The 215,100-nt window shown below is 43.1% G+C and overlaps 1 protein-coding gene across 1 annotated transcript; it reads left to right on the forward strand.

Annotated features, from left to right (window-relative positions):
- Nucleotides 1–3,642: 3,642 nt before the first annotated feature.
- adcy8 (adenylate cyclase 8 (brain)) lies at nucleotides 3,643–153,539 on the forward strand (the record flags this gene model as incomplete). The annotated part of the gene is made up of 18 exons (XM_079244347.1): nucleotides 3,643–4,563; nucleotides 55,066–55,215; nucleotides 64,335–64,465; nucleotides 64,692–64,803; nucleotides 67,278–67,405; nucleotides 75,603–75,761; nucleotides 78,277–78,547; nucleotides 101,751–101,948; nucleotides 107,223–107,323; nucleotides 112,234–112,435; nucleotides 114,174–114,263; nucleotides 116,188–116,360; nucleotides 122,078–122,156; nucleotides 135,729–135,887; nucleotides 141,478–141,624; nucleotides 145,495–145,587; nucleotides 147,310–147,424; nucleotides 153,040–153,539. 18 exons carry the CDS (start codon nucleotides 3,643–3,645, stop codon nucleotides 153,537–153,539), a joined length of 3,729 nt encoding a protein of 1,242 aa, XP_079100473.1.
- Between the last annotated feature and the right edge of the window lie 61,561 nt (nucleotides 153,540–215,100).

Here is a 215,100-nt window from a genome sequence, read left to right on the forward strand (position 1 = left end):
CTTGATTAAATCCAGGGAGCCCACCTGGATAGTCTGGAAGTAAAACTTTGTGGTCTGAACTGAGGAAAGATTAAGGAGTTTTTTGTAAAACATGTTGAGTAGACCAACCAGTAAGGACACCAGAGCTTCAGTTCAAACTTATTTTCCCACCAAAAATATGAAAACTGGAACCGAATCACGAGTTGAACTAAAGCAGCTGATAAAACGGATCAGTTAGACTCAAAAACCAAAATAAAGAAAGTCAAAGAAACGAACAAACAACAAACAAAGCAAAAGAAAAATGTCTGCAGCATGTTGGCAGGATGCAGCGGCCAATCAGAATCCTCCGCTGTGGCCACGCCCCCGCTGCAACAGGAAGGACTGAACCCAGAAACATAATGCGACCTGATGGTCACCCCTCAGGACTCGAGGACTGCAGTCCTGCAAGTGTTTCCCTGCTGCAACACACCTGACTCAGACCAATGTGTAATAAGACTGGTGGAGAGCTGGACTTCTGCACAAGTCAAGTGTGTTGCAGCAGGGAAACTCCTAACACATGTAGGACTGCGGTCCACCTCTGCTGTAAGATGTGTGAAACTGGATCCAGTGGTGTGGGGGGGGGGGGGGGGGGGGGGGGGGGGGGGGGGGCATGTGCCGGAGCCTTCACGCTGCTCTCTCCAACACAACTGTTTGGTTTCATGTTTTACTTTCAGCTTGTTTTCATCTTTTCATTTGTTGAAGGATGATGACGTGTCGACGTGACAAAACAAAGCACAGTGAAATGGCAGAGGAACATGGATGTGGCCTGAGCCCAGGGGGGCATCGGCATGCGTTTGAGCTTCCTGGCGGTGATGGGGACCGGACAGACCCCTGAAGGACAACGTATACTGACAGACTTCTTCTCAGGTTGCAGAACCGAGTTAAACTAGATCTTAGGGATCTTTGGTAACCTGTGGCGGACTGGATACCGGTCCGGGGTCCGCCTCTCTCCTCGTGGCCCCTGCAACGCTGCACTAGAATAAACAGGCAGCATTTACAGCCTGTTGCAAACAAACATGTAGTCTCAGCGAAGATCAACCAGTCGGACCGACAGAAAGCAGCAAACTGCAGGTTGCAGCCCGGAGGCAAGGCTGAAATATCCAATGGCCATTATGGCCACACCCACTGGGGGCCCATGTGGGGAAACACCAGCAGGTTGGACATGAAACTAAATGTACATAAAAGCCGGATGGTTCCACCACAGTGTCCAGTGTGTTGCTACTGGTACCACTGGCTGAGAGATGTTAGAAATGTCATTTCATTCATAATTTTCACAACGTTATGGTGGGGAAGGGGGGCCCTGGAACATTCTGGGCCCAGGGGCCTGTGCACTTTTAATCCGGCCCTGCATAGAGGACAAAACAAGAAGAACCAGGACCAAAAACCCAGCAGGGACCTGAACCAGGACCTGATAGATGCATTGGACCTTTGACTGAAATCTCATCGGAAACGGTCGCCATAGAAACGTGGCTGAGGGAACATGACAAAAGAACTGGACTGAAGATCAGAAGCAACAGGTCTGATTGGGGGAGGGATCCTCTCCAGAACCTGGACCTGAACCTCACGGAAGCGGATCGGGATCATCTGGATGGCAGAAAGAGTCCTTCAAGGATCCTGCAGGACTCCAGAAAACTGATCAACCATGATGAAGGGCTGTGGAAGGAGGTTGGAGGACAAAGAAGCTCAAAGCAAACGTTGATTTTCAAGCTTTGCTTAAGGAATGTGTTGAATCTGGAGAAGCCTCACAACCCTAGACCTGGTCTAAACCTGGTCTAGGATCAGCTCCAGGTCCTAGACCTGGTCTAGGATCAGCTAGATCTGGTCTAGACCTGGTCTAGGATCAGCTCCAACAAGTCCAGAGGAGGCAGAGCCAGCATGGAGGCTGGTCCTGAAGCAGCCGAACCGCCTGATGGAGGGTAGAGGAGGGGAGGAAGGAGGGAGGAAAGAGGGGAGGAAGGAGGGAAGAAGGAGGGAGGAAAGAGGGGAGGAAGGAGGGAGGAAAGAGGGGAGGAAGGAGGGAGGAAAGAGGGGAAGAAGGAGGGAGGAAAGAGGGGAGGAAGGAGGGAGGAAAGAGGGGAGGAAGGAGGGAGGAAAGAGGGAGGAAGGAGGGAAGAAGGAGGGAGGAAGGAGGGAGGAAAGAGGGGAGGAAGGAGGGAGGAAAGAGGGAGGAAGGAGGGAAGAAGGAGGGAGGAAAGAGGGGAGGAAGGAGGGAGGAAAGAGGGGAGGAAGGAGGGAGGAAAGAGGGGAAGAAGGAGGGAGGAAAGAGGGGAGGAAGGAGGGAGGAAAGAGGGGAGGAAGGAGGGAGGAAAGAGGGAGGAAGGAGGGAAGAAGGAGGGAGGAAAGAGGGAGGAAGGAGGGAGGAAAGAGGGGAGGAAGGAGGGAGGAAAGAGGGAGGAAGGAGGGAGGAAAGGGGAGGAAGGAGGGAGGAAAGAGGGGAGGAAGGAGGGAGGAAAGGGGGAGGAAGAAGGGAAGAAGGAGGGATGATGCGTCGGAGGGAGGAGAGCTGGAGAGGAGCGGGGACAAGAAGCGCGTGGGATGAGACAGACGGTTGAGAAAGAGAGAGAGGGAACGCACACACACACAAACACACACACGCGCGCTGAGGTGACGTCAAAGCAGAGCGCAGCTCGCTCGCGCCGCCGTGCCTCTCGCGGACCAGCATCACACTCTTCCAATCGGCTCCACGCTGCCGCCGCACGCGCTGTTCAGCACCGAGGAGGAGAGGAGAAGGGGGAGAAAAGCGGGGGAGGCAGAGGAGGAAGGAGGAAGGAGGCTCCGCGCTCATCCTCGCGCGCAGCACCGGGAAGTAACGGACGTTGTCTGCTGGATGGACACGCGCCAGTAGGAGGACGGCAGTGTGCTCACCCCTCTCTCACCCCTCTCCCCCCGCGGCGGACAGGTGTTGCCCCCCCCCCAACGTCGATGGAAGGGCTGCACGGCGGCTCGCGCATTGATCCTGTAGCAGAGCCTCGTGCGCAACAACAAGTTGCTGGTTGGTGAATCAGAGGAGCTCGCGGAGCTGCTGGACGTTCTGCTTCCTGCTGGGCCTCTCCCCCAGCATGACCTTCCCGGACCTGTTGGGCTGTTACTGGTTCCCAGTTTGACCAGAACATTTGGATTACCAGCTGGAGCTTTTTCTTCTTCTACTTCTTGTCTTCCTGTTAGCGCGCGCGCGGAGGCACAGCTGGCAGAGGATGGAGAAGTGATCAGATCCAGTTGTGCCAACGACGCACGAGCCGCTCCTGACACCCCACACCCGCGCGCCGCGCGCACAGCCGACCCCAGCCTCGCTCCTCGCGGATCCCGGCTCACCCTGATGGTTCCGACTGCTGGCGCGCGGTGGCTCGAGCGCCTGCTTGGACACGCCGCGCGCTGACTTGCCGCGTGGAACATGCTTCACTGCCGCGGTGGGATTTACGCGCCGTTTCTCCCGTGGATCCGTTCCCTTGACAATGACCCCCGACAGCGTTTCACCCCGCGCGCCCCTCTCGCTACAACCCCGGAGAAAAGCACGCGCCCCCGGTTGGATGCGCACGAGAGGACGTCGCTGATCTGACTGACGGCCGGGAGGTGAGGGAAACGAGCGAACCCACACAGACGATCTGAGCAGAAACGCGCGAGAGCATGGAGCTGTCCGAGGTCCGCTGCTCCAGCGCGAGCGAGGAGCTGTACACCATCAACAAGACCCCCAGCAGCAACAACAGCAACAGCAGCGGCAGCGGCGGGAGCGGCAGCGCGCGACCCAAGCGGCTGCTGTGGCAGAACGCGGTGCGGCACATCACCGAGCAGCGCTTCATCCACGAGCAGGGCGGGGGGGGCGGGGGAGGGGGGAAAGGCATCGGGCCGGACGAGCCCCTGGACCCGAGCCAGGGCGCGCGGAAGCAGTCCGCGGGGCGGACCTCGGTGGGAGACCGGCACAACAACGGCGGGACCAAGGTGTTCCCGGAGCGCGCGAGCAGCGACCTGGGCTTCCTGCAGATCGACTGCGCTCCCAGCAACTCGGACTTCTTCCTGAACTGGGGCTACACGTACCGGGGCGTGATCTTCCCCACCCTGCGGAACGCCTTCAAGTCGCGCGACCTGGAGCGGCTGTACCAGCGCTACTTCCTGGGCCAGAGGCGCAAGTCCGTGGTGGTGATGAACATCCTGGACGTGGTGACCAAGCTCACCCTGCTCGTGCTGCACCTCACCCTGGCCTCCTCCCCGATGGACCCCATCAAGGGGACCCTGCTGGGCTTCTTCACCGGCATCGAGGTGGTTATTTGTGCCTTAGTGGTGGTGCGGAAGGACACCACGTCGCACAGCTACCTGCAGTACAGCGGCGTGGTGACGTGGGTGGCCATGGCCACGCAGATCCTGGCGGCGGGGCTGGGCTACGGGCTGCTGGGGGACGGGGTGGGCTACGTCCTCTTCACCCTGTTCGCCACCTACAGCATGCTGCCGCTGCCGCTCACCTGGGCCATCCTGGCCGGCCTCCTCACCTCGGGGCTCCACATCCTGGTGCAGCTGCTCATCTCTCAGAGCGCGCGGCTCTCCACCAACCAGGTGCGCCTTCCTCTCCTCCCACTCCTCATCCTCACATCTTAGTGCTTGTGCCCCCCCCCCCCCCCCCCCCCCCGCTCCCAGTTTCCTTCTCATTCCCAGTCTGGTTGGCCTTCATCTCCAGCTGTCCTCCTCCTCTTCATCTTTCATCACTTGTTCTTCCTCTCTCCGTCATGCTGGTGTCCTCCTCCTCTTCCTCAACCCTTCCTCTCATCTCCATCTGCTCTTCCTCCCTCCCTCCTCTTCCTCTTCCCCTGTTATCTCTTCATCTCCACCTTCCTGATGGTGTCTGTGGTGGGAAGCAGAAATCTTTCTGCTGGTTCAGCTGCTGGTGCTTTGGCTGCTTTGCTGCCTTGTTCTGCTGCCTGACTGCTTCTGGAGGTGTGTGTGTGTGTGTGTGTGTGTGTGTGTGTGTGTGTGTCTGCAGACTTACGGTGTTGCCAACGTCGGCTTATTGTTGCAGCTTTTTAATAACTACAAGTTTGTTTGTGACTGCTGAGCTTTCAGCACCAGGAGCTATCCACCCTACACACACACACACACATGTGGACGATCACTAGTGGAAAGTTCAGCGTTATGAGTTCAACCTTCATCCTGAAAGCAAATCTTCATCTTCAGAAACAACTTTTCTCAGACGGGAACGAAACTAACGTTCATTTCCAGGATGTTTCCATCAGCAGGTGCAGTCTCTCACACACACACACACACACACACACACACACACACACACACACACACACACACTGAAAAGCACCAGCTCTGAGCAGGTTGGGCGCCCCCTACTGGGAAACATGATCTCTTTCTTTGAGCGAGCTCCTCCTCCTCTCCATCATGTGTTTACATGAAGACTCCAGATGCGACAGAGAAAAGAGCTGAGATGGAAAATCTTCTATTCATGTTGGAAATGTCTGAAAACACCCAGGATCTGTTGTCACTGCGTCTTTTACTGCAGTGAATCTTCTAATCTGAAGTTTTATTTCTTTTCTTTGCTCGTTTTTCTCTTTTTCTTTCTGATGAAGTGATGTGAATCAGACTTTTAGTTTGCTGAATGTTGATCTGAAATCCCAGGATGTTTGGCGTCGCGGCGGGTCTGCTGAATGCTTTTCTGATGCCGCCTGACCTCGGAGCACAACTGTGTGATTGGTTTGGTTCAAACACGTAGAGAAAGCTGCGGCTGAAAGTGTTCAGATGTTTTCATCTTATTCGCTGCAACGCAGCAGAATGATCCATAGGAGTGAGTCTGGGACGTGCACAAACCCTGCAGGTTGGTTTGATCCAGCCACAGCTGCTGCATGTTCAGCGAGGAGGAGACGCTGCAGAAAGCGTGGCTGATGATGAAGGGCTGCGTGGACCTCAGCTGGACGGAGACGCAGGAGAACATCAGAGGAAGACTCCTGCTTGTGCTTCTGGTGGAGATCAGCGGCAGTGGTGTGAGAGCAGCGCACGTTGCAGGATGAAGCCGTTTACATCCGCAGCTCGCTGTGAAGTCCACGTTCTGCAGAGCCAACATCTCTCTGAGAACTTAGATTTGATCCAAGGTCAACTTCTGCACCTGGTAAACATGGATATCTGCTGAAGTAACATCTACACCAGTGGTCAGCTTGGACAGTGTATAATTATGTGACATGCCTGCCCATGTAAAGAAGTATCGCTGTAGGGATGAGCCTATATAAGTGACTGGCTTTCTCCTGAAGAAGGCCTTCCCCTTTGTGCCACTGATGCTGTGTTAGTCTGGAATAAATGTCGTCTCTTCCTGCCGTCATCGGCGGCTGCTGTGTCCTCTCTGTAGCATCGATAGAATAGAATATTCCACAACAGTGACTCACACCCTGCGGAGCGTTGGCAGCGAAGCAGGAAAACCATCATTCTGCAGTAAAAAGCCGGTTCTGAAGCATCTGCTTGCTGGTTTGTGGGACTTCTTGTTGCTTCGTAAACCCTGCATGATGACGTTCCTGCTGGGAACGTTGGCACTTCGGGTGCGGCTTATAGGCGGGCATGTTGCTGGTACTTTTAACCGACAGCTCAGGCAGACAGGAAACGAACAAACTGAGGATTTCAGGCCCCAGAAATGACAAAAATCCTTATTTAACATGAAAATACCACCATCATGTCTGTAAAGGGGGTTTATTAGTGTACAGATTGAGCAACAGTCCAGTCAGATGGGAAAATATGTTCTGCTGTGTTGGGGTTAATGGTGGCACTGGTGGGCTTCAGTCTGCTTCATTCCAGCCTCTTCTGCAGACCAGTTAGTAGAATCTGAGCTCTGAGAGGCTGCTGGGAGCTGTGGTGCAAAACCATTCAGTGCTTCTGGTCCTTCAGACTTTTCTGAGGTGTCTCAGCCGTGGTCTGGATGGGTTCCTGAAGACCAAACAGGAGCAACGACAGCCTGCAGCTTGGCTCTGCATCGCTGACCAGAGCCTCCCATCGGCCCCGCTCTCATCATTCCCGTTCCTGTTTCCTGACACGTGCACATACAGCCTCACGGCAGAACTCATTTATTCTCCTGCCATGCAGGACGACTCTTCATCGTGATGAATGGCAGCGGTGCTTTGCTCTGCTGGTCCTGCGTTGTGATGAGAGCAGGCGTCAGAATCCAGAAGAACGTTGTGTTTATAGTAACAGGATGTGCTTCAGGACCAGCTGGGATGGTTTTACTGGGCATGTTGGGGGAATTTGGATGAACACCAGTGAGTCAAACCTGGATGTTCAGACTGGTCTCGTTTCTTGAACTTCACCTGCCACTTCCATGCATGACTCGGCTGTTTTAGGCCAGAAGAAATAGAATAAATAGATGAATTTCCACGACTGTTCCAGGTTTAGAGGCGTCCCATCACAGGTACGACGTTTTCTAGTTGTGAACAATGAATGAAATTAAACGAAAAATGCTTCATTTTTCCCTGGAAAATTGCAAAGTGTTCCATATATCGTTAGTATGAAGACCTGTGCCGTATAACATCCCTCCCCAACCACCGCTGGCTCGTATGCAACCAGCTCACCGAACACTGGAACACCTGCAGGTTGACCCAGTTCACTCTGACATTCCCTCCAGATGAATCTGCCGTCCAGCGGTGTGAAAAAGTCTCCAGACGTTCACAAAGTTCCCTTCGCTTCGCTGCACTGGATTCCTGATCTCCTCTCGTTTCAGGTTAGTCATTAGATCTGTAACCTGGGCAACCTTAAAGGCCTCTTTCCACCTTAAAGGCCTCTTTCCACCTTAAGGCCTCTTTCCACCTTAAAGGCGTCTTTCCACCTTAAAGGCGTCTTTCCACCTTAAAGGCGTCTTTCCACCTTAAAGGCCTCTTTCCACCTTAAAGGCCTCTTTCCACCTTAAAGGCGTCTTTCCACCTTAAGGCCTCTTTCCACCTTAAAGGCGTCTTTCCACCTTAAAGGCGTCTTTCCACCTTAAGGCCTCTTTCCACCTTAAAGGCACCTTTTCCACCTTAAGGCCTCTTTCCACCTTAAAGGCGTCTTTCCACCTTAAAGGCCTCTTTCCACCTTAAAGGCCTCTTTCCACCTTAAAGGCGTCTTTCCACCTTAAAGGTATCTTTCCACCTTAAAGGCCTCTTTCCACCTTAAAGGCGTCTTTCCACCTTAAAGGCGTCATTTCACCTTAGGGTGTCTTTCCACCTTAAAGGCCTCTTTCCAACTTAAGGTGTCTTTCCACCTTAAAGGCCTCTTTCCACCTTAAGGTGTCTTTCCACCTTAAAGGCGTCTTTCCACCTTAAAGGCGTTTTTCCACCTTAAAGGCGTCTTTCCACCTGAAGGTGTCTTTCCACCTTAAAGGCGTCTTTCCACCTTAAAGGCCTCTTTCCACCTGAAGGTGTCTTTCCACCTTAAAGGCCTCTTTCCACCTGAAGGTGTCTTTCCACCTTAAAGGCCTCTTTCCACCTGAAGGTGTCTTTCCACCTTAAAGGCGTCTTTCCACCTTAAAGGCGTCTTTCCACCTTAACGGTGTCTTTCCACCTTAACGGTGTCTTTCCACCTTAAAGGCGTCTTTCCACCTTAAAGGCGTCTTTCCACCTTAACGGTGTCTTTCCACCTTAACGGTGTCTTTCCACCTTAAAGGCGTCTTTCCACCTTAAAGGCGTCTTTCCACCTTAACGGTGTCTTTCCACCTTAACGGTGTCTTTCCACCTTAAAGGCGTCTTTCCACCTTAACGGTGTCTTTCCACCTTAACGGTGTCTTTCCACCTTAAAGGCGTCTTTCCACCTTAACGGTGTCTTTCCACCTTAAAGGCATCTTTCCACCTTAACGGTGTCTTTCCACCTTAAAGGCGTCTTTCCACCTTAACGGTGTCTTTCCACCTTAAAGGTGTATTTCCACCTTAACGGTGTCTTTCCACCTTAAAGGCGTCTTTCCACCTTAAAGGCGTCTTTCCACCTTAACGGTGTCTTTCCACCTTAAAGGCGTCTTTCCACCTTAAAGGCGTCTTTCCACCTTAACGGTGTCTTTCCACCTTAAAGGCCTCTTTCCACCTTAAAGGCGTCTTTCCACCTTAATGGTGTCATTCCACCTTAAAGGCATCTTTCCACCTTAACGGTGTCTTTCCACCTTAAAGGCGTCTTTCCACCTTAACGGTGTCTTTCCACCTTAAAGGTGTATTTCCACCTTAACGGTGTCTTTCCACCTTAAAGGCGTCTTTCCACCTTAAAGGCGTCTTTCCACCTTAACGGTGTCTTTCCACCTTAACGGTGTCTTTCCACCTTAAAGGCGTCTTTCCACCTTAAAGGCGTCTTTCCACCTTAACGGTGTCTTTCCACCTTAACGGTGTCTTTCCACCTTAAAGGCGTCTTTCCACCTTAACGGTGTCTTTCCACCCTGAAAGTCTCTGGCGGCGTGTCGGAACAGCCTTCAGGAATCGTTCCAAACGTCGACACCAACGGTTCTGATCCATTTGTTTGCTGCAAACCGGACTGGATGCAGGAAAAGTCTTCCTGCTTCCTTCCATGCGGGTCAGAACCGGAACCTGCGAACCGAAGTCGCTTCGGTCGTTCCAGGTCAGTCGCGGGTCGGACAGATCTGTTGCTGTCACACCTGTACGCTGCGGTTTGGGTCGGGTCAGTGAGGAAGACTTTACTCGCCCTGTTGGTCTGAACCAGTTAGTCCAGTCCAGGGTCGCGGGGAAGCTGGAGTCCATCCCAGCAATCACTGGGAGCGAGGCGGGAACACCTGGACGTGTCGCCGGTCCATCGCAGGTTTACTCGTCCTGACAAGCAGAAAACTGCAGAAGTATCAGGACGCCAGTAAAGATCTCAGCAGGAAGATAAAAACCAGTTTGTGTCTCGTAGTGAGTTAGTTGTGTTGATTAAAATCAGACTAAAAAGAAATCAACCAAGAGATGAATTATAACAATATTAATCCTTTATTGATATTTTATTCTGTGGTCGACCCAGACTCTCCCAGGTCTGCACTGTGGAGTCCCGTCTCTTTCAGCGCGAGTTGTGTGTCCGTCTGTCTCTGACGATAATATGCGACTTTTTGTTGCGGTATTATGATTCCATGTGATTGATTGACAGCCTTGTAAATTTCTGATACACGACACAGAAGTGGGCGCGAAGCGAGAGAAACGGGATGGCTCGTAAGACGAAGGCCTCCGTTTCCAAACGGTGACTGATGGAGGAGGCTGTCGGCCCGACAACGCTGCGACCAGCGGAGGCATTCGCTCGCTGCACGCTGGGCTGGAACGTCTCTACGCGCGACATGTTGGAGACGGCGCCATCTCTCACATTCAGGCTCCGTTCAGACTGCAGGGCTCGCTGCTCATATCGGATGTTTTTGTAAAAATCCAAATTTCTGAAAGTCCGTTCACATTTCCGATCAAACGTGACTTGTATGTGATCTCCTGTATGAAGCTCATGCTCACCAGAAGCGTCCCGCACGCGTAGAAGACACGGCGACGTGCTGTGAGCGTGTGACGTCTTTAAACATGGACGGCAGCAGAGCATTTGCTATTTAAACGTTTTGTCCAGCCGTAGCAACAACATGGTGAATGGGTTTGTTTTAAGGAGACGTTTACGGAAGAGGAAAGTAAAAGTTTTGGTCTTTGTGGAGCTGTGGCAGCAACAACTGTAGAGAGAAACGTTTAGGTACGGAGTCGCAGTCAGGATCGGTGGGAGAGGGATGTGAGCGCATTTACCGATGAAGAGTTCATAAACAACAAACGCAGAATAACGACGTTTGTCGCGTGTCGGATGAATGCGACCTGACCGTTCAGACTGAAGTCGCATGGTAAAAGATACGTATCAGATTTAGGACCACATATCCAAGCGGTCTGGGTCGCATTAGAAAATATCAGATCTGTGGCGTTCAGACTGTTAAGAAAAGATCGGTTACATGTTGCATCGGGGTTCAAACACCGGATTGAAGTCGCTTCAGCCTGTAGTGTGAACGTAGCCTTAGACACGGTGCCAAGCGGTTGCCAGGTCTTCAGTTTTACTGCGAGATGGGAGCAGATGAAGGCCAAACAGGCCCATCACACAGAATCCTGGAGTCAGGACTTTGTCTCAGGCCATCTGTGGACGCAGCTCGGACTCGTCCAGCTCAGAGACGTCCAGGAAACTCTAAAACCAGAGAAACATCACATGCTGCTGTCTGCAGTTAATACTGCAAAACCACACTGAGCATGCTCAGTGCAGCCCGACAAGAAGAGCTCGTCCTCCCACCGCTGTCACGCCGAATCCCGTCATGCTTCGCTGTGAAGCCTCAGCGGAGGCTGGCGACCGTCCCGCTGCGTTGCCATATCGATGGCTGGAGAAGTGATGCGGCAGGCTGCTCGGCACTCGGCTGCCTCCCCTCCTTCCCGTGTGCGCTTCAGCTGCATGATTGTTCTCGCAGTCACTGAACCAGAGAGACTTTCAGGGGAAGATCCGGGTTCCAGAAGCTTTAAAGCGGTCGCTGTTAGCCGGGCTCGGAGGCGCCATGACCGAACAGTCACACATGGAGCCAAGATGGAGGCCTGAAAGTTTCCCATCCCATGTTTAACGTGCGTTCATCACATGAAACGTTGGAGTTAAAACATCTTTACCATAAAACAGTCGGACTAGTTAGAAGCAGCGTGTTCGGATGTAATTAGTTTCTACGGGAGCGAATCCAGAAAGGAGCCGGAATTGAGTTGGAGAGTTTTTTGAGGGTTGTTGACGAGCCTCCTGAGTGTTCCTGAGAAGCAGCTGATGTCGTGAGGCGCCGTGTGTGTGTGTGTGTGGGGGGGGGTGACAAAGCAACAATGAAGAAAGACCACTGATGACGGAAAGGATCAGAAAGATGGACTTAGTTCCTGATGCGCCGTCAGCTTTACGTCGATGTAAAGCAGCAGTGGTCGATCAGAAACACGTACAGCATGAACCCCTCCCTCCCCCCCGACCCACCTGCTCTCCTGGAAAACCCTTCTCCCTGCTGCTTTCCAGTGAAGACCAACGAAACCCCCTAGAAGCCATTAACAGCGTTTTTTTTTTTGCAGTTTTCTCACCATCGCCTTTCGGTTTCAGCTTCGCTGCCAAATGACTTGGCGCCAACTTTTAAATGGTTTAGTAAGCCGTGAAGAGATAATTAAGATCAGTGGAGCTTTTCCAAAGGATATGGGATCCTCTGAGGGTTTTACTCCACTTTTGTTTTTAGTGTCATTAGTAAAATAAACTCAATAAGCTTATTGAACGACCAACTTTATTAGTGATTCATGAGAAAACAAAGAAAATCTGCTTTTTGTCCACAAACTGATCGTCTCCTTAAATCCTGAAATATTTGTGACCGATACCAGTTTCAGGTATCGACCCGATACTCTAAATACTCCTACCGACCCAATACTCTGCATTGTATTGACCTGATACTGATAAAATTTATGCCATGTGTAAACTTTTAATCTCTTTCCACTGACTAAATAATATTATAATGATTAAACTTGTGATTTTTACTCCTTGTAACTTAAATAAAAGTCAAATGAGTGTTTCACAAAGTGTAATACATGATTAATGCTGATTATCATTTAGTTTAATACCCAACCTCTGACAAAAAAGGGGTGAAAATGTTACCTTTTCAGATCCTAAGGCTTTATTCAGTCCCTAAACAGCCTTAAACATAACGTAAAATATGTATATAGATTTGTGTATTTAGTATTTATTCCCTAGAAGATATTTTTTCTAGGAAGAATTAACATCAAAATACTTAAATTGTAAATCCAGGACAAACTCAACAAGTGAGCAACAAGTGAAGTCATTTAACACGAACAGTTTGTCAACATCAGAACATGTCGGCTTTAAAGCTGGCGGGAAAAAATATAAATACATATATAATAACAAGTGACTGCTACAAATACCTGGATTAACATGCTTTAATCCTTTAAAATCTGGCCAAGGAAAGGTGAGGAGAAAGTTCCATTTATATTCTAGTGAAGTTTTTATTTAACCTTTTAAAACGGGAAAAAACCACAGAAATATTGTAGATATGCTGGTTATTACCGTGTGGTATGTTGTGGCTGACTGAGCACACATTCTTCTGTCATCCTGCCTCCTACCTGACCTGTTAGCTCTCTCCAGCCAGCAGAAGACGATCTAATGACTCTTGTTTTGCCTCTTTTCATCTTCTTGCGTTTCTTTGCTGAATCAGCGACGTTGTGTGTTCAGAACAGCCAGTTCCTTATTATACCGTGAAGCGAAACGTCACATCATGTTTGGGATTTAAAAGTTGTATAGCATCAGTTTCTCATCCTCAGGACGCTGCTGGGTAGCAGCGACTCTAGAAATGCACGATAGATGTCACTGTGTCAAGTTTCTAAGGCAAAAAAGTTACGTAATGCATCTTTAACACCAAAAAAGAAAAAACATAAAAACAACCGTGAATAATCAGGCCCATATCAACTTAAAATCCCACTCAGACAAACTGACTAAATGGATCAAAACCAAATGAGACCCGAGGGGAAAGTTAAACACCAGCTGATCAGTTATCTGGTCCTGTTAGCTAGCTGTCACTTGTGGGCCCCTGCTGATCCAAACAAAGGGATTGCAGCCACAGAAGCTCAAGAGAACAAACAAAATGGATAAATCTTAACAGCACAATATCAACTGAAATGTGCGGCAGTTTAAGAATAAATGTGCTGTTAAATGAGGAGTTAAGGAGCCCGTTGAGGTGGCTCAGGCATCTGGTCGGATGCCTCCTGGACCTCCCTGGTAAGGCGTTCTGGACACGACCCCGGGGAAGACCCAGGACATGCTGGAGGGATTATATCTCTCAGCTGGACTGGGAACGCCTCGTGATCCCCCCGCAGAGTTGGCAAATGTGGCTGGGGAGAGGGAAGTCTGGGCTTCCCTGCTTAGGCTGCTGCCCCCGCGACCCGACCCCGAATAAGCAGCCGAAAAGTGGATGGATGTTGCTGTTAAATGAAACTAATGTCAAACAAAACGGCATGTTAATTATATACTATTTAAGAAGAAAAACAAACTATAAATGTTCATCGCTGTTACTGTGACAGAACGATTGTAGTGCAAAACATATCCACCAGGGGGCAGAAGACAAGCATCAGATCGTATAAAAATGGAGTTTTAAGCAAAGTTTTGACCATAAAATGTTTCAATATGTTTAGAAACTGTATGTATCCAGAATAAAACATAAGTTCCTGACGACATGTTCGGGGTGTAAATACATCCAACTTGTGGATAAAATGTTGTTTTGCAGAATTTGCTTGGTTGATGCTGCTGCTATGATAATGACAGAGATATTTTGCAGAAGTCAGAGACGTGTAGGAGTTCTTCGCCATGACTGGTATTTAGCTTCTACTCATGCTGGGATAAGTCCTTGCTTGTGCCGTTGCTGTAAGCACTGGAAAGTCTGCAGGCGGAAGGGATTATTTTATCATTCGGAGTTGGTGTTCGCCGACCTGAAGTCAGCCGCCTTACGTGCTCTGTCTTAATGCGACGGTGGCGCGCGCAGCTGCGTGCAGCTGGACGGAGACGGCGGCGGTGGGGGCAGGATTAGGGCGGCTCATGCTGCACTCCTGGGGATAGGAAGACTTGGCACTTTACCAGTTGAAACATCCTGAACTCAAGCAGTGTTAATCTGGCCTTATTAATTTTCTTTGCATAAGGATGTGATTAACATATTACAACATGTAGACGGAGCTAAATCGGAGGGGTGGGTTTACTTAGCGAGGAAAAGCTTCTACAATCTTCAGACCTGAAAGGGAAGAACTGGACTAAACTCATACTGATGTCTAAAGTGTGAGCAGATTAAACATCTGCCCAAATAAAGTCTGTTTTGAGTTTTATGTCACCTGCAAATCCACATACAGCAGCAGCAGATTGTTATGAAATCCTTTTATCACCATTAAAATAATCTGCAACAGCTCTGATGAGTAATTATGTTACATTGTCTCATCAACAGTAATTAGCTGTGCCTAACGTGCATTTCTGAAATGAGACATTTCCTGCTTTTGTTAAAAATATGAAAATATTTTGTCATTTCTAATGTCTTAAGACCTGCTCAGTTTCTTCTATGACTTGCCCAATTAAATATTTAGTTTAGGATCAAAACAGTCTAATGAAAGTCAACAGACTGATTTCCTGATGTTAAGCATTAGTGGCCAAATCAGAGCTTGTTATGAAAATGTCAAAATTGTGACGGATGTCCCGTCCATCCCGTTGAAGGGCCACACAGAAAGACAAACAACTATTAAGCTCACACACTCCTAGGGAGAGTTTAGAGCAACCAATGAACCCAACATGCATGTCTTTGGACAGTGGGAGGAAGCCGGAGCACCCGGAGAGAACCCATACATACACCGGGAGAACATGCAAACTCTTGAAGTAAATAATTAAATCACACTTCAGCTGACAAACTTTCACAGCCGTTGTGGTACCAGTGGTCCAAAGACAGTTTGGTTGTTGCTTTTTATAGAAATATTTAAACAGGCTTTTCTGAAAGTGCAACCATGACGATACGTAGAAGATAACCCACGTTGTTTCCGCCAACTGGTGTTGACTTCATTGGCCGCGTTATGCCGGGCGGACACTGTGCGATTTTGAGGGGATTTCACCACGATTTTGCTGTCGCAGACCACGCTGCGCCATCGTGGAAACATCGTAGCGTCGGGATGTCCGGTCGGGAGCCGTACAGTGCGAGAACACTCACGAGGAAGGATTCATTGCTGCTACATTCTAACAATGATGCTGCGACCTCCCGATCAAACTTCTGGCATGTCAGAAATTTTCGCCGTAGCTCGTACAGTGTGAGCGGTGTTACGTCACGATTCTACGTTCGCACCTGCGCAGAAGACACCGGTGGAGCTTTAAACAATGGCGGGCAACCCCAACTTCAGACGTGTGCGGTGGACACAGCTGCTAGAAGAGAGATTAGTAGAGCTATGGAGAGAACACGAGGTTTTCTTTTTTTATTTCGTTTCAGCGCACAAGACAGCGCACACAACTGCAACAACTTGCTGCCTGCTCGCCATCTTGTTGTCAGGCACGCTGTGGTTGTCATAGGAACTAGGAACCTTTGTTTTTCGTTGTTCACACTCGAGCACGTCGTGCCGTCACACACCGACTGACGCCACGACAAGTAGTCGTGGTTGTCAATAATCGTGACTGACAGCAGTCGTACAGTATGAGTACACATGTCGTCGGGTCAGATAGAGTAGGAGGGACAAACCCGGTCGTGCTGTGGGAGCATTTCCCCGACAGGCAGAGTTCTAAAATCGCACAGTGTCCGCCCGACATTAGCACCATCATTACGAGCATCGCGTTTTTTTGCTCATCATCAATTTCTTTTTGTCTGTTTAACTTGTAAAACCTGAAGCAAATTATCGGCTGCGTGTCCTCTCTTAGGATTCCCCATGTATGAACCTTGTTGAATGTCCAACTACTGAAGTTTAATCAAGCTCCGCCCCTTTCCTATTGCCGGCACCCACATGCTGCGTTCATGTGCAGAGCAGACGTCTGACAGCAGAGTCTCCGAGCACTGCCACGCTTCAGAGGCGGCAATGCAGGTCCCGTAAAGACATTTTGATGCTGCTCAGTTTGAAACGGTTTAATTGTCAGCACTTTGAAGGAGTGGCGCTCCCGTCAGAGCTGTGGCGACCCGCCATAGCTGACTTAACGCAGCAGAAACACTGCAATTATTTGCAAGGCAAACAAGATTCTTGAAATGTGGCTGTGGTAACTGTTACTACACACAGAGAGGCATCGCAGTCACCTTATATATTCCATATATATGCAGCATGTCTGATTGGGATACATACGTAGATATTAGCTTAGACAGTTGTCGTTTTGTTTTGTTTTAGTGCTGATGATCAGGTCGTCTGTGTGGACGTAGCAAGCAGCTAAACATCGCTGACTCTCTTCCAGCAACTTGCACTGTCTTTGTTTAACTCCAGACTTTTGGTATCTAAGAATCCTTCCTGGACTCTGCTTTGTTGTTTTGCCGTGCCTGAATCTTCCTGTCAGACGGTCAGAACAGCCATCGATCCGCCTCAGTCTCTTTACAGCCTCTCTGGGCCGTTCGGCACATCCAAGGCTGCACTATCGAACAACACGTTTCCCCCTAAAACCTTCACACTCTTCCAGCTGATCCACTCTGTGCTTGTTGTCCTCAAAGCGGGTCTGTTTTTGCTTTTCCATTCGCAGGTGTGTTTGATGGCTGCCTTTTCGCTTTCATCAGCCATTTAACCTCCTCATCCACTGTTAAACAGCAACAGATGAGGTTGCTCGGGTCGGCAGACTGGAGTGTGTGCTTGTAAACGATAACGCGCTGTCAAGGGAGTGTTCCCACGTAGCTAAGAGCATTATAAAACTTAATAGCAATGTGTCTTCTCACACACACCCGCACACAGCCAGAGCTTCACATGCAGTGATTAGCTGCTCTTCAAGCTCGCTGCAGCTTCCTGTTTCAAGGTCAAGCCGAGCTTACTGGAGCGCCTGCTGCACGGAGAAGATAGAGGAGGAAATAATAAAAAAAAAAAAAAAAAAAGGGCCAGTGTGGATTTCAGATGGAGGACACAGCCATGCATTTCCAATCTCTTGCCTTTAGAGAGCCCTTAAGAGAAGGATGTCTTGCAAAAAGGCATTTTCCTCGCCTCTCCCTTTTGATCGCATGGCGCTGTCATTTATTCTGGTTTTGATTTTCCAGCAGACCCTTTGGTTAAGCAGCACGGCCTCATTCGCAGACGTGAATGAACCATTATCTGGGAATTCTGTTCCACATTAAAGGTGCAGAACAAACACGAGGAGCAAAATGCGTTACTGGCTGGATCCTCAAAGCTGCCTTTGAAAATAAAAAGTGTGTTTTAGTTGCACACAGTGATGGCATGTTGCCGTGTTTGTGCTGCTTGATGTGCTTAATAATTGAAGCGGCTCTTCATCTGGTGCCAGCCGCCGGCTCGTGGGCATGTTTCTACGGCAGCTCTGCCCTCCACCTGCTGTGTCTTATCAGCTGAGTGTGTCCACAATAAACAGTTTTTATGTGACCAGATGTTAGCTTTCAAGAGGAAACGGTCCACATCTCACACTGTTTCTGTAGCTTGTCTTTCTCTTTACTTAACCATGCAGTTGTCCTTGGCTGGACCTGAATTATAATCACAATTAGGACATGAAGGGAAGAAATTTCTTCTCTGTTTGCTGATGTCTGTGTCATACAGTTAGAAGTGTGATCAAAAGCTGTGGTGAGGAGCTTTTGTTCAAATGCTGTTTGTACGTTTGACTGAAGCGATGGTATAAGACAAGAACTGGAGGAAAACCACCAGAACTCACTACAGCATTAACATACAAGCCATACTGATTCAGTCTTTTCCTAACTGAACTGTCATGTTAATTGAGGCCTGGAGAGTTTGGGATGTAGACATTTTTTCCTTTGGCAGTTTCTGACCTTTCATGACCTCCATTCCTGGGAATATTGTTGCAATAGAAAACGAAGTGTTATTGTAATCAAAATGAGGGTAAAACTAGATAATGTGCAGCTGTTTAAACACTACATAGTGGTGGAAGGAGATGGCCAGTAGGCTATGTGTTTATGTAAATTGGGTGGATTAGCTGGATTTTGTTGTGCCAACTCTTCTTCCTTCCCAGTGTCTGACCAGTTGCCTTTGGCTTTAATGGAGTTTACATAGACTGTTTTACATCCAACAACCAACAGGCTCCTTTTCACTTACTGTTGAGAAAATGAATTTAGACTGTATTATGTCTCCTTAAAATATCTGGAAATTTCTGTTGTGTTTATGTGTGTTTTCTTTAATTGTGCTCCTGGTTTTCCCAGTTACATTATATCTCTCCTAGCTTTGTGCAGAAGTCTCTATCTGTCTTCTACCTTTGCAGTCACAAACTAGTGATGCTGGCCAATAGCTTATGTCAATGTCACATGTTAGCCTTGCTAGCTTATGTATTGGTCACAAGCGAGACCTTCTAGCATTGCTAGTCTGTGTAGCAGCCATAGGCTAGCTTTGTTGGTCTATAGCTCTGCTGCAGTCACAAGCTAATCCTGCTAGCCTTGCTAGCTTATGTTTTTGTCACAAGCGAGACCTTCTGGCATTGCTAGTCTGTGTAGCAGCCACAGGCTATAGCTCTGCTGCAGTCACAAGCTAATCCTGCTAGCCTTGCTAGCTTATGTATTTGTCACAAGCGAGACCTTCTGGCATTGCTAGTCTGTGTAGCAGCCACAGGCTATAGCTCTGCTGCAGTCACAAGCTAATCCTGCTAGCCTTGCTAGCTTATGTATTTGTCACAAGCGAGACCTTCTGGCATTGCTAGTCTGTGTAGCAGCCACAGGCTATAGCTCTGCTGCAGTCACAAGCTAATCCTGCTAGCCTTGCTAGCTTATGTATTGGTCACAATCAATACCTTCTAGCTTTGCTAGCTTATGTAGCAGCCACAGGCTAGCTCCGTTGGTCTATGGCTTATTCTGCAATAACAAGCTAACCCTGCTATCCTTGCTAGCTTATGTATCAGTCACAGGTTGGCCCTGTTAAATTGAATTCTATGAAAAGGAAAACAACATTTAAAAACTCAGAAATTAAAGTATCTAAACACAAGTTCACACATCAACGCAAGATGCTTTTAATTTCAGTGTTTTTATTTTTCATATGAACATTTCATGACTTCAGTCTGACTGTGTCGACACCAGTTAAGACAGTGATGTTGTCTGTCAGCTGAGTGTTCATATATAGGTGGAAATTGATAATAATCAAATTTAAATACACCATTTTATTTACCACCGGCGCTGGTTTAATGGTGCATTTTTAAAATAACATGGAAGAAAGAGCAAATCTCAGAGCTTCAAAGCAATACCTGTTGCACCCTTTTTCTTTGCTGCTAAAGCCTGGCTGCTGCCAGCAAGAAACCGAGAAATCAGGAAGGCTTCAGGGTTTGCTGAAATAATCAGAAACATGTTTCTGACACTTTGTTTCCCTCAGTCTCCGAGGATGGCTGCTGGGAAGGTTGGAATATTTATTTAGTCAGCGATAGGCAGCCATGTTGGTCATGACACAGTTTCTGCTATCTGAAGTAGTTGTGACCTTTAAGGAGTGGTTGTCATTCCAGACAACGTTTCGCTTCGCTGCATCTATCCACGGCTTTCCTTTATCTTTTCTCTGTGCAGACGTCGGTTCTGTAACGGCCTAGCATCTGCAGGCTGACTCTGAAAAATCTTTTCCGTGGGAGTGAAGACACACGGCACGGATCTCTCAGGAGGAGGAATAAGCATCCCCATCCTTTATCTCTTCTTCTTCCTCACCTCTCTTTCACCCTCCTCCTCCTCAGTCTCACCGGTTTCATGTGGTTGATCTCAGACAATCTTGCTGTTACCAGACACTGCACTCAGCCACTCTCAATATTTAATGAAGGCTCAGGGCCATCAGCCGGAGCTTTTTGAGCTTTTAATGGCAAGAGTTTTCCAGTGACATTTCTGTGCAGTGACCTCCCAGGCATTTCCAGAAAGGACTTCAGACACAGAAACCTTTACATCTGTCATTTCCATCCCTTCTGTCCTGGATGAACACAGAAATCAGGGCAGGAAACAAACAGTTTTAGATTTCTGGAGGAGTAATTACAAGCTAACCATCCAAACGAGGGTTTGTTTTAAGGCGCTATGTTTCAGAATTGGATAAAATGTCATCCTCTGAAATTATTTAAAGCTTCTTCCAAGTCTTCCAAGGCTGATTATGTGCGAGAGTTAGCGAAGCCCAGCCGGTGTGGAAAAGCAGCCAGGAAAAGAAAAAGCTGGTCATTTTAATGCCACTACTTCTTTAACTATTGCATATCTGTGAGTTTCTGACCCACACAAAGCAGCAGAATGTATCTAAAAGGTGATAAAACCAAAACACATCTGTAATATTTACCAGATCAGACTGCAGTAAGTAGCTAAAAGTATATTTTACTTTCAAAGCTCAGTGTGGAAGTTCTACTTTGTTTTATGGGATAAAATGACCTGTGATTAATACTAATCATTTAGAAAATTTAGAAAAGTAAGCAAATTGCAGCATCCTTATCTAACAGGTGGATAAAATACAAACAAGGATTATTATGTGTTTTGTATTTAGTGATAAAATCCTAAATAATAATAATAAAACTAAATCTTAAATAGCAGATTGGGACTTAAATTCCAGAAAAGCAAGTCAAGACACATTTCATGTGCAAAACAATTTATTACATTAATTACTATTACTAATTTCTATAAAACTGAACACAATTAAATGCAGTTTGTGTTTCAAACAACGCAAAACACTGAAGATTTCATGTCTTCTTTCAGTGGAAGGTTGTCAAAGAGCTACCATCCTGCAACTTTCAGGGGCAACCTTCATCCAGCACACCTGAATCAGATGATTGATCTCAGATCAGATCAGCTGATTGGCTTGTTATCGGGTCCCTGGAGAACTGGATGACATGCAGATGAGGAAATCCAGCTATCTGGTTCAGGTGTGTTGGAGAAGGGATGGAAGTTCTGGCTGCATCAACAGGTTCTGTTTGTGTCGAATGTTTAGTCCTAATGGAGTAATTGGGAATGTCTGAAGCTAAATCTTGTGTAGAAAACACAACACTTTAGCAGTTTCTAGTTAAATTGAAGGGCGGAGGCAAAACACCGTGGAGGAACCGATCATGTCGTCGATATCGGCATGTCACAGTGAACTGATGTGTCGGCTGGCTCTGGCTGAGGCGTGGTGGTGTGATCGCTCACCGGCAGGGCAACAATGTGTGATCATGGCTTTGGAAGACACAACAGATTTATTTCAGCTGCAGAAAGTCAGGACTCCACACCGTCTCTGCTTCCTCTTGTTGCTAAAAGGCGTTTTTCAGGACAAATTAAGCTGTGAAACGCTGTCATCTTGATGCATTAAAATAAAGATTTCAGCACAGGATACGGCTCATTTCTGATCCCCAACCACAGTTTTTCTCACCTTGTTGACTCCCCTGGCCTCGTCCCTTCGAGACCAGATGAAATAGTCTGTCTGGAGGAATTACAGCCCGAGTCTGGGTTGTAAAGATGCTCGGTAGCGGCTCATTTCTTCCTCTCTTCGCTCTGTGCTCTGGGCTTTTAAACCTTTTTTGTGGACTTTAAGTGCCAGAGGAGAGTCTGTACCAGATAAATCACACTTTGTGCAGCAAAGTCCGTCCTGGAACGGGGGGGGGGGAATCTTTTTTTTTCCATTATTTCTTTTACCGAACTTTCTTTCATATAAAGCTTTTCTTAAAGCTTAAATGTAAATCAAAGTGTTTCCATTTTAGTCCAGCGTGTTCAGCAGGGTTGATCGACCTCTAAAGTTACCTGGAAGTCATTCCCTTTTTCTTGCCAAACGCTGAGTCAAGCCCCCCCCCCCCCCCCCCCCCCCATCCTCTTTGTATTACCAGCCAGGCAGCCAGACATTCATCTCAATATAAGCCTCCCCACCAAACTGCTGACACAACACATTAAAGCTTATTGTATCTCTGCTGGTAAATATAACAGGAATAAGTTGTTTGGAGGCAAATTGCCGAACTTATTGGGTTTTCTGGCTGCGTCACGCAAGCCGAGCGTCATCAGAACTCGCTTCATCAGCGCTCGCGTGACGCATAATGGAAAGCTCGTGTTCGAGGTTTTAGTTTGAAGGAAAAGCAGGTGCTTCATATTTAGATGCGTCTGGAGTCTGTCAGTTTGCAGACGTCAAACATGCAATAAGATTAACCCTTAAAACTCCGAGGCCAGTTTATTAATTTTTTTTAGCTCAGCCATTTTAAATCAGAGTCAGATACAAACTTCACTTCTTTTGGACTTTCCCATCCATATTCTGATGCTTTACTCTTTAAGTCACTCATAGTGTCTTCATTAGATTGGCTGCGAGAAGTGATCGTTTTCCTTGTTGTCAAGGCAACGAGAACAGAATGACGTCTTTTGTTCTCTTGGAAGGGGACAACTTGTAGCTTGTTTGATGCATCATCCAGGCATAATTTTCTTCTTATGACTTCTCCCCGAAGTCATGGGACTTGGAGGAATGCTGTGGAATTGGTCGGACACTTGATGTGATTGGAAGGTTGCTGATGCGGGTTGATCAAACGGTTTTAATAAGCAGCTGATCGAGGTGGTGAGAAAGCATGTTTACATGTTTACATCATATGTGACACCTAAAAACACAGAGCTGTCATGTGATTGAATATGAAATAAAAAACGTGTAATTGTTCCTTGCATATAGAAATGCAGATTTGTTTTGGTCCAAGCTTTTCATGGATCATTCTCGTCTTTACAGAACTGGAAATTGAAGAAGTCATGTCTCTTAATCTGAGGATAGACAAGTGAGAGACAGGCTCATAGACATATATACATATATCTTTATTATGTCTATGTTCAGGCTAAGGTTGACACAGCTGATGGCTAACTGCACATGTGTAGCATGGCTAACCTTAGCTGAGCTGCTGGGAAACGTAGCTACATGTGTAGGGACGTTTGGAATTGTAAAAGCAGCATCACGGGGGGTTTAGAAGTGGGTTTATTCAATGCTGACTGAAAAAGAAGTGTGTTTACTCTGCCTGTACTGTGGACTACACCACTGGCCAAACCCACAGGAGTTACTGACTGATAATGGGAGTTTTCTGACCAGAACTGGCAAAAATGGAAAAGATTAACAACAAGACTTCATTTAGACCAGAGGTGTCCAGCTCCGGTCCTCGAGGGCCAGAATCCTGCAGGTTTTCTATGTATCCCTGCTCAGACACACCTGATTCAAATTAATTAGTAGTAGAGCTTAATCAGTTGTGCACGTCATTGGCTGTTTGATCCATTTAGTGGAAGCTAGATGTGTTGGAACAGGAATACATGGGAAACCTGCAGGACAGCGGCCCTCGAGGACCGACTTTGGACACTCCTGATTTAGATGTTTAGTTGGCCAAATGGCGCCACTGTGAAGCAGACAAAGTGGCACCAGCGGAAGAGCAGATCCAGCTTTAATGGAAGGACCAATCAGTAGTCCCAGGTGTGCTGCATGAGCCATCAGATCAGCAGCTGGAAGCCAAACCAGGCAGGAGCAGGACACAAAACCTGCACAGAAAAACAACCCAAAAAATACTCCTGCTGTAACATACTTCACATACGCATAATAATTATACAACTGCCAGCATAGGACATAATATAACGTATGCTAACTGCGTGCTCATGTTTGTCAGTACTCCTGTTCATGTGTCCTGTCCACTGTCGGTTTGTGTTCTGGTCCTTTATTCTTCTGTTAGCACCAGAGACCTTTTCTCAGCTTTAATCCAGCCATAGAGGACCATTTAAGCTCCCTGATTGGTGGAAAGTTTGACAGGTATTGGCTCCATTCTAGTTTCTGGGTCAAAATAGTCCCATGTTAAAAAACATGTTTACAGCCTGGTACAAGAAATGTTTTAGCTTTAATATCTTCATGACAACTGTGGGGGCGATGGACTGGCGAGCTGTCCAGGGTGTACCCTGCCTGTCGCCCAGAGCCAGCTGGGATAGGCTCCAGCTTCCCCGCGACCCTGAATTGGATTAAAGCGGTTCAGAAAATGAAATGAAACAACTCTGGGGGGAGTGAATTTTTTTTCTAACGCCTTCGTTTAGAAGTAATTTATTCTGGAGATTTGACATATTTAGGGACGTGTGCTTTTGATTGACAGGTACCTGATTTTCCGCTGCAAGAAGAGGAACGTAGAACAACCGTAGTTTTTAGCTGGTTAGCTCTTGTTAGCACCACGCTAGCTCAGTTTGCTAGATGTCAATCATCCACCATGACGCTCACAGCCCCCCTCTCAGCTCCACCTCTTTGCCCATATTTGTATTTTCCGGGCGAGAAGACACGCATGCCCCTGCCAAGATGGCGACGATAAGAACCACCAATGAGCTTCAATTCAGCTCTTCAGAAACCTGCGGTCGACATCACTGATGCTCCACTCATCTTTTATATACAGCCTATGGAATAAATGCTAAATTTAGTGCTGGATAGTAGCTGTCCATGCAGGAAAATGCTGGAAAACAACTGTAATCACCGGAACTGTCAGCTATCCATCATAATTCAGTCCATAAAGTTAATGGCGTTCCTGAGAATCTGCTGATGATGTAAGCGATGGCGACTGGGGAGATGTTGATCCGGCAGAGTTTAAAGGGTTAATGAGCAGAAACAGCTGGCTGTTCTTTCTTCTTCTTTTATCTGGACTTCTCCTGGATTCAATTCAACTTTATTTATATAGCGTAAAATCACGGCAATGCCATCTCAGGATGCTTTACAGACAGGAAAAAAAAAAACATAATGAAAGCCAATTCATGATAGCCTCTAAGGAAACCAACAGATTGAATTAGAGGCTCCAACTCCCTCTATAAGTAATGAAAATGAGATAAAGTGGAAACTTTGTTGCTTCTAGCAAAGAAAGAAATGTTTGAAGAAGTTTTCATGGGAGAAAACCATCAGCCAGTCAGGATTTTCTTTGCTTTTCTGACTGGCTCTTGTGAACTGTCAACGGCCAGAGATGAGTCTCCTTGTTTCTCGAGGCGAATCGTTGCTGCAGCTTGTATCAATTTATTCATCACAGATTGCTTTTCTTAAATAAGCGTTTGGTTTTTCGCCTGTCGCTGAATCTCTGCCTCCATCAGAGTTACTAACAGACAAAACATTCAACTCTGTAAGAGATCATTCAGAATGACCTGTCAGCCACAACTTCAGGTGCCATCTGACATAAAAACACCTTGAAATGTTTTCTGTTTTCATCTCGCAGATTCAAAACTAAAGTTTCAAGGCCAAAATCATAATTAATGTAAATCTCTCCAACTTTGCTTTCTAGCCCCAAACACTTATATCCACGGGAATAAAACTGCATTTAGTGGAAAACTACACTTCCCAGTGTTGTCAGAGAGCAGTTTCCCATCTCCTGCCTGGTCACATGGATCTGATTGGACAAGACAGGTGTCTGATGATTGGAAAGATGGATGTAAACATGGTGATATGGGTGTAATTCTACTAGATCCCATGATTACCAGGAGGAGTTAGTCATGAAAATCAGCTGGTAGAAGCATGAGTTACACGCTGTAGCAGATGCATTAGCATGGATCCACGCGTTAGCTGTGATTAGGCCTGTCGCAACAAGCAATAAGTCAGTTAATCGCACAATAAGAAAGAAATGCGTGCAAAAAGTTTTCCGGACACAATAATTTTCATTTGTGTTTTTTTTCTCTTCACTCCGAGCGAGTGCCGCATTTGTGTTAAGACAATATCAACTAAACATGTCAATACAACAAGCTTCCATCTGCACTTGAAACAAAACCAACTACAGTTTTCCCTGCTGGGAAAAAAAAGACATGAAAAATCTGTCTGGATGAACAAACATGTTACAAATGGCATTTCCACGACTTTACAATGACATGGAAAATGACATACTGAAGACGATCAATTTTACCTTTCCACCTCTGGTCAAGTCCAAACATGTCCTCTTATATGAGCTTTACCATAGATTATATAACTGTTACATGGTGTTTAGAGACCAGATGTTCCAGACTACGTTGCCAAAACCCCAGGAGAAACCCTGATCTGTTTCAGCAGACTGGGGACTGGATGAGCATAAACTAGTCTGCACATCGAGCTAAATGATCTTTAGAAATTAAAGTTTGTTGATCTTTGAAAGGGTGTACTTGCATTATTATGGCATTATCATTTCAGTTGAAAATGGTCTCAAAATGACAACAATAATCGCTCAGTGCAATGTTATCGTCTATCGCAATAATTTCGGAGACAATTAATCGCGTGGCAAATTTGTTACCGTGACTTATACTATAAGTAATGAAATGAGATAAAGTTGGAACCTTGTTTCTTCTAGCATGTTTCAACAAAGAAATGTTTGAAGAAGTTTTTATGGGTCAGTCAGGATTTTCTTTGCTTTTCTGTCTGGCTCTTATGAACTGTCAACAGCCAGAGATGAGTCTTCTTGTGTGTTTTTGTCCACTTTTTAGCTTCTTGGCATCTAAAATAAAACATTACATTGCAAAAGAAGAGAAAGACATGATTTTAAAGACAGAGACAATGACCTCACTCAGTGCCAGGCTGTTCCTAAATGTGCCTGACTGAAAAGGCCAAGCTATTGCTTTACTGAAAGCTCTGCAGCTTTTCTCTGTTTCAGTTCAGCAACATGAATCTTTGCATTGATAACATCAACATGTTGATTCGTGGTTTTCTGGAGGTTTTTGTTTAGTGAAGCAGATTTCTGAAAGGGTTATAAATGCCAGAAAAATTCTTCATTTTCTTTGTTTCATGCTCATTCGCTTTAACATATTGACATTGGTATTGATGTCTTGTATTGATATGCAGAAGGTTTGTATTTTGGGAGAAATAATCTATTATTTTTGAGGTGTGTCATTTCAAGCAAAAAGCCAATGGCAAATTTAGTTGTTAAACTTTTTAATTCATTCATTTTTCGCTTATTCCAGTTCAGGGTCACTGGGAAGCTGGAGCCCATCCCAGTAAATAGAAAGAAAGAGGCAGTGAACATCCTGGACAGGTGATCTGTCCATCACAGGCCCAACGCAGAGAAACAAACACTCACTCCAGGGAGAACTGAGAAGAACCACTGACCCTAACAAGCTTGTCTTTGTAGTTGGTGGAAAGAAGCTGGCGTTCCCGGAGAGAAGCCAGCATACATGGAGACATTAAAACTCCCCACTGTGGAGCTCCATTTCTGAATTGTATTGGATAAATTCAGTCATCAACGGAAAAGTACGAGCTAACCAAGTTGAAAACAGATTTAAGATTTTTCATGAATTCCCTGCAGATCCAACCTTTTTGTTTACTTTGACACATGGCGCCATGTTGCTGCTGGATGATAAGTTGGACCATTAGCCTGATGTTTTCCTCAGTTTTTTGCCGTTTGTGCGAAATGTGGCGCTCCTGGTGTCTTTGTGACCTTCGCTGCAAAACACAGTGTGGATCATGCGTCACAGTGTCAGATGGGCTAGCTTAAGATGCATAGTAGAAGAATATGGTTGAATATTTTACTGTCAACCCGTGTTCTCAGGTGTTTCCCTCTTTGGTATCCTCCATGTCAGGGGCATCGCCTGCTCGGTCTGCGGGGTTGCCTCTGCAAGGACCGCCATTGTCTGTGTAGTTGGGTTCCTGCGCTGCAGCCTTGTGGCTGCCATGTGGGAGCTGGCCAGACATGACTGGAGTGGTTCTTGTGGTGGTGGTCTCCATGGTACTGGGGTGGCCATCGGTGTGAAAGGAACACCAAAATGTGACTTCAGCAGCACCAGGCATTGAGCCTGATATGAGGGACTTGAGTTTGTTTGTGTAAAGTGGGATTCCTGGGTGGGAGATGAGTAATAATGAGGTGTGTGTTTAAATCTCGTTAGGGTTTATGATTGGTTATGTTAAGGTTTATTTTTAATTAGATGTTTAAATTGTTTAATTTTATTTTTAGTCACTGCTGTTATGATGTAAAACACTTTGTGCTGCTGCTTAGTGGGAGAAGTGCTATAAAAATAACTGGATTTGATGGGATATGGTATGAATCCATGAACACTTATTTTTGTGCTGGGATAACATATTGTTGTAAACCGTGTCGACATATAATTCCAAATCCTCAATGGATTCTTCAGCTGACTATTCCAGTTTGGTTTAGTGTGATCAGAGTTGGTTTTAGCTTAATGAAATGTGCAGCATTCAGGATAGCTGGTACAGCGTACTCACAGTGCCATGTAAACCGTCATGAGTATTGAAGCTCGTGGTACTTCTCCCTCCTCATGGAACTTGCTTAGAACACTTATCAGAAATAACAGGTGAAGTGTCTTCTTCCGAAACTTTGAAGAAATCTCATACTATTACTGCCATGTTTTCTAATGTAGTGCACCTTGTGCATAGTGCACAAGGTGCACTATGCAGCACCTTGTGCTGCATAGTGCTGCATTCGGGAGTGACTGAAATTCCCCGTTTCCATGTTTGCTAGTCCTTCTTTCGGCCTTTTTAAGTTTGTGTTTCTATTGTTTAATTGCAGCATGTTGAAAAAAAACACTAGATGCCAATTTAAGTTGGTAACTCAGTTCATATTCTGGTTAAATGAAGGTTAACGATTAAAAAAACTACCAAAACTATGACCAAGTTTTTCCAAGTTGTTTTCCAACATCCTTACATTCATTCATTCTTACATTCATTCATTCTTTCATTCATTCATTCATTCATTATCCTAACCACTTAATCTGATAAAGGGTTGCGGGGAAGCTGGAGCCTATCCCAGCAGTCTCTGGGCGAAAGGGCGGGTACACCCTGGACAGCGCGCCAGTCCATCGCAGGGCCCAACATTCTTACAGCAACATTATTTTTACGTCAACATTATTTGTTCACAGCAAACCATTCAGGTCTCCTAGTGCGAGCGGAGCACTGCGTTATCGGCGCAACTTGTCTTAATATTGGACTTAACAGAATTTTTCATTATAATTTCCTGTTTTTGGTGTAAAAAAGAAGAACTGATTTATTTTTGGTGGTGATCCGGATCACCGTTAGGATCCAGGAATATTTTAAAGGATTCTTTAACATTATGAGATGAGGCCATTTTCAACTTTTGTGCAGTAACTCCAACGAAAATGGTCGAAGCAAAATAAGGACAAACTTTCAACAGCTTCTAAAATATGCTGAAGACTGAAGATCCAGGTAAAAGAATCATTCCGGATACTATGATCCAGAACATGAAACAGTAGGGGACCTTTGGAATATTCATGGTAGGAAGAGGACAAATGATTATGGGGAGAACTGTGGTCCTTGGTAGAGGTTGTTCCTCTCAGTGCTTTTCTAGTTTGTTCCTGTTGTTGGTTGTGTGTCAGCTACCCAACTCAACACTGTTTGCACCATTTCTGGTGGTAATTCTCCGTTTTCTGCTTAAAGTGATGTAAAAATGTACCAAATTACATACGTTGCCGATGCAGGAGATAGACGAAACCGTCTCCTTCAGGATTAATGGACCTCGATAAGATCACATCGGAGAGTTTTTTGGGATATTTTAGGACAAAGGCATATGTAATTAGTTTAATTAGCCCTTATCTTACTTTGCTGTGATCCAGTTTAACTATCCACTAGAGAATACACATTTACATTATTAACAAAAAAAAGCACAGTTGTCAGAATCAGTGGCATTTGAAGCAGCCAGGGTTCATTTCTTTTAAAATTTTCCTAAAAGCTGGAAGACACTCAGAGCTTTTTCTAACTAATATGCCAGAAAACTGTTTGTGACATCCAACAGACACAAAGATCTGCCTTTGGAGAAGTTCCAGTGTTCAGTCTGTGGTCTCTGCCCTAAGCTTCATGCTTCAGAGTCGAAAGCCATGTTCGTACCAATTTGTTTGGAACCACTTCACTGGAATTAAAAAAACTACTGAAAAGCAACATGAGTTTGTAAATTTGACTCAACTGTACAAGAAAAATACCATCTTGTTGTTTTCCACCATTGTGTAAAAGTGGACCATAAAGCCTGTGTTGTGGAGCTTGCTGTCTGGTCCATGTGCTGACTGTGTCTGGGGAGACTGGTCTTCAGTGGTTACACTGTCAGAGACTGTTTCTTCTTTCCCCCAGGCTGTTGTGTTGAAGCTGCCCTTGGGGATCTGTTGCCCTGACAGTTTAGGGAATAACCCTCTGCTTGCCTTGCAGGAACAGACAAAGCTGACTGCTCTGTAAATACTGTAAAGTCTGACATCATCAAACGGGAGTTTCTTGTTAAACACGCTGTGTGGCTGAAGAAAAAAAGAGTCACCTGTAGAGGCTATTAGGATTATTTAAGTGGAAAATGATCTGGTTTAAATTTCTGAAGCCCAAAGATCAGCTTTTTATCTGTTGTGTGTTTTAATAACAGCAGCTGTAGTCATACAGGGTTTAGTGTTAGACATTATAATGCAGAAGAGGGTAATTATTTTTATTGCCAGAAGCAGAGAAGACATGAATTTATTATGACTTCTGTGTAGCCTAAAGGACTCTATAATAACTATCCTGCAATAAACTCTGTTAGGTTTTACTTAGAGGTGCGGAATTATTGGCTTCGTGTGAACGGGTGGTGCTGGATCTTTTTGCCCTTGTCTGTTACCAACTCTATGTAAAACATACAAGGTGGATTTTTGGGATATCTTTTTCTGAAAATGGGTCTTGGTCCAACTTATGTTTAGGGCTGGGCGATAGTGTTTTTTATTTTATGTCAAGATCCGCTTTACGGCACGCTGCAATACATAAAGAAAGATGGAGCAAGTTGGTAGCAGACGTGTTTCAGAGCAGGATAATTCACTAAAAGATGAGCAGCCAACCCAAACTGATGAGTTTGTTCCTAAAAGAGGGGAAATTTCTGTGGCATGGATACGGTTGGATATGAAAAGACCGACGTGGAACCGACAAAAGACTAGCTCAGAGTCCCGACAACGAACTCCGACACAACTAACTGATTTTGTCACCTGCAGGAATCAGGATAAAGAATACAGAATAAAGAATAGAGTCAACCAGAAAAAGCAGCAAAAGCAGCGTCAAGTGGAGGCGAAAGCTCATAATAAACTCCAGACACAAACGCTGCAGCAGGTATTTACCTGTGGAACGCCATACGGCCATAGTTCCCCCAGATGGAAGGAGATCCCTGCTGCTGTTGCCTAGCAACATCTGATACATAACTGATGACTGAAACACACAGTTTTATATGGTTATGTGGATATAGAATGAGTTGTATCAGGATGTGAGACTTTGGTCATATCGCCCAGCCCTACTTAGATCAATTTAAATTTTGGGAGAAATTATTTACAGTCTGGCTGGAAAGGAGCTGCCTGGTGGAGATCTGCACTCTCAGAGTGCTTTTCTAGGCTTTTTTCACATTTCTGTTTTTGGTCTCTATTAGCTAGGCTATTTATGAATTGACTTGAACTGATGTGTCCGTAACGTGCCCTGAGACAGCATTGTTATTGTTATGAAGTGGCACGATGCTGAAGCTAAATTGAAATGAAAATTATGCCAACTTCATGTTTATAAGTAAATCTGATTGAACTTAAATAAGCTGTGACGTTCCACAAGGCTCCATCTTGGGGATCCTGCTGTTCAGCGTCTACATGCTCCCACTGTCTCAAATGATGAGAAACAACAACGTTACCATAGTTACGCTGATGACACAAGTCTACATAACTATCTCACCAGGAAACTGTAGTCTCATCCAAACTAATTAAATGTTGGAAGTCAGAACTGAAATAATAGTTTTTGGAGCCAAGAAGAAAGATTAAAATTTAGCACTCAGCTTCAAATCTCCTTCCATTTTCTTAAGCGCTTGTTTCAGTTCAGGGTCGTTGGGAAGCTGGAGTCTATCCCAGCAGTCACTGGGCGCAAGGCAGATACACCTGGACAGGTTGCCAGTCCATCGTAGCAGATTCACACAGTGGTGTGAAAAACCAACAACAAAGACTGAAATCTCGGTGTTGTCCAGGATTTGGACCTGAATTTTAGTAGTTACATTAGACAGTTGTGATGTTGGCCTTTTATGGCTTAAACAGCATATTTAGGGATGAAAAATGGACCGCAAGGTGATCTAAAGACACTAAAGACACAAGTCACAACAAGCAAAGAAAACCAAACTTTCTAGTTAACTTTCTTATATCAGTGTTTTGTGTGAAGTCTAGGAAGGAAAAAAAAGAAACTTGTTTGCTGGGTAATTTTTGCCTCCACAGTCCAAAACCTGCAGGATTCTCCGCAGCTTTTTTGTGGAACAATCTTGATCTGGTTACTTCTTTATAAACTTACAAAAAGGAGGTCCATTTTAGCCTGTCAAAAAGACACGTTTTCCCATTTCCTCCGCTGCATCTTTGAAAAACAGCAAATTTAACAGAGTTTAGGAGACAGAAAATAGATTTTTGCTACAAGATGATTCTTAAATGACCATTAGCTGAAAACTTATATCTCAGGACGGTGTGTGGTTGGTGCTTAAAACACTGAGAAAGAAATGGGAATACTACTTTAATGATGGTTTCTAACTGGCTCATTTATCTCCACAGCTGGTTTCTTTGTTATCTGCAGAAATCCCTCCGCTTGATGTAAAGAACCACATAGATTTACTGTCTCAGAGTAAAGCAGCAGCAGAGCAGAGCGGGTGGAAAGAGGAATCCATGGGCCAGATCGATATACCAGCTGCAGAAAAACGTTGATGCACCATGATATACTGTAGCGAGAAGCGCCAGAAGGCGACTTAGTGCACATTGTAGACTGTACATATTGCTCATATATATGCATCAGCTCTCGGCAAACGCTGCTCACTCAAGCAGTAATCCATCAGACTTGTTTACAGGCTTGCTGAGAGCTGATGGAGCTCACCACATTGGCTCCTTTCTTCCTCTACTCCCACTTCCTTCTCAGTGGGAGGAAAACAAGCTACGTTACAGCCAATAAGTGACATTAAATAGACAAGCATGCTGCTGGGCTGCAGGCTGAGCTGAGGGGAAATGTCAGGAGTACAAGAGAAACCCCACCAAAGGCCACAGCAGGTGAGAAACTTTGTCCTTGTGTTGGATCAGGAGGCTCGGTGCTGCTTGTACGCATAAAGCTTTCTTGCATACTTGGGATTCTTTCATTTTGTTTTATTTCCTATTGCTTTTGTTTGGAATATTGAGGTTCTTACTAATGATACGTTTGTTGGAACAAAATCTTAAGTTGCAGGCTCTAGAAGCTGGTTAGCTAGTCTGTAAACAGTGTATTTATTGGTGTTTCGTCACACTCCAAATTGTTTTAATGGTCGTAAAGAGGAACAGAAGGTTCTTATGAACCACACAACAACTCCTAGTTAGCAAATGATGTTCGACCCAAATTAATGATGCTGACTAAATGCTAGCATGGTTACCAAAGCTATCGCCACCCAGTGTGGTCCATAAGAATATTGCCATAATCTATAGCGTCCCTTATTTGGACCATCTGTGTAAGGATTACGAAGCCAGAACCCAAAACTCAGCCAACAGTGGAGGTAAAACCGATTTATTGAAGAAAAAAAAAAAAAAAAAAAAAAAAAAAAAAAAAAAAAAGTGTTGAAGGTGGTCCTGCTAGTCTGGTCATCAGGAGGTCTGGAACACAAAAACAGAGGTGAGCCAAAAACAGGGGTGGAATGATAATGAAGAGGCCAGAACAAATGTTTACCAGGAGCTGGATGAATAGGAAGCCCCAGAGTGATCCTCCAGGGCAGGGAAAATTAGCTCCACAATCCAAATACTGAGGTTCCAAAGGCAGTCCAGGGTCATACACAGGTCTCTGGAGAGGGAAGGGATCCAAAGATCAGACTAGACTAGAGGCAGGGTCAGGAACAGGTCAATTCTCATACCAGAAGGAAGAAGCTGTAGTTGGGGACAGGCAGGGTCCAAACCAGGCAAACAGGTTTTACAAACAGGGCACATGAAACAAGGCTTGAAAGTTGCATGAAGACAGACGATCTCACACTGAGCAGGTGTTTAAATAATGAGCAGCACAGGTGAAGATAATCTGCAATCAGGCAGGGGAAGAATGCAGCTCATTCAGGTCAGAGCAGAAATCATGACCATATGTGGCCCACAAAACCCTTGCCATAATCCACATCCTGACAATTGTAATTCCTTTACCAACCTAAAGCTCCATTTAGGCTCCTCTAAAACGTCCGTTTTAGATGTTGTCATACCTCTTTTACGCTGGTTGTTAAGTCAGTTCATCCACTAGGAGGCAGTGGTGAGTTCAAAGTTCACTTTCGTGTTTTAACACGGGATGGAAGCAGCGATATACCATGACAAACAACCATCTACAAACACCAGAAGAATGAAACAAAAATATTTAACTGTTCTAACTTCTGCTTTTTCTTCGGGTGATTTTTTTTGGTGGTTTTTCTGTCATCTTCTACCTGTTCCATCTCTTCTTTTCTGGTTGTGTGTCAGCTATACAACTCAACACCGTCCCCATGATTTCCAGCGGTGTTGCAAAGTTTTCTATATGAGGTGACAGAAAACTGAGCCCCTTTGAAACAGATCAAATTACACACGTAACCCATGCAGGAACGATGTGAGCGCAACTGTCCATCTGTTTCCAGATCGGTTTTCTACATACATGGAAGAAATCTGTGTGGGAGTCAACATTCTCGGCTCTTCTGGGAGCTGAGCCAAACCAGCTGAATGTTTAAGACGAGTCGGACTTTCTATCACTCGTGTAGCAACGATAATGTTTTCAGCAACATGGCTGATTATGGCATTATGTGGCATCATTTCTGTCTCTGAGTTTTGTACGAGTTTTGTCTTGGACTCAGAGGCAGGAGCAGCTTCACAGTCTGGGTTGCAGCCTGCAGCTTAAGTCTAAAGATTTACAATATTGTTTAATCCTTTGTCTCCTCTAAAATTATACTGATATCATTTAAAATCTTAAGATATCTCCAAGCCCTGCCAAGGACACAAATAAACCAATTTCTACTTCTCTTCATCACAGCTTCTGTCCAAATTTTGTGCAACAAGTGTAGCTGTCCCGAATACCGTCTCATAAAAAACTAATTATACATACACACCAGAATAGAACAGAATAGAATAAACCTTTGTCATTGATTAAGTGCAGTTGTACATGTTGATCTGTCTTTCCTGTCGTCTCCACCCCAACCAGTCGAGGCAGATGGCTGCCCTCCCTGAGCCGGGTTCTGCTGGAGGTTTTCTTCCTGTTAAAGGGGAGTTTTTTCCTTCCCACTGTCGCCTCGTGCAGCTCAGGATGGGGGATTGGATCCAAGTCATGACTCGATGCAATCAGTTGGTTTCTATTATAGGATATGTAAGAATTGGCTTGAATGACGTGCATGTAAAATGCCCTGTGACAACATTGTTGTGAAGTGGCGCAATACAAATAAAGTTGAATTGAATTGAATTGTACGTGGTGCAACGATATCAGAAGTGCAAGCTTTCCCAGTGCCAAAAGGGAAATGAATGAATAAATAAAAGCAATACAAACATTTCAATTGGAACAGCAGGTTCAGCGAGCCAGATGATCTGCAGCGTTGATGCAACGCTTCATCATCGCTTTGCTCCTGATAACACATTCAGAACATATTGGTGAGCATCTCACTTCTGATTGCTGCTATCTGAAATAAGCTGCTGCTTCACACACCTCCTGCTGCACACGCTCTGTTGTCATCTTAGTTGTAAATCCAATTTACACATGAAGCAACAGCCAGGCTGTGAAAAGAAAGAGCTGCTGTAAGACTGACACGGAATCGTTGATGATTTCATCAATATAATAAATAAATTAATCTGTTTTCTCAGTAACAGCTCTGCTGTGACATCCATGAGCTGTTCTATCCTGCTAAACAAGCTCAACTGGAAGAATTCACATTATCAGTACTTTCTCTGGCGGTGCTCTTATTCTTAGTGATCATCACTTTTATTTTCCTCTATTTCAAATGAGCAAACTTCATTCAGATATTTGCTAATTTTCATAAAGTTTGAGTTGCTGCTGTTTGTGAAAGTCCAAATGAAGCACATTCAGATGTCTGCTAACATCATATCTGTTGGACAGAATTAGCATGAATCCTGCCAAAAGGCTGCTAGCTGTTGACTGAATTACAGGCCTGGGCTGTTAAAAGAGGTTTTTGATTTTCTGTTCAGGATCTTTAGAGCAGGTCTAAATTTACTGATCCTTAATTTAGCTAGATTTTTGAATGAGAAGACCCCACACTAACTGTGTGCTTCATTAGCCTCAGGCTAGCAACTAGCCAGAAAACTGTTGTTTATCATGGAGATAATCTTCCCTGAAAGCCAGACGTTAGAGAAGCTGGGCGAGGAAATGATAATAACAAAGAATGTTGAATGAAAAGTGACGCGGAAATGAAAATTAAGCTCCACAACAACGCGCTACCTTTGAAGCTAACGTTAGCATAGTGCATCTCAGCGACTTAGATTTATCCTCCATGAAGGGAAGTGTAGGTTTCACAGTGTACTGTGGTTTTAGTTCCACATGACACCGTGGTTTCAGATGTCAGAGAGTGAAACATTCAGGATTAACGACGCTCAGTGGATTCATTTTGCTTCTATTGCCCATGTTTTGTTTATCTTTTAGAAACTTTTACCACACATGGCTGGAATAAACAGCAAAACAAAGACACTGCTGCTACTGACCCACCAACACTGGAAACATCCACACCTCGATTGTTGGATGTGTGAGTCATGGTTTGCAGATCTGCTGTGTCACTGTTGCATATTTGTAATATTGTCTCAGTATAATAACATATTTTTATGATGTAAGTATATATCATATTTGGTAAAAATGGATGCCAGATTGACACTCTAGGGCAGGGATCCTTAATCCCGGTCCTTGGTGTAACACGCTGGACTTGAATCAATGGGTAATTAGACCTGGAACCAGGTGAGTTACTGGAGGGAAACTCTGAAAACCTGCAGGACACTTCTGTCAAGGACCAAGACTGAGGATCCCCACTCCAGGACGATGAGGCTGCAGCGTAGTTTGAGGCTCAAACTGGACGATAAAATCGGCCCTTTATAGCCTTTTAAAAATAACCATCATCAGCTGTAATTTTGCTGATCATTAATTATATTGTTTTAAATTCCTTTTTCAATTAAATCAATTCAAAATATTTTTCTGCCAAATATAATCGACATCAGCCTAAAAAAATGCATCTCAGTTGGGCCACATTAGTAACAACACCACATTCTTGATTCCTATCAGTCTTACAGCTTTGTATTCATGTAGTTTTATTGTGTATTATTATTTACTGCTGTAGATGTTTATTGTTGAGTTAATCCAAAATGATTTAATTTACTGTTGGGCAGTTTAGCATTTATATATTTGCATCACTAGTTTTTCCTGTGTCATGCAATCTGTTTCATGATGCATTTTCCAGCAGGGCCAAGATGATACTGAGAGTTTTGGTTTAAGAATTCACCAATTCAATTTCAGTTTATCACAAATATTACCACATATTATCATTATTTTGGGGACACTTGGTTTCCACTGAGTAGGAAGGGTTTGAAATATGTAACCAGCAATGCAAATAATGTACATTAGTGGAGTAGAAAGTGCAATATTTACCATAAGGCCCCATGCCTGCCTTTGCCTGGGGCCCTAAATCCGCCACTGGTTTCAGCAGCGGTTGTGAATGTTCTGCTAATCTGGATTAATGCCGGGAACACAAACCCTGGTCCTTGAGGACCACTGACCTGCTGGTTTTAGAAGATTCCCTGCTGAGGACACAAAAACCCACATAGTTTCCCTGTCAGTGATAAATTTTGTCTTAAAATACGTAGACAAGCCAGGAGGGAAGTGTGAGGTTTTATTTAATGTGTGTGTAACCCGCTGGTACGTTACAACACGGGGAAGCCTTTGTTGCTCTGGTGCAGAACAACAACGCTCCATGTTGGCATATTTTACTGCCATGTGGACGATCTCCGTGCAGAATTAACTCGTATTCACGTGCAAACAGGAGGCAGGCACGTTGGAGCGTTGCATTGTGGAAACTTTCTCAGTCCTGCATCTCCCCACAGTTTCCACTGAGCTGCGACAACTGCTGCCGCTGCCTTAAAAACTATTGTGTCTGCTGAGTGACATCAAGCATTGTCATGGCAACGGCTTCCATATAGGCCGCTTATCATGGGAATCAAATTTGGAGCGCAGGTCTGTGTGCTGGAGTGGCAGAAAGTGTTTGAAGTTCACAGAAAGGAGAACCACGTCAGGGTCGTCTGAAGGACGTTTCTCCTGAACTGGGACACTCTGAGCTTCACTGGGAGCAGAGTCTGCGTCACTGGGACGATTTGGTACAGACGGAACGTTATGTGTCTTTAATGACCTTCACACTACGATAACCTGAACTTATTTTGATTCCTTTTTCATTCCTCCATCACATGTGAGTCACATCATTGAGTCATTTCTTCATCAGACGGCGTTTGAATCCGGTGCTGGTTGGGGAAGCATCATTAAATCAGTTTAATCTGAACAACCGGCAGGTGTCGCAGCACAATGCCATCTTCAAATGGTTGCATGACGCTTTGCAAAATGCAGATGATGCAGAGAAGTGAACTTTGACTTGTGCTTTGTATATAAAACCTGTGGATAGTGGTCAGAAGATACAGGACATGCTGGTGTTAATGGTGTGTTTGCAACAGGGTGTAGATCTTCAGTAAAAACAGACGTGTGGGTCAAAAGCTCAGAAAGAAACTGAAGTGTTTATTAATCCCAGACACCTGCAGTCTTCCTCAGAAGCATCACCTGACTGCTGTGATTTATCAGCTGCCATGTTGGCCACACCCCCTGCCGAAAGACCCCCTGAAGGCTCCCTCATCCTGGCTGATGACCCTGTGGCCTCCCTTCGTCCTCCTTCTGTGTTTGTTTGTCTCTTAACCAGTGAGTTTAGACCTGACATGGCAGAGTTTAGTGGTTCCTGTTGTGCTTTTCGTGGAGGAAACAGAAAGAGAATCAATCTAAATAAGAAAAAAAAACACCAACAATAATGAGAGAAGAAGCAACATTTCATAAGAAATCAACAAGAAAAACACAACAAGGATGAGAAAGCCTTCATGGTCTCCAAGAGGAGGAGGAGGTACCAGGCCTGGCAGATCCACCTGGTCCGTCAGGATGGGAATAACAGCTGATACAACAACACATGATGCAAGGAAGACTGCCGACGCCTGGAGAAACATGTCTAGGTAAAACAAACACCTTCCATCCAGTGAGAAGCTGAATATATCAGGAAGAGAAAATAAACCTTTTCCAGCTGAAACTGAAGTGTGTGTGAACAGAATCCGTTATGACAGTAAAAGACATCCGAGAAGCCGAGCTCAGTTCAAAGAGAATGATAAAGGAGGGCAATGTTGCCACCGTTCAGCTTGTGCAGAACAGGACAAAATCCCCATAATGGTGTTGACGTGAGCGCCGTATATGATCTTATTCATGTTCCTGTTTGTGTGCTGCAGAGCTCATGGGATGGATCAATCATCTCCATGTTTTGTCCCTCTACTCTCATATTTTCCTCTTATGAAAACAGGCAGCGTTCAGGCACGTTTCTGCTCCGTAACGTACGTAAAAGGGGACGTCTGTTGTCATACGTCACTGCTCTCATACCTCATACTCCAGAATCTGCATTTATCTGCAAAAATAAAGAGGCAGCGATTTGTGAAACAGGTTGCTGGATCATCTGTAGCTGTACAGGCACCTGGTTGTTAGTTACTGCACAGGGCCTCATTGTTTCACAGTCTGATGCTACAAATCAGGGTTTTTTCATTCTAATGGGATGCTGTGGAGTGCATCAGTCTTTCTTAGGTTGCTAAACTTCATGCAAACACACCCATTTTTCTGTAGTTTGAATGGAAATGCTGCTTTAAATGTTCCTACATAGTAAAATCATAGATTCTATGTAGAAAGATGGGCGGAGCCTCCGTGACGTCACCCGTAGATCTGAAGAGCTGAACTGAAGCTTGGTGGGCGGTTCCTACCATCGCCATCTTGGCAGGGGCATGCGTGTCGTCTCGCCCGGAAAATACAAATATGGGCAAAAAGGTGGAGCTAAGGGGGGGGGGGGGGGGGGGGCAGGGGGGGTGAGCATCATGGTGGATGATTGACATCGAGCGAACTCGAGTTGTCTGTAGCTAAGAGCTAACTGAGCTAACCCGGAGATAACAGGAGCTAACCAGCTAACAGAGGTAAGCGGGCTAAAGATAAGTCACGTTGTTAACCGGCTAAAAACCGCGGTTGTTCTACGTTCTTCTGACTTGAAGCTGGAGATCTGGTACCTGTCAATCAAAAGTACACGCCCCTAAATATGCCGAACTTCGAGGTGAAATTACTTTTAAACGGGCGAGTTAGAAAAAAATTCACTCCCCCCCACAGTTGTCATGAAGATAAACCTGACCTATTAAACCTAAAATGGATTTTTGAACCAGGCTGTAAACATGTTTATTTCTGCTGTAAACATGTTTATTTCTGCTGTAAACATGTTTATTTCTGCTGTGAAGTTGGTCTTTTTAACATGGGAGTCTTTGGGGATTAGCTCTGTTTTGCAGCCCCTAGTGGATGAAGGTGGAACTGCAGTTTTGTGCAATTCCGGTTTCACTTTAAACCGCTGCAGGTTGCCGCTTGATTAAAATCCAACACTAAAACATGCCTACTTGGCTAACTCATGTTGTTTGTATAACAACATGAGGCATCTTCCAAACGACACTTGACCTTTCAGGAGAGGATATATAAATATAGAATCTGCTTTTTAGCCATATGACATGTTTCGTTGTGCCTTTATTCATGTAATGAAAGCTAAGCCCTGATGCAGGGAAAGACGTCCATCCCATAATTCAGTAGGTCTTAGAACCGTCTTTAGTTGTTGTTGAGGTCCCAGCGTCTCCATTGAGGACGTGATGAGGCAACATTTCAGTCGTCCTGCTGCCGTCTCTTGGTTTGTTGTCCTGTTGCATGAGACAATTTCAGCCCAAGACGGACGGCTTCACGTTTCACTGTAGAACACTTTGTCATACAGGAGGTCATGGTGCATTCAATGACTGCGAGGTGTCCAGGTCCTGCAGCTGCAGAGCAAGCCCAGACCATCATCCCGCCACCACCGTGCTAACAGTTAGCGTAAGGTGATAGATTCTGACCGAACATCTCCTCCTCGGTCTGCTCTGTCCAACATTGTTCCATAAATCTCATTTTTTGATCAGATATAGATTTTCCAACCGAAGCCACGCTGCAGCTTTGCTTTTAGAGACTTTCTCCTGCAACCTTTCAAACACGGCCCACTTCCACGGACAGTACGCTTGGTTTGAAGTTGTGTGAATGCACATTTGACGACTCGTCCCCCCCAGCAGGTGGACCACTTTTCATCCATTGTTCTTTTTTCTTTGTTTCTGCTTTTGTGTCATCTTGTTGTCCATCATTTTCCTGATTTCCATCTTCAAAATGTCCCAATTAGTAAAACTTCAGACCTTCAAGAATGTGTACTTTGAATCCAAACGGGAAAGACCTTGGTGCTGATAAGCTGACAGTTTGTCTGCAGGCAGACCACATAGAGCTTCAGTATGTCTACAAATGTCCCTCTGTGATGAATTATTAAATGAGGCCATACATGTCATATTGAATTTAAGTGGTTAGATCTCCTGACTGCCTGTGCTGTCTGTGGGACGTGCTCTCGTACTTGTCAGCAGAAAGCCGAGCGTGTAAAGTTAATCATTCACTGTCCTCTTGTGCACCTCTGAGCCGCAGAATAGATCCCTTCATTTGGCAGAGGAGTGTTTTCTGCAGAGCCTAGCGCTTGCAGCGGGAGGTTTAGCTCTGCTGCTCTCAGCCAGCTGCCCCTCTCTCCTGTTTCCATACAGCTGTCACCAGATACTGAAAGCAGGTTTAACCGAGGTGGCCTGAAAGCTCCCGGATTTGCTGATGATGTTGTGATTTCCACTGAAGATAATCTGCAGTTCTGTAAAGTCACCAGCATGAATGTAACACAAAGAGACCAGTAACTGTGCAGGTTGACGGATTTACAGACTATATGGACACTTGGTGGTTGGCTTCATGGCCTCATGTGCAGTTCACCTTTCAGGTACGAGTGCAGAAGTTCCCACTGCCGTCATCAGAGATGCAGACTGAAGCTTCTGGTTGACATTTGTTTACTTTATAGATCAGTGTTGGTCTAAAGTGAGTCTTGGATTCATGTGGTACATTAGTATTTAGACAGTCAACATCATATTTCTGGAAAACAGCTTTGATTTTAAGCTGACAATGGCCTTATGTTGCATGTTTGCGTTGAGGCAGCAGGTAAATCACGACTGTCGGCCTGCTGGAGGAGGCAGGGACATACTGGGAATGTTGAGCAGCAAAATAATAAGCATGAAAAATACTGTTAAGAAGATTATCCTCTCAACGCGTTCCAAGCCTACACATGTTCACATTCAGGTGACAGATCCTTCCTATGGCTATGAGACGGTCAAAGGGGCATGTCAGGCGACGGTGGACGGTCCAGCCAGGCCACGGTGGTCGGTCCAGCCAGGCCACGGTGGTCGGTCCAGCCAGGCCACGGTGGACGGTCCAGCCAGGCCACGGTGGACGGTCCAGCCAGGCCACGGTGGTCGGTCCAGCCAGGCCACGGTGGACGGTCCAGCCAGGCGACGGTGGACTGTCCAGCCAGGCCACGGTGGACTGTCCAGCCAGGCGACGGTGGACGGTCCAGCCAGGCCACGGTGGACTGTCCAGCCAGGCGACGGTGGACGGTCCAGCCAGGCCACGGTGGACTGTCCAGCCAGGCGACGGTGGACGGTCCAGCCAGGCCACGGTGGACTGTCCAGCCAGGCCACGGTGGACGGTCCAGCCAGGCCACGGTGGACTGTCCAGCCAGGCCACGGTGGACGGTCCAGCCAGGCCACGGTGGTCGGTCCAGCCAGGCCACGGTGGACGGTCCAGCCAGGCCACGGTGGACTGTCCAGCCAGGCCACGGTGGACTGTCCAGCCAGGCAGATGTGTTTATGAAGAGTTCCAGACTGGTTTGGAGACGTTTTGATTTATTTAAGACGAGTAAAAAGACACTTTGTGTATTCTATGTTTTATGTGGGGGGGGGGCTGTTTGTCTCCAGCTCAGGTCCTCTACCCGGGTTCTGGGAGGCACCTCTCCAGGATCTCAGCTCTTCCCAGGACTGGTCTCTTCTGGATGGAGATGTCTGAAGTTTCACCAGGTATCTGTTGGAGCCACTTCTCCAGTGTGGGGGACACGGCCCCCAGTGCTCCCATCACTATGGGTACTGCTGTTACTTTCACCCTCCAGGCCTTCTCCGGTTCTTCCTTGAGGTCTTGGTACTTCTCCAGTTTCTCCTTTTTCCTGATATTTCCATCATTGGGGATGGATCCATCGATCACCACGGCTCTCCTCTGCTGCTTCTCCATGATCACTATGTCCGCTTGGTTGGCCACCACCATTTTATCTGTCTGGATCTGGAAGTCCCAGAGGATCTTTGTCCTCTCATTCTCCACCACCTTGGGGGGAGTTTCCCACTATGACTTGGGGGTCTCCAGTCCATATTTTGCAGAGATGTTCCTGTACACCATGCCATGGCGCTCCATGTATTCTTTGCCTGCTAGTATCTTACACCCTGCTGTGAGGTGCTGGATTGTTTCAGGGCTTTCTTTGCACAGTCTGGACTTGGAGTCCTACCTGGAGTTGTAGATCTGAGCCCTGATGGCCCTGGTACTCAAGGCTTGCTCTTGTGCTGCCATGATTAGCGCCTCTGTGCTGTCCTTCAGTCCAGCCATCGGTAGGACTTGTTTGTGTCAACCACGTCAACGATCTGTACATCCCATAAAGGGGCTTTTCCTCCCATGATGGTTCCTACATCTCGTTCTCCTCCAGGTTCCAGTGCAGAGACATTCACTAAGTGCTTCGTCCTTAGAAGATCAGGACATCTTCCTGATGTGGAGCGGAGATGTTTCGTCTGGGATAGCGGCCCTGAGGCTGACTACACCTCGTCATCCCTCTTTATATCTATACTCCAATCATTCATGCACGTTTCTGAACAGGCTAGTCCGTTACACATAATGCCGGTATGAGTTAATGAGACCAGTGTCTAGAGCTTACGTTAACAAATAGCTTATTTTCCACATCATGGCATCTGCAACAGCTTAAACATGGTTTAAAATAAAACTTATTACTATTATTAACCCTTCCTGATGATTTTCCATGCAGCTGTTGACAAGCCGGCTCTCTTTCTGCCCCACTGCTTTTAATGAGGCCTTGTTGAAAACATTCACATCACTGGCATTTTCCTTTAATGAGTGCACCGGCAGTCTCCATGCTGATGCCCTTTATGGTGAACCAGCGCTGCTCTTTTCCAAAACAACATGGATGCCGCCACAGCTGCTGCAGCTTTGGGCTTTTAGGTTTTGTCTCTGTGGGAGGAGCAGAGGCCTTCAGGGGGGCATTGAAGAAATTGAATCAGAGATGATGGCGTCCTGGGAGACATTCACAATAACACACAGTAACACACCGTAGTGCACCAGGGGCCCCTCAGCTCTCTGAGATACAGCGAGGAGCCTCGGGGGGAAGAGTGTGTGCATGTGCATGTGTGTCTAGCTTAAAGGATAACTCCTCCAGTACTCCTACATGCATCCATGAATGTGAATGTTTCGAGGAGAGATTCTTCCTTTATCGTGTCATCCAGACTTCACTGCAGCATTTTATAGCAGGAGGGTTTCTGTTTGACTGCAGGATTTAAAACTGTGTTAGCGAGCGCTTGATGTTCCTTCTTCTGAAGCTTTTCTCTTCAGCGTGCAGAACGATATGCCGAACGGGAGGAGTTTCACCCCTGAAGGTTTTAAGACTCATGAAAGCTCATCTAAGATAAGTTTAAAATTATTCAAGAAGGTGTGAGGAAAGTTTCAGCCTGTTAAAACGAAAAAAAGTCATTTCAGGAACCTTTAAGCACGTACCTGAGCTGTTTATTATTCACTGGAAGTATTTCTAATGTATCTGCTGGCTTGTCTGCAGGGGAACTTTAAAGATGTTGCCTGTTTGCATCTTGAACTTATTCCCATAAATAATTAAAGAGTGGGAGTTTTCTTGCTGTTTCAGTTTGTCCTCAGAGGAAAAACAATGACAACACTGATCACCTTGTGAAGGAGGTTAAAACATCTGCTGTGGTGGTGGAAACGTTGGCAGCAGGCATCACACTGCTGGTACAGCAGATAGAGATAATTCAGGAGCACGATGAGGAAAGGTCGTCTTCAGATGTCTTCAGCTCTGATTATAAACCTGTTATAGTTGCATCTACAGTTGTGCTCACATGTCTTCATCCCCTTTCATTAAAGAAAAGACTGAATTTACAACAGTCACTCAAATAACTGGAGACTTAAAAAAGGAACAATAACTAAAAATGTGCAAAAATATAATTTAGTAATATAAAAAACTGTTTTTTCATTTAAGTGAGTTGAAGAAAAAAAAAACAAACAAACAAATGTGTCCTGGACAAATGAGAGACTTTTCTGTTGAACAGTGGGACAAAATACCTGTCAGCAGGTGCAGAAGTCTGACTGAGAGGAACAGAAAACACCTGACTGGAGCAGAAACATTAAAGGATTCTTCAAATAAATATTAGTTTATGAGTGATGGAATATGTAATAAATTATCTTATTTTTTTGCTTTTTAAAAAAAATGTTTTCATTAAACCAGAATTAGAAAATAATGTCATGATTTTCCTAAAATTTTTATTTATTATTACTTTAGTCAATTTCAGCTTATTTTAGAGGCAGCTGTTTTTTTCCTTCTTTAATGAATAAATATGAGCACAACTGTATCTGTTGATTTAACATTATTATTGCATAACTTTTTATTAAATGTACCAAGACCATGTACGTACAGTATGTATACAACGGCTAAGTAGCAGCTAAAGTATCTACATGGATCCAGGTCAGGGATCTACATCTGTGTTTTATCCGTCAGGAGAAATAAAGGCTGCGCTGATGCAAAGTGTGTAAAAATGTAACCTCACGAAACCCATAAATACCTGTCTGCATTGTTTTCGTATAAACGCACACATAGTTCAGCAAGTTAAATCACAGTATTATCACTACGGGGTGTAACCGTAGCAACGCGTTCATCAGCTGATTCAGATCATCTGTCTTTTAACAGGTGAATGAGAGAAACATGCTGCAGTATGACGGCGGTTGTTTGGCATAAAAATTACATTGAGGCCAACAGGAAATAGTTCCTACTTTAGCTTATTTAAAACGTGTTGTGAAAATAAATACAGATCTGTTATAAAATGTTTACTGTGTGGGACCATGGTATAACTGGATTAAAAACTCAGATCCGTGCATTAGATGGTTATAATGCACAGTGCGGAGGAAGTGTGTGTCGTGGTGTTCTAGACTCCTCGTCGTGCATAATAACTTTATAATTCACGGCTTCTTGTTGTTTAATCCTTACATATAATAAATTATTGATTATCTGTCTTGCTTTAAATAATTTTCCACTTTTGTTTGTTACTGTTAATATTAGAGTTTCGAGCATATATGTATTTATACTAAGTTTTTGGGTCTTGTTGGGATAATTTAGTACTAAAATACTTAAGATAAGTCAAATTACTTTAACATGTTAGGATAAAACAAACATCTATAACCTTGCTGTAATCTTGATTAAATGTATTTTTTTGCAGTGTAAACACACCTGTACTTAACTCATGTGGTTATCAAACATTTTTGCATGTTTCCCAGAGCGTCGCTGGTGTTAAAGTGTCTCCGCTGGACAAACCAAAGCTGCTTTTGGAGAAACTGCTGGATGGAAATAGTTCTGGATTTGACCTAGAAGGCAAATACACTTTTAGTTGATCCAGTGGTTTACTTGTTTCGCTTTGCTTGTTGATGTGTTGCCTCAACATGAGTTGAAAGCTTACGGCTGTTTTCTCCACGTCTAGCCTTTCCCTTCCTCCAACAAACATTTAGGAGCGGGATTAAAGGGCAGCCCCGGGACTGTGTTGGACTGGATCCAAAGCAGAGCTGTTCACTGCTGCTGTTGAAAGCAGACGAAAGGCTGAAGGTTTTATAGGAATGATAATTCTACTTATTTGCTCAGAGTTGGTTGGACGAAATGACAAAAGTTGAAAGTAAAAATATTTATATAATCAACTATTGACTATGAAGTTAATGCAAATGTTTAAAAGTCAAATGTAAATAATATGCAAATGACATCCCAGCATGTCCTCACAGACTGCGTATAAAAAATGGGCGGCGCTTCAAAGAGCTAAAGCTAAGACATGCTGCTAGCTGGTTTGAGACAACGGTTGTGCTACACTGCCTTTTTGCCACTGGATATTACTACCTGTCAATCAAAAGAACATTTAAGAATCAAATGACATGTAAATGGCCAACTTATAAAAAAAAAATCACTCTCCCCACAGTTTCACAAAATCACTCTCTCCTTACAGCAGAAATAAACATGTTTACAGCCTGGATCAAAAATCCATTTTAGGTTTAATAGGTCAGGTTTATCTTCATGACAACTGTGGGGGGAGTGAATTTTTTTCTAACTCGCCCGTTTTAAAGTAATTTAATTTTGAAATTCGGCATATTTAGGGGTGTGTCCTTTTGATTGACAGGTACCAATCTCCCACTTCAAGTCAGAAGAACGTAGAACAACCGCGGTTTTTAGCCGGTTAACAACGTGACTTAGCTTTAGCCCGCTTACCTCAGCTAGCTGGTTAGCTCCTGTTATCTCCAGGTTAGCTCGGTTAGCTCTGAGCTACAGAAAGCTCGAAGTTTGCTCGATGTCAATCATCCATCATGACGCCCACAGCCCCCTATCAGCTCCACCTCTGTCCATATTTGTATTTTCCAGGCGAGACGACATGCATGCCCCTGCCAAGATGGTGATGGTAGGAACCGCCCACCGAGCTTCAATTCAGCTCTTCAGAAACCTACGGGTGACGTCACAGAGGCTCCGCCCATCTTTTATATACAGTCTATGACTTAAACAATAAAACAATACAGGTGACTAAATCATCTGTAAATTAATCAAGTAAAGAAAAAAAGATCTAATTTCAACAAAGGTCTGCACTGAAACTTCGTCCTGCGGGATTGGCTCAGCGTAACACCGAGGCTGACCTACCAGGTCAGAGAGGAAATCCAGCAGTCGAGGATCGCCCCTTCCTCATAAAATGTCAACTCGCTTTGGTTTAAGCATCATGCTATGAGAAAACCACAAATCAGAAAATCCCTCTTCATGCTCCATTTTCCTCCTCTTGAAATGTGCAGTAATTTCACTGCAGCGGACAGTTGCAGAGCACTTGAGTGCTTCTCTCTCAGCGATAGCGGACACCGAACTGTCTGTCTGAGGTTTTTATCTGCAGTGACACAATTCTGCCTGGAGTCTGGGACCAAAAGCACTCTCTCCCTGCTAAAAAAAGAGAACTATAAAAGCGGGGAGCGGATACATCCAGCGGGGGTGATGGGAAATATACCGATTTGATCAGCATCACTTTGATTTGCAGTGTGCTTCATGCTAATGAAGCCGTGTGTAAACGGTAAAAGAGGCATTTAAATATGCTTTCATGCCTTTACAGATTGCTTCTCTGACTCTTTGAGGAGAGCACGTCATGCTGAAACGATGGAGGTGCCTCAACAGAAATGTTACCTCAAAAACAACCTCAGCTGATCTTTAAATAGAGTCAAACATGTCCAGACGTGACTGTGGGTTTAATTACTCGGCGTAAATCTTCCCTCCCCATGGAAGAACTGCAGATAAACACCAGCGTTCCTCTGAGACGAACATTTTCATTCAGAAACAGTCGAGTTTCACGTTTCCAGCTGCTGTGTGAAGCAGCGAAGGCTTTTCCTCCGAGATGTGCCGAACTCTCGGCTCACCTGGTGCAGCGCTTGCGTCAGGTGCAGCTCCAGCAGGCGGGAGGAGGCTGGAACGTTGCAGGCTGTTGCATCAGCCCCACGCTTCCTCGGCTGAACGGGCTGAGCTGCTCGTCGCTGCCGAGACTCCAGCCTGATCAAAGCCGGCGTTCTTTCAACAGTCATCTATCAAACACCCAAAATCATCTGTCTCTGAGTCACTCGGGTGTTTTCCAGGATTCTGAACATTTATCTCTGAAGTCCCAGACTCCAGGAACATATTTCACAATATTTCAGTTTCTTGTAATAATAATAATAATAATAATAATAATAATAATAATAAAACTGTATGTTATTAGCAGCATCTTTGCCCATCTGTTTGTCTTCATATTGTATTTAGTTTTTATCTGATTAACTAAAATTCTTTGCTGTTTGCTTCTCTGACACAACATGATAATCATGATGTCTTTAAATGATAATGCTTTTAAGTCCGAGGCTGAGAATACTGCATATGGCTTTTTAGCCTCATGTTGCTGTAGGCAACCAGCTCCATCGTCTGGTTTTATTCTTTTATTTGGTTTAGCAATGTGAAAATGTACAGAAGACAAAATATAAAGACATAAAACGGTGCAGAAGACACAAATGAGACAAAATGAAAAATAATGCAAAAGGATTATTAAAGATGTAGGAAGAAAAAACAGAAGAAAGATAATAATAATAATAATAATAATAATAATAACAATAATAATAATAATAATAATAATATTAACAATAATAATAATAATAATAATAAATTTGTAGGATGTTTGAAAATGACAAACATGGTGAAAACCATAGACATTGTATGAAAAAATGGAAGCTCATTGGCCGGTTCCTACCCTCACCATCTTCACAGTGTCACACACACGTCGTCTCTCGGAAAACAGAAAAATAGGCAAAGAGGTGGAGCTGAGAGGGGGGCTGTGAGCGTGGGAGTGGATGATTGACATCTTGCAAACTCCAACCTGCCTGTAGCTAAAAGCTAACTGAGCTAACAGGAGCTAACCAGCTAATGGAGGTAAGCGGGCTAAAAACCGTGGTTGTTCTACATTCCTCCTGCCTGAAGCAGGATATCGGGCAACTGTCAATCAAAAGGACACGCCCCTCAATATGCTGGATTTTAAGATTAAATAACATCTAAACGGAGGAGTTAGAAAAAAATTCACTCCTCCCACAGTTGTCATGAAGGTAAACCTGAGCTATTAAACCTAAAATGTGTTTGGTGGCAGACTGTAAACATGTTTATTCCTGCTGTAAACATGTTTATTCCTGCTGTAAACATGTTTATTTCTGCTGTAAACATGTTTATTCCTGCTGTAAACATGTTTATTCCTGCTGTAAACATGTTTATTTCTGCTGTAAACATGTTTATTCCTGCTGTAAACATGTTTATTTCTGCTGTAAACGTGTTTATTTCCGCTGTAAACATGTTTATTTCTGCTTTAAACACGTTTATTTCTGCTTTAAAAACGTTTATTTCCGCTGTAAACATGTTTATTTCCGCTGTAAACATGTTTATTCCTGCTGTAAACATGTTTATTTCTGCTGTAACCATGTTTATTTCTGCTGTAAACATGTTTATTTCTGCTGTAACCATGTTTATTTCCGCTGTAAACATGTTTATTTCTGCTTTAAACACGTTTATTTCTGCTTTAAAAACGTTTATTTTCGCTGTAAACATGTTTATTCCTGCTGTAAACATGTTTATTTCTGCTGTAAACATGTTTATTCCTGCTGTAAACATGTTTATTTCTGCTGTAAACATGTTTATTTCTGCTGTAAACATGTTTATTCCTGCTGTAAACGTGTTTATTCCTGCTGTAAACGTGTTTATTTCTGCTGTAAACATGTTTATTCCTGCTGTAAACATGTTTATTTCTGCTGTAAACATGTTTATTCCTGCTGTAAACATGTTTATTTCTGCTGTAAACATGTTTATTTCTGCTGTAAACATGTTTATTCCTGCTGTAAACATGTTTATTTCTGCTGTAAACATGTTTATTCCTGCTGTAAACATGTTTATTTCCGCTTTAAACACGTTTATTTCAGCTGTAAACATGTTTATTTCTGCTTTAAACACGTTTATTTCAGCTGTAAACATGTTTATTTCAGCTGTGGAGTTGGTCTTTTTAACATGGGAGTCTATGGGGATTCTGTTTTGCAGCCCCTAGTGGAGGGGTGTCAAACTCCAGTCCTCGAGGGCCGATATCCTGCAGGTTTTTGTGGTTTCTCTCCACCAACACAGCTGATTCAAATCAAATGGATCCAGCAGCTTCTTGTCAACCTATTTATGAATGTTGGTCAGGTGTGTTGGAGCATGGAGACAACAAAAACCTGCAGGATACCGGCCCTCGAGGACTGGAGTTTGACACCTGCGCCGTAGTGGATGAAGGGGGAACTGCAGTGTTTGGCACTTCTGCATAGACTTCACTTTTAACGCCGGAAGTCCCGACCCCCAGTTTGAGAACCAGTGCAGGAGAAGATGAACTGAAATAATGTGTCCAAGTGTCCTCCTCCTCTGTGAAGGCAACAGCTAACCTGGAGCTTGATGATCGCTGCAGTTTGTTCGTTTGCAGCATAAAGTTAAAATAACGAAGCCAAATTTTCTGAAACGTGGTTGCAGAATGAGGAAAGAAAGAACTCATTTTTTACAGCATCATGAACTGGATTTAAAAAACCTGAGTTTGATGGCGGTTGTGGTCATGTAGCAGCAGCTCCTTTCCGCCCAGGTTTCATGGTTTCCAGCCACGCAGCCGTCCAGGCACGACCTGATGTAGAATTGCTGTGTTCAGACTTTTAACTCAACGTACCGCCACCCCACCACGGTGCTTTTGCTGGCTCGACCCATGTGACAAAACTGAACTGGATGTTCTGCAGACTCTGTTTCAGGATCTGGATCCGGTCTCAGCGTATTGCAGGTTCAGACACGTCTTCATTGGACCAACAGCGTGGGCTCGGCTCCCGTCCCGCAGGCAGGACAGTGGGGGGTGTAACGTGTTAGTGCATGCCAAGGAGGAGCTGTGTTCAGTCATTTGTGGATGATCAGTGACCTGGTTATTCTTTTGGCTCCGTGATCTCATCTGATCTGGTTTCAGATGTTCCCGTCTTGGCTCATTGACCTGTCATGGCGGCTGAAAGCTCATCAGTGACGTCACACTCACCTCCTACATTAATTGTTAATCTCAATTTGACACTGAAAGGACAGTCTGTTTTTCATGCTAGCTCTGCTTTAGCTAAGATTTTCCTTGCTTGAGCGATCTGTGGAAAAACGTGGCCGAAGTTTCACAGATGTGTTTTTCTCTCAGGAGAGCAGCTTCAGCACCGCTGGTGTTTTCCTGTCCACCATGTGCTTCCTGCATGGATTCATCATGGAAATCCCAGCGTGCAGCTTGAAGCCGTGTCAACAGCTCCACATTTTCCTCTTCTGCTGCTACTGCGAGCAGAAATACGCCGTTAGCTACCAAAAAACTGATTATAAAAGATGATGGAACATAGAAATGATGAGTCACCATGAAACAAAACCAGACACGACTGGACTGGGATTTAACTGGATTTAACTGGTCACTGCTAGTTACTGGTTTACTTTGAACCCACAATATGTATGAGCATAAAACGCCTCGATGCAGGAGACACACTGATAAAAAGCTGCATTTACAATACCGAAGAAATGCAGCAAGTCATCTGCAAACACCTCAGACTGGGCGGGAGAGTGTGCATGTCTTTTATATCAGCACAGATATAAAGTTTCTGGCTGTCTGACTCATCTGTTTACCCCGTCTGAACTGCAGCGAGCACACACTTCTTTCATCCTTCACATCACGAAGCCTCGAGGTGTTTTTATTCTTTAAGATGTAAAGACCCAAAAATAAATGGGTGACACAGCGTTCTGTCATGATGGACTAAAGCAGGGAGCCGTACTTCAGATCTGCCGTTATTATTTTCAGCTGCAACATAAGAATCAGTGAAAAGCTTCTCAGCTTGACAGGAAAAACCTCAGAGAGAAGGAGGAGGTACGCAGCAGAGCCCAGCGGGCCTCCTTTCCAAAACTACATGGAGCTTTCATGAGAAAAGTCTAAATCTAGAATTTCTGTTGAAATTCTGCATAATTAGATCCACGGCTTTTTTATTTCTACTGACAAACACACTTTCCTCTGTGTTTACACGGCAAACTCTAATTCCTGCACTGAAACGGAGCAGACCCAGTCTTTATTTTGTATTATTATTATTAGTTATTATTAGTTCTCTGCTTCCTGCTTCTGACCTGTTTGCCTTTTGGCTGCCAAAGGTCCTAAAGGACTTCTTCTCTGGTTTCTGTTTTTGGAAAGCCAATTTGGCCGGCTGCGTGCCGAAACGTTGCTAAACGTTGCCGTTCGAGCACACTCTGCAAAGATGAAATGCTCCAAATCGCTGGCCGTCTGCTGTAACAATTTAACATTTACTATTTATGTTAGGGGTGAAAAAATCTAATCAAAAAATGAAAAATCTGTATTTTTTGCTTCACAATTTTAAAATTGATTTTTTTTTTTTTGTTAAAAAATCTATTGTTTTTTTCAAATAAATACAAATGATAAATTATAAAATTTTGTCATTTTTATTGTTTTTATTGATCTTTTTAGTTGTCTTTTTGGGCGTTATAGCAGCAGAATGATGGTCTGGCTTCTAGGTTGTTTTTTCCTCAAAAAACTCATCACATTTTTGAAATCAAGAAAAATGACGAGCAAAATAAAAAGTTTTATAAATTTTTCTTTCTTTTGAATAAACGAAAATATATCAAATATCAAAGAATTGTGAGAAAATTCCAATTTAAATTTAAATCGACACAAAAGAAAATCGGAATTGGATCAAATCGGGACAAAAGCGTATTATCACAACCCTAATTTATATCAAGACTATTTATTATCAGTTATGATTCTTACGATTGTACCGATGTTCACACAGTGGGGATTTCTAGAGTTCTGCTCTTTCCTGTCACTTCCTACGAGGCGCTTTTAACATGACAATAAGAGTGACAGCTTGTTGCCATGCACAGGTAGTTAGCATTAGAGGTGTTTGTGGTTTCACGCTCTTCCTCTCTCTCTTCAACGAGTTCAGCGGCTCCTGTTGTTTCTTCTGGTTCGGTTTGCAGGTTGCAGGTGAGCTGCGGTGCGCCACGCTGCCCCCATGTTGTCCAGCTGCGCTGTGTTTGCTTCCACATCCACTCAAGCTGTGGAAACAACATGAAGTGTGTATGAAATTGATGCAGATGACGGACAGAAATATCGATTTGTATGTTTTAACACTAAAACTAAATGAGGTTTCATCAGTTGTCATCTTTTTAAATTCATGCACGTGCGTGTAAACGCATGTTGTCGTTCATTGATAGTTATGAATAAACAGGAATTGGTTAACTGGTCAGACTGAAGCCAGACCAGTAAACCTGATCAGGACCAGTCCAGGGTCGATGACATTTTGTCCTGGCACATCTCATCCTGTGTGATGGAACCAGATCAGTACGTTTTACGTCTTCCTAAAATCACTGAATCAGCTAAAAACCGGTAGATGTGAAGCCGGACCTGAATCTGTTGCAGGTTTTAGGCTCCTTAACGGAGAAATGAAGTGAAACTCACACGTGTGTGTGTACCCTTCAGTCTGCGTCCGGCTCGGGAGCAGACGGGAAGGAATAACGTGAGAAATGACGAGCGTCCAGGAAAGCTTCGCTGTCCCCAGTGTAACTCACGTGTGTGTGTGTGTGTGTGTGTTTCAGGTCGTGGCTCAGGCGGTGCTGTTCATGTGCATGAACACTGCTGGGATATTCATCAGCTACCTGTCTGACCGGGCTCAGCGGCAGGCCTTCCTGGAGACACGGCGCTGCATCGAAGCCCGACTGCGGCTGGAGACGGAGAACCAGAGACAGGTCAGTGTCCTCTTCGTCTTCCTCCTCATCCTCACGCTTTTAACCCCTCTGGCACCAACAAGGAGACACGTCATGATGTGTTTACTGGTTTAATGAAGATGATCCGATCTCTGATCTCGCTCCGGAGGTCAGGAGGTTCGTGTTGAGCATCGTCTCAGCAGGACATCTATGCAGTCCTGCTTTCTCCAAACTGTCAACGTTTTGTTCGTTTTTTACTTGCTTACTTCATAAACTTGGTTTATTTTTCCACCTCATCCAGACTCATCATGCTCGGCTTTTCTGTGTTTTCTCCTCCTGAACCAGCAGGTTGTTGCATCTGCGCGTGTTTCATGTTTTTTACCATGACCACACATGTCCTTCTGAGCGTGTTGGCTAGCTGAAAGCCTGTTTTCAGCTCCGGGAGTCTTTTGTTTGCTTGGTAACGGCTTGGTGAGCTGGTGCCATTCAGTCAGTTTGCTGGTTGCTTTTACTGACACCGGCGCTGGTCTTTGTGCACGATGGAGACGCCTCCCGTTGCTCAGCTGCAGCTCAGTGTGAACACACTGAGATGAAATGAAAATGCAAAGCTGTAGATGGATCTCAGCGAACAGGACTGGATGTTTGCAGCCAGACTAAAAAGTCCTCAGAGAGGGAAAAAACACACCAAGTTACCATATGCAGCGTGCAGCAGTCACACATGCACCTGCACACACACACACACACACACACACACACACAGTCTGAGTCACAGTAGTGTATAAACAAACCCACAGCAATGGAGCCATTACTGTCGAAGCAAAACACACACACACACACACACACACACACATTACACAGCCAGAGTGACAGATAGTGAGCTTTGCTTACACGGTGGAGTGGACACGGAGATGCCACAGAAAGCTTTTACATGGTCGTGTTTCCTGGAAGGCTCTGGGATGCTTGTAATGGAGGGAGATGGGACCACGCCCCAAGCACGCCACGCCTTAATGTCAGCCAATCAGAGTCTAAGATTTTCATCAATACACTCCAGGAACTCGGCACCATCTTTGTGGTTCCAACAACGGCTCCGTCCTCCTCGTGTTGTGGTGGAGCTGCAGGATGTGGACAGAAGCAGGAAGAAACTCGTGCATTTGATGAGAAAGTCTGTCAGTGGATGCGGTTCTCGTCAGTTCTGCGTGGCACTTTGGTGTTGTGTTGTCACGGTTCAGCGTGAGCACAAGGCTTTCAGACACAAGCTGGTGAAAAGAGTAAACCAGCTGCTAAAGAAGTCCATTTTAATTTGCTCTGAGTTGGAGGGGACCAAAATCTGAGCTAAAGCAGAGGCAGCTGTTAGCTAAAAGTTAGCATTAGCAACCAAAGCTGTACACTGGTTTGAATTTGGCGCCACATGCAGTTGTTCGCACCTTTTGTTCGCATCTCTGCCTCAAGGCCCTTTAAAATGAGCCTAGTTTTAGTTAGCTAAGCTAAAAGAACCTGGGTTTGGTATAAACAGCCTGGTGATGTGGAGCAGTTTAGACTGTGGAGTTGTCCTGCAACCATCCTTGTGCCAACCTTAAACCGAGACTCTGCTGCAGGCAGGAAACAGCAGAATGGAGACGCTGAAGGATTCTGCAGAGTCTGAGTGCAGATTGGAGTTGTCAGGAAGCTGCTGCAGGGCTTCAGCTCTCGGCCTCAATCAAGCTGCGCTAATGAGTTTCAAAGTTAAGGGTCTGACGCCGAGTCTGCTGGCTTTCAGCTGTCCAAACCAGGATCCAGTGGAGCAAACAGTCTGCAGCCACGCTGCAAGAGGAGACCCACAGAGGAAGTTCCAGTAGGTAGTGTTTTACACTACAAATCCAGTCCTGTAGAGCTACCGTACCGCAGCTTCTATGTGCATCTAGAATCCATTGGCTGAAGTCCTTCATCAGTGTGGATTCAGCTCTGCAGAGGCCAGGAAGCAAGTCTTTCATTAGATTCAGGTGTGTTGGAGACGAGACACATCTAAAAGGTACAAGATAGGAACTCTGAGACCATCTAGGGCTCCCCAGTTTTACACCTTAATGTTTATGCGTACGATATAGTATTTAATCGATCAACGTAATTACCGGACTATTTACAAGAGTATTTACCAAATTACTCACTAGAGTATTTACCAGTGTGTTTACACTGGTTATTTACAGAGTATTAACTACAGTATTAACTAAAGTATTTACCAGAGTATTTACAGAGTATTAACTAAAGTATTTACAGAGTATTTACAGAGTATTTACAGAGTATTAACTACAGTATTAACTAAAGTATTTACAGAATATTTACAGAGTATTAACTACAGTATTAACTAAAGTATTTACCAGAGTATTTACAGAGTATTAACTACAGTATTTACCAGAGTATTTACAGAGTATTAACTAAAGTATTTACAGAGTATTTACAGAGTATTAACTACAGTATTAACTAAAGTATTTACCAGAGTATTTACAGAGTATTAACTACAGTATTAACTAAAGTATTTACCAGAGTATTTACAGAGTATTAACTACAGTATTAACTAAAGTATTTACCAGAGTATTTACAGAGTATTTACCAGAGTATTTACAGAGTATTAACTAAAGTATTAACTAGAGTATTTACAGAGTATTTACAGAGTATTAACTACAGTATTAACTAAAGTATTTACCAGAGTATTTACAGAGTATTAACTAAAGTATTAACTAGAGTATTTACAGAGTATTTACAGAGTATTAACTACAGTATTAACTAAGGGTATTTACCAGAGTATTTACAGAGTATTAACTACAGTATTAACTAAAGTATTTACCAGAGTATTTACAGAGTATTAACTACAGTATTAACTAAAGTATTTACCAGAGTATTTACAGAGTATTAACTAAAGTATTTACAGAGTATTTACAGAGTATTAACTACAGTATTAACTGAAGTATTTACAGAGTATTTACAGAGTATTAACTACAGTATTAACTAAAGTATTTACCAGAGTATTTACAGAGTATTTACCAGAGTATTTACCAGAGTATTTACAGAGTAACCTCACACCCCTACACCTGTAGTCTTTGGCATTTTCAAAGTTTGGCGGCGGGTTTAGTTGTGATTGGTACGTGGCCCTAAAGTGACACACACGTGCAGAGGAAGACAAACGACCGAAGAGTTTGTATTTCTTTACGTAAATATGAAAACTTCTCAGAGGCTCTTCACATCCCCCTGACCCATGGCCGCCATGTTGGTTTGTGGCCTCACTGGACCATTTGAATGTGAACTCCGCCTTGTCACGTTACAAAACTTTAAGGCTTGGTCAGAATGCCACACCAAATGTTAATTAAAACCAAAACTTTACTTTCTTTCCGTTAACTCGCTGCATTGTCGTTATACACCATTATTCGACATTGTTGCATTGACTTTCCACCAGTTTTCTATCTCCTTTTTTAAGGAATATTTTCTAAAAATCTTTGCATCTTTGTTTTCATTTTATGAAACATCCTGATTTCTTTGTTTTTATCTTCTTACTTTGCCCTCTAAGATGCAAAAGTAAAAAAAAAAAAAAAAAAAAGTCTTTATCTTTAAGCCTTGATGTAATAAACATAATGGATTTGTGTCATTTTCTATGCGAGCGCACGTTGAAAGGCAGCGATGCATGTCAAATCGAGCTCTTGGCTTGATCATTAGAGGGATCAAAGCTTGTCGGCTGCAGCCAGCAACAGTTTGACAGATAGCTGCAGCAACGAGCTCCTCAGAGGTTCAAACTTCAGACTGAATTGAGGGCGATTCTGTAACATCCACATTTCTTGCAGTGTAGCTCCACCACCGAACCCTGGAGCGTCTGGATGCGACACAGCAGCTGAGCGATTAGCAACGCTCCACTGAAATGTTTGTCTGTCTGGACCGTGTCTGGACCGTAATTTGGTGCTGCATTTCTCTGCTTTCCAGCACAGAAACCAACAAAACAGAGCTGAGCTGATGGCAGCAGGCAAACTGTACCGAACAACACCGAACACCTGTTCTCCTCTGGACGCTTAGCTAATGCTAGTTTTCATGATGAAGCTTCAGTACGAGGAGATGCTGCCGATGTTTCAAACTTCCACAAATTCTCCTAAACTGAAGGCTAAAAATGAAACCCTCACGTCTGTTCAGGAAGGTTTAATACACTTTGATTAGATGTTTCCTGACTGCAGAGATCTCCTGGAGTCTGGCCCTTAACCTCAAAGTTTCCTGTGTTTCCTGTGCTAACTTACATAATGTTGTAGGTATGAATGCAGCCTTAGATTCTTATTGCTTTGGACGTTTTCATCATCCTCAGAGCGGGATCAGGGATCAGGGTCAGGATGGAGAAGGGATACATTGAAAGCCTGCAGTATTGTGGTCCTGGAAGATGGACTTTAGACACTCGTACATGTATTCAACCACACAAAGAGGACATCACAGGTCCATGGTGTTTTAGTCCTCCTGTCCACTAGGAGGCAGCACTTTAATCCCCCCCCAGCCAAGAAAAACTCCCTAAAGCAACCAAATGCGTCATGTTGAGATATAATTCTTTGATTGGTTGTTATGATGCAGTTTTTCACCACCAGGAAATAGATTGTTAGGATTTATTTCCACATCTTTTATACTTGCCTGCAAGCACTTTCATTAAAATCAGTTTTCTTTTTTTTTCTTCCTGCACCAAAATATAACAGTAATTTACAGTATGGTGTATTTTCTCTTTTGTTAAAATAACAACTAGTTTTACTGGAAATCAACAGTATTTAAAAACCGGTATATATTCGGGGCACTATCGACAGAAGTCAACATGACGTGATATGACGGCACATCTGTCAACCTCAGAGGGTTAAAGGTTTCTGCGGCATAGTGGTTAGCATGGCGATGTAGTGGCTAGCAGGGCAGTGTAGTGGCTAGGATGGTGGCGTAGTGGTTAGCACGGTGGCGTAGGGGTTAGCATGGTGGCGTAGTGGCTAGCACAGTGGTGTAGTGGTTAGCACGGCGGCGTACTGGTTAGCATGCTGAAGAAATGGTTAGTGCAGTTGCGTAGTGGTTAGCATGGTGGTGTAGGTGGTTAGTACAGCGGCGTACTGGTTACCACAATGACATAGTGGTTAGTACGATGGCAAAGTGGTTAGCATTGTGGCGTAGGTGGTTAGCACAATGGCACCGTGGTTAGCATTGTGGCCTTACAGCAAGAAGGTTGATTCGAGCCTTGGTTGGGGGGTGGTGCATGTTCTCCCTGTTTATACGTCGGTTCTCTCCGGGTACTCCAGTTTCCTTCCACCGTCCAAAGACATGCATGTTAGATTAATTGGATAAATTGTCCATAGGGGTGTGAATGGTTGTTTGACTGGCGTCCTGTCCAGGGTGTACCTGCCTCTTGTCTGATGATTGCTGGGATAGGCTCCAGCTTCCCTGCAGCAAGCGGTTAAGATAATGACTGACTGCATGGTGATTTTACACTGTGAGCCTGATTACCAGGATTCCTGTAGCTCCAGATTTCCACGGGTCACTCATTGAGGAGCTCAGAAGTGAGGTTAGCTGGTGCAAGCAAGACTGGATCTCAGAAACCAGTTGCATTGCATGTTTTCAGTGTGTGACTTGTGCACAGGTTGTGTTTTCTGGTTGTTGCTGTTTATTCATCTTTGTCAGGTCATGTTTGATCATGTGAGATTTTTGGCTTGGAGGACCAGATTATGGATGGGCCGTGAGGCAGAATGGTTCTAACGCTCATCACACAGTACGATAAAAACTGTTCTACGCCTGATTTTATCTTCAGGTGTGAAGAAAAGACAGGAGCTCTGCTTGGTCTCTCTACCTAGCTTTAGCAGTCGCAGCGTCTTGTGTCTCTTGTGGCTTGATTGACAAGTTGATGGATTTTTGGAGCATATCCTAAACAGCGAAGCTCCGCCTGGATGCAGAGGCATCCAAACCAACTTGGCAACGCTGTTTGGTTGCATAGATTCAGTTTCCATCCGTTAGCTGAATAGAAAAGCTCTTTATCCTTAAGTCCAAATATTACAGGACAATGTTTCTTGCTTCAGCTGCAGGAAATGTTCAGATTACATACATTTTATTCACCCATCAAAAGGGACAGTTTCCATGATGCTGCTGAAATCTGAGGCTGTGCAGGCCGTTATAGTTGTGTGTTTAGAAACGATCCTGCGTTCAGACACAGTTGTTGTGATTTTTATTCAATAATTAGCTGCCATGATTCAAAGCTTCACAAACCTGTGGCGCTGACATGGTTTCATTTGTTCAGCTGGTGTAACAGCGTCATTGAAGATGCTCCATCATTGGGTTGTTTCCATCAGCTTGGAGAACGCCGTCTCTCAGACTCTGCTATTATCCTTCCTCACCTCCCGTCGCACTCTGCTTGTGCTTCGGGTTTGAAGAGGCTCTTGAAAGCCCTCAGGCGGCTTCATGCAGCTTCATGTGAAGGAGATGAGTTTGCATTTTTTACTCTTTACTGGTAATCTTCTATGAACCACTCAGACAGTAACAGAGACTGCATAATTATTATTCTTTATGTTCCATCGTCCAGAAACTGTACGCAGGTAAAGGGTACAGACAGAGGCTCAAACAGGGACCTGCACGTCTTCTTTAGCGTTCTCTTAGCTTGGAGTGACCCTGCTGGATGAACGCAGACTGAGATTTTAAGGCTTTAGATCAGGAGCGTCCAAGCCCGGTCCACGAGATCTGTCCTGCAACTTTCAGATGCACAACTTCTCCAACACACCGACATCAAATAGCCGAGTCCCGTCATCTGCATGTCAGTCGGCTCTGCAGGGGGGCTGGTAACAAGGCTTTCATCTGACTCAGGAGTGTTGGGGATGAGATGCATCTAAAGGTTGCAGGATAGCTGCTTTATGTTCCTTCAGCTGTTGGAAAGTTTGGCTCAGTTGTCTCCATAGCAACAGATTTAACCCTTTCATGCATTGTGGCCCTATAGTGGACACCTATTTACAAGCATTTTTTCTTGCATATCCATGAATGAAGATGGTATTTGTGTAAATAAACCACTTCTTTGGATGTCAGTGAGAATAAATAGACTCAATGGTGAATTAATAGAAATATGATATAACTGACCATAATGTAATTACACAAGTTGGCCTTTGTGATAAATAGAAAAAGAAAATGATACAGCTTTATTTGTATAGAAGATTTACATAATATAATTATGATTATATAGTATTTTATAAATATTTTATAGAATACATTAAAATAAATCATGATAAATGGTAAATCTCGCTAATAAACAAAAACAAAAAAAAGTATCATTGCATATTTCTGTAGAGGTAAAATATTGTATTTAGAAAAATGTTGCTTATTTTTTATTAATTCATGCATGAAAGGGTGAAAGAGAAATCAAAGCAGATCTTCGGCTTCCAAATGGACAAGGAGGAAACAGTCTGCAGGTCCTGTGCCGAGGTGTGTTCCATGTCCGTCTGTAGGGAACAATGTAAGGCTAAAGAACCAGCTACTGTTTATTTCTGACAGATGTGGTGGTCGGAAAAACGCTGAGTCAGTGTTCTTTCTTCTAAATGATGGAAATAGAGAAAAATAAAAGACTGAGAGAAACCAGTGAGGCAGATAGCCACCCTCCCTAAACCAGGTTCTACTGGAGGTTTTTCCTTCCCACTGTCGCCCCATGCAGATCAGGATGGGGGGTCCAAGTCACGATTCGATGCAATCAGTTGGTTTCTATCAGCGCGGCTGTTTATGAGTTGGCCTGAGACGACGTAGTGGTGAAGTGGCGCTGAGCAAATAAAGCTGAACTGAAAACACCTTCATTGTTTTTAACGACAAAATCACCTGCATCCTAAAGGTTGTGTTTGATGTACAGTCACCCACTTTTATTAATATTAGATTATTTAGGACATGACATGACCAGAGAAGCAGAAAAGTGCAGCGGTAGGAGGAGAGGAACCTCTGTGGGAAAATGAGCCGTGTGATGTGAAAAGGTTGACAGACACATGCAGGAACGTGAGCATGCCGTCCATCACGTTTTCTCTGGCTGCCTCCAACTTCTTCTGCCCTCGACGAAGGCAGTTGCATGTCGCTGGTTCAGCTCCAGAGCCACGGAGTCGCTCCCACTCCCAGGCTGTTCCAGCGTCTGCTGTCGTGTCACAAAGACCAAGAAACACAAGACCGACTTCTTGTTGTTGTTTCCCTCCCCGCTTCTGTGGCGCAGCAACCCCCCCCTCCAGAAACACCAGTAAGCACTGGTTCCAACCAGAACATCTCTGAACACACAACACGTCCAGCCTGGAAGCAGATGGTCTCCAGCAGCAGAAGACCACAGCGGGTTCCCTCCTGTCAGTAAGAACAGGAAACTGAGGCTACAATTCACACAGACTCACCAGAACTGGACAATAGAAGATGGAGAAACGTTGCTGGTCTGATGAGTCTCCAGTTCAGCTCCACATTCACATGGTAGGATCAGAATCTGCTGGAAACATCATGACAACATGGATCCATCCTGCCGTCAGGATCATGGTTGGGGGAGGTTTTCTGGTCCCAGTTTGGTCCCATTAGTACCAGCATGACATGGTTTAACCTCCACAGCCTACCTGAGTCCTGCTGCTGACCATGTCCATCCCTTTCTGAGCACAGTGTAGCATCTTCTGATGGAAACTTCCAGCAGGATGATGCACCATGTCACAAAGCTCACATCACCATGACGATGAGTTCATGGTCCAACGGGACAAATCTGCAGCAACTGAGTGAAGCTTCACGTCAACATGGAGCTAAAGCTTCCAACACCTGGTTCAACCCATCACACCATGAATGACGGCGTCTGGAGTTGGTCCCGGTCCACCTGAGCAGGTTCAGGTCATGTTGGGATGCAGTTTGACAACGCCGTGCAGCCTCTTCAGGGGATCCGGGTACGAATAAAAGTCCTCCTCAGGCTTTTTCCTTCGCCAGACTCTTTCTCTGAAGAGCCGTTGGGGTTTATCTCTTAGAAGGTTTGTTGATCAGGAAGTGGGTCATTTTACAGATTGTTGCCGGGGCAACAGTCCTGAGCGATGTAATGCAGGCTGCTGGTGGTGCATAACATCTAAATGTCCAGAAAACGTTTGATCTAAATATGCTGATGTGCTTCACGCAGAGAAAACCCACCACAGTCAGACCTTACAGCGTGTCTTTCTTCCTCCCCCCTGCAGGAGAGACTCGTCCTATCAGTGCTGCCACGTTTTGTAGTTTTGGAAATGATCAACGACATGACAAATGTAGAGGACGAACACCTCCAGCATCAATTCCACAGAATCTACATCCACCGTTACGAGAATGTCAGGTGAGGCTGAACACCGATGTTTTGTGACCTCCTGCAGATAAACACTCCTCCTGCTGCCTCCTTATTCTGTCAAAATATGTTCAAACCTTTTAAATCAAGATGTTTTTTTAAGCTAAATTTCCTGAACATTTCTGGCTTGCTGAACTGTGTTAATATTCATGTAAACAATGGTTTTTCTTTAACAACTAACCTGGATCTAAAAATGACATTTCCATATTTTATTCAGCATTCTTTTTGCAGATGTTAAAGGCTTCACAAACCTCTCCACGACGCTGTCGGCGCAGGAGCTGGTGCGAATGTTGAATGAACTCTTTGCACGCTTTGACCGCCTCGCACATGTAAGTCAGGACCTTTTGTTCCCCTAAAAACATCCTTTTAATCCCAATTTTCAGCTTGGTTCTGAGATTAAAGGCACTTTTATCCGCTTTGCTGCTTCAGAGTCACACACACTGAAAATAAAGACGTAAAAAAGGTCAAACGCTTCTCAGCTGATCCAAACAGGCCGCAGCTTGTTTACTCAAACAGCCTTAAATCTTAAGCTTCATTTCAGGTCAATTCTCACCTGAAGACGTATAAACTTCCTCCATTTGCTTTTTCTGGGCGTCAAACCGAGTTGGTCGATGATTCAACTGGAGATTCATGGGGATTTATGGAGGAGGGGGGGATGTGGAAAGAAGCTGTCTGGAGTGGTGATGACATGAGCCAGTGAGGGAGACTCATGGTGGGGGGATCTTCTAAGGACCAACGTGTAGAAAACAAATGGAGGGAATGAGTGAAGTTGAGGTACAGAAGTAGCAAAGGAAGGGAAGAAAAAATGGAGAAAAGACAGATGAAGGTATAAGAAGGAGCGGGGGGGGGGGGGGGGGGGGGGGGGTGGAGGGGGTGGTTAGGTCTGACTAAAGGCAGAATGGAAGATGTCAGGAACAGAGATGGGAAGGGGGGTGCCGAAAGAGGAAGTGTAGCGAGTATGAGAAGCCATGTCGGATCATCAGAGGTGTGGCTCCGCCCCCAAGGAGCCAAGTCACCAGTTACCTGCTGACCACTCCGATACGTCCTCCAGGGCCCCTCCCTCGGCCAGTTGCACAGGACCCATGTAGGCCCCCCCATCCCAGCAAGCATGTCCATGTGGGACCCATAAGGGCCAGATTTGGGCCATGTGGGTACTGAGTGGGCAGTGGGACTCCACATGTGAACCCACATGGACTGTCGGAGTCTGAAACCTAGTCAGAACCGATAGGCGATATCACCATGGAAACGGCAGACAAGCCCATGTGGGGCCCCTATCTGCACCCCTGATTTAACCCTGATGGGCCCCACATGGACCTGCTGTCTGGGACCTGGCCGAAACCGTTGTGTCATTGTGCAGAACTGAAGCTGTTGGAGCCTTTGCATCTAAATCAGATGTGTTGGAGCAGGGAAAGCACTCAAACCTGCAGGACACCTTCCCAGGTGCAGCCAGTGAAACCAGTATGGCCGCCAATGCTCATGCACCATCAGAGATTGTGTTGACATTATGTCCTGCCGACTCCTCAGGGAGTTTCCATAGCAACAGCAGTTTCAGCTGGACTGATGTGTTTTTTTTTCACGTTCCTGATCCACCAGGCCAGCAGGTTCATTTGGTGACGGACAGAACTGGGATTTATAGGCAGTATCCAGACCAGAATGGTTTCCACTCGACTGGTTTAAAAGCAACGTGAAAAAGAGAAAATGTCGGAACGACATCGACCGATCAGCGATAAAAACCGCCGTTTCAGGCTGAAGGACCAGATGCTGGTCTGAGCTCGAACAAAAAAGAAGACGAACATGCATCATGTTTTACCGAGTCAGAATTTACGTCACTTATCCTAACTATACTGGTCCCAGTGATTCCAGTCTCATTGGTGATTTTGTGGCGTTTTTTTTCCTTTTTTTCTTTATTTTGGCTTCTGGTAGATACGCAATCAACCAATCAGAGAAGGCGTGTTGACGGCGCAACCAGAGCTAATCTATGCCAGTGTAACTACCGCCTCTGCTTCATGCAAACTTTGAATCACCATGGCAACCAGCTAGCAGCTAGCTGCTGAAGCAGATCCTCCTTCTGGTCCATTTTCAGGAACACGATGAACCCGGTGCCTCACTTGTTCCTTGTCATCTGCAGCTTCAGCACAACGTCCTCATCGCTTGATGTTGCCTCCATGTTTGTTTTTGCCACCTTGAAACTTTGTTTCTGCCTAATTTATTCATAAATTCTCGCCACGCTTGGTGTGTATTGTCAAAAACGTCAATATTATTTGCATATTGTTGTCATTATTCACGTTGGTCCTGCTGTGGAAAGACCTGTAGTGGTGGAGATGCTGTTCCTGCAGATGGGATGACCGAGGTGGGTGGGATTAAAGCCGAATGCATCAGAGGGACGGCTCGGGTTCGCTTTGAGTCCGACTATGTTGGACTTGTGAGTCTTGTGAGGCGGTGACAGGAAACCCGCACGTGGCTGGTTCAGGAAAAGATGAAGCTGGGGGGGAAAAATGGAAACTGATGATCTGCAGTCGACAGAAAACGATTTAGATTGAAAAGTTTGAGTATTAAAACATCAACTTTCTTACAGCTGTTCAGAGGCGGGACTTCCTTCTCTCAGCTTGCTGAATGAATATTAGATTCAAACCAAAACAGACATAAAAAATATGAGCAGGATGTTTGCCAGGCTTGTGATTAGACCACACTGGATTCCTCATTGATCAATTCTGAGTTCATGTTTCTACTGAATGTTTTGCCAACAGGCTGACAACATGTCTCTCTTGTCTTTACTGTGTGTCTGTTGGCTGACCCGCCGCAGGAGCACCACTGTCTACGAATAAAGATCCTGGGAGACTGTTACTACTGTGTGTCAGGCCTTCCCGAGCCCAGACCGGATCATGCCCACTGCTGCGTGGAGATGGGCCTCAGCATGATCAAAACTATCAGGTACCATCTTCTTCCATCACGCTTCTGTCAGTGAGGATATGTTTGAGAAGTCTAAGGATGCCATACCTTCTGCCTGCATGGATGGTGACCAAACAGTCGCTGCTGTTTGGTGGAGTAGAAGAACATCAGAGTATACACCATTCTGTGATGTTACACTGTTACGCCGCCATGTTGGGTGGCTAAAGGCTAGCTGCCGTTGTGGAGAGACTGTTAGCTTGCTATTAGCAAACACTTTCCAACCAGTTCAGACTATCTGGTCACGTCAATATTTGACCTGTATGATTTTCCAAAGCCCTGCTTTACAAACCACCAACGGACACAGATGTCGCTAGTGGATCTCACCATGTAGATATTTACGATGACTCCGTCAGTTTCACAGGAGCAGAATTAAAGGTTAGAGGCTTTAAGGTGGTCATGGCGGGATGGATATCAGACCCCCAGCGGCGGAAAGTTTCAAAGGTAGATGGAAAAAAATAAAGTTTTCACATCTTTATTTTAAAAATTTGGGATGTCTGTGTGTTTTATTTAGGAATTAACGTTATTTTACGGCTGTTTATGGACACTACAAAGGAAAAATGTCTGTAACCCATTAACACTGGTATCCGTACTGGTATCCAGCACTCGTATCCGTACCTGGCATGTACGACACAGTGATTGTTCGTTCATTCATTTTCTACAAATCTGGATCACAGGAATGTTTGAGTCCCGGCAAAAGTGGTGAAGGTGGAATTAGTCAAATGTCCTGTTGGGAAGCTGACCGGAACACCCAAAGATGCCATTATTGGTTTTTTTTATACCCAGAACAAGTTAGCTGTAGCAGCTGAGCAGGTAGCTTCACACCTGCTTTGTTTATTGCTTTGCCACCTACAAATATTGCCGATGTGCAAGTCACATGACCAGCGACGGAAGCCGACAATGGTCTGTAGAGAGAAGAAATCCAACTGTTTGGAAGCAGTTTGATAGATAGAAAACAGACCTTACACCAGGGACTGGATGACAAACGTGAGCGGCGACGTTTCAGGGACGTCACCTGATGCAACATGACGCTGGTGGCATCAAGTCTGTCAGAGCAAGTTCAGGTGAAAATAAAACCCCAGAACCCTAACCCTAACCCCCTAACCCTAACCCCAACCCCTAACCCTAACCCCAAAACCCCAACCCCCTAACCCTAACCCCCTAACCCCAACCCCTAACCCTAACCCCAAAACCCCAACCCCCTAACCCTAACCCCCTAACCCTAACCCCAACCCCTAACCCTAACCCCAAAACCCCAACCCCCTAACCCTAACCCCCTAACCCCAACCCCTAACCCCAACACCCTAACCCCAAACCCTAACCCTAACCCTAACCCCAACCCCTAACCCTAACCCCCTAACCCCAAACCCTAACCCCAACCCCAACACCCTAACCCCAAACCCTAACCCTAACCCCAAACCCCAACCCCAAACCCTAACCCTAACCCTAATCTCAACCCCTAACCTTGATTGAAGTGCACCATGAAAACGTGTTACCAGGGACGCCTTCGCGAGGCGTCACCGTCCAACCTGCTGTTTCTGGAAAGCGAGTCATGCTGAATGCAGAAATGTGTGTTTCTCATTGTGTGTGTGCACTCAGATATTGATTGCAGATACATTTTGGTGAAAGTGGTGTCATTGTGCCGACTGACCGTGCCGACGTTCCCACAGCTTGTCTCAAACAGACACCTGAACAACGCCCCCGTGTGACGTCGGCGTTCCTGGAAAATCACTCCCAGATGGAGGCAGATTTTCATCTCAGGCACTCGGAGGTGATCAATATCTCTTGTCATGACATCATATGTTTGAAACGACGCGGCTTAGCTCAGATCTCAGCAGCAGCTTTCTCCCTGTTGGGTCATCGGCTGATTAAAAAGCAGAAATAGTTTAACACACTGTTGATTGTCCTACAGAAGGCACACACACTTCTGAGTTTGTGCTTTTGCAGCCGGTAGCGTTTTCGTTTCTCTGCCGGAGCATTTTGACCCGTTGTATCCCTTTCAGCCTGACATTGAGGGAGGAGATGGAGGACTTATGTGTAGAGGAAAAAGACAGATTAGTGATGGATAAGCTGTGAGATTTATGCCGAATACCGCTAAGTCAACATAATGAGCCGAGGACAGGCATCCGCTTTGTTCGTCTGTTGGAAAGGTTGTAGAGGAACGGGGACCGTTGTTTACGTTACAGGAAGCTGGGCTGAGTGCGTTGCAGCAGGGAAACATCTAAAACCTGCAGGACACTGAGTAGCTCTGTTCTTACAGCTTGAATAAAAACAAAGCAGATTTTTTTCTTGGCTCTGAAAGACGTTTTCTGCTTTTACGCTTCTTAGTCGAAACTCGGGGAGGCGTCCCAGCACAACCAGCTGAATTCCAGTACAACCCGTCCAGTAGACAAAACAACATGTATGTGACGGAAACAGGAGCAGGCGGGCCGAGGCAACGGGCGGGCCAAAGCTTGTGGATGAAGAATCCTGAGACAGAACTGAAACGGATAACACAAAAGCTGATCACTGAACAGATGATGGAACGGAGAAGCGTTGAGACAAGGTGGACTGGATGGTTCCAAACGAAGCTATGACACAACCTGCATGTTGACCTGTTTTTATGAGGCCGCTTCAGCATGACCTGATGGGAACTGTGACTCATCGGGGTCCCCGTCTTCGTCCCTTTAAACATGTCTGCACAAAGTGGTGTTCGTGATGGAAAATATTACCACACAATACAAGAATATACGGCACATTTTACTGTTATCTTTACGCTTTAAGACCCGAAGCATGAAAAAAATGTTCACTGATCAGCCTAACAAAGTGTTTTTTATTTTATGTCAAAACTCCAGTTTTCTTCTACTTTCTGGTGTCCTGAAGGGGCGGAAGACAGGAGCGCTGACTGCTCATTTCCATGCCAGAAATAAAACAAAGTGGTTTTCTCCAGAAAACCAACATTTCCCGACACGTGGAGAAAGTTCTGCTTGCTGGGGGAGCAAAGCATCAAGACAACAGTAGAACTGAGCAGATCTGCTGTCGGCTGAACGAGGACACTTGACTGTTCAGATGACAGTCAGCAGAAAACACCGTAAAAATCTGCCTTAATTTGCTGTGATGATGTCTGCCGGAGCCGTTCCTGCCGTCTGATTAGACTGGATTTATTGACCATTTAAACCAGTATGGACCAGTCATAACAGCAACACCGGAGTCATAAAGCAACGATGAATAGAGAACACTGCAGTCAAACATCATATACACAGCTACATCGTATACACACACACACACACACACACACACACACCACGTCCAGCATCAGACATAATTAATACAAAATAATCAAAAACATATAATTAATAATCATCAACTTTATAAGACAAAATAAACCATGAGACACATTTTAAAGCTTTTTTAAAGCTACACAGACTTCAGCATCAGGGGGACTTTGCCAAAGAGAGGAGACACGATGAAGAATGGGTTCTTGCCAGGTTGGTCTGGGATCTCCTAATCCGGTCCTGGAGGGGCCGGAATGCTGCAGGTGGAGGACGTGTCCCGGCAGCAACACAGCTGATCAAATGAATGGATCATCAACGGTACTTAAGATGCAGAAGATAAATTTTATTTAAATCCGGTGCAAGATATCAGCCCTCCACGACCCTGGCCCCCCATGACCCTGGCACTCTGGGTGGCAGGCCCTCCGGGACGTCAGCCCTCCAGGACCCTGGCCTTCTGGGACCCCGGCCCTCCAGGACCCTGGCCTTCTGGGACCCCGGCGCTCCAGGACCCCGGCGCTCCAGGACCCTGGCCTTCTGGGACCCCGGCGCTCCAGGACCCTGGCCTTCTGGGACCCCGGCCCTCCAGGACCCTGGCCTTCTGGGACCCCGGCCCTCCAGGACCCTGGCCTTCTATGACCCCGGCCCTCCAGGACCCTGGCCTTCTATGACCCCGGCGCTCCAGGACCCTGGCCTTCTGGGACCCCGGCGCTCCAGGACCCTGGCCTTCTGGGACCCCGGCGCTCCAGGACCCTGGCCTTCTGGGACCCCGGCGCTCCAGGACCCTGACCTTCTGGGACCCCGGCGCTCCAGGACCCTGGCCTTCTGGGACCCCGGCGCTCCAGGACCCTGGCCTTCTGGGACCCCGGCCCTCCAGGACCCTGGCCTTCTATGACCCCGGCGCTCCAGGACCCTGGCCTTCTATGACCCCGGCGCTCCAGGACCCTGGCCTTCTGGGACCCCGGCGCTCCAGGACCCTGGCCTTCTGGGACCCCGGCGCTCCAGGACCCTGGCCTTCTGGGACCCCGGCGCTCCAGGACCCTGGCCTTCTGGGACCCCGGCGCTCCAGGACCCTGACCTTCTGGGACCCCGGCGCTCCAGGACCCTGGCCTTCTGGGACCCCGGCGCTCCAGGACCCTGGCCTTCTGGGACCCCGGCGCTCCAGGACCCTGGCCTTCTGGGACCCCGGCGCTCCAGTACATTAAAACCTCATTTAATGTAAATGAGGTTTCAGACATTTTACTCCCCTGATGGAAAGTTTCTTATGTGATCAGTGAAGACCCAAGGTCGGACCTTGAGGTCCTGCAGATGGTTTTCTGCAGCACCTGAATTACATTAATGGGTCAACATGTTTCGGCGGAGCCATTTGACTTGAATCTGGTGTGTTGGAGCAGGGAAACATCTAAAACTTACAGGACTGGAGCTGGACGTCCCTGCTGTAGATGAAGGCAGAGATAGAACCAGGACTCCAGGATCCTGACGTGGAGCTGGCTGTGATTGCGGAGAAACCTGTTATTTTATGAATCGTTGTATTAAGATGTCTTAGCCCTCCTGTCTCCGATCAGTTTCCATGGAAACCACAGCGTTTGACCTCTCAAATCTTAGTGTCACATCGTCATCATCACCAGCACCTTCCTCCCTTGATGTGTCATCGTCGCCATTAACTGCAGTTTATCAGAGTGGACTTCCACCCCAGCCAGCTGACAGCCAGCAGTCTCAGGTTCCCAGCATGCCTTTCACCTCTCCGCCGTGGCTGTGGTTATGAGGCATGAAATGAGACTGGGAGACGGGAACGGGCGTAACGGCCTCCGTCTGCTCCTCGCAGACCGATACCAGCCTCGGCTTTAGCTCTGCGTTTCTTCTGCTTAGGGAGGATAAAGTATGAAATAAGAAACAAATGTCTTAATGAGGGTGAAACGTCCGCTGAAACACTTTTCGCCTCGTCCACTGAAGGCCGGCAGACGAGCTGGAAATGTGTTGACTTCCTGCTAGATTTGTTGTCGCCGCTGCGTCTCAATCAAAGGTCAGTTTCATGGACGTTAATGTGTGTTCCATCGTCTGACTTCTGCAATGTTTTACAAAACAAAATCGCACAGTGTGTGTTTTATACCTCAATATAATGCACACATAACTCAACGCACATTTTTATGATCTTCATCAGGTATTCCCATCTCAGATTTATTTATTATTGTCATATATAAAATGTATTTTATTTAGTTTATTCATGTTCTAACATCTGCGAATTAATGCATCCGGTTTCTGAGACCTTTTGCATCACTTTACAGTAAAAACTTTGCTAAAAACCTTGTTGTGGGTAAGCTGATGCTAGCCCTGGTGGACGACTGTGGTACTGCAACAATTCTGACTGTTTTACAGTACAGATGTTTCAGGTGTTATTACGATTATTACTACTATTATTATTATTATTGTTGGTGTTGTCACCATCATCATCATTATTCAAATTTTTTAAAAATCTTTTTTGCATACTCATTTTTTGTGTTAAAGATGTTGATACTGATTCCAGCAAGCGGAAAAGTAGTGTGCCTATTAATATAAAATAACAAATAAATTAATTGGATGTGGCTTGTATTTCTTACACGCTACATACATTTTAATTTAAATGAAGTCAAAAGATGCATTATTGAAAATTTTAACATACATCACTCACAGAAAGTTGAGGATGTTTGGCTTGTTGAATGATGTCAGAATGAACCTAAAATGTATTTTAACATTAACTTAGTTCGACATTTTTTTTACCTTTTAACATGCTTTTCAGTGTTTATGGAGTTAGACAGCATGCTAACAGGGTGAATACCTGCAGAAAAGCCCCAAAAGAAGTGTCTGTAGTATGAATGGACTAGTAGATATTCCGATTTATTAGCAGCTTCTATCTCAACAGTCCTCTTCATCACCCTGTCCACATTTAGACATCATCCGACCAAGACTGCACCTGATGCATGTCACATAGATGAGCAGAAGAAGTAGTAGACTGGTCACCCACCACTGGTCAAATGGTCTGAAATGAAGGAATTACCATCAGATTCTTCCTTGAATGTCCTGCATTCATGATACAATATCAATCTAGCATGAACGTTTCAGATTTTGCTGTGTCATCCACCTGAAACACATTTCATATTCATGCAGAAATAATTCAAATCTTTTTTCAGACATTATGAAAAGGCTTTACAAAGTCCTGATAAAATATATAAAATCCCACAAGACAAATTAAAATGACTCAAAGCAAACAGCGGTCTAGATATGATGAAAGGTGCGGTGCAGATTTTCTGCATAGCTGCATGAGTGAAGAAGTATTTTTCACCTGGAAGTAAAGATGAAGTCATCCTTTATGGATCCCAAACTTCCCACTTTGTGACTGAACACAGACTGTTTATATTCTCCACCTGTTGTGAAAGCAGCTGTATGATGGACTCTGCAAGGAATTGGAGGAGACAGCTGCAGATGCATTTCAGACTGACTGAATAGAACTGTGCTTTTTAAATTATATGCTGGACATCAACAGTTAGCACAAAGCAGCAGTGGCAGGATGCTAACGCAGCAGATCGGAGCAAACAGCAGCAGAGAACGTCTTGTGGTTAACATCGCTCTGACATCACAAAATAACGTGCACGGCCATGTTCCCTTCCAGAACCGACAGCAGCCGGACAAATAATGTGATACAGCTTTAGACTGTATACAAAGAGATGGGCGGAGCCTCCGTGACATCATCCCTAGGTTTCTGAAGAGCTGATTTGAAGCTCGGTGGGCGGTTCCTACCGTCGTCATCTTGGCAGCGTCAAGCGCGTCATCTCGCTCAGAAAATACAAATATGGGCAAAGAGGTGGAGCTGAGAGCGGGGCTGTGAGTGTCATGGTGGATGATTGACATTGAGCGAACTCCGAGGTTTCTGTAGCTAAGAGCTAACTGAGCTAACCTGCAGATAACAGGAGCTAACCAGCTAACGGAGGTAAGCGGGCTAAAGCTAAGTCACGTTGTTAACCGGCTAAAAACCGCGGTTGTTCTACGTTCTTCTTAGTTGAAGTGGGAGATCAGTTACCTGTCAATCAAAAGGACACGCCCCTAAATATGTCGGGCTTTGAGATTAAATTACTTTTAAACAGGCAAGATAGAAAAGAATTCACTCCCCCCCACAGTTGTCATGAAGGTAAACCTGACCTACTAAATCTAACATGGATTTTTGTACCAGGCTGTAAACATGTTTATTTCTGCTGTAAACATGTTTATTCCTGTTGTAAACATGATTATTTCTGCTGTAAACATGTTTGTTCCTGCTGTGAAGTTGGTCTTTTAAACATGGGAGTCCATGGGGATTAGCTCTGTGTTGCTGCCCCTAGTGGATGAAGGGGGAACTGCAGTTTTATGCACTTCTGCATAGGCTTCACTTTAAACCGCTGGAGGTTGCCGCTTGGATACGACCTGCAAACAAAAAAAAAAAAAAAAAAAAAAAAAATGCGAGCAAAGAAGCAGCTAGCCTTAGCTTACGTTCACACACTGCAACTGTAGCAAACCCTGAGGAACTCCAAAATCACAGTTTGTAAATTCAACAGATAAAAGTTAAAGAACATCACGAGCTCAGAAATGAGTAGAGTCTCCTCATCGTGTGAACGAATATCCACACACACACACACACACACACATCCTGTCATGTGTATTAAGTTTTTGTTCACTCGTTCAGTCTTTAACTACTTCGTCCAGTTCAGTCTATCCCAGCAATCACCTGGGCGGGCCGCCAGTCCATCGCAGGGCGCTGTACCAGTCTGTGGCTGTGATTTAACAGGAAGACTACTAGAGTACCTGTTTACAGTGACTTCTGGTTTCCCTTCCTGCAAAGTGAACCATCTCTTCCCCGTTTGCTCCTCTGCTCAGTGAATCACCGTTAACGTTGCTGTTTGTGTCTCTTCTGTCTCTTTCAGATATGTGAGGTCACGCACAAAGCATGACATCGACATGCGTATCGGGATCCACTCAGGCTCGGTGCTGTGTGGCGTGCTCGGACTGAGGAAGTGGCAGTTTGACGTCTGGTCCTGGGACGTGGACATCGCCAACAAGCTGGAGTCGGGCGGCATCCCCGGGTGAGAGATCACCACACGTTGCCACCCCATGTATGTCTGCAGAGAAGTCACCCTGGTGGGACTTTGGTTTATGCCTTTACTGGGTCGATCTGGACTGGAATTTGCTGACAGAAGATGTGAAATGGTTAAATCTGGTCTTTGTGTTGTGATGGGATTAGTTTATGATCTGCTTGCATTGAGTTTTCTGCCAGCATCTGTTTCAGAGTCAAACCCTGACCTGTGCTCTTTAATCAAATCAGTTGCATAACAACCGGATGTAGCTGCAGGTTCCCAACAGCATTTCTGAGCCGAACACAGAACAGCTCACTGTATTTCCCTCTTTATGTTTTTTATAGGATTTAATCTCATCCAGCAAAGTCTCTCTAATAAGAACTGGGAAATAGCGGCGCTGACCTTTGAATCTGGCAACGATCAGTCAGTGACCTGTCGCTGTGCATGAGTCCATTCACACCTGCACACTCCAGTGTTGTCTCGTCTGCTTATCCACGGCTGAAATCACCTGCAACACTCACTGCTATGAACAGAAACCTGCAAACGCTGCCTCTGCCTGCATTTTTATAACATCTACAGACAGATAGAGAAGAAGTAAGATGTCCAACCTGCAAACGGAGAGGCTGTAAGACTGAAACCTGGTTGGATGAGAGAACAGATGCTGCAGGTGTTTCAGCGCTGAAAGTTGCAACATAACCTCACATTCACTGAATCCTGCTGCGACGCTTTAGACAGATTGTTGTCCAGAACCTAACGGATGAAAATCTTCTGGAAAGAAAAGTGTTTATTTGAACCAATTTCAGCTGCGTAAAGTCACAACTTCACTCCTTAGATGGAAAAACCTGTTTTAGCCTCAAATTATTACTTATTGCTTAAAATATGGATCAGTGCTGTTGGATCGTGTATTTTAGGGGTTCTGAAAGTTGGTCCTGCATGTTTTCCATGTATTCCTGCTCCAACACATCTGACTCAGACTGAGTAGTCACCGTGCAGATTAATGCGAGCCAGGTGTGTTGGAACAGGCATACGTTGAGAACCTGCAGGACCCAGAGGACTGACTTTGGACACCCCTGGTTCATTATTTTTGGAGCAGATGAAGCGTTTCTGCTTCTGCTACTTCAAAGGAAACTGGTCTGAAATAAGTGTTTCCTGAATCTGCAGTTATTGTAGCCTGGATCGGTATGCATCACACACATCTCAGTAACGTATGTACCAGGTATGACATGTGGGGCAAATGGCAGTTGAGTTGGACAGACATTACCATCCAGACGTTTAGGACAGGCTGATTGGATTTGATTGGATTTTTAGTGCGTTTTAGTCCTTTTTGTATGATATGTAGGTACTTAGAGGGGTAGACTGAGGACAACACATAAGGGACTTTCAGGGCCAACGGCTTCATGAATTAAACTGGCTCAAGTTAACTCTCATTTCAGAAAAAAAAAAAAAAAAAAATCAGTTTAGAAGATATGTGGAATAAATAAAAAGATAAAATGTCTGATTTTTTTTTTTTTTTTTTAATAAAGATGTCTGACAGAGATTTAAGCGTTCATCTTCTTCCCAGAAATCCCAGTCTTGTAGAAGTGACTGTCGGCTCTCAGAGGTTGTACGAAGTTTTTTTCCTGTTTGGTCTTAAAGCAGATATCTGTTTTCACAAAAATCACATTAATGTTGTTTCTTCCACCTGCCCAGAACCCAACACAGACTGGGTTTGGAAATGGCTGTAAAAATGTTGCAGGAATTAAAAATAGATCCTCTTATACAAATGTTCCCAACTCTGAAGCTTTATAGCTAATTTGGTTTTTTTCCTCTGGAGTTTGTGGGGAATGAGCTTAACTAAGGAAAGTAAACACTAAATTTACAAACATTGTTTCCAGAAAAATTAGGAATGTTTTTTAAAAAAAAACAGCAAAAATATAATTGTATTATTTGTTAATGAGTCTGAACCATATTTAACAGAAACAAGTAAAAAAATATTTTTATTGTTTTCACTGTCCAAATTCTTTCTATTTAGTTGCTATTTACAGGTTGTAAAGTTAAAATTTCCAATAATTTAAACATAAAACGCAGAGTGACTGGTGAGGGTGTCACGGTTGGGTAAAAAAAAAAAAAAAAAGGGGCATTAATCCAAGGTTTAGTCTTTCCAAGCATGGATGAGTCAAAACCATTTTGTGTTAAACTCCATGAAAATGTCAGTTTTAATTTTCTTTTGGGCTGTTTCATTTGCAGACTATAAGAATGGCAGAAACTTTTAGAGAAATTCCAAACTGGAAAAGCCAAAGATAGAAAGGATCTGTTGAACCCTTTGGCAGAAATGCAAGAACTCCTTTATGACACCACGGTTAACGAAGGAAAAAAAGAAACTAAAGATCAACGGTTCCTAGATACTGACGCCATCTAAAGGAAGCTGATGGAACACGAAGGGAAATATTATTCTTTAACAAAAAGTTTCATTTCCATCCAGTGAAGTTTGTTTACAAACAGCTGCGTCCGTTAAACAAACTTCTATTTTATTTTCTATTTTCAGGAGGATCCACATTTCCAAAGCAGCTTTGGACTGTTTGAACGGGGACTACGAGGTGGAGGAAGGCCACGGGAAGGACCGCAATGACTTCCTGCGGCGCCACAACATCGAAACGTACCTGATCAAGCAGCCTGAGGAGAGTCTGCTCACCCTGCCGGAGGATATCATGAAGGAGGCGGCGAGCTCGGCCGACCGTCGGGCCAGCAGCGCCACTTTCAACGAGGCCTCCTGGAGCCCCGAGCTCCCCTTCGACAACATTGTGGGAAACCAGAACGTAAGTCCCGCCGCTGCTCGAATCGCAACAGATTTTATCCTCTCTTATCAAACTGTGAAACAACGTCTGTCAACTGGCAACTTGTTCTGCAGTTCACGTTAAAACTGAACCGTGCCAATCATCCGTGGGCGTTTGATAAGCTCTTTAACCGACTGGAAAGAAGCGGGAAAATGCGCGACGGTTGGAACGTCACTGCAGGATGATGTTGTTTGACAAGATGGCCATTTTCTTCTTTGTTTTCTTTTCGCAGTGCATGATCTTCTCAGTTGTCTCGCCTGTTTGTTGATTGTCTTGTCTTTTTTTTTTTCCTTTTTGTTAATCTGTGAACAAGTGGACGGCTTTCTGCGTAGAGAATGTGTTACCATGGTAACAAACCACTGTATGTGTCAGCCTGCCTGCTTGTGAGGATGACGAGCTGATTCTGTGGCCCTTTTAAAGCATCCTCCTCATTTTGTCTTCATTTATCCGTTTCTGCCTGTGACAACACATCAGCCTCTGGAGGCGTTTTCAGGGGATTTTGTCTGAGATGGTAAAATTTAGAGTAATTTAGTTTTTTTTTTTTTTTTTCTTTTTTTTTCCTGAATAGCGGAGTTGATGGAGAAAACAGTTCATCCCAGAAAAAAAAAAACCAGTAAATATTTACATACCTTGTAACAAGACTCAAGTCTTATTGTTAGAAAAGATTAGGCACTTATTTTAATTATAGGGATTAAATTAATGTCTGGTTTGCAAGGCTCAGTAGAAACACACTTTATTTTCCATTAGTTCTCACAGTCAGTCATTGTTTAGAGAAAATGTTGCTACTGGACATTTTCTAAACCAACTATATGAAGAAAAGCCTCTTTTTTTTATCATGTACTGTCTTGTAATCTTTTATTCAGCATGAATCTCAGGTAGAAAAAGTATCTTAAACAATGTATACGCTTTGCTTGTTTGTAAAAAGGTTAAATAAAATCCATGTTTGCATTAGGTTAAGCTCCCATCTGGCAGCCAAACTTGAAAGTTAAATGATTAATAATCATACGAGTCAGTCAATCTGCATCTTATTTGGTTGAATATTTTATTATTCATTCCATTTTTAAGCCCATTTTTAGAAACACCAACTTATCTTAAGATGGATTTTTATACAAGACTACTAATTTATTTTTACCTTAAGCCAAAGAAAAGTACCAGATTTGGATTTTGAGGAGGAAGTTAAAACCAGAAATCATTTTTCTGTGCTTTTACTTTGACAAAACAAACATTTAGAAAGGTTTGACGATATTCAGTGTCTGCAAAGCGCCAACGGTTATCTGTTTTCACGGACACCTTAACCATTAATGGTGTTCCACAGGGTTCTAGGTCGGGTCTTATTTGTTCTCTTTGCACATGCACCCATCAGGCATCATCATTATCCATGTCATTACCACCATCATTAGGAAATATGACATGTCTTTCCACCGCTATGCTGATGACACCCTGCTTTATTTGTTCATTGAACCTGTTGAACCTAATCTGTTTCCGATGATTTGGGCCTGATGAAGATGTTATGGTCTGGTTTTCCTTTTCAATTCAGATGAAACCAAGATTAGTTTTTATGCCCAAGAGTCAAAGACACTCTGCCATTACTCTGTTTCAGATTTTACTGAGAGGTAGTTTGGAATAATTTTATTGTCACGAGTTTCCCAACATTCTCGTGCAGCACGTTTTCATCAGTATTCATTACAATCAGGCTTGACTACTGCAATGCAGTTCATGTTCCATTGCATTTAGTAGCTTGTTCAATCCTCATGAAACCACAGAACAGTAAGGAATTCTTTTGTTTTTTTTTTGGTTTTTTTTTTTTTATAGGAAAGCAGACATCAAAAGGGAATATAAACCTTCAGAATATAGTAACTGAGGGCAACATTACTGACTTGGAATTTCAAATAGTTTGCAGAAGAGTTTATTACGCAGTGGCTGGAAATATCTTTTTGATGCTCCTGTGTGTTTTTGTACAATTTAAAGGGATATTTGCAAATAGAGCATACATAACTGATATAACTATGACCTAACATGTGTCATATAGTCTGATTTTCTTGTGCTTTGCTGTGCAAAGCAGAAAAAGTTAAATGTGACTTCAGCCATGACACCAGGTTATACGGATACTTTTCTTTTTGATGTTGAAAGGCGCTTTATTGGGGATATTGTGTAGTCTGAAGTATTCGGCTGGTTTGACCACTATACTACTTTGGTTAAAGACAGTGTTCCTTCATGCTTGTGGAAGTCCCTGGGAGGCAAGCACCACTAGGAATCTGTTTTAAGTGACATCCTGATTGAGTTCAGTCATGAAAGACGCCATGGAGGGAAATTTGACCAGAAGACATGGTGTGAATTGCAAACAAAGGGGTCCCAGTATCGAGACTTGTGGCATCCCTGTGGAGAGAGGACAAGCTGTGAACTTTTGTTATTGCAATGTTTTGCCGAAAATGCGTTCTGTGAGGTAGATGTATGGACTGATTTATTGATGTGTTGTGCAAGAACCCATTTCAGAGAGTCTGGACCAACTTATATGAGAAATAACGGAAGATTGAATGCTGAGAATGTGTCCAGTGCTAATGAAGCATTTGTTTATGTGTGTATGCTGATATTCTGGTCAGAAATATGGACTGATTCCTTGATTTATTCTATCTTGATCTTTTGAAATATCGATCCAGTTGGGTTGAGGCTACAGTAGAGCTGGTTACCGAGGTCATTTACTTCATGCCATGATGTAACTGACTTTCCTCTTGGGCCTCACGGGTTCAGGCTAGCTGGAATCAATCAGTCATGTGTGTAAAGAACATTTTCTTTGCACATCAAGCTGGTAACATTTGTATCTTGCTGACTTTACCCACCTTCCTCTTTATGCCATTGTACTTTCTGCTGGTTTAATGGCCAGCATGCGTCCGTATACCTCTGTCGGACTTCCTGTTCTATCTCATACCTTTGTTTCGTCATTTATGTGGAATCATTTCTTGAAATTGACTCCATAAAATATCCTGGATGAGCATTTTGATATACAAGTGTTTGATATGTCAGAAATAAGCAACAACACAATTATTCAACCCAAGACAAGTTCTACGAGTTCCCTCTCTGGGTCCTAATTCAAAACAAACATGTTGTAAGTCGTACATGGATGTCTTATCTGTCCCCTACAACAACAAAAATGTATTATCGTACAAAATTACACAAAACTGGGGTTGCTAAAGGTGCACATTTGGAATGCATTTGTATTTCCAGATTGCTTTGTTACAACAAGCTGTTGTGTCTTGCTTGCTGTTTGGCCGGTACTCAGTGTTCTTTCACCAGAACTCAACCAGTGACTCTTCAGCCTGCTGCTTCGCATCATCGCATCATCAGGGAAACTGGGGGAGGCACGAGCACTTGGCTCCCCATTTTATGACTTTTCATCTCAAAGTTTGGATTATTGAGACTGGGAGGCAAAAAGAATTCCTCTGCTTGCAACAGATGGAGATCTCTTCAGCTGAACAGTAATAACCCGGAACAGTCCGCTGCTTCCATGGGAATTAAGTGGTAGACTGCTGCTGGTGTGCAGATGCTCTGATTAATTTATTATTTTGTGCAATGGTCTTTATATAAGCAGGACCTTTGCTGCTCTGCAGAATTCAGGTGTGTTAATGCAATGCCCAGGAGGAAAGACAGTAGCAATGACAATCGACAAGCAGCTGTTCCTGTCCATCAACCCAGGAAGGGTTGTAAAAACAATTTCAAATAGAAAACATTCAAGACAGCTACCAATCTTCCCAGAAGTGGACTTCCCAGCAAGTTGAGCCCAAAGCCAGACTGAAAAATCCCAACGGGTACATCTCAGACTCTCCAGTATCCAGAAATATTAAAGTTCATGCAACTTAAAGACTGAAAGGTGCAGAAAAAAGCCTCTTTGCTTTAAAAGCAACATGGCAGCACGGCTGAGGTTGGCAAAGTTCCATCTGAAGAAACTATGACACTTCTGGAACAATGCAGGACAGACCAGACTAAAATGCAGATGTCTGGAAAGAATGCACAAAGTGATCAACACCTCATTCCCAGTGTAAAGCACGGTGGTGGAGGGATGGTCATACGGGCCCGTTTCTACAGCTACAGGATCTGGACACCTTGCAGTCACTGAGGGGTCCAAGAACTCATCTGGAAACCCAGATTCAGACTGCAGCTGCCAGACGTCACTCCCGTTCTACATTCCTTACACTGGTTTCCAATCAGATTATGTCAGTGATCAATCACCTGATGCATTAACGAGATCACATTTTAAAGGTTTGGACATTAGAAATAATTATCAGCACATACAATTTTTTTTTTAATTTTTTTTTTTTTTTTTTTTTTTTTTTAAATCAGAAACTGGTTTTAGGTGCATTCACATCAGGATGCTGGGACCATCCTGGTGACACGTTATTCCAGACGGCGTTCATGCTGAATCAGACTTCTTTAAAAACGTGTTTCAGTCGCAAGAAAAGCGTAGCTGCATCAGATCTCAGCGGTCTCATTGACAGAGCCGGATCTGGTCTCCCAGACAGAACTGGATCGGATCTGTTGTTTATTTTCCCATTGCTTAAACAAACAGCCAATCAGGAATACATACAATTATAAAAAACGTGCAAAGACACGTTAGCATTCTAATAATCATTTATAGCAAATTGCAATGATTCAAAAGGAACCGGATCAGAATCTGGTCTACAGCCACCAGATCATAAGTCTGGTTTTTCCAGCCTTCCTGTGTACGGTACATGTGGGCTCCAGCCTCGGCTGTTTTGTTCCCTGCAGGCATGAGCCAGCGGTGAACTCTGCATTATCCACTGGGTACGGTGCTGCTGAAGAGGGCTCCTGAGCTGCAGCACGGTCCGTCAGGGTCTCACAGGGTTTGATTCAAATGGGGGTTTGAATTTGGAAGAAATTTTATCTGTTAAAAAAAAAAAAAAAAAAAACCCTCTTTGTTTCTTGCACAATGAAAGCCTGTCAGGAGCGCCACGTCAAACGAAGACTCTTTGCATATGAAAGGCTTCTCCGAGGAGTTCTGAAGTGTCTTTTATGTTTCCACTTTGAGCTGCAGTTCTGGCTCTCCGGTGGTTTTCTGTCCTCGGAGTCACGGTCCTCCCGTCCTGTTGGTCTCCGTCCTCAACTCAGTGATGCCAGAAAAGTGACAGAGTTGAATTTCTGGGTTGCATTACTGTGTGTTTCAGTCAGACTGAAGAAGAAGTTGTAAAGCTGAAAAATGGGAAAACTATGGTGAGGTTCAGCGATCTGGGAAAAAAAAATGAAAAAGCGTATTTTGAACTGTAGCAGGTTGTAGTTATAGGACATGAATACTTTGCTTAGATTAGTAAAAATGTAAAAGATTAAGACTAATTCAGACGAAAGCATCCTTGCTGTACTTATTTGAAAGTTGTAGATTTTAGTTTCTTTATAATATAAGTAATGGAGGATAGAAAACAATAACTGAATTGTTAAATGACAGATTTTATATAGAAGTACAACGGAAATGCTTTACTTCAAATCAAAAGTAGTTTGACATTTAGATCAGTAATGTTAAACATTACTTCCACGTTCACAAGTTAGCGTCTGTTTCTTTGAGTAAATATGTGCAGCTGAAGGTCCAGAAGCATGAAACTACTTTAAGATGGTTGTCTGTCTCTTTCTCCAAGATGATTCAGTTCAGTTTAGCTTTATTTGTACAGCATCACGTCACAACAGTGTCATCTCAGGACACTTTGCAGACACACCAGTTTGAGTCAGTTTACAGCATATAGCCTAGTTAAGGAAAAACCAACAGATTGCATTGAATCTGGACTTGGATCCAATCCCCCATCCTGAGCTGCACGAGGCGACCGTGGGAAGGAAAAACTCCAGCAGAACCCAGCTCAGCCGGGACATCCATCTGCCTGGACCGGTTGGGGAGCAAAGGGCAGGGAAGACCAACATGCACTGCAGCTTTTATCCAGGAAGACCTGCAGAAAGATGATGTCAGTACTGTCACATGTTTCTACATGGAGGATGAGGAGCAGAGAGATGAAGAGGGAAGAGCTCAGTGCATCATGGGACATTGCTTAGTAGTCTGAACCCACAGCAGCATAACTAAGGGATGGCTGGACCCCCAACTATAAGATTTATCACAAAGGAGGGCTTGATCTTGGAGGTAGAAGGGCGTCTGCCTCCCAAACCCAGACCGGGAGCTGGTTTCATGAGACAATCCAATCCAATCCAGTCCAGTTTATTTATAAAGCACCGTTAAAAACAACAAAGTTGACCAAAGTGCTGTACAGAAGAAACAATAAAACATACATATTGTCCATATATCTATGGACAATCACATGTTCCATAGATAAGCAGACTGACTACAAGTTTAAAGACACCAACGATGCTCGACAAGGATTACAGGACAAAACTTAGTTCAACACATTCCTATGGTTGGATTTTTAACAATCTTTAACAGCGATGCCATTTCCTGTTAGATGCTTTCTGCATCTTCACCACTAGATGTCAGTAATTACCATTTTCTTCTCCAGTTCAGAAATTTAAGTTTGGTTTTTTTAAAGTAAAATTTTCTAAACAATTCTTTAAGCACAGAGTTATAAACGTGTACAATAAGCAGGCTTGACTCAAGTTAGTCTTTTGATACAGAACAGTGACAATCCATGAGGCAAAAATAGACATTAGAAGCGTTTCTGTGCTGAAAGTTGCAGCAGGAATTTCCATTTAGTGTCAACAACAAGCGCTACAGAGGATTCATCTTCACAGACAGCTGACTGAAGCACACAGTTTACAGCCCTCTGCTGTTATCTGTGCCAACAATTTTCCTCCAATCATCCCCATTTTTATTGTGAAGTCCACTAAATAATGGCTTCATAACCGCTCGATCACAATGATTACTCAATCCATCATTGTGGGACTCATCGCGTTCAGGCCCAGAAGTTTCATGGAAAGAAGGACTCCCAAGTCCAATACGATGCGCTCCAGCCATGAAATCATTGTCCAGGCTCTGCGTAGGCTCTTTGTTTCAACTGAATGGTTCTGTCTTTACTTCTTTCATGCTTCACTGTGTACCTGCTGGCTCCCATGATGCACAGCACTGTCTGAGTTTTCACCTCGAAGGAGGTTGTGCACCTCCTCAGGAGACCCAGTTACTCAGTGGCTCTAAATTACAGAACCCAGGCTAAAAGGAAAGAGATTCATTTCACATTTCAGTTCTGCTTTAGAGAGTTGCATTGAAAACAAGCGCTGACAGGTGTGTGACTGCGTCATCCTCGCCTGATTCAGCCTGCAGCGCATGCTCAACGTTTTGTACAGCATGCAGGTTCAGAATTAACTCTCAAAGAGAGGGTAGGACACTGGAAAAGCACATCAAGCTACCTACATTGTGACAATATACAATTCACAAGTCCTTTCTTCAGATGTGCACCTGAAGCCACGTCTCCAAAGCAGTCAGGGGTTTCAGAAGGGTTGAGGGGGCGGGACAAATGGTAGTTAAGTTTGACAGACACTTCACCATACAGACGTTTAGGACGGGCCGGTTAAAATGATTGGATGGCGTGTTTTAGTCCTTTTTGTTCCCCAGATGACAACATTTGTGTTCTTTGTGTTGAGCATTTAATGAATTGTCTGCAGCCGGGCGTGAATGCGACTTTAAGCTACGTTTAAGCTACATTACGACAGTTGTGGAGGATCTACATGTAAGTAGCTTAGCTCTACATATTTATCAAGAATATTTATGGCAACCTGTCCAGTAAATGTCAGATTCTGTCTATGTGTACGACGGCGTCTGGGTCTGGATCCTCGTTTGCCCTGCAGTTTGTGGTTTATATAACTGCCTGCTTGCACTTCTTTGAAGAGGGCTGTACAAGACGAAGTGAGAAGAGGGAAAAACACTTTCTGGCTCTGAAGAATCAGTTGATCTGTCACACGAGCAGACATGAGATTCTCCAGCGTTGCTGTTTGCGTTCATGCTGTCACATCTAGCAGACCTCTGTGCGCCTCTTTACTGGCATCATATGCTGACATTTCCCAACAGAGCAATGACTTCTGTTATTATTACGTATATCACATGTAACCCCATACCACGCCCCCCCCCACCGCATCCGAAAAAGCAGCTCAGGGAAATGCAAGACCAGCCAGCATAAAGAAGGGAAATGCCAGATGGAGGCATGTGGCCTTTAGGCTGTGCGTCCTCGGTGACTTGCACGCCAAAAACAATCATGACTGCCCCACCTCGACGCGCACCCTCCCAGTTTTCCTCTCATGAGTGGAATGCAGAACGCAGGCTTCCTATTAATGCTTTAAAGTGGTCTGTGAAGCACCAGATCACCCTTTATGATAAGGAGTTGGAGATAACCGTGCTCTGCTGTGCAGAAACTCTGATTTTGTCCTGTAGTTAAAATTCCAGATTCTTTCAGATAGCAGAAGCGTCGGGGTGAGTTGAAGGGGGGGTGAGTCGCGCTCAGAGAATTGTCATCATAGGTTTGAGTACTTAGCTTGATGAAAGTTTGATGTCGCCTTGCTGAAATGCTTTCATGTCTGAATCCAGTCGCTTCTCTGAAGCTAAAAAAGCATCAGATAACGATGAGAAATTGTCATTACGGTATGTTCAAAGAATTGTAGAGGTTATTATTTCATTCTGTTTCATGTCCGGGATTTTTCTACCTACTTTTCCTCCTAATGAACCTGGCACGCTGCGCTGCTTTAGTAAAGGTGGAGATCAGAGCCTCCAGTGAGGCTGGATGTTTAAATTCCTCAGAAGAAGGTTGAAAAATGCAAATAATGAAGCTCGTCTGCGCTTCGGTTTCTTGCTGATTTGATGTTATCCAACTGCTAGCAAAGCACGTCGTAAAGGTGCAGCGTGTAACAAAATCACAGAAAATGTTTCAGGTTTCATCGTTGTTGTTCATTTATGCTTATGTCTGTCAGAAAATGGTTTAAATAAAATATTTTCTTCTCTAACCTGCAGTGCAGAAGAAAAAAAACTATTTGACGATACTGCAGTAGCTGTTCTACTAGGGACATGTGGAGCTGGAGGAAATTTGCTATTCTCCATAACTACAATGTTATTGCTATTTAGAGGTTTTAAAATATAGAATAAAACTTCTGAAAAGATGAAAGATGCAGTTTATGGGACATGGATATTTTTGAAAAATATGGGGAAAAAAAGGAATTTCAATGAAATTATTCCATGAAAAATGCATTTGTTATGATATTTAGCATCACTTGTTGGTTATATTTTAACCAACTTTATGAGGAGCCAGTGTGGAAGATCCAAAGAGTGACGGGCTGCAGGTTGGCTTGGATCAAATATTGTTTCTACTGGTATCTAATTACTTAGAATAAACTGGTGTTTTTAGCAATCAAAATGTTTTTTGGAATGTTGCATATATTTGTTTTTTTTTTCCTTCTGTTTTTAGTTGACTTATTAGTTCTTTTTTTTTCTGGTTTATTTTTGTAAAATATGTTTCCACTATTTTACTCCTGTGCTTTCTGTTTTTCTTTATTATCATTAACTTATTGTTTTGAAGATGCACATTACAATGTTTTTTCCACGGCCTGGAGCTACGAGCACTGTAGCTTCATCAGCAGTTGCAGCGCAAGAACCCAAACAAGAAGTTCTGTAATTACATATTCCTGGAAACTTACTATTTGCATGAATGAATATTATGATTGATTAATGATTAATTTGATGCATATTTAGAAAATATAATACATTGTTTTTCCAAAGTAGATTGTTAACCAGTGAATGAATCTCAAACTATCTAACTCAAACTCCTTGTCCACTGCATCCAGTAGCTGTTTTAAATGGTCTAACAGCAGAACAAAGATGTGTCATCAGAAAATGAAAAGCACTTCAACAACTGGAAAAACAAGACACAAGTCATTAATGATATAAAACAAGATCATACCAAGTACAGAACCCTGCTGCACTCCACATGAAAGGTTTAAAGAGTCAGGATCTGTATAATTTACATCTATAAACTGATATCTGCTTTGTAGATAACGTTTGCCAGCCAATTGCACATTTTATAAAAATTTTAAAGTACAGTGGCTTAAAACCTAAGAAAAGGTTTAAGGCTTGAGGGCTTTTCAGACATTTTAATGTTTGCTTAGATTTCTGTTTAGTCAGAAATCTAAGCAGGCCGTTGCACGGCGACGCCGGCCGTTGCACGCTCTAAAACAAGCTTATTTATTGTTGGAGACCTTATCAAACAAACAATCTGCCTTTTTATTCATGTAGCAAGATCCTGCTGAAGATCAGTCCTATGATCATGACAGAGTTAATTATTAAAACCATTTGAATCATTTCACATGTATATTTTTCATGCTTACATAAAACATTTACATCAACACGACATCTGCACAAACCTGAAACTATACACGTACTTCAGCAGTGACTGAAGCTGCAAATCTCTGAGTAAATCTCACATTTTGTCTGCATGCAGCTCCACAGATGTGAGCTGATTTAGACAAACTGGGAATGACTTTGCACATCATTGCTGCAGCTTGGTCTTGCAAAACTATCATTTAAAGTAGCTGATGCTGATCTGATTGCACAAAAAAGAAAAAAAAAAAACTACAGCTGTCAAGTTGTCTGATGAAACTCGGCTGTTTTCGGAGTCTGTTTGAGATATGTTAATCATTTGACACCCGGGCCACGCGTCTTCATTCATATGCATGAAAGGTTTCGTTGAGTTCAAGTTCAGCTTCCGTTCAGCTCTCTCTCCCAAAACCACTTAATTCACATTCATTTACTACTCTGTTTGGGTCCCATTTAATGGGCAGTCTGATCTTTTTTCAAGCTTTTAATTAGTTTACAGCTCATTTACTCCAATGTGTTTTCCTCACTCATTATAAGTTAATTTATAAATGAATCAAATGTTTCTAAATTTCCTTTTCCTCCTACACATCTGCAGCAGATGGATTTTAAACAGCTTTGAGTGCAGGACCTTTTACTTTAGCCAATTTTATGCCCTTTATAGCCATTGGAAATGCATATTTGTGGGTGTCATGAGGGTTATTGATGGATGTTCTCTAAAAAACAATGTTTTGTGCCACTATATGGATTAAAATAGCCATTAACCATTCTCTCTGCATGTTTCACACCTGAAGCCAAATTAATATATGTGAGAATCACTCCACTTGTGAATTGTGAGGCACTGAACAATAAATGTCTTAATTGCAGTCATTTATTATCTCCAGGTGGATGTCATTAGGCTCATATTTACGTGTGATTTGCCGGTGAAAGTCAGAACAGAACCTGACAGCTTACAACGAAGAAAGAAACCCATTAATTGAGATTGGTTTGAGAACGTCAATTCATACGGAGCAGGAAAATGAATTTTTAATGATCTATCCGAGTGTGATGGATTTCATGTGTTAACGTGTTGAATTAAGTGCAATGAGGTGCGACAGTCAACAGGCCGGCGCTGGGAGAGTGTATTGAATTTCTTTACATCTTTATCTTCTTTTCAATAATCACTTCAATCGTCAGCGGTTCCACCGGCTTCACACACTCCAGGCTTCATTTGACCAAAGCTGCTGTTGACCGTCATCCCAGTAAGCCATACTGGCTATGATGCATGCTCCAGTATGGACAAGAACAAGATAGTTTTAGCTTAAAAGTGCAGCTCGTAAAGAAAGCAATTACAGCAACAAAAATATGTAACATCTTTACAAACTGTATTTTATTTTTATTTAATTACTTTACAAAAGCAACAGCTTTTATTTTCTCAGAAGGAACCATTTGGGTCTACTTCCTGTGGGTCCACATCATAGACTGTATATAAAGAGATGTGCGGAGCCTCCGTGACGTCTCCCGTAGGTTTCTGAAGAGCTGAATTGAAGCTCGGTGGAGAGGGCCAAGATGGCGGCTGATGTCTAGACGCTATTCGCAACTTTCCTCAAACTTTTGTCAAACTACAGCATCTACGAAGGCTCTTACAAAAAGTGGTAATGTCAAGTAACTCCCTTTCAAAACGTAAAAGTGAACCTATTCCTGCTATTTCACCAAGAAAACCTTGTGCAAAGAAAGGAAAAATGGAGAGAGATACGGCCGACAGCATCGTGGCGGTGTTGAGGGGCAAGGCAAGGCTGCACAATCTGTAAATCTATCGAGGAACTTAAAACATCTATCAACTTTTTGGCAACTGATGTTCAAGACATTAAAGGTACGCTGAAAGCCACTGGTGAGAGAGTTAGCAAGGCAGAAGAGAAGATAGTGAACCTGGAAAACAAAGTTCAGGAACTATCAAGATACAAACGTAGATGGAACCTGCGTCTGAGAGGGCTTCCAGAGACCGAGGGAGAAGATGTGAGAGCACGACTGATTGAAATATGTGAAACTGTGGCTCCTCAACACAAAGATAAGTTCCAGGATGTGATCGATTCAGTTTACAGGCTTGGTAGGAAAACTCTCCACCAAACGCTTCCCCGCGATATCCTTCTGCAGTTTTCAATGAGGCATTTTGGAGGCACCGTATGGAAGCTGTCCAAAAATTCAGAGTACCTGAAGCAGAGGAAGGTCCGGTTTAAAGAAGACCTTTCTCCTGAGGATCGAGAGCTGCGCAAATGTCTGTGGCCACAGATCATGAAGGCACGAGAGGAGAAGAAGTTAGCTTTCTGCGTTGGAGGAAGAGCCTTTATTGACAACAAAGAGATTCATTGAAAGGCACGACTCAGATCATCGCTTTGGAGTCTGGCTTGTTTTGACTGATTGCTGCAGATTGATCTGGTCTGACCGAAAGACCATCAGCTGCATGTTGGTGAAAATATATGTTCGTGTGAGTTGAATTGAATTCGACGTTTCAATAATCTGGAGTTGCACAGTTTATTATGATGCTAATAATATGCTTTACTCTTGAGGAAAGTTTCATTAGTAATAACTGCTAGTTTCTCTTCATTTCTTTTGTTTTACTTTTCTGAGTTGAAATTTCAGTACTAAAATGTCTTTCTGTTAATGCTCGGGGCTTAAGAGACATTACAAAACGGAAAGCTTTATTTTTATATGCAAAAAAACTTTGATGCAGACTTCTGTTTTGTCCAAGAAAGTCACTCAGTGGAAACTGACTATAATTTCTGGAAATCACAGTGGGGGGGAAGACCTTTGGATGTCGCATGGAAACCAGCATTCGGGAGGAACAATGACTCTTAAATGCAAATCTGGAGGAAAGATTGCTTCTGTTCTTACTGATAAAAATGGACACTTTATATTGTTGACTGTTTATTTATCAAATCAATTTTACTTAGTGGGAAATGTCTACGGGTATAACAATGACAGAGAAAATAAGGAGTTGTTAATGATCCTAAGTTCACATATTAATTCTTCTGTTAAACGTTTCGGGAAGGTAAAAATTATTTTGGGTGGAGACTTTAATGCTACAGTTAATGACGGTATTGATTGATTCCCTGGTAGAAAGAGAAAAAATAGCACTCTAGTTAACTTCATGACTGAAAATGGCTTGATAGATGCATGGCGATCAAATAACCCTAATTGTACAGAATATATCTGGAGTAACAACTCTGGCACCTCCCAGTCAAGAATAGACCTTTGGCTGGTATCAGATTCCATGTTAAACCTACCATATAAGACTGAAATTAACCCAAGCCCTCTAACTGATCAGAAAACCACAATCCTTACTTTAAATTTTTCTTCATGTGATGTGAGGAAAAAACTCACCCCTGGCTACTGGAAATTAAACATTCAGCTTTTAATTAATGAGACATTAAGACTGAAAATAAAGGATTTAATCTTAGAATATTGGAATTTGGCAGAACAAGAAGAATCTTATGGTAAATTTTGGGAGCTCCTAAAATTTGAGTTGCAAAAACTCTTAAGAAAAACTGGTGCGAATCTTAAAAGAGATGGGATGAAAGAGGAAAATGATTTGACGACAGAATTAATCTCTGTCTTCAATTCCACCTGAAAATTTGTCAGAGGTGCATATAAGGAACGGTATAGACAAATTGTGTTTAGATGGAAAGATTATTGATAATCCAAAAGAAATTGCTACGATATGCGAAAATGATTTTAAATCTCTATATGAATCAACACTGTCACTAGAAGATGTTCACCATTTCTTTGGTGCTGTGAGTAATGTCAGCATTATTAGTGAAGGAGATAAATCAATGTGCGACAAACCGATAACTCTTAATGAAGCGAAACGAGCAATTAACAAACTCAAACCAAATAAACCTCCTGGCACAGGTGGCTTATCCTCTGAATTTCTCACACTTCTCAGAGGGAATAGCTCCTTTCCTCCTAAAAGTAGTTCTTGAAAGCTTTGAAACTGGAAAATTTCCTCCCTCTCTTTGCCAAAGTTTAATCACTTTAATTCCAAAACCACATAAAGATAGCTTGTTATTGGATGATTGGCGTCCTGTGTCCATTTTAAACAATGATTACAAAATCCTTGCTATTTGTTTAGCTGAAAAACTAAAGTTAGTTCTAGATAATATCATAGATGAGTCTCAGAATGGATTCATGCCTAACAGGGACATAATTGACAATATTAGATTGGTATTTGACATTCTTGATTACTCCGATTTAATCCAGGATGACAGTTTTATTCTGTTCTTAGATTTCCACAAAGCATTTGACTCTCTGGAACATGAGTTCATGTTTGCAGCACCTGCATTTTTTGGCTTTGGGGAACAGTTTATTAAATCTATAAAAACTCTTTATACTTCTGCAAACAATTAAACTTCCACATGGAAGTACCAAAAGGTTTAATTTGAATAGAGGGATACGTCAAGGGTGTCCAGTTTCTCCGCATCTTTTCTTACTCCCAATGCAAATACTGGCCACTCATATTAAAAACAGGGAGCTAAAAGGTATTTCTGTTGCAGGGAGGGTTGTCACTCTAAGCCAGCTAGCAGATGACACCACCCTTTTTTTACAGGATAAAACCCAAGTAAATTCTTACTGCTTTTTTTTTTTTTTTTTTTTTTTTTTTGTCTTGTCCAGCATTTAGGCAGCAGAATGATGGTCTGGATGTTCTGCTGAGCAAATTTTCTCTGCCAAGGGAAGCTTTATAGATATAATGATCCCCTTGACTTTCTGATTTTTTATTTTATTTCTATGTTTATTTTGTATTGTTGTTTGAATTGTAGAGTTTGTACTGCTGGACCAGAGAGGACAGACGAAAGACAGAAAGAGAAAGGAGAAGAAACACCTCATAAGAAAAGGGAAAGAGATAAAGGGAGAGAAAAGGGAGAGAAAAAAACAACAACTAAAAAATAACCCAAAAACAAAAAGAAAGAAAACAACCTACAGATGTATACATACACACATACAGGCACACACATACATATACACACACATACACACGCATACATACACATACATATACACACACATACACACACATACATATACACACACGTATACACACATAATATATATATACACAAATATATACATATGTACACATATACATATACACACACATACACACACATACATACGTACAAACATATACGCACTTGCCAGTATTAACACATATACATACACATACAAGCCAACTTTAGATCATAGTAACTAAACTATGAATCTAAAAAGTTAAATATAAATGAGAAACAAACAGAAATGAGAAAACTAGCTGCTGTTAGTGAATAAAACTGCAGACGACTCGGTGACTGTGTCACATGCAGAACATGCAGAGTGGAACGTGTTCCGGAAAAGGTGATCATGCCAGTGTGACCCCTCCCACACAAAGGCAAGAGGCACGCCAGGAGTACCCCCGAGGGGCCATCGGCAGCCATCCCCAGGCGCAGACCCCAACCGCCCCACCCCGGAGCCAGCCATGCACCGACCCAGGAGGAGGCAGAGGGGGGTCCCAGCCAGAGTCCCCCGCAGTCAGGGGGAACAGGCGCCAGCAGGCCCGGACCAGCGAGGACCGGCCCCGCCGGGCACCTTACTGCTTTTTCTAAAGCTTCTGGCCTGAAACTAAACATGTCGAAGTGTGACTTGTTCTCCATTAAACCATGCAATGAAATAGAAGTTTCAGGAATTCCCATAAAATCTAAAGTTAAATACCTGAGAATTTTCAAAGATGAAAACTTGAGGACTAGTGAAAACTTTAATCCCCTAATAACAACTATTAAACAAAAATTTGATCTGTGGATCCAGAGGGATCTTCGTATAACTGGCCGTGTCCTGCTGTCTAAAGCTGAAGGCTCGTCCAGACTCGTGTCTGCCAGCTCTGCATTAAATGTCCCAAAAGATGTGTGCTCGACTGCTGACAAAACTCTTTTTAATTTCATCTGGAAAAGAAAAGTCCATCAAATCCGCAAGAATGTATTGATTAATGATTTAAACTCTGGTGGTTTTAATGCTTTAGATTTTTACACACTACATTCTTCCTTTAAAATAAAATGGATCAAAAGGTATTTGTTAAATCCAAAGTCATTATCGACTTATCTCCCATCACGTTTTTGAACCCTTAGGTGATCTTAACTTTCTATTAAGGTGCAATTACAACATAGATAAAATACCCATTAAATTATCCAACCTCAACAGGCAAATGCTTCTTTCCTGGTCTCTAGTATACAAACATAACTTTTCTCCACACTCTTATTACATCTGGAATAATCAGGATATCTGTTTTAAACACAAGTCTCTGTATTTAAAAACATGGGTGGGACATGGGATTCTGCTTGTTAATCAGTTGCTTAATAGGGATGGTCATTTACTTACATATTGTGAGTTTCTTGAAAAATTCCATTTTCCTGTTTCTCCTAGAGAATTTACCGTTGTTAATGATGCCGATCCCTCAGGAAGCAAACATCTGGTCTCATCTGCACCTAGAACTGCTCCACCTGATGCTCTGCCACCACTTTTTACTGGGAACTCAGAGCCCTTAGTACAAAAACTAATAACAAATGCATTAGAGAATTAATTCAAAGAGATGTGAGTTGTAAACCTGCCTCTGTTTTTATCTGGAATAATGAATATCCTGATATAAACTGGAAAAATGTCTGGTCCCTTCCCAGACTATTTTTTATTACCAACAAAGTGCAAGAAGTGTCACTGAAAATTCTACACAGGTGCTATCCAGTTAATGTTTTTCTGGCAAACATCCATAAAATGTTGTAAATCTCTGCTCCTTCTGTCAACAAGCAGATGAAACTATACGTCATCTTTTCTGGGAGTGCTCCTGTTGTCAAGTCTTCTGGAATGATGTGAATCTGTACCTCAGTAGGAAGCTGGAGTATCAAGTTAGAAAGAAGCCTGATTATGTTTTATTTGGGTGTTTTAGTTTTCACCTTCCACACAAAATAAGATTTGTAATTAACCTCTTCACTCTACTTGCTAGATTTCACATACATTGTTGTAAATTTGCTAAGCAAAAACCAAATATGTTGGTTTTCCTATGTTATGTCCATATGTACATGAAGTCATTGAAATTTTGCACTAATTCTAAAGCTGTGAAAACCAGAATGATCTATGATGCTGCCCCTGAGCTTGAGTTGTGAGTTATGGAATTCTCCTGTATATCTGTTGTATTGTATTGTAAATACATTTCAATTAAAAAAAAAACAAAAAAAAGAATTGAAGCTCGGTGGGCGGTTCCTACCATCGCCATCTTGGCAGGGGCACACATGTCCTCAGTCCCGGAAAATACAAAAATGGGCAAAGAGGTGGAGCTGAGAGGGGGGCTGTGAGCGTCATGATGGATGATTGACATCGAGCGAACTCCGAGCTTTCTGTAGCTAAGAGCTAACCGCGCTAACCTGGAGATAACAGGAGCTAACCAGCTAACGGAGGTAAGCGGGCTAAAGCTAAGTCACGTTGTTAACCGGCTAAAAACCACAGTTGTTCTACGTTCTTCTGACTTGAAGTGGGAGATTGGGTACCTGTCAATCAAAAGGACACGCCCCTAAATATGCCGAATTTGGAGATTAAATTACTTATAAACGGGCGAGTTAGAAAAAAATTCACTCCCCCCCACAGTTGTCATGAAGGTAAACCTGACCTATTAAACCGAAAATGGATTTTTGTACCATTTTTGTTTATTTCTGCTGTAAACGTGTTTATTTCTGCTGTAAACGTGTTTATTTCTGCTGTGAAGTTGGTCTTTTTAACATGGGAGTCTATGGGGATTCGCTGTTTTGCAGCCCCTAGTGGATGAAGGGATAACTGCAGTTGTATGCACTTCCGTATAGGCATCACTTTTTACCACCAAAGGCTCCGTCCATCTTTCTTATACAGTCTATGGTCCACATACATGGCCGTTGCTATATTTGTTCCATGTTTATTACGGTGTCTCTAAATAGACAAACAACCCTCTGAGCTTTAAAACTGTGTGTAAAAATTAATGTTACTAGCTCGGCTTGATGATAGTGACATTTATTATGCAGATTCCTGGAATTGATGTAGCCTAGCAGCATCCTGAGGCTGAGAAACCACACTTCATTTTTTTTCCTCCTGGGACGCTGCGTTTAGGGTCGCTGTGAGTTCCGCATCACATGCCAGGAACTGGATATCAACACTGGCAGCTTTGAACATGCTCGGTGGCTGATTAATAAAAAAAAGCTTGAGGGGACATTATTGGAGGAAGAAAAAGCAAGAGAAAGTGCCAGAAGGTGCGTTTTCATTACACTTAGAATTGCGCAAAAATTAAATTTAATCAAAAAGATGCTAATAGAAACACCAACATTTTTAAAAATGTCATCATGCACTTCATGAGGATCACGGCTTGTGCCAGTTAACCAGGTAGTGTGGTTTCAGAGTTTTTAACCTGCTGTGAAGGTTTTGCTTTGGCTTTTTAAAGCCCCTCATTTCTCTAATCTGTAACAGTTTGCTGTTATCAAGGATGGTGGTTCTATTTTTCTCTTTAATTGTGAAAAGAGTTCCGTCTCCTCCGTGTAGCCGTACTACGCCAGCTTTACTTTAAAGTGGAACTATTATGTGCATTTTAGGCTAATTTTTATTTCTGAGACCAGAAGGGCTGGGATTGATGGAGTTATTGTCACAAATGGCTTTATTTACTTCAGACCGACCCTCTCCGTAGGCTGTCAGATCAGCCTGTGGGCAAAACGAGTGGATTGAGACTCTTCCGCATTAAGCCCCGCCTCCCGCCACTGCACTACATCGGGAGCGCGCACCGCACCTGCTTTCACCGTCATTGTAACATCTCATAAACAGAAGGATTAGGCTCATATGAACTCAATAAAAAAAACAAAATACAATGTCAACACATAGCATGCAGCCCTACATGTTGGAACCTGAATCAGAGCCTGAAAACGAAGTGGAAAACAGCAACCCACAGCAACGAATGCAGCAGGATGTCTCTCTTTGGTAAACTCACCAGCCATCGTTGGAAATAACTTTATCCAACATTTTCCACCCGCCTGATGTATTTGTACATGCCCTTGTTAACCAGTAGAAGGTAACCAATCACCGAACCTTATCCCCCGGGACGTCACAAGGATTTCCAAGTTGAAAAAACTCTCTAAAACGACACGTTTTTTGTCGCCATGGAAACCGAACAGAAAGAGTGCTGGAACTCAAACTCAAACATGCGTTTAGGTGATAAAAAACAGTGCCGTTCACATGTCTGATGAGGATTCAACACTGTAACACTGTAACCCCACTACATTATGTCCAGCAACATGTAAATGTGTTCCCATTTCACTTTTATGATGTAATTCAGCATCGAGACATTTGAAAACCACCTCATGAGAGTGAAAACCTTTCAGCGATAGTCGAGTGTCTTTACTTTTTAATTTAGACATTTCCATTACCAGTTTATTGTTTGTGAAGTTTAAGTTTTGTGCTGTTCTCAGGATGATATAAAACACAGCTTGTGTAACATATTTGTTTGACACAGCCAGCTCCAGGGCCTCCACAGTTCCCAGCACAGAGCCGGTTTTATATTCAGCTTGTTTGAGTAACTGGATTTGATGCTGCAGCCCCAACAGATGACACAAAACAAACTGCACTCTCATGCAGACTCTGATGATATCTTGCTGCAGAAAATGAATGATTTAAGGCTTCTTGAGTTTGTTGTTCTCTCTTCTTTGGGATTATTGGAGCATCGCTCGAGCGAGAATTTACTGAGTAAGAGTTTAGTAGTTTATTTTACCTTGAAGTAAAACACTGAACGGTATTAAAAGACACCCACAAGCTTTAAACATTTCCCTAAAAAGGAACAAATTTATGAAACAAACATGCATGTTAAAAAGTAAAGACTAATAAAAGTTTGACTAATAAATGGCAGAGTGTTTCTCCAACGAGGCAGAAGAACAATTTCAGACTAATTTGTTCTACATTAAAGCCAACATTCGCCGAGCGGTGGAGGCGAGGACCCAAACGCAGAACAGGAGACAAGAGGTACAAAGAACGAGGCGGGTAGCTGGATCAGACTCTGAATTTAACAAACAAAAAGACAACATGGGGACTACAAATAAACTGGGAAGTGACAGCTGAAACCAAGTAGCACACACACACACCAAGACACAGGTGGGATGGATAAGCTAAACAAACCCAGGTGAACAGGAAACAAGGGAAACATAAAATAAAAAAAATTTAAAAAAACAGAACTTTGTGTCCAAATCACCTTTACTGGTCTGTTTGAGCCTGAGCTCAGCAGCTGGTGTCATGTAATACTTAGTGGAGGAAAAAAGACCAATGTAAGAATGTCAACATAGTTTTGGACACCTTTAAGCACTAAGCTAACTGTTGCAACGCTTCATTTTTCCTCTCTACTCTTTAGTCTACAAGCCAGTCAGCTGTCCGACTGTCTCAGGTTGTGGACGTATGCGTGTAAAATAGTTCTAATCAAACCAGGAAGGCAAGAATATTTTATTCTTATAGCACATCTACAAGACAATTAAAACATGATTTACATAAAATCATTAGGAGCATTACAGCTGAGTGTGGGTGGCTTTAAAGCAAACTTTAAGAAGAAATTCAGGAAGTTAAAGAAAAAGTAGAAAAAAATACATGAAATAAAACCATACAGTGGTTTATAACTAGCAGCAGGTTTAACAGGCAGTGTGAAGATCTGAGGACTGGAGTTCTATGATCCAGTTTCCTGGTCTAAGTGAGGACTGGATCAGCGTTCTGGACTAACTGCAGCAGTGTGATGAACTTTAGGGAGACCTGTAAGGACAGCGTTCCAGTAGTCTGCTAAAGATGCGCACAGAAATCCAGTTGAGTCATCAGTCCTTTAATCCTCCAGATGTTCTTTATATGATAAAAGTCTAACATCAAACCAGCCTTGATTTGATGCAGAAGTTCAGTTCAGTCCAGGACTAGACCCAGACTTCTGGCTTTGTCTTTAGTTTTTAACGTAGCCGTCTGAAGATGATTGCTAACTTTTCATCTTTCTTCTTTGGCTCCAAAAATGTCATTGTTGATATCATTTAACTGGAGAAAGTCTTCAATCTGATCAATGCATCTGGTCAGAGTTTGGAGGGGATTACAGTCTCATTGTGAGATGGCTTTTGTGTGTCACTGTGCAATATATTTTGTTTTTTTACATAATTTGAGTCAGTGGGCGCATGCAGTTGTCAAACAGCAGGGGCCCCAAAATGGAGCCTTGTGGAACTCCACAGGTCATTTCAGTTCACTACAATTAATAGTCAAACTAAAGACAGTCTTTTAAACAGAACTCAAAACTTTGAGCGGAAGGAGGAGGTCAAGGTTTGATGCCACTGAAGTGGACCTGAGCTGAATATCTGCATGTAAAGACATGATGAAACATGTTGCTGCACTAGTAGCATAAACCAGCAGAACCCCCGACCTTTGTCGCTGCACCGCAACACTTCTCACAATACATCCGACATGTCAGTCCATTTCTTCCATCACTTCATGTGGTTTTGTCTCCTCTGTAAGAAAATGAATGTTTAAACCAATGCCAATGTTGACAGGAGATGATCATGTTTAGCACTTGTCTCAGTGCTAGCTCGTTTCCACATGTTTTCCTTGCAAAGTGTCACAAATCAGAGTTCTCTGGAATAAATCCTGGTGCCTGGACTGGCAACCTGTCCAGGTGTACCTGCCTCTCACCCAGTGATTGCTGGGCAAGGCTCCAGCTTCCCACAACCCTGAGTCAGAATATGCAGTTAAGAAAATGGATGAATGGATCCAATACCTTTGTTGATACGACTGAAAAGGCAAGAGGTTCATTTCTTGCTTCATTATCGTCTCAACAATGACTTATCTTTGCTTTGAATAAGCTGAATATATTTTTACCCCTGTAAAACTTTCTAGAAAAAAGTCTGTTTTAACTGGTTTTTGCCCTGCGATGGACTGGTGAGCTGTCCAGGGTGTACCCCGCCTCTCGCCCACAGACTGCTGGGATAGGCTCCAGCTTCCCCGCGATGCTTCGTTGGATTAAGCTGTTCGGACAATGAATGAATATATGAATGAATGAATGAATGAACTGGTTTTTGTTATATTGTGAAGGACCTGTGTAAAAATACAATGATATTGTTTTAAAAAAATGTAAAAGCTAAAAGAGGCTCTCAAGTAAGAAGTAGCTATTAGTAAATGTAGGAAAGGATTGTGCCCAAGGATTTTTTATTAAGGTTTTCCATTAAAAAAAAAAAAAAGTTCTGCCTCTTGTGACCTTCAGTGTATTTGTGTTTAAGGAAGCGAAGTGTGTCAGGAAGTGATGAAGTGGTAAATTAAAACCCTTGAAAAGCAGGAACATTGTGCCATTCATCTCTTAACAACAGAGCCTAAATGTCTTGCAAGGTTTTTTGGTGAGGGATGGGATGTATAATATATTTCCTTCTGGAAGATTTAAGGTCAAAAATAAAAAAGTTATTTTAATTTTTGCATATTTCAAACATTTTTCAGCCAAACTGTTTTTCCTCAGTTGTTTTCTGTCCCTCCATTTCATGCTTTTTAATTCATTCATCATCCATTTTCTGTGTTTTAATTCTCAGCCCTCTGCACTCTAATCACAGCTGTGAACATTAATTTCTGCTTTGTTATAACGTGCATAATTACCTGCTTTATCACCACTAACATCAGCGAGAAGCGAACATGCTGCAGGAGAGAATGGGATATGCATGACTTGCTCTGAGCTGTCCGATAGCAAATGTTGCATTTTGGTCTCCCCTTTTTATTCCTTTTCCCTCATTTATTTATTTTGTGTATGTAATGAATGTAACTGTGTGTTTGTTCTTTTTCATTTGTAACTTGAATGAAACCAAAGAGGGACAAGCAGGTTCATTCTATGTGCATGTGCTTTCCCTCTAGACTCTGGCTGCCCTAACGAGAAATTCGATAAATCTGCTTCCAAACCATCTCGCACAAGCTTTGCATGTCCACTCTGGTCCTGAGGAAATTAACAAGCGAATAGAGAGCGCCATCGACTTACGGAGTGGCGATAAGTTGAGAAGAGAGCATATCAAGCCTTTCTCACTGATGTTTAAAGACTCCAGCCTGGAAGAGAAGGTAGCTGGGGTTTTAGACAGATAACTGTTTTATTTTCCCCCCTTTTCTCTCTCCCCTCATCATACCTATTTTAGATGAAGATTTCCAGATTCCAGACAAGGACTAATGAGTCTTATGAGTAAGCTAAAGGCACTTCAGAAACTCATCTTTAAAATACTGGAAGTTTGTTTGACCATATTCACACGAGTCTCTGCAACATCAAACACATGCAGCTTATGCAACTGACGATGTTTGTGGTATTTTTATATATAAAGCTAGTCATACTGAATTAATGTTTTTGTTTAATGCAGAACTTTTCATTTATACGGAATCTCAGGTGTGCCACGACAATAAACTTCAATCTCATTTTCTTTAGACGGTTCATTGAAAGTTCTGATATTCAGCTATTCTGTTGCATTTTATTGCTACAGTTTGTGAAGGACATCAACCAAATGCAGCTCAATGAGGCAGGTGCAGGAATTCTAGGCTCAATGAAAGAAATAAAACCCAAATAGGACTTGGGAAACTTAAATAGAAATGTTTATAGAAGGACAGCAGAGGAAAATGACAACGATCTGAAACCAAGGGGTATAAATACACTGAAGACCGCTAACAAGAACCAGGTGAAGCGAGTTAGCTAATTAAATCAGGTGAGCTGACGAGCCGGGAGTCAAAGGGAACACACACAAGAGGACTAACGTCAAAATAAAACAGAAAGACAGACTCACATTAACCAGATAAAAAGAATATAAAAACGTGAAAGTTGAGTAGTTTAATATTACGCTTCTAGGGACATTATAAACTGGTTCATGTCCCTCTCTGCTGTGCTCAAGCTTTGCCTCCAAAGCGTCTCTCAGCATCGGGGTCTGTCATGTACAATTAGGTCAGTAACCACGGCAACAGTGGAACTAATATTGTATTTACATCACATTCATAATTTTTACTGTGGTGGAAGATGAAGAGGTGGTCAACCAATCGCAGTTCAGACCAGAGGGCATGCACCAAACATGTCGGTCATGGCTGGAAAATGGCGTACGTTTGCAGTTTCTTCCAGTTATTCAAATGACAAAACAATATTCTGGAGTTAGTTGAGTATTCCCTGTAAAGTCATAAAAAAAGAGTAAGTGAGACAAATATTTTACAGAAAATGTTGAGAAAAGGTGTCTTTCAAAGCTTTTCTTTGGCAAAGCCAAAGTTAGCAGCTTGGTTAACCCTTTAAAGCCAACCCAGGAAAAATGAGGAGAAAAAGTCTGTTTATCTGAAATCTTTATTTGGCAACAAAATGTTAAAATAAAATATAAATAATTTCTGTATAGATTGACAATTTATTGCCATCTGATACATCTTCTGGCTCCTGGTATCCACCGGGGGCAAAAGACACGGAGCATATCAGATTAGGTCAAAACCCTTTTGTTTTTTCCATAAAGTGATGCAAACGGTGTTAGCATCACAAGGTAAATTACTTTACTTCCATAGCCTGGGGTCTTATGTTAGCTTCTGCTATGTTGTTTTAAGTTAAAGCTGCTGAAGCTGAAGATGACAGCTGCTCAGCAGAAAGACGATAATGAACACTAAAGCTGGGCTAATTTTAACTTCACCTTATCTTTCGTGCCTCATTCACCTGAATTTCTTTGCAGTTTTTTTTTTTTTTTTTATGACGAAGACAACATAAACAGGGCCCCTAACACAAAACATAAAAATAGCTACAAAAGTCAGAATATAAATAAATGAAAGGCAGCAGTATCAGCATTGCCCAAGTAAGGTTTTGAGGAGCAATTTACTCAGTGAAGACTAAATTGAAAGCGATCGAGTGCAATCACGACTAAACGGTAGTGGCAGACAGGAGTCTGAGCATCCTGGAACAAGCTGTTCTTTAGCCTGGTGGTCTTCACTCAGATGCCACGAAGGAATCAAATCGCAAAGTTTTTTATCCATCTGAAGGACCAAGTTATGCTCAAACTTTTTCATGTTTGGACAATTAAAAACTTGCTAGATGCGCCAGATCGAGTTATATACTGAACTGACGGGTATTTCTCTAAATCAAAGCTCAAATCCTCGATAAGAAGTGAGGCGCAGCATCAGGGGTGTCAAACTTAAGTCCTAGTGGGCCGCAAAATTGCAGGCTTTCATTGTTTACCTGCTCCAACACGCTTGGCTGACATACCCCGGTCATTGTGAAGAAGTATCCAAGAAGCTATTGGATCAGTTTGGTTTGTATCATGTGTGTTGGAGCAGAGAAACAACTAAAATCTGCAGGACATTGGCTCTAGAAGCCTGGAGTGCGTCACCACTGATGTCTTAGATTTAAAACACTTGTAAAACGTTTGTTTGACTCCCACCTCATTCTCATGCGGAAGTCATGTGATTCAACACGCAACTGACCGAGGCTGGAGACGTCCCACAGCTCTGATTGGTTGGTTTCACAAGACTCGGCGTATCATGACACACCAATCAGCATCAAGAGGAACCTAAATCTGTTCTTTTGTTTTTTGTCCTCAGAGCAGGGATCAATAAATCTGTGTCCTGCAGGTTTTCAATGTGTCCCTGCTGCAACAGAACTGACTCCAATTGTGAGTCGTTGTGGAGAACTTCACAGTCTGTTGGATTTATTGAATTTGAGTCTGTTGTGTTGGAGCAGGGAAACACAGAAAGCCTAAGAAGTCTGGATTTAGTGATCCATCTGTCATTCCAGGTACCTGGGTCTCCTTTACTGGATTAGGGCTTCTCCTCTCCAGTTTAGGGAGGCTGTTGCATGTTTAATTTTTAATTATTAATGTAGAAGTCACTTCCAATAAAATGTTTAAAATTGCAGTGGCACACTTCAGAGTCTGTCATCACTTCAAGAAGTTAACAATGAGTGCTAAAGCTACTTCACTAGCTAACATATTCATTTATTTCATTACTGCAAATAGTCGAAACACCAACTTAGTTTTAACCAAACCATGACTCATGCTTGGTTTCTGAGCAATAAAAGTCAGACATTGATGTTTAGCAATGCTGATTTCTTTTGCCAGAAATGCAGTACTCCCTTCAGTTTACTCATGACCTAAAGTCCATGTCAAGGACCTGGTAGTTTTACAGTCATGTAGAAAAAGTTGACCTGTTTTCTTTCCTTTCATATTTATTGAAGGACACTGCTTTCACTAAAGAACAGAAATTGATTTTTTTCTTGCTTTTATGTCCTGAAACGACTTAATGACTCAACATCTCAGGGTTATGAAGCTTTTATTTGTGTTTTTTTCTGTCATTTAGAGTTAAGAGCTAACTAATTATTACTTTACTGTCAGCAGTCAAAATATTCCACATTAGTAATATCTTGTGTTGGAGTCCCTAAATAATCAACTTTAAAGAAACTTAAGGAAAATAAACTGACATTTAAGGGGTTATTTGCAATCTTTAAAGCTTATTAAGTTAGGTACACACCAGTATACACATGCTGTAAATTCAAAGCTGCAATCGGTCATGTGCACAAGCTGTTCCCATAGCAACGTATTGTAGCGAAGTACTTGTTTTATGTTGGTACAGCCATGGATATTTTCTGTATAGTCATATGGGATGAAATCGTAACAGTGAGATGTTGAAGTCATCTTTATAAGGAAATTTCAGAATATTGTTTTCTTTAGTGAATGCAGTGCACTTCGTAGCTTTGAGCCCCTTTCTCCATGTATTTTTATTCCATGAAAAAAGCTCCCCGATACCTTTCAGTTGACCCACATTGGCTCCCCCCCTCTTTGTGTTTTGCTTTAGATATCATGACCACTCTAAAAACTTTTCCAAAACCTTTATTTATGTTTTTATTTCTTTATTTTGTTACCATTTAAACCTATTCAGTAAATGTGCAGTGATTTGCTGTTGGCCTCCCTCATCTCTTTTTTATTCTACTTTTTTATATCTTTGTCTTATTTTCTGCCAAAGTTGTGACAAAACGTGAAGCATCCTCTTGCTAATTTCCCAGCACCCTCTGAGAAAGAGACAGCGAGGTCGGGGCAGCGGGGGTCACTGGGATGGGAAGTTGGAGACTGAGATGAGTCAGGGAGTTCACTTTAGAAGTCGTCACCGCCCCCTCAAAACAAATGTTTGCAATAACTCCTTTAAGAGCTATAAAACTATATTTTTCAGAAAGTAAAGTTGAGGTTAGGTGGGTAGAGATTTTCTTGCAGGAAGGATATTGTTTGACTTTGCTTTACGTTTATGTTTTTATGCAATAATACTGTTTTATGTGTCAGCAGGACATCTCAGTGGAATTTCAGTATTTTCTTAATATGTTCTTTTTAATTCTTTATAACAATAATTCTTGCACTTTTAATCAAGAGTCCACTTGCAGGTCAGTGCTCTCAGAAACAAAAAAAGGGACTGTGTTTACTTTTTTAATGGTTTGTTAAAACATTGAAGTACATCTTTATAATCTCTTGGAGAAAAACAAGTTTTAATCAGATTTATCATGTTTAATTTTATAGGCTACAGATATTTGACCTCCTCTGCTAACTGTAGATCAACTGCATGGTAGTTTGACTATCACAGTAAATATTAATATTAGTAATAATTAGTGGTAATAAAATAAAACATTAGAAAGGACTGGTATTGACAATGATGTTCCTTTGATCTAGAAACAGCAACACAGTCAACTTTTTTTTTCTTTTTTTTTTTTACAAATATTCCAGATACTTTACTTTAAATGCAACAAACATTTAGCACATTTTAAATACAACAAAGTTTTGAAACATTTATTTAAGAAGTTAAAAATGAAAGGTACTCCAAAACCACATCCTAGATGGTCACAAATTAGCTGAAAATTGAGTAAAAGTATTTCAGTTCTCAGACGTTAGCATACATAACTTTGTCCTGAAAGCTGTTTGAGGTCTTTTTTTTTTTTTTTTTTTTTTTTGTTTTGTTTAATGTGGATAGATGTTAAACTATAGTAAAAACAGAAATGTTAATTTCCTTAAATTAAGATTTGAGTCAGCATGTAACTTTAGTTTTGCAGCTGTCTTATCCTGACGCAGCGCTCTCCGTTTGTGTCTCAGCTAGCAGCTAGCAGCTAAAAGCTTACAGCTAGCATTGTGCTTGTCAGCTTTGCACCTTCCCCAGGACCCCACAGCTAACCCACCAGCTCCTGTCTCTCTCTAACGCTTGTGGTTGGAACCGTTGCATGCTTCTGTGGCAGTGCATCCGTGTGTTTGGTGCATTTTGATTGGTTCAGTCTTTTTTTGTTTGTCTGAAAACTTGTTTCTCCATCTTCCCTTCACATCCTTTCCTCCCCTTTCTTTCTCTTCTTCGTCTTCTTTCGCTGTGCAGTACTCGCAGATGAGGGACGAGGTATTCAAATCCAACCTGGTGTGCGCCTTCATTGTGCTCATCTTCATCACAACCATCCAAAGCCTTTTTCCCTCTGCCAGGTAAGAGAACGGAGCCTGTTGACTAACCTGAATAGGACCAATAAATGAGTGGTCTTTCCACAGTTATACCTGAAACGACAACTTGAGGCATCCACATTACTGATGACATTACATTTCTAGTGGAGAAACTATCATCAGTCTTTACTAAAATTAGTTTTGAATACTGCACTGGATAAAGAAGCAGCCTAGCTTAATGTCTGTAAGCCATGAAACAACAGCAGTTTCATTAGCACAGCGGAAACTTTAAGGAATATTATGACAAATAGCCATCTTTAGTTTCAAGTTGTCTTAATTAACCAAACTACTTTGCATACATTTTAATCAACAATGGTTGCGTCAATTTCTTTATTTTCTAGTCATTGACAAAAGGACATAATTAGGTGTTAGCTGGGTTAGCAGCAAACAAGTAGATTTAGGTAAACTACAATGTAGCAACCATACTTTTATTTGGTCCTTTTTTTTTATTTTCAAATTTTATTTTGCAGATCTGACAGCTTAGATACAAATTAATTCAATACAATGTAGTTCATTGAACACAAGTGGCATTCCTCTTCTCCCCTACTAAAAGTACTGGAAAAACCTCTCATAGTCACATTAGAAACAGATGTGAAAACTTTATTGACCCATACTTCCCACTTCAAATACTATTTGGGCTAATAATCTGTGGCAACACAACAACAATCAATATGACTGAGAAGAAACGTGTTGACAGAGTGTTGCCTCATTTAAAAAAAAAAAAAAAAAAAAAAAAAAAAAAAAATATATATATATATATATATATATATATATATATATATATATATATATATATATATTTTTTTTTTTTTTTTCTTTTTTTTATTGTGTAATGAATTACATGGCACCAAGCAGTCTTGATTTTTTTAGGTGACCAGCTCCAGCTATACCTAATTTCTTCCAAATTCAAATAATGGACAAGACTTTAAATCAATGAAGACACTTAAGACCCATTTATGTTCTATTACGTACGTAAATGGGATCGTTTATTTGTATGTCATGCTTCCATACGTCTTGGTTGTTGAGTGGGTTCATCCACTAGTGGGCAAAGTTCACTTGAATGTTTTGACACCGGTTGGTAGCAGTATTGCACCGCTATAAAGTTGTTTACAACAAAAACACCAGAAAAATTAAAATTAAAATTAAGGGGCTTTTCTCAACATTTTCTTTGGATGCTGTTTGTTTGACCGTCTCTGCCTTATCCTTTTCCTGTTTTTGTTCTTCTTCTCTTGTTTGCTCCTTTCACTGGTTGCATGTCAGCTATACAACTCAACACTGACCATGGGATTTTCTGGTGGTATTTTCTGCATCAAGCTAAGCTAAGCCCCTTAAAAACAATCTAAATTATCCATGTAACCAGCGCAGGAGACAATGACACTGCGTATTCATCTGCACTGAGCATAAATGGGCCTTTAGGGAGAAGATGGTGATTTCCACTCTAACAGTAGTAACTCTTCTTCATGCTAATAAGAAAGGAAAGGCAACTTTGTTTTTTTTACTGTTCTCCTGCTTATTGAATATATTCCAAAGATAGCTTTGTCTGCACACAGTGCCAGTTCTGTGTTTAGTTGCACACAGCTGAAGCTAAAGGCATGACCAAAACATGTGTCATGTTTGCTGGTCATATATGACTTCTATTACATGCATCAGGAACATTGCAATACATTTTAGAAAGCTTTTAAAATATAACTAGTGAACAACCTTAATTTCAAAGAGGCTTAATCTCTAACATATGGCTTTATCTCTTATTGACATCATTGGTTGTCTATAGGCATGTTATGCATGTTATAACTAAAGTAGTAACCTGCTGCTGTTTCAATGGAGAAAAAAAACAAAAGAGTGAATCAATTCATTTTACTTTAACAGTGATCATAACGTCGTTGCAATACTCACCAAGTCATCTGTCCTCTAACAAAGATCTGCTTGATCTGATCAAGCTGATCAAGCTAAAAGGCCTGGAGCAAAGCAACCTTGGCAGAGAAACTGTTTACAGTAGCATTTCCAAACATGAGGTTTCTCCTCCCCTTAATGTGGTGCCAAAGATCACAGGGGTTGGATGACATTTTCTCTCTATAAAGGTCCTAGAAATTTGCTCAATCATGCTTTAAGGAGATGTTTGGTCTCATCTGATGCACATTATCAAAGAAATTATTGGACATCCGTATTTTCAGTTTTGAGGATGTGGAGCGCCTTGGCTTATTCCTCAATCTATTTTTCATTTTATATGTGTGTTGAAGTAACTGGGAGTGTCTCTGCTGATGATTTTATAGGGGACTTTAAAGATTAGCCACCCCAACTCAGCTATAGCAAACCATGCCAGTTAACCTAAATGTTTTTTTTTACTCATTAAACGGCTGATGGAAAGAAGCCAGAGTATCCAGACACAGGCACGGCGAACATGCAACTAGCTAAGATTTGTTTACAGTGGTACTAACTATGGCATAATTCCTCAAGCTATGTTATGAAGTGATATTTTCTATATTTTTGAGTCCAAAATGTTTGCACAAAACTTAAACATTGCAATAAAAAACTGTTCATGGAAATGCTAAACTTAAAAAAAACCCTCAAATATTAATGCAAAATAAAGTAATCCGAAGAATAAACTGATCTGAATTGAAACCATTGGAGCCTCAACTGATGAATCACTGTTGGCTAAAATAAAAAGCACAGAGCTTCAGCTTGGACAACTAGAGTTCTGCAAATTCTGCATCCATAGAAGACATTTCCACAAATAAAACCAAACAGTTAGCTAGCTAGCTACTTGCTGGTTCATTGCTAATGTATCCTAGTGGGTCTGTGAAGGGTTACAGGTCTTTATTCAGTTTATTAATCAATTTGATGATTAAGCAAATGTGTTTTAGACCAGCAATAGAAATCCCGTGCTATGGAAGCTGAAATAAATTATGTTTATATAAACATGCAATGACGGCTGATCTTGGCTTCCAGACTGAACAGAAAACAGAAAACAGTTTATGGTTCAGTAAAACACAGTTATCAGGCTTTTCAGCAACGACTAACATATACAACCTGTTTCCACTGAAAACTACACAGATTTGATCTAACATCAGCTCATAATCCAGGTATGTTCTGAGTACAGAAAATGTGCAGAAAGTAAAGTTTATTTTAATTATGTAAATGAATATTTAATGGTTCACTGTTGCAGCACAGATAGCCAAAGCTTCAATTACACAGACTGCTTGTCTGGCCAGCGTTTTAATAGGAACAGCGACAGCAGAGGACATTTCTGCTTTTAGAGCCTGGTGAAAAAGCGCTAGTGAGTGGGGATGGGTAATGCGGCTGACAGCAGCCATTTAATGACTGCCATTATGATTGTGCAACATTGGGATGTGTAATTAAAAAGGAGAAAACAACATCAGATTGTCAGCAGGAACAATTAGAGAAATATTATTAGATATGCACAGAAATCATCATGTTTATGATGTGACTAAGATTCCCGCAATGATCCCGATCCAAAGCATAGAGAGACACTCTGGGTTGGATGTGTCCCAGGTGCTGCGAGACATTATCTATCCTTTTTAGATGTTTCCCTGCTGCAACACACCTGACTTAGACTCATAGTTGGTTCTGCACAAGCATGTTAAAAACAGGAAACATAAAACAGGAAACTAGACACAACACTACAAAATAAAACAGGAAACTAGAACACAACACTACAAAATAAAACAGGAAACAAGACACAACACTAATAAAACAGGATTTAGACACAACACTACAAAATAAAACAGGAAACTAGAACACAACACTACAAAATAAAACAGGAAACAAGACACAACACTAATAAAACAGGATTTAGACACAACACTACAAAATAAAACAGGAAACTAGACAACACTACAAAATAAAACAGGAAACTAGACAACACTACAAAATAAAAGAAAACCAGACATGACAATACAAAAATAAACAGGAAACTAGACACAACACTACAAAATAAAACAGGAAACTAGACAACACTACAAAATAAAAAAGAAAACCAGACATGACAATACAAAAATAAACAGGAAACTAGACACAACACTACAAAATAAAACAGGAAACTACAACACAAGATGAAACACACCATGACAATTAATGGTAAATTGCAAATCATCAAACTGTAGTTGGACCATTGAACCCCGCCTACATTTAACCACACCTACCTTCAGTTAAACTGGTGGGGGGCATTGGGTGTGGTTTCTCAATGAACCTGATAAAAAACATGTATTTGGGTGGAGCTGGATGGGCCATGCCCACCTTCCTGCAGGTCGCTGTGTGAAGATATCCATTCCAGGGTGGGGTCGCTGGGTGGCTGCCAATCCCAGCACAAATCAGGAGAAAGGAAGGGTAACCTTGGACAGGTCTACAGTCTATCATTGGTGTCAACAGACTCTAAAGACCAACCAAAAATTACCTAAAACTTTTCCTTTCCTCCTAAACCTGTAGGACAGGGTTGTAGTGCAGCTGTTGTCTCACTGAAACACCTAAATGATGTGTTTGTTTTTGTTGTCTCATGTTTAGCAACACAGACATGATTGCATCCTAACAAAGAAATGGCTCACCCCTCGTCGGTGCTCAGATCATTCGACATCCCAGCATTGCCATATCCACCTCTCAGTTGCATTTTATTGACAGATTTTAAACTAAAATTTCAGATTTTTCTGTAGAAATGAAAGATTTTCTGTGTTTAGACTGAATGCAGTATGACAAATAAATCATAATGTTTAACTCATTCTCATTTAAGACATAAAAAAAGAAGCTTTTAACTTTCTCAATGTCTGCATTACATCAATTAAGTGGAATAATATGAAATAAAAATAGATTTAAGCAAGTGTAATCATTAGCTCTTTAGTGAAAACTCAATCCTGAACCTCATATTTGTTGTTGTGTACTTGCAGAATGGTAACCATGGTGATCCAGTTTTCAGTCCTGATCGTCCTGCATTCCTGCCTGGTCCTCGTCACAACGGCGGAGGACTACAAGTGTCTGCCTCTGGTGCTGAGGAAAGCCTGCTGCTGGATCAACGAGACCTACACAGCACGGAACGTCATCATCTTTGTCTCCATCCTCATCAACTTCCTGGCAGCGATGATCAACATTGTGAGCTCATTTCTCACTTTCCAGTTTTCATTCAGGATGGAAGATAAATGTTTCTGCGCTGACTGACTCTTGTTCCACATGTATGGAAGTAGAAAGCTATCTTTGTGAAAATTAAGACTGAATCAGGAATTCTTCCAACTTTTTAGAAGCCAAACTCTGAAGTCAAATGAAAACTGAGTAGTTGGACTCACTGAAAATACAGATATGGCCTCAATATGTCTGTAGGTTACTATCCAAGTTCAGGAGTAATTACCAACTTGTTTGTCCTCATTTTAAGTGATAACTTGGTTGTAAATAATCGCAGTTAGATTTTAGTTTCAAGTCCTTATTTATAATCAAATGTTTGCTCACAAGGCGTAAAAAAGGCAGAACATGTAGAAAGAACAATCCAGTTCATTAAGCAGGTTTAGTAAAGAGAGGTAGAGCCGACAGGTCCGTATGTGTTAGCTAACGCTAGCCAGCGTTAAAACCTCCAAGGCTCCAACACTAAAGCAGCTTCTGACAATTAAACATCCACTTGTAGAAAAACTGGTGCAACTTTCAGAAAATGAACTACAGATGCAGAAAACATGTTTTGTCCAACATTTCGAAAAAAGCTTGATCAAATCAATGAATAAGCATAAGTTTATTTGCATGTTTTGTATTAACATATTTACACCTGTTAACATATTTACTTTTATTCGCCATCTTTTTCTATTCATGCTTTTATTCCCTTTTTTCAGTAACAAAATCTAATATTTGGTATTTTTTGTTCTTGTAGAAGCCTGACTTTTTTCATGGATAATCAGCCTTTTTGGCGTCTTGAATAGATACCAGTTAACTTTATACTGAAATATATTTGGGCCCCAGCGTAAAAAAAAGTTAATGAGCCCTGACCTAGGGCTCATACCTGTCACGTTCTGGATTTTAAAATACGTTAAATTCTCTGGCAACCGGCCATAGGGTCATGGTGGGAGTAGGAGAGGTGTCATTCCCGATCGTCACAGTGCGGGTGGGGGGATACTGGAAAATAAAATACGGGACAACGTCGGGAAACAAGGAAAAATACAGTAGTTTCGTGGCCAAAACGAAGTACTTGACAGCTGTGCTAGGACTTCCATTGTTTGCTTCCTGATAACGACTTTCCTGATATAAAACAAAGAAAAACCAAGAGGTAACATCATAAATCATTCTGTTGTCCCAATAAACACATAAAACAAACTGTTGTTAACTCGAGATAATCATGTCTGAAATGTTTTCAAACCTCGTGATCCACAACGGAGCCCGTCAATGTGTTCAGTTTACATGTGAAAATAAAAATAAATACAATTAAAATCAAGCCACCTGAAGTATTTTTTTATTAAACATGGAAATATTTCTTGAAACAGTAAACTTTAATTAGACTTCATAATATATATTATGAAACTATTTATCCCCATATGCTTTAAAATGTTTGTAGTAGAAACAATGATTTGAAGAACTTTTTTGAATTCACTAATTAATTTAAAGAATAGTAATTATTGATAAAGATCAGACAGAATAAATATAATCACTGATGTGTTGGAATTTTAAATAAATGAATATTTCTTTAATGGGGCAGAAATAAGCAGCTACATCCAGAGTGGAGAATCAGAGATCAGCTGTTTCTAAATGATCCATAAAAACTGGTCTAGAAAAGGATTTAATGCATTTATTTTACTGACTGGATGAGATGGATGTTGCACACCGCTAATAATCAACCCTTGCGTGTCTCTTCCAGCTGTGGTGTGACTTCGATAAGTCCAACACCTTCAGGAACCAGACGTACAACGAGTCTGCTTCCATCCCGGACATCTGCTTCTACCCAGAGGTACCGGCTAAATGAGGTGTCAGAATTCTGCAGTCAGGTCCATCTGTTGTGTTTTTTCGCTTGTGCGACAGGAGCAAAGTGATGAATTAAACATCCTTGACAGCTGCTCCCACCCAGAGGGAGGTCTCGCCTCGGACAATGGTGACTGATGGAGCCCGCAGAACGTCACGCAGAAAATATCCATTATGTATTTTTGCTCACACAATATGCAGCTGATTGATGGAGTCAATAAGGGAGTCACATTTTTATCGCTGCGAGCTTGGGCTGAGTCATGTATTGTTGCGTGTATACACCAAAAACGTGTTTCAACCTGAGGCTTTGAGAAGTAAGAACTGTTTTTATATACAAAGCACAAGAGCCGTCTACTTTTTAGCTGCAGCAGAAACAAAAATGCACGAACCAATGTCAGGGACTAGTTAGAATTTTAGCCAATGTACACATAAAAGGTCACTTCACTAGCTTGGTTAATTACTGTTCAATGTGCGATAATGTCTCCTGTGCCTGGAGGAGCTGATGATTCGATTGTGATGTCATAAAAGTTATTTCAGTCCGGGCGCAGACTGGAAATGAAGAACGGGCAGCTTGTGTCATAAACTGCAGTGGTGTGTGGGGGATTCATGAAATGGGCTTCATTACTGGGGAAGAATGTTATTTTGGGACTCGTGCTATTCCAGTTCATCTAAAACAGTCTCACAGCAGAACATGAAAATGATTCCACACAGCATCAGAACAATTTGTACCCGAATGCAGAACCATCCAGGAAGAAGGCAAATGACGGTATAAAACATTTAATGGTGAGAAAAGAAAAAGCACTGCAACAGCAGGCAAAACACCCAGAAACAAACCAGACTGAAGAAAGGCAAAGCAAGAGGGCACTGGGGAAGTAATGGCATTCATCAAGCGGTGACTTCCAGCGGTTAAAAGTCAAGCATGTGCGGAAGTAAAATCAGCCTGAATCAGCTGAAAATAACCGACAGACAGACGGAAGCATTTTTGGCTAAATCGGTTTCATGACATGCTAACAGCAATGCTAATGTGGAGCCGAAACAATTAGTTGGCTTCCAAAAAACTTATCATCTGATAAAATCAGCCAATATGTCCAGCTGTTTACAGTTTATATTGTTATTGAATAATTCTAACAATGACGGCTTTAACACTGAAGTTGGTGGTCCTGTCATAGCTAGTTAACAAAGGTCTACACGGGTCGGCACCAGCCGTTGTCTGGGCTGTTGGTCAGATGCAACGTGTTTACCAAGTTGCAACCTCCACAAGCTGCCCGTAAATGTGCCTGACTAAAATAAAATCGCTGATTTTATGAGGGAATTTGCAACACTCCAGTTGGTAAAAGTGAAGCCTATGCGGAAGTGTCAAATACTGCAGTTCCCCCTTTGTCCACTAGGCACCCCATAACATAGGCAAATCCCCATAGACTCCCATGTTAAAGAGGCCAACTTCACAACAGAAATAAACATGTTTACAGCAGAAATAAACATGTTTACAGTCTGGTACAAAAATACTACTTTAGGTTTAATGCATCAGGTTTATCTTCTTGACAACTGTGGGAGGAGGCTGATTTGATTTGGCATAAAAAAACGTGCTGGTTTTTGCCATTTTGACAATTTCTGATCAAAGATGTGATGCTGGAGAAATCAAATCTAGTCTTTGTTAAACAAACCCACCAATAGAGCACTGATCGGAACTGAATAAATCTGATTAAAGTCTAGTGACTTGTTGGGAAAACTGTATTAACTTAGTATTTTAAGAGAAAAGTGTGTGTAAGTGTGTTAAAGATGGAGATGTTTTGGAGCCTAGTGGCCACGAGAGGTATTGCACTTGGAGGCATTGGTTTTACATGTTCATTGATTTTAATCAACCAGTTTAAGCACTTTATGCCATTAATAACATATTCTGATGTTTTTTGCAGTACTTTGTGTTCACGGGGGTCCTGGCGATGGTGACCTGTGCCGTGTTCCTGCGGCTGAACTCTGTGCTGAAGCTGGCCGTGCTGCTGCTGATGGTTGCCATCTACTCGCTGCTGACAGAGGCTTTCTATGCCTCGCTGTTTGTTCGCTACGACACCGTCCACAACAACACCGCGTGAGTGATTTGTGGTGTTGGCCAATCAGCAGGCAGAGAAAGACAGAACTGCTTGTGGTAAATCTAAACAAGGATGCAGAGAGACAGAATATGTCTTATGTGGGATAAGAATATGTGGGTTTTATGTGACGTCACTGTGTTTCAACAGCGCCATATTTAGGACTGTCCTGAGACTGGACTAAGCTTGCCCGAATGCCGAGAATAACCCCCTTTAGGTTACATCCAGCACCAGATAATCAGGACATTATATTATTTCAATATTTTGACATAAATTATAATAAAACCTGTTCAGTACCCTGTTTTGGCTAAACTCTGGTTTTATACCCGTCTGTCCTGTGTTATTGTTTCCCATACTTATGATACGGGAAGAGAGTAAACCTTAAATATTTCTGACTACAGCCCTCTCAATTCATGGCGACTGCTGGAGAATTTTACTTATTTTTTAATTGAAAACTTACCAGGTATGATTTTAATAAAATAATTAAAAACAAATAAATAAACACCCCTTCTGCTACTTTTTTCTTTTGTTTTGCAAAGAAATACACTTGTAAATAAACATTTAGTGAAAATAGACAGCAAATGTAACTTCTCTCACAGTTTTAATCGCTTATAAAGCTGGTAAAGTATCAATCAATCAATGTGCTTTACATAAAAGCAAAAAGGGAAAAAAAAACAGCTAACAGTAGCAAAACCAAACTGTACAACTTTTCCCTTTGGGACATTGCAGCATAGTTTGGCTTCAGACACTAGCATGTGCATATAAACACACAAGCTGTTTTAACCTCGCACCGTGACTGATTCAGTAAAGAACGTAGGAGGACATTATCGGAGGAAGAAAGAAAAGAAAGAGACTTTTACTGGCTGGGGGGAGCTCAGAGTACAAGTAGGAGGCAAACTTTTGTCCTGAGGTTATGATTGTTCCTGGTTTCCTGTTTTATTTTGTAGGTTGTTCCTGTTTTGCCTTTGTCTGTGTTCAGAAGTTTACCTGTGTTCATTCAGTTGACTCATTCACCTGTGCCTCGTTGTGTTCTGTGTATTTATTCCCCTCAGTTTCTGTCTTGAGTTGCTGGATCATTGTGTTCGTTCTCTGTTCATATTAAATCCGTCTTAAACCTGCATCCCAGTTTTCACATCTCTGCGTTTGGGTCCACACCTTCACCGCCACCATGACACATTTTGCTGGGAAAATTGGGAAAAGTGCTTCTTTAGTCGTGAAAGCTGTCCCATGAAAAAGAAGCCCCCCCCCCACGAACTATTTAAAAAAAAAAAAATCCTTGACATGTGAATGTTGTTATTTGGATTCTAAAATTGTGATTTTCAGTGAAAAATGAATAGTTTGCAGGTATGCACAACAGCTGTGTACCTTTTGGACAGAAGCTTTATTCATTCATTCATTCATTCATTATCTGTCTAAGGGTCACGGGGGAGTTGGAGTCTATTCCAGCAATCTCTGGTTGAGTTCAGGTAAACCCTGGACAGGTCAGCAGCCCATCGGAGGGCCAACACAAAAAGACAATCATAAACACTCATACTAACTCCTGTGGACAGTTTAGATGAAGCAGTTAACCCAGTGTTTCTCAGTTCCGGTCCTCAGGCCCTCCTGCTCTGCATGCTTTAGAGGCAACCCTACCTGAACACACCTGAATGAAATAAAGGGCTCGTTAACAGGCTGCAAAGAACTTGACGAGGAAGTTCAATAATCTGACTCAGGTGGTTTGGAGGAGGATCGTGTCTAAGACTGGCAGGATGGGGGGGCCTGAGGACTGGATTTGAGTTAACCTAGTATGCATGTCTTTGGATGGTGGGAAGAAGCTGGAGTATCCGGACAGAACCCACACAAACACATGGTGAACATACAAAGCTTTTATTCACCACGTAGAGAAAATCCTGCACTCCACAGGAAACTCTGCCATGTTCCCTCCTTCATCTGGTTGCATTTGTTTGTAAATGTTTCAACCCACGGTGGGCAAAATCAAATGAAGCGATGCGTAAAACAAAGAGGAATTAGTCTCTCCTCATTTCTCACCTTCCCCTTCTGAAACACACCGAGGAGCTTTGCTGCCAACATACCTTCTGCAAATGTGAGAAAACTCATCTGGAGGTTCTCTGCGGCACCGCAGTGACATTCTCTGACAATGTTTGATGCCACCCTGATAAAATAAGCATGGAAGAGCTGTCAGGGGAGGACAGCCGCATGGAGCGCAGGCTTCCACACAGGTTAACGCCGCAGGGAGCTGGTGCGAGCCAGATTCATTTCCCGACGCTCCTCTGAGAAATTAGATAAAAGGTCAGCTTGAAAAGACCTCAGTTGGAGAGGGACCACAACCTTGTTTCATGTTCAACGAAGGCTTCAAATTCATTCTCATCTCGTAGTTTGTTTTCCCAGTTAGAGGAAATTCCGCTTGGTGACAGAAATCCTTTGGTTTTGGAAAGAAAAACTACATTTGATAAAAACTAAAAGGGTTCTGGTTGCATTCCTGTTTCATTCTCAGGTCATTTGGTTTCATTTCTCATGTTCTAAAACTTTTAAATCTGACACATAAAAAGTTCCATAAAGCTCATAAAGTTATTGCTTTGTAGTCAGACAGAAAGCCTGTAGGCTGGCAGAGTTTAGGAGAAATAATTTAATTAGATATATTTTATAACATTTATTTATTAACCTTTATTTTAACTTTTTAGTCACTGACGTTTCCGTTTATTAAACAAATATTGAGTTTACAGTCATAAACATAGAACAATAAAAACAAATATAATGTATGAAACAAAATCAGATGATTTTACATGGATAGAATATAATTAGGAATTAAAAGTTTAAAATCGATAACATGGCAGTATAAATACTATAAATTATTAAGTAAAACTTAACTAAAAGTCAGACATTAAAACATTTAAAATCGATAAAAGGTGAGATGATCTTTAGTAATGTTATCTATAAAACATGTTTAAACAGTTACAGACAACTTAACAAAAGGAACATAGAATCAAGACCAATATGCAGAGATGGATTAAAGTGTAAACACACGTTGTCCAAAGGATGACGGGTAAAACACACACACAGGTTGTTAGAAAGAAAACTGGAGTAGACCCAGAACTTTGCAACCAGTCCATCCGTGGAGCTGCTGCTTGCTTGACACCATGTTTTCCAGGAAGCAGATCTTTCCTTGTTTCCAGAGGAGCTCATGTATGAACATTACTCTGCCTGTTTTTCTTACAGTTAAAAGGTTTCTTAGCTTTGCAGAAAGATGTTTGTTGTGGTTGCATTTCTTTCTCCAAGATAACAATTATCCTGTCATCTCAGAATAACAACAGCTGTGTTTCATTTCACCTAGAACTGTGCAAAACCTAAAAACAACAATAAAAAAAGTCATTTTAAATTTTAGAAATCTCTCAAATATCTAAAAAATATTCTTACACTCTCATGAGGTTGTTTTTTTCAGACGTGTTGATATGAAAGTATATCGCCAAAGTGTAATGCTAACACTTATTTTCACCTTTGGCGTGTCAACAGGAGTCACATGACCAGTTCGTTTCCAGCAAAGATGCTTCTGGAAAACTTCATCTTCTGATGAGGACAGCAGCAGTAGTAGCAACCAAAATATCTGCTAAATGTTTCGCATCTTCTGCCTCCTCAAAGTGGAGGGTTGCAGAATGATTGTACAAGAATTCCGACACTAAACAGCATTCAGTGGAAACGAAATGAATTTTTTTAGAAACATGTTTTGTGAAAAACAGCAATGGAAACACGGCTAATGACAGTTTTATCTTCATAACAAGATATTCTATCTCATTATAATGAGAAAAGTCAAGGTGAAGCATTATTCCAATGCTGCGGTGGAGTTTTTTACTTAGACTGACACTAATGTGTGACCTGCTCAGGAAACTCCGGGCTTTCTGGGTCAGCAGACATTTTAACTGGTGGACCAATCACTGACTGAGCTTCTGCTCGAATGATGTCTGCTGCGGTGTGGTGGGGGTGCAGACCCAAATGCAGGATGCAGAACCAAGACGTCTTTAATAAAAAAAACTGAAGGCAAACTGACACATTGAAGCAAACACAGAAGACTAAGGATAAACAAATGACGATGAATGAATGAACCAGCAAAAAGAACGAGAGGATCTTGGCTGCAGACTGGAGAGTGAGGCAGGGCTGGATGTCCAACTCCACCCCCTCATCCTAACCCTAACACCTATTGCCCGTCTAACCACGCCCGTTTGACGTCCAGCCCCGCTCCATTCTCCAGGCTGCAGCCGAGGTTATTGAAAAGAACTGAAACTAATGGCTATAAATACAGACAGAAACCAAACAGGACCCAGGTGGAATGACTTAACTGGGTTCACGCGAATCAAAACAGGAAACAGGACAAAAGGGGACTAAAGAGGAAAAACTACAAAATAAAACAGGAATCTGGAGCAGAACCGACACAAAAAGTCTAAAGACAAGTTCTGTCGCATTAAACCCAAAACAAAACTCACCCGTGTAACCAATCATCTCATCCCAAACATCTCTGTCTGAGCTCCACTAGAGGACCCTCCCACCTGCTTCACACCTCCTTTCAGTCTAAATCACCCTAACATGCATTTATGTGGACTGTGGGAGGAAGCTGCGAGCTGCATATGAGAGGGGAACATGAAAACTCCACACAGGTTCTCACCAGAAACCCTCTGGCTGTGAATAAAAACATACTGTGTGTACAATAATAAATAATTGATTTAACGGAGTGTGTGTATGGTCTACTGGGAGCACTGCTGGTTTCCAGTCCAACTGCTGCAGAAGTACCCCAAGTTCATTCACACTTGGGGTGCAGCAGCTGTCCCCGAGGGAGCTCTGCTGTTGTTCAGAATAGGATGATGGGAGCTTTCCGTATCTTCTCTCCCACCACCTCAACTGGTGCCATTATAGAGCTGGAGGAACTCCCCAGTACAGAAACCGATTAGATTTTACTTTTGATGGCGTCTGACTATGAGGTTCTGCAATTCATTCATTTTCTGAACCATTCATTCTTAATCCAATTCAGGGTCGCAGGGAAGCTGGAGCCTATTCCAGCTGGCTTTGGGCGACAGGCAGGGTACACAGCTCGCTAGCGTACCTCTGGGTACACAGGTGGACAGTTCGCCAGTCCATCGCAGGGTGACCGCTCACACGCCCACTCACTCTGGAACCCAAAAACTTCACACAGAAAGGTCAAAGGACCAAACCCCTCCCCAGCCAAGGATTGAACCAGTGACCTTCTTGCTGTGAGGCCACAGTGCGAACCACTGGGCCACCGTGCAGCCCTGTCCTGCAATTCAATCCGGCTTTATTTGTATAGCATCACTTCACAACAATGTTGTCACAGGACCCTTTACATCATTTATATCCTATAATAGAAACCAATTGATTGCATCAAGTCATGACTTGGATCCAATCCCCCATGCTGAGCTGCACGCGGCGACAGTGGGAAGGAAAAAACTCCCCTTTAACAGGAAGAAAACGTCCAGCAATTACTCACAGAATTACACACAGCTCTGCGATCGACTCCGACTCCACCAATGCCGATGCTAAATTAGCCGTCGTTATGGGAGCGAAGTGGAAAAATCTGCTGAAATTCTGTAGTGTCGCTTTAAAAACTAGACGCAGAAGCTAAACGACACCATGTCTGCAGAAACAATTCACTTGTCTGCATGACGAAGATGCGAGTCACGCTCTCTTATCAGATTGCTTTTTGTCGTTCCAACAGAAACTTCCTGGGAACCAAAGAGACGTCTTTACTCCTGATGGCCATGTTCCTCCTCGCTGTGTTCTACCACGGTCAGCAGGTAAGAAAGGACATTCATTCCCACCTACTGAGCAGAATCAGCGTGTGAGCCGATTCAGGAGGCATTTCCATTGTTTGGCTTGGAAGGCTTGTTGCCTAACAGGTCGTCCACACATGTTCATGTGTGTTTCTGGCCTAATTAGCGTCTCCACCTTACAAAGAAGGGATTTCTGAAAGAGCTTTCTTTTTGCCAGCTGGTGATGGACCTGACACGTCTGAGGCGGCTTTAGTACCTCCAAATCCAGTTTTAATGACAGAAACAAAGTACAGTGAACAAAAGGAATCAAGCATCCTTCTTGTTGCTATGCGGCGGTCTAATTAATGTGAAGCAGCAGCCTGACGTGAAAACTAACAGGAGAAGAATATAAACAGGCAGCTGCAGCTCTGATGGCTTTTCAGCATCATGAAGTCTGATTTCTACGGAAAGCCGGTTTAGCCAAAAACGTGCATTAAAACAGCTTTAAAATGCACGTTCACTTACTAGAAAAACGTCTGAATTCAAAGTAAATTGCATCCATTGGCTGAGAGCTATACGTCAAGCCATTTTGTTGAAAATCATGGGGCTCCAGGCTGCATCACCATCAGTTGTTGGTCATGCCACCAGTAGGTTTAATTACAAATATAATTATTAAGTGGGTTGCACTTTATCTATAGTTTTTATAATTAAATAGAGATTCAAATAACAGCAAATAAAAAAATAATTAATTCTTAAAGATTAATCTAATCTATCTAGACTTTACTAGACTTTTTTTTTGGTGTTTCTTTGACTTCTGCTGCCTGTTTTACTGTTTTTTCACGTTTCTTTCGTCTTTGAAGTTGTGCATGAGACCAAGCGGTGGTGTGTGTAGCTCATCGTAGACCACTGTGCTCACAGCGTTGTAGGTTACTGCGTGTGTTGCTGGAAAATGCTTCATGTTTGTGCTGCTGTTAGCTTTTCCAACTCTTCCCATCATGAAACCCATCAAGATTACTTCAGGATTGTGTATCGATTAGTATATCTGTCATTTCCATCTACTTTCATTTCCTTTGGCTTCTTTTCCAACAAGCAACAGGAGCCTGGAAGATGCTTTCATTGCTGTAAGCTAAGGAGTGCAGGCTGCATGATTTTATGTCATATCCACAGTGCAGCTCATTGATGTGTCCAAACTGCCTTCAGTCTTCCACCCGTAGCTACAATTTGTCTCAGATATCTGGATGAATGTTAGTTTTATGATCCTAACCGAGTCTGATTGAGTTGTGTCACTTTTTTCTGTAATTCTGACTATACAGTTGGCCGTAACTTCACCCCACAGCAACAAGTTTGTTTCTTTTCTAAGTTTCTGGGCTGCAGCTTTACTGTTATGTAACTAAACTGGACTCAGAGGAAAGTCTCATCCAGCAACTCATTTAAGTTAAATGAGAAAAAATAGCTTAATCATGGCAGGAATTAATGGATTTATCCGACCATTAAATTAAAAAGTAAAAAATGAATCTAACATTTAATAAGTTTTTACATTACCTCATTAATGATTTAATCACACCCCCCCCCCCACACACACACACACTCACCGCTGTGCTTGGTGAAGATTGAGTAACACATCAATACGTTCGCCAGTCATTTAAACAGTTAAAGTTTACACAGCAGTACGCAGCTGCGTGTTGTGTAAAGTCATTTGGTGTATGGATTTTTCTGTCGGTGCACATGCTCCCCTTGTGTCTGCGGCAATCCCAGCTCATCCAGCCATGCATACGTTCATCCACATGAATCCCTGCAAAACATTCCTCAGCAAGCAGACCACCTGAACAACAATTTTCAGCTCATGAACATGCAGAAAGAAAAACAAGACTTGTTTCCTGAGTTGTTCCAGAGATCTATGAGCTGCTCAAAGGGCCCCAAAATAAGAACTTAGTGTCAGTTTATGCTCTATAGAAAAGACGGAACGTTTCATCAGTTTTCTGCATCATTAAATGTGTAATTCGGTCTGTTTTCGGGTCTCTTGTGAATCAGACTGAACAAACTGAGTAGTAGTACCACAGGAAACCAGGGGGGGGGGGGCAGTGTGGAGAAGCTGATGTGCGACTTGCAGAAGCTTCTAAGAAGAAGAAGAAGAAGCCATTATGATGTATTTTTATGACGCCACAGTCCACTGCTGTCTGCTGGGCTGCCTCCTCTTCATGTGAAGAGAACAAACATGATCTCTGTCATCGTCTGAAGCTGAACTCAAGGCTGAACGCTGAACTCTGCACTGCCCTCTGGTGGATCTGTTGGCTGACAGCTATGTTTCCCATCATGATTGTATTCAGAAATTTACAAGAAGAAAAAACTGTCAAACAATAAAACATAAAGGAGACGTACAACTGAAAATAACTGCAAGATTGAACGGTGGTGTGCTGGAAGTAACAGGCCATTGTATGTCGACAGCGTCCGTTCATGTCATTAAACTTCACGCTTCGCATGACACAAGAATAAAACTTGTTATCCTGAGCTGATGTTTGCATTAATCCCTCTGTACCACCCAGTAATGTGACAATAATCACATATTTATAAGTCCACACTGAAACTGCTGCATCGCATCAGCTTGAACCGAGTCACATAACCATGCAGATACTCTCATACGTTACGACGTCAGCTTACATCCCAGACAACGACAAACTCTTGCACATGCATGACTTTCAGTACCTCAGAGTCTGTGGTCAGAGCTGCTTTTAGTGTGGCTACATCAGAATCACAATTTGCCAAGTATGAATACATGAAAGGAGTTTTCCTGCTGGCAGAGGTTGTCGCTCTGCAGCCAACGGCCTCTAAGCCTCATCCAGCTCTTCCGCCTTCTGCACGGACTCTAGAGCAGGGATCCCCAACCCTGGTCCTCAAGGACCGGTGTCCTGTGGGTTTTTTCAAGTGTTCCTGTTCCTGTTCACACCTGATTCATGCTCAGACAAGCTCTGCACATGTCTGCTAAATACACATTGACTTGAATCAGGTGTGGTGCAGCAGGGACACATGGAAAACCTGCAGGACACTGGTCCTTCAGGACCAGGATTGGTGACTCCTGCTCTGAAGGAAGATTCTGTTATGCTACACGGACAGATAAATCTACCTTCAATGACAACTTTATCAGTGCCAAGAAGTTAGCAAACAACAAAAATGTAGCATTGAAAGTCATTTCCAGAACAAACACACAGCATTTCCTAAGAAAGTTCCAAGCTAGCTCAGATTTTCAGTGGAGAGATGAGCAGAGATCTGCTACTGCCACCTCCAACAACATGAGAGACCTGGAAGACGATAAGCACAGAAGTAGTCCTTTAACATTTAAAGAATCTATTTCAGGAAATTAAACAGAAGTGTCTCCCTTCAAAGTGCAAAAAGAAAATGGCAACAAGCATCGCAACTTCACAACCGGATTCAGCTCCAGCTGACTTTATAAAACAGATGGAGCATTTACTATCTACACAACTATTTACAGAAATAAAGTACAAATAAAGATAATTCTATTGTACCCATCTAGCATGTGCACGTGGGGCCTGTCAGGGGTGAATTTGGGCTTCATATTAGTGTCCAAAGTGGGTTGATCCACGGTTTCCATGGTAGCTTCAACAGTGTTTGCCCATATGGGTTGGTTCTGACTGGGTTCTAGCTGGGGGCCAACTTGCAGCTCTTTTTGCTACCCCATATGGACTCCCCATACCTCACTTAGCCCACCTGCATCCCTTAAGGGTTTCATACAGCCCATGTGGGCTTTATATATGGAGCTGATGTAACTGAAACCACATTGGACCTGCAAAATGTTCCCAGTTCAAGCCCACTCAGTACCCACACAGTTTACCACACAAGTTTACCCTTACGGGTCCCTCGTGGACCCCCCGGCTGGGTTCGCTACAGTTCAGTAGAGGAAAACATGAAGGCGATGAGGTATTAATATCTGTACAATAAGAACAGTACCTGTTGGTCCAGGAAGACTGGAACCGTCCAGAACAACTCATCTCCTTGTTTTGTTTTTTTTTATTTCTGTGGTTTCAGTCCCACCCCAGTTTTGGGCTCTGGCTGGGCCTTTACATGTGCCAACACATGATTCACAGTTGCTGGAATTCAGCAACGTTACGCATATCTTCCCCAGTATAAATAATACAGAGAGATGATTCATTTTCCTGAAGCAGAATAAGCTGTAAAGAAAAATCTGTGTAAAAACAAGCTGTGACAGAAGTGTGAGAGTAGAAAATAGTCCTTCAAAGTCAGAACGATTTAGAGCCTTCGACTCCCAGCAGCAGCATCACGTCGGTAATGGCAGAGAAATAACATCCTGTCTGGTGTTATTGCTGCATAATGTGCAACTGAAGTGATTCTCCTGCAAATACAAAGCAAAATGGAAACAAACCAATTGGTTTAAACGTCTGATGCATTATACAAGCTGTTTTTATAAAGATGCAGTCAGTCTGCAGCCTGAAGGAAACTGGTATCACCCCGCTACTTTCATTCTCTCGCTATGGCAACCTTTGATCATGCAGTTCAGCTGCTCAGCGTCGGTCAGAGATGGAGGGGACGCCGACGTAATTGGAGGTCTTTTGTAGCCTCATGAAAGTAGAAAGCAGTTGCATTTGAAGTTATCCAGTGGGAAACAGCATTGATTTTCTCTGGGACAATTTGACCACTTGTTTGGCAGAGCGGAGACAATGACAGCTCGCAGCATGAGCCCTGTAACCCTCGCAGCTCTAAAGGCTGTTTGTGTGCAGGAAGAGCGCATATAGAAGAGGCTGTTTACTCTCAGCACGGAGGTCCAGTGTGCAAAACGTGACCCAGCTTTTGTTTTCTGTGTTTTGTCAGTGGTTAGATGATACTGCTTTTCTTCCTGTTTAATATTCAAGATGAGGAAACAGTTTTCCGCCTTCTTCACCATCATGCCATGCATGTTCTACTCATCTATGTTGCAAAATCTGCCGCTATGTGGGGCTGATCCATGACCTTTCAACTCTCTATGTTGAGAAATCCTTGAACATGACTGTGAAACACAAAACTCTGATTTCATTATTAAAATGAGCAGAAAAGACATAAATCAGTTTTCATACTTTCTGACCCGTGGATGTCTGATTTTCATCACATCAGTGCGACATTGCTGTGATCTGAATCCAATCACTCTAATATCTTATTATTGGATGAGACTGTCCTCTTTACGAAAAACCCCACTGGTCATTTGTTCATGCTGGCAACAACCACCAACATGTCCAATGAATATGTGACCTCCATGCTTGTTTAGAACATCTGCACCGGAGAGCAAAGCAATAGTAAAAATCGTCATGGTGACATCACATGAAAAATTAACCTCAGTTCAGACCTGATGGTCTTCATTCCCTCCTATGTTGGTTTGATTTCTAATGCCGTTGCCTAATCAGGATGTGAAAACATGGTGTTGCATGGTGGAATCATGTCACCAAGGCAACCAGTAAAATGGCATCCATTGAAGTGAGAAAAGCCTCGTAAAAAGAATGTATTTTCACCCTAATTTTCTGAAGTAATATTGCCTCAAAGCAAGTGCAGAGGGATAAAACAGTTTTAGTAGAGGCTGCAAACTTATCCCAGTCATGAAAACAACCGTTCCACAGTTCAGGGTTGAAACTGCATCTCTTGGCTGAAATGCACCACCTACATCTTTCCTGTGTCAGGGGACTCGTTGCTGGTTAGAGGAAACAATACGCAAAGACCCAAACCTTCAGTCATAATGACTGAGGCCAATAACTGCATTTTTTTATGACATACCCATGTATTAGTGGTTTGATCATTGTTTTAATTGAAAATACAAACAAGAATAATTTAAAGAAGATTAATGTTTCATGAAATCTGTTGAGTTGCATCGGGATCATTTGCTGTCGGGATCATTCTTCCAGAAAAAAAGAGAGAAATTCTGGTAACTTTATGAATTTACTTGGCTGGTGATCAAAAAAAGTTTATTTTAAGGCAATGAAAATATATAAGGATACAGAAAAACAGCCATTTCGATTTGAAATCTTGTCCTTGGGAAGTAAATTAGTAAGAAAATCTGAGTTAACAACCAACTTTATCAGACAGATAACTAGAACGCGTAACGCAGCTACTGATGACATTTCTGCACATCGTTGACATCATCAAGACACAATTTCCAGGTTTAGGTATCACAATAAATGCCTGATTAGGAGGCATTGTTGGGTTGGTAGAAGGCATGAAACCACCCAGCTTTCAGCTAGAAACATCTGGTTCTAGGCCTCTACTTTCCATTCAGGTTGTATTGATTAATCTGCACAGTAAGATTTTATTGCTTTAATATATAAACGTTACTGTACATTAACATTATGGAAGTTGTGAGGGAAGACATGAAGGTAGTTGGAGTGAGAGAAGAGGATGTAGAGGATACTGTGGCGACACCGAAAGGGAAAAGCCAAAATGAAAGAAAGATGATGAAGAAGAGGTCTACATGAACAGTATGTTGTAGTTTTACCAATTTTTAGACAATTATTTTGTGTGTAAAAGGTGAGTTTGAGATCAGGACTCAGTGGTGACACAATTATTTTTATCCAGCCTCTTCTGCATGTAAAGTCTTCTCAGGAAGAAGGAAACGACGACGCTAAGCTCAGACATGTTATTTTCCACCGCTTCTATTGTCCGTGATGAGCTTTGACTGTTGCTCGCTGTGGCAAACATGCACGCCACCAATAGAAGCGAAGCATCTATCCAGGCACAGAAGGCAAAATAGAGGAAAAGTTTGACACAGCTTTGCACTGATCCTTAGTTGTCCCCACGTGGCTGCTATCTGAGAGCATAACATAGTTCTGCTGCATGTCCCGGCGCAGACTGGCACATTTAGGACAGACTTCCTCTTTCAGGGAGCACGGCTGTCAGCTCAGACGCCTTTTGTTGGGCTGGGATGGATAAATATAACATGCAAACCCAGAGTTCTCCACCTTCCAACTACTGCATGGCAATCTTGTGATTTAAAAACCTCCAATTAGTCTAAACAGACTGCTCGTCCATTTCACTGCAGAGTCCTGCTCGTCCGCCTCCAAGCCGTCTTTCAGATGAAATCCCCTCAGTGAGTTCGGGGGCACCCCTGAGGGTCCCACTCAGCTGACCATTCATATAAAACTGTGAAGGCAGAACCCCTGAAGGCATCATTAGCATGTGAAGCAGGACGGAGTTGGCAGAAGGTCTTCTCTGGACTTCTATCGGAGATGAATCCCAGCCACCTTGCAGAGAGAATTCATCTCAGATGCTCACGTCTCTGATCTTTTTCACAAAGTCTAACCAAAGTTCATGGCACACCTACCTACTGCTAATAAAAAGGCTCAGCTCATATTATTTCTGTCCCACGGATGTAAAGGACAGCGTCCTTCTCAGCAGAAGCTTCACGCTGTCCACCCTCAACCCGTTGACCCGTCTTTCCTGTCCCCTGCAACTCAAAGCACTCGGGGCAGATGGTTGTCCTTCCTGAGACTGTTTCTGCTTTTTGTCAAGAGTTTTTTATTTTTTGCCCCTCTACGGTTGCCCTGTACATGATCAGGATGATGATTGGTGGAATTGGGATTGGTGGATTCATTTTCATCTGATTAAAAATGGGCTACAACTGAATATGATGTATAGAATATCCCTTTTTCCATCCATCCATCTTCTGCTTATGTGAGCTTGGGTACAGCAACTTTAGCTGGGAAAGGCAGACTTTCCTCTCCCTAGCCGCCTTCTCCTGCTGTTTTGGGGGGATCCTGAAGCGTTCCTGATCCAGCTGAAAGACGTAGTTCCCCCAGCCTGTCATTGGTCTTCCATGGGCCCTCCGCCTGGGCAGATATGCCTCCCAACATCCCAACCAGACATTCAAGCCACCTTCTCCCTCATTCTCCAACTGATCAAGACACTGCAATATGTTTCATTAAATCTTATGCCCTTTTTTAATGTGTCACAAAATACCCCAAAATACTTGGGTTTCACCTCAGATTGACTCCCTCTTCGCCAGACGGAAGCATGCATGGTGGAGAGATGAGGATTTGCGTGTGTTGTATACATCACACAGAACACATGAGCTCTCTGTGACTCAAACAGCAATCAGATATCACACATTTATCTGGAGCAGAGATCTAACAGAGACACGGAGTGATGGTCTAAGGCTGAGGTAATAAATCATTACATTAAGCTGTGGTACAATCAAGCATCATTTGGACTCTAAAAAGAGACTAAAGTCCTCTAAAATCCTTTGTTGCTGAGAAGGAAAATCGTCATCCATTGTGAAGAAAATGCATGAACACAGAGGGTGTTAAACATCAGTGCTTCTTTCACAGGACACTCAAGTGATTTGATTGTGTTGAAGAGAAGAGTCAATTAGTGCAGAAAGATGCAGAGGAGAATTTTTCTCCTTTATTCCTCTTCACAGCTTGTTCATTACATCAGTCGGTCATTCAGAGCTTTTTAAATTTGAGTCTAATGCAAGATTTAAGAATAAAAACCTTTTTATTTTCACTACATTTCATTATGTGATAATCCATGCATTATTACATTATGTGCATACACTGCAACATGGCTTTTATTACATCATAACATGGAATAAAATGTTTAATGCTTTATCGAGTATTGTGCGCCAGTCACACCATTCCAACAAACTCATAATAATCATTTGTCTGGAAAGACGTTATTTATTTCCTGCCACGGGCCAGTTTTATTGGTTTCAGACATTCACATGAACATTTTTAATGGTAGTGGATGCACTTGGATTGATCGGGGGACTTGGTTTAGCTGCAGCAGGGGAGTCCATTGCCATTACCAAGCAGTGCCATAATGCAGAAGAAAACTGCGAACTCTAACACTGCCCACTAGTGGACGAACTGACTTAACAACTACGGCGACGTAAAATGCATGGAAGGATGAGGGCGGTGATGTATGACGTTAGAAACAGACGTCCTGGTCATATATGTAATGGCTTTAACTGTCACGGGAAAGAAACTGGACCTCAGCTGGCGCATTTTAGCTCCTATGCAGCTGTACAACCTGCTCCCCAGTGTCAGGAGGGCAAACGGATCAGGATGAGCACCCGTATTTTGAGAGGCCATGCTCCTGCAGTGACTGGTGTAAAGGTCCTCGGTAGATGAGAAACCGCACCGTGACTGTGACCAACCCGTTGTAGTGTCTTCCTGTCCTGTCCAGTTCAGCTGGCGAACTGGTGTTATGGAGAAGGACTAGAACAGGGGTGTCCAGCCACAAACCTGCAGGTTTTCTATACATCCCTGTTCAGACACACCTTACTCAGTTTAATGAGTCATTATGAAGAACTTCATTGGCTGTTGGATCCATTTAATTTGAGTTGGGTGTGTTGATGCAGTAAAACTGCAGAACAATGGCCTTTGACGACCGACCATGGACACCCCTGGACAAGAGACTGTCCACCCCACATCTGAAGAAGAAAGCAAGAGCTGAGGGACCCAGACCAGCCGCTTGGGTCCGATAGAGTCAGACGCTTAAAGGGAGTCCAGCATCAAACAGGAAGCCAGCAGAGTGAAGCTGACACTGGAGACACATGATCTGTATGATCTACCAGAGAGGAAATGGTGGCATGGATGAGTTTAATAAAAGTTGATAAGTTCACACAAGTCTTTCCTTGACATTTACCCTGATGAAGCTTTGTCTACTTGTGGATTTGTCTGATGTAAGCTGTTACATCAGACAAATCCACAAGTAGACAAAGCTTCTTTTTAGGTCTCTGGGGGGTTTCACTGGAGCTAATGGTGGAAACTTGCCTCTAATGCAACGTCTCAGTTCTACTGTTTACATTCACTTACGTAAACATTTGATGCAAAAGGAGGTTAGGGTTAGCGAGCCCTGATGAACCCACCGTGCTTATGGAACAGTCATGCGGTTCATTTTTACATCGTAGAGCTGAAGACAAACGAGACGTTTTCAGGCCCATAGATGGTTCCAGGAAGCCGATGCTAAATGTTGAAAACACTACAGAGATTTTCCTCACCTGTAAAGACAACAACAAAATCTCTGCAGCAGCACTGAAGGCTTCCACACACAAACACTCCTATTTGTAGTTTGAAAGTCTCTGAAATATTTATCATGTTTGGATGTGAATCTGCATGAATTATGAATCCCAGAGCGTGTTCGTTAACAGTATGTATAGATTCACATGAGACAATTTCTCCGCTGAGCAGAGAGGAGCTCTGTAGCATGTCGTTCATACGATTGCCTTCTTCAACAAAAAGTTCTCATGTTACATTAAATGTGAAAGGATGAAAGTAACAACCAGCTGCAGCAGCCAAACAGTTGAGGTTTAAAGCACAGCAGTGAAGCTAAAAACGTCTGAGTCGTTTCACTCCAGTTCCAAACAAGAGATTTTGCCTGAATCTTCTCCATTTTTAACACGTTCATAAATCCAACCCTGGCTGTCAGCTGAGAACATAGAGGCAAACATAAGGAGCTTCTGTCCTGCGGTAAACGCAGCGTGTGTGGTGACAGCAGCTCTAATGTTGAGTAAAATGTGTATTAGCGCTGGGGAACACTGTGTTCTTTCTCTGAGGGTTAATAGAAACCTTCTGTGAGCTGCGGAGGTCATGTTGGTCAACGACTGAGTGAAACACCCTTTTTACCAGCCGCCAACTCATTATCTCTCCTCTAAACAGACCCTACAGGCTTTGCATAAATGAGAAAAACAAAATTAGATTGAAGATTTTGTACCCACTCGTATGATTAAGGAAACTAATTGATAATACGATTAATCAAAAAACTGCAAGAGTCACTTAAATCTCCACAAGCTTATCTGCCTGCCCTAGAAATTTTTTTCTTTTCTTTTTCTCTTTTCTACAAACTAAGTACAGACTTGTTTTGTTACAATGACTTTATATTAATTGTGCCTTCTAAAAGGCAATTTGTGTTTCTTATTAAAATCCCTTTGGCAGTGTTTCAGATTGATCACGCTTTCTCGTCTTTCGTAAGTGATCCAGCCTTTAACTGATTTTTTTAATTTAGCCAGTCGCTCCAGACCTTTGGGACATTTTTTTCATCTCAGTAATGCAAACAACAAGCTTTCCATTTAGTTTTGGTTATGTTTAAGTTTGTTATTATGGAATTTAAAAAGTAATGGGCCTTTCTCCTGGTTTTAGGAGGCCTCAAATGTTGCGAAGGTTGGCATTCTTTCACAATACTATACGATGTCATACAATTCAATACAATGCAAAACTATATGATGAGATATGATGCAATATGATATGGTGCGATACGATATGGTGGGATACGATTTGGTGTGATACGATATGGTGCGATACGATATGGTGGGATACGATTTGGTGTGATACGATATAATGCAATTCAATATGGTGCGATACAATATGGTGCGATACGATATGGTGTGATACGATGTGGTGGGATACGATATGGTGGGATACGATATGGTGTGATACGATATGGTGCGATACGATGTGGTGCGATACGATATGGTGCGATACGATGTGGTGGGATACGATATGGTGGGATACGATATGGTGTGATACGATATGGTGCGATACGATGTGGTGCGATACGATATGGTGGGATACGATATGGTGCGATACGATATGGTGGGATACGATGTGGTGCGATACGATATGGTGGGATACGATATGGTGCGATACGATATGGTGGGATACGATATGGTGCGATACGATATGGTGGGATACGATGTGGTGCGATACGATATGGTGCGATACGATATGGTGGGATACGATATGGTGCGATACGATATGGTGGGATACGATGTGGTGCGATACGATATGGTGGGATACGATATGGTGGGATACGATATGGTGCGATACGATATGGTGGGATACGATGTGGTGCGATACGATATGGTGGGATACGATATGGTGCGATACGATATGGTGGGATACGATGTGGTGGGATATGATATGGTGGGATACGATATGGTGCGATACGATATGGTGGGATACGATGTGGTGCGATACGATATGGTGGGATACGATATGGTGCGATACGATATGGTGGGATACGATGTGGTGGGATACGATGTGGTGCGATACGATATGGTGGGATACGATATGGTGCGATACGATATGGTGGGATACGATGTGGTGGGATACGATGTGGTGCGATACGATATGGTGGGATACGATATGGTGCGATACGATATGGTGGGATACGATGTGGTGTGATACGATGTGGTGTGATATGATGTGGTGCGATATGATGTGGTGGGATACGATATGGTGCGATACGATATGGTGCGATACGATATGGTGGGATACGATGTGGTGCGATACGATATGGTGGGATACGATATGGTGCGATACGATATGGTGGGATACGATGTGGTGCGATACGATATGGTGGGATACGATATGGTGCGATACGATATGGTGGGATACGATGTGGTGGGATACGATGTGGTGCGATACGATATGGTGGGATACGATATGGTGCGATACGATATGGTGGGATACGATGTGGTGGGATACGATGTGGTGCGATACGATATGGTGGGATACGATATGGTGCGATACGATATGGTGGGATACGATGTGGTGTGATACGATGTGGTGCGATATGATGTGGTGCGATATGATGTGGTGGGATACGATATGGTGCGATACGATATGGTGCGATATGATGTGGTGCGATATGATGTGGTGGGATATGATGTGGTGGGATACGATATGGTGCGATACAATGTGGTGTGATATGATGTGGTGGGATATGATGTGGTGGGATATGATGTGGTGGGATATGATATGGTGCGATACGATATGGTGCGATACGATATGGTGCGATACAATATGGTGCGATACGATGTGGTGCGATACGATGTGGTGCGATACGATATGGTGCGATACGATGTGGTGCGATACGATGTGGTGCGATACGATGCGGTGCGATACGATGCGGTGCGATACGATGCGGTGCGATACGATGCGGTGCGATACGATGCGGTGCGATACGATGCGGTGCGATAGGATGCGGTGCGATAGGATGTGGTGCGATACGATGCGGTGCGATACGATGTGGTGTGATATGATGTGGTGGGATACGATATGATGTGATATATGAAACTATATGGTGCAATACATTACAATGCAAAGTGATATGATGCAATATGATATGATAAATTATACAATGCAATATGATATGGTGTAATACGATACAATGCAACCCAGTTTGATTCGATATGATATGATATGTAATACAATACGATGTGGTGTGATACGATATGATATATGACATGAAATGAAATGTGAAGCGATACGATGTGGTGCGATATGATAAAAAAGCAATGCAACTTAACACTTTCTCTCTTAATTCTCTGACGTTTCTTTACTGAATCAGCGATGGTGCCCATTCAGAACAGCCAGTATGTTTATATTTCTTCTCTCGTAGCACAAACAAATTGGTTTAAAATTTCAATTGTATGTAAAAATGCATTCCTAAAACCACTGCTTGTCTGGGAACACATTCATTTTCCATACAACCTGTTCTAAATGAGGGTGGTGGGGGAAGCTGGAGTCTATCCCAGCTATTAGCAGGCTAGAAGCAGGTACATCCTGGACAGGTCAATGCCACATTCATAATGGTGTTTACCAGGCTTTGTTTTTCTGCCTCCAGCTGGAGTACACAGCACGGCTGGACTTCCTGTGGCGTGTTCAGGCCAAAGAGGAGATCAATGAGATGAAGGAGCTTCGAGAACACAATGAGAACATGCTGAGGAACATCTTACCCAGCCACGTGGCCCGGCACTTCCTGGAGAAGGACCGGGACAATGAGGTGTGCACAAGACCCATCACGTTTCAATGTTTACCGAGTTTATTCAGTCGTTATGGAAGTGGTAAGAAAAGTATGACAAAGTAGGATTCTATTTTCTCTTCTTATGTTTGAAGTATTATTTCTCCATTTTATGTTTATTGCTGGCGTTTTTCAGGAAAATCTCATTCATTTGATATTTTTCTTTTTTTACTTGGTAATAAAGTTGAAATCCATCAGACTGATGATTAATTGGAGTAAATGAAGGGAAACATCGCCCATATGACAGAATAATAGAGTTGATTTATTAAAAGTGAAAAGGAGTATTCAGTGAATAAAAATATTTAGATAGTTTTCAGGAAGAGTTCTCCAGGATCCTTGAAGGACTTTCCAAAGCTCTTCTTTGGATGTCTCTGCCTTTTGTTCCGTTCCCAATGATCCCACACTGCTCCAACACTGCTGAAGTCCGGGTTCAGGGGGAGGATCCGTCCCTCCATTCGACCCATTCCCACTGATCTTCAGTTCGGTTCTTGTGTTCTATGACTTCAGCCTTTTTCTCAAAGTTTCTCTTCCTTAAGAATGGCTTCTTGACAGCCATGTTTCCATGGAAACCATTTCTGATGATGTTCTGGCCAACAGCTGATGGATCAGCTGGAGGTCCAGACGGATTGACGACTGACTGATGGCGACCGGTTCTGGTAACGTCGTCAACCCGCCTTCTCATTCGTCCATTGTGTATTTGTCAGATTCAAATTTAAAGAAAAAAAAATCTCAAAATTGCTGGATGGAGTTTAGTCACAGATCTGAATGTTCTCGTTGACTTGACATTGATTTGATTGGAATATTTGCAGTAGGCGAGTAAAGGCCTTTAGTGAGCCGTTTCTAGACTCTGCTGCCAACAATTTGAAAACACAAAGTCAGACAGATTAAAAGACACATTAAAAAATAAACAGTATTTATAAATCCTGCATGAATCAGGATTTATTTTCTAATCATTTTAGCCACTTTATGTGAACATTAAACCCAGAATGAACATCTCAGCTGGAAGATGGAATTCTGACATCTTTAGTTCCTCTCTCCTGGTTTCTTATTGAGACTAAATCTGTTACACTTGACAGGGATGGTGGACGTCCCCATCAGTTAAGTACCGGACCGACTCATAGTCATTGAAGATGAAGATTTTTATTAAATGTCTCAGCTGGACCACGTCTAAATGCAGCTGTCGCACCGCAACTCCTCGGCTGTCATGACGCAGCATCTCACCTCCGACATCTGGACGCATTTTACGCTGCAAATTTGCTGCATTTTCCTTTCAGTTTGCTGGCTGAGCTTTGTTTCTCCAGCCTGCACACACAAGAAAAGGCTGTGTAATTACTTTTCCAACACTATACAGACAGAATTAGCTGGGCGGTTCGTTCAGCCGGAAATCTTTGTTGAGCCGGAGCTTTCTTTTTTTTCATCATCATTTTGGACACAGGCTTTGATTTGATTTTAATAACATGTTGTCAGGCATCCTCGGAGAGCACATTGAGTCTTCTCCCAGCAGTGATTCAACATCTCGCAACTCTGCAGGAAGTCAAACTTCTCAAACTTTATCTTTTATTGTTCATATCCGAAGCTCTTTTCCTTTCCGCCTCTGAAAATCCCATAAATGGAACCATTTTCCACTTGTTTTTCTATTTAAATCTCAAATGGGTGAACACAATCCTGCCTACATTTGTTCACTTCGTTTCCACTAAATTCCATGAAGCCAACATGCAGATTCCAGGATTTATTTTGATCTGGGGGGGGTCTCCCACTCCAGACTTGATTCAAATGAAAAGGTTCTCCAACAACTTGTGATCTTCTGAACCTGCCTGAAAATGATCCATTGATTTGGGTCAAGTGTGTTGTAGCAGGGAAACATTAAAACCAGCAGGATGGTAGCTCACGAGGGCCGGAGTTGGAGACCCCTGCTTTAATCCGGTACATGAGATTGACACAAGACAAGACACGTGCTAGCTGCTATGGATAACTTATCACATATAGGTTGCTTTAGATAAAAGCAACTGCCAGATGACTGCAGGAAGTGAGAAAGCTCCATATTGTAAAGGGCTGCCTCAGTGCTTGTCTGGACGTTATGAGCGATGACGCGAGCTGCCAATGAAGCTCCATCACCAGGGCTGCAGCTCAGATTGCTTTTCCTGGCCTAATCTTGGAAAAGGTGAAAGGAGTACCTCATTCCTCATTCAGCATCGTAGCTTACCAACTCAGCACTGACTGATGGCTTTGTTCTGCGAGGACGACAGTCATCAGGCTGGAGTCGTGTCCCCGTTTGCCCTTGTTGGGCTCCTTCATTATCGACTCCTCCAGTCTTTTCAGAAGCAAAGGTTGTGTGTTCCGTGAATCATGAATGTCAGCAGAGGAGCGCTGGGCTGTTCTGTGCCTGCTTCTAATTAAAAAGAACATGATTAAAGATGCATCCATTAGGAGAGTTTGGGTCCTGATCACTTTCATTCATTTTCTGAACCGCTTATTCCAATTCAGGGTCGCAGGGAAGCTGGAGCCTATCCCAGCTGGCTTTGGGCGACAGGCAGGGTACACCCTGGACAGCTTGCCAGTCCATCGCAGGGCCACACACACAGAGAGACAAACAACCACACTCATGCTCACACTCACTCCTAGGGGCAATTTAGAGTGACCAATTAACCTATCATGCATGTCTTTGGATGGTGGGAGGAAGCCGGAGTACCTGGAGAGAACCCACGCATACACGGGGAGAACATGCAAACTCCACACAGAAAGGCCATTGACCAAACCAGCCAGGGATCGAACCAGCGACCTTCTTGCTGTGAGGCCACAGTGCTAACCACTGCGCCACCGTGCAGCCCGTCCTGATCACTTGTTGCATTATTAATCAGGCTGTTTATTGTCTTGTGACTTACATTCCACAGCTCCGGGTTATTAATAGCCTCCCCCTCCCATCAAGATGTTATGAGGATTTCATTCAGGTTTCAGACGGCTCAGGTGGCTTTTGATTGACAAGCTTTCCTATCATTTCTCTTTGGAGTCCTCAGGAATGTCTTTCCAGGCTTCTTGAAGGACTTTCCAAACCCTCCATCAGACCCCTTCCCGTTGATCGTCGTGTGACCCCCAGCCTTTTCTATCCGTTTCCCTTCCTTAAGAACGGATTTCTAAAAGCCACGTTTCCATGGAGACCATTTCTGATGAGGCTTTGGCCAACAGTAGATGGATCAACTAGAGGTCTAGATGCATCTTTCAGGTCCTGCTTCAGGTCTTAGCAGGACTCCCTGTGTCCAGTTTCTGCCTCTACGCAGAGATTTGCAGTTTCCAGCTAACAGGGAATCACCTTCTTACTGCTAAAATCCTGTTTCTGATCTGTCAAACTAACTGGCTGCCATCATGGTCTGAAGGGAATTTGAAGTAAATAGTTGAAACTGCTCCTGGAAAACGTCTCCTGCCAACCTTGCACTGCATTAATCCTGTCATTTTATAAACAGTCTCAACTCAAGAAATCAAGACAAGTGGATTGTGTTTACGAGCAGCCTGTGGTGTTCAGGCTGCAGGAGGTAGCCAGGCTTGTGTTAGCAACGCTCTGCTCAGTTGCCAATTCCAAATACACAACACTGACGTTGCAATACAAAACACTGTTAGAAGCTCATCGATTGAAAGGAAATAAATTCACCAAACACAGAATCTGGAAATGATGAGGATCGCACAATGTTCTGCGAAAGCTTCTTCGGGGTTTGCACCCGTCTGCTTTCAGCACTTCACAGCATGTAGAAGTCTGCTCTGAAATTTGCTGAAGAGGGTTCCCCTGCAGGAGGAAACCCCCAGATGATCTGAAGTGCTCCTAAAGAGACGCAGTAAAAGACTTGAACCAACTTTCACTTTGATGCCTGGACATTCGGCTGAGCTCATTAAGCATGCATAATGCCAGTGAGGAAGTCCCATTAAAGTCAGAGGCTTATTTTCATACGTGTGTAATTTCATTAAGAACCCAATAAGGATGCCGAGACAGATCTTCTCTTGAATTATTTACTTGAAATGTTTAAGTCTGGTTGGACTTTGTGTTCATCAGCCTATTAGTACAGTATTCCCATGATGACACTGAATTAGTGCGTGTGACATCAGTTTGTGAGGACATGCTGCTTCATGTCAGAAGGCCTGCTGCATGCTTTGTTACGTACCAACAGTGCCACCATGTGGCAGAAGACATGCAGTGCAGTATTCAGTCATGTTCTCAGCATGGTAGGAGTCAGTTTGGATCAGGAAAGGACTTCACAGTGCAAGAATCTAAGTTTTATCTTATAATTCAATCCAGTGAAATCAACCAGTAGAGTGAGGATGTGATCACATCTGTTCCCTCACAGCTGGAGGCTTCTGGTTTTAGCCAACATGCGTGTTTGATGCAGATCAGGTTTGATGCAGAATAATAGCTGATCTCTGCTGCAAAAGCTAGAACTGCCCCGCTCCTATTCGGTATGGTGACTTATGCTGTCAATCCGAAGTGCCAATCGTGTCATAATGGGAAATAACTCATTAAAACACACAGTTTGAACATAACTGATGGATAACTGATGGATAGCAACTGGCTGGAGAGGAAAGATGCCATGCCCCATCTGTTAGCATACAGAGGCCAGCACATTCTGCAGCTATTCAGAGGCACTTTCTGACTTTAGATCTGCTGTTCAGTAAAAACATAAGCTGAAAATCCGATACATGAGTCAGACTTTCATGAGAAATCTGGTTACTCTTGCAAGTTGCAAGAATCCGTTGAGGAGGAGGGAATAAAACTTGGATCACCAAAACCAGACTAGTGAGGCCAGTGTCCTGCAGGTTTTAGATGTTTTCCTGCTTCAACACCTCTATATCAGATGAATGGGTCACTAAGAGGCTTGTGCAGAACTTAACAAACTGTTTTATAGGCCGCTCCAGGAGCGACCCCTCCAGGAGGGGCCGCTCCTGGAGGGGCCGCTCCTGAAGCGCTCCTGGAGGGCTGCTAACCTACAAGTTTTGGATGTTTCCTGTTGCAGTACACCTGAATCAGATGAATGGTCAACATGTTTGAGCTACAGTAAGGCTGTTCAGAAGAGCCATTTCATTTCAATGAGGTATGTTGGAGCAGGAAAACATCTAAAACCTGCAGGACTGCTGTCCTCAGGGACCTAAACTGGCCACCCCTGGCCTGAGGTTTCAACCAAAACCTTTGGTGTTCTTAATTTACCCACACAGGCCGTAATTATACATTTTATTTGTTGAAATTAGCAGCGATGACGAAGTTTAGTGTTTTTCTGTAACTATGGCAACATTTCTTACAGCGTTCATGACAGTAAATCTTCTGACACTCAACTTCTTGTAGAGTTTGGTGTCCATGTTTGTAGAAAACAATGTAACTATTCTATAAAAAGCCACATGAATGAATGTATCACAGCTGATGCGATCAGCAAAGCCTTCAGCCAATCACGGCAGAGATTTCTGATCATGACATTCTGCAGCTTCAGTTTCATCAATGAAAATACAAAGAGCCTCCATTGCATTTAGACTTGCATAATCTCAGCATTTTCACCCCAAAACGTGTGTGTATGTGTGTGTTTGTTCTTTGTCCACACAGGAGCTGTATTCGCAGTCGTACGACGCCGTGGGGGTGATGTTCGCCTCCATCCCAGGCTTCGCTGACTTCTACTCCCAAACCGAGATGAACAACCAGGGAGTCGAGTGCCTGCGACTCCTCAACGAAATCATCGCTGACTTTGACGAGGTGAGACGTCGACACGGAGGGCGTCCACTCCCACCTCAGAACTACTGTACAGGAGAAGAGTTGTGGGTTTTGATCAAACATCCTTTGTTAAAAATTCCACATAGTAAAAGCTAAAAAGGCAACAATCCCAAAGAAAAGATTTATGTTTTAAAACAACGTAGTGAGTTTTAATTCTGCAGTGGGTTTATTCTGTGGATTTAATGCAGAGTTAATGAGTTGCCTTCATAATGAATGGGTGTAGGGTTAGTGTTATGGCAGGGTTCGGGTTGCAACCAACCAGGGTAACCAACATGTTCTCTTGGTGGCTCATAAAGTTTGAGGAGCACTGGTCCAAACAAACCGATATGTGACATTAACTTCTCAGGATTTCAGTGTACAAATACTGACTTTAAGAATTTTGTGCAAAAACATTATAAATCGTATTAATTCAGAATTAAAACTAAATAATCCACATCAGTCCTACTGGAAAGCAGCATTTAAAAGAAAAAGAAATCGTGCATGAAGCAAGTTTATCGGTGGATGCAGGTGTGCAGATTGCTAACAGTGAACAGGTGTGATGAGCCGAAACCAAGTAAACCTCAACCTCATCCAAAGATCAAAGCAACATTTTTATTTCACATTCTGAAATGTAAACAAGCAATGAAAACAGAAATAAAATCAAAAAGTTGGTTTTTTCAACATTTGTTCCCACAACCTGTACAAAGTTTGTTTTTCTGACATTTTTTCTGACATTTCTGACATAAAAGAAACAAAAGTTTCTTTTAAAATTGTAAAACCAAATTCTTTGTTGATGTTTCTTTTAAAACATAGAATATCTGATTATGTTTTTGGAAAAATCTCCTGAAATCAAACCTCCAACTTGTTAAAACAGTCTGTTGAAACGTTTCGAGAAGCTTCAGTAAAGCTAAATGCTAAAACCAACCTCTGCAGCAGACTGCAGGATGCTGGATGATGTCTGGCTGGAAAGACGGATTTCTGGATTATTCTCCTTCCTGCAACGATCAGACCTCCTGAACTAAACTTTCTCACATTAGAAAAGCAGGAAGAGGTAGAGATGCTGTTTCATGCAGATGAAAGAGCGCATCAGTACTTCTGCATGCTTGTGATTCAGGATGAGTCAGCTGAAGTTTGGGTTCCCTCAGGAACTTGTGGTTCTGATCAGGCTCCAAACTGAACTCTGACAGGGTTGGCTCATGAAAGCAGTTTTCTGCAGCCTCAGGCCTCATATTCACAACGCTTTTCTCTCGAAACATGAGCAAACTTCTCCTTTCTTTATCGGGGAACTTTCCTCAGAAGATCCCAGTAGATCCAATCCCATTAGATCCAATCCCAGTAGATCCAATCCCATTAGATCCAATCCCAGTAGATCCAATCCCAGTAGATCCAATCCCAGTAGATCCAATCCTAGTGGATCCAATCCTAGTAGATCCAATCCCAGTCGATCCAATCCCAGTCGATCCAATCCCAGTTGATCCAATCCTAGTCTATCCAATCCCAGTTGATCCAATCCTAGTCTATCCAATCCTAGTTGATCCAATCCCAGTAGATCCAATCCCAGTAGATCCAATCCTAGTGGATCCAATCCTAGTAGATCCAATCCTAGTGGATCCAATCCTAGTCGATCCAACCCCAGTCGATCCAATCCCAGTCGATCCAATCCCAGTTGATCCAATCCTAGTCTATCCAATCCTACTTGATCCAATCCCAGTAGATCCAATCCCAGTGGATCCAATCCTAGTAGATCCAATCCTAGTAGATCCAGTCCCAGTTGATCCAATCCTAGTCGATCCAATCCCAGTCGATCCAATCCCAGTAGATCCAATCCTAGTAGATCCAATCCCAGTAGATCCAATCCCAGTAGATCCAATCCCAGTCAATCCAATCCCAGTCTATCCAATCCCAGTAGATCCAATCCTAGTAGATCCAATCCCAGTCGATCCAATCCCAGTCGATCCAATCCCAGTCTATCCAATCCCAGTAGATCCAATCCCAGTAGATCCAATCCCAGTCAATCCAATCCGAATCTATCCAATCCCAGTAGATCCAATCCTAGTAGATCCAATCCCAGTAGATCCAATCCCAGTCGATCCAATCCCAGTAGATCCAATCCCAGTAGATCCAATCCCAGTCTATCCAATCCCAGTAGATCCAATCCCAGTCGATCCAACTGTTAGCATCTTATAACGTCATAAATGTACCACTCAGTGAAAATACTGAAGCTCTTCCATGAACTTGATGTTTTTGTCTGACTGATAGAAAACTTCATGCTACAATGATAATTGTATTTTATTTAATTATGTAATTAATAAAAGCTTCAACACATTTGTTTTGTAGAAGCAAACGAGAATTTACAAATGCAGCTTCCAGTCTCTGAAATACAACACAACTTTTAATCTATTGCTCATCTGATAAAGAACATTTGACAAAAGGATTTCAGTTTACTGACGAACTTTGTTGTCTTTGGAAAACTTGGAAAAAAATCCAGAATTTGATGCTGCAACAACACAGGCTGGGAAAAGACAACAATACGGGTTTACAGAATATGTAGTAACAGCTGTCTGGTTTATCACTATAAGCACATTAACTGCTGACAGGTGAGGGTGTCAAGACTGGGTATAAAAAGTAGCACCTGCCAAAGGTTTAGACTTTCTAAACAATGATGGGTTGTGAATCACCATTTTGTGCTAAACGTCATGAAAGAATCAATAATCTTTCCTTTTTTTAAACTGAATGCTAAGATACGTTCTAACTGTGGTCTTTCAGTATCTACAGATCATGAAATTACGAAATTTTTTAGGAAATCCTGGTCCACTAAAGCAGTGGTTTTCAAACTTTTTTGGTGTTGTTGACCCCCTCATCCATTCGACGACTGACTAACATCTTGTAAGGCTGGAAAACTGTCAGAATCTTCATAAATAAGGAGGATGAAGTGGTTTTGGTGAATTCTGTTCCCGGCTGTGACAAGGCACCAACAAAACCAGCTCCTCTCATTGAGAAAATGTCAAATTCAGGTACTAATTTCACAGATTTATCTTCCCAATAATGGTTTAATTTCCTGTAAAAATGCCAAATTTTTTAAAATATTTTTTTACAATTATCTGTCGAAGCCCTGAAATGATCATGTGACCCTTATGGGAGTCCCAACCACCTTCTTCTGCTTCACATGCAAACCAGTGTTAGACAACGACCAGTCCCTCAGGCACCAGTTCAGTTGTAATCTTTATGTCACCATGAAAACAGCCGCATGACATTCTGGAGGACAATTTTTTGTCAGTCAAGTCTGCGTCTGGACCCCAGACTTGATTACACAAGGAAGAATCTGGATATTACTAGAAAGAGTGCAGGATTGTCTGGACACAAGTGGACACGTGCTCTGTGGTCAGATATTTCTGCTGCTGTTGGGGAAAAATGGACACCTAGAAGTGGTTGGAGTTTCAGCGGGGGACGCTGAGACGTGCAACCATCATGGTGACATCCCTGTGTTGGTCTCTTGGTATTTCAGCAGCACGATGTTAGAGGTCATTCTGCTCGACTTCCAGTGGGGCTTGACTGTCCTGCCTTCAGTCCACATCCGTCACTCAGTCCCCAAAAAGCTGCATTAACAGGAAGCTTATGGAACAATATGGAAACATGAAACATTTCCAGCTAAAAGAAAGAAACAACAAATCTTTATTGCATTTAAACAAAAACTCCAGTGTTTCTGTAAAATGAGTTTATATTCACCAAGGTGTGAAAGGGTTTAATCTGCAAAAGTCAAGGCTGCGTTTTAACACACATCAGGACCGTTTTTTATTTAGATTTTATCAGGTATATCAACAAAATGAGCTTGATTGATCTTTAAACCCTTTCTCTCCATGACTCTGTAAACAGCTGCTGGGTGAGGACCGTTTCCAGGACATCGAGAAGATCAAGACAATCGGCAGCACCTACATGGCCGTCTCCGGTCTATCGCCTGAAAAACAGGTGAGGCCTCCAGGGATCGTCAGAAGCTTAACAAACCTCACCAACTGACTGTTTTTATCTTCACTCCACCAATACAGTTAATTTATCACATAGTAAAATTATACTCAGTCGCTTTCAAAAATTAGGCCAATAGGATATGTCTATTGGATTTATGCTCCCCTATTGGACGATTTATTGATGTCTGCCCCATACATCTCCATTGATAGATGCAGATTAAATTCATACCTAAAGTAGCCATGGTCATATTCAGAGTGATGAGCAGAAGGTTTAGTAGTTAGATCATAAAAATAAATATTGTGCTTCATGCTGTTTAATATTTCATCGGACTGCCTGAAGCTTTAATCACGAGTTGCGTAAATTAGTTTTTTTTACCAAGGTCTTGTGATGATGTGAGAGTCAGACCAAGTTATCCCTAAAATATGCAATGGAGTCCAGGCCTGGACTCTGTGGAGACCAATCCATGTATGTCTCCTGTTCCCTGAACCAGTTTTTCCCAATCTGACCCCATAAATCCTGGTGTTGTCATCTTGGATTAAGACCGTGCCATCAGGGAAGATGGAACAACCTGCTCATTCAGTATTATTGGGTAGTCATTAGATCTCATTCTTTGGAGACTTAACGCTGATAAACCCAGACCTGAACCTAGACCTGAACCTAGACCAGAACCTAGACCTGACCAACTGCAGCGACACCAGATCATAGACTTCCCCCACTGGCTTTTACAGTTGTACGATGCATTATGTTTGCATCACTTTGCATCGTTCTCTCTTCTTACCCTCCATCGTACTTGTACTTATTTGTTTAGTTAAATCCAGATGGTGTTTTCGTGGACAGGAAGTGGACATTCTGCCCAATGGGGAACCTCATAAGTATCCCTTAGTGTGCATACACATGCACATTTTGAGGAGGAGGATGGACAAATAAAGCTGTGAAGCCTCTTCTTTTGCATTTTGTTTTAAATTGAACCCAGAGCTGTGGTGGCTGGGTTTGCTGCTAAATCAGGGTCCTGACTGTCCTCTACATTAAACCACAAAAGAAGAAACACAACAAGCTAACGACGTTTAACCATCTTCAGCCAATCACAGTGGAAATTATATTTGAGATGCAAAATCTTTTGGGTTTTTTTTTTTTTTTTTTACTCCTTCCAGACTTTTCAGCATGAGAGGTTCAGTGGCATCATGACTCGCTCTTCTGAATAACTCAGTTTAAATGAATAATTATTATGTATCAGATCGAGGTTGTTGTTTTTTTTCCCTCTTATTTAATTTTTAAATTTCCTTCCATCAAATCTTACCTGTTTAACCCATGCTTGCTAAGTACTACCTCATAGTTGTGCAGCTGCTACTGATGAATTCAGGCTTATTTTATCAGGCAGAAATCACCAAAACAGCCCAGAGCTCCGCAGGCTGAATGAATGTGATCACAGCAAATCTCATAAATGAAACATCAGCAGAGAACTCAACAAGTCGTGTCTCTGCAAGTACCAGCGTTATGAATTGCAAGATGAAATGCATCAGTATAGGAGAGTTACGCCATTAGCCGTCACTGTGGAAACTGAATTTTTATATGTATAAAGCGCCTCTACAGGATGAGTGAACAGATTTGCAACACATTGACGCAGTCGATCAAACTCCAGAGACGACTTTCCACTTTCATGTGTGACGCCGCTGCCTGCCAGCCAGTGCTGACATTCGCTCTTCTCATCTTCTCTGAATCCCACAGCAATGCGAAGACAAATGGGGTCACCTGTGTGCGCTGGCAGACTTCGCCATCGCCCTCAATGAGAGCATTCAGGAGATTAACAAGCACTCCTTCAACAACTTCGAGCTGAGGATCGGTAAGAGCTTCATACCGTTCAGGCAAAATCTTTTCTTGCTGTGTTGTCTCGTTTTCTCTTTTTAACAAACAGATCCAGATGGTGTGGAGATGGTGTTTACACATCGGTGTGTTGTGTCATCAAGCACAACTATTATTAGGAACTATGTTGTGAAGCCTCTTGGATTGAAAATATTAGTGGAAATCCCTGTGGAAAACTCTGGCAATGATTTTTTGCCAATCAAAAACCAAGAAACAGCAATTTGGTCTGCAGGAAGGAAGAAATCTGTGATAGTTTGTTCTTACTGCCATGTCTTCATGTTCCGAGCCGAACTGAACAACTGATCATTTATCAGTCCTAAAAGAAATTATATTGTTGAGGTTTACGTGGTAAACCATCTCAGAAGGCAACACGAACAAAGACTCTGTCCTCTTTAGTCTTATCATTCTGGAGTCTCTTTCCAGACTATTTCCTGCATTCCCAATGTCCCTAACTGTGTCCAGGCTCATCCATTTCATTTTCCAGTCAAACATTTGTTCCTCATGGAGATCACAGGAAGAAAACGTCCCCATCCTTCCTCACCCTTTTGCATCTGCCGTACATCCCAGATGTCTTCTCTTGGACACTGCTTTAACAATAGGAATTATTTTAGCCTTTTCAAACTCAGTCAGCTGCTTCTGTGAGTAGATAATTCTTCTTTTTTTCTTTTTAGTTTCCATACTCGTGTTAAAAACTGCAGAATTACCAGCAAAAAATCATGTCCTCTTTAAGCAAATTATCCACTAAAAGCCTCTAAAGAATCTGCAAATACACGAGTGGTTCAGTCTTTATTTCTAAGCTTTTGATTGACAATCATTTAACATGTCTTTGTTTATTAAAAAAAAACAAAAAAATGATGAAATATTTATGTTGGGTTGTACATATTGATTCAACACTTCATCACACCTAGAACGATGCAAAACCCACATGTCACAATAGAAAGCTGGTAATGGAAACACCTACATTTCAGAAAATTTCTCAAATGTTGTTAAACAGTTTTATACTCCCCTGAGGTGTTTTTTCAGATGTGCTGCTATAGAAGTATATCACAAAAGTGTGATGGAAACCCTTTTTTTTTTTTATTTTGCATTTTTGCATTACTGGACTTGACTGAATGGGGTCATCTGACCATTTTATTTCAAGTGAAGATGGCATGGTATGTATGGACAAACAGGGAGACATCTTTTTTACAGATGATGTAAGAGAAGAATATAATACACATTGTTGATAGCAAACAACAGCGAAATGGAGAGTTTTACAATAAATAAGAAAGAAATTAGGGACAATGACTGAAAAATTATAGCAAATCCTCCATAGCAAGTGGAAAACTCTGAAACAATGCTATCTGGATACATTGCCACATGGCTACATGGTCACATGGCTACCAGAGTACATGGCTAGATGGCTACCTGACTACCTAACTGTATGGTTACATGGCTACCTGACTACCTAAATGTAGGGTTACATGGCTACCAGGGTACCTGGCAAGATGGCTACCTGACTACCTAACTGTATGGTTACATGGCTACCTGACTACCTAAATGTAGGGTTACATGGCTACCAGGGTACCTGGCAAGATGGCTACCTGACTACCTAACTGTATGGTTACATGGCTACCTGACTACCTAAATGTAGGGTTACATGGCTACCAGGGTACCTGGCAGGATAGCTACCTGACTGTATGGCTACATGGCTACCAGGGTACCTGGCAAGATGGCTACCTGACTACCTAACTGTATGGTTACATGGCTACCTGACTACCTAAATGTAGGGTTACATGGCTACCAGGGTACCTGGCAAGATGGCTACCTGACTACCTAACTGTATGGTTACATGGCTACCTGACTACCTAAATGTAGGGTTACATGGCTACCAGGGTACCTGGCAAGATGGCTACCTGACTACCTAACTGTATGGTTACATGGCTACCTGACTACCTAAATGTAGGGTTACATGGCTACCAGGGTACCTGGCAGGATAGCTACCTGACTGTATGGCTACATGGCTACCAGGGTACCTGGCAAGATGGCTACCTGACTACCTAACTGTATGGTTACATGGCTACCTGACTACCTAAATGTAGGGTTACATGGCTACCAGGGTACCTGGCTAGATTAGATGGCCACCTGACTGTATGGCTACATGGCTACCAAAGTACCTGGCTAGAATAGATGGCTACCCAACTACCTAACTGTATGGCTACATGGCTATCAGGGTACCTGGCAAGATGGTTACCTTACTACCTAACTGTACATGGCTACCTGTCACGGTTTTGGTGGAGGTGTGGACCCAATCGTAAGACAGTGAGGCAGGATGCAGAACCAAGATGACTTTAATCACAAAGAACTAAACTGACGGCAAACTAACATGTAGTTTACGCACATGATGCTGCCACATTGAGCCAGCAATTGTGAACAGAAACCAAGGGCCATAAATACTGGGACACAGAACAAGACACAGGTGAAATGGATGAACTAATAGAAACCAGGTGTACTTAATGAACGGCAGGTAAAACAGGAAACAAGACAAAAGGAAACTAAAAATGGAAAATCACTAAATAAAACGTGAAACCAGAACTGAGAAATACGAGACATCACATCATGACACTACCTAGATACCTGGCTACCTGACTACCTTTCTACCTGACTGTATGGCTACATGGCTAATAGTGTACCTGGGTAGATGGTTACCTGGCATTTTAGGAGAAATATGCTCTAAACACCATTTAACAGAAACATCTGCAAATCAAAATTCTTTGTCAAAGTTTTAGTCCTATCACAGTTTCATTTAGTACAAATCTGCCATGGAAAGGTAGCTAGTGTCAGGTTTGCAAGTAAAACCGTGTATTCGTTAAGCCAAATCTAAATGAGTTAAGATGCAGCGCTCCAACTTGTGTACAAAAAGTTTCACAAGTAAATGTTTTCATGGAAAAATGTTTTTAAAGTGTTCAACAGAGCTACTGGTATGTATTGGCATTGGCAATACAAGGCATGTTTGGCGCCTACTAGTAAAGGTGGAGTTTGACACTGGATGACCTTCCAGCTCTTCATCCTGCTGAATAAAAGCCAGAATATTGTGGTGTGCTGCCATCTGATGATGAACAAGCTGCCAGTTGAAATGAACTTGCTGCCATAGTCCATCATTAACATCATTACCAACAGTCATTAGCAGGCTGGTGCAGAATGTAACGACAACATGCAGAGAAGATTGATTTCAGTTGAGTTGGTACGATGGAGAAGATAAATAACTGAAATCTGCGGGTCAATGGCCTCAAAGGACCTAAGCTAAATTAAATTAGTCTAGAGTCTAGACCATCCTAGTCCTGGGCTCTGGACCTTGTCCCAGTGCTACTCTTAGAAACCTAACTATAAAGTCTAAAAAGCTGAGAGTCTGCCTCAAAAAGTCATGAAAGCTTTTACAAGACAAACATGTTTAATGTTTTATTAGTTTGATCATATTTTATGCCCTTTTTAGAATCTTATCATTTATTAGATTGTGCTCATTTATACCATTTGTAACTTTGTAATAAGAATGAGAACCATATATAACACGCGTGTTGTAGCACATTGAAAACATTCATTCGTGTCCAAACTGTAATTTCCAAACTTTAGCTGCTATACAGCGATGGCCTCAACCAGGGGTGGGCACTTCCGGTCCTCGAGAGCTGCAGTCCTGCAAGTGTTCAGCGTTTCCCAGCTGCAACATACCTGACTCATATAAGTATTAATTAGCAGACTGGTGCAGAGTTTGACATTTAAACTGCACCAGTCTGCTAATTAGCCATTGATTTTATTTGTCATTGAGGACCGGAGTTGCCCACCCTTGACCTAAACACACTTAACTAATGATTACAGCTGTTTGCAACATTATGAAACCCTGAACCTGTTCATCTGAGTGAACCCTTTGTGAGGTGTCAATGACCTTGTTTCACCAGTGTTGAGCTGTTTTCATACACTCTGTCAGAAAAAGGTGAGGTGCTAGAATGCATTATTTGTTTGAATGCGACACATGATTTGACTGTTAGATGACGGTAACTTTTACATCACATCCCGTTCAATCATCGCCATGCTTTTATGGAAAAAAATCTAATTCAAACTTTAATTTAAAAAAAGCACTTTTTATGTATTAAAACAGAGGCCATGGTGCTGGAAAGATGCCTTACTGCTGGTTCCTGGTCTTAGTTCGGGGATTGTTAAAAGGCCGGCAACACAGGATCTCAGGTTCTGTGAGGGTTCACATGGTAAAACCAGTTCTGATGATGAGGGTGTCCGCCTTCTGGCCTTTGTCTGCCCACAAGCCGCTGAGTTCCGGGCGGAGTTGCAAATCTGAGATGTTTTTATCTTTAGAAGACCAGGAAACAGGGTGCTACAGACAGTAACCCATGCCTTCTTCACACCCCAGCTAGGTTACTGAAGCGCACTTCATTTTGGTGTCAGCCAGTCTTCTCCATCGTGTCTCACAGCTTGTCTTCAGTTGGAGCATGAAAAAGTGACCGCTTTACGCTGATTTTAGCATCGCTTGTCTGCTTGTCAATTTTAAGATTCTTTTATTTGTAATTAAATCCTTACCTAGTCTGGCCTTGCTGGGTTGTGTGAGCTGCTTTCACCATATTCACCAGCCAGGCACCTCTGATCTGCTGATCAGCTTCTTCTGGAGGTTCCCAGGTCTAAGCTGAGGCTCTGAGGGAGCTTTGTGGTCCCTGCTCCTAAACTGTGGAAGGCTGTGCTTCTACATCTTAGAGATGCTTCATCACTTTCCATTTCTATGACCTGACTTTCAGTCTCGCATGAGACTCTTGTTTTCTAGTTTTTATTATTTCTGGTCTCACATTGCATTTTAGTTTTATTCATTGGAGGTTTGCTCTTTGCTGTCTTCAGCACTTTGCATCAACTGATGTTTGTCACGGTGTGGAGTTCTTTTGTATTTTCTGAGTTCTGGTTTCCTGTTTTATTTTGTTTTTCCTGTTAGGTTCCCTCAGGCCTTGTTTCCTGTTTTGCCTATTGTTTGTTACTTTACCTGGTTTAATTTAGTCCATTCAATCTTGTTCTGTTTCTGTGTGTTTATACTACATGGTTTCAGTTCCCATTACCAGTTTGCTCATTTATAGTTCTAATTAAAGACTTTTCTCTGCAATTCCTTTACCTCCTACATCTCTATCCTGTATTTGGATTCACATCACCGCCACTGCTCCACAACAATGTTGTTAGAATGCTCAATAATTAGTTGAGTTGTCAATGCGACTGGAAAAGATGGCTGTGTTCAAGTCTCTGCATTGGCTCGGTAGAGAACAGGATGGACTCTGGCTCTGTTATGTCAATAAAAAAAGCCTGTTCTGTGTTCAATGTTTAATGTTTGAAATAAAGTTGAGCTAAGACTGAAATACCCAGATCCTTTCCCTGATTTGATAGAAGTTTCTCTCCCTGAAATCAATAATTACAACTTGAGCTTTAGGAAGCCATCCTGCCATCCAGGATTTTATATCATAAACACATTTTAAAAAGGGAATCCACTGGTGGCACTGCCTTCCCAGCATTCCCAGCAACACCGCTGCTCCCAGCATCTGTCCCAATATCTGATTGCTTGTGTATCTTTGGCAGGTATGGCTCACGGCTCCGTTGTCGCAGGTGTAATCGGAGCCAAGAAGCCACAGTACGACATCTGGGGGAAGACGGTGAACCTGGCCAGCCGCATGGACAGCACCGGCGTGAGTGGCAAGATCCAGGTGCCCGAGGAGACCTACCTGATCCTGAAGGAGCGCGGCTTCGCCTTCGAGTACCGGGGCGAGATCTACGTGAAGGGCATCAGTGAGCAGGAGGGCAAAATCCGAACACACTTTTTGCTGGGGCGGGTGCAGCCCAACCCGCTCATCATGCAGCCGCGCAAAATCACCGGCCAGTACTCACTGGCGGCCGTGGTGCTCGGCCTGGTGCAGTCGCTCAACCGGCAGAAGCAGAAGCAGATTCTCAACGAGAACAACAACTCGGGCATCATGAAGGGCCACCACCACTACAACCGGAGGACGTTGTTAGCGCACGGTGGCTCCGAGGTGGGAGGGGGCCATCACGCTGAAGCAGCCGATAAGACGGAGCTGTCCTGAAGAGCAGACCAGTTTTAGGGCCGCACAGATTTCTTAGAGGCAGAGCTGCTCTTCTGGCAGGAATGGTCACAGTGGTGGAGTTTAACCTGAGCTTTAGAGCCTCTGCTGGTTTGTCTCTTTAATTTACTTTTCGTGGTCTGAAGCAGGTTGGCGTCTTTGAGCTGAATTAAAGGACACGGATCCTGAGCAGGGCTAGCAGGGATCCTGCATCCACACCAGATAAATAAGTACATGCAGCAGCGTTTGTTAGCAACGCTCAGCCTCTGAGATCGAAGGAGCCGTTTGGCGTGTTGCAGATTCTCCAAAGGTTTAACCGAAACAGCTTTTACGTGTAAATCCATGTCAGCATTTTGTCAGAACATCTCTTACACTGCAACCACGGGAAGCTGGGGCATCTGGGTAACGGGCTACGTGATGAAGCTAACTGCTTCGGATCACACCTTCAGTATCATGAATGTCATGTAAGAAATGAATGAAACCGCTAAACCCACTCTGGGACTGCCGGGCTCCAGCCACTGTGGTTCAAGTCAGCCAGCGAGAGTAGTTCTGCCTCCTGAAGAGTTCTGCTTTTCATGAATGTTTGTAGGCTGAAACTCCACTTTGGAGGAGGTGGTGATGGAGGGAGGGGCGGAGCGGACGTAGACACCCTTCCTCCTCCGTCTGATGGATCACCTCGGACTGTCTGACATTCCTCCTGTCGTTTCCCCCTTTTTATGTCACCTGGCTGCCGACCCAACCCCGCCCTGAACCCCCGACCCCCCAACCCGCTCCGGTTCCCGCCTGGTGTCAATGTTTCTTTTTTGTATTTCTTTTATATAAGAGAAAACAATAAAAAAGGGGTCTAATTTTTTATATAAACCACGTCTGGTTGCCTTTTGTCACATTTTCACAGCTTCGTCTTTTCATGTCCAGTTTACACACTTCTAAAATATTCACCGTTGGGACATTGTGGTGGAATATAAATACCACATTGCTAATGTTTGCAAATCTCTCAGCATCATAATCAACTGTAAAGCATAAAGCAAATATCACATGCTAAAAGTCGGGTAATTTACCATTTCATGAAAGTTTTAACTTCGTCCTGAATGTGATGCAGCAAAACATCTGAAAACTGAAGCTCTGTTCCGTTGCATTTTGGTCTCTCGTTTCCATGGCAACAGAGATTCTTGTTTTATCTGAACCCGCACTAGCTGCAGCCAAACTGGGGCTTTTCTGACACATTATGCGTGGTGCATTACAAATCTGAAGCTCCACAGAACAAAGACAGGAGAAAGTAAGAAGTTATTCTGTGAAAAGTTTAGATATGAATCAAAACAATACAGAATCATACATTCAACATCTAGCAACGAATTCTAACTTGAGCCAAAGACAATTTTTAATAGATATTTATTCATATTATGTGATAATTTTGTATTTTCCGTCTTTCATGCTGTTAGTTTGCTCACAGTGCTGCTGGAAGTTCCCGATTAGCTCTGCAGGCTACGTCGCAGCAGATTGTCTCCGTCTGGCGCAGTGAAACGTGGCATGGCAGCACGTCTCCTGCTGACTTTCTGAACTCTGACAGTCTCTGCAATAGAACATCCAACATTCTGGGTGGATAAAACTGCAAAGATTTGGCAAAACGAGGCGAATCCTGTTAGGAAACTGACTATTGCAAACCCTATTGCAAAAAGCACAACAACAGCAAAGGCCCGTTTTTCTTCTAGCTTCTCCTCACATGTCCAGCGTTTCAGGCTGAAATTCAGATAAATTCATTTAATTTAAAATGTTCCTCTTTAAACATTAAATGCGTTTTTTGAATGACATTTACTCATCGTTTCTCACACTGATCATTTTCTCGAAGGTTTTTGTGGGAAGGTGAATCTCAGAAAAGATGTTTGATCTGCAGTAACGTGATCTGGAGCTAAATCACGTGTCGCTTTATGAACATGTGAATGAACAACAGCCCCACCGATCTCCACTAGGATTATAACTGCTAACTCCCAGCATGTTTTAAGACATTTTCCTACTTTATTTAAAAAGGAATAAATGTCCTCCAGTCTTTTTAGGGGTTTCTGCAGCTGGCTGCAGCTGGCTGCTAGCTTGCGCTGCTGCAGAGAAGTCAGAGGAACTGAAAGAAAATGTTTATGTTTCTAATTACGTTTTGAAAAACTGGTTTACAAACTTGCGATGGCGTTTCCACAGGAGATAAAAGAGGTCCTGATGGATTTTGTTCGCAGACATGCATGACAAGAAGGTGCTTGGAATACATCCGGACACCTGCTGGATGATCCTGGACCATCTGGAGTCTGATTTTCCACATCAGGTCTGGTCATCTGTAGCGTTCTGACACAACGATGCTTTCCAGACATGAAGCCAGTGTGAGGAGAAGGAAATGACATGCGGAGCAGATGAGTGATGCCTGCAGGTCGGCGGTCTGGCAGAGGTAGAACATGCACCAAGCATGCGGTGAGAAGCTGCTGGAGCTCCTCCACCATGTAAATCTTTTTCTCCTTAGCTTTGGTTTTACTTTGCTGATCGTCATTCCTCCATCTTCACTCCGGCTTCCCATCAGACTCAGGAGGGATTTAAATCCCTGTCGTGAAGGTTATGTTTTTTTACGGCATTTATATGTTTATTAGTCTGTTTGCGTTTTAGAAACCTTACGCAAAAAACTCCTGGAGAATCTTGATGATTGTTTCCAAGAACAGGTTTTGGTCTGACTTTGATCCAGATCAGCATCTGAATGCGGGAATGCTGTGAAGGATTCTTCCTCATTGTGACATAGAACCGTTTTCAGTATATCTGCATATAAATCCACAATAAATAGAGATAAAATCCATGAGAAGTTCCCAGCAGGTTTTCCAAGATATCAAAAATGGATGTGGATCCCAGCAACATTCTGGATGCTGCCATCCAGAACAGGAACAAGGTTCCGGATGCTACCATCCAGAACAGGAACAATGCTACCATCCAGAACAGGAACAATGCTACCATCCAGAACAGGAACAATGTTCTGGATACTACCATCCAGAACAGGAACAATGTTCCAGATGCTACCATCCAGAACAGGAACAAGGTTCTCGATGCTGCCAGCCAGAACAGGAACAAGGTTCTGGATGCTACCATCCAGAACAGGAACAAGGTTCCGGATGCTACCATCCAGAACAGGAACAATGCTACCATCCAGAACAGGAACAATGTTCTGGATACTACCATCCAGAACAGGAACAAGGTTCCGGATGCTACCATCCAGAACAGGAACAATGCTACCATCCAGAACAGGAACAATGTTCTGGATACTACCATCCAGAACAGGAACAATGTTCCAGATGCTACCATCCAGAACAGGAACAATGTTCCAGATGCTACCATCCAGAACAGGAACAAGGTTCTCGATGCTGCCATCCAGAACAGGAACAAGGTTCCGAATGCTACCATCCAGAACAGGAACAAGGTTCCGGATGCTACCATCCAGAACAGGAACAAGGTTCCGAATGCTACCATCCAGAACAGGAACAAGGTTCCGGATGCTACCATCCAGAACAGGAACAATGTTCTGGATACTACCATCCAGAACAGGAACAATGTTCTGGATACTACCATCCAGAACAGGAACAATATTCTGGATGCTGCCATCCAGAACAGGAACAATGTTGCGGATACTACCATCCAGAACAGGAACAAGGTTCTGGATACTACCATCCAGAACAGGAACAAGGTTCTGGATACTACCATCCAGAACAGGAACAAGGTTCTGGATACTACCATCTAGAACAGGAACAATGTTCTGGATGCTGCCATCCAGAACAGGAACAATGTTGCGGATACTACCATCCAGAACAGGAACAAGGTTCTGGATGCTGCCATCCAGAACAGGAACAATGTTGCGGATACTACCATCCAGAACAGGAACAAGGTTCCGGATGCTACCATCCAGAACAGGAACAAGGTTCCGGATGCTACCATCCAGAACAGGAACAATGTTCTGGATACTACCATCCAGAACAGGAACATTGTTCCGGATGCTACTATCCAGAACAGGAACAAGGTTCTCGATGCTGCCATCCAGAACAGGAACAAGGTTCCGAATGCTACCATCCAGAACAGGAACAAGGTTCCGGATGCTACCATCCAGAACAGGAACAATGTTCCGGATGCTACTATCCAGAACAGGAACAAGGTTCTCGATGCTGCCATCCAGAACAGGAACAATGCTACCATCCAGAACAGGAACAATGTTCTGGATACTACCATCCAGAACAGGAACAATGTTCCAGATGCTACCATCCAGAACAGGAACAATGTTCCAGATGCTACCATCCAGAACAGGAACAATGTTCCGGATGCTACTATCCAGAACAGGAACAAGGTTCTCGATGCTGCCATCCAGAACAGGAACAATGCTACCATCCAGAACAGGAACAATGTTCTGGATACTACCATCCAGAACAGGAACAATGTTCCAGATGCTACCATCCAGAACAGGAACAATGTTCCAGATGCTACCATCCAGAACAGGAACAATGTTCTGGATACTACCATCCAGAACAGGAACAATGTTCCAGATGCTACCATCCAGAACAGGAACAAGGTTCTCGATGCTGCCATCCAGAACAGGAACAAGGTTCCGAATGCTACCATCCAGAACAGGAACAAGGTTCCGAATGCTACCATCCAGAACAGGAACAAGGTTCCGGATGCTACCATCCAGAACAGGAACAAGGTTCCGGATGCTACCATCCAGAACAGGAACAAGGTTCCGGATGCTACCATCCAGAACAGGAACAAGGTTCTGGATGCTGCCATCCAGAACAGGAACAATGTTCTGGATACTACCATCCAGAACAGGAACAAGGTTCTGGATGCTGCCATCCAGAACAGGAACAAGGTTCTGGATACTACCATCCAGAACAGGAACAAGGTTCTGGATGCTGCCATCCAGAACAGGAACAAGGTTCCGGATGCTACCATCCAGAACAGGAACAAGGTTCTGGATGCTGCCATCCAGAACAGGAACAAGGTTCTGGATACTACCATCCAGAACAGGAACAAGGTTCTGGATGCTGCCATCCAGAACAGGAACAAGGTTCTGGATACTACCATCCAGAACAGGAACAAGGTTCTGGATGCTGCCATCCAGAACAGGAACAAGGTTCCAGATACTACCATCCAGAACAGGAACAAGGTTCTGGATGCTGTCATCCAGAACAGGAACAATGTTCTGGATGCTGCCATCCAGAACAGGAACAACTTTTCGTCATTGCAAGAGAACAACATACAATAAACACCACAATGTATCCAAAACACTGTTGGATTCATGATCAGTGGATCTGGAATGTGATAGAGGATCCATATAAGATTGATGTTGGACCAGAACATTGGCTGCTGGATGGAGGTCTGACCTCTCACCACGTAGTTTTTTATGGTTCAGCTTCCTCTTCTTTAGCAGGTGTTTTATGACATTAAACTCCTATTAGATCCTTCAGGTCTTCTGGCCTGGTGGTTCCCCATTGTAGGCTGGCCTACGCTATGGAGGCCGTTCCTTTTGCAGCTCCTGATCTGAATGTTCATAGCTTATAAATCATCTTCTTATTATCAGTGTAAAATGTTAAAACAGGAAAAACTTTAGATAAGAAAAGTTGAATTTTACTACTGATAAAAGCAACTTATTATATGAATTACCAATATAATCTTCCATGCATCTTTACTTTCAGAGCTCGTTTTGATCAGAACTGTTGAGAGTTTGAAGGACAGAAATGAATCTTGGTGTCCGTCTTTGCTAAACATTTGATTTCATAACACTTTTGTCTATTTTTAAACAACCTCTGGACACATAATGGTAATTACTTAATTTAAACTGTACATAATTTATATCCTATAGAGCTGGTGGGTCAGTGTGTGTGTGTGGCATGATTCTATTTTGAGCATAAATAACACACACAACCCACAAATTACAGTATCTGGCAACGCAATTTTACTGTGTAATTGGATAACTAGTGGATTTTTGGATCACAATGCATTATATTATATGTTAAAGATAATAAATATGACCCTCAGCATAAAAAAAACAATTCCCCCCACAACTGGTCAATTATGGAAGAATCAGTCAGTTATTTAAAATAAAACCTAACAGAGAAAATCCTTTTTATCATCAATCATTTTATGGGATTATGCCCTACAATAACTCCTAAAAGTTTAATATGTGGAACTATGTCAGTTTCATTATTACTGCATTTTTTAAACTTTAGATTTTAGATGAACATTTCACAAACACATTTTCTTTTCCTGAAGTGAATAAATAAAATACTGTAACATAATCCCAACTTGCTCCTATCAGGTGTTTATTAAACTTGACATGAACAGACACACACACACACACACACACACACACAGCATGCATTGTCCCCCTCCTGATTGGTGGAGGCTTTACAGCACAATCATCACATTCACCTTGCAGTTTGCACAAACATCCACCAGGTGGCAGCATAGATCCATCCGGGTCTTTTGGCGGATTATAGTTCATCCTAACAGGCAACAAAAGATAAATAATTCTGATTGGATGACTGCAGTTCAGCATGTAGACAAGTCTTCTGCTAATCTGAAGGTTGGTGGCTGATACCCTGGGTGTGTGTGTGTGTGTGTGTGTGTGTGTGTGTGTGTGTGTGTGTAGCTTTTAGTGCAAACTGCAGGCCATTTAACATATTGTTTCATTAAGGTTTTTTTTCTGAGCACATCTGAGGAGCTTCAGGACTAAACTGGGAACACGTAAGAAAACTGGACAGACTTGAGTTTTAAACAGAACACACACTGTAAAGTGGGAAAAACTAAAACAATAAAATGTGTATTTACATCCTAAGAGTTAAAGAAGTTCATGTCTTTGCTTTGCTCATCTGCTGGTTTGCAGGTTGGCATCTTAAGAAGGTGCGTGCACGTCTCCAGCTGCTGGACATCTGCAGGAAGATTTATATTATCACTAGAGGTTGAGGATGTGTGATAATTATCATGATAGACTTTAATGTGTGTGTGTGTGTGTGTGTGTGTGTGTGTGTGTGTGTGTGTTGTATAACTGCAAAACTACAAACACTCCATCAAACCAGGAAAGGAGGTTTATTGTGAAGGACACTTGTTGGTAAATTTGCTGATAAATGAAGGTGAATAAACAAACATTTGATGCTGGTGAGACGATGAAGAGGCAACTGAAGTTGCTTCAGTGTTAAAATGGCAGCAGCTTGTGGCTTTAACGTTCCTCCCACTCTTCCTGTTGCCTTGGATTTTCTGCTCCCAACAGAGACATCAGTGATGAAAAGTCAGGCAATGAACGTGAAAACATTTGGTCACTTCAGCGTTGACACACACAAACACTGTGTGTTCAGGGCGAATCGACGTTTCTCTTGCCTGTATGGATTTTCTGTTCAACATGAAGGAGGCGGAAACAACGGGAGAGCAGGAGACGAGGAGAATGTGGTTGCTATGGCGACTTTGGCATGTAAAGCCTGCAGCATGTGTGTGTAACTGAGTATGAGTGCATGCATGTGAGTCTGTTGACAAATGAAGACAAGTTTGTCACTTATGGAGGCGGTGGACCCAAAAGTAGAGCAACAAGAGGCAGGTGTGAATGAACATGATCATTTATCGTGTACATACGATCAGCAAAGAGCTGCTCAACAGGGAAACATGCTGGAGAAACAAACAAAAACCAGTACAGATGACGCACAAAAAGCTGTAAAACGAGTCAATGGAAAAGTCAAAATGAAATCTCAAGATAATCATGAATTAATCATTAAAAGCAAGATCATTTGAAAGTTACTTGGCAGATTTCCTGCACAGAAGCATGAGAGAAGAAAAGCTTTAACCCTTTCATGCATCGTCTCCACTACACTGGACGCCTGTTTAAAGGCTGTTTTCTACTCTATACATAAGTCAGGATGGATATTTGCAATTTTGCCACTTCAGTGAACATTGGGAGAGTCACCAAGTCACCAAGATAGTGGACACCCCTTTGCCATGGCAACAGGTGTATGATTGACTTTTTAGCTTGTCTTGGGATGTTACACGTTTGCCAAATTTCTTCGTCCTATGTTAAAGTAGACAATCGGGACCCTCATAACCCCCCAGTAAAATGTGCCCCCCCCCCCCCCCCCCCCACACAATACATGTTACAATGTGTTGAGGACCTACCAACTATGAATGCTTTCAAGTTTGGTGCAGGTTGCATGTATTTCTGCAGAGATATGAGTAAACAGTGTTCCATGGTGGGAAGGCTTTTTTCCATTGGTTGCCACGGTAACAAGCTTTCTCACAACAAGAAAGATTTCAAAAACTTTTGATCCCCATCTTATCATGAAGCTTCCTGCCGAATTTTGAGCCAATCACATAAATTCCCTCAAAACTAGTTCATTCAAATACTGTGCGACCACATTGAAAAAAATGGGTTAAAAATGGGTCATAAACGCCAAAATGGCGGTAACCCTGATGCCATGGCAACAGGTGTATGATCAATTTTTTTGCTCGGCTTGACGTGTTAGACATGTTTGCCAAATTCTCTTCTCCAACATCAAAGTAAACTGTTCTTAAATAATTCTATGGGAGATTTTTTTTTTTTTTTTCTAGGGGGCGCTGTAGAGTCATTTTTACATTGAAGTGTTGATCATTGAAAATCGCTATTTTCACCAAGTTAAACACTTGTGTGCCAAGTTTCACAATTTTTCACGGAGGTTAAGGGGGTCAAATTGTGCTGAGAAGAATAATAGGGCCAGATCTATGCTTCGTATAGCTCACACCCTGATTACTACTAGTGGATTTTTATAGAATATTTCTATCATAGAATTATGAAAATATATTGTTTTATAGATATTTCTATAGAAAAGATCAAATCAACTAAATTAAAAGTCAAATCGTATTAAAGGCAGGGAAAAGACTTCCGGTATGTGTCTGTAGGAGTAAAATATTGCATGTGAATAAAATGTGGCACATTTTTCAATAATTTATGCTTTCAAGGGTTAAATCTGGATGTAACCCAGCATGACACATATGTTAATAGTTTATGAGATATATGTGTACATATGTTTACAGTTTCTTAGATATTATGCATCACTTTATGGTAAAAACTTCAGGATCAAAATCCTATGAAATGGTCTGCTCCATGTCTTCGGCCCCATTGTGGACACCAGAAAGCAGAAGATCAAACTGGAGACATTTTGACACATCACATGGTAATACACATTAAATATCCCTAAAAATGTACACTTTTAATTTACCTGTTTTTTCAAGGGATAAATAAAGATCATTTTTAAAAAAAACAAAAAAAACTGGACTCATCTCAACCTTTTTCACATGTTTCATCTCCATCAGCAGTTTGTTCCACTTGTTAGCAGCAGCTGAATGCTGCTTGTCCAGGAGATTTTTTATCAGACCTGTTTTAAACGATGATGATAGTCCATGTAATTCAACTGTCTTGTCCCCTGGAAGATGGTAAAATGTAGGTTAAGATTCAGCAGAACAAACCAACGTGCAACATCCCTGCTTTTCTGCTGATTTGTCGCGAGTGGAGGCATGTAACGGTGTTTGAAGACATCCAGGACATTTTTAGCAAGTCGTCTTCAGACAAGCTGTTTCATTAATGCCATGAGAATAAAAAAAAATCAAAGAAGTTTAAATAACAGCTTCAGTTATGAGAGGAAGATAATGAGTCTCAGCAGGAGGTAAAAATCTTCCTTCAAGCTATCATCTCTTATGCTAATATACACTGGGAGGCCTATAAACAAGTTTTTAGTTTAAACCTGCTGCGCTGATGTTGTTTCTTTTTAAATATCTTGGCAGTCATGTTGTGGTGGCGATGTTGTAGCACAGTTCCTGGACTGGACCGTCTCTGAACAGGGTTCACAGACATCATTATCCAGGAGGGGCTCTCTGTGGGTCAGGGCCACAAATCAAGGCCTAGCTTCTTTTTCATGCTTTGAAAGGCATGAAAAAGAGGTCTCAGAGGTCTGACAGACTGCAAACATGACGCTGGCACAATCACTCCATGGCTAGTTTTTATACGTCTCTGCAATAACTGCACAAGAGGAAAGAAAATCTGGCCTGTTTTGTAATAAACACGCTGGATTGTTTCCATCATAAAAGGATTGACATGGTGTGGTTTCAGTGGATGGAAACAAAGATCTCCACACAGACGTGAGGAAGAGGAAGGAGGAACCTTTATCAGCTTAATGAAGAAAAACAGGAGTTCATGAACACCAGAGCAAAAAAAATATAGAAAATGGTACTTTTTCAGTTTAAAAAAATAAAGTTGCACAACCCAATGAGCCAAAAATATATTCATTCATTCATTCATCATCCAAACCGCTTAGCCCGATTAAGGGTCGTTGGGACGATGGAGCCTTTCCCAGCAATCATTGGGCGAAAGGCAGGTACACCTGGACTGGTTGTCAGTCCATCGCACGGCCAAAACATACAAATGAATAAAAACCAATCAGTTTTCATCACCAGAATGTCAAATTCTGAAGTTTTACCAAAACCCTGCTGTGGTGATCCGATTCACTCGCTGTCCAGTTTAGTCTTTTACCTCCACAGCAGACAGTAAAGGCAACATCATGCAGTGATTTGTCCACTTTTTCCTTTTTAAGTCAGCTTTTAAAATGATATATATTTTTATTTGCAGTCATTGTAGGTGATTTGATAACTGCAGCCAAGCATAACGCATCGTTAAACCGTCTCATGTATGATGAGACTTCAGAAAGGAAACAAGCGACTATGGGAGGATTTACAAACAAAGCACAACCCATCTGCACCTCTGTGTTCCTCCTGATCATCTCTGAAAGCCCATTTCTGCACCCTTACATATACAAACAGGGTTCTTCATCCATCACGTCACACTTACACGCATGTTTTATGGTTGTTAAGTCAGTTCCTCCACTAGGGGGCAGTGCTGAGTTTTTTTCAGACTTTTACGGGTAGCTATTGTTTTTTTTCTGTGTCGTCTTCTTCCTGTTTCTCTTCTTCTTCTCTGGTTTATTCCTTTCTCTGGTTGCGTGTCAGATATTCGGTAAGATTTTCGGCGGTATTGCTACATTTTCTGCATGAAGCGACAGACAGCTCAGCCTGTTGAAAACTGGGGGCAGAAACTGTGTGATATGTCATGATGGAGAAAAGTCTCTGGAGAATGTTTCCAGCACCTTGTTGGGGGGTGTAAGCTGCTATCAGCAGATGGGCCTGATAAAGTGGTCTGTGATTGTATGTGCGTACATGTACTTACACTCTGTATCTTTTCTACATGCTAATGTTTTGCAGACAGGTGACCACTTGACTTGCTGTGGCAGCAGCTTCATCACCGAAATCATCCAGCACGATATTTTCTTTGTTACAAATATTCTAGTTCGTAACCAGAAGAATAATCTTAGATATCCTCAGCTTTGCATCATCAAGCTGCTGCTGCACCCCAAAGACCTTCTGTAATGTGTGATTTCACCACGTCACACACACTCACACCCACACACAGCCCATGGCATCACAGCTGAGCTCAGAGCACTTGGGAGTCTGTTGAGAGAGTCCGGAGACAAACATTCATTTCTTACCTAAATCACCACATTTCAGCCCCAGCAGTGAAGGAGATGATTTCCTGAGAAAACTCTGAACTTTTAGACACGATAAAAGCTTGGCGAGCCGCCATCTTACTCTCATTATTGGTTCCTGTCGACACAAAACGCATCAACAAGGTGAAAATGGAGCTTCCTCACGTCAGCTGGTCAGACTACAGCACTAATGCCATGGCAACCGCATCCTTCCTGCTGGTGATGCTACTCAGCTGACCACAAAGAGTCAACAGCCATCTGGGCCTGCAGGCGCACACACACACACACACTTTCACAGCTAAACTCAGGAAAGCCCTGCGGGTGACAATCCCGTCCTCAGAAAGAAATGCAGTGAAATGTTTAATAAATGTCAGTACGGTAAAAGTAACAAACACAAACCTGTATGCAGGACATGAAACTAGGAGATAAGATGCCCGTGACAGAGCGACCATAAATAAAATGGAAAGGAAAGCAGGCTGATGGGGTAGGCAAAGTGTCGTTGAGGAGGATGATTACACAAGAGATGCAGCGTATCTTACTAACTGTAGATAACAGGGGAAAAAACAAAACATAATAAAACTGCAAAAGATCAGATTTTTTATTCATAACAAGATTAAGACTTTATTTTACAGTTATTAGAAGCATTACAATCAGTTCTTCCTCAAATTGTTCTAACATTTCAGCAAAGTACAGCTGTGATTTGCAGATGTTTCCATTGGAAAAGTGTTTATTGCAGAAATTAAATTCTCATAAAATCTCATCCTGTGAGATTCCACCTTGATGGATGGAGATATGAAACATTTTGTGTTTTGCTGCTGTCTTCATCCGAAGATAAAAGAAATCTTTAGTTGTAATGATGTGACCGCATACATCACATCTGGTAACGTATAAATGTGGAAAAGTGTTACCATAAAATAATATTTGTGATACATAGGAGGTTTTGTTATGTAGGCATTTCCATTATCACTTTTTTTAGGTGTAATGAAAAGGTAACTTGTCAAATACTGGGAATTTTAGATTTTTATTGGTAAAGTGTTATTATATTGAAGGATATTGTTATACTTTAAAACTTGAATCCTTTTGTTTAATTAAAGTTCTACAGTAGAAAATGGTCAATACAGTGTTTTCTTATACAAAAGACTTGTCTTAGTGAAGCTGCCTGATCTCTAATGAATGTGAAGAACAGAGTCATGACCAGTGAAGTGTACATATATGGTCATACGCCGAGGAAAGGGTTAATATTTCCTTGGTTTTTGCATAGAACAGGTAAAGAAACAGTTGTTAATGTAGACCTTAGCAAAGATGCTTTTCCATCAAGTTTCTGTTGTTTATGGTTGGTCTAATCGTGCAGACATTACACCTACCATGTTATGATGTGGTACTGTTATGATGTGGTGGTTTGCTTTTTCCTTGGTTCTGGGTTCCTGTTTTATTTTGGTAGTATTTCCTGTTTGGTTCCCTTGTTTGTTTGTTTAGCTTTATTGATTTCCTGGTCATTGAGTTCACCTGCGTTCACTTAGTTAATTTGCTTCACCTGTTTCTTGTTTGGTTTTTCTGTGTATTTATACCCCTCGGTTTCAGTTGTGTTTGTTGGTTCATTGTCATTCTGTTAGTTGTCATTTTGTTGCTCTGCCCTGGGAATAAACCTGAGTTCTGTAGACTGGCGCCCCGACTCCTGCATTTGGGTCCACCTCCCTCCAGCCACTGTAACATACCATTGCACAAAGCTTAATATTATGATAAAAATTAATGCTAATGGAAACACATACAATTCAATACTCAAATCAAATCAAACTGTATTTGTACAGCACGTTTCATACAAAAGCATATAGTGCTTAACAACGTAAAAATAAAAACAGCTTCACATGTAAAAACACACGTGTGCACAAAAGCTTAATAATATTACAAATAAAACACTAATGGAAACACCTACAATTAAAAGAAAGTCTTAAATGTTGCTAAAAAGTTTTATGCTTTTTATACATGTATCAGATGTTTCAATATATAAATATATTGCAAAAGAGTAATGGAAACACTTTTTCAGTGTTTCTGTTTTCCCGGTGTCATGGTTTGTACATTTTGTATCTTTTTAGTTCCAGTTTCCTGTTTTATTTTGTAGTTTTCCTTGTTTTGCTATTTTGTGTCTTGTTTCCTGTTTTGCTTTCCCATTCGTTAGCTTCACCTCGACGCATTAGTTACGTCATTACACCTGTGTCTTGTTCTGTCTGTATTTATACTCCTTGGTTTCAGTTCTGTTTGCTGGTTCATTTTGTTAGTTTAATTTGTTAATTTCATGTGTTTTCATGTTAGTTTGGCTTCAGTTTAGTTTCTGGATTAAAAACAATCTTGATTCTGCATCCCTGGCTCCCATTCCTGCATTTGGGTCCACACCTCCACAATGCCTTGACACCTGGATATGACGGGGGGTAATTTATTCCTCGTAAAGATGACAGAGAGTGGAACAAACAGTGAATTTCAAAATTTTAAAACAGAAAATGGAGGAGAAAAGCTTCAAAATGTTGTAGCAAATTCTCCGCAGCAAGAAGAAAACCCCCCAAAATGCTATATGGCTACCTTGCATAAGCTGCTATTTTTGTAAAATGTCATCAGCCGGAGGAGATTTTACAAGAACTGAAGCTGATGCACTAAGCAAAGTTCAGTGGAAACAAATCGCAACTGTTGTTTGTTGAAAATTACAAATATCGCTTTTATTTAGTCAAAAAGTCTATTAGAAATGCAGCTACTTCAGGGTTCCTGATGAAACTGTACAAAATAAGTTGTACAGGAGGATGTTGAGAGGAGCGGCTTGTGAACCTTAGGGGCAGGGGTTGGAGTTAGGGTTGGAGTTAGGGTAGGGGTTGGAGTTGGGGTAGGGTTGGGGTTAAGGTTGGAGTTAGGGTTAGGGTTGGAGTTGGGGTTGGGGTTGGAGTTAGGGTTGGGGTTGGAGTTGGGGTAGGGTTGGGGTTGGGGTTAAGGTTGGAGTTAGGGTTGGGTTTAGGGTTGGGGTAGGCTTGGGGTTAGGGTTGGGGTTGGGGTTAGGGTTAAGAGGTTGGAGTTAGGGTTGGAGTTAGGGTTGGGGTAGGCTTGGGGTTAGGGTTGGGGTTGGAGTTAGGGTTGGGGTAGGCTTGGGGTTAGAGTTGGAGTTAGGGTTGGGGTAGGATAGGGGTTGGAGTTGGGGTAGGGTTGGGGTTAAGGTTGGAGTTAGGGTTAGGGTTGGAGTTGGGGTTGGGGTTGGAGTTAGGGTTGGGGTTGGAGTTGGGGTAGGGTTGGGGTTGGGGTTAAGGTTGGAGTTAGGGTTGGGTTTAGGGTTGGGGTAGGCTTGGGGTTAGGGTTGGGGTTGGGGTTAGGGTTAAGAGGTTGGAGTTAGGGTTGGAGTTAGGGTTGGGGTAGGCTTGGGGTTAGGGTTGGGGTTGGAGTTAGGGTTGGGGTAGGGTTGGGGTTAGGGTTAAGAGGTTGGAGTTCGGGTTGGAGTTAGGGTTGGGGTAGGCTTGGGGTTAGTGTTGGGGTTGGAGTTAGGGTTGGGGTAGGGTTGGGGTTAGGGTTAAGAGGTTGGAGTTCGGGTTGGAGTTAGGGTTGGGGTAGGCTTGGGGTTAGGGTTAAGAGGTTGGAGTTAGGATTGGAGTTAGGGTTGGGGTAGGCTTGGGGTTAGTGTTGGGGTTAGTGTTGGGGTTGGAGTTAGGGTTGGAGTTGGAGTTGGGGTTGGGGTAGGGTTGGGGTTAGGGTTAAGAGGTTGGAGTTAGGATTGGAGTTAGGGTTGGGGTAGGGTTGGGGTTAGTGTTGGGGTTGGAGTTCGGGTTGGAGTTGGGGTTGGAGTTAGGGTTGGGGTAGGGTTGGGGTTAGGGTTAAGAGGTTGGAGTTCGGGTTGGAGTTAGGGTTGGGGTAGGCTTGGGGTTAGTGTTAGGGTTGGAGTTGGGGTTGGAGTTAGGGTTGGGGTTAGGGTTAAGAGGTTGGAGTTAGGATTGGAGTTAGGGTTGGGGTAGGGTTGGGGTTAGGGTTAAGAGGTTGGAGTTCGGGTTGGGGTAGGGTTGGGGTTAGGGTTAAGAGGTTGGAGTTCGGGTTGGAGTTAGGGCTGGGGTAGGCTTGGGGTTAGGGTTAAGAGGTTGGAGTTCGGGTTGGAGTTAGGGTTGGGGTAGGCTTGGGGTTAGGGTTAAGAGGTTGGAGTTCGGGTTAGAGTTAGGGTTGGGGTAGGGTTGGGGTTAGGGTTAAGAGGTTGGAGTTAGGATTGGAGTTAGGGTTGGGGTAGGCTTGGGGTTAGTGTTGGGGTTGGAGTTAGGGTTGGAGTTGGGGTTGGAGTTAGGGTTGGGGTAGGGTTGGGGTTAGGGTTAAGAGGTTGGAGTTCGGGTTGGAGTTAGGGTTGGGGTAGGCTTGGGGTTAGGGTTAAGAGGTTGGAGTTCGGGTTAGAGTTAGGGTTGGGGTAGGGTTGGGGTTAGGGTTAAGAGGTTGGAGTTCGGGTTGGAGTTAGGGTTGGGGTAGGCTTGGGGTTAGTGTTGGGGTTGGGGTTGGGGTTTAGGGTTGCCACGATTATGGTTTTTTTGCGCTGGCCTACTGACTTGGAGGTTATTGTCATTTGTGTACCGGTGTGAAGTAGCTGGATTTTGAAAAGAGAGGGAAAGAAAAGAAAAAAAAAAAACAAAAAAAAAAACAAAACATTTTTTTGAGGGAAAGGAAGATAAAGGGGTATGTATACAGTTATGTTAACAATGATGTTGGCCAGATGGGGTAGACATCCGCCCGCCACGCCGGTAGGAGAAGTTCGACTCCCCGTCGTGGCAGAGGATGTCCACCCCAAAAAGCCGGAGCAAAACTATTAAAACAAGCATGAGGGAGAAAGAAAGAAATATGATTTTGGGGAAGATAAAAGAAGGTAATTAAAATAAGAGTGTGTATGTGTGGTCAAGCAATGTTTATGGCAACATGGGATGGACATCCACCAATCCCAGTGCCGGGGAGAGTTGACTCCCGGCACGGTGAGGGATGTCCACCCCAGGAGGGCAAGGCAAGATCTGCTGAGAAGGGTAGAGGTTATTTAAGAAGAAAGCTTTTGAATGGGGGGTATGAGAAACCAGAAATAGAGATGTAAGTGTGGAAGGGTCAACAATGTCGGTAGCAAGGTGGGGCAGACATCTGTTCACCACGCAGGAGGGAAGGGATCAATTCCCCAGCATGGCAGGAGATGCCTGCCCCAGAGGAAGGAGGGAAAGGGGGGGGGGGCAGAAAAGAATGTGCTGTTTATTTGGAAAAAAAAAAAAAAAAAAAAAAAAAAAAGGGGAAGGGGGATAGAAATCAGGGGGCCGTATTGAGGCCATATGGAGTGAGTGTTACTAATGCATGGATCCAGTGTCTTTCTGCTCTTTTCCGCTGTCTGGTGGTCCATCTATCGTTAGATTCTAGTCCAGAGATTCTGAGATATTGTGTGGAGTGAGACTGAAAGTGATTGACCAAAGGGGTGGACAGTCTACCTTCCCTAATGTTGTAGAGATGTTGTTTGAGACGGATGAGAATGGAATGCTGTGTTTCGCCAATATAAAGTTTATTGCAGAATGTGCAAGTGATGACATAAACCACGTTCCTGGAGGACAATGAGTAGGCAGCTAATATTGGGAGGCTTTTACCACTATGGGAGTTGGTAATGAATTTGTGTGAAGTATATAGGTGACTGTGTTCATGATGGATGCGTTTATTTTCTGTAAATGCGGAGTGAACCAAAATGTCCTGGAGGTTTGGATTTCTTCTGTATGCTGTGATGAAGCGGTGATTATGAAAAGGAGGGTATTTGAGTCTTAAATTATGGAAGTTTGTTTTGATTCTCCTGTGAAGGGGGACGAATCGATGGGAGAAGGTGCTGATGAAAGGGAGGAGTCTGGGTGATGAATTGGGTTGTTCAGGGGAAGGATGGGTGTCTTGTTGAAGGATGGGGATCGACGAGGTAGGGTCAATAGAGGTAGGTGATGTGAGGTCTGTGGTTTGGGAGTAGGGGGAAAGATGGATTGAGAAGGAGGGTAGTGGTGGGGAAGGGGAGTGGTTAAGGTCAGGGAAGGAGGGCATGTTGGGGAAATGGTTAGGGCTGGGAAGCAGTGATACGTGTAGAGAAGGATTCGGGTTATAGAGGGGGGGGAGGGAAGGGGGGTTAGGGTTAGAATTGGGGGAGGGGAGGGTCAAGGGTGATGAATGGTTAGGGTTAGGAGAAGAGGGTAGGAGGGGGTTAGGGTTAGGAAGGAGGCTAGGGAAGGGGTTATGGTTAGGGTTAGGAGAAGAGGGTAGGAGGGGGTTAGGGTTAGGAAGGAGACTAGGGAAGGGGTTGTGGTCAGAGTTGAAGGAGGAGTACTGGGATAGAGGGTTAGGGTTAGGAAGGGAAGATGGGGGATGGATAGGGTTAGAAGGAAAACCAGAGGGAAGGGAGTTAGGGTTGGGATTGAGGGAGGGAGATGGAGGAGGGTTAGGGTTAGGAAAGGGGGGTAGGGGATGCTTATGGTTAGAAAAGAGGACAGGGGAAGGGGGGTCAGGGTTAGGGTTGAGGGAGAGGGACTGGGATATAGGATGGTTAAGGTTAGGAAGGGGGGATGGGGAAGGGTTAAGGTTAGAGTTGGGGAGGTGGGACTGGGAAGTAGGATAGGTGGGAACAGGACATGGGTGAGATAAGAGGGATTGGTTGAGGTTAGGTGAGAGAGGAGGGGGGGAGGGGTAAGAAATGAGTTGTCCCCGACTGCGGGGTTGTGAATGATCAGGGTGTTGTGTGATGGTGGTGGCTGAGCGAGTGGGAGCGAGTGCAGCCAAAGTCATGTTTTTAACTGTCCGGAGGAAACGTTTAGAGTAACCTCTACATCTGAGAGCATTAAACAGTATCTGGGTGGCCTTTTGAAAGTCGGAATATTTGGATGAGATACGATAGAAACGGATGATTTGAGATTTAATGATGCCCCGAAAAGTGTGTTTGGGGTGGTAGCTGGACTTGTGCAGAAGTGCGTGAGTGTCTGTTGCTTTGAAGTAGACCTTGGTATGAATGTATTTGTGTGTATTGTCCAGGGGTTCGAAGAACACGGTGGTGTCAAGGAAATGGACCTGATGGGGATCTATTGTATGCTTTAATTTGATTGAAGGGTGATGACTGTTAAGGATATCTAGGAAGGGCTGAAAGAGAGATATTGTGTTGCCATATGCCTATAATATCATCTAAGTATCGTAGATATAGAAGGGGTTTGAGGGGACATTTGGCTAATGCTTCTCGCTCCCACTCGCTCATGTAAATGTTGGCATAAGACGGTGCGAATCTCTGACCCATGGCTGTCCCATGAACCTGCAGGAAGTGTGCGTTATTGAAAGTGAAATCGTTGTTAATGAGGCAGATTTTGAGCAATTCCAAGATATCATTATCGGGTCTGTTTGGGTCCGGAAATCTATGGAAAATGGATGAAATTGTTTCCAAGCCGTGTTGCGTGTTGATGTTGGTATAGAGACTGTCAATGTCCAGAGTAAACAGGTAGGCATTGTTTGGGACAACCATGGGTCTGATTATATTGAGGAAATGATATGTATCTTTTATATAGCTGGGGTGTTTTGTTGACAAGGGGCCTAGAAAGTGATCTATGTATTGTGAAATATTATAGGTGGAGCTCCCGCAGTCGGAGACAATTGGGCGGCCGGGAGGAACCTCAAAGGGAACCGTCCAGGTCTGAGGATCTTTGTGAATCTTTGGTAAGAGGTAGAACTGTCGAGGGCGAGGTTGATCTGGACCGAATAAGAAATCTCTCTGTTTGGCTGTGATTAATTTGCGGTGGTAAAGGGAACGGACTATGTCTCTGATCAGGGATTGGGTCTGGGGTTGTAATGTTTCTGTGATGGCCTTGTAGTACTTGGAGTTTGTGAGCTGTCTATTGGATTCTAAAAGGTACTGTTGTCTGTCCATGATGACAATTTTGGAGCCTTTATCCGCAGGTTTTATGATGATATTTGGATTTTTGGATAGTTGTTTTAAAGCTCTGCGTTCTATGGGTGTTAAGTTGTCAAGGATGTCAGGTTGTGGTCGATATGAGAGAAGCAATTGCATGTCTGAACGAATGAGAGTTTGAATGGCCCCGTCCACCTGGGAAAGGGGTGGTTCCCAGGTGGACGGGGAGGTGAAAAGGGTCTCACGAGTATTGCTAGAACTGCGGAAGTGGTCCATGATTTTTATACGTCGATGATATTTGTGGAGGTCCCTTTGAAGCTCCTCCCGATCTGAACATTTGGGTCTGGGGATGAAAGAAAGTCCTTTTTCTAAAAGTGAGATCTGGGCAGTGGAAGGGATGAATAATTTGGATAAGTTTAAGACTGTGGAGGTGGAGTCCCACCCTAAACTGGGGAGTGCAGGGGAAGGGGGATCCGTTGTGGTGGGTCTAGGAGAAGATGGAGGGGAAGGGAAGGGACAAGCTGGGGCAATAGTGGCATCATGGTAAATGGGCTTCTGAGGCAGAAAGAGGTGGTAGATGTCTGGTTGTGACTTGTGGGTGTGTGTGGTTGCCGGATTGGCTTGATGGGGACTTATAAATTTAGCTGCCTACACCAGTGATGGAAGATGGTTTGTGCCGTTGTTGTGGTCCAGTGAATGTTATCATCGGCAGTGTGAAATAGGTCATGAGGGATTTCAACGAGAAACGGAAAGTGTGTCGCAATGGTGTTGTTGAGTAGTTTGAGGTTCTCCTGTTGTTTGGGTGTAAGGTGAGGCGAGAAGTTCAGGATGGGGAAGTAGATGTCCGCATTAGGGAAGGTAGACCGGGCCTGTCTGTATAGAGCTTTAAGTTGCTTGATGGAGGTGTGTTTGGGGTCCTGGTCCTTGTTATTGATGCCAATGGAGAAAATGACAATTTTGGTGGCTGGGCTGGATGGTGTCTTTTCACATATTTTGAGAAAATGGTATATGTTTGCTCCAGGGTAACTGTCCAGTTGTTAGGGTTGGTGTAGTGAGGAATCCGTTTGATGTTTGAGTCCCCCAGGAAGACTACAGGCTTTTTTAGTCGGAAAGACCAGTCCTGTAGCTTCCTGTGGGGCCGGGCTAAGTGTGTTGTGACTTTGAGTTTGGGTGGAGATAGAAGTGTGGACTGTAACATCGGAGGGCCCGGATGGCAACCGACCAGGTCCACGGGGGGTTGGTCAGTGCAGGAGGAAACAGAGGAGGCAGGGGCGGCCGGATGGGACGCCGGGGGGGAGGCCGGGGTGGTCCCGGAAGGGGGCTCAGAGTGGGCAGTGGAGGCCATTTTGGCCTTCTGTAGCCCAATCATCATGTGATTTCCCCCCCCCCGGGGGGCCACGGCTCCAGGAAACCATACGCCCACGCGGTATCAGTTGGCCCTCTGCCTCCCCTGTTGGTGAAGAATCAAAAGAAATCAAATCAATGGTTTTAATAGAAACGTTGGAAATTATGGAAGGGGTGGATTTTGATAATGGAATGGTATCCAGAATTTGATTTTCTAGGATTTTGACCTGATTAGTTGGGCCTCCATGGACCTGGGCTGCAACCATCCGGTCTCTGTTGGACTCTGTGGCTGAGAAGGATGTATGGACTGGCTGCTGTTCCTGGTTATTGGGCTGTGGAATGGAAGACAGCGGGAAAGAGCAGTTTGCAGATGAGGTAGGTGTAAGTGTTGTCATATGGTTAAAAATGGGAAAAATAGGGGAGAGTTCAGGATCCAGGTGGTGGGAGTCAATTGTTTTTTGGGGAAGTGGTGAAAGGGTAGGACGCCTGGGTCTCTGCGGCAAGGGTGTGGAGGCCTGTGGCACAGGGGACGTTGAGTGGGGATTAACTGAAGCTTTCTGTTTGGCGGAGGTAATGGGCCGGTGACGGGGGCTTTGGGGGGGCTTTTTGTAGTTAGGGTTGGAGTTGGAGTTGGGGTAGGGTTGGGGTTAGGGTTAAGAGGTTGGAGTTAGGATTGGAGTTAGGGTTGGGGTAGGGTTGGGGTTAGTGTTGGGGTTGGAGTTCGGGTTGGAGTTGGGGTTGGAGTTAGGGTTGGGGTAGGGTTGGGGTTAGGGTTAAGAGGTTGGAGTTCGGGTTGGAGTTAGGGTTGGGGTAGGCTTGGGGTTAGTGTTGGGGTTGGAGTTAGGGTTGGAGTTGGGGTTGGAGTTAGGGTTGGGGTTAGGGTTAAGAGGTTGGAGTTAGGATTGGAGTTAGGGTTGGGGTAGGGTTGGGGTTAGGGTTAAGAGGTTGGAGTTCGGGTTGGAGTTAGGGTTGGGGTAGGGTTGGGGTTAGGGTTAAGAGGTTGGAGTTCGGGTTGGAGTTAGGGCTGGGGTAGGCTTGGGGTTAGGGTTAAGAGGTTGGAGTTTGGTTTGGAGTTAGGGTTGGGGTAGGCTTGGGGTTAGGGTTAAGAGGTTGGAGTTCGGGTTGGGGTTAGGGTTGGGGTAGGCTTGGGGTTAGGGTTAAGAGGTTGGAGTTAGGGTTGGGGTTAAGAGGTTAGGGTTGGGATTGGGGTTAGGGTTGTAGAGACTGCATGGTAAAATACAGAAGTGCAGAACAATCCTACGTGGCATGAAACATTGTTGTCATTGAAACCACATTTGCATCCACTAAACATTTCAACATGTTAGAGCAGCCCACAAGATCCCTTCACCTCGTCCAGACGCTGTGTGTACATCCATGCAGAGGTTAGCGGATGAATGGATGTGTGATAAAACGGAAGTGACACCAGTCATGAGCATGAATGAGTCTTAAATGCTGACAAAGCAACCGTTTGCTGCTTCTGTTTGCAAACACAGCATTCAAACTCTGCCACCACCTCCGACCTTCCCGCTCCGTTGTGTCATTTTAATGCTGAGCGGGCACTAAATGAGACGTGCCTGTTATGACATGCTGGTGCTGACAGACGACATGACCTGATAAATATGAGGTATCAAGCCTGTTCCGTCACAAATAAGTGTTTTTTTCTCCTTTGCATGTCAGACACTAACTGCCATGCAGCCAGTGGGATCATTTATGTTGACATGGTCTCCTGTGGAACAGTGAGGACTCATCTTTGATCCCTTACTGCCCCCGACTCCCAACAAACACCATCACTTCCACATCTTCTGAAGAAAGGACGGTGCCTGCAACATGCAAGATGCAAAATCCAGATCATCCCTGGAGTTTTATATCTCCTCAAAGCTCACTTACATCATTGTTCAGTTCACCACGCTAAGAGCTGACTCTTCTAAGAGAACTGAGTCAAAAGAGCCGAATCTCTGAAAAGAGTCAAACTTCTGTCACTACGCCAAACTGAACTCTTCCATCTGGTTGGGAAACTGCTGATTTGGAGACGATGACATGAATATGTACGTCTTCTTTATCAAGGATAATGTCATGACTCAAAAGGCTGATCTGGGGTTTGGAGTGGGTTCAGTGCTACTGGAGGGCCGGTGTGAGACTGGTGGGGAGAAGATCCTAGCTGGGGATAGAGGAGAGGAACCAAGATGGCTGCGGAAAGTGGAATGGACAGCAGAGGACAACAAAGATGCAGGGTATGACACAGTAGGATGAGATCCTATACAAACAGGGATATGTGGTGCCGGTAGAAGTGTCCTGTTGGTATTCACAGTTTGAGATTCAAGTGCTGCCAGGTGTGGGTCAGCCACAGACTGATGCTTAGAAATGCAATTCTGCATCAGCGGTGGTCCCATATTTCCAGCATCTGGGACCTGACTCCATCTCCCAGGATGACAGCCGTCACACAGAGCCAGGCTCAGAGTACCTCCAGTTCAGGGGTCGGCAACTCTGTTCCTGAGTGCCACAGTCCTGCAAAGGTTAGGAGATTCTCTGCTGCAACACACCTGATTCACATCAATGATTAATTAGCAGACTAGTGCAGCACTTGACATCAAACTCTGCACAAGTCTCCTAATTAGGTCTGATGTGTGCCAGGTGTGTTGCGCCAGAGCAACTTCTAACATTTGCAGGACTGTGGCACTCGAGTTGCCGACCCCTGCAGGAGTGTGTGGGAGTTGAGATGATAAAACCCGCCTGAACACTTATAGGATCAGCTACATTCATTCATTTTCCAAACCGCTTAATCCAGGGGTGGCCAAGTCCAGTCCTGGAGATCTACCATCCTGCAACTTTTAGATGCAACCCCTGTCCAGTACAGCTGAGTCAAATAGCTGAATTCTTCTTCTGCATGTCTTTAAGCGCTGCAGAGGCCTGCTAATGAGACACTTATCTGATTCAGGTGTGTTGGAGAAGGGTTGCACCTAAAAACAGCAGGATGGTAGATCACGAGGACCGGACTTTGGCACCCCTGTCTTAATCCAATTCAGGGTCATGGGGAGCTGGAGCCTATCCCAGCAGTCTTTGGGTGAAAGGCAGGGTACACCCTGGACAGCTCGCCAGTCCATCGCAGGGCCACACAGAGACAAACAACCACTCATGCTCACTCCTATGAGCAATTTAAAGTAAACAATTAACCTAACATGCATGACTTTGGACGGTGGAAGGAAACCGGAGTACCCAGAGAGAACCCACAAATACACGGAGAGAACATGCAACTCCACACAGAAAGGCCACTGACCAAACCTCACCCCAGCCAAGGATCGAACCAGCAACCTTCTTGCGGTGATGCCACAGTGCTAACCACTATGCCACCGTGCAGGATCAGCTACATGTTGGAAAAATATTTACACACATCTTTATTTCAGCCTGCAATGACCCTCAAAATGCTCAGTAATCCTTTCAGTTTCGGACACGAACGCGTCCGCCGCAGTCGTGACTTCCTTTCTGAAGACTCATCACGTCGCGTGAGTTTCCATGTGGTTCAAGCATCCACAAAACTTCAGAATGGGTCCAGTAATGTTGCCTGGTGATCCAATCGTGGGAAGGTTTAAACCACTCTTCTTCTTCCCCATCGAGGCCGATTGGATCAGCTGTGGTGCTGACGTAGTGCGTCTTTATTCTGACTGAACGTTCGATCGGATTATAGGAGCTCCATGGAAACGTAGCTGATGTCCAGATGCTTTGTGTTGACTGTAGCAAGAAGGTAAAAACATTTCTTATGTGTCTACATTTAGACATGACATGCAGTCAAGAGAAGCCTGGAATCGACCCACCGGCCATCCGCTCAGACGACTATTATTCCTCCTGTAAATCATACAGAAGACAACACTAAGTAATATCACAATAAAGATACAACTATCACATGTAAACTGATGAAAATAGAGAGAAAAATAGAAGAAGTTAGAACCAGAGTTAGATTAATACAAATAAAAGGATCTATGTGAATCCCAGGACCAGTGAAACCATGAAGACAAGGGACGGCGAGGCTGAGACTGGTGTTTGTCTTCCTTCACGTCCAAATATGACAGAATGCTTTAATATGAAAGTCTGAGCTCATAGTTAGACATGTAACCCTGTCGCCATTAAGCTACGTTTTCATTAAAAATGACATACCTGTCCAAGTCTCACCTCACGACGCCTGATTTATTCTGATTTATTCTTTTAATAAAGCAGACGGGGAAAAAATCAGCTTCACGCTTTTTTTTCATCAGTTTCTTTTTTCTTTCCGTTGTTTTGGTTTCTAATCACGTTTTGGTTTTAGGAACAGAGCGTGGTTTTAATTTCCATGTTTCTGAGCTTTTATTGCTGGAGGGGGTTTGCTAATGTGCACATGCACATGGTCCTGAAACCTTTTCTGACCTTGGTGAAGAGAGACGTGATAAAAATTACGTTTTTGTGATTTTTGCAGCAGGTTACTGTGTAAAAGTCTTGAGCCGCCTCGTCGTCCGGCTGCAACCAGGAAGCCACCCTGATGTCATCTCTCTGAAGCTGAATAGTTCTGAGCTTTTGAGTATTTTTCACTCATGTTCAGTCCATAGAAGAAGCCTTGCCTTGGACTAACTGAACTGTGACTGGGAAGATGTGTGGCGTGTTTCGGTCCTCTTTGGGGTTTTTTTTTGTCTCAACAGCTTTGAGATATCTTTAAAACTAATCTGATATTTAGTCCTGATGCAAATTATGCTCAAATTGCATCCAATCCAACTTTATTTATCGAGTCCTCTCAAAGCAACACAGTTGACCAAAGTGCTGTACACAATCCCGGCTCAACAACCAGAAACATTATACCAAAGAATAAAATAGTATAATATAAAAACCATAAATTTATGGTGACAGTAACACTATAAAACAACAAAACAGGATAAAATAAAACAAAAAAGGAGTCAACAACTCAAGCCAGAGAAAAAAGGTGAGTTTTAACAGCAGATTAAACAGAAAGACACCCAACCTGATGGCGCAGAGTCATCCCCCCCGCATCGGATTTCAGCTTGGATTCAGGGACAACCAATCTGCCATCTGCCGACCTCAGATGCATCAGATGAAGAATGTAAAGCACTTCCAGTAAAATATTTATTTATTGGTTGTTTATCGCTGCAGACCTGTAGCACAGATTTATATTTTCATTATCATTTATTCCTTCTGATTTTTCTTTAATCACATGTTTTAGAGTGAAGACCAGAAAAAAAGCTTCAAATGACATAAAAGAAAGTTGCTGCTCTTCCTCGTCTCCTGCACACCTGGATTCTGTTAGTCAGTCACCACCTGAGCTGCGTTGCTCATGATGTCCTTCACCTTAAATCCTCCCTGGTTTCTTCTGTTTTTTTCTGGTGGTTTCTGCTCCTTGTCACCTCGTGTTCCATGTTTTACCTCATTCTTATCATTCATAAATCACTTTGCTTATTTTCTGTCAATATGAAGAGAAAAACGAGGCGTCTCAAGTCTGTCTCCCAGCTCTGCCCACGTCTTTACTGCTAAGATACTCAGAAGAGTTCTTCATTTAACTGCTTTCTTCAGAAACATGAAGGAACATCTGTTATTTTTATTGTACAAGCCTGGTTGCATAATGCTAATAAGTGAAATCCCCCCCCCCCCCCTACCACTGAGAAAAATATTTAACACAAAAGGACCAAGCCATTTCTGCTCCAGACCTCTGATCATGCTGTCCATCCACATCCATGTTCAGAGAGGTGGACTGTCAGTTATCCATGCTGGGTGCCTTTTCTGTTTGCTCTTCAACCACTCTGTGCGTGGACGTGGTGAAAATGCGTGTGTGTGTGTGTGTGTGTGTGTGTGTGTGTGTGTGTGTGTGTGTGTGTCCCTACACTTCCCCCCCGGAGACTGAGCGCCCTACATTCAACCATCAAACCCGCTGTTACATAAACCCACCGCTGCCACACAAGCTGGCTTGCTGCCTGTTGCTAGGCAACAAGCCTCCCGAGCCCCCATCATCGAGCCTCGCTGGGCCGTGGCCATACCTGAAAGTGTTCATGTGGGTCAGTGAGGACAAAAGGAACAAGACAAACTCGGCCTATGTGCTGTGTGTGTGTGTGTGTCGGCGGCTATGCAGATCTGCACTCAGCATAATGTGCAGAATGAGCTTTCTGGGGGGTCTGACTGTGAGGAAGACGAAGAGGAAGAGGAGTTATGGCTGCACAAGGAGACAGCAGCTGGTTGGAGATTTGGGTAAAAAGGTTTCAAAGTGGCTCTCGTGGTGAAAAGTGCTGCAGAGGTTTTTATTTGGGTTTTAATCCCGTCACTATGGAGACCAGTGATGCTGATCATTTCCATCAAACCACTGGGGTTCTGACCCGATGCTTTTCCTTCTCATCTACTGTATTTGGAAGGATTTTAAAGTTAAATATGAGAGAAATGTCCAGATGAGTTGTGGATGAATCGGGTCTTCACAGAGATGATGCAGCTTGACCATTCGGTTTAAGTCCTGTCTAGGAGCATCAAGAGTTCACATTAATATTTAGTACAAGTCGCTGAAGTCAGTTACTCTGTGTGTACGAGATGCTACACAGCATTAAACGCTAGAATGCGCCGGCTCGCAAGAAAATCCTCACACACCAAATCAGAGTCATTCAGTCTTTCAAAAATCATGGCTTTGCTTCGTTTTAATATGAGATGTCTTGAATTATTCAGGCGTGTGTGTGTGTGTGTGTGTGCACTGTAGCCATGCATAGAACAAATGCGAGTTATGCAGGCTGAGGAAGGAGGAAACGTAGTATTAAACACGTCTGTACTTTGTGTTATTTTCTTGTGGATGTTTCGTCTGCAGCTGCGTCGTCTTCAGGCACAAAAACAACTTTTATATTTGTGTTAAAACCACATTTATTCCTTTTTAATATGTATCAGTTTGAAGAAGCAGAATAGCCAAAGTTAGCAGTCAGTTAGCATTACAAGCTAATCTAGCTCAATGTGTTACTGGGGATTTTTTGTCATTTGTCACGTGTCTGTGCATGAACGTAAGTACTAGAGGTGTAACTATATTATGTGGTCACTGCTCCAATGATATCGATCCAAAATGCAAAACATTTCTTAATTACTGTATTTTCCCCACTGACCATAAATCAAAGATGGGCGGAGCCTCCGGCGATTGAAAGTGAAGCCCATGCGGAAGTGCTAAAAACTGCAGTTCCCCTTTCATCCACTAGGGGCTGCAAAACAGAGCAAATTCCCATAGACTCCCATGTTAAAAAGACCAACTTCACAGCAGGAATAAACATGTTTACAGCAGAAATAAACATGTTTACAGCAGGAATAAACATGTTTACAGCAGAAATAAACATGTTTACAGCCTGGTACAAAAATCCATTTTCAGGTAATAAGTCAGGTTTACCTTCATGACAACTGTGGGGGGAGTGAATTTTTTTCTAACTCGCCCATTTAAAAGTAATTTAATCTCGAAGTTCAGCATATTTAGGGGCGTTTCCTTTTGATTGACAGGTACCCGATTGCCCGCTTCAAGTAAGAATGTAGAACAACCGCGGTTTTTAGCCGGTTAACAACGTGACTTAGCTTTAGCCCGCTTACCTCTGTTAGCTGGTTAGCTCCTGTTATCTCCGGGTTAGCTCAGTTAGTTCTTAGCTACAAAAACATCAATGTCAATCATGCACCATGACGCTCACAGCCCCCCCTCTCAGCTCCACCTCTTTGCCCATATTTGTATTTTTCAGGCGAGACGACACGCATGACCCTGCCAAGATTGTGATGGTAGGAACCGCCCACCGAGCTTCAATTCAGCTCTTCAGACCTACGGGTGATGTCACGGAGGCTACGTCCATCTTTTATATACAGTCTATGATTTTCCCCTGGTACATTTTTTTTTTTCATTTATTGCTGTTATGAGAAAAAAATTCTTAAGTTAAATTAATTAATTTAAATTTCTGAGGGCAGGAATAAAATACTTTGGTGATTCATAGTATGATATAAGTTATCTTTGATTCTTCCTGTAAATGTCAGACTGTAAAACTATCAAAATCCTGTATCATTTTATAAATAAAGACAACAAAGTGGCATCTGGGGAATTTGGTTTACCACTGAGACAAGGCACCAACTTGCCTAAAATTAGCTTCTCTCGCAGAGATAACTCTAAATTCAGATCTATAATTGGCCCTAATTACACAAATTTATTTATCAACATTAATGGTTTAATTTTGACAGCCTAATTAAAAATCCTGTAAGCGCCTGATGAGCTGCACAATGTTGCAGTTAATATCTGTGTCTTTGTTTAGCTGTTTAGTAGAAGCTAAATGCGGCTAGTTGACGCTAATGACCAAAGTTAACGTGGCTCCCTAAACATTGCGTGCACGCTGGGTTGGTTTGCAGACAATAACTGCATTTCCAATAAATCATGTATCTAAGAAGTGACAGAACATGTAGCAAGTGGCTTGGTTTCATGCTTTTCATACGCTTTTCAATAGGAAGCAGTATTGTAATGTCCCACAAGCTAACGGCTAATGCTCACATTTTCATCACACTGAGTTATTAACATGAGTTGTGCTAATGTTACTGCTTCATTTGATACTCTAAACTATCATTTACAGTCATGTTTTTGGGGCAGTTTTTGCTTTTGTGTGTGTTTTTACTGCTTAAGTTTGCAAAAGAATGCAACACAGCACTGTCAATGGCGTTGTGTGGCTGGTAGGACATTACAGGTTTAGAGCCCCTAGTGGCCAAAAGTTATACTGCATCTCTTTAAAAACAACTTCTTGGCAGCTGTGTTCCCATGGAGAAATTTCCAATGAGGCTTTAGCAAACAGAAGATGGATCAGCTGAAGGTCCAGATGAATGTCTCAGGTCCTGGTTCGGGTCTTTGCTGGATTTGTTTACATTTCTTCAGAGCGTTGCCTTCAGATTCTGTTTCTGCTGTACAAAGAGATGCTACAACAACCGAGACGAAATGTAAAATTCTTTCCAAATGTTCGTCTCAGAATCCACATTTCCTAAATAACAAATCAGAAGTGGAACCAAAAAGCACATCGCTTGTCATGAATCTTACTCTTTGAGATCTCTGCACTGTCCTTAAATTATTCACAGCTCCCCTCATTAATGTTAGAGACCCCATGTAACATTTACTGTCCATGCACGGCTTGCCCTCATGATATAGTCCCTTTGACATGCATACAGCATTATTTAGATTCCCAGCATGGAATTGGCACATGCAGGTGTGCTGCAGAGAAATGGCACAAAGTGCTGGTGGTGATGGGCTGCAGCTTTGGTTTGACTGGATTCTGCAGAACTTTCTACCTCCAGACTGGTCTGATGCTGCTTCTGGGCTGGATGGGCGAAACGAGGAGCCCAGTGGATGCAAGATACTTCACGTCAAAGTCACAAATTCTTCATTTTGGCGTCCACTTGGTGATCATACCTTTACAATACTCTGTGTATTTAAAATGCAACCACAGTTACTTCATGTATACCACAGGTTTTGTGGTTTTAGATGTCGTAGTAAAGCTTGAAACCTGAAAAGACTTTTGTCTCATCCCCTGCTTCTCTCCCTCTCTTTGGCAGACAGAAACAACTCTGCAAACTCATTCATTTCTTCCCCAAAATAACTTCTGCTAAACATTTGATGACAACAGTCCCAACGTGGTCTATCATCACTCTGCTTGGCCTGAAAGGTGCTGGAAATGGTTCCCATCTGATTTCTGTCATTTTCAGCCTCTTAAACAGGAGCATCCTTCATCCCAGGAGAGCCACTCGAGGGAGAACTTGTGAATAGAGGACAGTCAATGTTCTGGTTACCTGACGCAGGCAACTGTCGTCAATCTGCAGTAATTGAGGAGTTTAAGTACCGATGACTCATCAGAGCGAGGGACCACATGACTCAGCGCTAATGGATGGAACACTTTTCCATTTCTTGTTTTATAGTTCCAGTTTGTTAAACTACAACATACTGCATACATGGACAAATACCAGGACAGAAAACACATACATGTCCTGGAGGTTTTACTTGTTTCCCTGCTGCAACACACCTGATTTAAATGGTAAATAATTCAGAATTTCCCCACCACTGGTCTGCACACCCTTCATTGAGAGACTCTGAATCTGGCTGCATCACCTCTACCGGGATGGTGAACTAGAGCCCCTGCTGTCCAACACGGGGAGCACCAGCTGGACAGGCCTGGTGGGAAATTCTAATTAAACTGGGTTTCTAAGCAGTGTTCATGCAGATACAGTATGTTCTCCTACCTGTGGCGAGACGGCCTGTCATAGCATGCTGACTTTGCCATAGCCCAGCTCCATAGTGGCTTGTTTGTTTGTTTATTTTTGCCGTTTGAACCAACATGAAATCAGTTGGATTTGTTCTTCTGGAACCATGAAGAGCATTTAGGTGTCAGTTATTCTGTAAACCAGATCCATTTTAACGCTCCATGTCTTACTGAGGCATTTCTATGAAACCAGAAACAGTTTACCCACAATGCAACCTTCCTAAATGGATGTTGACAGTAACACATTTGTATGGATCCTGTTTTCTTTGAAAATGTTTGTCTTGTTAAATAAACACGGACCTGAAATTTATTTGCTTTTTAACTATGTAGTCGGGGAGTCTGCTCCAGAAAGCGGGGTGTAGAGACTCTGAGTAACCAGAGTTGAGGGAAACTTTGGGTTTTCTATGCCGAGAAGCAAGGGAAGTCTTATTCTGATTCTGTTACCATGGTAACTGAGTCTGTGAAGCAAACCACCAGGCTGGCCGGTTCAGTTTTTACCTGTATCCTGCAGCCCAAACCCAAAATGACGTCACAGTAAGAGTTGCACTTTGCGCAGCCACACTTTTTTCACATTTATCTTTTAAGCAGGACTTTTCTTTAGAACAATGGCAGCACAGAACACTTTAGAAAGACAACAGCGTAGTGAGTCAAAACAAATTAATTTTATTTATCCGTTAGAAACTTCATTTGCCAAAGAGGCGGTGCTGCAGACACCATAAAAACATTAAACATGTTTATATAACACATCCATTCATACAGTTTCTCACTTTAAAACCTGAAATAAATCAAGTCAAACTAAGAGCCACATTTCCAATTCAGCTGTTTAACAAGCAGACTGTTTGGATGAAACTCTTTGTCCTCAGTGAACGGGACCTGTCCCTGTGTCCTGAACGTAACTGGATGTAGTGAGAGTTCAGGGGGTGTGAGGTGTCTGTTGAGATCTGTGCACCTTTTCTCAGGACTCTGGTAAAGGTCTTTAAGCGACCGCTGTGGCTGGCCTATAATCCTATTTAGAATATTTCTGTAAGGGGCTGCACAGCGGTTAGCTTATACAGTGGCGTGCGTGGGTTCCTCCCACCGTCCAAAGACATGCATGTTAGATTAGTTGGTTACTCTAAAATTGCCCTCAGGGGTGAGTGTGAGTGGTTGTTTGTCACTGTTGACATCTTGTGTTAAGTTAAAATGTAAGTTTATGATCAATTATGGAACCATGACATGAATGAACCTTATCAATGATTTCATTAACTGTTAGTAAAGGTGTGGTACAACAATAAATAAATAATAATAAATCTGAAGCCGTGGTTTGATTCCCGCTCAGGGATGTCACATCCAGAAACCACTGAGGCCTGACACTCAGAGGAAGCTATAGAAAGATAAAGAAATGGTTATTTATACCATCCTGTAGTCCTTGCTTATGACGTGGTTACCATGGTTTCAGGCAGTCAGGAGCAAAAACAACACGATACAGCTGGAACCAGTGGAGATACAGAGGGCAATGAGAGGGGGAGAAACTATCTGCGACCTTCATTCCTCCTCTACCTCACAGAAAACAACATGCAGGAGAATTTAAGGCATGAACAAAGTGTTTCCACCAAGCGATGGGGAAACCTAAAAGGGAAGTTGGCCGACTAAAAGCCTTTACACACCGGGACGGATGCAAATAATCAGGAATTTATGAATAATTCAGAGGTGGAATATCAACATTTTTGTCTGGGCACATGAAGTGGGATCAAACAATAGAAAAAATAGAAGTGCTGGCTTCATCCTGTTTTAAAAGAGAAGGGAAGTTGGAGATTTTCATAGTTTTCATCTGATTATTGCTGCGATAGGCTGTTAGAATGAAGTGCGTTAACACCTCCATCCTGGACTTAATTTTGAACTTAAGTTCTCTCATTTATTCACAATTTTGCGTCACACTTGGTGTGCATAGACAAAAACATGCAATTCGTGTCATTGATCTGTAAACTGAAATATTTAGTTGTTTCTGGAACAAGTGAAATATTTTCTCACAATGACACAATTTGTCAGTTTGTTGTTTCTGATGTTTCATCCCACAAGTGTTGGAAAACATTCTAATTAAATTATTTTTCTTTATTGATTTGTTAACAGTGATAAAATAGATCCTGTTCAGAGTCAGACCCTGAAACACAGAATCAGAAAAGCCTTTATTCAAGACTTTAACTATCTAATAGTTCAGCATTTGAAGAAACAGGTTCCGCTTGTCTGATCTGTCCAAGATGTCTGGCTTTACAACCCAAATTAGACCCCACTTAGCTCCACATCAATTTGCTCCACTCAGATATACCTTAGCCCCCACGGCGCGACCGATGCCTCAGATTGACAATAAGATGCATTGAAATGAACTTATTGATTCTTATGGAGAAAGCAGGTCACTGATATGAAACAGGAGATGTAAAATAAGAGGACAACTGCATGTAAAAGGACTATGAAGTGCTTCAGGCTGTTACTGTTAGAGGAAGACATGACATGACATCCGGGTCGGGAGTCAGGTCCTGCCTCAAGTGGAGGAGTTTAAATATCTCGGGGTCTTTTTCACGAGTGAGGGAAGGATGGAGCGTGAGATTGACAGACGGATCGGTGCGGCGTCTGCAGTAATGCGGACTCTGCGCCGGTCTGTCGTGGTGAAGAAGGAGCTGAGCCAGAAGGCGAAGCTCTCGATTTACCAGTCGATCGACGTTCCTACCCTCACCTATGGTCATGACTGAAAGAAATGAGTTTCCTCCGCAGGGTGGCCGGGCTCTCCCGTAGAGATAGGGTGAGGAGCTCGGTCATCCGGGAGGGGCTCAGAGTAGAGCCGCTGCTCCTTCGCATCGAGAGGAACCAGTTGAGGTGGCTCGGGCATCTGGTCAGGATGCCTCCTGGACCTCCCTGGTGAGGTGTTCCAGGCACGTCCCACTGGGAGGAGACCCCGGGGAAGACCCAGGACACGCTGGAGGGATTAAATCTCTCGGCTGGCCTGGGAACGCCTCGGGATCCCCCCGCAGAGTTGGCAAATGTGGCTGGGGAGAGGGAAGTCTGGGCTTCCCTGCTTAGGCTGCTGCCCCCGCGACCCGACCCCGGATAAGTGGCAGAAGATGGATGGATGGATGGATGACATGGAGGTCTGAGTCATCGAGGCTTCAGGTTACATTTTATGTCATAAAAGTTTTGGAAATGTGACCCATAAAAGAATTTCATTGCAAGGTTGGAAAATAACAGTGAAATTAAAGCAGAAGAAGAAACTCAAAATGACAAATTTCAAGTTGTGGAATATAAAGAGTTTTTGGGTCTTTTGCCAATTCAGATTTTGACTTGTGCCGTGAGCTTCGGAGACATGACGGTGCCAATATTTCTTGGCATCATGCTCTGAAGATGACAGATGTCTAAATCAGAGCTCATGGTCATCTGCGTCTTGTAGTGCTTGCCTCTGACAGGCTGACACTCTTTCCTCTGAATTATGGGGAATTATATTGGGGACTATCACTGAAAGCCTGTTAGGGCACCACTCTGCCAACATGGGGACATGAGCAGCTTCTATTATTGGTTTGACTTTGATGGAGCAGGAAATGCTCGTCCGTTAATAAAACACATTCCACATGTAAACTAAGTGGCTTCTGGTTTTTGACGAGCCGAGTGAGAAAAGATCAAAGATTTATTCATTTTTTTAATCAAAACCCACTCAGCCTGCTTGTAGTTTCACTCCGCGCTCCTCTGACTTAGAAATACTGCTGCTGTTGCTAAGCAACTATTACACCCATGAAAGTATAATGAAGAAAAGGGAGAAGATGCTGTGATCGTTGTGCTTCCTGCAGAGCGGCAGAAAGAAAATAAGTCATTTTACTGCTTGAATATTTGGGCTGGAAGAGAACACCTCAACTCATCTCTCTGCCAGCGTTCACAAACTCCAGTTTACTTTTTGTCTTTCCTTTCCATTAGGCCACAAAATTTGTGCTGAGCTACTTTTAAATGTGTGTTTCTCAGAGTGACACAAAAATAGCATAGTGTCAGCTTTGCAGTGTGAACTTTTGGGAAATTTTTTTACATTTTCTCTTATAGTTTCTACAAATAACAGTTTGTGCCCATTTTAGGCGAGCTTAGCTTAAAACCTGAATGTCAAATTTCTACCGTGGCTCTTTCAATTCATTTGAAATGATTACATTTTTAATATGGAGAAAACTACAAAATAAAACAGGAAATCAGGAACTATGAAGACATCACAAAACACACATCATGACCTCACACCCATTACTTCTCCCTGGCATTTAAAACTTATCTAAACAAGATACCTTATTTTTATTTACAAGTGTACTGACTTCATTTTTTTTCTTACTTGGATTTTATTGTTGTTTTTGGTTTTTTGTTTATTTTTACCTGTTTTCACTGTGTTCTTGTCCCCACAGTATTATAGTATTATAAACCAAAGAGTTTTTTAAAAATATATTATTAGTATGCTTACGAAAAAACCAGTGGGGTTTTCGTCCTGGTCGCGGAACAGTGGACCAGCTCTATACCCTCTTTGGGGTCCTGGAGGGGGCGTGGGAGTTTGCCCAACCAGTCTACATGTGTTTTGTGGACCTGGAGAAGGCATTCGACCGTGTCCCCCAGGGGCTCCTGGGGGTGGTACTCCGGGAGTATGGGTTACTGGACCCCCTTGTACGGGCTGTCCGGTCCCTGTATGACAGGTGTCAGAGCTTGGTCCGCATTGCCGGTAGTAAGTCGGATTCGTTTCCGGTGAGGGTTGGACTCCGCCAAGGCTGCCCTTTATCACTGATTCTGTTCATAACTTATATGGACAGAATTTCTAGGCGCAGCCGAGGTGTTGAGGGGATCCGACTTGGTGGCCTCAGGATTGGGTCCCTGCTTTTTGCGGATGACGTGGTCCTGTTGGCTTCATCTGGTCGTGATCTCCAGCTCTCGCTTGAGCGATTCGCGGCCGAGTGTGAAGGGGCTGGGATGAGAATCAGCACCTCCAAATCTGAGACCATGGTCCTCAGCCGGAATAGGGTGGATTGCCCTCTCCGGGTCGGGAGTCAGGTCCTGCCTCAAGTGGAGGAGTTTAAATATCTCGGGGTCTTGTTCACGAGTGAGGGAAGGATGGAGCGCGAGATCGACAGACGGATCGGTGCGGCGTCTGCAGTAATGCGGACTCTGCGCCGGTCTGTCGTGGTGAAGAAGGAGCTGAGCCAGAAGGCGAAGCTCTCGATTTACCAGTCGATCTACGTTCCTACCCTCACCTATGGTCATGAGCTGTGGGTCGTGACCGAAAGAAGGAGATCTCGTATACAGGCGGCTGAAATGAGTTTCCTCCGGAGGGTGGCCGGGCTCTCCCTTAGAGATAGGGTGAGGAGCTCAGTCATCCGGGAGGAGATCAGAGAAGAGCCGCTGCTCCTCCGCATCGAGAGGAACCAGTTGAGGTGGCTCGGGCATCTGGTCAGGATGCCTCCTGGACCTCCCTGGTGAGGTGTTCTGGGCACGTCCCTCTGGGAGGAGACCCTGGGGAAGACCCAGGACACGCTGGAGGGATTATATCTCTCGGCTGGCCTGGGAACGCCTCAGGATCCCCCTGCAGAGTTGGCAAATGTGGCTGGGGAGAGGGAAGTCTGGGCTTCCCTGCTTAGGCTGCTGCCCCCGCGACCTGACCCCGGATAAGCGGCAGAAGATGGATGGATGGAGTATGGTTACTTTTAATTTGATTTTAATTTGTTGAGCACTTTGGTCAACAGAGGTTGTGTTAAATGTGTTGTATAAATAAAGAAAATTTAATTCTGCAGCTATGATAGAGGAAAACTTATTCAAACAGTGACCATTTCATTATTTGAGTTATTTGCTGACAAAAGGTCAACACATCAGATGTTTTATAATTATTTGACAATACATTAAATAAGCCCCATAATGGGGAGGAGGCTCATCAAACAAGTTGAAAATCAATATGATGTAAATTTAGTGTTTACTCCTCCAGAATCTGTGAGGACATTTGCAGGTTAATTCCACATAGTAAATTAAGTTGTAAGTACATTTCCACTGAGTTACAACCTAATTTATCATGATTCTGATGGAAATAAGCTGCAACTGACAAATGGTCATGTTATAGCTCAGATTTAGTTGACTTCCCCTCTAATGATGCTCTGCGATGTTAAAATGAGATGTCCTTGTTTCAGTGGAGATCAAAGTTTGCACATGAAGGTTTAGGACTTTGACTAATTCTGTTTTTTCTGCTCTGTTAGCTTTAGCTGGCATTCTGCAAAGCGTCCCCCCGCTGAGGACCACAACATTTTTAGAACAGGCAGGCGGGAGAGAGAGAAAGCATTCATTTCTGGCTCAATCGCTTCAACAAGCTTCAATTTGTCTTCCACTTAGAGACCAATCGACTCACTCAGCCCTTCGCCCCTGGGACCTGAAAGCAGCTTGGATTAGAAAATGGAGCTTTGCTTTACAACACTCGGCGGCGTGTGAGGTCCTTGATTGGATGTCCAGTACGGCTGCACAACAGAGAAGTGGCTGATGAAAGAAATCCTGAACAATAATGTCAGTGAGGTTCATGGTGATGTGGATGAAAGTGAAGATCAATCAGACAAAATATTTGCAAACTACTTGAGCTTAAATTTCAGATTTAATGAACTCGAAACAACAGAATCAGCTCCACTGATGAACTTCAAGCCATCTTGTTGAGATGACCTTTTAAAAGGAAAAGGAGTGTCACGCCATCCAATTTGTCACTTTTCTGCTGCAATAACAAGTTATTAACTCTGTCCTGCTATCTGGTTTACAGTTATTATATTTGGAAATGGATTAAGATGCTGGACCGGATGCACGGCTTCAGATTTAACGAGTTATGTATCATCAGCTAACATGAGTTAAGATCCTGCCTTTTATGAAAAAAGGACTCACAAATACGTCCCCATTAGCTTATGACTTTAGGAATATACAACCTGTAAGTGTCTCATAAGCAGTTTGTTTTATATAAATATAGATTTTATGTAAAGATATAGTCCAGAAAATAAGGAAAAGTAAAACACGAAGCATATGGACAACAGACTGTGTTGTATGTATGCAGAAACAACAAAAATATCATTTTACTTTGAGTCCAGATGCTAATAAATAAGAAAAAAAACAGTGACCATAACAACCAAATACAATCATGTTTTTTGTTGTTGAAAAATAATGCAGCAACTAACACCTGAGTTTGATTGTGTGGTGCAAGACAGACGTGCTCGATGACGCACGAGGCAGACGGGATGCAGGACATGACGTTAAATCCCATATTAGAACAAGCTATAGCTGGAAAAACGACAGAACCCTTAGCTCGGGACAAAACAATAAATTAAACATTTGTAAAGGAAAAAAAAAACAAAGGAAAAACACAAGTAATTCAATAAAAACATCAACAACAATAATTATTATTTGACCTAACAGGACTTTTACTCATTAAGCCACCATGCAGTCGGCTGGGGCACGTTGTAGTTGGTTGGGACACATTGTTGTCAGTTGGGACCATGTAGTCAGTTGGGACCATGTAGTCGGCTGTGACACGTTGTAGTCGGTTGGGACACGTTGTAGTCAGTTGGGACCATGTAGTCAGTTGGGACCATGTAGTCAGTTGGGACACGTTGTAGTCGGTTGGGACACGTTGTAGTCGGTTGGGACACGTTGTAGTCGGTTGGGACACGTTGTAGTCGGTTGGGACACGTTGTAGTCAGTTGGGACACGTTGTAGTCAGTTGGCACACGTTGCAGTTGGTTGGGACCATGTATTCAGTTGGGGCATGTTGTAGTCGGTTGGGACCATGTAGTCAGTTGGCACACGTTGCAGTCGGTTGGGACATGTTGTAGTCAGTTGGGACCATGTAGTCGGCTGGGACCATGTAGTCGGCTGGGACACGTTGTAGTCGGCTGGGACACGTTGTAGTCGGTTGGGACACGTTGTAGTCGGTTGGGACACGTTGTAGTCGGTTGGGACACGTTGTAGTCGGTTGGCACACGTTGTAGTCGGTTGGCACACGTTGTAGTCGGTTGGCACACGTTGTAGTCGGTTGGCACACGTTGTAGTCAGTTGCGACCATGTATTCAGTTGGGACATGTTGTAGTCGGTTGGGACCATGTAGTCGGTTGGCACACGTTGTAGTCGGTTGGGACATGTTGTAGTCAATTGGGACACGTTGTAGTCAATTGGGACCATGTAGTCAGTTGGGACCATGTAGTCAGTTGGGACACATTGTAGTCAGTTGGGACACGTTGTAGTCGGTTGGGACACGTTGTAGTCGGTTGGGACCATGTAGTCGGTTGGGACCATGTAGTCGGTTGGGACACGTTGCAGTCGGTTGGGACACATTGTAGTCGGTTGGGACCATGTAGTTGGTTGGCACAGGTTGCAGTCGGTTGGGACCATGTAGTCAGTTGGGACAATGTATTCAGTTGGGACATGTTGTAGTCGGTTGGGACCATGTAGTCGGTTGGCACATGTTCCAGTCGGTTGGGACATGTTGTAGTCAATTGGGACATGTTGGAGTCAATTGGGACATGTTGTAGTCAATTGGGACCATGTAGTCGGTTGGCACACGTTGCAGTTGGTTGGGACCATGTAGTCAGTTGGGACCATGTATTCAGTTGGGGCATGTTGTAGTCGGTTGGGACCATGTAGTCAGTTGGCACACGTTGCAGTCGGTTGGGACATGTTGTAGTCAGTTGGGACCATGTAGTCAGTTGGTACCATGTAGTCGGCTGGGACATGTTGTAGTCGGTTGGGACACGTAGTCGGTTGGGACACGTTGTAGTCGGTTGGGACACGTTGTAGTCGGTTGGGACACGTTGTAGTCGGTTGGGACACGTTGTAGTCGGTTGGGACACGTTGTAGTCAGTTGGGACATGTTGTAGTCAGTTGGGGCATGTTGTAGTCGGTTGGGACCATGTAGTCGGTTGGGACCATGTAGTCGGTTGGGACACGTTGTAGTCGGTTGGCACACGTTGTAGTCGGTTGGCACACGTTGTAGTCAGTTGGGACACGTTGTAGTCAGTTGGGACCATGTATTCAGTTGGGACATGTTGTAGTCGGTTGGGACCATGTAGTCGGTTGGCACACGTTGCAGTCGGTTGGGACATGTTGTAGTCAATTGGGACACGTTGTAGTCAATTGGGACATGTTGTAGTCAGTTGGGACCATGTAGTCGGTTGGGACAAGTTGCAGTCGGTTGGCACACGTTGTAGTCGGTTCGGCACACGTTGTAGTCAGTTGGGACCATGTATTCAGTTGGGACATGTTGTAGTCAGTTGGGACCATGTAGTCGGTTGGGACACGTTGTAGTCGGTTGGCACACGTTGTAGTCGGTTCGGCACACGTTGTAGTCAGTTGGGACCATGTATTCAGTTGGGACATGTTGTAGTCGGTTGGGACCATGTAGTCGGTTGGGACACGTTGCAGTCGGTTGGGACATGTTCTAGTCAATTGGGACCATGTAGTTGGTTGGGACCATGTAGTCAGTTGGGACACGTTGTAGTCAGTTTGGACCATGTATTCGGTATGGACACGTTGTCTTGACACTGCTGAAAACTCCTTTGCTAGCCAGATCCATCGAGTCGGAAAGCTCCTGATTGATTTTTTTTTTATTTCTTGTCGCTCCATCTAGTTCTCTCTGTATCCTTTCCTCAGCAACCAAACAAGAAACGTCTCCACCTCAGTGTTGGCCCACAGAACAGACTTTTGTTGCGCCATTGATTGTCACGTAATGTAAACAACTTGCGAGTTGGAGTCGCTCTTCCAGTCGCTCTTCCAGTGATATAACTCCCTGACCTTTGATTGGCCGCGCTCCTGACCAATAGCGGCATGCAAACTGGCGACATCAAGCACAACCCGACTCAGCTCGCTTAGAACCTGGGCTGAGGAGCTACAAAAAAAGTACCGGTAAACGGGTACAAAAGCCGAGTGGAAAAGCCTCCAAACCAAGCCGAGGTGAGTTAAGTTGAGACGAGCTGATACTGATGGAAAATGGCCGTTAGTGTCTAAACTTGCAAGAAATTTTCTGTCTGTAAGATGGAAACTAAAGCAATGAAGGACAGGGACTAAAAGAAAGATGATGCCATTCATCAGCTCAAAAGACCCTGAACAAAAGGACTGACTCAGAACAGCTGAGGCGAGTAAAACAGCTTCTGGATGTAAAATCTAAATGGAAATAAATAGTTAGATTTTTCCTAAAGAAATGGGAATTTTTCAGACGGTGAGATTCGATCCAGCTGTGGAAGGGTGCAGGAACCGGATATCTATTGCAGTCCCCAGAGACACACTGCAAGCCTGAGGAAGAGATGTAGCTGCAGAAAGAGTCTCTGGTTTGTTCAGAGGCAGACTTGTCACATTCTGTTACGTTTGTACAAGACAGTGTGTGTGTGTGTGTTGGAGATGTTTGAGACTGTGTCTTGAATGTGGGTTGAGCCCTGACAAGCCAAACACCATCATCCAACCATCATCACCCCACATCACCTCAAGCCAGTCTAGCAGCTTGCCCTTCCCCAGGGCCCAGCGTCTGCCATGTCAATCCATGTCTGGGTTCTCTCCGCATCATTATCACATTCATAATCACACAGTGTGTACACACACACACACACACACACACACAGCTGGCCATTTTAAACTTTATCTTTTAGCTCTCTGGAAATAATCAGAATAAAAAAGATTCCTTCTAACTCACGACCAAAAAGATGGATGCATGATGTTGGGTTTTTGTCCAGTATCTGCTACACCCATATTTTTCATCTCATTTTGTCAATAACTGACCTCTGATAGTTGATACTGATACTGATATTGTTACACACACACACACACACACACACACACACACACACACACACACACACACCTGTTTGCAGTGATTATCTGCTGTGGAATGAAAGTACAGCATTATTCTGCATTCTCCTTCATCCTGTTGAGTGATGAAGATTTTTCAGCTTATGTACAACATGGTAAAAGAATCATGATTACTGTTTATGAAGACATGATATCCTGAAAACTTAAAACAGAGTCTGACCGTGTCCTTCCATCATCTGAAATTTAACTGGTTAATTATATTGGTTAAACAGTTGATATTTGATGATTTTGCAGTTGATACTGTGCAGAATGGATGGTGCATTCGTACAGCACATATCAGGATCACCTTCTTCGGCCCTCGAGGGTCGGAATGAATGAATCATTAACGGACTTGTGCAGAACTTGACAACAAGCTCTTGACCATAAATTTAATTTGATTGTGGTGCTGCTGGGGGGAAACATTCAGGACCTGCAGGACAGCGGCCGGCGAGGACCAGAGAGGGGGATCTCTGTATTAATATCAGCTTTGGGCTCAAGCTGTGTGGTTAAGTCAGTGATGCTGCTGAGGTGGACAGTATCATATTTTTTTTTCCTTTGGATTAAATTATGTTAAAGTTCAAATAAAAAGCTTTTAAACAAATTTATTACAACTTTGTAAGATGCTTATTTACCAGCTGGGAGTGTCCGAAGGCAGCTGTCATGATGTCCTGCAGGTGTTTAATGGTTCCCAGCTTCTCCACATCAGACTCAAGTTAAATGGATCCAGTAGCATAACAACGACATCAGAGTTCAGCTGAAAGGCTGGACAGGTCAGGCTTCTGTTGGGTTTTAAAAACATTAAACTCCACTGGTCTCCTGTGTTCATGTTTATCTTACTACTTTATTTATTTGCTTGTTAAAGAGACAGAAGATGAGCTTCCAGGGTGATACTACAGCATAAGATTGGGGGGAGTGTCTGTATGTGTGTGAATGTTCAGGTGTGTACATATATTTGTATTATTTGTTGTTTATAATATATAAAGTACTTTATGCTGCTTCATGTCTGAATGGTGCAATATGCATAACATTTGATTAGGTTTTATTTAGGGAGGATTAACTTCTTGAAATGCTGCAATTTTCACCTAAAGCAAAGTTTTTATGGATAATAAACAACTATTTGACTGATTTGTTTCAGTTTCGTCTGCTACTCGAGTTCAGCTTCAAAGACGAATTGCATTTATGAATCTGCTGGATTTACTGCCTGGAATGCTACACATCATCTGAAGAATCTCAGCTTCAGTATGGTGAACAACATGTGTAAGTACATGAAAAGGAAACAAGTTGTCTTGATGAATACAGAGTTATTGAAGGTTCAACAGATAAAATGTTCCTCACTAAGTCACTGATTCTGCTTCATCGTGCAGCTCTGTGTCCCGAGACATCCAATGTGCCCTATAAGGGTCTTTTGAACTCATATAATCTGAGCGTGAAACAAACGTTAGATCTAAACATTTCAGACCACTATGACACGGTTTCCTGCAGGTTTTAAACGTAAATCAGGGAAACTGATGTAAAATCTTACCTGCAAAGCAGACAAAGAGGGAAAAAAAAGGTTTAAGATCATTTTCATGTGACTTGGTGTGGGCTCAGATGTGTGTTGTCACACAGTTGCATCATGCTGAAGAGCGTTTCCACGGTTACGATGGCTAAAAGGTGAAAACTCATTTCATCATAATTTCAGACACACACTGAAGATTTAATCTTTGTTTTCTGGTTATTAAGTAGCTTATACTCGACATCACTTCAGCTGCTAATATTTGGCTTTATGAAGGACCTGAGGAAAGTTCAGATCTTTTCAAAGATTCAGCTCCTTTGACTCAGCTCCCAAATAGTTCTTTATTTAGTATCACTCACAGCTTCAGCTTTAGTCTAAATTAGTAATTATGAGCACTTTGTCTGTTAGTAAGCAATCTCTTATTTTTTTCATCACAACATCCTTTTATTTGTATATTTTATTTTGATTAAAAAAAAATTTATTTCATATTTTGATCAAACCTTTCAAAGAATTGAACTTAGAATCACACCAAGCACATTATGTAAATAAAGACTGAAGTCTGAACAATATAACACTTTAAATGAGCCAATTTACACATTTTATTCCTTATAAATCTTCTTGTAACTTAAATCTGGCTATCAGCTTTCTCTGTGAACCTGCCAGGGAACATGGAGGAGAGGGAACCCAAACGCAGGAACAGAGAAGCAGGAAGCAGACGAGACGCAGGAACAGGTTTTAATCCAAATGAAGAACTGAATCGGGAGCATCAGGAACCTACAAGCAGACACAATGAACCAGCACCTGATAACAGAAACCAACAGGTGTAAATGCAGGAAAACGACGAGACACAGGTGTATTGATAAGATAAATGAATCCAGGTGAACCAATGAGCAGGAAACAAGGCTAAACAGGAAATCACAACTACAAAATAAAACAGGAAACAAGGCTAAACACTAAATCACAACTAGAAAATAAAACGGGAAACAAGGCTAAACATTCATTCATTCATTCATTTTCCAAACCGCTTATTCCAATTCAGGGTCACGGGGAAGCTGGAGCCTATCCCAGCTGGCTTTGGGCGACAGGCAGGGTACACCCTGAACAGCTCGCCAGTCCATCGCAGGGCCACACAGAGAGACGAACAACCACTCACACTCACTCCTAGGGGCAATTTAGAGTGACCAATTAACCTATCATGCATGTCTTTGGAAGGTGGGAGGAAGCCGGAGTACCCGGAGAGAACCCACGCATACACGGGGAGAACATGCAAACTCCACACAGAAAGGCCACTGACCAAACCAGCCAAGGATCAAACCAGCAACCTTCTTGCTGTGAGGCCACAGTGCTAACCACTGCGCCACCGTGCAGCCCACAAGGCTAAACAGGAAATCATAAATACAAAATAAAACAGGAAACAAGGCTAAACACTAAATCACAACTACAAAATAAAACAGGAACCAAGGCTAAACAGGAAATCACAACTACAAAATAAAACAGGAAACAAGGCTAAACATTAAATCACAACTACAAAATAAAACAGGAACCAAGGCTAAACAGGAAATAACAACTACAAAATAAAACAGGAACCAAGGCTAAACAGGAAATCACAACTACAAAATAAAACAGGAAACAAGGCTAAACATTAAATCACAACTACAAAATAAAACAGGAACCAAGGCTAAACAGGAAATAACAACTACAAAATAAAACAGGAAACAAGGCTAAACATTAAATCACAACTACAAAATAAAACAGGAAACAAGGCTAAACACTAAATCACAACTACAAAATAAAACAGGAAACGAGCCTAAAAAGGAAATCACAACTACAAAATAAAACAGGAAACAAGAAATAAATACAACATAAAAGTCTGAACCATGACAGAACCTGGTCTTTACACTACACACCCTGACTTCTAACCGGTCCATTTCTGTTCCATTATGTATCTAAATGGGGACGCCCATTTCAAACACTGTCTCGTGTCACCGTCCTCATACCTCCACATGTCTTTTACGTTGCCATTAAAAGTCCGCTCATCCACTAGAGTTTGGAGTGCACTGCTGCGTTTGACACCGGGTTGTAGCCGTAATGCTCCACCATAAAGCTGTTTACAGCCATTCAAAGACACCAAAAGAAGTAAAAGAAAAAAACACAAAGTTTTTGTGTTGTTCTCAACTTCTTTAACTTCTTTTTATGGCGGTTTCTGCGCCATCTTCTTCCTGTTACTCTTGTTCATAGGTTTGTTTCTTTTCTACGGTTCCATGGCAGCTACACAACTCAACACTCCCCTGCGATTCACCGTGATATTACTCCGATTTCCACGTCATGTGACGGACAGCCAAACCTTTTCAAACCAACCAGATTACGTAACCGATACAGGAGATGGACTAAATTATCTGTCTGTGCATCAAGCATAAAGGGGCCTTAAGAGGTCCTTCCTTCTTTACATGTTGGCATGATCCTTGTCTTGCCTTGGATGTAATTGTCTGCATGTTGTAACCATCAAAATAAAGTCACATCCTTGCTAAATATTCCGTCCTTTAGGAAATTGTGGAAATAAACCTGCCTGAGCGTCTGACTGGTGTGGGGATGTAAAACTCAAACATACATCAATTGTTAGAATATTTCACATTTTAGCCATTTTCACTGTTATTACATTATTGTTAAATTCTTCTTTTTAACATCTCAACCATCTGCTAAAAAATATTCATTCTGTTTATTCTTGTCTGTAAAAACATAAAAAACACATCTTCCTCTGGTCTTTTTGTTAGTGTGAAAGTTAAAGGCTTCATTTCAACTCCTCTTTAAACTTCCTGTTATTTTAACACATCTAAACATTTTCCATCTCTTCTGAATACCAGCGTCGAACTGGTCATGAATCCAGTGGGAGGAGGTGGCTGAGTGGATGTGGACTCACAAAGGTCAAAAGCTGCCTGAATGTACAAAGTGACCACCTGTTATCACATGACCCCGTGTCCACACTGAGGTCACGTGATGCTTCAGGCTAGAGCTAAGGTTAGCTTCCCGATGGTCAAAAGTAGAGAATATTAAATGTAAAGCAGAGTTTTACTGGACTGTGGAAACGTGGAACAATCCGGTTCACAGTGAGAGGAAACTTGTCAAATTTCTGCGAAGTGAGAGAATATCTGTGGCCTGAACTGTACATGACTCCCTCATCCTCTCTGAACCTGCATGTTGGTTGATGCTCTCAGACCTGTCAGCCTTCGTAATCGTCTGTGAAACTCGCCACATCTAAATTTGGAAAACAGCGAGGACAACGGGTTCATCAGCTCTGAGCAGAAGAATGCGTCTGGGAGGGACGAGGGAAGATCTTCACAGCATCCTCGTCATCCTCGTCACCGTCTGAGAGGATGTAAAGTCCCGTGGCTCTGCAGAGAGAAAGCTAATGATGCGTGGTGCTACACATGGGTAGCTACATTAACAGTTGTTAAACTGTCTTTTATCTTATATCAGGAATTAAACGAGTTTTTACAATGACAAGAAAAAAACTTTCAGACTTTAATTATTGGTTCATCTGGTTTAAAAACTGGACAAATCTGTTCTCATAAGCAGCCGGTCCTTCTTCTAAATCTGCATCAGATGTGTGTTTTTCTAAAGCAGGTCAAGAATTTTTTTTTTTATTTAGACTTGGTTTTAGCTTTAAAACCAATTCTTCCATTGTATTTTTAATTATTATTTACATGACATAAGAGAAATATATGTTGCTTAACAAATCTGCTCACAAATGAATATTTCCAATGTGTGTTACAGTTCTCATAAGTAAAGCATTAAAAGCAGGAAAGTCCACGGGTAAAAAATGTGGATTTTTATGTTATTTTCAAAGGTAATAAGATCATCCATACAAAGAAGCAAAGACATTTGCTCACAGTGTGAGAGAATCAGCTGAACTCTTGGTAGATGGATCTTAGCTGCATGGTACAAAGTCGGACTGCAACTATAAGGAACGTTTTATGTCTGGTTTGGGAGTTTCCTGCAGGCCTGTGTGGCTTCTTCCTGTGTTTCTGTTCTCCAGCTTTCTCCAGGTATTCCAAGTCCAGTATAAAAGTGACCATCGCTGTGTCCAAACTATTCCCTACATTGTGCCATTTTCTTTGCATGTCTGAACGTCCAGAGAGAAAAAAAGTTGTGCACTCAGAAGTACCCACAATGCATCTTGACAAGTAGTGAGCATCGGTGGTCACTGGACGGGTCAGTATAGACCACAATGCATTGTGGGATGGAGCTCAAAATGACACAAGTAACTACAGATTATTAATTTCTCAAAATTTTTAATGATTAAATATGCAACAAGGAGAATAAAATACAATATAAGGAAATAAAATATTTTCACACGAGTTTGAACAGTATTTAAAACATCTTTACGCATTTTGTGGTTGCTATGGTGACAGATGGTAGTTAAGTGTTCAGCTTTGTGTCCGAATCGGCAACAGATGGAGTTCAATATATAGTCTTCTGTATACTGCAGCTTCATGGGGGGGGGGCGGAATTGGGTGTAGTGTGGAGGTTCGTGGGCTGATTCCAAGCGGCAACCTCCGGTGGTGAAGCCCATGCGGAAGTGCATAAAACTGCAGTTCCCCCTTCATCCACTAGGGGCTGCAAAACAGGGCAAATCCCCATAGACTCCCATGTTAAAAAGGCCAACTTCACAGCAGAAATAAACATGTTTACAGCAGAAATAAACATGTTTACAGCAGAAATAAACATGTTTACAGCAGAAATAAACATGTTTACAGCCTGGTTCAAAAAATCCATTTTAGGTCTAATACGTCAGGTTTACCTTCATGACAACTGTGGGGGGAGTGAATTTTTTTCTAACTTGCCCATTTAGAAGTAATTTAATCTCAAAGTTCTGCATATTTAGGGACGTGTCCTTTTGATTGACAGGTACCCGATCTCCCACATCAAGTCAGAAGAATGTAGAACAACCGCGGTTTTTAGCTGGTTAACAACATGACTTAGCTTTAGGCCCGCTTACCTCCGTTAGCGGGTTAGCTCCTCCGGGTTAGCTCGGTAAGCTCTTAGCTACAGAAAGCTTGGAGTTCGCTTGATGTCAATCATCCACCATGACGCTCACAGCCCCCCTCTCAGCTCCACCTCTTTGCTCATATTTGTATTTTCCGCGCGAGACGACACGCATGTCCCTGCCAAGATGGCGATGGTAGGAACCGCCCACCGAGCTTCAATTCAGCTCTTCAGAAACCTAAGAGTGACGTCACGCAGGCTCTGCCCATCTTTTATATACAGTCTATGGTTGATTCACTATTCAATTGATTCATCGTCATGCGATGTGCCGAGTTAATTACGATTAAATGATGAAAAACTCTTATTTTTTGTCAGAAGTAAAAACCAGAGGCTTTGCTACAAAGTGTGTCAGGAACAGAGTTGAGGGTTTCCAAGTGACCAGCGTTGTGAGTTTAATTCCCCAGCTGCCTCTGCGAGCCGGACTGGAACAAGTTAATGCAGAATGCGTTTCACACTGCGTTTAGTTTCATCTCTGTGATTTTGTCCTTTGTGGTCATGTTCCACGTCCCTTTTTATGCCTTCACATGCTTGATCTGTCAGCTGCTCCCCCACACGAAGGCACAAATGTGTGTGTGTGTGTGTGTGTGTGTGTGTGAACGTGTAAGATAGGGTACTCTGCATTGGATGCTATGTGCCTGTTGCTAGGCGAGAGCCAGCACCATGGCTGCCTCCACAGCCAATCATGATGAGGAAGGTGATGCAGGAAGCTTCCGAACCAATGAGGCGGTTCAGCGAGGACCTCTTACTCATTTCTCAATGGGGTTGTCATTTGTTGGACATGAAAGCAGGTATCTGGAGGTATTTCCAGCCCCCATCTGCTTCTTGTTTCTGCAGCAGAGGACTCAGAATCTCTGTTGTGGGAGGTTGATGGTGACGCTTCTACACAACGAAGCTCCAGCGAGTCAATCATGTTGGGTTTATAGCTGCTTTCATTTGTCCCAGAACTAAATTACAGCTCAGAACTTGTCTTTATTGTATTTTATATCTAGATTTTGTGAAAATGGACAGATACTTTAGTGTATTTTCATAATTAATGCTGTTTCTTCATCTGAAAAAGCTAAAGTCATTAAACTGAACGTACTCCATTTGACATGGACCATTGCCGTCATGTTAAACTTTTTAGATGAGTTTTGTTTCAAGCATTAAATTAATCAGAATTTCAGAACATTTGGGCATCAAGAGGCTGATAAAAAACATTTTCTATCTCTGTTCTTCCTCAGAAATGCAGAACAGAGATGATAGTGCTGCAGTTGTCCAGTAAAGCAGCATGTTGGCAGCGTGCAGGATCTCCATCTCATCCCATACCATTCTGGAACACCTGGAACTACGTCAGACTTCTTTTCACAGCTTTTAGATTATGTCTGAAACAATCATAGGTAATATCTTTATGAAGAAACTTGTGCAACTCCACCTGTGCATAGGTTTGTACTTTGTGTTGAGCCCACTCTCGTGTGCCTTACATACACATGACTATACTCCCTCTCATCCCTCACACGTCTTTAGAAAGTTCCCAGATGTTACCATGGTGATCAGGCTCTTCTGAGGAGGTGATGATCCTGGCTTGAGATGAGGAGACAATCCAGCCTGTGGATGTCATAGACCTGAGGAGATCCAGAGATCGACTGGGACAGTGAAGGTTTCATCGTTCAGATTTCCAGGAATCCTCTTAGATCCCAGCAGCAGGTCTGGGCAGATCAATCCATCCATCAAACCATAGCTACTATTTGTATCATTCAATACTAACATGATGAGATCAATAATTTCAGCAGCACAAACCCGAAGAAGGTGCCAAAGGTTTTGCTTTTGAAGGAAATAAGTTCTTTTATTTTGATATTTATGTTGTTTACGAACAAAAAAGCTCCTCATTTGTTCCCTTATGTGTAACTATCTGAAAATGGGCTTTTGTGTTCAGAGGTGTTTTTTTTTGTTGCATTTTTATCCTTCCCACATTTAGGTGAAGTGTAGAGATACTTCTTTTTTTCTTTTTTTTACCACCCACCCAACCTTCCTTGTGTCATCTTTTCATCATTCTGCTGCCTCAGTCTGCCTGATCCTGTTCATGTCACATGTATGTTGTCTAATCTGGGACTGGTTGTACTGGAATAATTCTGTTGTGTCGGGACGCTGGCTCCATAAAGCTCATTCTGATTTAACAAAAAATAGTTTAAACCTCATTTTATTGTGATCATAGTCATGATTAATAATAAAAGGCAAAATCATTCAAAGACTGAAATCTCAAACAGAAAGTATTGGTATCAATGTCAGTATCTTGGGTGGATCCACACAGCAATGTGCGGTATCGCCCAGCTCCACCTGTCAGCGACTGTTTATCCTGAGACTCCTGAGGAAAAGCAAGGTTAGAGGAAAAGCTTAACTTATTTATCTCCACGATGGAAAGCTTATGTAGGATGTAGGAAGTAACTCTGAAGAACTGTTAGCTAATTCCCATCTTTTTCAGAAGGTCCAGATACGGTCCTCTCACCCAGCACATCGTCTCTTTGACCTGTTTGAGGTTATCACCAGTAACACACCAGTTGCAGTGGGGCGATGCAGCGCCGGTCAAAACAACGGCTCTGCTAGCTGTCGCTAACAGCGCTAACGCCAGGACTGTACTGACATAAGCAGAACAGAATTACTTCCTGCCAGTCACAGAATGCAAACGAAACGCGTCATCGTTCAATGCAATGACTGACTGACAGGTTTCTGATGTCAGGTTCAGTGACTCCCTGTAAATGTCAGCGCTACAGTAAAGGAAAATTATCTTAACATGACGGTTACATGTAACATTTCAGTCTGTTAGAATGTTAATTTAATCATGGATAATTATGATGTAAATATAATTAAAGCCTCTAAACACCCCCAAACACACACACACACACACACACACACACACACACACACACACACACACACACACACACACTTTATCTCCCAATAGTGTACTCTTTTATGACCTTGTTACTTTTTTGTTATGTGATATTGAGAGAAAAGCATAGATGTTGAAAACAGAATTTTCTGAACACATCTTCAACACATTTTAAAACAATCTTAATTGACAGAAAGAAATACACATATTTTAAAAAGTACTTCTTATTATTGTGATACTGCTTTAACTGCAATAAATATAATCTCTGTCATTGTTTATGTTTTTAGATTATTTGTATTGTTGATGTGATTTATTTTGGAAACAGATTTTGCAGTAAGGTCAGATAGGAACCAAAGTGATGTTATTGATGCACAGACACATTTTTTATTAGCTGCTCTTGAGGCGCGAGGCAGAAGAGTTTCGTCTGGATGGAAGATGGAAGATCAATAAAAAAAGCCTTTTTTTTTACTACTTCATCTCCTCTTGTTTATGTTCAGCCAGTGAGTTATGTTTGTTTATCTTTAATTATATACATTTATAAATCAATTTGATATTCTAAGTGGCATTTTCTTAAAATATAAATCTGTATGTAAACATGTTATATGTCATATGTTTGGCGGTGGACTTGCCTATACCTGCTAAGGTGTACCTAAGAAAATTCATCAGTGGATAAAGAACTATAACATGATGTTTGTCCCAGAGGGAGTGACAACTGCTGTTCTGATCTGCTGTTTTTATTCTGGATCCTGTTTTTGTTTTTTTGGGGTTTTTTTTGGGGTTTTTTTTTTTTGTTTTTTTTACCACTAGTGAAACACTGTTAATCATTTCTTCAGTGCAAACACTCTCATCCAGGCCTCTGCTTGCCCCACTTTCAATATATCATTTATATATATATATATATATATATATATATATATATATATATATATATATATATATATATATATATATATTACAACATACTAACACTGATGATGAGAAGAGGACAACGAAGACAAAGAAGCTGAAAAAGACAAAGTAGAAAATGACAATAAAGATGAAGACAAAGAAGTTGAAAATCACAAAGAAATGGAGAAAGAAGACGACGAAGAATATAAGGTCAAAGGTGAAGTCAAAGAATAAAAAGAGGATGAGGATGCTGGAGAAGAAACCAGAGAGGAAGAAAAAAGATTTCTATAAGACATTTCCAGATCTTTTATCTGCTGATTGTTTTTATTTACAATCTGTTTATTATTTGGAAATAAATTCAATCCTTAAAAGAGTTTCCATCCAAAGCTTTAAAAATATAAATTATTACGAAGGAAGATGTTCTTCTGAAAGATGCTGAAACTCAACCTGTCGCTCAGAGAAACTTCAATCTGGACACAAAATTCATATTTTTGCAGAAATGACTAAAATGAACATTATAATGGAAACAGTTGCGACATGAAATTGAGTGTTTGCAGCTGTCATTAAGCTCTGTTTAATATTAGAATTAAATCCCAACACCTCGCTCGTGGTGTGTATCCGTGTTGTGGTGTGTGTGACTGCTGTGCATACATCTTCACAGGCAGGAGAACACATCCTCTGTTTCCAACAAGCGTCTCGGCTCCTTTCCCTCCATCACCGGTGGTTTCCGCTCGAGTGGCTCCAGCGATCGTCCTCCTTCCTTCAGCTGCAGACTAGCACTCCAACTAAACCCGCTTTAAATATTCAACACATTATGTAAGATTACGCAAGAAGCAGGGAAACGGGGAAAACATGAGGGAGATCACGGGAAACGTTGAATATTTTAAGAATGCCTCATGCTTGGCTTGCTCCAGGACCTGGTAAAAATGACTGCAAACGCACGTTTCCGCAACACAGCTTCGACTTTTTGGGGACGGAAAAAAGAAGGAAACACTGCTGGGAATGTTTTTAGGATTTATGTTTTAACAGCACTGTATTTTCTTTTTTGGAAGCAAGTGATTTAATTTTCTGTCTGCATGATTCATATTATTGATTAAAATAAAGTATTAGAAACTGAAGTGAAAGATATGGAATAATGTATTTGATCTGCTTAAACTTGACTTTCTAAGTGAGCAGAATCACGCGTATAGGAATAATTATCATCAGTGATGTGGAATTAATAGCTATTGGTATGCAAATGGATGTAATCTATTTAATGCTGCAGTGAGTGACGATGAGGTGAAATCTAAGTCAGTCACAAACTGCTGCGGAGCAGGGATCATTATAGCCTTCTCATCTGGACTTAATCATTGATGAGAATTATTGTTACCGTCAGTTTTCACTGGAATGTCTTCAACATGCTGGTCTGGACAACCAAAAGGCCCAGAACAGGCCTCATCCCTTTACCACCTGAGTTTATTCACAATCACATAAAACAAAGAAGAAAAGAAAATACAATCAAATATGGGAAGTAAAAAATATACAAGGATGAATAAATAATTAGTATAAACATGAGTTAATAAAATCAAGAAATAGAAACAAAAAATCTGTTTGATGAAAAGAAACAGAATGAAATAAGGTCATGAGGGTTGAAGAGGTTAAAAACCAAAATCCACGAACTTTATGTGGTGTCGGGTTGGACACGCTTTTTAACTTCTGGTGTACAAGATCCAACATGGTGTCAGAAGTATTGATAGATGAGAATCTCCCGTTCCACCTCATCATGATGAGAATCTCCCGTTCCACCTCATCACCATGAGAATCTCCCGTTCCACCTCATCATGATGAGAATCTCCCGTTGCACCTCATCACCATGAGAATCTCCCGTTCCACCTCATCACCATGAGAATCTCCCGTTCCACCTCATCACCATGAGAATCTCCCGTTCCACCTCATCACCATGAGAATCTCCCGTTCCACCTCATGATGAGAATCTCCCGTTCCACCTCATCACCATGAGAATCTCCCGTTCCATCTCATCATGATGAGAATCTCCCGTTCCACCTCATCACCATGAGAATCTCCCGTTCCACCTCATCATGATGAGAATCTCCCGTTCCACCTCATCATGATGAGAATCTCCCGTTCCACCTCATCACCATGAGAATCTCCCGTTCCACCTCATCACCATGAGAATCTCCCGTTCCACCACATCATGATGAGAATGTCCCGTTCCAACACATCACCATGAGAATCTCCCGTTCCATCTCATCATGATGAGAATCTCCCGTTCCACCTCATCACCATGAGAATCTCCCGTTCCACCTCATCATGATGAGAATCTCCCGTTCCACCTCATCATGATGAGAATCTCCCGTTCCACCACATCACCATGAGAATCTCCCGTTCCACCTCATCATGATGAGAATCTCCCGTTCCACCTCATCATGATGAGAATCTCCCGTTCCAACTCATCATGATGAGAATCTCCCGTTCCACCTCATCATGATGAGAATCTCCCGTTCCACCTCATCATGATGAGAATCTCCCGTTCCAACTCATCATGATGAGAATCTCCCGTTCCACCTCATCATGATGAGAATCTCCCGTTCCACCTCATCATGATGAGAATCTCCCGTTCCAACTCATCATGATGAGAATCTCCCGTTCCAACTCATCATGATGAGAATCTCCCGTTCCACCTCATCATGATGAGAATCTCCCGTTCCACCTCATCACCATGAGAATCTCCCGTTCCACCTCATGATGAGAATCTCCCGTTCCACCTCATGATGAGAATCTCCCGTTGCACCTCATCACCATGAGAATCTCCCGTTCCACCTCATCACCATGAGAATCTCCCGTTCCACCTCATCACCATGAGAATCTCCCGTTCCACCTCATCACCATGAGAATCTCCCGTTCCATCTCATCATGATGAGAATCTCCTGTTCCACCTCATCACCATGAGAATCTCCCGTTCCACCTCATCATGATGAGAATCTCCCGTTCCAACTCATCATGATGAGAATCTCCCGTTCCACCTCATCACCATGAGAATCTCCCGTTCCACCTCATCACCATGAGAATCTCCCGTTCCACCTCATCATGATGAGAATCTCCCGTTCCAACTCATCATGATGAGAATCTCCCGTTCCACCTCATCATGATGAGAATCTCCCGTTCCACCACATCACCATGAGAATCTCCCGTTCCACCTCATCATGATGAGAATCTCCCGTTCCACCTCATCATGATGAGAATCTCCCGTTCCACCTCATCATCATGAGAATCTCCCGTTCCACCTCATCATCATGAGAATCTCCCATTCCACATCATGATGAGAATCTCCCGTTCCACCTCATCACCATGAGAATCTCCCGTTCCACCTCATCATGATGAGAATCTCCCGTTCCAACTCATCATGATGAGAATCTACCGTTCCACCTCATCATGATGAGAATCTCCCGTTCCACCACATCACCATGAGAATCTCCCGTTCCACCTCATCATGATGAGAATCTCCCGTTCCACCTCATCACCATGAGAATCTCCCGTTCCACCTCATCACCATGAGAATCTCCCGTTCCACATAATGATGAGAATCTCCCGTTCCACCTCATCACCATGAGAATCTCCCGTTCCACATCATGATGAGAATCTCCCATTCCACCTCATCACCATGAGAATCTCCCGTTCCGCCTCATCATGATGAGAATCTCCCGTTCCAACTCATCATGATGAGAATCTCCCATTCCACCTATCATGATGAGAATCTCCCGTTCCACCACATCACCATGAGAATCTCCCGTTCCACCTCATCACCATGAGAATCTCCCGTTCCACATCATGATGAGAATCTCCCGTTCCAACTCATCATGATGAGAATCTCCCATTCCACATCACCATGAGAATCTCCCATTCCACCTCATCACCATGAGAATCTCCCGTTCCACATCATGATGAGAATCTCCCGTTCCACCTCATCATGATGAGAATCTCCCGTTCCACCACATCACCATGAGAATCTCCCGTTCCACATCATCACCATGAGAATCTCCCGTTCCACCTCATCGTGATGACAATCTCCCGTTCCACCTCATCGTGATGACAATCTCCCGTTCCACCTCATCGTGATGACAATCTCCCGTTCCACCTCATCACCATGAGAATCTCCCGTTCCACATCATGATGAGAATCTCCTGTTCCACCTCATCACCATGAGAATCTCCCGTTCCACCTCATCATGATGAGAATCTCCCGTTCCAACTCATCATGATGAGAATCTCCCCTTCCACCTCATCACCATGAGAATCTCCCGTTCCACCTCATCACCATGAGAATCTCCCGTTCCACCTCATCATGATGAGAATCTCCCGTTCCAACTCATCATGATGAGAATCTCCCGTTCCACCTCATCATGATGAGAATCTCCCGTTCCACCACATCACCATGAGAATCTCCCGTTCCACCTCATCATGATGAGAATCTCCCGTTCCACCTCATCATGATGAGAATCTCCCGTTCCACCTCATCACCATGAGAATCTCCCGTTCCACCTCATCATGATGAGAATCTCCCGTTCCAACTCATCATGATGAGAATCTCCCGTTCCACCTCATCATGATGAGAATCTCCCGTTCCACCACATCACCATGAGAATCTCCCGTTCCACCTCATCATGATGAGAATCTCCCGTTCCACCTCATCACCATGAGAATCTCCCGTTCCACCTCATCACCATGAGAATCTCCCGTTCCACATCATGATGAGAATCTCCCGTTCCACCTCATCACCATGAGAATCTCCCGTTCCACATCATGATGAGAATCTCCCATTCCACCTCATCACCATGAGAATCTCCCGTTCCGCCTCATCATGATGAGAATCTCCCGTTCCAACTCATCATGATGAGAATCTCCCGTTCCACCTATCATGATGAGAATCTCCCGTTCCACCACATCACCATGAGAATCTCCCGTTCCACCTCATCACCATGAGAATCTCCCGTTCCACATCATGATGAGAATCTCCCGTTCCACCTCATCATGATGAGAATCTCCCATTCCACATCACCATGAGAATCTCCCATTCCACCTCATCACCATGAGAATCTCCCGTTCCACATCATGATGAGAATCTCCCGTTCCACCTCATCATGATGAGAATCTCCCATTCCACATCACCATGAGAATCTCCCATTCCACCTCATCACCATGAGAATCTCCCGTTCCACATCATGATGAGAATCTCCCGTTCCACCTCATCATGATGAGAATCTCCCGTTCCACCACATCACCATGAGAATCTCCCGTTCCACATCATCACCATGAGAATCTCCCGTTCCACCTCATCGTGATGACAATCTCCCGTTCCACCTCATCGTGATGACAATCTCCCGTTCCACCTCATCACCATGAGAATCTCCCGTTCCACATCATGATGAGAATCTCCTGTTCCACCTCATCACCATGAGAATCTCCCGTTCCACCTCATCATGATGAGAATCTCCCGTTCCAACTCATCATGATGAGAATCTCCCGTTCCACCTCATCACCATGAGAATCTCCCGTTCCACCTCATCATGATGAGAATCTCCCGTTCCACCTCATCATGATGAGAATCTCCCGTTCCAACTCATCATGATGAGAATCTCCCGTTCCACCTCATCATGATGAGAATCTCCCGTTCCACCACATCACCATGAGAATCTCCCGTTCCACCTCATCATGATGAGAATCTCCCGTTCCACCTCATCATGATGAGAATCTCCCGTTCCACCTCATCATCATGAGAATCTCCCGTTCCACCTCATCATCATGAGAATCTCCCATTCCACATCATGATGAGAATCTCCCGTTCCACCTCATCACCATGAGAATCTCCCGTTCCACCACATCACCATGAGAATCTCCCGTTCCACCTCATCATGATGAGAATCTCCCGTTCCACCTCATCATGATGAGAATCTCCCGTTCCACCTCATCACCATGAGAATCTCCCGTTCCACCTCATCACCATGAGAATCTCCCGTTCCACCTCATCACCATGAGAATCTCCCGTTCCAACACATCACCATGAGAATCTCCCGTTCCATCTCATCATGATGAGAATCTCCCGTTCCACCTCATCACCATGAGAATCTCCCGTTCCACCTCATCATGATGAGAATCTCCCGTTCCACCTCATCATGATGAGAATCTCCCGTTCCACCACATCACCATGAGAATCTCCCGTTCCACCTCATCATGATGAGAATCTCCCGTTCCACCTCATCATGATGAGAATCTCCCGTTCCAACTCATCATGATGAGAATCTCCCGTTCCACCTCATCATGATGAGAATCTCCCGTTCCACCTCATCATGATGAGAATCTCCCGTTCCACCTCATCATGATGAGAATCTCCCGTTCCACCTCATCATGATGAGAATCTCCCGTTCCAACTCATCATGATGAGAATCTCCCGTTCCAACTCATCATGATGAGAATCTCCCGTTCCACCTCATCATGATGAGAATCTCCCGTTCCACCTCATCACCATGAGAATCTCCCGTTCCACCTCATGATGAGAATCTCCCGTTCCACCTCATGATGAGAATCTCCCGTTGCACCTCATCACCATGAGAATCTCCCGTTCCACCTCATCACCATGAGAATCTCCCGTTCCACCTCATCACCATGAGAATCTCCCGTTCCACCTCATCACCATGAGAATCTCCCGTTCCATCTCATCATGATGAGAATCTCCTGTTCCACCTCATCACCATGAGAATCTCCCGTTCCACCTCATCATGATGAGAATCTCCCGTTCCAACTCATCATGATGAGAATCTCCCGTTCCACCTCATCACCATGAGAATCTCCCGTTCCACCTCATCACCATGAGAATCTCCCGTTCCACATCATCATGATGAGAATCTCCCGTTCCAACTCATCATGATGAGAATCTCCCGTTCCACCTCATCATGATGAGAATCTCCCGTTCCACCACATCACCATGAGAATCTCCCGTTCCACCTCATCATGATGAGAATCTCCCGTTCCACCTCATCATGATGAGAATCTCCCGTTCCACCTCATCATCATGAGAATCTCCCGTTCCACCTCATCATCATGAGAATCTCCCATTCCACATCATGATGAGAATCTCCCGTTCCACCTCATCACCATGAGAATCTCCCGTTCCACCTCATCATGATGAGAATCTCCCGTTCCAACTCATCATGATGAGAATCTACCGTTCCACCTCATCATGATGAGAATCTCCCGTTCCACCACATCACCATGAGAATCTCCCGTTCCACCTCATCATGATGAGAATCTCCCGTTCCACCTCATCACCATGAGAATCTCCCGTTCCACCTCATCACCATGAGAATCTCCCGTTCCACATAATGATGAGAATCTCCCGTTCGACCTCATCACCATGAGAATCTCCCGTTCCACATCATGATGAGAATCTCCCATTCCACCTCATCACCATGAGAATCTCCCGTTCCGCCTCATCATGATGAGAATCTCCCGTTCCAACTCATCATGATGAGAATCTCCCGTTCCACCTATCATGATGAGAATCTCCCGTTCCACCACATCACCATGAGAATCTCCCGTTCCACCTCATCACCATGAGAATCTCCCGTTCCACATCATGATGAGAATCTCCCGTTCCACCTCATCATGATGAGAATCTCCCATTCCACATCACCATGAGAATCTCCCATTCCACCTCATCACCATGAGAATCTCCCGTTCCACATCATGATGAGAATCTCCCGTTCCACCTCATCATGATGAGAATCTCCCGTTCCACCACATCACCATGAGAATCTCCCGTTCCACATCATCACCATGAGAATCTCCCGTTCCACCTCATCGTGATGACAATCTCCCGTTCCACCTCATCGTGATGACAATCTCCCGTTCCACCTCATCGTGATGACAATCTCCCGTTCCACCTCATCACCATGAGAATCTCCCGTTCCACATCATGATGAGAATCTCCTGTTCCACCTCATCACCATGAGAATCTCCCGTTCCACCTCATCATGATGAGAATCTCCCGTTCCAACTCATCATGATGAGAATCTCCCCTTCCACCTCATCACCATGAGAATCTCCCGTTCCACCTCATCACCATGAGAATCTCCCGTTCCACCTCATCATGATGAGAATCTCCCGTTCCAACTCATCATGATGAGAATCTCCCGTTCCACCTCATCATGATGAGAATCTCCCGTTCCACCACATCACCATGAGAATCTCCCGTTCCACCTCATCATGATGAGAATCTCCCGTTCCACCTCATCATGATGAGAATCTCCCGTTCCACCTCATCACCATGAGAATCTCCCGTTCCACCTCATCATGATGAGAATCTCCCGTTCCAACTCATCATGATGAGAATCTCCCGTTCCACCTCATCATGATGAGAATCTCCCGTTCCACCACATCACCATGAGAATCTCCCGTTCCACCTCATCATGATGAGAATCTCCCGTTCCACCTCATCACCATGAGAATCTCCCGTTCCACCTCATCACCATGAGAATCTCCCGTTCCACATCATGATGAGAATCTCCCGTTCCACCTCATCACCATGAGAATCTCCCGTTCCACATCATGATGAGAATCTCCCATTCCACCTCATCACCATGAGAATCTCCCGTTCCGCCTCATCATGATGAGAATCTCCCGTTCCAACTCATCATGATGAGAATCTCCCGTTCCACCTATCATGATGAGAATCTCCCGTTCCACCACATCACCATGAGAATCTCCCGTTCCACCTCATCACCATGAGAATCTCCCGTTCCACATCATGATGAGAATCTCCCGTTCCACCTCATCATGATGAGAATCTCCCATTCCACATCACCATGAGAATCTCCCATTCCACCTCATCACCATGAGAATCTCCCGTTCCACATCATGATGAGAATCTCCCGTTCCACCTCATCATGATGAGAATCTCCCATTCCACATCACCATGAGAATCTCCCATTCCACCTCATCACCATGAGAATCTCCCGTTCCACATCATGATGAGAATCTCCCGTTCCACCTCATCATGATGAGAATCTCCCGTTCCACCACATCACCATGAGAATCTCCCGTTCCACATCATCACCATGAGAATCTCCCGTTCCACCTCATCGTGATGACAATCTCCCGTTCCACCTCATCGTGATGACAATCTCCCGTTCCACCTCATCACCATGAGAATCTCCCGTTCCACATCATGATGAGAATCTCCTGTTCCACCTCATCACCATGAGAATCTCCCGTTCCACCTCATCATGATGAGAATCTCCCGTTCCAACTCATCATGATGAGAATCTCCCGTTCCACCTCATCACCATGAGAATCTCCCGTTCCACCTCATCATGATGAGAATCTCCCGTTCCACCTCATCATGATGAGAATCTCC

Source organism: Telmatherina bonti, assembly GCF_933228915.1.
Source record: "Telmatherina bonti genome assembly, chromosome: 7".
Classification (NCBI taxonomy): Eukaryota; Metazoa; Chordata; class Actinopteri; order Atheriniformes; family Telmatherinidae; genus Telmatherina; species Telmatherina bonti.